Raw genomic sequence first — 288358 nt, 5'->3', positions numbered from 1 at the left:
TCATCAAAGAAAGGACGGTACTTTCCTGCAGAGTTGCTTATTTTTCCTCCTAATTACCAAAGAATAAGGGTGTCTTTTCTGAAATGTTGATTTGGAGATTCTGAATTTAAATTTGTGCCTCATTTAGCTTGCAAAAGGGATTCTAAACAGCACAGCAGGAAGACCTTTGGATTCCAATATCCTCGACCTGGGAGAGGTGGGCAGGAGTCAGGGAATGCTGGCTTGCTGACATTTCAAAGGAGTGGTTAAGATGGACAAAGACTGACAAATAACCATGGGAGGTGGAAGCCACTGTCTTGAAAATAAAGGACTTTAGCATGAAACGGTCCCTTAGCCATCCAGAGAGGGTCATGCTGGATGAAAGTGATTAATTATACTTTAAATCTCAGAGGAAGATTCCTCTAATGTTGTAGATGACAGAAATGAAGAATGAACCTTATTATCTGATCTGAAATAGGGAGTCAGAAGTTGCTGAAGAGATGCATATGGCTGATAGGGCAGAAGAAACAAGAACAAGTTTAAAATAAACCCAGGAAAGGCTTATTGAAATAAAAAAAATTATTTTTTTGGTCTATAAGCAATAGAACACTAGTCTTTTTGTACTGTAATTGACATTTGTTTTAAAAAGAAAGAAAAGAGAACAGTATGGAGGTTCCTTAAAAAACTAAAAATAGAACTACCATATGATCCAGCAATCCCACTCCTGGGTGTATAGCTAGAGGAAACCATAATTCGAAAAGATACATGCACCCCAATGTTCATTGCAGCACTATTTACAATAGCCAGGTCATGGAAGTAACCTAAATGTCCATCAACAGAGGAATGGATAAAGAAGATGTGGTACATATATACAATGGACTATTACTCAACCATAAAAAAGAATGAAATAAAGCCATTTGCAGCAACATGAATGGACCTAGAGATTATCATACTAAGTGAAGTAAGTCAGAAAGAGAAAGACAAATATCATATGATATGACTTATATGTGAAATCTAAAAAAAAGATACATTACAAATGAACCTATTTACGAAGCAGAAACAGACTGACAGACTTTGAAAACAAATTTATGGTTGCCAAAGGGAAAAAGTGGGAGGGAGGGATAAACCGGAAGTTTGGGATTTACATATACACACTACTATACATAAAATAAGTAATCGACAAAGACCTACTGTATAGCACAGGGAACTATACTCAATATTCTGCAATAACCTATTTGGGAAAAGAATCTGAAAAAGAATGTATATATGTGTATGTATAAATGGATCACTTTGCTGTATACCTGAAACTAACATAATATTTTAAATCAACTATACTTTAATATAAAATAAAAATTTTTTTAAATCTCAGAAAAAATAAAAAGGAAGAAAATGACAATGACAATAAGACAAAGTATAAACCAGGTGTGCAGCCCTATGAGGAGCTGTGCCACCTGGGCAACCTCCAGTTCAGTCTTTCTATGCACAGGTATAGTTTGTGGATCTACCAATATGCTGGGTTAATCTGGGTTCTCTGAGCAGTAGATGCCAAGATGAGGTTAATGTGCAAAGATTTCTACAGGGGAAACACCTGTGTGAAAAAAATGAGAAAGAGCCAGGAAGGGATGGAGAGCCATCAGACCACAACGGAACATTGACCCTGAGTGAAGGAGACAAGGAAGGAAGTTTGGATGGAAATGTGCAAGATTGCCATGCCGTTCAAGGAAGTTTCAGCAAGGCCGCTGGGGAGTCCTTGAGCCAAAGCCAGGTTCCATGTCTGAAAGGAGTTCCGTGTCTCCCAGGTGTGCCCAGCTGTGCTCAGTTGTTGGCTGGGAGTAACCTATGGGAAACGTGACCTTCATGCAAACGTGATGATGGATTTCAGAGCATGCAGCTGGACCTCTGGGTCAGTTACACTTCCTGTAGCTGGAAGTTTGCACCATGAATTCCCATGGCCACAACAGTTACTCAATGGAGTATTCATAATAGCAGTGTGATCTTCTGTGGAATTGGAGGGAAACTTGAAGGTCATTGTTCAACCCTCGTGTTTTGCCCATGACTTGGGTTCATGCGGGTGGATGCCTTTCAGTATGAGGCATCATGGGAGGTGGATCTGATTTTCTTAGAAAGTTCCACTTTTCTGACTCTCATGTTCTCATTCTCATGTTCTTTCAACTGAGCCAATGACACTAACAAAGTTGTGGGCTAGATCACAATTCTTAAAAAAATGAAGTTTATATTTCTGATGATGAAATTGCACATTTTAGAAAATTTGGAAAATAAAGAGAAGTAATAAGAATGAAACATATTACTCATAACTTGCCCAACCAAGCCCCCCAATTCTTCACCTTTTGGTGTATTATTCCCTTACAGTTTTTTTTCTATACATTTTTTTAATCTATTGAAGTTCATACTGTAGAAAATTTGTATCTTAGTTTTTTTCATGTGGCATCATGATACAGGCATTTCCCGTGCTATAAAAATTTCATTAACTTAAATCACTCATTCATCTTTGATTCAGTTATCATGAACTACGTGAGAAAACAAAGGAAAATTTAAGAACATTTAGGTTGAGCATAACCTTTCAAAGAAAAGTTTCTGAAACTTATTGTTTCAGTGTGGGATATTTATCAGATGTGCAAAATTTACAGTAACCCTTCTAGTTCATTCCTTGGAATATCCTTTCTCTGGCTTTTAAAGAAAAAATTCAGACTGACTTTGTAAACTTCAGAATGCTATGTTTTGATGAGAAGGACATTTTTCCTGTTCTCTACTATTTTGAGGTATTTGCTCTGTGTATCCACCTATCCATGCTTTGGAATTTTTCCTTTATTTTGTTTCATTAGCTTTTTGAAAGTTGAAAATTGGTTTGCAGTTTTCAGATTAATTGACCTGGTGTAAGAGAATCCTTCCTAGTGAAGGAACCCTTCCTAGTAATTCTGTAAATTTCAGGAAAGGGTGAGCTCAAAGTGGTTAAAAGTGCAAGCTTTGGAATTACAGAGATTTGGGTGTGGCCCTCATCTTGATCCTGGTCATGCAACTTTGGATAAATTCTTTAATCTCTGTGAGCTTCTGTTTAATGATCTATGAAATGGAAATAATAAAATATATCTCACTTGGTTTCTATAAAGATCACAAGGATGTAATGCAAGGAAAATCCTTCACACAGATCTTGTATGCAGATGAGTACTAAATAAAATCACCACTACTATCGTCTTAGGCTTTAGTTTGTTAATGTTTTATTTATTATTAATTTTTAATCTATTAATGATTTAACCAGAATGGCATGTCTCGTTCATGCAGTAAACCCAGACATTTCCTTTCCTTGTCAATGACATTGACCGAGTAGTTTTGCCAGGACCTACTTTCCACCTGATAGGCTCATCATCAATCAACTGGATATGGTTTATTACTGTAAATACACAAATTTTTAGAGTAAAACCCTGAGCATTCAGCCTCTGACTTATCAATACCTGAATTATTAAGTATTGACCAGTGTCAATACGTGACCAGTGTCTCCTGTAACCAGGGAGCATTTGTTTATAGCTTTGTGTATAAAATAATGTGCCTCAATCTCAAAGTTGGATTACCAGTACAGGTAATAGCAGAAGCTCTAGTTTAACCCACTTCTGGGCTCTAACTCACTTCTTTTCACGTGTGTAGGAATCCTTTGTGTTCACCAGACTCTGGTGATAGAGTGAGAGGTCCTGTCCCATCTAGTTCTACCTCGGTGTTAGGAGGGCTTGGCCTCTGGGCAGAAGCTGGCCTTAGCCTGTGAGGTTAAAGCATAGTAGCTGGGGTGCACTGCTCCAGTAGCTAGAGTGGCATCTTGTCCCGGCTGTAGTGAGGTGGGTGGCATTCCTTAGTGATACATTCAGTGAAAAGTACTTCCATTCAAACTGGCAGAGCTCCATGGCTATACTCGTCTGTTGCTTCATTCATGACTTCCATGTGGCATGAGGTTGGTGCCACAGCTCAAGTGCAGTTGGTAGGTCCTGCCTCTCCTTTTGGTTAGCTGGACTATGTCTTATGGATGGTATTTAAAAAGAAAAAATCTCATGCAGATCTGAGAACATTTTTCAGGTGCAAAGAATATATTTATATTGATTGCATACAAAATTCTTGGGTCATAACTTTTCTCCACTCAAAACCCAAAAGACTATGCATCTTTGTCATCTGGTATTGAATGCTGCAGAGTCATTGAAGACCACACTTGTTTTTATTCCAGTTTCAATAAATATTTTTCCTGCCTGGGTGCTTATAAGAATTTTTTCTTAATTCACTGGGCTAGAGATTTCAATAATTTCCTCCAATCCCATAACCCCTTCATAAAGAACTTAGTCCAGATGGAACAGCTCTAATTATGATATGACCCTGTTCTTTGGGGCACAGCTAATTGGGCCACGGGTGACAACTCTCCAAAGCTGGAGTGGTTATAGCTTGACTGTCAATGGTATTGTTGTTTGGCTCACTTGACTATCAGTAATCTTATCCAGAAATTTGTAAGTGGGGAGCAGAGACCGAGTTTGTTACCTGTAGGCAATTAAGCTCAAAGAAAATGCAGACTCCAGTTCTGATGTTTCATTTGAAGGAAGCCATTATGAGCCATGGATAAGCAAATAAATAAGCAGAGAAGTCAGTTTGTAGAGAAATTTGGATGAAGCAGTCATGGAGTAAAAGTGAGATGGGGCTGGAGGGGGAGAGCTGAAGGAGAGGGGGAAAGAACGATAGTTATTTTTTCCCATTAAGCCCAGCTCTACTTCCATTGGTTGACTTCTATGAGATTCTCCTGCATCCTCCCCACAGCTACGCGGTTAACCTATTTGTAGAGGTTATTGTTCCTGTCAAAGCATTGACTTGAGACATTCTCAGAATCCACTTTTTTTTCCCCAGAAGGATATCTAATTGTGGATTTGTTTTAAGTGATTTTGTTTGGAGCGTTCTTTTGATCCACAGGCTTGATTCTTTGCCCTAGCTCAGGGAAATGTGCTTAAGTTATTGCTTCTATCTCAAATATTATGGTTTCTTTCTCAAAAACTACTGTCATTCTTAGGTTGGAACACTGTCACATCCGTCATTTATCTCTCTTTTCAACTTGATTCTATGAGATTAATTTTCTTCATTTACTATATTATTTTTTGAGATGTTCTTTCTGAAACAATTCCCTTTCTCTTGTTCTACTGACTTTCTGGGCTTCTTTTCCTTATTTTCTATTCTAGAACAATAGCTATAGAGAGTGAAGATTGCTCTTGGCTACGTTTACTGTCCACTCAAATGCTGGTTATGGTACATCCTGAGGTTTACAGCCAAAGGACTGCTTAATGTGTATAACTCCCAGCTCAGTTTCCAGGGTCGAGGAGACACCTATTCATTTATTAGTTTATATATATATATATAGATAGATATATAGATAGATAGATAGATAGATAGATATAGGGAGAGAGAGAGAGAGAGAGAGGTAAGATTCACACAGCATAAACTTTTAAAGTATGCTTCAGGAACTTACGTGTCATCCTTGCACAGGGGCTTTAGTAGTTTTCTCTGTATTGTTCCAGTTTTGAACTGAGCATGGCACACACTTGCTGTGATTCTGATGAGCTGAGGTGAAGTTATTTCCTACTCTACTCACTGCCCCGTCCTCTGAAAATCTAACCCAGGGGAGACTGTGCACTGCAGCACCTTCCTTGCATTCACTGTGATCTGTAGGAGGACCACGTCTTCTCCCCACTTCCTGCCCCACTGTTTCTGGGAATTCTGTCTGATATCTGAATGGACAGGAAGATTGGGAGGCTATAAGTTAGGGAGAAAATAGGTAGGAATAAAGGGGGAAGGGAGAATTTATGGCAGCTCACTGCCCCCAAAGCAGAATCTACATGTGTAAGAAATGATTGTTCCAGATGTTACAGACCCTGAGTCTCTGAGTCCAGAGGCAGATAGAATGAGTTCAAGCTCTTTTCTCCTGGCAGGTCTAGATGACTCTCTATCTGTAGCACACGTGAGCAGCTGATTGTTTTTCTTCATTCAGTTCTGAATGACTTAAAGTTAGTGTAAATTACTCCCAGGTTCTGTCATTTGGCTGTTGTCTGTCTTGGTTTTTCTTTTTTTTCCTTTTCTTTTCTCTTCTCTCCCTTTCTTTCTCTCTTTCTTTCTTTCTTTCATCTTTCTTTCAGTTTTCTTTTAGAGGCAGTTTGGGAGGGGATATAGCTTGACTTTCATTGGTATTGTTGTTTGGTTCATTCACTAAAAATTATTCATTCAACACTAGATATGGCAGATACTTGCTGGATTCTAGAGATACAAAGATATAAAGATGAATAATCTTTGCCTGCAAAATCAGAGTCTGATGGGGAAATGTATATAAAAACAGATGATTATAAAACCAAATAGAAATAGAGCATTAGGTATATTTGCAAGATGTGCAAGTTGCAGAGTCTGTAGGGCCTGCAAAGCCTTAAGTATTTATATTTGGACCTTTACAGATAAAATCTTTGGACTCCTGGCCTAGTTTACAAGGAACTGCAAAGAGCTCAGAGTTTCCAGAGCAAGAAGCCTGTGAGCCCAGGCTGGAGAGCGAGGCCGGGACCAGATGGCCAGGCCATGCCTGTCAAGGTAAGGAGCCCCTGAGTGATTCAAAGCAACCTGCCCAGATAAGGAGCCAGAATGTGAGACTAGTTCCTTGGTGTGTACTCATCACTTCTGAGGACTCTTCCAGCATTAGGTACCAACCAGACAATTCAGAAACACTTGACTATAATCCTCTTGGGGCACTGCTGTAGGACACACAGAAAGGCATCTTGGGGGCAGGAAGTGTTCTTCTCTGAAGCTCCCTTCCTACCAGATCCAGCAGTTCCAGCCAGGCCGGGTGCCCCGTGCCACTGTGCACGGCTCCCAGGGGTGCAGGCCTGCTGCTTCCTCTCAGGTGAACCCAAGGCCGTCAGCCTCTCTCAGCACAGGGAGCTTTATTTTTTATAAATTTATTTATTTATTTTTGGCTGCGTTGGGTCTTCATTGTGGTGCGCGGGCTTCTCATTGCGGTGGCTTCTCTCATTGTGTAGCGTGGCCTCTAGGCGCGTGGGCTTAGTAGTTGTGGCACGCGGGCTCAGTAGTTGTGGCTCGCGGGCTCTAGGGCACAGGCTCAGTAGTTGTGGCGCATGGGCTTAGCTGCTCCGTGGCACGTGGGATCTTCCTGGACCAGGGCTCGAACCCGTGTCCCCTGCATTGGCAGGCGGCTTCTTAACCACTCTGCCACCAGGGAAGCCCAGCACAGGAAGCTTTAGAGAGTGAGAAGGTGAGCTGGTCATTCTTCCCGGATGAGGGCTCCTGACCCTTGAGGCAAGAGAGGGCCCAGCCTTTGCAGCCTCTGCAGAAGAGAGAAGGGCTGGTGTTCAGAATTTGGGTAAAAATGCCTCTTAGGTCAAGAGGGTCTGGGGGTAGCAGGTGAGATTCGAGGTGAGCCTGGGGCTGTTGGGCAAAGGATGGAAGGTGAGGCTCTTGTGCACCTTTTAGATAGTGTCTTTGCCTACATCCTGCCCCCAGCTTTGCTCCCTCTTAAAAGCCTATGACTGTGAGCGGTAACTGGTCCGTGGGCTCTGGGACAGCAAAGCCAGTGGCTGATGTTGGCAGGTAGGAGCGCAGCGTGCAAAGAGAACCAGGGCTCAGAGGACCCCGTCCAGCCACCGAGGGTCCGAGCTCTCACCCACCCCTTCCGGTCCTTTCACCCTCCTCACCACACTAAACAGAAAATAGGATATGTGATGACCTGTGTTAAAAGGCTTGAGGGAAGGATGAGGCCCAGTGAAACTGGAGCCAAGGGATCATTCCCTTCTCACCGCAGCTGATCAGCAGACATGGGGGAACAAAGTCTCCTTGCGGACCGCATTGTCTCCTGGAGTGAGTTAGTAAAATGGCACCATGGAAGTCAGCTCCCCTGACGCCAGCCAGGACCAGAAGCTCAGCTGGAGTTTCTAACTGAGCCTGAGAAACACCAGGTGTAAGATTTTGGTCATTGCTGGTAGATATCCCACCTCCGCAGAAAGATGCCCTAACCTCTCCGGAGAGGGTTTGAAATAATTGCAAATAGAATAAAAAACGTAAACGGCGGGGTTTGGACAATGCCTCTCCCGTTAACTGTGAAACACTAAGAACGTAGATGGGAGCTATCTGCCTGGTTATTAAACTTATTGTAAAAAGTGACCTCACAGACTGAAGAATCCCAAAGTCTCAATAACTATTAACTCTTTATTCCAAATGACTGGCATGTTTCTAACTGAGAGGAGACTGAAAAAGCATTCACTGCCTTGGAAAATTCAATCAGAGTTAAAAATTAAGCCCAGAAGAGGCTTTCAGCAACAATGGAAATTATGTTTCTAAGTTGTGTTTACTATGGAGAATACTGCTTGGGTTAAATGCCGATTAGGCTACTGTCCAAGTGGTACATGAACTAGTCACGTTATCTAGACATTGCTTTGGTTTCTTGTCAAGTCACAGAAAATCTATGATGTGATTTTTCTTGCTTTAATAAAACGGGAAGAGGATCAATGGATTAGTATTTAAGCTACACCGATAACTTGCATTAATGTTGCAGTAGTGTTGATTTTTTACCCCAAAGAGTTGGATCAAATAGCTTCTGCCTGTATGGTTTTCATTATTTAAGACTAACATGAGAATAAAGTCGCTTCTGGGGCTTCCCTGGTGGCGCAGTGGTTGAGAGTCCGCCTGCCGGTGCGGGGGACGCGGGTTCGGGTCCTGGTCCGGGAGGATCCCACGTGCCGCGGAGCGGCTGGGCCCGTGTGCCACAACTGCTGAGCCTGTGCTCTAGAGCCCGTGAGCCACAACTGCTGAAGCCCGCGTGCCTGGAGCCCGTGCTCCGCAACAGGAGAGGCCACCACAATGAGGAGACCACGCGCCGCGGCAGAGAGTGGCCCCCGCTCGCCATGCGCAGCAGTGAAGACCCAACACAGCCAAATACAAATAAATAAATAAATTAAAAAAAAAAAAAAAAAAAGAATAAAGTCGCTTCTGAACAGTAAGGCCAGATCTGAGAACAAAATATCCTTAGCTATTTAAAATCATCATCATCATCTCTTCTACCTCTGTGTAAAGGGTGGTAGGGAAAGCAAGTTAAATACAAATTGAAAGTGTTCAGTACAACATGCGAGGAGACATTGTAATATACTGCATGACCTTAGAATTGCATGTTCGTTTAGTTAAAAAATGTATTGTGCACACCTATCATGCGTCAGACACACAGCATGTGTGTTCCCCACTGGGTGAGGGATAAAATAGGGAACAAATCTAAGTTTCTGACCTGAAACTTACATGGAATGACACTAACAAAGAACTGATGTAAAATGAAATCTCACCAAAGCCACTGTGAGCTGGTGGAGACGGCCTTGGGTGGGAAATTAAGAAACTTATGCTTTAAGTGTTACTGTACCACCACCATAGCTGTGTGTCCTCAGAAAGTCACTGATACTTTCCTTCCTGCTGTTCTGTAACCTTCTGAAGGGCAGAGCCAGCCAGCATTGATTGCCTGAGTCTCCTAAACTGCCTAACAGATTCCTGAGTCTTTCAACAGATGTTCCATAAATATTTGTTAAATGAACAGACCTCATATTCTCTTACAGTTCTAGCATTCTGTTCAATGATTATGGTATTACAGATGACTTTTGTCCCTGAGGGTCAAGCTTTATGTCTCTTGTGTGCCCATTTTTAGACAAATCCCTCCAAAAAGGGATGCAGAGAGATGTCTTCCTTCCCCCATCCACACACACGCTCAAGTAGCCAAAGAATCATCCACCGTGGCCCAGACACTCCTTGACCTGGCGTCCTGTTCCCCTGGCTCTTCTGTTTGAGCCTCTATCCAAGACGACCTTGGGTAAAGGTGGTCATCCAGCACCTTTACTTACTGGTCCACTGACTAGGGTCACCCAGCACCCCTCTGCTTGGCACTCTGATAGCAGTAGCCCAGGTTACCTCCCCGAGACAAAGGGCCCCTGGAGACCATGAGTGAGTCCACTGCAAAGTTAAAATCCCATATTAGAAGTTATAAAAAAGGATTTTTCATGGATGGCAGTAAGCTGAAACAGGTAGGTGATGGGTAGTCCTGAGCCAAGGAAGGGATCCTCCTTACGTGGCAGCCGTTTCTCCTGCCCTCCTCCTGTACTGGCCCAGCTGACCCCCAGATCACAGGGTAGTGCGGTTTGCACATCACCCCATGTCCAAGGGCAAGCCTACTGGCTGAATAGATGAATGAATACATTCAGCCTCTGTCTCAGTCAGCTTGGGCTGCTGTAACAAATGATCACAGACTGAGTGGATTAAATGGCAAACTTTTCTTTCTCACAGTTCTGGAGGCTGAAGTTCAAGGTGCTGGCAGATCTGGTATTTGGTGAGGGCCCGATTTCTGGTTTATAGTCGGCTGATTTCTTGCTGTATCCTCACATGTCTGGGGGTGGGGAGAGAGAGAGAGACAGAGAGACAGAGACAGAGAGAGAGAGGGAAAGATAGAGAAAGGAAACAAGCTCCCTCAGTTTTTTAAAATTAATTTTTATTGGAGTCTAGTTGCTTTACAATGTTGTGGTAGTTTCCGCTGTACAGCAGAGTAAATCAGTTATACATATACATATATCCCCTCTTTTTCAGATTTCAAGCGCTCTCATTTTTTTTTAAAGGTACTAATTATATCATGAGGGCTCCATTCCCATATCTAATTATCTCCCAAAGCCTCCACTCCCTAATAACATCACATTAGGGGTTAGGATTTCAAGATACAAATTTTGGGGAGACACAAACATTCAGTTTACAAGCTACTCAGTCTCTTTTTCTGGGGTCCCTCCTTCCCTTTCTCACATTTTTCCGTGAACTGTTTATTAGTCATAACTATTGGGTTTGTAATCATCACCATATTAAGCTTTGGTGTGATTCATATTAAATTTTGATGTAATTTCAATGTCAGTATCTACATGTGTATTTAAAACCAAATGGAACTCAAATCTCTACCCAAACAAGGCAAGCATATTGCAATCTTCCCCTAAAGAAGTAAGTAAAAGACACCTTTGGAACAACTGCAGAAACTTGAATAGGAAGTAGATATTATCAGATAATAGAAAATTATCAATAATTTCCTTGGGACGGTATATTGTGATTATGTAGGAAAATGGCTTTATTTTTAAGAGATGCATGATTATATATTTAGGGGTAATTTAGGGGTAAATTACATGATATCTGTAATTTACTTTCAAATGACTTGGAATATTTATTATCTCCATCTGTATAGATAAAACAAATACGGCAAAATGTTAAAAATTTTGGATTCTACATGATAAGTCTATGTATGATCGTCCTCCTATTCTTCCGTATGTCTGAGGATTTTCATAAAAAGCATTGGAAAAAGTGATACAGCAGATGTTTATGATCTTGGGAATAACTGTGACCCCAAAGTACCGTCTGTTTCAGGCTTACCTCCCACCAAAACTGCACTTGAACCATGAGTGTTGGAGAATAATCTTCCCTTCAGGAAAGAGTTCCTCTGTCTTCTTTGGCAGCCTCTTCTGTATTTTCATAATCTTTGCTGTCAAGAAGTTCTTCCTGATGTCTGTCACAAATGGTCTCCGTGAAATCACTGAGGCTCTTGGCTATTTTGGGATCTGCTGATTCAGACCTTGGAGGTTTGGAGCAGGTACTAGATTTCTGCTTTTCTTCAGGATTCAAATTCCCATAGGCATTCTGGAATGGCTGGTGAGACAAGCGTCTTCCCAGTGTGGTCTGATATCTACCTGGAAACTCGGAAGGGAACGGGAGGCAGGGCTGTGACGCGGAGCCAGCAGTGCTGTCCCAGCCTCTCACTCCATTCACTGCTCGGAAGGGAGGTCTTCTTTCCGTGACTGCCCAGCTGAAATAGCATCCCATCACTCTACCCCTGTTTTCTTGATTTCCTTTTTTTGAGGAGCATCGATAATTGCCTGACATTACATCTCACGTAGTCATTTACGGCTCTCCTCTAGGAGAAAGCACGCTCTGAGCAAGTGTGGTCTAGTCTACACCAGTGGTTCTCCAACTTGATGTGCGTCAGCGTCTGCTGGAGGGCTTGTTAAAACACAGAGATCTGGGGCCACGCCGAGAGCTTGCAGTTCAGTAGGTGTGAGATGGAGCCTCGGTAAATTTGCATTTCTAACAAGTTCCCAGGTGATCCTGATGCTCCTGGTGCCGGCATCTCATCTTGAGAACCATGGGGCTGTTTTTCGCCAAGGTACCCCAGCACGTGGGATAGTAAATGCTCCGTGAGTACTTGTTGGATGAATGAACGAATGAGTGAGTGAATGAGTGGAAGCTGGTTGGCTGATAGGATTAGTGGTCTTTGGAAATGGGAGAACTTTGAAAACCAAATAACTAGCAGCTGAGGAAACCATTGTGGTTCCCACGCTGAAGGCCTCTGACTTGGGGCCCGTGTCCAGGCACAGTTTGCTAAGAAGAACTTGGGCACACAGAATCATTGTTTTTTGTTTTTTGTTTTTTAAATTAATTAATTTATTTCTGGCTGCGTTAGGTCTTCGTTGCTGTGCGCAGGCTTTCTCTAGTTGCAGCGAGCAGGGGCTACTCTTTGTTGCGGTGCTCGAGCTTCTCATTGTGGTGGCTTCTCTTGTTGCGGAGCATGGGCTCCAGGCGTGCGGGCTTCAGTAGTTGCAGCATGCGGGCTCAGTAGTTGTGGCTCACGGACTTAGTTGCTCCATGGCATGTGAGATCTTCCCATGGGACCAGGGATCGAATCCATGTCCCCTGCATTGGCAGGCAGATTCTCAACCACTGTGCCAACAGGGAAGCCCCAAAATCATTGTTATAAGTCGTTCTTCCAACCCTTGACAGGGAATTTAGGGATGTTTAGGAATATTTTAGGATTTTTGAGGATTACATCATAGAGGATAAATTCTATCTACTTCCCTTTAGTACATTTATCAGAAAGAGACGGTGGAAGGAGACAATCCAGTGGTCTGAATTTGCAGGACCTTTCTTCTTTCTTGGCTTTGGTGCCTTCCTAGACCGCTTTTCCTTTGTTAGGGATATTTCCTTCTAGTCAGTTTCATTCTAGAGGAAGTACCATTATAAGAGATACTTCCTTTGGAGTTGCAAGCTTAGGGCTACCTGGATGGCCACCAAGAGGCCACTCTCCAGTTGGATTTGATCTCTAGAATCTCACAGAGACAAAAGAGTTTAGCTAAGTGCCCCAAAGACTCTTCCTCAAGGTATATTTGACTGTTATTTTTCTACTGTTAGAAACAAAACATGCTGTCAGCCATGTAGAGAACCGGGTTAGTGAACTAAGTGCTAGAGAGTAAGAACAGAACAGTCTTAGGTAATAGAATTAGCACTGTGTTCTATTTGCATAAAATGATTGTTTCCCAATGACACAGATGATCTCATCTCCCTTGGAGTTATTCTATAGTGGACAGTTTGGTGTTTAAGGAACTCTGGGCCAGTGGAGTACTTTTTGCTTCAAGATGTATGTTCGTCGCCAAGACTGTGTACACGTGCCCTACGGTGAAGATAAGCTCTAGTCTGAAAATGCATGTGTATACATATGCACACACACACACGCCAACTAAATACATAAGTTTGCACACAGGAACCCAGGCTGAAGAAGTAGGGCTGCCCTGGGTGTGCTCAGATGGTTGGGGGAGTGGCGGTCTGGTACATTTTCAAGGCTCTGTTTTGGTGTCAGATTGAGTGGAGATAGAGCATCCATTAATTTAGCAGAGCATCTGGGATCTTTAAAGCCAGAAAGAGCCATACAATTTATCAATCTTAATTTGCTCACGCTGCACTTGGACAGAGGAGATCTCTGGGAAACTCTGACAGGACCCAGATGTTCCCCATGCGGCTGCTGTCACACTCACCAGCAGAGACGCCCAGCTCCACCCCTGACTTCCTCTCCCCTGAGCCATCCCTTGCATTTGGCCTGCTGAGCTAATGCCTACACAGTATTTAGTCACAGAAACACACCGAGTCGGTTAGGTATCCTGTGGGCGACCCCTCCTTGCACTAGGAAACTACCCTATTGTCAGCTGTTGGCCCTGGGACCAGGGTGAAACTTTCAATCTAATAAACATTCGAGTTCTTAGCGGATTGAGAGGGAATTGGCCAACCCACATAGACAGGATATTCTCAGATCTCAGAAACGCTCTCCCACGTCAGCCATGTTTGAAGGCCAGTGAAAGAGTATGATGATCACTTCATTATTTTAGGTTCCTCGAAGGTAGGAATTGAATCTTATACATCGTTTGTTTTCCTGCAGTTTCTCCTATAATGGCGTATATAGCTATGCTCAATTAATATTTTGCACAGCTGAATGGGACCACTGGACTTTCACCAACTTATCCATTTTCATATATTCATCTTCTCCTTTTAAATTTCTTCTTGAAAATGGGGTTTTTTGTTCCATAGGGTTAAAAACAACCAAACTTCTCTACACTTTAGGTTTTTGATTTTCTATGGACCCTATCCTGGACCAGGCTCCGGGCATATAGAAGGAGATAAGACAGATAACATTTTTGCCTTCACACACTTTAAAATCTGGTGGTTGAGGCAGAGAAGTAAGCAGCTCTTGCACACAGTGATAAATGCTCTAGGGCCAGGGGAGGGGAGGTACTGGGTTTGTGAAAGGGCATCACCCATTTCGTATCCTAGCCCAGGCGTCAGGGTGGAGGAATCAATGCTGATTTTGATTCCTGAATCAGGAGCAGGAGTGAGCCAGGTAAAGATGAGGGGTGAATCTTAGCACACGGTTCACAAAGGAGCGGGGTGTGCTATTTTGTTGTCACCGCAGTTGCTTTGATGACAGGGAGAGAGGGAATAATTTCCCTGCACTTTTGCTGTAGGGACCCTGCTCATGGAACGAACAGGTGACTTGTCTTCTGCGACATACAGGCGCAAGATTTTTGGCATTTGCACTGTTCTTTGAATTTAGCCATTATCTTACAGAAGGCCTCAGTAAAAAAAGTAAATACTCCCAGGGAGAGGTAATTAAAAAGTCATTACCCATTAACAACTTTAGGTGAAATAAATCCTCTCTTCATGTTTTCTCCTCAGCTCTCTGGGCTCTGAGGAAATGAGCAACAAGGCTGTTGAATTTTCAAGGGAGGAGGTGGGGTTCAGAAGAAGGAGGGAAAACCAGAGATGGGAAGGTCTTGAGGTTCCCAGCTGGGTTTGGGGACATTATTTCCAGCTGGGGTTACTAGGTCTTACTTTTACTCCACTCAGAAGGTCCCAGGACCAAGTAAGTTGGGAAAACACATACATAAAGAGTGCGGAAGTTTCTTTATAGTAGGACTTTTCAGGGCCTCCATGATGTCAAGACGCACCGTGATTCTCTGAGAGATGTTATAACGTTAAACGTTTCACAGATGTATTTGACCGTGGCACCGCCTTGGTGGAAAATTTTCTGGTGTTAGTGTTCCAGGCAACACACTTTGGGAAATTCTGATTTGGAGGATGGAGTCACCAGTGAAAGGAAAAGCAACTCCAGGAGGGACCCCATTGTGTCATTGTGATGACCAAAGCATGACATGGTGGAGCGTGTTGGACTGATTCCTTTTTACAAAGGATCAGCTTTATTTCTTGCATGAATATCTGTTTATGCCTCACCTATGGAATATTTTAGTCCTGTAAACAATCCTCCATTCATTTGTTCATTCATTCACTTATCTATAATTTTTTTTTTGAGATTAAAGTTTTGCACTGTGCTCTCCAAAATGAGGCAGACTCATAGGGTGTCTTTGCTTGTTCACTTGCTCTCCAGCAAAATGAGCAAACTTTGTCTATAAATGTCCCATGCAATCCATCTTGTCCCCTTGACCTCTTTTATCTTGTGTCGTTTATCAGTTCATCTTGGAAACACACACTTTCACCAAGTTGACCATGACTATTTATATACATTTGGAAGACATTCCATTGGAAATTACTCTGCAAATCTTCTGTTCAGGAAAGCAAGGAAGTGGTAATAGGACCCTCCTGTTTCATCACTGTGTGTGTTTTCCTTAAGATAGTTTCCTGCAGTGTTATCAGCCAGTTAACGATTAAGAAAATCTCCTGCAGGCATTCCAAAACTGCCTTCCAACTCTTTCGGTTTCTTCTGGAGCAAGAAAGAAGCTCTTTCTTTGCTAAAAGCTGAGAAGGCAAAATCTAGGAGAGGAAAGAGGGGGAGAGCTATTTGTTTTCTTGATTTCAACTATTTAAATGTCTACCATGCAGAAGAGATTCTGCTGTGCTCTGCAAAAACTGTGGAAGGGGGCAGATGATGTGGCCATGTGGCCCTTGCCATCAGGAGGCTGATAAGAGAGGAGAAAGAGAAACATGCATCATTGATTAACTATCGGGCAGATAAAGGCAAATAGGAGAGAACAACAAAATGCCCCAAGACTCACACTCTGAGTGGGGCGAAGGGAGAGTTTTCTGTGATGATTTCATGAGAAAGGAGGTAGCCTTGGAGACAGGCTTTGAGGGACGGTTGGGATTTCACCTTGAAGACAGTCAGGGATGATGTTTCGTGGGGAGGGAAGAATGAGAGCACAGGTGTGAACATAAGGTGTGTTCAAGATGCAATAGGCAAGGGCTTCCGTGGTGGCACAGTGGTTAAGAATCCGCATGCCAATGCAGGGGACATGGGTTCGAGCCCTGGTCTGGGAAGATCCCACATGCCACGGGGCAACTAAGCGTGTGCGCCACAACTACTGAGCCTGCGCTCTAGGGCCCGCGAGCCACACCTACTGAAAACTACTGAAGCCCGCGCACCTAGAGACCGCGCACCGCAACCAAGAGTAGCCCCCGTTCGCCGCAACTAGAGAAAGCCCGCACACAGCAATGAAGACCCAATGCAAATGAATTTATTTAAAAAAAAAGATGCAATAGGCAATTGTCTGGATGTTTGCACTCATTCACCTGTATTGTCAGGTAGAAATCAGGAGTCATTCTTGACTCCTGCTTTGCCTGTCCCCACCTTTCACTCGACTGGTCCCCAGTTGTGGATTTTATCTCCTGAGTATCTTCTAATACCCCACCCCCATTCCCACCCCATCTTTCCCAGCAATGGAGCCCTGTTTGATTTCTCTTTTTCCTCCTGGGCTGCCTCCCATCTCTCTCCAGAGCAAACTTCCCGAAGGGCAGACCTAACTTTTCGCCCGCCTTCCACAGTGGACCAGGGCCATCGAGATAGAGTCCAAATTCCTGACCGTGGTCTGGGCTCCAAGGTCAGAAAAACGTGGGCTCAAATTCTTGCTCTGTCTTTACGATTTATGTGACCAGCTGTGTTCACCCGTGCTGTGTAACCAAACCTCAGTTTCCTCATCCAGAAAGCGGGCACTGTCAGCAGCCATCCTTCGTATTCTTGTTGCAGTTGCCCCTCCTACTCTTTCCCTTCCTGGTTCCCACCTGCATCCTGAGCCTGGCTTCCAGGCATGCTGTGTCCCCAACCACACAGTGTTCTCGCTCGACCTTACCTGTGTCCTCCCGTCCTCTTTTGTTCACCCTTCCACCTGTCCTTCAAGACTTGCCTCCAGCCTGCCCTCCTCTTGGAAACTGCCTGAACCCTCCCTGGTCCCCAGGCCTATTCTGCATCCCTTTTCTGTGTTCCCATCCCTCCCAATACTTACCTTACAGGGCGTGTGCCTTCCTCTCCCCATACCTGGCTGACTGTTTCTCAGGATAGATTTTCAAAAGTGGGATCACAGGTCAAATGATATTCGTATTTTGAATTTAGATAGATACCAAGGGCCTGATTGCGCTCGTGAAAGGAGTATCAATTTCCACTCCCATAAGCATTGGATAAAACGGTCTAATTTCCCTCAGCCTTGCTAACCCTGGGTAGGATCACTCTTTTTAGTCTTTGCCAATCTGATAGGTGACATTTGATATATCATTGTTGTTTAATAAGACTTTCTTTGATCTCTAACATTTCCTGGTATCTGTAGTTCTACCTTTGTGAATTGCTTCTTTGTTTTTTGCCCATTCTTCTGGTGGAGAATTCCCCTTTCCCTTGTTGATTTGTAAAATGGCTTTCTATATTCACCTTTAAAAGGATGCATTGCAAATATTTCCCCTCATTTGTTATATTAACTAACATCATATGTCTTTTTTTTTTACCACGGGGAAGTTTAAAACCTATCAAGCTTTTCCTTTGCAATTTCCGAGTTCTTTGTTTTTTTGTGTGGTTTTTTTTGTTGTTTTTTGTTTTTGTTTTGTTTTGTTTTGGTACATAGAAAGACATCCCTCATGGTAGGATTATAAAAAATATAAAATAGGGATCAATCTTCATTTTTCCGCGAAACTCGTAGTCTATTGTTTCAACAGTATTGGATCTTTTCTCGATGAATTACCAATTTAAGATATTTACATCATGTAACAAATTTGTGTGCATGCGTGTGTGTGTGTGTGTGTGTGTGTGTGTGTGTGTGTGTGTATTTGCATTTAGTTCCTGGACTCTTCATCCTATTCCATTGGTCTATATCTCTGTTCTTGTATGACATCTATACTCTTTCAGTTAATGTGGCCTGATAGTATATTTTGATATCTGGCAAGTCTACCTTCAACCAGCTTATTTTCTGTAATTTTCCTACGGCCTTGCCACCTTGGAATGAGGAAAGGAATCATAACCATCTTTAGTCCCAGAAGATGTTTGGGATGCTGGCAGCCTGAGTAGATCCCATACCCTGGATCAGTGAGTTCTCTTAGAAATCCTCATGAATGGGGGCTGGCCTCAGATCTGAGGATGCTTGCAGAGCCTCTGGGTCTTCACTCTGGCCCGAACCTCTAGGAGGGCCTGTGCAAGTTTAGACTATTTCTGTAACATTGGTGGTTCTAGAAACTAGGTGTGTACCTTCTGGAGACTGTCGATGGTGGTGGGTAAGGATAGAGGTGAAGGAGGGCCAGAAAAAGAATGATACGGTTTTGAACTCTGTTGTCATTCTGATTTATACTTAGTACCAACGTGATCTCTGCGAAAGGTTAACTTCCACATTCATAAAATTGGGACACTGAAGCAGATCTATTACTCTTAAAATAAGAATGTGGGAAGGGACAGACTGCAAACATGAACAATGGGAACTGGAACACTGTGTGAAATATTCATCTACGGAAGGAATGGGGTGTTGTTTATTCATACCATGAAGTCCTTTTAATATTTTTAGGGCCAAGAGGAGAGAGATTTTACCCCACTGCCTTATATGGATCCTGTTCTATCCTTTCCTGAAAGAGTGCGCTGGAATTCACCTTGCCTTCGTTCATGCATTTGTGTTTCTAGCCACCGAAACGTGCTGTCTTAATTCAACCCAGTCCTGCAAAATGCCATCTGCCAGAAACAGAGCAGGGAAAGCAGCAGGAAAAGTTTGTATTAAGCCCGCAGAGAAGCTCTACTGTAGAACGGTTATAGATGAGGAAGGGAAAGGGTTACACAGGTCAAATTCCACTGAAGCAAGACGGGTTAAATCTTTTGTGGTCTGCACTCTCCCCGTGATCAGTGATTTTCCTTTAAGTAGGTTATCACCTTGGGGTGTAAAAATCTTTTGTTATCTTGCATTTTTGTGGTGACTAGATTTCACCTATAAATAGGAATTGCATGAATATGTTCTGGAAATGAGGAGCAAATCAGCCCTAAACTCGGCCTTCAGAGGTGACTTGTCAGATTATGGACGGAATATGGTTTCTCTTTCGTTAGAAAACGACACATTTTGTAGATGTGGTGTCATCAGGAAATGTACAATGCGTGAGATTTCAAAATGCTGCTCCAGTGTCAGGATGTCTTCAAGCATCTTATTTCTGCTCTGAGTTTGCAAAATGAAACCCAGATTTTCCTTCTAGAGACACAGACGAACTATTCCCATGCATAAAAATTACTACTTCATTAACTCTTAATTGTGTTTTATTATTTTCCCTTGTCTGCATTCTTGAATCCAGTCAGCCCTCAGAGACCAAAAAAAGAAAAAGAAAAAAAACATACTTGCAGTTTAATGCTTCTAGTATAGGAAAATATTTTGCTTGACAATCAATGGTCCAAAAACCATTCTTCCCAAATTGCAATGCAACTGAATATGCAATGAAGGCATCAATGTATATCTGGGGTTTGCTTGTTTGGTTTTGTTTTGATTTCTGACTGGCAGCTTGTTTTTATTAATTATCTCCGGAATTAAGGATACCCCCTTCACGGTGACCACAAGACATTGTTGAGGGTTTAGACCTGCCAGACACAGAAATGGGCTCTGGTGGCCCACAGGCAAAGGCAGAGTTCCTGACCTAAGTGGGTAGATGGAGAGATAACACAGAATGACCATCTGGGATGTTGTGAGAAAACACGGGATTAGGGATGGGGATGGGGTATCACTAAAGGCTTTCAAGAGGTGGTGATTTCTGAGCTGACTCGACAGAGAAGTGGGATTGGGCCAAGCGAAGGAGGGGCTGAGAAAGGGGCTCCAGGCAGGGGGAATAGCATGGCAAAATCAGGGAAGCATGGTAAGTAATCCAGAGTGGGGAGAAAGTTGGGCACTTGTGGGAAGTGGGATGGGCGGCAGGAAAATGGGCAATGCTGGTGTCGTGAAGGACCTCATGTACCATCATCTTGAGGATGAATCAGAGCCTCTGAGAAGTGGGCAATGAAGTTGGGGTGATGGGCACGAGACACACGATCAGATTGATACCTCGGAACGAGCAGTTTGGCAAAAGTGTGGAAGAAGGAAGGGCAAAGAGAGATTGAAGACGGTGAAGGTGATTAGCAAGTTGTGGTAGTGATGAGTGTGAAAACTAAAGCAGGCCTGGAGTAGACAGTGACATGAGGACGGAGGGGATGCTTCTGATTTAACAGACATCTTTGTTGGTCGGGATGGAGAAAGAGAGGAGTCTAGAATGATTCCTTGGTTGTTTGGGCAGCTGGAAGCATAATTGCTGCCTGAGATAGAAAAGGGGATGTAGGGGAGAGTGGGTCTGCACTGGATGCGTGGGGTCTAAGTGGAAACAGCTTTTTTTGTATTCGTGTCTGTAGCTCAGGAATGAATGCTGACCTAAAGACATCCTCCCTCCCTCCAGCCCCCAGTAACCACTACTCCACTTTCTATCTCTATGGATTTGACTACTCCGGATATTTCATATTAGTGGAATCGTACGGTATTTGTCCTTTTGTGACGTGGCACGTATCAGAATTTCCTTCCTTTTTAAGGCAGAATAGTATTTCATTGTATGGATATGACACTGTGTTTCTCCATCCTTTTGTTGATGGACATTTGGGTTTTCACCTTTTGGCGGTTGTGAATACTGCTGCTACGAACATTCGTGTGCAAGTATCTGTTTGATTCCCTGCTTTCAGTTCTTCTGGGTCTATGTTTAACGTTTTGTGGAACCACCATTCTGTTTTCCACAGTGACCATACCATTTTACATTCCAGTCAACAATGCACGAAGATTCCAGTTTTTCCATATTCTCACCAATACTTATTTTCTGATTTTTGATTTGATAATAGTTTGGCAACTGTTCTTTTAACTTTTCTCTCTTTGCGGCTTGTGGCAGAGGCTGCTCTGTGTTCATTAAACTACGTTTTTCTTTTCCTTTTTCTTTGGGTACATAGGTAGATGACATTTCCAAGCATCCCTTTTTGTAAGCAGGGCTGACTTCTGGCCAGTAAAGTATATCTGCTGCTCCACAGCCTGGCTCGTAAAAACTTCTTATGTTTCATAGCCCATCTACTGGCTAAATGGAAAAGATTCCAGGGACCTAGGGGAGGGCAGAGCCACAAGACAGAAGGAACCTGCTACTGAACGAGCAAGAAAGAAAATTCTCTCGTCACTAAAATTTGGGGATATTTGTTATCGTTGTTACTGTACCCTAATGCAGGACTGCTTGATCTCTCACGTCTGTTTTTCTCAGCTCAGCTGCTTCATTTCCTTGAAGGATTAGCTTTCTTTGCTTCTGCATACCTGAGGTGGAAGATAGCCACCCTGAAGTTTGCATGTCCCTTCATTGCTTCCAGTTTTGTAATTAGTGGAGATTATTAGTATTGTTGAATTGCAAGTTCCCATGATAGAGAATCTGAGACATCCCACTTGAGGCAGATACCCTCCCCTGTGCCAGTTTGCTAGGACCACTCATCAGCACCACTGTCTACAAGCTGGGGACTGCTGTGGGCTCATCCAGAAGAGAAGGGGGTTGTCACCTAACGGGCACCTTGAACGGTATCAACCACAACATTGTTTCTTAAAATGTGGTCTAAGGATTCCCTGATTTCGTGTCACCTAAGGAATCAGAGTCTCAGGGCTGGAGGGGGTGGAGTGGCTCCAGAAATCTGCATGTTTGACAAGCGCCCCAGTTGGTGCTGATGCTTTCTGAAATTGGAGAACTAGTACGGTATTCTAGGGCTCTCAGTGGTATTTTAATGCCTGATCTTGATGAGAGTTTATACAAAGATCACCTGAGACAGAGAGTTAAAAATCCTCCTGTGAAAGGTCACCAGAAACGGGCCTGCAAAAGCTCTCTTTGATTTAAAACTGTATACTGTTTCTTCATATTTAACCAAAGTCTCTTGAAGTGCTTTCAGTTCCTTTGTGGTTATGTACTAAGGGTTTAGTTGGGCGTTGCAAGCTCCAACGCTTTCGGGGACTGGACAGGTATCGTAAATAAAAGTTGCAGAAAGATTTAAGTCAATTAGAAACGATGGGACCCATGAGAAAACGGGGCGGGGGCGCGTGTGTGTGCCCAGCAAAGGCTTCCATACTGAAACAGCTGTGTTCACTGCCATGGCCAGACAAAAGACATGTCTCAAGGCCAGATTTAACAAGAGAGCGTGTGAGTTTGGAACCTTTGCTAAGAAATCTCTTCTTCCATCCAAATCAAATGATTCCAAATCCTTTCATCTTTATTCATTTGACCTCTTCACCAGGAGTTGTTTTTGCTACTTGTTTTCAGACCCTCCTGCCTCTTCTTAAAAAGGGTGGAGAAGGAAGTTCTCCCGAAGTTCATCATATAACATGAAAACCATTAGTGCTGAGAAAAGGTCTTTATTTTCTTTTTCTTTCTTTCTTTTCTTATTGAAGTAGAGTTGATTAAGGTCTTTATGTTTAAATGTCATCACTTCCATTAATATAGGTTATCAATGTGTTTGTTTAGAACCATGGTTGTTTAAGTATTTTGATTACGGTAATATATAAGCCTGAAGGAAAATTTGGGAAAGAAATAGAAAAAACAAGCAAAATGAATAAATCATTTCTCCGTCCAAAAGTTATCACTGTGAACATTTGGATGTATTTTCTTCCAGTTTTTTTTCCATGGAGAGTTTGAAAAATAATTTATTTTTTTTGAACTCCACCTTCTTCCAAAATGGATTAAAGACAACTATAAAAATCACTTATAAGTGATTGCTTTTGTTCATCTCTATGCAAATATATATATGTATATATATATATATATAATTGCAATCATATTGTGTGTGTACGAGTGCATGTGTGTGCAGTTTCTAAAAGTCACATGTCTAAGAGACTTTTCCATGTTGTTACTTGTAACAGCAACGGGAACATGTATAGAGCACTCATTATGTATCAGACGCTGCTGTTCTGAGAACTTTGCATGGACTTGGACTGCCGTATTCAATTCTCACAATGAAGTGAGTGTTGTTATTAGGTCCCATTTTCAGATCAAGACCTTGGGGCACAGAGAGGTTCAGGGATTGCTGTTCACACAAAGAGGAAGTGATGCGATCAGAACCAGATATTTGCTGGCCTGAACAGAGTCTGTAAGCTTCACACCATGCAGTTCTGCCTCTCAGGCTTCTAAACTCTTGGGGAGAGTTACATAGCCTGTACTACAGTTTTGTTTTTTTTTTCTTTCTTTTAAGCTAATAATACTAATTGATATTTAGGTACTTTCCCAAATTTTACTATTTCAGATAATATTACAGCGATATCTTTGTACACACAAGCACATATTTCTCTAAAAATGATATCAAGCCATGGGCATTGCTGAGTCATCAATTAATGGATCTTTAGCATTTTATTCTATACTGCCAACAAAAGCTCTAACAATTTGTATTCCAAACTGGCCTCTGAGAATACCTGCTTCCTTGCCAATATATGACAACATCCTTTTAATTTTTGCTAATGTAATGGGTGAAAAAATATCTAATTAAAAAATTTGCATTTCCCTTATGACCAGCAAAGCTATGTTTATTGGTCATTTTTCCCTTCTGTGAATTGCCTATTAAGAGCCTTTTCTTGGGATTCCTTTATATATTTTGCATAAAAATTCAGTGTTCATTTCAGGGAGCATTAAAAAGAATAAGCTAGGGTACAAGTTAAGAGCATGGTCTCTGAAGCCAGGCTGCCTGGATTCAAATCTTGGGTGTGGCACTTACTAGCTGTGTGGTGTGATGGTGGCCAAGTTACTCGACCTCTCTATGGCTCAGTTTCCTTGTCTGAAAAATGGGAAAGATAATAATAGTCCCTATCTCACATTGTCATAAGATTCAACGAATTAGGAAACAGTAGAGTAGTAGCACCTGGCACATAACAATAAGCACCATATGAAGCAGTTGTTATTGTTATTATTTGCTGCAAATATTTTTCTACCTGCTGCTCTTCTTCAACTTTGTGATGTCTTTCGTAAGGAGCAAATTGAACGTTTTTGAATAAAACTCATCCATCTCTGCAGAGCTTGCATTTCATGTCTTTTCTGAAGGAGGCCTTCTCTATCCTAAGGTTATTAACAAATTCTGTTTATTTTAGCATTGATATAGCATTTATTTTCTCATGTATCCATTTGGAGTTCATTTTTGTGTCAAGTGTGGGATAGAAATCTACCCATTGCATGGAAGAGGCAGCTAATGTTGATGATCTGCCCTTGGATCGCCCTAGGGATCCCGAGGCTGGTCCCCCTCCGTAATGTTGCCGTCTCATGGGCTCAGCTTGGTCTCTGCTGTTAGCATGGTGGGCACCCTGAGTGGCAGGGGAGGGAAAATCAATGTTGTTGGGCCATGGATTGGCCTCCATCTCAGGGCCCACAGTCCATGCCATGTATTCTGCCTGCCCTCTGGCATCTGTCTGGGGCTGGCCAATGAGAGAGATTGGTGGGAGATAAGAAGTCAGGATGAAAGAGAGATTGGAGTATTTATTTATTCCTCTTACTCGTTCCCTGTCCAGCCACAGATTTGCCCTCTGTAAATAATTCTTCTTTTAACGTTCTTCAGTTCAATCCGTTGAATGTTCTATAAGTGTCCTGCTGGAACTTTGGTTACTATAGCAATGGAAATGAAATGAGAGAAAATGTGAAACCACAAAGGAGGAAGACGTTTAAGGCTGACACATGTGGTAGAATTGGTTAGAAATCCCCTCAAAAATCTGAGCACTATCAATGAGTCCAAAGCCATCTGGCTAGTAAATTGCCAAGCCTGGATTTAAACAGTGTCCACCCAGCCTCCAAATGATGTTCTTTTTTCTCTGCGTGGTTGTCTCATTTCTGTACCTGACCCCACATATTCACTTGAAAATGGGTGGGAAAAGAGGTTACAGAACAGAAGTTATTGTATGATGATTTTTATATATAAATTATATATAATGTGTGTCTGTACGTATGCATAGATACCCATTCATATCTGGAAAGTTATTTATCTAAATATTAAAGGTGATTATTTTTGGCTGATGGAATTTTTACTCCCTTATAATTCTGTGTATTATTTGAATTATTTTACCAAAAATGCACCATTTTGTAAAATTAAAAATAAAAGTAAAATGCGGATCCCTGTCGGGGGGAAAATGTGAGCACTATAAGGAAATATACTGAATGAAGTCTATAGTTGATGGCCATCTTATGATGGTGCTCACGTTGGGCAAAGCTAACTAATTGTTTCAGCAGTATGAGGTGCTCAGTTGAGATTTAAAGTTTGTGGTCTTCTGTTCTAGCATAAAACTATCTTCCAGGGTGAATATTTGTGTTATTTTTGTTGGGGAAGGAAAGTGAACTGAAAAGGGAGGGAGTAGATAACGTTGCTGTCAACACATAATTAAAAGGATTTTTTCAGGGTCATGTTTTTTAGGGACCTATGATTCTCATGAGATAACAAGGATGAAATGCAGCTTGAGCTACAGAGGCACTGAAAGAATTTTTAGTGATTGTATACAAAACCCTTTGACCTGCAGCCTAAGACTTTCTCCATGCTTTAAAACTCCTTTAAAAATAACCTCATTACAGTCTCAGAGACCTCAGGGACAACATTAAACATACCAACATTCAAATTATAGGGGTCCCAGAAGAAGAAGAGAAAAAGAAAGGGACTGAAAAAATATTTGAAAAGATTATAGTTGAAAATTTCCCTAGTATGGGAAAGGAAATAGTCAATCAAGTCCAGGAAGCACAGAGAGTCCCATACAGGATAAATCCAAGGAGAAACACACCAAGACACATATTAATCAAACTATCAAAAATTAAATACAAAGAAAAAATATTAAAAGCAGCAAGGGAAAAGCAACAAATAACATACAAGGGAATCACCATAAGGTTAACAGCTGATCTTTCAGCAGAAACTCTGCAAGCCAGAAGGGAGTGGCAGGACATATTTCAAGTGATGAAAGGGAAAAACCTACAACCAACATTACTCTACACAGCAAGGATCTCATTCAGATTCGATGGAGAAATTAAAACCTTTACAGACAAGCAAAAGCTAAGAGAATTCAGCACCACCAAACCAGCTTTACAACAAATGCTAAAGGAACTTCTCTAGGCAGGAAACACAAGAGAAGGAAAAGACCTACAATAACAAACCCAAAACAATTAAGAAAATGGCAATAGGAACATACATATTGATAATTACCTTAAATATAAGTGGATTAAATGCTCCAACCAAAAGACATAGACTGGCTGAATGAATACAAAAACAAGACCTGTATATCTGCTGTCTACAAGAGACCCACTTCAGACCTAGGGAAACATACAGACTGAAAGTGAGGGGATGGAAATAGATATTCCATGCAAATGGAAATCAAAAGAAAGCTGGAATAACAATTCTCATGTCAGACAAAATAGACTTTAAAATAAAGGCTCACAGGAGACAAAGAAGGACACTACATAATGCTCAAGGGATCAATCCAAGAAGAAGATATAGCAATTGTAAACATTTATGCACCCAACATAAGAACACCTCAATACAATAAGGCAAATGCTAACAACCATGAAAGGGGAAATCGACAGTAACAAAATCATAGTAGGGGACTTTAACACCCCACTTTCACCAATGGACAAATCAACCAAAATGAAAATAAACAAGGAAACACAAGCTTTAAATGATACATTAAACAAGATGGACTTAATTGATATTTAGAGGACATTCCATCCAAAAACAACAGAATACACTTTCCTCTCAAGTGCTGATGAAACATTCTCCAGGATAGATCAGATTTGGGTCAGAAATCAAGCCTTAGTAAACTTAAGAATACTGAAATCATATCAAGTACGAATTCCGACCACAACGCTATGAGACTAGATATCAATTACAGGAAAAAAACTGTAAAAAATACAAACAAATGGAGGCTAAACAACATGCTACTAAATAACCAAGAGATCACTGAAGAAATAAAAAACCTAGAAACAAATGACAATGAAAACACGATGACCCAAAACCTATGGGATGCAACAAGAGCAGTTCTAAGAGGGAAGTTTTTAGCAATACAATCCTACCTCAAGAAACAAGAAACGTCTCAAATAAACAACCTAACCTTACAGCTAAAGCAATTAGAGAAAGAAGAACGAAAAACCCCCAAAATTAGCAGAAGGAAAGAAATCATAAAGATCGGATCAGAAGTAAATGAAAAAGAAATGAAAGAAACAATAGCAAAGATCAATAAAATTAATAGCTGTTTCTTTGAGAAGATAAACAAAGTTGATAAACCATTAGCCAGACTCATCAAGAAAAAAAGGGAGAAGACTCAAATCAACAGAATTAGAAATGAAAAAGGAGAAGTAACAACTGACACTGCAGAAATGCAAACGATCATGAGAGATTACTACAAGCAACTCTATGCCAGTAAAATGGACAACCTGGAAGAAATGGACAATTTCTTAGAAAAGCACAACCTTCTGAGACTGAACCAGGAAGAAATAGAAAATAGAAACAGACCAATCACAAGCACTGAAATTGAGACTATGATTAAAAATCTTCCAACAAACAAAAGCCCAGGACCAGCGGGCTTCACAGGCAAATTCTATCAAGCATTTAGAGAAGAGCTAACACCTCTCCTTCTCCAACTCTTCCAAAATATAGCAGAGGGAGGAACACTCCCAAACTCATTCTACGAGGCCACCATCACCCTGATAGCGAAACCAGACAAAGATGTCACAAAGAAAGAAAACTACAGGCCAATATCACTGATGAACATAGATGCAAAAATCCTCCACAAAATACTAGCAAACAGAATCCAACAGCACATTAATCCAAACAATCATACACCATGACTAAGTGGGGTTTATCCCAGGAATGCAAGGATTCTTCAATATACTCAAATCAATCAATGTGATACACCATATTAACAAACTGAAGGATAAAAACCATATGATCATCTCAATAGATGCAGAAAAAGCTTTTAACAAAATTCAGCACCCATTTATGATTAAAAAAAACTCTCCAGAAAGTGGGCATAGAGGGAACCTACCTCGACATAATAAAGGTCATATGTGACAAACCCACAGCCAACATCATTATCAATGATAAAAAACTGAAACCATTTCCTCTAAGATCAGGAACAAGACAAGGTTGCCCACCCTCACCACTATTATTCAACATAGTTTTGGAAGTTTTAGCCATGGCAATAAGAGAAGAAAAAGAAATAAAAGGAATCCAAATCGGAAAAGAAGAAGTAAAACTGTCACTGTTTGCAGATGACATGCTACTATACATAGAGAATCCTAAAGATGCTACCAGAAAACTACTAGAGCTAATCAATGAATTTGGTAAAGTAGCGGGATACAAAATTAACGCACAGAAGTCTCTTGCATTCCTATACACTAATGATGAAAAATCTGAAAGAGAAATTAAGGAAACACTCCCATTTACCATTGCAACAAAAAGAATAAAATACCTAGGAATAAACCTACCTAAGGAGACAAAAGACCTGTATGCAGAACACTATAAGACACTGATGAAAGAAATTAAAGATGATACAAACAGATGGAGAGATATACCATGTTCTTGGATTGGAAGAATCAACATTGTGAAAATGACTATACTACCCAAAGCAATCTACAGATTCAATGCAATTCCTATCAAACTACCAATGGCATTTTTCACAGAACTAGAACAAAAAATTTCACAATTTGTATGGAAACACAAAATACTCCAAATAGCCAAAGCAGTATTGAAAAAGAAAAACGGAGCTGGTGGAATCAGGCTCTCGGACTTCAGACTATACTATAAAGCTACAGTAATCAAGACAGTATGGTACTGGCACAAAAAACAGACATACAGATCAATGGAACAGGATAGAAAGCCCAGAGATAAACCCTTTATCCACACTTGGATAAAGGAGACAAGAATATACAATGGAGAAAAGACAGCCTCTTCAATAAGTGGTGCTGAGAAAGCTGGACAGCTTTATGTAAAAAAATGAAATTAGAACACTCCCTAACACCATACACAAAAATAAACTCAAAATGGATCAAATACCTAAATGTAAGGCTAGACACTATAAAACTCTTAGAGGAAACCATAGGCAGAACACCCTATGACATAAACCACAGCAAGATCCTTTTTGACCCACCTCCTAGAAAAATGGAAATAAAAACAAAAATAAACAAATGGGACCTAATGAAACTTAAAAGCTTTTGCACAGCAAAGGAAACCATAAACAAGACAAAAGACAACCCTCAGAATGGGAGAAAATATTTGCAAGTGAAGCAACTGACAAAGGATTAATCTCCAAAATTTACAGCTCATGTAGCTCAATATCAAAAAACAAACAACCCGATCCAAAAATGGGCAGAAGACCTAAATAGACATTTCCCCAAAGAAGATATACAGATTGCCAACAAACACATGAAAGGATGCTCAACATCACTAATTATTAGAGAAATGCAAATCCAAACTACAATGAGGTATCACCTCACACCAGTCAAAATGGCCATCATCAAAAAATCTACAAACAATAAACACTGGAGAGGGTGTGGAGAGGGTGTGTACTGTTGGTGGGAATGTAAATTGATACAGCCACTATGGAGAACAGTATGGAGGTTCCTTAAAAAACTACAAATAGAACTACCATACGACCCAGCCTTCCCACTACTGGGCATATACCCTGAGAAAACCATAATTCAATAAGAGTTACAACAATGTTCATTGCAGCTCTATTTACAATAGCCAGGACAGGAAAGCAACCTAAGTGTCCATCGACAGATGAATGGATAAAGAAGATGTGGCACACATATACAATGGAATATTACTCAGCCATAAAAGGAAACAAAATTGACTTATTTGTAGTGAGGTGGATGGACCTATCGTCTGTCATACAGAGTGAAGTAAGTCAGAAAGAGAAAAGCAAATACCGTATGCTAACACATATATATGGAATGTAAAAAAAAAAAATCGTTCTGAAGAACCTAGGGGCAGGACAGGAATAAAGACACAGATGTAGAGAACGGACTTGAGGACATGGGGAGGGGGAACGGGAAGCTGGGACGAAGTGAGAGAGTGGCATGGACATATATACACTACCAAATGTAAAATTGATAGCTAGTGGGAAGCAGCCACATAGCACCAGGAGATCAGCTCGGTGCTTTGTGTTCACCTAGAGGGATGGGATAAGGAGGGTGGGAGGGAGATGCAAGAGGGAGGAGATATGGGGATATATGTATACATATAGCTGATTCACTTTGTTATAAAGGAGAAACTAACACATCATTGTAGAGCAATTATACTCCAATACAGATGTTAAAAAAAAATAACCTCATTATAGCTGTGTGAAGGATTGCCCATCTTTACCCACTTCTTATAAATAAGGACACTATGACATGGACTTGATCATGATGATACAACAGAAAGATCAAGTTAAAGACTTAAAGCTCCTACGTAATGGTATATTAAGTATAGACAGATAATATTTAAGGAGTGGGCATCCATCCTGCATAATTCTATCTCCTTCTTATCACTCGTTCACTTGACTTATGGAAACTGTTCCCTTTCTCCCCTTTAATTTGTTCTAAGTAGTTTTGTACTTCCTACTTACTTAACTAACATGATGTCAGATGTGAAGTGATTAACATGTAAATAACCCTTGAACGGCTGTTCTGGCAGAGATGGAGAGCATGGGTTGGGGAAGTGTTGTCATTTAAAGATGTTATATGGAAACCCACGCACCTATGGTCAATTAATCTATGACAAAGGAGGCTAGAATATACAATGGAGAAAAGATAGTTTCTTCAGTAAGTGATGTTGGGAAAACTGGACAGCTACATGTAAAAGAATAAAATTAGAACACCCCGTAACACCATACACAAAAATAAATTCAAAATGGATTAAAGACCTAAGTGTAAGACCCGAAACCATAAAATTCCTAGAAGAGAACATAGGCAAGAACACTCTTTGACATAAATCATAGCAATAATTTTTTGGATCTGTCTCTTAAGGCAAAAGAAATAAAAGCAAAAATAAACAAATGGGACTTAATCAAACTTAAAAGCTTTTTGCACAACAAAGGAAACCACTGACAAAACAAGAAGACAACCTACCGAATGGGAGAAAATATTTGCAAATGATATGACGAGTAAGGGGCTAATCTCCAAAATATATAAACAGCTCATACAAGTCAATATCAAAAAAAAAAAAAAACCAAACAAACACGCCAACTGAAAAATTGGCAGAAGACCTGAATAAACATTTTTCCAAAGAAGACATACAGGCACATGAAAAGATGCTCCACATCGCTAATCATCAGAGAAATGAATCAAAACCACAATGAGGTATCACCTCACACCTATCAGAATGGCTGTCATCAAAAAGTCTACAAGTAACAAGTGCTGGAGAGGATGTGGAGAAAAGGGAACGCTAGTACACTGTTGGTGGGAATGTGAATTGGTGCAGCCACTATGGATAGCAGTATGGAGGTTTTTCGAAAAACTGAAAATAGAAGTACCATAAGATCAGCAATTCCAACTCCTGGGTATATATGTGAAGAAAATGAAAACTCTAATTTGAAAAGATACATGTACCCCAATGTTTATAGCAGCATAATTTACAATAGCCAAGACACAGAAGCAACCTAAGTGTCCATCGACAGATGAATGGATAAAGAAGATGTACTGGAATATTACTCAGCCATAAAAAAGAATGAAATTCTGCCATTTGCAACAACATAGATATACCTACAGAGTATTATACTTAGTGAAATAAGTCAGACAGAGAAAGACAAATACTCTATGTTTTCACTTATGTGTGGAATGTAAAAAATAAAACGAATGTATATAAAAAAACAGAAACAGATGCACAGATATAGAGAACAGACCAGTAGATACCAATGAGGAGAAGGAGCAGGGGCAAGATGGGGTATAGGATTAAGAGATACAAACTATTATGTATAAAATAGATAAGCAGCAAGGATATATTGTATTGCACAGGGATATATTGTATAGCCATTGTTTTGTAATAACTTTAAATGGAATATAATCTATAAAAATATTGAATCAGTATGTTGTATACCTGAAACTAATATAATATTGTAAATCAACTATACTTCAATTAAAAAACATGTTGTATGGAGGTCATGGTCGCCCTGTTTCTGTGCCATGGGCATCTGCTTCGGCTGGGACTTTCTTCATTGACCTTAACCACTTAGAGGGAGTGTAGACACAGAGTCTAGGTAGAAAAACAGAGAGCAGTAGAATCTCTGACACAGCCAATATTTAATCTCCCATTCTGGAGATTAAAAAAGCCCCCATAGAAATAGATGTCTAATAACTATTTAAATATTACTTATTTGTTAGTTTATGCGTGGTCTGATCATCCATGAGACTCTGTACTCTGTGAGGGAGGGGAACATCTTGTTTACCATTGTATATTCATTGCCTAAACTGTGCTTTGCCTATGGTAGCTACTCAGTGCCTGTTTATTAAATGAATGAGTGAATGAATTCCCTAGCAGTGGCTTAGCAGAAAGGACTCTGAAGAATGAAGAAACCCTGAGCAGATAGTGTAAAATTAGATCACCTTGAGATCACAGAAGATAATTCAGCTTGGACTTGTGGTAGGATAGAATACCCCCATCCCCCCAAAATGTCCTTGCTCGACTCATGGCATCTGTGAATATGCCACGTGATATGTCAAGGGGGAGTTAAGGATGCAGGTGGAGCAAAGGATGCTAATTAAGTGATCTTGAAGTAAGGAGATTATCCTGGGTTTTCCGGATGAGCCCAGTGCAATCACAAGGGTCCTTTAAAGTGACAAAGGGAAGCAGAAGGGGAGGTCCAAGTCAGGGAGAGATTTGAGGATGCTGTGCTGCTGACTTTGAGGATGAAGGAAGGGGCTGTGATCCAAAGAATACAGGCGACCTCCATCAGCTGGAAAAGGCAAGGTAACAGATTCTCCTGTGGAGCTTCCAGGGAACACAGCCCTCCTGACACTGATTGTAGCCCAGTGAAACCCATTTCAGACTTCTGACCTGCAGAATAGGGAGATTTCCTCTTTCATATCAGATGTGAGTGTGTGATTCAGACCTGGCCAACTAGAACATTGCATTTGCCTGGTCATCATTATTAGGTAAGGGTTGGACTTATCTGAGTCAGCTAAAAGACTTTTTCTGGGACCTTTGGGAGAGAGGCTTACGGGCTTGAACCCTGGAGATGCGGGGAGCCATCTTATCACCATGGAGAGCCAAAAACCGAAGGCAACATGGGGAGCTCAGAGCCAAGAAAGGGGGACAGACTGGATACTCAGGTCAAGCTGCTCCTGAGCTTTTCCATGACATGAGCCAAGAAATTTATTTTTTGCATAAGCCAGTTTAACTTGGGTTTTCCAATTCTGTTAGCGAGTTTTTAGTGAGGAGGCATACCAAAGTGATAGAAACAACTCTATGTCTTTTATAGTTTATATATATATATATATATATATGCGCATATATTCTCACTACATATATTCTCTCATAGAGAGTGTACTCAGCCATTCCCAACCAGTCACTTTTTTATTTTTATAAAGATCTGAGTCAAAACACCCCAACTCCCAGCACCACCGACTGTCGGTCTGTGTAGACAGGTGGTCAGCCTGAATCTATGTGACAGTGTCAAGACTACGTCAGGAAGACAGGACCTTATCATGGAATTTTGCTGTAATGAGTCTTCCTTCTGTCTTTGTGTGTTCCACGTGATACTATTGATTAGCATAATGAAACTCTTCTCTTCATCATTTGAAAACATTAGCTAATGAACATTTTAAATATTACCAGGAGGTCACTTTTAAAGTGCAGTACTTTAAAAAAATGATTTGTCTTCACTAAGTAATTTTGCTTGGTTTTCCTATGGTTTATCCATGTTTAACTAATTTATTCCTTAAAAACTCATGAACATGATCTTATACACATGAGTGGCTTTATTGGTTGAGGCATGTTTGTCACTGGGGTATTCAACATTGAGGAGCAAAATTTTCTCCCTGTGTGGAAGCCTCTCTTATGAGGCTTCATCTTAGGTGGAAAGCTGCCCTTCCTTCGCAATTGAAGCGCTTGTCGGGACCAGGTGGGTCACGAGTGAAGAGGGCTGGTTGGGGATTGTAGTCGGTGAGGAGACCTTGTTGTCTGAAGGCGCCCTGCTGCCAAAGACCAGCTGCTTGTTACTGTAGGATGTAGGCCCACTTGCTGATCTAGCTTTTCAAGAGGTCATAAATCTGGATATTTATGTGCAGCTCCAAAGCTTTGCATATAGAAATCAAATTAAAATTTAAAAAGTACTTTATGGTATGTGGCTGCTTTGTGACCACCTAGAGGGGTGGGATAGGGAGGATGGGAGGGAGACGCAAGAGGAAGGAGATATGGGGATATATGTATACGTGTAGCTGATTCACTTTGTTACACAGCATAAACTAACACACCACTGTAAAGCGATTATACTCCAATAAAGATGTTAAAAAAAATAGAAACCATGAAATTAACAACAACAAAAAAAGTACTTTATGGGCCAAATAAATCCCCAACAACAGAAGTCATGTCCACAGGCTGCACTGTGGCTCCCAGGCCACAAGGTCATCCTTCTAGAATACATTGATTCATCTCCTGCATCAAGAGATGGCATTGACCTCACTTTGATCATCAGTCCAGTTGTATTTATTGTGCTTGTGCTTCATTTTCAGGTGCTTTAGGGTATTATTAACCCTGACGTGCCCAATAAGTGCGAAAGCTATGACACCGTTAAAACGCCAGTAACTGTGAAGCCCTTGGTAATCATTAGTGAAATCCATTTCACCTGACTCCACTAATCAAGGTCATTTTAAGACTCTCATGTCCTTCAAGGAGCACATAGCCTAAACAATAAGGTGTTTGCCCGAAGTGTTTTCAGAAACTTGGAGTCAGCTGCATCTAGCTGGAGCTGCGCTGGTGAAGACCGACTAGGACCACCGACCCGCCAACTGGGCATGCGCGAGGTCCTTTTGACGTCAGAGGGCTGAAAACTCCACCCTCAGATGTGCTAAGCGCCTCCATTTTTTTTTAATTGAAGTATAATTGATTTACAATGTTGTGTTCATTTCTGCTGTACAGCAAAGTGATTCAGTTATGCATATATATACATTCTTTTTTGTATTCCTTTCTATTATGCTTTGTCACAGGATATTGAATATAGTTCCCTGTGCTATACAGTAGGACCTTGTTTATCCATCCTATATATACCAGTTTGCATCTGCTAATCCCAAACTCCGTTTTTGAACACGTAGAGGCCGGTAGCTTAGTTACACCTGCACAGAATCAGAATGATGACCACACCGTTTCCCAATCATGTTTTCCCACACTCCCCATGCCTCAGACTGCTCTGCTGCCTTATCCCATAAATTCCCCCAGCCTCTTGTCTTTAGGGAGGTGGATCTGAGATCTGCTCTCTCTTGGCTACCTTGTGAATCAACCCTCGCTGCAAACCTCGGCACCTCAACGTTTTGCCTGTGGCACATCTGGCTGAACAAACCTGGTCCGGTAATGTTGTGATGGGAGGGTATTAGAGAAAGGAGAACACAAGAAAACGGTGAGAAAAGGACAGAAGTTGCGCCTATGTTGTGGATGAATTATTTGGGAGTAGGTGTGATTCTGAGGGAGAAAGAATCCTCCAGTATACGCATACTTCAACATTAGCAAAAAAAAAAAGAAAAAATGATAAAATAGAAAAAATTGAGTGTTGGCTGTAGGATTCAGCCTACAAAATAGATGTCTATTAACCTAAAACTTTTCAGGAGAAGACTATCAATTTGTTAAAGATTATACACAGTGAAAGTCCATTTTTTCCCTTCTAAGCAACTTGGGGCAGCAATTTGCACGGTAGGTCATGTTTTTAGCCCAGATGAGATACTGTTTTATACTCCAGTGGAAGCTTTTCCATTTCAAAACGATTTTATATGCCAGAATTATTCTTTATCATTAATCAAATGGTGCAGGTAGACACATAAGAGAGGAGGAGAAGGGATGACAAATCCTCAGATGATTCCAGCAAAGGTATGGCTATTTGAGGAACATTAATGCTGGCAACCCTCAAGGCCATGAGTCACCATCCCTGGATGACTTCAGTTTGGCTTATCAGGCTGCTGGTCCCTGAAGTGAGCAAAGCAAGAGCAGCACAGTCATCAAAGAGGAACAGATAAAAAGACCTTAAGTTTTGGAACCGTTTTAAAAAAGACGCTCCACAAAAATCTTATCAGAAGCCCTAATAGTGCCCAACAGTTAACTGCTGTGCAAGATTTAGTTTCCCCAAGATCTTCCAGTTTTAGTTAACAGTATCTTCCTGGTCAATAAATGTAGGGCAGAAAGTTTAAGAGCATGAATCAGTTGTTGAATTTCCTCTCTGAAAACACCCAGTATTCTTTCTCTCCAAATAAAACCCACACCATCTGAAAACCCACGCGATTTCAAACTACAGCAAAAAGGCTGCGTGAGGGAAGCCGCTATGTTGCATGGTCCCAGTTGCTCCTTCAGCCACGGAACTTAACTCTCTCCAGATGTAACCCTTCACTCCTTCTCCCGCCTCATAATTTTTGTCTTGACTAAAACACAACTAAGAATTTTTTTTTCCTCATGTGACCTCGAAAGCAGGAGACACTGAATTACAACTTCAGTGATAACATACTTGGTATAGTGTGGTTTCTCTCCTGTCTCATAAAGGAAAAAGGAATAGAGTTGGGTCAAAAGGACTAGATCAAAAAAATTTATGATAACTCATATCACAGGAAAATCTTGGTTCTGAACTAAAAAGGGTGATTTACTTGTAACAGTTCTCTCACAGATTATAGGATTGAGGATGGAGAGAGATATGCGTGTGTTTGCATATGGGACTCAAATGAAAATTTAGAAAGTACTTTAAGGGTCAAATAAGTGTGTGTATGTGTGAGAGGGAGCGAGAGAGAGGGAGAGAGAAAGTGTGTCAGTCCCTGGTTAGGCAGCTACGGTGATCATTTTTGCAGAGGGTCATTGGGGGTGGTGATAACAGGATGAATTCAAAAAGCAGAAGCCTTGGTGGGATGTAGCTGATGGGATGTGAGGAAAAGAGTGGAATCCACAAGGACACAAAGGATTCGGCTCTGGTTATGTATAGAATAAGAGAGGAGCTGATGGCAAGGTTTTCTGGGTCCTTTTCTCTGATACTCAATGCCTTGATGAGTGGAATGGTTGTGACTACTGTGAGAGAAGTGCCGTGGTCACCAGCAGTGATGGGAATGTTGAATTTGACTTTGGTTAAAATTTCGGACTTACGAACTATCAAGCACAAAATGGACTCTAATTTTACGTGTAAGCTATTTGTGGGCACAATCCGAATAGCTGGAACCTACATTCTACCTTTGGGTGAGGAGCCCAACAGCATGTCTGGGTGCGATCCAGAGAATGTTATTTTAATTAATCAACACGTGCTTGCGTTTAGCCGGAAGAGGTAAAAACAAAACCCAAAGTGTCACTGTGTCTGTTTGTGGTACGTATCTTGTAAGTAGGTATGTTTATTTGACTGGAGAAGGGTCTGAAGTCTACGGGAGGAGTTTTTAACAATTAATTGAGCAATTTCAGCCTTGTAATATTGTCATTATAGTAACAGTTGTGAAAGAAGGGTCCTCTGAAGATGACAGCACTTCAAAGGATGTGAAGGGTTGCTAATATACTAGCTACCTTGTTTATAGCCCTATTCATATGTACCTATGATACTTGCCCGTACAAATTTTAAAAATGCTCAATGCATATATAGTGTGTGTGTGTGTGTGTACATATATATATATGTCTCTGTTATATATAACATATATATATGAAGTACATACTTCATTATACTTACATCATGTTGTGTAGCCCAAGAGGTGTTTCTCCCTCTTCTGCAGGGAGCCCTCCTCTAGTGTATACTGGGGAGAATTGTCCTAGGATTATCTCCAGACCTGGCATATGACTGGGTGGGGCGAGGAGAAGCTCTTCCCTGCTCCCAGGTCACCACGGTCCCTCCCACCACCGGTGACTCCTGGCCAGGCACGGCCCCCCCCCCCCACCGTGGGATGCTGCTCGTTCCGCACAAGCTGCAGTGGGGGTGAGAGTTAGGGTGTGCCACGCCTCCCTTTGTTCTCCCTGCACCTTCATCCTCCAGGGGAGCTGCATAGCACCGCCGTTGAGAGTGGACTCTGGTTTCCTGCGAGCTCGTCCTGCTCTCAGATGAGCTACTTCCGTTATTACATACGTTATTTCCCTCGAGTCTGCAGGTTGGCGGGAGGTCAGCTGATCCACACTGGGCTTGGATGGGGGTGGCTCTGCTCCTCGTGTCTCTTGCCCTCTGCCTGGGACGGGGAGGTTAACCCCGGCATGTCCTTCTCGTGCGAAGGCTGAGTTAATGGCGTGCAAGCTGTATCATGCACGGGTGTTTTCAGGCCTCTGCCAGCTGCCCATCCAGTAACATCCCAGGGGCCAGGTGTCACAGGGTGAACTCAGAATCACAGGTAGAGAAGGATAGGGGGCCTTGAAGCCATGTGGCAAGGAGCACAGATAGAGGGCAGAGTGAAGAACTGGGACCATTAGTGCAGTCTGCCATTGAAGGGCGGGTCTAATCCCACTGAGACGGGGTCCCTGAAAGGCACTGCCGTGGAGGAGGAAAGGAAGTGATCAACTTCACGTTGATCGTTACTTTCCCATTGTCCACGAGAAGAGCACCCGTGATGTGAAGTTCCTTATAGGGATTCCTGTTTCCTTCCCTGCTCCCCCGTCCGCAGTTCCGGCCCTCAACAAAGCTCCCCTGTTCTCCACGTTGCCAGTCTCGGTCTACCTCACTGGAGCTTCCCTTTCTCACTCGCTGGACCTCCGCGTGGTGCCCATCCCACTCCATAGCACTACGTTTCCCCACATCTGAGCATCCAGACTGGAGGAGTGAACCTTAGGATGCTTTCCGGTAGCTTCTGGGTCTCCATGTGCGGCTACCTTCCAGGTTGTCCGCCAGCGTGCCTTGTAGACTGTCCTGTCTGCCCACACACACTCACACACACATCCCTTACTACTCCTAAGGATAAATATGACTTCTTGAAGACAGTGTGACCCCAGCACTCAAAGAGAAAGTAAAACACCTTCTGTATCAGTCTCTTCCTACCCACCCCAAATGAAGTGCTGTCTGTCCCACAACATCGGGCAAAACATTGTCATTATGTTTCCTTGATGAAAAGTCCAAGCCACAAAAGACCATGGTCTTTCCCCCCACTCTCTGTTCAACTGGAGGTGAGTTAGGAGAGATTCAGTCTTCTAATTGTGCAGATAGCCTCTTGAATAAAAAATAATGTACAGTCTTTCAACGTCATATAACTTCAGTTACATATGAACAAACTTTGCTGCTAAGGCAGTTAGCAGGTCTTCTAGGTTGAGGATGAAATTGGAAATCTATTTGCTAGGGGTTAGTCCTTGATTACCTCTGGTTTCCAAAAGATGAAGACAAAATATGAGAGTAGTCTCCTAAGCAGTGAGATCGGTGGCCAGCAATTGTTTGAAGTCTTGGCAGAACATTATGTGAGGCCACAGTTTCCTGAAATAAAACTGAAAAAGTCTAGATTTTTTGATCTGGAAAATTAAGTTTATTCTGTCATTTAGGTTTCTAACCAGTAGCTTTTTGGTGTGAAGAAAACTATTTAAAATACACTGTCCTCAAACTCTGAAATCCCTGTGGTTTGGGAGTTAGCTTCAATCTTGGTAAATGACCTAAAAAAGGAGTTTCTCTATCCATATAGTCTGAGAATTAAAATAGCATATATCTAGCTTTAGGGGTTGAAAGATGTTAAGAATATTTCATCATGTGCATGAATCTAAATAGAGTTCAGAAAGTAGAAGGGGACAAAAGTTCTGTGGTTCTGATTCCCAACTCTCTGTAAACTAGGTGGAGTCAGCTTTGTACTTTTATGCCTAGAAGCCCTCGTTTTTTAATTCTCTGGTTCTGGGAGAATTTGAAAAGGATCCCCAAGGTCGTGAAAAACCATTTTAACCCCATTTTCTTAAATGGTTTCTTCTCAGCTTTCAGCATGGAATAGTTACTCTCAACTTGTTGAAAATGGCAGGTTGTACGGTCCTGGCCTCTGGAGTCGGGCAGACCTGGCTTTGAATGTCAGTTCTGCCACCATCTATGGTGTAAACTGTCAAGCTACTTACCCCTCAACCTCAGGTCATCACAAAACAGGAATAACCCTAGAATCTGCCTCATAAGGTGGCTGTGAGGATTAACTGAAAAAGAAATGCATGTAAAGCACTTGGCTGACAACTTGACACAGACGAAATGCTTAATGCATTCCAATTTTTATTGTTATGATTACTTATATTATTCCATCCTCAACTCCTTCCTGCTTCTACTTCCTCATAATAATCCTTCAGATACTTGCAGTCAGGTAATATTTTCCCCCAGACATTGTCTTCTCCAGGTTAAACAACCCCAAGGCCCTCAACTGTTCCTCACATGGAAAGCTTGAGATGCCTGTTCCTCTAGGTGTCTCTCAGTAATGAGATACGGAGACTGCAGCCGATGCCTGGAGCCTGTCGGCTGGGATAAACTCCTCGAGCTGAGTGGGGTGAAGGGCCACTGGCCCAAAGGAAATAGTCAATGTCTTTCACCTGGTGTGGAAGGCATTCCACATGTCAATGGGTGGGAGTTCCCGGATAAGGACTGAGAAGGATGATGGTGGGAAGAGCAGATAAGGCGGAGCAGGAGAACGAGAATGTTTGCTTCCTGGACTGTGACTCTGCCTGTTGGCCAGCCTGTGAGACCAGACCAGTGTCCAGAAAGGGACACATCATCTGTCTGTGGCACTGAGGGACCTGCCTTTTTTTTGGGGGGGTGGTAAACTCCTTCCTACCATCAAGTGTGTGGCACAGGGAATGCTAGTGACCCTTGTTTCATTTTCTTGGTTCTGTTCATCCATTATGGTAGCTGTTTTTCTCAGCTCTGGGTCCTTGCAGATCTAAGCCATGCTCTCCCTGTGCTGGAGAGTGGGGGTGGGGAGCAAGCCCTACAGCCCCAAGACAGGGACTTCCTTCAGCTCCCCACTAACTCGGTGACCAGCAACCTCTAGTTTCCAACTGGTGAGGAGTCCCCTCTCTCATATCACAAAACGTACATTTATCCATCGAGTCCACGAGAATAAGATGATTATTTCAAGGGAGAAGAAGAGAGAATGAGAATGTGGGTGGCGGTAAGAAATCGAAGAGCAGAACAGATGAGTAAATTATATAAAAATGCAGTTGTCGGGGCTTCCCTGGTGGCGCAGTGGTTGAGAGTCTGCCTGCTAGTGCAGGGGACACGGGTTCGAGCCCTGGTCTGGGAGGATCCCACGTGCCGCGGAGCGGCTGGGCCCGTGAGCCACAATTGCTGAGCCTGCGCATCTGGAGCCTGTGCTCCGCAACAGGAGAGGCCGCGATAGTGAGAGGCCCGCGCACCGCAATGAAGAGTGGCCCCCACTTGCCACAACTGGAGAAAGCCCTAGCACAGAAACGAAGACCCAACACAACCAAAAATAAAAAAAATTAATTAATTAAAAACAACAAAAAGAAAAAAACAAAAAACCTAAGCCTTTAAAAAAAAAAATGCAGTTGTCTTAATCTTCTAATATGTGCGTGAAGGCAGTAAGCGAGGGAAGGCATCCAAACGTTCATGAGTCGTCTTATGTACTCAGCAACACTCGTGTATCACCTGAGTGAAGAGAAATCAAAAGACTCATAGAAAGATACTCTCTTTAAGCTCCTCAGCCTTTTCCTTGATTCAAATGTATTTCGTCATCTTGGGTTCACTTGTCAAACAGTTCTACTCAATAGAAACTTACGAAGGGGGATGTGATGAATTGAATTGTATCCTCCCCCAAAGATATGGTGAAGTCCTAACTGGACTCAGAATGTGACCAGATTTGGAGATGGGGTCTTTACAGAGGTAAACAAGTTAAATGAGGTCATTAGGTTGGAGCCTAATCCAGTATGCCTGGTGTCCTTATAAAAAGGGGAAACATGGACACAGACACAGAGAGAAGATGACATGAGACAGGCAGGGAGGACGCCATGTGAGGAGGGAGGAGTGGAGTGATGCCTTTACAAACCAAGGAATGCTTGAGATGACCAGAAGCTACAGAAGAGGCATGGAAGCAATCCCTTCCTAGTGCCTTTGGAGGAACATGGCCCTGCTGACACCTTGGTTTGGACTTCTGGCCTGGAGAACTCTGTGACAACAAATTTCTGTTGTTTTAAGCCACCCGATTTGTGGTACTTTGTGATGGAAGCCCTAGGAAACCAATATAGAGGCGATACACAGAGTTTTCAAAAATTAAAAGTTTTTATACAAATAAAAATTGTTCAACTTGCTCATACACTAAAGTCGATTCAGTGACTGAAAGTTGAAATCTCAAAATTAAAAACCAGGGCGGTCCATTGTTACTGCATAAAAAAATTCCAACCTAAAAGTTGGACAGCAGGACAATCTTCTGATGACTTCGTTTTTCCTACGAAACAGTGCACTGTCAAAATGAGCAAAAGCACAGATATATTAAGAACATCCCTACTATGTCATATCATGGCACGTATAGAAGTTAAAGTCAAGACATTTTATTGTCAAGAGGTGCTCGTCTCAGGCTACGTTTCCATATGGATTTTGGTCAACGACTCTAAATAACAGAGAACTTATAAATAATTCCAAAAGGCAGTGTGTCAGGCAGATGGTTTTTGGGGTCAAGGTGGGGGAGAGTTTAACATGGCAAGCAGAGTGGTGCCATAGGTACTCTGGCTGTTCTGAACTAACCATTGACTTAAGCATCACTGGGGAGGGGGGGCATTCTTTGGATTTTACGTAGATCTAAATGAGTTTAAAATTTCAATGCTTTAAATGTTGCATGCTAAAGAAATCAACCTTTTATTTTTTTAAATTGTTTTTAACATCTTTATTGGGGTATAATTGCTTTACAATGATGTGTTAGTTTCTGCTGTGTAACAAAGTGAATCAGCTATATGTATACATATATCCCCATATCCCCTCCTTCTTGTGTCTCCCTCCCACCCTCCCTATCCCACCCCTCTAGGGGATCACAAAGCACCAAGCTGATCTCCCTGTGCTATGCGGCTGCTTCCCACTAGCTATCTATTTTACATTTGGTAGTGTATATATGTCCATGCTACTCTCTCACTTCATCCCAGCTTACCCTTCCCCCTCCCCTTGTCCTCAAGTCCATTCTCTACGTTTGCGTCTTTATTCCTGTCCTGCCCCTAGGTTCATCAGAACCATTTTTTTTTTTAAGATTCCATATATATGTGTTAGCATATGGTATTTGTTTTCCTCTTTCTGACTTACTTCACTCTGTATTACAGACTCTAGGTCCATCCACCTCACTACAAATAACTCAATTTCGTTTCTTTTTATGGCTGAGTGAGATTCCATTGTATATATGTACCACATCTTCTTTATCCATTCGTCTGTCAACGGACACCTAGGTTGCTTCCTAGTCCTGGCTATTGTAAATAGAGCTGCAATGAACATTGTGGTACATGTCTCTTTTTGAATTATGGTTTTCTCAGTGTATATGCCCAGTAGTGGGATTGCTGGGTCATATGGTAGTTCTATTTTTAGCTTTTTAAGGAATCTCCATACTGTTCTCCATAGTGGTTGTATCAATTTACATTCCCACCAACAGTGCAAGAGGGTTCTCTTTTCTCCACACCCTCTCCAACATTTATTGTTTGTAGATTTTTTGATGATGGCCATTCTGACTGCTGTGAGGTGATACCTCATTGTAGTTTTGATTTGCATTTCTCTAATGATTAGTGATGTTGAATATCCTTTCATGTGTTTGTTGGCAATATGTATATCTTCCTTGGAGAAATGTCTATTTAGGTCTTCTGCCCAGTTTTGGATTGGGTTGTTTGTTTTTTTTTGATATTGAGCTGCATGAGCTGCTTGTATATTTTGGAGATTAATCTTTTGTCTGTTGCTTCGTTTGCAAATATTTTCTCCCATTCGGAGGGTTGTCTTTTCATCTTGTTTATGTTTTCCTTTGCTGTGCAAAAGCTTTTTAGTTTCATTAGGTCCCATTTGTTTATTTTTGTTTTTATTTCCATTTCTCTAGGAGATGGGTCAAAAAGGATCTTGCTGTGATATATGTCATAGAGTGTTCTGTCTGAGTTTTCCTCTAAGAGTTTGATAGTGTCTGGCCTTACATTTAGGTCTTTAATCCATTTTGAGTTTATTTTTGTGTATGGTGTTAGGGAGTGTTCTAATTTCATTCTGTTACATGTAGCTGTCCAGTTTTCCCAGCACCACTTACTGAAGAGGCTGTCTTTTCTCCATTGTATATTCATGCCTCCTTTATCAAAAATAAGGTGACCATATGTGCATGGGTTTATCTCTGGGCTTTCTATCCTGTTCCATTGATCTATATTTCTGTTTTTGTGCCAGTACCATGCTGTCTTGATTACTGTAGCTTTGTAGTATAGTCTGAGGTCAGGGAGCCTGATTTCTCCAGCTCCGTTTTTCTTTCTCAAGATTGCTTTGGCTATTTGGGGTCTTTTATGTTTCCATACAAACTGTGAAATTTTTTGTTCTAGTTCTGTGAAAAATGCCATTGGTAGTTTGACAGGGATTGCATTGAATCTGTAGATTGCTTTGGGTAATATAGTCATTTTCACAATGTTGATTCTTCCAATCCAAGAACATGGTATATCTCTCCATCTGTTTGTATCGTCTTTAATTTCTTTCATCAGTGTCTTATAGTTTTCTGCATACAGGTCTTTTGTCTCCCTAGGTAGGTTTATTCCTAGGTATTTTATTCTTTTTGTTGCAGTGGTAAATGGGAGTGTTTCCTTAATTTCTCTTTCAGATTTTTCATCATTCGTGTATAGGAATGCAAGAGATTTCTGTGCATTAATTTTGTGTCCTGCTACTTTACCAAATTCATTGATTAGCTCTAGTTGTTTTCTGGTAGCCTCTTTAGGATTCTCTATGTATAGTAGCATGTCATCTGCAAACAGTGACAGTGTTACTTCTTTTCCGATTTGGACTCCTTTTATTTCTTTTTCTTCTCTTATTGCCATGGCTAAAACTTCCAAAGCTATGTTGAATACTAGTGGTGAGGTTGGGCAACCTTGTCTTGTTCCTGATCTTAGAGGATATGATTTCACTTTTTCACCATTGAGAACGATGTCGGCTGTGGGTTTGTCATCTATGGCCTTTACTATGTTGAGGTCGGTTCCCTCTATGCCTACTTTCTGGAGAGTTTTTTTTTTTTTTACCATAAATGGGTGCTGAGTTTTGTCGAAAGCTTTTTCTGCATCTATTGAGGTGATCATATGGTTTTTATCCTTCAATTTGTTAATATGGTGTATCACATTGATTGATTTGCATATATTGAAGAATCCTTGCATTCCTGGGACAAACCCCACTTAATCATGGTGTATGATTGTTTGGATTAATGTGCTGTTGGATTCTGTTTGCTAGTATTTTGTGGAGGATTTTTGCATCTATGTTCATCAGTGATATTGGCCTGTAGTTTTCTTTCTTTGTGACATCTTTGTCTGGTTTCACTATCAGGGTGATGGTGGCCTCGTAGAATGAGTTTGGGAGTGTTCCTCCCTCTGCTATATTTTGGAAGAGTTGGAGAAGGATAGGTGTTAGCTCTTCTCTAAATGCTTGATAGAATTCGCCTGTGAAGCCCGCTGGTCCTGGGCTTTTGTTTGTTGGAAGATTTTTAATCATAGTCTCAATTTCAGTACTTGTGATTGGTCTGTTTCTATTTTCTATTTCTTCCTGGTTCAGTCTCAGAAGGTTGTGCTTTTCTAAGAAATTGTCCATTTCTTCCAGGTTGTCCATTTTATTGGCAGAGAGTTGCTTGTAGTAATCTCTCATGATTGTTTGCATTTCTGCAGTGTCAGTTGTTACTTCTCCTTTTTCATTTCTAATTCTGTTGATTTGAGTCTTCTCCCTTTTTTTCTTGATGAGTCTGGCTAATGATTTATCAACTTTGTTTATCTTCTCAAAGAAACAGCTATTAATTTTATTGATCTTTGCTATTGTTTCTTTCATTTCTTTCTCATTTACTTCTGATCCGATCTTTATGATTTCTTTCCTTCTGCTAATTTTGGGGGTTTTTCGTTCTTCTTTCTCTAATTGCTTTAGGTGTAAGGTTAGGTTGTTTATTTGAGATGTTTCTTGTTTCTTGAGGTAGGATTGTATTGCTAAAAACTTCCCTCTTAGAACTGCTTTTGCTGCATCCCATAGGTTTTGGGTCATCGTGTTTTCATTGTCATTTGTTTCTAGGTATTTTTTGATTTCCTCTTTGATCTCTTCAGTGATCTCTTGGTTATTTAGTAGCGTGTTGTTTAGCCTCCATGTGTTTGTATTTTTTACAGTTTTTTTCCTGTAATTGATATCCAATCTCATAGCATTGTGGTCGGAAATGATACTTGATATGATTTCAGTATTCTTAAATTTACCAAGGCTTGATTTCTGACCCAAATCTGATCTATCCTGGAGAATGTTCCATCAGCACTTGAGAAGAAAGTGTATTCTGTTGTTTTTGGATGGAATGTCCTATAAATATCAATTAAGTCCATCTTGTTTAATGTATCATTTAAAGCTTGTGTTTCCTTATTTATTTTCATTTTGGTTGATCTGTCCATTGGTGAAAGTGGGGTGTTGAAGTCCCCTACTATGATTGTGTTACTGTCGATTTCCCCTTTTATGGCTGTTAGCATTTACCTTATTGTATTGAGGTGCTCTTATGTTGGGTGCATAAATATTTACAATTGTTATATCTTCTTCTTGGATTGATCCCTTGAGCATTATGTAGTGTCCTTCTTTCTCTCCTGTGAGCCTTTATTTTAAAGTCTATTTTGTCTGATATGAGAATGTTATTCCAGCTTTCTTTTGATTTCCATTTGCATGGAATATCTTTTTCCGTCCCCTGGCTTTCAGTCTGTATGTTTCCCTAGGTCTGAAGTGGGTCTCTTGTAGACAGCAGATATACAGGTCTTGTTTTTGTATTCATTCAGCCAGTCTATGTCTTTTGGTTGGAGCATTTAATCCACTTACATTTAAGGTAATTATCAATATGTATGTTCCTATTGTCATTTTCTTAATTGTTTTGGGTTTGTTTTTGTAGGTCTTTTCCTTCTCTTGTGTCTCCTGCCTAGAGAAGTTCCTTTAGCATTTGTTGTAAAGCTGGTTTGGTGGTGCTGAATTCTCTTAGCTTTTGCTTGTCTGTAAAGGTTTTAATTTCTCCATCAAATCTGAATGAGATCCTTGCTGTGTAGAGTAATGTTGGTTGTAGGTGTTTCCCTTTCATCACTTTAAATATGTCCTGCCACTCCCTTCTGGCTTGCAGAGTTTCTGCTGAAAGATCAGCTGTTAACCTTATGGGGATTCCCTTGTATGTTATTTGTTGCTTTTCCCTTGCTGCTTTCAGTATTTTTTCTTTGTATATATTTTTTGATAGTTTGTTTAATATGTGTCTTGGTGTGTTTCTCCTTGGATTTATCCTGTATGGGACTCTCTGTGCTTCCTGGACTTGATTGACTATTTCCTTTCCCATGTTAGGGAGTTTTCAACTATAATCTCTTCAAATATTTTGTCAGCCTCTTTCTTTTTCTCTTCTTCTTCTGGGACCCCTATAATTCGAATGTCAGTGTGTTTAATGTTGTCCCAGAGGTCTCTGAGACTGTCCTCGATTCTTTTCATTCTCTTTTCTTTATTCTTCTCTGTGGCAGTTATTTCCACTATTTTATTTTCCATGTCAGTTATCCGTCCTTCTGCCTCAGTTATTCTGCTATTGATTCCTTCTAGAGAATTTTTAATTTCATTTATTGTGTTGTTCATCATTGTTTGTTTGCTCTTTAGTTCTTCTAGGTCCTTGTTAAATGTTTCTTGCATTTTCTCCATTCTATTTCCAAGATTTTGGATCATGTTTACTATCATTACTCTGAATTCTTTTTCAGGTAGACTGCCTACCTCCTCCTCATTTGTTTGGTCTGGTGAGTTTTTTCCTTGCTCCTTCATCTGCTGCGTATTTCTGTGTCTTCTCATTTTGCTTAACTTAACTGTGTTTGGGGTCTGCTTTTCGCAGGCTGCAGGTTTGTAGTTCCCGTTGTTTTTGGTGTCTGCCCCCAGTGGGTGAGGTTTGTTCCATGGCTTGTGTAGGTTCCTGATGGAGGGGACTATTGCCTGTGTTCTGGTGGGTGGGGCTGGATCTTGTATTTCTGGTGTGCAGGGCCATGTCTGGTGGTGTGTTTTGGGCTGCCTGTGAACTCAGTATGATTTTAGGCAGCCTGTCTGCTAATGGGTGGGGTTGTGTTCCTGTGTTGCTAGTTGTTTGGCATGGGGCCTCCAGCACTCGAGCTTGCTGGTTGTTGGGTGGAGCTGGGTCTTAGTGTTGAGACGCAGATCTCTGTGAGAGCTCTCACTGATTGACATTACGTGGGGCCGGAAGATCTCTGGTGGTCCAATGTCCTGAACTTGCCTCTCCCCTCTCAGAGGCTCAGGCCTGACACCAGGCCCGAGCACCAAGACCCTGTCAGCCACACGGCTCAAAAATGAAGGGAGGGGGCTTCCCTGGTGGCGCAGTGGTTGAGAGTCTGCCTGCCAATGCAGGGGACATGGGTTCGAGCCCTGGTCGGGAAAGATCCCACGTGCCGTGGAGCAACTGGGCCCGTGAGCCATAATTACTGAGCCTGCACGTCTGGAGCCTGTGCTCCGCAACAAGAGAAGCCGCGATAGTGAGAGGCCCGCACACCGCGATGAAGAGTGGCCCCCGCTTGCTGCAACTAGAGAAAGCCCTCGCACAGAAACGAAGACCCAACACAACCATAAATAAATAAAAGAAAAAAATATGCAAAACCTTTAAAAAAAAAAAAAAAATGAAGGGAGGGCTTCCCTGGTGGCGCAGTGGTTGAGAATCTGCCTGCCAATGCAGGGGACATGGGTTCGAGCCCTGGTCTGGGAAGATCCCACATGCCGCGGAGCAACTAGGAGGCCCGTGAGCCACAACTACTGAGCCTGCGCGTCTGGAGCCTGTGCTCCGCAACAAGAGAGGCCACGACAGTGAGAGGCCCGCGCACCGCGATGAAGAGTGGCCCCCACTTGCCGCAACTAGAGAAAGCCCTCGCACAGAAACGAAGACCCAACACAGCCAAAAATAAAAAAATATTTAAAAAATTAATTAATTAAAATAATAAGAAAAAAAAAAGAAAAAATGAAGGGAGAGCTCCTCTGCTGCCCTGCGCCTAGTGGGTGGGCCCAGGTGAGGCAAGAGGAGGCCCAGGCCCGGTGCACGGGACGCCTGGTTCCACACCACCGTTTCCGCATGTTGTTTGGCAGCAACAGACTGAGCCGGCTCCTCCAGATCAGGTGGTGGGTGGCGAGAAGGGAGAGGACAGTGAGGAAGGATGCAAGCTTAGAAGGCCAGAAATCAGCTTTTAATGTCATCAGAATTCTGAAGGAGAAAATCTGCTGTATGTGGGGAAAAGAACATTAGGCCCTAGGGAGGTACTGTGTTGGTTCATGGATAGCAACCAAAGGTGTTCATGTTTTGGTTCTTCCTGAGGTCACCAGGGTGCTGTGTCTTATAAAGGTAACCTGTGTGTGTCACCTTTCACAGAGGAAGTGTGCAACTCTGGAGGGAATTCTACCTTTTCTCAGAATTCTCCAAGGAGTGATCCTTATCTTATTTTGCCCACTCTAGGCACCCAGATCTCAACTCAACCTTTAGAAAGTTTTGATGCTGTTCAGCGTCTGCATATAAAATGGCTGGAAGTGACAAGGGTATCAACAGAATTTGGTGAGAAGGCTGAGCTCTCGTTGCATACATACAACTACAAAGCACTTTACTACTCTACAAGACACGACAAGACTTCTTTCATTTCCCCCACTATGAGCATGCGCAGGCTCTAACTGGTGGGGCTAGCCCATTATGGATTATTCTGGGTGCGCTGCGGGGAAGTCTTGCCCCACTCAGCTAGTTTGTACTGGGATGGCATGTTGATTTTCAGCACCAATATTCCTGAATCTTATTTCCTTTTAAGTTTTTTCATCTGGGATACGTAGGCACCTCTGGACCACCCTGAGTTTTTAGATATGTCTAGGCTTTAAAGTGTGAGTGAATATACAGTATGAAGTGAAGGATTCATCCTAGTGCTTGCTTTCAGCTATAAGAAAAGCATCCAGGCACTGGGTTCTTTTCACTGGAATTCATGAATACCAGAGAAGTGGCAACTATTTAAATACCTTTATGAGCAATAAATTGGTCTATATTGAATGGCTGATAAATATTAGAACTCAAAATTAAATGTGTACATTAAATGTACCAAATTCCAGTGAAATACAAATTGAAATAAAGTAATATTTGAAAATAATTACCAAAATATTTTAAAATGCTGACAGAATTATGAAGGAAATGGTATTTTAGGTTAATGCAAATTGATCTAGTCCTCTTAAGAAACATATATTATCAAGAACTACAAAAATCTTCATATACTTTAACCAAACCACCTCACTCTTTTGAAGTTCACTCATTGAAATAACTAAAATAATGAAAAAGAAGCCTCATGTATGAAAGTATTCAATTTCATGCTATTCTTAATATGTGAATCTGTGAACAAATATTTCCAATAAGAGGGTTGGTTAAACAAATGATGATCTGCTAATTGGATCAAACATTGGGTAACTATTATAACAACACTGTGTGAACACTATAAATAGGATAAAAAAATGTGTGTACCTCCAGGCTTTATAATGGGAGCAGATTACAGAAGTACATATTTCCCATGATTATTACTGTGCACATATGTATATTCATTCATTCACTTTAGAACGTTTTTTGAGCACTGACTATATAACAGATGTTGGTGCTAGGTGTAGGAAACACAAAGGTGAAAGATATTCCTGCTCACACAGAGGGCCGGCCCAGCTGGAAAACAGTCATGAGAACAAATGGAAAAGTGTAGTCATTCACAAAATGCCATTGGAGAACAGGAGGAGCCTTTAAGTTGGCCGAAGACTCGAAGAAGGCTTCATAAAAAAGCAAAGATTTTTATATGGACAAAATTTGACAGCAACGTAGAGAAAAGAAATCAGTTGTATGAAAGTGTAGGTATTAGAAATGACTCACACCTTTTCAAACATATGTATTGAGATTTAATTCACATACCATAAAATTCAATGATTTAAAGCCTACAATCCAGTCCTTCTTAGTTTATTCATGCAAACATCACCACAATCTAAGTTTAGAACATGTTCATCATCCCAAAGAAGGGTCATGTTCTCGCTCTTTCAAATCTCTTCCAATGTTAAATGTTTTTGTAGTAAAGAATCAAGGCGTGGGACCTCCCTGGTGGCACAGTTGTTAGAAGTCCACCTGCCAATGCAGGGGACACGGATTTGAGCTCTGGTCTGGGAAGATCCCACATGCCGCAGAGCAACTACTGAGCCCGTGAGCCACAATTACTGAGCCTGCACTCTAGAGCCTGCGTGCCACAACTACTGAGCCCGTGTGCCACAACTACTGAAGCCTGTGCCCCTGAAGCCCGTGCTCTGCCACAGAAGAGGCCACCACCATGAGAAGCCCGCGCACTGCAACAGGGAGTAGCCCCTGCTCGCCTCAACTAGAGAAAGCCCGCACAGCAACGAAGACCCAATGCAGCCCAAAATAAATAAATAAATTTATTTAAAAAAAAATGAAGGTGTAAAGACAGAAACCTTTGATGTCTGCCATTGTGGGAAAGCTTCATGTTGCTTGCAAAACAAACCACAAATATGTCATCATGTCTTTAATTTTTACTTTTATTAGTGACAAGGTAAATAGGTACATGAAAATCTTCACAGATGTCTACACATGTATTTAAATAAAGCAAGAGTTGAGTTCAAAGAGTGGGGCTTCAGTGGCGACTGGTCCATGTTGTTTACTTAGTGTATAAAAATCTCCAAGTTTATAAAACTTGATTTGCCCATTTTTTTTTCCCATTCTTAAAAGCTAGCTGCAAGTATTTCAAAAGGCATATCTAAAATATAGGTAGATTCTAAGAGAAGCACGGCACATTATGAATGACGAAAGTGATTGGCTTTACATGATGAGAAGCAGATTCACTCAGTGCACTGTTAGAATATTCTCCATGCGGGGGGATGCTCAAGAACGCACCTGACCTCAGTGTGCGTTGATGGCCGGCTGTGAACTGCCTGCAGGTGGCAGCGCCTCCTTCTAGACGGGGACCACTCTTGGCTGAGACTGTGAGCCTGGAGCTTGCCTCTGAAGTCCTCATACCTGCTCTGTTCTGGATCCAGCCTTGCTCCTGGCACCTCGAGTCTCCTCCAGGTGTCTGTACGCCCTGGCTCATAGGGTCCCAGACCTAAGAGTTCCTTCTCAAAGGTTAGCTTAAAAGGCAATAGGTGTGTTTTCTCAGGGATCTTTTATGACCAAAGACCTTAAGGAGCTATTCTCTCTTGGGCAGAAGTCAGGCATAACGAGAAGAGTTGGGGCTTTATTTGGGGGAAGAGAGACCCATCTCTGTGATATGATTGGAGAGACATCCCTCCAATCATCTTACAGAAACGGCCACCTCCCTGTACGACCAATTCTACCCAGAGGCTGAGGCTGGTGTGGGACCCTCCAACTCTTTGAAACATGTGCAGTTCTCACCCAGTCAGCCGCACACACTGGGAGCCAGACTTCGGTTCCTGACAGCTTGAAACCACTACCATGACAGAATTTAACTCACAAGCAGGCAGAATATGAACTGTTCAGTGTATTCGTCCGTGTGCCTTTCATTTGGTTTCCAAAGAAGTTGCGCAGCTGTAGCCAAATGGCTCGTCTCCAGGTTAAGGCATGACCGAAAATTTAGTGTCTGTGAGTCTGGCTTATCTTTCAAATCAAGTGTGATTGTTGAAATAGGGATATAAATTCTCCAACTGCTTCATAAACTTAAGGATTTGGGTCTGCTGGTTCTATCATACTTAATATTCAGGATATTAATTTAAAAAATTACTAATGCCAGTGTAAACATGCTTTTGATACATAGGTCTATAAAATATTGCACATAAATATAAAATTTGTTCAGTATCTCTTCATAATAGTTTTTCATTATCATAAAAAGGATACAAACTTGGGCAGACTATATAAATTTGGCTGGACAATTTTACTTGAAAAATGATACTGTTACACATGATTATGGATTATTTACAAGAGTTTTAAACATAAAGTTTCTGTGATGGTTAAATTAAAGACAATGGGAAAATAGCTTAAGTAAAAATTATTTTCCAAAGTCATGTACTATAAAGATTAGCAGTAAAAATGAATAGTAAAGTGGGAATAGGCAATTCTAAATAAAATCCCTAGGAACCTGTTTTCTAGGTTCATCTCACATCTGCCTAACTTTATGTTTCCTCCTATTTATGTTTAACATGTCTTTTCTGTGAATATAAGTTTGAGGTATAGTAGAAAAAAATAGGTGTTTAATACCAAGCTAAATGTTGGCATTGCCTCTTGTAGATATTAAAAATAATATGTTTACCCAAATTATTAAATTGCTTTTTTATTAATGGACTCTAGAAATGTTACCATTACTTTTAAGCACCACCTAGGGTCAAGAGTCCCTGGAAATTTGTATATTGCTAATTAAGTCAACGGAAAGAAGATTTTTTTTTTTTTGTAAAAGGAAATACAAATGCAACTTTTTGCAAAGCTAAATTAAGCAGATGTGAGTCCCTGGAAAGTGTGACTAAAAGTAATTTCAGGTAGAAGGCAGCAAGGTGTTAAGTGAAACGGTCTTTGTATACCAATTTGCTTTTCTTTAACGCTGTCTAAATCCTGACTAAGTTCTGTTAAATGATATATTCTGCACAAACTGGATATCTCGGAAGGAAATCTAGTGAGTGATTTTGAAAACCAGCGAACCAAATCTTAATTTCCAAATCCTCTAGAATATCAGCCTAGAGCCATGGAAAATAAATAAATAAATCGTTATCCTCACTTACAAAGATGATCTTTGCCGTTTCCAAAGTACTTTCACAGTCCCAACAGCATAGGCTGGTCTCCCTGAGCAGTAACGTCATTAGAAATGTTTCTTTTCCAGAGGGAGGTGTCAAATATTCCGTTGGATACAGTAGTGTCGGAAGGTTTGGTCCTAGTTCACCTTCTAAAGTCTATCCTAATTCAGACATTGCGTCTTTGAGACTTCAGTTGGATTTATCTGGAAAGCAACCTCACGTTCCCATACCCATTTCAAAGTGTCTGCCAAATACGGAAGGACTCAAGCCAGAGACATCTTCCACGATTGTCCATTGTTTCTGCAGCGTCGAGGATGCTTCCTTCCCCAAAAGGGTCACTGGGATCCGAGGCAACTTCTCCAAAGCACAGTGTAGACAAGGTGATACCATGGCCTTTCTATTTCTTAGGACGCTGGCAGGTACAGGAAAACCTTGGTTGAACCCTCCTGATCCTTCTTTTCTTTGAACTGGGCCAGTGTCGGAGTTTGTTTGGTCTTTGGTTTTCCTCTTCACGCCTCAGGGGTTTTCTCATTGGTCAGCCGTTCCCTGTCGTTCATATCATCCTGGGGGGGTCTTGCTCGGTCAAAGAATCCGCACTACAAAGAGAGAAACGGGCCAGCAAGTCAGGTCATCCTGAGAACTTGTGAAAGTCCTCATTCTAAGACTTTTCCCTTTATTTGTTGTCTAAGGAATTTGGTGCTCTGAGACTATAATCTGCCCAATTCTCCAAATTAGGAGGTGAAAGCAGTGTGTTCTTTACCTGCAGAGAGGAATTCATTGCCTACGCAGAGCGTTTGTGTCCTTCCTGCCATGTCCATGGTGGTGGGAGAATGTTCATTTTATATAAACCGCTTATGGACCTCGTGTATTTTTCTGGGGTTACAGCAACCTGGCCCAAGGAGTCCCTCTCTGCTTTTCGACATGTTTTCTGGAGCCAGCAGCAATGTGAACTGCCAGCCAGGGATGGCAGATTCCTGAAGTGGACTTTGGGCTACCTTGGGATGGACTGAAGGAGGAAGTGAGGAGATGCTTGTCTGTCTCTCTGCAGTTGGTGGAACATACAGTATATGGAGGAAAATTAGATGGGTCCTTTATTTCAATCCCAGAACATCTTCGTGACTCCGAAGATCAATCAGCAACTCGGGGAAGAGGTGATTATAGAAGTTTCATTCTCCTGAATTTCAAAGGAGTACTTGGTCTAGGAGAATATAACTTTTCCTAGAAACCTAGAACCTTAATTCTTATTGTTTCTTAGGTTGGAAGCCCAGTTTGTTGGGTTTGACTTATAACCATTGAGTCATCTTTCCTTTGTAGGACTAGTGCAATATTCTATCAATTGCTATGTATCATTACATCATTTATGGACATAAAGTTTCTATAACAGACTAACATGAAAGTCTATTTGTAAAGGTAGACTGTGCAATAGACCTTTGTGGGCTCAGGATGGCACAAAACAGCTGATAATGATCAGGAAAGCCATTATTTAACTCAAAAGGCAAGGTGTTCTCAGTTTATTAAGCATGCCTCATGTTGTTTCAAAATAAAAATACACTATGATTTTAGAGAATGACAACAATAGCGATTAACTAAGATGTGACTGGATTAATTACTCTCACAGTCATGTCATTGTGACATTGTTTCTATTTTGGAATGGAAAGCTCTGTGAAACTTGGCAGTACTGTGGTTTGGGGACCAGAAATTAATTCACATTGTAGACTTTTAGCAGAAACTTCAGCAAAACACATGAAAGAGTAAGTTAAGGCTTCTTAACGGAGATGGACTCTTTGGCAAGATCAAAAAAGCAAGTCTGAGAATACTAGAACATGCATGATCTATGTGGGGTCATTGAAAGCCCATGTGATAGTTAATTACTATATTAATTGCATCCGTGTAGTGCTTACAAAGAAAACTCTCAAAGTATTGCTGATAGGATTGTCTCAACAAAAAGCTTAAGATCTCGATTAATTAAATAAGAAAAAGAAGTCTTCATCATAACATGATCACTCCAAGCATATTGGAAAGAAGATCACAGGTCTTAGTTAATAAAGTCCAACTGTCTTTACATTTATTTACAAGAAAATGCAAGATAAAAGCGGCAGTAAACAGCCTCAATCTTCTTAAATGTCAGTTCCACAAGCATACTAAGTTTGCCAAAGCAAACAAGACCATTTTCCCTTCATGTCCCTGTGTTGGAAATCCCCAAATCATGCCTCTACCCTTGTCTTTTAAAATCCTAGGTGTATCCTTCTAAATCCTCTCAGTGGCCTCTCTACTGAAAAAGGAAAAGAAAGCAAATAAACTTACCTTCCATAAAGCCAAGGTTAAAATGGCCAGAACCAGTAATCCAAGAAGTATTGCTAGTATTATTACCCATAACGGGATCGAGAAGGAAACATTTGGGGTTGCCCAAATAACCGATGTTTTAATCTGGAATGGAACATAAAAGAAATGAGCTCTAACTTGAAAACTATTGGGTGAAATAGAGCAGTAATTACCAATAGAATACTGGGGGGAGTACTTCTGAAAGGATCCATGCAATAATTGAAATCACCCCAGGGGAGATTTGATGGTTTACAGCACTCAAACATGGCATCTTAAAAACTGGCACATTCCCAGGCCTCCCAGGTTAGGTGCAAGTCCAATTACAGACGCTTGGTGGGTGTTTGGCTTATACCAACCCAGAAACCCTAGAAGAGAATTGAGGTGGACCAGGAACCAACAAGGTGGAAAGGAGTTACCTTAAATCGGGTTGGACCTTTTACGGCAAAAAACGGCTAAAAGTAGACCCTACAAAAAGCCGAGTCTGCCCACACGTTTCTCAACAGAACTGGGCTCACCTCACTGAGAGGTGAGCTTGCGAACAACCATGGACTGCTGGAGTGCAAGAAGGATAGACATCACCTAATTCCCCATTTTACAGATGAGAAAATTGAGTCCCAGGGGGCTAAGTGATCCACAGATCTAATTAGTGTCACCGCCTCTTTAGCCCTAGGCTCTGTGCTGTATCAAGAAAGAGCCCATCATTGCTCTAGTAATCACAGTCATGTAAGGCCATGATGCATTTTATGAAAGTAACTCACATTTTATGAAAGTAACTGTAGTCAGCGACATGAACGCTAATTGTCCCCATGTATTGGAGCTGCCTTCGGTCTTAAATCCAATTTTCAGTTGCTGTTGGGCCTCACTGAATTCCCCACTGTTGCAAGGGAACTAAAGGAAAAATGAGACCTTCCCAGCAGGACTGCACGCTCCCTGTGTGCGACCCACCCCTGCCTCCCCACGTGGGAGGAAGAAGCTCTCCTATAGCCCATGTGCTGGGGGCCTGCGCCTCTGGAGACCCCCAAACAAAACCAAGGAGAGACCCAGCCCTGCCGCGCACACCTGCTGTCAAAGAAAAGAGAAAGAAAAACATTCCTGGTTCTAAAATGTTATTCACCAAAGCAGGCCTATCTGGTTTTAGAGAGAAGTGAGCATCGCCTCAGTTAAACTGCTTCATGTGCTCCTCGTTTGAACTGTGTTGGTTGGAAGGATCCTGAGTCTCGTCCTGACCCACATGCAGAAACTCTAGGCCACACTTCCCTAACCCACCAGGAGGTGAGGGTGAACTCAGGGTGGGTTGGTGGTTCTGGTGCTTCCCCTGGCTGGAAACATGGGTGTTTTCATAGCCTGTGCCCTAGCGCTGGGTCCTGCCTCTGCTCACGTCTTTTTTTTAAAAAATATTTATTTATTTGTTTTATTATTTATTTATTTATTGTGGCTGTGCCTGGTCTTAGTTGCGGCATGCGGGATCTAGTTCCCTGCCCGGGGGTCGAACCCGGGCCCCCTGCACTGGGAGCACGGAGTCTTACCCACGAGACCACGAGGGAAGTCCCCCTGCTCACATCCTTCCTTCCAGCTTCTTAACTAGATCTGAGCATTCTGCCTGTGCTCTTCTCAGCCTGTCAAGGTTTTTATTGCTCCTTCATCCTGGTCCACGTCCCTTGTGCCACACACGTACTGATGACTTAATTCACTTGGTTCTCCAGCCCCAAGTATCATTTATGTCCAGGCTGAGCAACGAGACTGATGGTGGTGAAACTGCTAGAGATTCCACGTGGTGAGGAATGCCAGGGACTTGACAGATGCTCTCGACGAGAGAAAGGCTGGCGTAACCTACTCACCTTTGTACCTTCCTCCTTTGCCTGTTAGCTTCCCTGGCCGGTGTTGCCCCTATTCATCCAGAGCATCGATAGGAAGTGCAACGTTCCATGACCACAGTGGGATCACACTCACCCTACTTGACACGGTTTGAGGACGGGACACATGGTACCAATTTTGAAGAAATGCATTGCAAGGACTCAAACATCTCCATGCCACCTGGAATCTGCAGCCTAAGTAATTTACTCTGAAGTGATCCTCTGCATGGATACGGCTCCACAAGCCAGTTGGGGACCAGACCATTTCTCTTTATATCCCTTTTCCTTGGTGAATTACATCTGATAATGTATGAAATCAGTGCTCAATCCTGCATCTTAAGGTGCGCAGAGAAAGGGCATGAAATGATAACTTAAAATGACCCTAATATTACTGGAGGCACACTGACACAGTTGTGTTTTTTTTAACATCTTTATTGGAGTATAATTGCTTTACAATGGTGTGTTACTTTCTGCTGTATGACAAAGTGAATCAGCTCTATGTATACATATATCCCCATATCCCCTCCCTCTTGTGTCTCCCTCCCACCCTCCCTACCCCACCCCTCTAGGTGGTCACAAAGCACTGAGCTGATCTCCCTGTGCTATGGCACTAGCTATCTATTTTACATTTGGTAGTGTATATGTGTCCATGCCACTCTCTCACTTTGTCCCAGCTTACCCTTCCCCCTCCCTGTGTCCTCAAGTCCAATCTCTACGTCTGCATCTTTATTCCTGTCCTGCCCCTAGGTTCTTCGGAACCATTTTTTTACTTTTTTTTTAGGTTCCATATATATGTGTTAGCATATGGTATTTGTTTTTCTCTTTCTGACTTACTTCACTCTGTATGACAGACTCTAGGTCCATCCACCTCACTACAAATAACTCAATTTCATTTCTTTTTATGGCTGAGTAATATTCCATTGTATATGTGTACCACATCTTCTTTACCCATTCATCTGTCGATGGGCATTTAGGTTGCTTCCATGTCCTGGCTATTGTAAATAGAGCTGCAATGAACATTGTGGTACATGACTCTTTTTGAATTATGGTTTTCTCAGGGTATATGCCCAGTAGTGGGATTGCTGGGTCGTATGGTAGTTCTATTTTTAGTTTTTTAAGGAACCTCCATAGTGCCTGTATCAATTTAAATTCCCACCAACAGTGCAAGAGGGTTCCCTTTTCTCCACACCCTCTACAGCATTTATTGTTTGTAGATTTTTTGATGATGGCCATTCTGACCGGTGTGAGGTGATACCTCATTGTAGTTTTAATTTGCATTTCTCTAACGATTAGTGATGTTGAGCATCCTTTCATGTGTTTGTTGGCAATCTGTATATCTTCTTTGGAGAAATGTCTATTTAGGTCTTCTGCCCATTTTTGGATTGGGTTGTTTGGTTTTTTTTGATATTGAGCTGCATGAGCTGCTTGTATATTTTGGAGATTAATCTTTTGTCAGTTGCTTCGTTTGCAAATATTTTCTCCCATTCTGAGGGTTGTTTTTTCGTCTTGTTTATGGTTTCCTTTGCTGTGCAAAAGCTTTTAAGTTTCATTAGGTCCCATTTGTTTATTTTCGTTTTTATTTCCTTTTCTCTAGGAGGTGGGTCAAAAAGGAACTTACTGTGATTTACGTCATAGAGTGTTCTGCCTATGTTTTCCTCTAAGAGTTTGATAGTGTCTGGCCTTACATTTAGGTCTTTAATCCATTTTGAGTTTATTGTTGTGTATGGTGTTAAGGAGTGTTCTAATTTCATTCTTTTATATGTAGCTGTCCAGTTTTCCCAGCACTACTTATTGAAGATGCTGAATTTTCTCCATTGTATATTCTTGCCTCCTTTATCAAAGATAAGGTGACCATATGTGCATGGGTTTATCTCTGGGCTTTCTATCCTGTTCCATTGATCTATATTTCTGTTTTTGTGCTAGTACCATACTGTCTTGATTACTGTAGCTTTGTAGTATAGTCTGAGGTCAGGGAGCCTGATTCCTCCAGCTCCATTTTTCTTTTTCAGTATTGCTTTGGCTATTTGGAGTCTTTTCTGTTTTCATACAAATTGTGAAATTTTTTGTTCTAGTTCTGTGGAAAATGCCATTGGTAGTTTGACAGGGATTGCATTGAATCTGTAGATTGCTTTGGGTAGTATAGTCATTTTCACAATTTTGATTCTTCCAATCCAAGAACATGGTATATCTCACCATCTGTTTGTATCATCTTTAATTTCTTTCATCAGTGTCTTACAGTTTTCTGCATACAGGTCTTTTGTCTCCTTAGGTAGGTTTATTCCTAGGTATTTTATTCTTTTTGTTGCATTGGTAAATGGGAGTGTTTCCTTAATTTCTCTTTCAGATTTTTCATCATTAGTGTATAGGAATGCAAGAGCTTTCTGTGCATTAATTTTGTATCCTGTTACTTTATCAAATTCATTGACTAGCTCTGGTAGTTTTCTGGTAGCATCTTTAGGATTCTCTATGTATAGTATCATGTCATCTGCAAACAGTGACAGTTTTACTTCTTCTTTTCCAATTTGTATTCCTTTTATTTCTTTTTCTTCTCTGATGGCTGTGGCTAAAACTTCCAAAACTATGTTGAATAATAGTGGTGAGAGTGGGCAACCCTGTCTTGTTCCTGATCTTAGTGGAAATGGTTTCACTTTTTCACCATTGAGAACGATGTTGGCTGTGGGTTTGTCATATATGGCCTTTATTATGTTGAGGTAGGTTCCCTCTATGCCTACTTTCTGGAGAGTCTTAGTGGAAATGGTTTCACTTTTTCACCATTGAGAACGATGTTGGCTGTGGGTTTGTCATATATGGCCTTTATTATGTTGAGGTAGGTTCCCTCTATGCCTACTTTCTGGAGAGTTTTTTAATTATAAATGGGTGTTGAATTTTGTTAAAAGCTTTTTCTGCATCTATTGAGATGATCATATGGTTTTTATCCTTCAATTTGTTAGTATGGTGTATCACATTGATTGATTTGCGTATACTGAAAAATCCTTGCATTCCTGGGATAAACCCCACTTGATCTTGGTGTGTGATCCTTTTAATCTGCTGTTGGATTCTGTTTGCTAGTATTTTGTGGAGGATTTTTGCATCTATGTTCATCACTAATATTGGCCTGTAGCTTTCTTTTTTTGTGACATCTTTGGTTTTGGTATCAGGGTGATGGTGGCTTCGTAGAATGAGTTTGGGAGTATTCCTCCCTCTGCTATATTTTGGAAGAGCTGGAGAAGGATAGGTGTTAGCGCTTCTCTAAATGTTTGATAGAATTCGCCTGTGAACCCATCTGGCACGGGGCTTTTGTTAGTTGGAAGATTTTTAATCACAGTTTCAATTTCAGTGCTTGTGATTGGTCCGTTCGTATTTTCTATTTCTTCCTGGTTCAGTCTTGGAAGGTTGTGCTTTTCTAAGAATTTGTCCATTTCTTCCAGGTTGTCCATTTTATTGGCATAGAGTTGCTTGTAGTAATCTCTCATGATCGTTTGCATTTCTGCAGTGTCAGTTGTTACTTCTTCTTTTTCATTTCTAATTCTGTTGATTTGAGTCTTCTCCCTTTTTTTCTTGATGAGTCTGGCTAATGGTTTATCAACTTTGTTTATCTTCTCAAGGAAACAGCTATTAGTTTTACTGATCTTTGCTATTGTTTCCTCATTTGTTTTTCATTTATTTCTGATCTGTTCTTTATGATTTCTTTCCTTCTGCTAATTTTTGCGTTTTTTTTGTTCTTTTTTCTCTAAATGCGTTAGGTGTAAGGTTAGGTTGTTTATTTGAGATGTTTCTTGAGGTACGATTGTATTGCTATAAACTTCCCTCTTAGGACTGCTTTTGCTGCATCCCATAGGTTTTGGGTCATTGTATTTTCATTGTCATTTGTTTCTAGGTATTTTTTGATATCCTCTTTGATTTCTTCAGTGATCTCTTGGTTATTTAGTAGCATATTGTTTAGCCTCCATGTGTTTGTATTTTTTACAGTTTTTTTCTTGTAATTGGCATCTAGTCTCATAGCATTGTGGTCGGAAAAGATACTTGATACGATTTCAATTTTCTTAAATTTACCAACGCTTGATTTGTGACGCAAGGTATGATCCATCCTGGAGAATGTTCCATGAGCACTTGAGAAGAAAGTGTATTCTGTTGTTTTTGGATGGAATGTCCTATAAATATCAATTAAGTCCATCTTGTTTAATGTATCATTTAAAGCTTGTGTTTCCTTATTTATTTTCATTTTGGTTGATCTGTTCATTGGTGAAAGTGGGGTGTTAAAGTCCCCTATATGATTGTGTTACTGTCGATTTCCCCTTTTATGGCTGTTAGCATTTGCCTTATTGTATTGAGGTGCTCTTATGTTGAGTGCATAAATATTTACAATTGTCATATCTTATTCTGGGACTGATCCCTTGATCATTATGTAGTGTCCTTCTTTGTCTCTTGTGATAAGCTTTACTTTAAAGTCTATTTTGTCTGATATGAGAATTGTTATTCCAGCTTTCTTTTGATTTCCATTTGCATGGCATATATTTTTCCATCCCCTCACTTTCAGTCTGTATGTGTCCCTAGGTCTGAAGTGGGTCTCTTGTAGACAGCATATATATGGGTCTTTTTTTTGTATCCATTCAGCCAGTCTGTGTCTTTTGGTTGGAGCGTTTAATCCATTTACATTTAAGGTAATTGTGAATGTGTATGTTCCTATTACCATTTTCTTAATTGTTTTGGGTTTGTTTTTATAAGTCTTTTCCTTCTCTTGTGTTTCCTGCCTAGAGAAGTTCCTCTAGCATTTGTTGTAAAGCTGGTTTGGTGGTGCTGAATTCTCTTAGCTTTTGCTTGTCTGTAAAGGTTCTAATTTCTCTGTTGAATCTGAATGAGATCCTTGCTGGGTAGAGTAATCTTGGTTGTAGGTTTTTCCCTTTCATCCCTTTGAATATGTCCTGCCGCTCCCTTCTGGCTTGCAGAGTTTTTGCTGAAAGATCAGCTGTTAATCTTATGGGGATTCCCTTGTATATTATTTGTTGCTTTTCCCTTAATTTTTGATAGCTTGATTAATATGTGTCTTGGCGTGTTTCTCCTTGTATTTATCTTGTATGGGACTCTCTGTGCTTCCTGGACTTGATCATTTCCTTTCCCTTGTTAGGGAAGTTTTTTGAACTATAATCTCTTCAAATATTTTCTCAGCCCCTTTCTTTTTCTCTTCTTCTTCTGGGACCCCTATAATTCGAACGTTGGTGCATTTAATGTTGTCTCAGAAGTCTCTGAGACTGTCCTCAATTCTTTTCATTCTTTTTTCTTTATTCTGCTCTGTGGTAGTCATTTCCACTCTCTTATCTTCCAGGTCACTTATCTGTTCTTCTTCCTCAGTTATTCTGCTATTGATTCTTTCTAGAGAATTTTTAATTTCATTTATTGTGTTGTTCATCATTGTTTGTTTGCTCTTTCATTCTTCTAGGTCCTTGTTAAACGTTTCTTGTATTTTCTCCATTCTGTTTCCAAGATTTTGGATCATGTTTACTATCATTACTCTGAATTCTTTTTCAGGTAGACTGCCTATTTCCTCTTCATTTGTTTGGTCTGGTAGGTTTTTACCTTGCTCCTTCTTCTTCTGTGTGTTTCTCTGTCTTCTCATTTTGCTTAACTTACTGTGTTTGGGGTCTCCTTTTTGCAGGCTGCAGGTTCGTAGTTTCCGTTGTTTTTGGTGTCTGCCCCAGGTTGGTAATGTTGGTTAGGTTGGTTCAGTGGGTTTTGTAGGCTTCCTTTTGGAGGGGTGTGATGCCTGTGTTCTGGTGGATGAGGCTGGATATTGTCTTTATGGTGGGCAGGACCGTGCCTGGTGGTGTGTTTTGGGCTGTCTGTGAACTTAGTATGATTTTAGGCAGCCTCTCTGCTAATGGGTGGGGTTGTGTTCCTGTCTTGCTAGTTGTTTGGAATGGGGTGTCCAGCACTAGAGTTTGCTGGTTGTTGAGTGGAGCTGGGTCTTAGTGTTGAGATGGAGGTCTCTGGGAGAGCTTTCGCCCTTTGATATTACGTGGGGCCAGGAGGTCTCTGGTGGGCCAATGTCCTGAACTCGGCTCTCCCACCTCAGAGGCTCAGGCCTGACACCCAGCTGGAGCACCAAAACCCTGTCAGCCACACGGCTGCAGCATCCATCTGCCATTATTGTTGCTTTCTTTCTCTCTCAACAACTGAGCCCGATAACATACACCCTCTTTCTCCTGAACCGGGAGAAGCTGAAGGAAAGCTGGTGGGAGCAAGAGGAGCCACAGTCCCAGTTGAGGCTTTACTCCATTGAAGTCACAACAGCGCGAGCCCCCTTTTTCCTGCGCCCTGCACCAGCTTTCCCAGTATGCGAGCTGCTGCCTCACTTCCGCCTTCTGATACACCTTTAAGAATGAGAATTTCAGAATTTTGGAACTACAAAGGGTAGTAGTGGTCATGCACTCATAAGCCAGTTACAGTGACCTAGGAGAGAGAAAATCTGGTGCCATGGACAATTCTGAGGTTTCTTGTAAATGTCTCTTCCCCCTAAGCTCTAAGTCCACTAAGGAAACAACATAGTTTTGGTCTGTATTTTGTGCATGTGTTAGAGATCACCAAAATTTACTAATAGATAATTTACAGGAAGACAGGCAACAATACTTTTCCATGTTCCCTCTTCTGAGTTACCTAATTAATATCTGAAGTCACCTCCCAGTGTTTCATTATAACATAGGAAACAGTTCTAGTTTTGTAAGTTAAAAAAAAAAAACGCTGAGCTAAAGGAGTTGAAATAAGGGCCAATGGTCTGTTCAAATTGTTGGTTTAATAAAAAGAAATGGAATGAGAAAATAGCTGCTGAGTTTTTGCTGAGTTTCTTTGCCAGTTGGCTATTGCAGGCTTCAATGTCTTATCTATAAAACTAGTCTGTCGGAAAAAAAAAAAAAAAAAAAACTAGTCTGTCAGCATACAGATGGCCAAAAGGCACATGAAAAGATGCTCAACATCACTAATTATTAGAGAAATGCAAATCAAAACTACAATGAGGTATCACCTCACACTGGTCAGAATGGCAATCATCAAAAAGTCTACAAAAAATAAATGCTGGAAAGGGTGTGGAGAAAAGAGAACCTTTTTACACTGTTAGTGGGAATGTAAATTGGTACAGCCACTATGGAGAACAGTATGGAGGTTCCTTAAAAAACTAAAAAGAGAACTACCATATGATCCAGCAATCCCACTCCTGGACATATATTTGGAGAAAACCATAATTCAAAAAGATACATGCACCCCAATGTTCACTGAAGCACTACGTATTTACAATAGCCAGGATATGGAAGCAACCTAAATGTCCATTGAGAGATGAATGGATAAAGAAGATATGGTACATATATACAATGAAATATTACTCACCCATAAAAAAGAACAAAATAATGCCATTTGCAGCAACATGGATGGACCTGGAGATTGTCATACTCAGTGAAATAAGTCAGACACAGAAAGACAAATATCATATGATATCGCTTATATGTGGAATCTTAAAAAATGGTACAAATGAACTTATTTACAAAACAGAAATAGAGTCACAGATGTAAAAAAACAATCTTATGGTTACCAGGGTGGAAAGGGGGGAGGGATAAATTGGGAGACTGGGGTTGACATATACATACTACTATATATAAAATAGATAACTAATAAGGACCTATTATATAGCACAGGGAACTCTACTCAATACTCTGTAATGGCCTATATGGGAAAAGAATCTAAAAAAAGAGTGGATATATGTACGTATAACTGATTCACTTTGCTGTACAGCAGAAACTAATGTTGTAAATCACCTATACTCCAATAAAAATTAAAAGAAAAACCCAACCCCCCCCCCCCCCCGCCATGGTCTACCTGTAGAAACAAGCAGGAGAGGTCACTCACAAAGACCTAATAATGATATTTGAAGGTTTTTTTGCAGAAGTGGTGGAAAAGTACAAATAAAACATTAAATTGAATGGGGTATGCTTATTAGGGTGTCTAGAAGCAGAAAACAGCTTTATAAGGTATAATTACAAAATCTACTGGCTTTCTGTTTGCATTCGCTTCCAAAGAGTCTGACAACAGTCTTAAAACAGTCTCAGAGAAGATGATCACTGATATCCTTATCCGTTCCAAAATCTGAAATTCTCATCACCAAAACTTTTGTAGTCTGCTCCTGGTAACATTATATTCATCAAATAAATATTCATTATATTTGAAAAATACCATTTCATACCCTTTCTCTGAGCACTTGCAGTGGAAGGATTATGCATGTCATATACGTTCACCACCTGTAATTAACTCAGGGGAAAGGACATAGAGATTTAAAGGAAGGCAAACTTAGTGACTTTGCTCCCAAGCCTGCATTCTGCTCTCCTCGCCTGCTGCCTTTAGGACTTCTATGTGGCACGGAGGCTGCCCGATCTCGATCTAAACCGGGTGCAGATGCAGAGACCGTCCGTCGCCCCTGGTGGCTCCCTCAGCTTATCTAGGTTTTTCACTGCCTAGTTGAGAAGTTGTTACACTAGCGACAGTAGAAATACAGAACGACAATAGAAATACAGAACAACGGTAGTGCCCCAGAGCATTTCTTCGGATTTCCAGGGCTGAGGATTTAGATGGCTGCTGCTAGAAAAGGGTGGGTGAGTCAAAGGTAACACATCATTGGGAGAGTCATCCAAGTCTTGGAAGAAGAGGTCTTTCTGAGAACACATTGATTAGGGAGTCGGGTGACATACTCAGGTCTGTAAATGGCAACGGGGCATTTCATCTGCAAGTGGAAACAGGTAAAGCCAAGCTTTCCTGAGACTCAATACTCTGTATAGACGAGAAACTTGAACTCTACAGGGAAGCTTAAGAGAAAAGACTTAATTGATCACTTTTATAGGACCAGCATTTATTTAAATTTGTCATAGTCCTGTGGAAACCCTAGGATGGTTTGGAAGAAGCTTGGCCACGAAATGTTGAAAAATACCCAGACTTTGTTATTTCTAATATTTATATTTGGCAGCTCATTTTGATAAGCTCACAAGAAGCTTAGATTATCCATTGGATAATAAATGAGAAAAGTAGGTCTTAATTTCTAGAGTTCCTAATGACTTAACACCAATTTATAGTAAGAATTTTTCATTCATTTTGAATAAGATTTATTAAACACCCTATGTTCTCTGAAGCTCTGTTGGTATTATCAACAGCTCCAAGCTGGAACACTCTATAACTCCACTGTAGATCAGTGCTCTCCAATAGAAATATAATGCAAGCCATGTATGTCATTTAAAATTTTATAGTCATCACATTTAAAAAGAGTAAAAAGAAACATGGGGCATTAATTTTAATAATATATTTTATTTGACCCTAAATATCAAAATTATCATGTAATTGATATAAATTATATCAACATGTAATTGATATAAAAATATTCTTCCTTTTTTTTTCTTTTTTTTACTAAGTCTCCAAGATCCAGTGTTTATTTTACACTTGCAGCAAGTGACAACTGCTGGATTTTTATTGGTTAAAGTAAAATGTAGTCTTACCCAAAAAATAAAGCTGCGTTTAATGGAAAAAGTATCTTATACTGCTACAGTTTTAAAGTTTACATTTAAATGAGTTAAAATGAAGTAAAACTACTAGTTCAGTTCTTCAGTCACTCCACCCACATCTGGGGTCCTCACCATCCATGGTAATGTGGTGAGTGGCTACCATATTGAACTGCACAGCTCGAGAACTTTTGTATAATCTCACACAATGGTGTGTTGAGCCAAATTACCCAAGTCCCTGTTTATTAGATTCATTCATCAAGAAGGTGGTCCCAAGGCGGATGATGGGGTGTATTTAGGACTAAAGCTTTACTTTAAGAACATGGGTTTTTGACTACATATTTCAACTGCTTTAAGAAAGAGTCACCTTGAGTAACTTGAGTACTTAAAACGTAGGGAGAAAAATTCAATTACATGCCAACTAATTAACAAAATGTTTTTTTTTTAATGTATCAAGAACCTATGGCTATTTAAAGAAATAGTATAAAATTTTAACAATCCACTTAATATAACTATCTGCAATTTTAGGAAGGGGGGGGTCCATGAATTGTAAGTGGTTTAGATGTTCTTAAAGCGATGCTAAGTAGGGAACATTTAATCTTACCTTCATCATGTTGTAAATCTTGTTGTTCTTTATTATGGTGGAAAGACCATAAATAAGTCTTTAATATGCCTACATTTTATCGTTGACATTTATGATATGTTTTTGTATATTTTGACAAAATACCAAGGTAGAAGGAAAAAGCTCTGTCGTATTTGCAATGGTAATTAATGTTGATGTCTGTATTTATGTATCACAAAATCTTGTGTAAACATACTTCAGTGGGGTCACAAGAATGTTTTATATAAATGTACCAAGACACCCTACCTAGAGTTCCATTTAGAACAAAATAATAACATGAAGTGGACCAGCTGAACATACCTTTTAACAACATTCAGATAGCCCGTATAAGAAAAGAAGTCCTGTGATAAGTTTGAACTCCAGACAATTGTTTCACGTAAGAGATCCATTTTAAGATTCTGAAGTTTTGCTAACAACTCAAAAAGTCAATTGGACTCACAGTTTATGTGTGAGTTCTTAATTAAGGATTTTACTGAAATATTTTATAATAACTGTCTTTGGAGTTACACCAGACAATAATATCCTCTTCTAGATGTAAATTATTCGGCTTTAGTCACATGACACACAAATGCCAAAGTTTATGAATAGGCAAAAAAAGTGTTCAAATAACTGAATGATTTTTTTTTTCTTCTGGGCTGTAATGATTCAGCATTTAGTCATATCCCCTTTACATCATGCAACCTTTCCCTTGCCTCTGAACACGACAAGTGTCACCTGGCACGGAGCGTTCATTTGTTACAAACACAGACACTGTGCCAGTAGCAGGTGGGGATTACTATTTTCTTCAATATGGGAAGTTTATCTAGGGTTCAAGGAATGGTTGCATTATGACCATGTTGAAAAGGAAGCACAGATAGACTACTCATGGCACACAAGGGCCTAGTAAAACAAGCACATATTTTTGTCTTATTACCAAAGAAGGAACCGAGATGCTTTCCCCGGTGGCGGAGTGTGGATTGGAGCTCTGATAATCCTCCAACCACCGAGTCCAACTGATTCTACCACCAGAAAGCAATTCCCTTCTGCTGGGTCCTTTTCAAGATAAGGATGACAGGATTTTTGAGAACACGCTCTAAGAAACATCTGCCAGCTGCAAGCACAGTCCTCTCAAATCAAGCCTGTAGGGCACAGCTAACTTCCTACTGGCAACATCTCCTTCAGTCAGTCAGGCATTGGGAGACCTAAAAAGTTTTCCCATAACCTTTACATAAACGGTGCAGTAAATCATCTACATCAGATAACAAGACTTTTTAAAAGATGCAGGAACAAGGGTGGTAGGGACGGGGGAAGCATGTATCTGATCATTTTGTGGATCTTTTGAGATGAGTTGAGAACAGCAGGCTGGCACCTGTGGCCAGGACAGAAAGACGCAATCCTGCTGATGGAATTGACTGTCACATATGTTTCTGTTATGGAGCGTGTGCTCAGAGAAAACAAAGGACCCAGATTTATCTCCCTTAGAGTTACAAGCCTTTGAACCTCCTTGGATGAACATTCTATATTAAAAACCCAAAGCCTCTGTTTTCTAGGTTGAACATAAATCCAAACTCCAGCAGACATCTCGTAAGAGAAACAGAGGCAGGCTAAGTGAAGAAAGATGTGGCAGTATTTGCTTTAAATGCCACCAAAGTTTACTGAAATATTTTGACTGTGTGAATCCATGGATGTTTCCAATTGGACTTCCTGGACTTTGCTGGAGAAGGTAAGACATTTTGGGAGGGTTACTATTACTGAGACCTGAGACTTAACTCGTTTTAGGTACAAAGCTAGAGCTTTTTAATACATAATTTTAATAATCTTCTTAACAATACTTTCAGGTCAATGTGGTTAACAGCCTCAGCAAAGTACATAGAGTGATTTCCAGAAGGTTTCCACTTAGAGCAGGGTGGATCCAGGGTGAAGGCCAGGAGAAGCTGTTTTGAAATCTGTGGATTTTCTTCGATGCTGCCTGCCTGTGTTAGAGGTTCCCAATCCTAGCTCCACTGCAGAATCATCACTTGTAGAGCTTTCAAAGCACAGTGGCAGGGCTCCACCCGACTCACTCAATGCTGATGTTTCGGATGGGGTCTGAGCATGTATAAACCCTAAAAGTCACATGGATGGTGATTCTTTGCATACTCAGGGTTGAAAATCACTAATCAAGGGATGAATTTAAATTATGAAAAGTAGATTCGGCTAGAAAGAGTAAATATCAGTTACCTTTTTAAGACCTAGGCTGAAGAGAAATTACGAGAGTATCGACTTTTACACCGTCCGAAGCAATGCTTCTCAAACATGACAGGGTACCTGCTGCCCTGATGATTTTGATAAAAGGCAGATTCTGACTCAGCAGGTCTGGAGTGAGGCCTGTTTCTGAATTTCTAACAGTTTCTTAGGTACTGCTGATAACTGCTGGTCTGCAAAACACATTTTGAGTAACAAGGACCTGGGGACCAGAATCCAAGTCGAGGTTGCAAGTTTCTATGGCGTGACCAAGAGATGACGTTTACATGTTAACATTGCTTCCCGGAGCCCTGACTGTGGGCACTGTCACTGTTAAAGGCAGAGTTTTGGTGACCGTGCCTGTTCATCCCCCGTCATCTGTTCTCCCCTCTGCTCTGCATGGCCTTGCCAGGTTGCTGAGGAGGCCAGCAGTTGTGCTGTGACAGATATGTGGGTGTCAGTCATGTTTAATAGCCTCAGTTTAAAACCTGTTTCATTCAAATGAAGCTCAGAGTGTACTCCTCTCTTCCCCCAGGTATTACTGGTCTTTGTTTAGAAAGGAAAGATGACTGGCCCTGTAGCGGGTCTGTGGCAACTGTCCCTAAGGAAGAGAGTCGCCCTCGCCACCTCACTCACCAGGCTGTCTTTAAAATTACAATCGGTGTGACTTCATTCTGATGATCATTACTATCTGGACCTCTTTCAGACAAAAGAGCCTAATTAAAAAAACGGTGTTAGTTCTGAATTTTGTGGCAGAGGGGTAGAAATTCACACTGAAGGCTTAAAAATTTGATCAAATAACACTAAGGAATTTCCAGACTGAAATAAGAAAATAGTGATCTGAAGCGGGAAACTTTTCTCAAGCCACTGTAATAAGCATGTAAACCTACCACAAGCAAAACAGTGATTTAAAAAATAATTTCAATAAAATTATTTGTACCTATATATTTTAAGATACTCACTGCTATGCTGCCTTCAGGGAGTTTGGCTGGTTGATCTTTATAAGGCATCTTCTTAACTTCAAAGGACACCAGGGATGCAAGAGAATAGGGATCATTTTTCCTCTGAAATTAAAAATATTTAGTTAAGTATAGTCCATGTAAAGCTTTTAAACGTTATATTGGCAGCCAACCAGTTGTTTTTCATGTTTTCCTCTTCCAAAGCAAAATTTCCTGCTTCCTTCTCTCTTCCTTTTCTCTCTTTACTTTTTCCCCATCCATCTATCCATTCATGATCCATTCACCATCTCCCCGTCCATCTTCCATCCATCATCCACCCATCATCCACCCATCATCCACCCATCATCCACCCATCCATCACCCATTCACTATCCATCCAACCAACCATTCATCTTCTTATTTCTAAAGATAATTCATCTTATGAACAAAAGGCTTGGCATAATAAGATTAAAATAAAAACAGAAAAGCAGAGTTCCTAAAAGGAGTAAGCACAAGTGCCATTAGTGAAGAACATAACAGGGAGACATCGTGGGTTACAAATTCTTGTTATCTGAGAGAAGGAAATATTTTAGGAGAGAGACTGCTGCTAAGTTACAAAGAAATTAATCACATTTCATCGTATACAGAAGACCCAGAACAGATCTCTCAGTCATGGCACTATTAGGATTTGGGGTTGGTTAAGGAACTGTCCTGGGCATCGTAGGATGTCTAACAGCATCCATGGCATCTACCCGCTACATGCCAGTAGCACCCCTCACCCAGTTGTAACAATTGAAAATGTCTCTAATTACTGCCAATGTCCCCTGGGGAGCAAAATCCCCCTGGTTAAGAACCACCGACCTAGAGGCATACAGTGTTCTTGACGGAACTTTTCAGCAAGTTCTTTTTGTTTAATTGGTTCTCATATTAACTGTTGATTAAGGTCAAGGGAAAGTATTTAAGAGTAACTCAAGGAAAACCGTTCTGAGAACTTAAGCTCCCGTGGTTCTCCTCCATTTAGCCTGAGACAGTGATGAGAGCTAGCCAGGCGTGGGCTGTAGCTGGCTCATAATGGCGCTGGAGAGCAGAACGTTAAAATTTCAAGAATTTTGAGTACCTGTTGTTAAATAGAGCCATTATTAAAACAAGTTATATATACATAAACGTTAGTAAATTATATTTTTAAAAAGGTAATAAACACTCTAAACTCAGTACTTAGTAATAATTTTATTGCATTTTACTATTATCTATGCTCTTGATATTATTTAAGTCTATTGTATCTGTAGGGGAAATACTGTATGATGGTGTGCTGCTCTGCATCTCTTCCCAACTCCATGTTCAGTGATGTCATGTTGGCAGCTTGAAATTGACCATGGCGGGAACAGTTAAACCATGGGAATCAGCAAATGTTATATTTCAGAGTTTTTTTCCCTCCAGAAAGTGGTTTATTAAACATTTACTAGCACTTCCCCATCTATAATCCAATGTTGAGTTTCTTGAGCCCAATCCAACAGGTTGCATTGTAATAATTTAAATATTTTTACAAATTTTTTTTTCCCCTGTGGTTCAATTTTTTCTCCTTTCAATAAACCCCATTTCTTCTGCGTGATGAGGACAGGCTAGAGTATGCAAAACTTTTATATATACTTAAAGTCACTATTTCTTTGGCTTTTTTGTTTTTTCTGTCCTGACATAGGGTAAGCAACTTTGTTCATTTGGAAAAATTCATTTTTGGTCGTTATTCTTCCTATGTTCTCTTGTCTCCTGGCATTTCCATTTTAACTGAAAGCTGGATTTTTGTTTGTGTGAGAAGTGTTTTTTAAAATGTGGAAATCTTGGCTCATAAAATCTTGTGTGTACTTGGTGATTTAAATCTACTTTCCTTAATACCATGGCTGATAGACTCAGAGGAGACATGACAAATTCTGGTAATGAGATTCTGTGCATAAGGGTTATAAAACATATTCAAATGTGTGTCCAGGCTCCCAAACCTTCAAAGAACAAGTTTTCTTTAGTCTCCAAGTTCAATAAAAAAAACACTGATAGAAAATAATTCCCTTGCTCTTGAAGTCATATCTTTGCGAAACAAATCATGAGTGAACTCTATCTCCAAATCAACTCTAGATGTAAAGTTTTTGTCCTACATGATATTCTGCATTTATGAACATGGAAATTTCTTAATGAATAACAAATGAACGTAATTACAAAGTAGAAATAGAGTCACAGATGTAGAAAACAAACTATGGTTACCAGGGAGTAAAGGAGTGGGGGAAGGATAAATTGGGAGATTGGGATTGACATATACACACTACTATATATAAAATAGATAACTAATAAGGACCTACTGTATAGCACAGGGAACTCTACTCAATATTCTGTAATGACATATATGGGAAAAGAATCTTAAAGAGTGAATATATGCATATGTATAACCGATTCACTTTGCTGTATACCCAAAACTAACACAACATTGTAAATCAGCTATACTCCAATAAAAATTTAAAAAAGAGAGAGAGATGGGATTTGAAGTCTAGAATGTGGAGAAACATGTTTCTCTGAGGGGATTTTCTCTCACCTTCCTTTAATCCCTCTACCCTTGGCCATTTTGACTCTTCCTCACATTTTCCATTCATCACCCATCTTTACCGTCATTTCCCTTGGTTCACAAAACATTGTGCTTTGCTGAACCTCAGAAACACCTGGGATCAGGTTCACAGATCGTAATGCAGTAAGTCTGGGATGAAACTATAGTTGCCCTATATTGTTTGGAATTTCCACATTGTTGTTTAGCTTTTTATCTTTCTTGATTACTTTCTTCCCCGACAAGATTACCCAAAACTGGAAGGTGTAGAGCATGGAATATAATAAGGCTTATACCTTCCATAGCACCTGGAACAGTATGCCCGGAAGGGCTTCATCAATCCTGCTTGACTGACAGCATGAATGGATGGTGAATGAACACATCAGATGGCTGGGTTATCCAATAACCCTCCTCTCCCATATCCACCCATTTGATAGCACCTTATAAAAGGTTTAATTCTGTCAATTATTGAATTGGACCTCCTACCCCATCAGTGAGATTAGGAAGTTCAGGAAGTTGTAAGAGAAGGTAGTGACATAAAATGAGGCTGCCGATCATGATAAGGGGCTATGGACACACTCTCACCTCCGTTACCTAATTCAGCAATGCAAATGGACACAGTCTGGGACCTGAACAAATCTGGTGGTAGGCAAATAGACTGTAAATAATACAACTCATAGATTGATCTGTTCTTTATTTTAAATTATTCTCCAAAAGCAATGTTTCTTCTACCCTTTTCAGTAGAAAAATGCATTTTTTTTTCATTTTTCTAAGATGCTCTGAAGCTCCACGGAATGGGAAATATGAGCTATTAGGCTCTGATCTAGGTCAGCATCAAAGATACACGAGTACTGTGTCTGTAAGTCAAAAACCTGGTACAGGTAAGCGTTTAATTCATGACAAACAATCATGAGCACAGTCCTTTTATTGATTCCGTGTTCAAAGTTGAATGCTTTCAGCAGTGCTCTTTACGTAACGATGATATTATTCTTATGTTAAAGAATCATCTCTTCTTCTGCGTGGCAATCGACTGCTGTAATAGCCATCACTGCCATGTTGTAGGCAATTTAGGATTAAAAAAGCAGCTGGAGTTAATATCCCTTGACAATATCTTGAACCCTCCACATGCCCCAGCCAGCTATTAACCCTCAGGAAATGCCCTATCCCTCCGTCATTGCCGCATCATTTGAACTGTGGTTTGCAGCTCACCACCTGCCTCTGTTACGTACTAGTGCACAAAGATTGGCTTATGGTCATGGTACTCATAAAAATTACAGAGCTGGGAACAAATAAGTGGAGAGTGAGGCTTTTAAGTTGGTTAAAGACCTAGTGAGCGTGGCTGGGACCATGAAGAGCTCCCCCGCTGCTTAATTCCTTCTCAAGAATTATTTTTAAACCACACATCCATTTTATAAAGCCTACGTTTAAATACTCAATACCTCCCAGAAACAAAGCCTTGTGGGACAACAAAACTTAAACAATTACTGGTCAAACTTTAAGCTGTTAAAGAGGTTGCTCTTTCAAGCAACAATCACAGCACAGATCATCGTTTAGAATTAAAGACCAGTATGCATGTTTACCATGTGGGCAAAACCAAACATAACGCCGCAAATCATGTCAGCCGAGAATCATAAACTTTCTCTCCCGGATTAGGAAGGCAGAAAATGTTTGCCTCCTGCTGGGTTGTGTGACAAAACGATTAAAGACTTCCAGGATGTAGTATATTCTTTGAGCGGCAGGCCGGCGGCAGTGTGCAGTAATGCTCTCCTCTTTGGCCATCAGCTTCTGAGACTGGTATAAGCAGAAACAGTGGAAGTACAGAAGTTTGGGCTATGGCTGTGGGTAAACATGAAGTGACGTGTGCCAGTCTCTCCTGAATCTTTGGAAGTGTCACTTTGCTCTGGTAGAACCTCAGAATGTCCCTGCAGGTTGTTCTGGTCTGACTCTACTTGTGCTAAATAGTTATCGTTTAGAAAATCCTAATGGGAAGCAGCCGCATAGCACAGGGAGATCAGCTCTGTGCTTTGTGACCACCTAGATGGGTGGGATAGGGAGGGTGGGAGGGAAATGCAAGAGGGAGGGGATATGGGGATATATGTATACATATAGCTGATTCACTTTGTTATACAGCAGAAACTAACACAACGTTGTAAAGCAGTTATACTCCAATAAAGATGTTAAAAAAAAGAAAATCCCTCAATTGCTATTGACTTCTTCCATATCCAATGGGTCTTCAACAGGTAGATGAAGATGCAATTTTCTTTTCTGTCTTTTTTTTTTTACTTCTACATGGTGAAAGTGCTTTATTTTTTTAAACTTTTTAAAAGATTTATTTTATTGAAGTATAGTTGATTTACAATGTTGTGTTAATTTCTGCAAATTGATTGCAGAGCAAAGTGATTCAGTTACACATATATATGCATTCTTTTTCATATTCTTTTCCATTACAGTTTATTACAGGATATTGGATATAGTTCCCTGTGCTATACAGTAGGACCTTGTTTTTATCCATTCTATATATGATAGCTTGCATCTGCTAACCACAAACTCCCAATCCATCCCTCCTCCACCCCCCCTTCCCCCTTGGCAACCACAACTCTGTTCTCTATGTCTGTGGTTCTGTTTCTGTTTCATAGATAGGTTCATTTGTGTCATATTTTAGATTCCACATATAAATGATATCATATGGTATTTGTCTTTCTTAAAGGTGCAATTTTCACTCCCTAGGTCTTCTATTGGAACAGTATGTTATGCACAGAACGGACGTATGTCTTCTAAAATAGTCATTTCCCCCGTGACTGTAATGTCATAATGATTTTAGTCCTGCTTCATTGAAAAGCTGTGCTTCCTTATTTCAGTAGGATGTGATGCCCAAAGTAATAGGAGGCGTGGATGGTTATCATTTAGACTTTGTGGGCTTGGGAATTCATTAGAACTCATCTCCCCCAACTCTTAGAGAAAAAGTAACAGCCAAAAAGCAGAATGGCAATGAGCAAATTGATGGCATGCAAGTGGTACCTGAAGCAGTGCCTGGCCCATAGTTGGCAGTTGGTACTTCATAAATATTTATTGAGTGAATGAATAAATCATGGTTTAACAACAACAGCAAAAAGAAATTGTGCACTGCCCTTCTCCTTAGGTCAGTTGTTCAAAGCCAGGAATGATTTTGCCCCCAGGGGACACTGGCGGTGTCTGGAGACATTTTTGGTTGTCACAGCTGAGGTGAGAGTTGTTACTGGCATCTAGTGGGCAGGGGCCAGGAATGCTGCTAAGCGTCCTATCATGCACAGGACCACCCCACAACAAAGAATTCTCTGAACTGGAATATTAATAGGGCTGAGGTTGAAGAATCCTGCCTTAGGTTAAAAAAAAAAAAGGAATGCTTCACAAAAACCTTTTTAAAAATACCTTTAATTTTCCTCCTGTTTATTTTAGAAACAAAATTATATAAGATTTGTGAGACTACCGCAAGTATTCTGACTCAGAAAACGTGAGAATCTAGAGCTACAAAATTCTGTATTATTAGCTAGACTCAGAAGGATTTTATCATTGGATTTTCTATGGTACAATGAGCCAAATGAGTTTTCTGGTAGTTAAAATATGGGCAAGAATGCATAGACTTGAGGAGTTTTAATTTAGCTTTTCTCCCCCAAATCCTCCCCAAACAAGGTCACAACACAGCATTCTCATTTAAATAAATAGCAATTTCCACATGGAAAAATTCACCTGCTTAGTATAAAGGAGATTTTAAACCTTTAAAATACACACAATCAATATAATCATCCTGAGAAGTATGGGATGCCACAGTCCAGACAAGGCAAAGGAGTGAGAAATCTACAAATCAACATGCCTGGAACTTTACTGAGAAGCTGTTCTGGCTGAAGCCCAGGCTGTGGTATCACCAGACAAGAAGAACTTTCTAGGACACTATCTCTTCCCCTGCTAAACTATTTATATTTGAATTTTTCTGGGCATATGGCTTGAATTATGTTCTTGTACTCACCATCATTTCATTAACTACTATTTACCGAGGAACTACTAGATAGTGTTGAGTCAAACAGATTTGTTCAAATCTCAGTTACTAAGAGAAAAACAAATACAGTATGCTAACACATATATACGGAATCTAAGGAAAAAAAAAAAAGGCCATGAAGAACCTAGTGGCAAGACGGGAATAAAGACACAGACCTACTAGAGAATGGACTTGAGGATATGGGGAGGGGGTGGGGTGAGATGTGACAGGGTGAGAGAGTGTCATGGACATATATACACTACCAAATGTAAAATAGATAGCTAGTGGGAAGCAGCCGCATAGCACAGGGAGATCAGCTCGGTGCTTTGTGACCACCTAGAGGGGTGGGATGGGGAGGGTGGGAGGGAGGGAGATGCAAGAGGGAAGAGAAATGGGAACATATTGTATATGTATAACTGATTCACTTTGTTATAAAGCAGAAGCTAACACACCATTGTAAGGCAATTATACTTCAATAAAGATGTTTAAAAAAAAAATCTCAGTTACTGTCTGACAGTCTTAGGGACTGAGGATATTTAAATTGTGTTCACCTAACATATCACACACACACACACACACACACACACACACACACACACAATGGAATATCATTCAGCCATAAAAAAGAAAGAAATCTTGCTTTTTGCAACACCATGGATGGACCTTGAGAGCATTATGCTAAGTGAGATAAGTCAAACAGAGAAAGAAAAATAGGGTATGAACCCACTTATGCTTGGGATCTAAAAAAAGCCATATTCATAGAAATAGAGAACTGATGGTTACCAGGGGTTGTATGTGGGGGGAGAAGTGGATACATGATGTTAAAGGAACAAACTTGCAACTAGTACATCAGTAAGTCCTGGAGACCTAACGTACAACATAGTGATTATAGTCAACAATACTATAGTATAAACTTCAAAGTTGTTAAGAGCCCAGATCTTAAAAGTTCTCAACACACACACACACACAAAGGTAATTATGTGAGGGGATAGAGGTATTAACTAACCTTATTGTGATAATCATGTCACAATATATAGTATCAAATTGTCATGTTGTACACCTTAAGCTTACATATGGTCATATGTCAATAAGATCTCAATAAACCTGGAAAAATATAAACTTCACCTGATGGGAAAGATGACCAGCTGATCTAGGCTCCATTCCTTCCAGAGAGTTCTTCAAAATTTTTTTAAAATGAAAAAATTAAATTTAAAAAAATTTGAAAATTAATCTAAAAATATAAAAAATTTTAATGGAAAAAATAGAAAATTAAAAAAGTTAAAACATCTCAAAATCCTTTTCAAAAAAGCTTCCCTCTGAGCTTTTGAGAAGAGGTTTCCTGTGAGTGGCACGTCAGAGCTGCACTGTTTCTCTTACCTGGAGAAATGTCTTGGCCCATAACCGTGACCTGACTTTTAGGACAGCACTTTCTCCTCCTCCTAGTTGTCCCACTGCACAGGAGATTTGTAAGCACTCGATATTTGTACAATTCTGCAAAAAACAACAGCAGTGGTGATGAACCAGTGTCTTTAAATTGTGGTGGAGAATCAACACCAAAGTCAGTTTATTTACATTTTGTTTCCTCAGAAGTCATCCCTTAATCCATAAACTTTAAATAAAGAACAAGTACACCGAAATGATCAAGAAAAAACACAGTTTGGTAGGAAAGATGCATCAACATTAGTGGTAATGTAGAGCTAAAACAGAGCATAAAATACAACATAAAATTTAAGCTCTGTTCTAAGGACTTTACTTCCCACAGCAGTGACTGAATTGCTGTTTCATATTCTCAGAACTTGGGAAGATATTTCTTATAGACAATCACAACACCTGACCCTGGACTAAGTAAATCCTGAAACAGCTTCGGAGGAAGGTCCATGAGTCCATTATCTCAGAGAACCAATGATATTAAGCCATTGACAGGTATTTGTTCCATAACATTATTCTATCTAAAGTTACTTCCTGGTTATAAGGCAGAATCTCCTGCAAGTTCCATCCATTAAGCTGTATTTATTTACTTATTTATTCATAATTTTTATTGGAATATAGTTGATTTACAATGTTGTGTTAGTTTCAGGTGTACAGCAAAGTGAATCAGCTATATACATACATATATCCACTCTGTTTTACTTTCTTTTCCCATATAGGTCACTGCAGAGTATTGAGTAGAGTTCCCTGTGCTATACAGTAGGTTATTATTAGTTATCTATTTTTTATATAGTAGTGTGTATATGTCAGTCCCAATCTCCCAGTTTATCCCTCACCCACCTCTTTCCCCCCTAGTAACCATAAGTTTGTTTTCTACATCTGTGACTCTAGTTCTCTTTTGTAAATAAGTTCATTTGTACCATTTTTTTAGATTCCACGTACATTAAGCTGTTTTTAAACTGGTCTGTAGGGTTGCCTAACTTATAATGGGTAACTTTTAATATATGAAATGCATATTCCTAGAAAGTGTTCATTATGATGACATTCTATCGCATTGTATTTTTCTGATTGGATCCCAATATGTAAATCAGTGGACACCTCACAATTCATTTTCTGTGTGCCCATGGATAGGATGATACTTCTCGAATTGTACCCCCTCACTGATCTGAATTTATCTTGTGGATTGTGCTTTATTCATTTTCCACCTCTCAAGCACTGATGCTCAATAAGCATCAGTTTATTGGATATTATGTGAAGTAGTGGACTGAGGCATCTCACTTTAATGACATTGATAAACCACAGAGTAACCTGAGGAATGTACTATTGATACAATTAAAAACTGTTTTTGGACTTCCCTGGTGGTCCAGTGGTTAAGACTCTGCCCTTCCACTGCAAGGGGCACAGGTTTGATCCCTGGTCAGGGAAGTTTCCGCATGCGGTGCAGCCAAAAAATAAAACATAAAACATAATTCTCAACTTAAAAAAATGGTTTTAAAAAAAAGAAAAACCTTTTCTGAGAACCTCAGAAACAAAAGCAGTCAGGATTGTGTATCTGATAAAGTCCAGTAAGGCCAGATTTCTCTAAGATGTTTCCAAATACAGGTGGGCTGGGCTGTTCTGGTTCCACTAGCTGGACACAAGAGGTTTGGGGCCTTGTGCCTTGAGCAGGAGCAGGAATCTCAAAGTTCTGCATTTCGTGCCCCTTGTGAGGACTCTCATGTTTACCTGTGCTCCGTTACTGACATGCTGTGTATATCACCAATCCCACCCTCTGGAGGCAAAAGAGGGGAGTCAGAAGGAGGTAATTCTTGTAAACTCCCTCGGATGGTGGTCCCTGTTAGCTAGCTCTGTTGGAGGATTTTTGGAGAAGGTGATGCTCAGAATGAATCTTGAAGGGCGAGGAAGAGTTACTTAGCAGTATGAGGTGATGAGGGCATGGTTCTCCTGTGTAAGACCAGGGCATGTTCAGAAGAGAGGAGAAAAGGGTATTTTGGGGGTGGGGTGGGCAGGTGGAAATGAGATAGGAATGAGGGAAAGTCTAGGTGGTAAAGAATCTTCCTATTTGCTAAGAAGTTTCAATTTGATTCAGAAGGTCCCGGGAAGCCCACGAAGCATTTTAAGCCAGGGATCTAATCATGTTTGTACTTTAGGGGATGGGTGGTAGGTGAGGAAGAATGGAGGGAGAAGAGTGGGAGGCAAGGAGGTTGATAAAGGCCAAGTGAGAAATGGCCAGAGTCCAGGTGAGAAATGTGGGGCCCTGAACTGATGCAGTGGGACTGGAGAGAGGAAGATGAATTCTAGAGAAGTTTAGGAAGTAGAATAGATCCTTGGTGACTGTTGGACTATATCCAATCAAAGGTTGGGACGAAGGAGAGAGAGGGATGGGGGAGCTCTTTTGCTTGGGAGATTGAGTGAATGGGTACTGGCTTTCCTGAGATTGGGAATGCTAGAGAAGAGGCACATTTCGGGGGGATCATGGAGACAGTTTTGCACATGTTGGGGCTGGGGTCGATCAGACATCTAGATGGACGTATACAGTCTAGAGTGTAGTCAGGAGGGGCTAAGATGGCAGAAGGCGCACCTAGGCATGACTGGAGTTAGGGTCACCCAAGAAATTTCTCTAAAAGAGCAAAATCAATGGGAGAGAAGAGGGAGGGGGCTGAGGATGGAATCCTGAGGCACAGGAGCATTTAGGGATGGGCCGAAGAGAAGTCGGTGAAAAATTCCAAGAAGGGGCAGGCCAGAAGACAGGAAGAGAACCAGAAGAGAATGTTTTGGGGATGGCAAGAGATGAGATGATTTCAAGAAGTGGTCAAGAGTATCATATGCTGAGGAGGGTCAGAAAGATAAGGTTTCTGCATGCTGAGTAGTGAAAGGGGGGAAAAGAAAGCTTGGAGAGGAGGAGATGGGATGAAAAGTACAAAAGCAGTGGGGACCCAAGATGAGAAAGGCAAGGATATTCCTAGGCGGACGAGAAATTATAGTTCCATGTTAACAGATACAGATTTTTTCTATGCAAATTGGAAATTATGATCCCAACACAGGATGCTGGCATTTTGCACTTTCAAATTCCTAATCAGAAATGGGATTCAGTAAGTTGTTTTTAACTAAACAAAAACTGTAGGAGGTCTTATTTAGCTTTTGATTTTAAAATAAACTTTGCATAATCACTCTCTATCCAGAACTATTTGACTTGAGGACATGGGAAGGTGGATGATTTGCAATTTTTGAACCAATAAGAGAGAAAGGGAATAAAACATGAGTTATCAAAATCAGATATGGAAATAAAGGATCGCCTTGCTCTCATCTGTAAATAATACGTTTCTACGATATTCAGAAGTTAAAAATCGTTTTGCATTAAAAAGCTTTAATGAGACAGAATAGGAGGGAAAAAATCTGACCTTACAACAGAAGTGAATATAATATTCAAAGGAATTTTAGTTATTGAATTCCATTGCCTCAGCGTATGCATGAGAAATCCACCAAAGTGGAAAATGGAAAATATATTTAAATCTTGATTTTCCAAATTATTGGTTCCCATAGGTTTGGACATTGGTTCGCCAGAGGGCTTTCTCATTGGCACTGAGTATGAGAATTCTATAGCTGTCAGTCATTGTTTTCTTTTTATAAAAAAATCAAGAAAAATAGGGAGAGGACTCAAATCAATAAAATTAGAAATGAAAAAGGAGAAGTTACAACAGACACCACAGAAATACAAAGCATCCTAAGAGACTACTACAAGCAACTCTATGCCAATAAAATGGACAACCTGGAAGAAATGGACAAATACTTAGAAAGGGATAACCTTCCAAGACTGAACCAGGAAGAAATAGAAAATATGAACAGACCAATCACAAGTAATGAAATTGAAACTGTGATTAAAAATCTTCCAACAAACAAAAGTCCAGGACCAGATGGCTTCACAGGTGAATTCTATCAAACATTTAGAGAAGAGCTTACATCCATCCTTCTCAAACTCTTCCAAAAAATTGCAGAGGAAGGAACACTCCCAAACTCATTCTATGAGGCCACCATCACCCTGATACCAAAACCAAAGATACTACAAAAAAAAAGAAAATTACAGACCAATATCACTGATGAATATAGATGCAAAAATCCTCAACAAAATACTAGCAAACAGAATCCAACAACACATTAAAAGGATCGTACACCAAGATCAAGTGGGATTTATCCCAGGGATGCAAGGATTCTTCAGTATACGCAAATCAATCAATGTGATACACCATATTAACAAATTGAAGAATAAAAACCATATGATCATCTCAATAGATGCAGAAAAAGCTTTTGACAAAATTCAACACCCATTTATGATAAAAATTCTCCAGAAAGTGAGCATAGAGGGAACCTACCTCAACATAATAAAGGTCATATATGACAAACCCACAGCAAACTTCATTCTCAATGGTGAAAAACTGAAAGCATTTCCTCTAAGATCAGGAACAAGACAAGGATTTCCACTCTCACCACTATTATTCAACATAGTTTTGGAAGTCCCAGCCATGGCAATCAGAGAAGAAAAAGAAATAAAAGGAATCCAAATTGGAAAAGAAGAAGTAAAACTGTCACTGTTTGCAGATGATATGATACTATACATAGAGAATCCTAAAGATGCCACCAGAAAACTACTAGAGCTAATCAATGAATTTGGTAAAGTTGCAGGATACAAAATTAATGCACAGAAATCTCTTGCATTCCTATACACTAATGATGAAAAATCTGCAAGAGAGATTAAGGAAACACTCCCATTTACCATTGCAACAAAAAGAATATAATACCTAGGAATAAACTACCTAGGGAGACAAAAGACCTGTATGCAGAAAACTATAAGACACTGAAGAAAGAAATTAAAGATGATACAAACAGATGGAGAGATATACCATGTTCTTGGATTAGAAGAATCAACATTGTGAAAATGACTATACTACCCAAAGCAATCTACAGATTCAATGCAATCCCTATCAAATTACCAATGGCATTTTTTACGGAACTAGAACAAAAAATCTTAAAATTTGTATGGAGACACAAAAGACCCCGAATAGCCAAAGCAGTCTTGAGGGAAAAAAACAGAGCTGGAGGAATCAGCCTCCCTGACTTCAGACTATACTACAAAGCTACAGTAATCAAGACAATATGGTACTGGCAGAAAAACAGAAATATAGATCAATGGAACAGGCTAGAAAGCCCAGAGATAAACCCACGCACCTATGGTCAACTAATCTATGACAAAGGAGGCAAGGATATACAGTGGAGAAAAGACAGTCTCTTCAATAAGTGGTGCTGGGAAAACTGGACAGCTACATGTAAAAGAATGAAATTAGAACACTCCCTAACACCATACACAAAAATAAACTCAAAATGGATTAGAGACCTAAATGTAAGACTGGACACTATAAAACTCTTAGAGGAAAACATAGGAAGAACACTCTTTGACATAAATCACAGCAAGATCTTTTTTGATCCACCTTCTAGAGTAATGGAAATAAAAACAAACGAATGGGACCTAATGAAACTTAAAAGCTTTTGCAAAGCAGAGGAAACTGCAAACAAGACAAAAAGACAACCCTCAGAATGGGAGAAAATATTTGCAAACGAATCAACAGACAAAGGATTAATCTCCAAAATATATAAACAGCTCATGCAGCTCCATATCAAAAAAACAAACAACCCAATCCAAAAATGGGCAGAAGACCTATATAGACATTTCTCCAAAGAAGACATACAGATGGCCAAGAAGCACATGAAAAGCTGCTCAACATCACTAATTATTAGACAAATGCAAGTCAAAACTACAATGAGGTATCACCTTACACCAGTTAGAAGGGGCATCATCAGAAAATCTACAAACAACAAATGCTGGAGAGGGTGTGGAGAAAAGGGAACCCTCTTGCACTGTTGGTGGGAATGTAAATTGATACAGCCACTATGGAGAACAGTATGGAGGTTCCTTAAAAAACTAAGAATAGAATTAACACCTGACCCAGCAATCTCACTACTGGGCATACCCAGAGAAAACCATAATTCAAAAAGACACATGCACCCCAATGTTCATTGCCGCACTATTCACAATAGCCTGGTCATGGAAGCAACCTAAATGCCCATCAACAGACGAATGGATAAAGAAGATGTGGTACATATATACAATGGAATATTACTCAGCCATAAAAAGGAACGAAAGTGGGTAATTTGTAGAGACATGGATGAATCTAGAGACTGTCATACAGAGTGAAGTAAGTCAGAAAGAGAAAAACAAATATCGTATAATAACGCATACATGTGGAACCTAGAAAAATGGTACAGATGAACCAGTTTGCAGGGTAGAAATTGAGACACAGATGTAGAGAACAAACGTATGGACACCAAAGGGGGAAAACCGCAGTGGGGTGGGGATGGTGGTGTGCTGAATTGGGCGATTGGGATTGACATGTATACACTAATATGTATAAAATAGATAACTAATAAGAACCTGCAGTATAAAAAAAAATAAAATTCAAAAAAAAATGAATTGAGGTATAATTGACATGGAACATGATTAGTTTCAGGTATACAGCGAAATGATTCAATATTTGTACATATTGTGAAATGAGCACTACAGTAAGTCTACTTAACACCCATCACCACGCATAGTTACATAATTTTCTTGTGATGAGCACTTTTAAGCTCTACTCTCTCAGCAACTTTCAAATATGCAGGACGGTATTATTAATTGTAGTCACCATGCAGTATGGTATTATTAATTGTAGTCACCATGCTGTACATTACAACCTTATAACTTAAATCATTGTTTTCTGTTCTATCATTCTTCCTGGAAACTTTTTAAAAATAATAATATTAGTTTTATTAACTTATCCTAAACTGCGTAGTATATAGATTCCCTACTCTTATGTTTTGAAAAATATTACAGTGCCATAAAAATTTACAGGACCTTGAGTCGTATCTGCCAACTGCCATAGCTTTTTGCCATGTAATTGCAGGTACTTCTATCAATATTATAATAAATGTTCCTCTCTTGATTTAAGTTTAACTGATTATGTTAGACTTGCTCCTTGCACTTTGTGGCCATTTCCGTGTTTGAAACATTTTGTATGGTCAAGATGAAATAAATACATGTCAGAGCATGTTCAAGACATACATTTTCACTAATTAAATTTTTATTGTCTTTTCAGTGGGATCTGGGGAAGCAAACTAGGCAAATACATGTGTTCAGTCTGTCATCCTGACTTGAAAAATTCTGTTTTATACTGCTGTTTTTCTATATATTTGGTTACTTTTTGCCCTACCCATCCCCATGTGTCTCTACTTGTGAAGTGCTGGGAGATTATGTAGGTTTTATTATCATTTGTTACAGTGATCAAAGATTCTTGAGACAGTACACTCATTATATGTCAGGGCTGGCATAAATTTTTTAAAAAGACATATATTAAAAAAGACCACAATATTTTAACCTTTTTTACACATACAACCAATGGCATTAACATTCACATTGGAATGAGTGGGAAAACTGAATCGAAAATGCTGAGTCATGGGATTTCCCTCTCAGTCCACTGGTTAAGACTCAGTACTTCCACTGCAGGGGGCAGGGGGTTGATCCCTGGTCCAGGAACTAAGATAAAATCGTGCATGACACGCAGCATGGCCAAAGAAACAAACAAAAAAAAAGCTGAGTCATGAATGCTGTCCACAGTTTTACGAAAGGCTGACTAAGCTCAGGCTAGATCCACTACAGACCCCACTGCTTTGGGCCCAGGAAATCTGCAAATACCATTCTCAGTTCTTCCACTGGAGCAGAGAATTGTGAGATTCAGGAATGGAGTGTGACACCCCAAGGACCCACTGCATGGGCAGTGTTCCAGGCTCACTTCAAACTCTCACCAGTTCAGTGTCTGGGGACCGGCTGACGACTGAATCTGTGTCTTCTTGAAATGCATGAAAGGTCACCTTTTATGTTTTCACTGTTATTTCTCTCATGTGGCCCCCAGAGCAGGTTCAGAAGAGTGAAAAGGTTATATAGCAAAAAAAAAAAAAAGAAAAAGTAGTTGCTTTCACATCTACAATACGTACTGCCAAAAACTGGGGCATATCTGAGCCTGGGAGGGGACTGAAAAGCAGTACTTGAAGTTAAAACCACGTGCATTTGGGAGTTCTGTCCAGTCCAAAATCTGCGCGCTGAGACAACTCACCAGGATCTTTGCGGGGCTCTGTCTGTGAGGCTCCAGCGCAGGCACATCTCTCTTCCTGACCAGATGAGGGATGGTGGAGTTCCTCAAAAAGGCGCTCAGCTCGGGGGTGTCTTCGGGGGGGCCAGCGGGCTGCAAAGAGCGAGCCAGAAACCGCACATCAGGTGCATGAGCACTCGGTACCTTTTCGTTAGCCTTGAGTGCTAGGCAATTTCTTTTTTCTTGACTATGATTCACCTGAGAATTCAGACCCGTTCTCATTGACCAGCAGCATACCCATCAGCAAGATGAACCACACTGGCGGCAAACAAGCCTTTCCATTCTCCAATCATAGGAATTCCTGAAGCCCGGGGAAGGCACTCCTGGAAAGTTTATCTTTGTAAGCATAAGATTTTAAGCAGAAGTGATTTCCCCGTAAGGGCAGAGAAGGTGGAAGTGACTTTCTAAGCGTGAGCTGTCATTTCCCCATTACTTTGCTCTCATTGTCGATCAGGGAACCGAGGAACATTCTGTGTGGTGAGATGCATCCTGAGGTGGCAGAAAAGTGAGGTGCTGATGGTGGGGAAACAGCCAGATGTGGTCAAGGACTTGGGCGTGTCTGAGCCCCAAACCCTGTAGCTGTTAAGCACTGCTCCCTCAGGAGAGAACTGTATTGTAATGAAAATGACTCTTCCCTAGCACACCACGTGAGCACTGTGCCGTGATGGAGCTTGTTTTCAGCCCTGAGTTTGTTTTTCAGGTGTTCCTGAACTTACGATGTTATCTCAGGCTCCGTGCTGGCCATATCTGATCACCAAATAAATATTTTGAGAATTCCAATAAATCACACATAGTATCCCATTAAAATTCTTTATCTTAGACCGACTGAATATAAAACCTAATTTTTTGCTCCCCACTACCCGTCCCTGACAGCACATCTTCTTTTACCCAGTCTTTTTTTTGTAGTCACAGGAAGAATCCTAGTATGCTCATCTCCGTGCAATGAAAAAAGATATTCCTACACTGCAGCTGAAATGATAGTGCTCAGTATGTCCCAAGAACCTAGAAGAATCTACTGGATAAACAGAAAGATGGAGTCCAGGCTTCTTGGTGTGACACAGCGCTCTATATGCTGACCTCTGCCTGCTGCTCCAGCCTCCCCTTTGCATCAAGAGGCCCGGGCATCCTGCTTCCCAGCGAGCAGAACCACTCTCCGCTCCTGCCCTGCACCAGGCTGATTCCCCGAGGCCTGTCTGATGTTCCAGGTGATGGCCCTGCTCTCCATCAGCACCTATCAAGCTGTACAGTCACTGTCTGCCAAGTGGTCTGAGTTGCCCCATGAGAAAATGTCAAATGAGAAGCATAGAGTCATATATAACATCCCAACAAATATCAGAAAAAAAAAAAAAAGAGGAAGAAGACCCAGCCGGGAAAAGTCACAGGGGGGGAAATCAGATGTAGGAGACAATCCAGGAAAGTGTGATTCTACAGGAGCCTCAGGAAAAGAAAGTTGCAAAAATAGTGCCAAATGGGCTAGATTCTTTGCTATTCCTCCCATGGACAGGTTAGGGTCTAATTCCCCCCCTTAAGCCTGGGCTGGCTTCAGGGACTTGCTTGACCAAAAGAATGTAGCAGAAAAGAAAAATAAATGAAAAATAAGTGACTAAGAATGTTAAATCCTGCAGAGGAATAAAGAAAGGTTAGGACTAAAAGGATTCACTGAATTTGTCACTTAAGAAATTATGGACATATCATCCAGCAACTCCACTTCTGGATAGTTACCCGAAGAAAACAAAAACACTAACTGGAAAAGCTATCTGCACTCATGTTCACTGCAACACTATTTCCAATAGCCAAACCTGGAAGCAACCTAAGTGTCCACCAGTGGATGAATGGACAAAGAAATTGTGCTAAACATATACAACGATATGCAATGCAGTATTATTCAGCCATAAAAAAAGAAGGAAATCCTGCCATTTGTGACAACACGGATGGACCTTGAGGGCAATATGCTCAGTGAAATAAGACCCAGAAAGACCTTATGATCTTACTTACAAGTGAAATCTAAAAAAACAAAAACAAAAACAAAAAAAATCATGAAACAAACTTATTAGAGAATAGACTGGTGGTTGTGAGAGGTGAGGGTCAGTGGTGGGTGAAATGGATGAAGGGGATCAAAAAGTACAAATCTCAGTTATAAAGTAAATAAGTCCTGGGGATGTAATGTATAGCATGGTGACTATAAGTAACAATACTGTAGTGTATATCTGAAAGCTGCTAAGAGAGTACATCTTAAAAGTTCTCATCCCAAGGGAAAAAAATTTGTAAATATATAAAGTGATGGATGTTAACTAGACATCGTGATCATTTTGCAATATATACAGATATCGAATCATTATGTTGTACATCTGAATACAATAAAATGTTATATGTCAATTATATCTCAATTTAAAAAAACAAGAACAGAAGAAAAAAAGAAGTTATGGATGCCCTTTCCTGAGCAGGGAATTGGTATAGGTGGAAACTGAACCACAGAAGCTAAAGAATGAATGGGTTTAGAGAAATGGATAATTATTTGAAGAAGTACGAAATTAAATCTGTCTTATTCTCTTATTAACTAATTCCTAACGGCTAAGGGATGAGGTGCAGCTTCATCCTCCAAATAAGAAAGCACTAAAACAAAGCAAAATAAAACATGAATATTCTTAGCAGCTATTTATAACGGAGACAAAAGATAGTAACATAAAGCTTTAAGGGCATAAAGAGGATGCTGGTTTAAAAGTTATGACATTTATACAGAAGACTACTGGACAGTTTTTTTAAAATGATGTAGAGCTATGTAGTAATTTAGAAAGATATAAGATCTTAGTAAGAGGAAAAGGCCGGTTACAAAATTGCACACATAATACGATTTTTTAAAATGGCTGTTTATTTACATTGTGTATCAGAAATAGGACTATTTAGAATAGCCATCTAATTGTTAGGCAGTGGTGGAGTTTTAATGATATTAAGGAAGTTTTGCTAATTACTTTTTAGGTATGATAATGGAATTATGGATTTCTAAAGAGTGTCCTTAATTATTGGCAATATACAATGAAATGTTTATGGGTGAAATGAAAAAACAATGCATAAATAAATAGAAAATATAACAGTAAATGGGTTATGACATTACTAGAAATTAAATATTTTCTTCTTTATGTTTTTACATCTTGCCTGATATATTCCTATGATGGACATTTAGTACCTCTTAAGATGAAAACCAAAAAAATTATAATAAGAGTAAGACAGAAGTAAGGAAGTAGGGGTAGCAAGCTTGGCTAACAATGGAAGGGAAAAGAAATCCGTTCTTGGAAGAGGCTACAGAGGCAAGTTATTTGCTTATTGTTTGTTTTGAAGATGGAGGAAATTTAAGTAACTTTATAGGCTCCAAGGAAGGAGCTAGTAGAGAGGAGATTGCAGATACAGGAAACAGGGGGAACAGTCGATGCAGCAAAGTTAAATTTGGAACCGGGAGAAGAACTTTCCTCTGAAAGTGCGGGAGAGGAACTGAGGATGAGGGAGCGACGATTGGAAGGTGTATGTGTGGGCGGGAGGCGGGCGGTGAGGAGGGGTTTGGGATGGGAAATGGGTCATTTGAAGACCGTCTCGCTTTAAGGTCACCTGCTAATAGTAGTGATGTTCGGGAGGCTGGGTAGGAGGTACGGGGAGAGGAGTGAAGGTCTGGAGAAGCCGGTGAGGAGAGCCGGAGGGAGAGACCATCAGATGGCAGAGGGCAGTCTGCAGATGCTGCGGCCCAGTGAGCACGAGCCGCCCTCGGGCTGCAACAAGCCCGCAGGCTAAGTGGTAGAGAAGCCAAAATCTGGGAGGGTGCAGGGACTCGGAAAGGATAGAGGACAGGGGAGGCGAAGTAAGGGAGCTTGTACAAGAATGTTTTAACCAGCTCCTCGTGGATTCCAGGCTTGGCAGGAGAGAAAGCATGGCCAAAGGCAGCCTTGAGAGTGGGGTGGCTGAACTGACTCACAGAAAGCTTTCATATCAAGGAAGAAAAGGGCTAGTGGAGAAAGGAAGTGAGAAAAATAGAAAAACAGGAGATTGATTTAGAGTCTTGGTTGCTGAACTGAATATTTCGGAGGTCAGGTAGCTAGAGGTGATGATCAGAGCCCTGGGATGATGAGGTGCCTGGGAGTGGGGGAAGGGTCAGCCCCATGGCCTTTGCAGTATTCCAGGGCAATGGCAGGTGAGCCATGAGTTAGCTCAGGGACACTCAATGGTGGAGAATCTGATAGAGAAACCTTTACAGCGTAAGATTAAAACTTGAGCTTAGAAAATTCAGAATTGTGGAAATCTTTAAGATTCCCTTATATGTTTTCCATCATACGCTCTGTGTGTGTGTGTGTGTGTGTAATTTTTGCTTTGAGATTTGTTATGTCCAATTTCTTCTTTTTTTAATAGGTCACTGGGAGACATGTTAACTTTGTAAGTAACCAAACTATAGAGCAGAGATGCTGGAAAGAACTAGGGAATATTTTTTATTCCCAAGGTATAGCCTAGTAGTAGCAGCAGTAGTAGTAGTAGTAGCTGTAGTAAAATAATAGCCCAAAGAGAAGAAAACTCTTCAACTTCCTGTGTGTTCATATCAGATGCAGCTTGTGTACAGATAAAGTATGACACAACCTATTGTGGTGGTCCCTGGTGTACCATTTCTCACAAATATTTCTAAGTGGTCTCTTGGTAAAACAAAGGACTTGCTCTGAGCTAGAGAATGAACTATGACACAGCAGGGATTGGTTGATAAAATGTGTTTCTTTCTTTTAGTGACATTGTTTTACAAACAGAGGAACTCCACGCTTAAACACCATCATCAGAAAGTCTTCCAATGGCTCGCAACACAGTTTTCTCAAATGGCATTCCAGAAATTATTTCAAAGGACAAAACAAAATACAACCCAAAAAACAAGGTAGAAGTTATCCAAGAAATGTAAACAGTTAGTTAAAGGCTATTTTCCAGATGAAATTTCAGAGCCTGTTTCACAATGGATCATGAACCCATAAGTCAAGTTTTTCCTTAATCTGAAACCCTTAGGGGTGAGGGAGGCTGGCCCCTTAGCACCTATGTTAGGCGGACTTTCAGTTCAGTGTAGTTTGCTAATGCTATGGAAGCTGGTGGTAAACACTCATGTATCTTCTTTAGAACAAACATGAAAATTGCTTCTTTCTGCAATAAGGAAACAATTGTTAGCAATATGGCTCTCTCCCCAGCTGCTAGTCAGAATCTGACCCCAACAGGAGTTTTCTATTTTCATAAATCTTCACAAACTCTTACTCTAGTATAGGTTTAAATTGACAGATTAAAGGGATACTGTGTGGCTGGAATGTGCAATGCAGTTGGAAATGCAGCTTTGGAAGAGTTGGGTGACATTAGATTAAGGGCTCTGTGAATCCAAACAAACACAACACGTGCTATTTTTTCAACTTGTTTGTCATTTGCCTTTGGATTTCAGATATTCCTAGAACACAAGAGGCAGTGCCCTTCTCTCCTGTGACACTTTGTAATTAAATCGAAACAGAGACAAGTCCAAGGGGTCGGTCCACCATGTCATTTTCTTTAAGACATAAATGTTCAGGATTTGTTGGGAGAGAAAAAAACCACAACTGTTTATTAACCTCCTGAACAGTTCATGCAAAGCACAACTGAAAGAATCAATTCACTCCGTTGGTGATTTTGAAGCTTAGTTGTTGGACATGTGTTTTTACATTTTGAAATATACACGAGAACTTGAAGACTATCTTAAAGAGAAGATAAGGCATAGAGAAATAGACCTCGGAAAGTATATTGTTTTTGGTGGCTGAAAATTGGTAATGTGGTAAGTAACACTACTACAGGTAGTGTTATAAGTAACAGGTGAATGAAATTCGTCTATCAGAGGGAGCAGGAGAGAAAGGAGAGAGAGAGGAGAGAGGGAGGGGAGAGAGAGAGGGGGAGGGAAGGGCGGGGGAGAGAGAGGGAAAGAGAGACAGAGAGAGAGTTGGGCTGGGAGCTGCTGACCTAGGAAGTACCGAGTGTCCTGCACTCTGAATTAACAAGAAGCAATAGCAGATGGAGGCAGTTATGAAGGAAGAAAATTCTCTTAAGGATAAGACAAAACTATGCAAGTTTGCCAAGCCACTGTCTGATTTAAAAAAGCAATTTGCAGGGCTATAACCCCTGATGAACAGTTTCTGTGTTTCTGCTTTCCATGTCTGCACTCTCTGGTTGTAATTTGGACTTGCTGTGGGAATGGTCTTGTTCAAGAGATCAGTTCTCAGTGGTAACGTCCTGCCTTCCACGGCTCCAGAGACAGGTCTTCATACCTTGGCTTTCTCTCTTGCTATCAGTCATCCTAGTCCAGTCCCCGTCAGATCATTTTTACCTCAGGACTCCCCTTTCTTGAACTCAGCCCCAGAACATTCTACTGTGATCTTAACGCAGGTTGGCTTTGACCACCTTGTTTGTCTTCCTCTCTGGGCACAGTCTTACAATCCGTAGCTCTGTGTCCCAGCATCTCATGCTTGGCTGTTCCTGACAAAATCTTGCCAATTAAAAAAATTCTTCACGCTCTATGCAAATTTGATTCCTTAATCGTGTTGACTTTTTCAACTTCATCTTATCGAGAGATCGTAGCCTGTTTGAAGGACTCTCCCAACCCTAGGATAGAGTCCACCAAAATAAGAAAATTGGTAGTTTGAAATCATTATTTTACTGCCTTTAGAATAGTTGAGAAATACTTTACCCAACTCTAATATTTTATTCCAAGAAGGATCTGGAACGAATTAGATTTAATGGATTGGTCGGAGTGCTGCAGACAGTTGAAGGTTTCAAAATATTTCAGATGGTTGGATGTGGGGAAATGGCCGCCTCCAAACCCTCTGTCCCTGCCCTAGACCATGGAGTCTGGAAGTAGAAACTTCACGGCCACCTGCTTCTGCCCCAAGGCTTGTAGAAGACAGAGAAATGAAGTGGAACTATCATGGGAGGAACAGAAAACCAGAGACCACAGCCTTTTCACTGGAGTTGGGAGTGAAAGCCGTGGTGACAGTGACACTCCCAAGGGCCACCCCTCATGCTTGCTTGAGCTGCACTCCGCAAGGGGCTGTGCACCTCACTCAAGCTTTTCCTGAAGCCCATCATCTCCCCGGGCTTCTTTCTACCCCCACACTCAGACGTTTGAACAGTGTCAGAAAGCAGGCTGAGTGGGTCCCCGCGAAGGCTAACACGAGGCAGGCACTTAGAGATAAAAACCTCACGCCCTTCTGAATGTGTCCTCCCTGCCCCCAACCCTAACTTAGTTGTCGATGCTCTGGACTTGGGTAACAAATGAGTGGGATGTGGGTGAGATCTTGTGCCCACTTTCTCCTAAGACAGCCACAGGTCTTAGGAGAACACGGACATGGTGGTGGCTTTCCAACGTGGTCAGTGTCTCCTCTTCAAACCTTGTGGACATTCGGGTAACTGATGGGATAACCAAACAGTACACTTCCTGTTAGAACTGAACCCGGTCAGGCCTATTTGGACTTAGAGGCTGAAGTGAGGAGAGTGCATTTGGAAGGCATACTTAATTTATAGGTGGGTTGTATTTCAGAAGGTTTTCAGCTAGATGTTTGGCACTCAGAATACCTTTCTCTTTAGAAATGATGTTTTAAACGATGATTCAGTTCTCGGGCCAGCCCACAAGAAAATCTACTTTATCCACAGTATGGCTTTGATGCATACAACTAAGTATTTGCAAGAAAAAATAAAGCCAGGGCAGTTGCTACATGAATAATTTTTAAAAATAGGAAAAAAATGGTTGTGTTAAGTACATTACATTAAATGCTGATAGACTTAGAGTGAAGCCTTGTGGAGATTCTGCGGAGGATATCTGGGGAATTTCAAAGGTTTTAGAGTTGGTGGCACTGGTTCCTTAAAGTGGGTGGCCTAGAAAATGTTTCAGAGGAAATCTGATGGTTTCTAATTCATAAGCCAATCTCCTGAGAACTTGTGAGAGTTGGAAAGAGTCAGTGAAGGAGAGAGCTATTTTCTGTGGTAAGTGGATAAAAGTGAGCATATGCATAGGAGGAGAAGTGGACTAAAAGATTGTATGTGAACACAAGAGGAAGGGATTTTTTGTGAAAGGAAGTCAACTGAACAGCTGAAGAGGAAAACATGGTGGGGAACTCTGGAAATCCTCTGGAAGAAATTTCAGAAAGTTGAGGTGGTGTTTCCTCCTCTGACAGGTCCATGGTTGGGACATTTTGGTGGCTGATCCAGTGGAGACTGGAGCATCCTCAGAAAAGACTTGTAGATGCAGAGGTTTTAGAGACACTCACCACCTATCCCTCTCCTCATAAAGAAATTGTAGAACCATAGAGTAAGGAATTGTACATTCGTCCACCCATAGGTAAGATTTAATACTGTGGTTTGATTCTGCCTATGCGAATATATTTCTGTGGTTTGATCCTGCCTATGCGAATATATTTCTGTGGTTTGATCCTGCCTATGCGAATATATTCTGTGGTTTGATTCTGCCTATGAGAATATATTTCTGTGGTTTGATCCTGCCTATACGAATATATTTCTGTGGTTTGACCCTGCCTATGCGAATATATTTCTGTGGTTTGACCCTGCCTATGCGAATATATTTCTGTGGTTTGATCTTGCCTATGTGAATATATTTCTGTGGTTTGACCCTGCCTGTGCGAATATATTTCTGTGGTTTGACTCTGCCTATGCGAATATATTTCTGTCTCCTCTTTCCTTATACCATATCCATCCCCTCTCTGCTCCCCAGTTAAAGAACTAAGTTTCTAAAAAAATTAGATAGTTTAAAATAAAACTATCTATACTCCAATTAAAAAAAAAAAAAACCCTGGCAATTAGCTTTGATGCAAGAATCTGAAATCGATATGAGATTTAAAAGTTTACCCGGCCTATTCTTTTGACAACAACAAGATATAATAAATAATTTGCTAATTTCCAATTCATATTTAAGACAAAGAATAGACTGTTTAGCTTTGCATTATCCAGAAAGAAAGAAATTGCCAAGTAAATTAATAGTGACTTCACCAAGAAACTATTTAATAGCTTAAGAGGAAAGTAATTTCCAAGTACTCTCAACTGTTTATAGCTACTCATATAAAAATTGATTATCAAGTTTTAAAATCTATTCATTGATAAAAGCTCATTTAGACTCTTTGGGTCATACTTGTTAAATATAGGTAAAAGTACTTTGAGAACCTGAAAGTAGTAACATTTCAAGTTTTCCATGAATTCAGAATTTCAAGAATTCACGACTTGTTATACTTAGTTATTTTAGCATGCTGTTACTTCCTATTGTAATCAAATCTTATATTCAGTTTCTACAGATGGAGTTTTATAAAATAAGCATAACTGAGTTGCATTTTAAAAAGTACTAGCCTCACAAAGATTTTTAATCAAAGTCTATACTTTAAGGAATAACTGGCTAGCAGGGAATGCAGGTAATGGGGACATACTCCCACCCAGTTTGCACGAATCTGCCAATGTTTAACGCTAGTTATCTATTGGTACCATTCCAGCCAGTGTAAATGATTGTTAAATTGCAACAAAGAAAAAAATAACTCACCACCAACACACTGCACCAAGTTACATAATATATACAAACATATATAAATAGTGTCAGATACACCCTAAGCATTACGCTCAAAGAGAGTTAGAAACCTTCTGCATAATCATGTGCTCCAAGAATCTCAGGACTGAAATAGGGTCTCAGGTAACTGCAGAACAAGAGATGTGAACGTTTTCATTACTTAGATGTTATCCATTAACATTTAAAGATACTATTTTCTAATAAGCTACTGTCCTTGAAGATGTTAAAATTATCTCAATGAAGAGCAAAGAGAGAGGAAATGGGGCGGGGCGGGGGAAGGATGCCAAGGAGGAAGTGTTTTAAATAATTCTGTGGAATACAAGTGGCCTTATTTATTAGTTCCCCATGAAGAAGGAGGCTTGTTGCCCCACAAATCCGTGAATACTGGACCCCCTTTTAATCTTCCTCTCTTTGAATAAAAGGCATGTTGGGTTGAAGAAGAAATCCTTTCATAATGTCAGTGCCCCAGTGCCACTGGTTGAGAACAGAGGTGGACCTGCGTTCCGGATGATTGAATTAGTATTTCCCAAAGCCCGCCCTCTGCTCCATTGATAATGGAGACATCGTGTCCCTGCCAGTACTAGAGAGTGTTAATGAAGTTCTCTTTTGAGGACAACATCTCATTAACAAGGGAATTTTTTTTTTTCATTCAAATGTGACATTTTCAAGGGCTTACAGTCATTAATTTCTTTCCTTCCCAGAAGGAACCCAAAGCCAGATTTGGGTTTTAATCTGGACAGAATCAGCTCCGTGGATGCTTGAGGTCCTGGGTAGTGCAAGTGTGACTCACAAACCAGCAGATGGTGATCGGGTTGGGGGGTCTGCAGAGAGGCAGAATCTCAGACGCCCTCCAGACCCTGTGTCTTACAGAGACCTCCAGGTGATTCGGATGCGCTTAGAGTTTGAGAAGCCCTGACCTAGGTGCCTCTATAAGGTGGGGGTTCTCAGGGCATTGAGATGGCCTTTGGCAAATTATCGCATTTCACTACTTGCTATTGGCAACATCTGGAAAAGCCCATTTTGGCAAAGATCCTTATGTTTTTTGGCAATATACCAAAAAAGACTTTATAAATAGCATTTTGTACAAATTCTCCAAAACAAGACATGGGGTCTATTTCTGATTTGGGTTTAGTCATGCTGCTAGTCAAACCATATGCAAGAGGTAATATTGAAAGAGGCTAAATGAATGACAGATTACCATGAGCAATAAAACCAGGAGAAACTGAAGTTTTCTAGGAGTGATATTTTAAGTTAGATCTGGTATTTTACCTATAAAAGTAAAAGCAAAGATCTGATCAGTTATCACTTAAGTAACATAATTACTTTGCTTTTTATTTTTAGTAAGCCACTGTTCGTATTTTCTCTTTACCATGAAAAATAGAGCAAAGCTGCTGGTTAGACAAGGCTCCTTACCTTTATATCCTGTGGGTTGATATCAGGATTTGTTTGACATCGCAGAGGTCCCAGAGTTTGAATATGAAAAATGTAGAGGAGAAATTCGTCCCGGGCAGAGAAGGGCCAGCCCACCTCCAGAAGGGTATCACTGATGGTGCTTGGTCCAATGTTGTGCAGCTACAAGCAAGGAACACATCACGGAATGGTTAGCACAAGGCAGCAAGATGAAATCAAACTCCATAGACTCTGGACCTCTTCTAAAGAAGCATTTATTTTGGCTTTAAGTCAAAGCCAAAATATGGACTTTGACCACGAAAATAGGAAGACAGAGTGTCTATAAGCAAGAGGAGTTCTGAAAGCAAGGTGAGCTGATGCTGAGAGAAGACGATTCAATCTGTGAAGCTCTAAGTAAGGGTAGAGTTCCTTTGCAAAGACCAGATCCACCATGTCTGATAATTGCGCAGTTTACCTGACACTTATATTAATCTAATCACAGTGCTAGGAATGCCATTTTAATTATATGCTTTCTAAACTTGGTTATCCTTTCTTTCCATTGAAATCTGCCCCTTTCCTGACTACTGATTTGTCAATTGCAACCATATGCGATGCACTTTCTCTCACCCTCTGGAAAAATGGCTATCCATCAAATACCAGAGATGGTCCAGGCTCACCACAGTACACCTCAAGGGTGCATTTCAAAGCTGAGCTCCTTCTGTTTTAATCAACGAATCTCAAGGAAAGAAAGGCCACAGTGCATAAGGAGATGAACATTTCAAACACAAGAATCCTATACTTGCAGGACACAAAACAGCTTGCAGGACACAAAACATTAAGTGGATTTAAATTTACTGTGGTTTTCAAAAATTCACTTCAAAGTTAGCTGGGACCTTTTGTCCTTTTTTTTTTCACAGTTCTGACAATTGTAATGATCCATAAAACAATTTATAATTGGTTTTGCTTATTAGGTGGCTTGTTTAATTCATATTATCAAAGCAACATGGCATCCTTTGATAAAAGTATATTTTGAGAGATGAGATTAGCCTGTAAGAAATGTTCAACGATTGCTTTTGGCACTACTGGTTATTACCCTAAAATTTTATGATCCATTTTGCTCAGATTAGAAACAGGGCTGCCCTGAGAATGACTGAGTTTGAATGTTTTCAGACTTTAAAGTTTCACCATTCTTAAGGAGAAACTAGTGCACACAAGGTTTGATAAATTATTTGACAATAATTTTTCTTCCAGCTAGGTTCTTAATCTGAATGGCCTTGGGGACTGTGTTATCCTTTTGTTATCAAGAGAGCTTAAGCCAAAGCGTTGATCCAGCTTTGGACAGGGCTTCTGATTCTGGAGCACAGGTTGGGCACATGGCAGGCTTTCATGTTGACACTGCACAGGAGCTGATGCCTTTTCCCCATACATGTAAGCAGCTCGTCAGTTTTGAAATGGCTTTATTGTTATCCTTAGAGAACGCTATTCGTGTCCCCTGTAGCTTGAGATGAAAGTCACAGAACCTTTGGGTCAGCGGCATGTGTGACACAAGAAAGGGATAGGGAGCATTAACCAAGAAGGAACCTCAAACAGAAAAGGGCTTGGAACATCATTTTCACCAGATTTCCATTCCTGGCCCCTTGAAGATGAACAGGAAAAACTGTTCTCCACTGATAGAATTTACTTTATTTAAAAAAAAAAAAGAACAACTATTAAACTAACCCTTTACTATATCTTGGCTTCTAACTATAAAAAAATTTAAATGTTTCATATAATGCGTTCACAAAGCTCTTCTCTATAAACAATTTAACACTTGAAGTGGGATCAGATCATCAGGGCTTTATCAGGAGCTCCTGGTTTGCTTCTGTAAAAATCAATGGACTCTTTTAAATCTCAGAATAAGATACATGTCTGATTGGGGTTAGTCGAATGAACAGTAAAATTATTCTTATCTATCTACCATCCACCCACATTATATATGCATTTTGGGGGGTACAGTTGTGAATAATCCATACAGTTTTCTCTGTCTGGTAACTTCTGGTTGGTGACCCTTTAGTTTAAGAGGTGGGTGGGTTTTAAAAATAGCTGAAAATGTAGGAAGAAGTGAAATAAAGTCTACGGAGCTAGTCATTTTTAGAAGTAGGCTGTCCAAACATTAAAAGAGAGGAAATAAAGAGCATTTAAAAATGAACAGGGGGGCTTCCCTGGTGGCGCAGTGGTTAAGAATCTGCCTGCCAATGCAGGGGACATAGGTTTGAGCCCTGGTCTGGGAAGATCCCACATGCCACAGAGGGGCTGGGCCCGTGAGCCACAACTACTGAGCTTGCGTGTCTGGAGCCTGTGCTCCGCAACAAGAGAGGCCGCGATAGTGAGAGGCCCGTGCACCGCGATGAAGAGTGGCCCCCGCTCGCCGGAACTGGAGAAAGCCCTCGCACAGAAACGAAGACCCAACACAGCCAAAAATAAATAAATAAAGAAATAAATAAAAATTTAAAAAATGAACAGGAACAAGATAAAATGTTTCTCACTGTATAATGGCTCTCGCCACTAAAAAGCAAGTGGCCGTAGAGTGGTTATTTAACAGGACACTCCCAGCACCCACTGCAATATGAGAGCAAACGAGGACAAATCTAGGCAGGATACAAACAGCTCCGACCTCAGATCGATGTCTTTTATTATTACCAAAGAGCATAAGAACAAACCCTGAACAAAATTTCAACAGAGACAACGGCTACCTCATAAATATGTTCCACCAATGGTCCAACTCCCTCCTCCTTGCGGGGCTCCTCTTCCGGTTCCCAGTTACGAATGGGCAGAACGATCTGCGGAGGGTGGGATACCCTGCAACATGGAATGTGACGTCAACGGCTGGTGTTGGCACATGTAGAGAACGCTTCACTTGTGTGGAGTACATTAACAGCAGCGGCAAAGAGTGACTGTCAATTTATTTGAATTGATATTTCCCGCAAGGAAAAAAGTAGTGAAAGTTTTGTTCAGCAAAATCACTAATAGGTAAGGGTCTGAAACATCTCTTAATTAACTGGTCTCTAGCTCAGAGATTGACTATTTTATAGCATCTCCTCTCTTGGGCACTAGGGGGCAGAGCAGAGAGCATGCCTGAGCTGAGATGGTTAATTTCACATATACATATGTAAATACATACATCTATCTATAGATCCTGTGTGTGTGTGTGTGGGCGTCCGCGTGCACGCGTGTGTGTGTACAGGATTTATAATCCATGCTTTATGCCATATCAAGAAATGGGACATTTTTGTGGATAAAAATCTAGAATTCTGTGTGGTGTGTGAAATGTCCAGTTGTGACGAAATACCGTTTCTAGTTAAATACTTAAGAGTGGAAAAGTGGCCACTTGTATATTTCTCCTTCTTAGATATCGCAGGCATACCTCTCACAAGGCCAGGCCCAGAGCCAAAATAAAGCTTGATCAAGTTCTAGAGTTATTTTATAGATAACTGGAAGCGTGAGACAGAGTGAGAGAATGTGAGAGTTACATGGTAGAATCATGTAAGTAGGATATTAACTTGTTACATAGGTATTTTTGCCTGCTATTTACACCTAGAAAGGGAGCACATGGCATTATTCCATATTAACAATTGATTGCAAACTAAATTGTTATTGTTATATAATCTTAAAAAGGATAATTCCCCCAAAACAATGCTTTCTAGCAGTTTTTAGGTAAAAGGTATCTTAAAAAGAATTCTCAGACCTTCAGCTAACTTCAACAGAAAACATCTCTTGGCAATCCGAAGTCTTAAATGCCCTTTTAAGAGTACCCAGTAATTAGCACAGCCTTTAGCAACTTCAGATGTTATCTTTTGGGTAATGTCTTTCTAAAGCAGAAAGCAAAATGCATTGGGTTAAATTCTGACCCTAGGGCAAATAATTTAATTTCTGTGTGTCTCTATTTCCTCATCTGGAAAATTTTGATAAAACCCTGGGTTGTACACCACAAATGATTGGAAAACATGTCAAATGCTTTTGGTCAAAGTTAATTTCGCTTCATTGTCTCCTAGGGGTGGATGGGAGACATCCATTTTTTTAAACTGACAACCCACAGAAATGTTTCTAAATTGTAAAGCCCTTTGCATTCATCCTTCATATACCACTAGTAACTAAAAAGTGCAGAGCACAGCCTTCTGGACTGATGCTTTACCATTTTCTACTTGTAGATCAGTTTGTGATTATGCCATGCTCCCCTTTCTGACTTGATTTGATTAAACCAAGTTTGGATCACTCATAGGGGACGTGGTGAGGAGAAGAGAAGATGGCAGGGTGATTTCATCAGAGGGATGCCCAGAGAGCTTGGGCTTCCATTCCCAAAGGATCTTGACAACCTCACCACCCAAAGCTTTACTTTGCTCTCAGTTTAGCCACAGAGAGTTGGTTCCATGCTCTACATCCGTTGTGAGGCTCTAGGGAAACTTTATTTATTTATTTTGGTATAGAGAAGAAAAAAAATACAGAATAGAAGCTGAGCCCATTTTCTCTGAAAATGTTTATTCCTATGCTCATCAATCCTGTAGGGCTGGTCATAAATTTCCTAGGACCAGAGAGTCATAAATTTAGACCTTGGCAGGTACTGTGGAGACAACGTGCTCAAACCTCCTCATTTGATACATGAAAATAAAACTGATGACCAAAAATGTAGGGGGTTGGTTGCACGTGAAGACGAGGGCTCAGGTTTACTAAGCACTATTCGCTCTATTTACAATTTACAGTGCTCTGTGGGGGCCATTAGGTTGCAGTGGTTTTAGTAAACACAACTGAAAGAAACTTCCTGGCTCATTTGTGTAGCAAAATCAAATAGAAATCTATAAAGAAATACACAGTCTATCACAGGGCATGGGAAAAATTCAAAAAGTATGGCTTACAAAAATCAGTTATCTATCCTCTAAGACCTTTTCAAATCTGGGCAAACCACAGACAAAGAATGGCTCCCTAAAGATTCCCAACTACATAAGTGAAACATTGTTTATTGTTTTCAAAGTTATTAAGAAAGAAGATAGCAAGTGAGGAAGAATAAAAGAGAATGTGAACAACTAATTAGCCTAAGAGGTACAGCCAGTGTAGTAACCTAACAACCCGTACTGAATGGTCTTCACATTCTGAGACAGAGCGTTATTCCACGGAGACCTAAGAGGAATAAGACTGGGGTATTCAGTGGTAACACTGGACATGAGGAGGGGATTTAAGGGGAAGCAAGGAATTCGGTTTTTTACAAGTTAAAGTCTATATGTTATCAGGGAGTTCAGATCTAATGATTTGGTTGTGTGGTGTGAGCCCTATTTTCATAATCCCATTTCCAATCCCTGTTAGTCCCAAATAGCAAAGACTATCATTTGTTGTATGGAACAATAATGTGTAGATTGGCTATACCTGCTATAGACAGTATCTATGTAAATCATGGTTATCCATGATTGCAGTCTCTCTTAACACAAACCCACTCAGTCCTGATTATTTTGCCAAGGATACAATTTTATTTTTATTTTGTTAAGAATTTTTTTTATTGACGTATAGTTGATTCACAATGTTGTGTTAGTTTCTGGTGCACAGCAAAGTGACTCAGTTATACATATATGTGTGTGTGTATATATATATATATATATATATATATACTTTTTCAAACTCTTTTCCATTATAGTTTATATCAAATATAGTTATGTGTGCTATACAGTAGGACCTTGTTGTTTATCAAGGACACAATTTTATTACTCTTTGTGAGCTCAATACTATGTGTGCTGCCTCTTATAGCCAAATTTACTTCTCTGCAGGTGTATGCTAAATTAATCCTTTGTACCAACAAATGACATGTAAATCTGCTTAAAGACAGTGTTGACATTATCTGGCTTTGAAACAAATGGGACAATTCGCAGTACTTTTTTTTTTCCCCCCATTCAAAGAAATAAATCCATTTGAGTTTATTTTTAAAATTATAAAAACAACAGTAAATTTTAGAAAAGAATTATTAGATAAAATATGTTGGAATAAACACCATTGGACTGAACATGGAAGATTTTCAACACACTAGCTGTTTTCTCCTTGAAGAATTAAACATTGGAACAAATATTTTTGCTGAGTACTTGGAGGAAAGAGCTTTACTTTGCAAAATGGTTAAAAAAAAAACCTTTATCTTAGAGAATAAACTGTGGAAAGTTGTTGGATATAAATCTAGCAATGAAAATAACCACTACATGAGAAACCCAATTTTAATTACCTATTTTGATCATTGGTAAAACAAATAGAAAGTTTCCTTCTTTTTTTACTTAGAAACACTGGTGTCATAAGTGATTGCAGAAATATAATTTAAAATATTAATCTCTTAAAGTGGATATGTGAGAATAAATACAGTTAAATTAAGCACTTAGATGACTTGGACTAAAATTTATTTTGGAATTAAACAGTTTCAATTTATTTTTGGTAAGCAAAACAAAGATAAGCTAAGCTTAAAGAAAGAGACAAAATTTCATATACACTAGTTGTAAATTTTAAAAAGATATCAAAATAAGATAGTAAAAATAAGATAGTAAATTTTAAAAAGATATCAAAATAAGATGGTAAAAAGTAATGCTTGTATTTTCTTCTCTGATTTTTTAATATAGTGTTTTTCTCATCAAGAGGGACAGCAGAATTAAATTAGAAATGCACAAAAATGAAACATCTAGATTAGCTGCAAATATCTCTAAATCAAACAAGTCACTTCCTATGAGTCAGCTCATGAGTTAAAGAAGAAATTACAAAACAAACTGGGAAATATTTTGAGCTGAGTTATAATGAAAACCCAACATATCAACATTTTGGTATGCTGCTAAAATAATATTACAGGGAAATTTATAGCACTAAATGCTTATGTAAGAAAAGAAGAAAGTCTCTAATTCTACATAGAGGAACTAGAATAAGAAGAGAAAATCCAACCCAAAATGAACAGAAGGAAAAAAATAATAATGACAAAAGTAGAAACCAATGGAATAGAAAACAAACAAAAGTAAAACAAACAAACAAATAAACAGGGAAAAAAAGAAAGAAAAATCAATGAAACAAAAACTGGTTCTTTGAAAAGATCACTAAACACTAGCCAGATTGATTAAGGAAAATGAAAGGGAAGAGAAGTTACAAATTGCCAGTATCAGAAATGACGAGGGGAAACCACTAGCGGTCCTACAGACATTAAAAGGAAAATGAGAGAAAATTATGCCGAAACATGTAACAACTTAGATGATTCTTGAAAGATGATTCCTTGAAAGGCAGACTACCAAATCCCATTCAAATAGAAATAGATAATATGAATAGCCTTATATCTATGAATGCAATGGAATTGTTAAAAACCTTCCTACAAAAACAAAAAGCACCACCCCCCCAAAAAAAAAAACCCAAAACTCCAGGCTCAGATGACTTCACTGGTGAACTTTACCATATATTTAAGTTAGAAATAATACCAATTCTACACAAACTCTTCCAGAAAATAGAGAAGATGGGTAAATACTTCCATCTCATTTTAAGGAGCTAGCATCCTCCTGACACCAAAATCAGAACAAAATTGTAAGAAAAGAAAACTACAGATCGGTATTTCCCATCATGTATGCAAAAGTCACTAACAAAATTTTAGGAAGTTGAATCCCACAATATACAAAAAGGCTAATCATCATGACTAAGTGTGCTTCTTGCCCAGAATGCAATTTTGGTTTAAAATTTGGAAACAAAAATTAACCGAATTGTCACTTCAGTGGGCAAAAAGTGGAAATCATTTAATCCTCTTCATAGACACAGAAAACACATTTGACAAAACTGAATACACATTCGTGTCAGAAATTGTTAAGAAAACTAGGAAAAAGGGAACATTCTCAACTTAATAAAGGCATCTATAAAAACCCTGCAGCTACCATCAGACTTAATGGTAAAAGACTGAATGTTTTCTCCTTAAGATCAAGCCAGGGTCTATCAACAAGGCAAGGCTTTACCTTTTACTTTTACCACTTCTATTCAGGCTTGCACTGGCAGTCGTAGTCTATGCAGTAAGAAAAGAAAAAGAAAAAGAAATAAAAGGCAAAACTAGGCAGTAACCAGTTTAACCTTGCCCTCAAAGAGGTCTGGCCCTTGCCCTCAGCTTCCGAGAGGTAACCTCTGTGGTCTCAAAATTTTATGCTTGCGAGGAAGGAGTATCTTTGGTTTTTTGGTGGTGGGAGTGGCTCACACCAGAAAGACCAACAGAGTGATTCAGGATGGGGTGTTTGGTCACATCATCTCAGTCATCCTGGAGACTGAGATCAATTAAGTGGTCAATCAGTCAATCATACCTATGTTATGAAACACACCCTCCACCCCCGCCAAAAAAAAACCCCCAAAAAAGCCACAACTGAACACTGAGGCTTGAGTGAGCTTCCCTGATAGCAGCATACTATTACACATCAATACTAGGAAAGTAATCCATCCTGCCTCTGCAGAAGAGAATAATGGAAGCCCTGTGTCTGGTACTTCCCCAGACTCCAACTTATGCACTTTTGCCCCTGGCTGATTGTAATCTGTATCTTCTCCCTGTGATAAATTGTACCCATGAGTATAATAGCTTTCAGAGTTTGGTGTGTCCTTCTAAGTGAATTACTGAACCTGTGGGTGGATGGGAACCACCCAAATCTGTAGTTTGTGTCAGAAGTGAGGGTGATCTCTTGCAGGGACTGTTCCCTGTAACTTTGTAGCTGGTTAAACTTTTGAGCATACAGATTAGAAAGGAAGAAGTAAAACTGTCTTTATTCGCAGATAACATGATAATTTTGTAGAAAATCATCACACAAAATGCTACTAAATTGGTAAGGGGGTTTACCAAGATCTCAGAATACAGACTGCATTTCAAGACTTGTTGTATATGTATACACGTAGCTCCATGAAACAGTAGGAGGTACAGAAATAGACTCTCACAGATGAACAACTGATATTTCAACAAAGGTGCCAAGTAATTCAATGGGGAAAGAATAGTCTTTTGAACAAATGGCACAGAAACAAGTGGATATTCACATGCAAAAATGAACCTTGGCCCTTACCTCACACCAGATACAAAAACTACCTTAAAACTAATCATAGACCAAAATGTAAAACTATGAAACTTGTAGAAGAAAACATAGAAGAAAATCTTGTGACTCCGGATAAAGCAAAGATTTAGACAGGACACAAAGACCACAAACTATAAAATACTTAGAAGTTGGATTATATCAAAATTAAAAACTTCTGCTCTTTGAACATCACTATTAAGAAAATAACAAGCCAAACCATAAACTGGGAGAGAATATTTTCAGGACACTTATCTGATAAATGATTTTGGACAGACAGCTCAGTAATAAATGGATAAAAATTTTAGGAGACACTTTACCAAAAAAGGGACACGGATGGCAAATAAGCAGTGAAAAGATGCTTAGTATCACTAGTCATGAGAAAATGCTAATTAAAACCTCAGTGAGATACTTCTCACTGACACACTTACCAAAATGGCTTAAAAACAAACAAACAAATCTCAAGCACATGCTGGCAGCCACACTGCTCAGCCGGAACTCCCATGCTTTGCTGGTAGGAATGCGAAATGGAAATGGTACAGCCCCTTTGAAAAACAGCTCAGTAGTTTCTTATAAAGCTAAACATACACTTGCCATACGACTCAGTAACTCCATTTGTGAAAACAAATGTCCCAACAAAGACCTGTGTGTGAATTCCTATACCAGATTTATTATTAATAGCCCAAAACGGGAAATAACCCAAATGTTCACCAACTTGTGAATGGATGAATTATGCATGGGACATCCATATAGTGGAATACTTCTCAGCAATTAAAAAACAAAACAAAACAAAACAAAACCCAAAATACTGATACATGTAAGAACATGGATTTTTTTCAAATGCATTATGCTAAGTGAAAGAAGCCAGACTCAAAAGGTTACATTCTGTATGAGTATATTTATATGATTTTCTGGAAACAGAGCGACAGAAAATAGATCAAGGTTGCCAGAGTGTGGGAGTGAGGGTAGGATTGACTACAAGGCACATGAAGAAACTATTTGGGGTTTTGGAACTGTTTTATAGTGAATGTTCTTGTGGTGTCATAACTCTTCAAACTGGACACCTAAAAAACAGTCAGTTTTACTTTATATAATTTATACCTCAATAAACTTGACTTAAAAACAAAACTCAAACCCTGTGAAAAGACATTTGCAATATGCATGACTGATAAAGGATTAGTGTCTCAACTCTAGAATATGGAAGAATTCTTATGAACTAATAAGAAAAATTCAAGTCACTTAGTAGAAACAGGTGCAAAAGAACGAACAGAAATGTCCCCATATAGGAAGAATAAAAAATTAAACACATGAAACTGCTTAATCTCATTTAGGAATCAAGGAACAGCCAATTAAACCTTCAGTTGGATATTATTTCCTCTCCATCAGATTGGCTCAAAATGAAAAACTAGACCATTTTGAAAGTTAGTTAATAATGTAGAGCAATGGAAACTCTCATCCACTTCTTGTGGGGCTATAATTTGGTAGAACTATTTTGGAAAACAGTTTGGTATTATTTAGTGAAGTTAAATAGTGTATACTTCCTGATCCTGAAATTCCACCTCTAAGCACATACCCTTCTGACATTCTGCCACGTGTGTAGCAGGAGATAGTATAAGAAAGCTTGTAAAAAAGAAAAAATACAACCCCCAATATTCATCAAAAGTAGAATAGATACATAAGTTACTTTATAGCTTTACAATGTTATATTCTTCCACAATTCAAATGAATGAACTATAGGCACAGGCATTAAAGTGAGCGAATGTCAAAAACATTCATCTGCATGAAAATAAACCACAGAAGTACACACAAAATTTGTGTAGACAAGGTTCAAAAGCCTCTCTCTCATAGGCTGTAGAGCATGATCATTTATAAACATGTAGCTGGAGACAAGTTGCCTGTATTTACATTCTAGCTCCCCACTTCCTAGCTGTGTAGCCTTCAACTCCTTGCACCACAACTTTCTCATTTGTACAGCGAGGGTGCGAGCACTTATTAAGAGATGCTGACATGCTGGTGTAGCACATGAAGAGATCATAAATGTTAGGCATTATTATTATTCCCTAGCCCCCTAGGTGGAAACTCAGTGGTGCCAGGATGGCATACGGGCCCCCCCCACCACCCCGCCGCCATTGAGCACACGGGGCAGCAGTACGACAATGCACAATGACAACGGCTCTGAGTGCAGAAATCTACAGCTGGCATCATGGAGGAGTGTGAACCACCAGGACTCAGGACCTACAGAAAAGGAAAGGGAACTGGGATTTCTGGAGCCCCAGGGACAATTCAGCCTAAAATACCAGTTGACATTTGTAGCCAAGTCCTTAACTGTTCTGATGAAACAAGAACTAGAATAAAATCAATGGAAGTCCACACTTGGTGCAAGATAAGAACTACATGCAGTCCATTTCCAATTTCTTTTTTCCCTCCAGGCACAGATTTCCCAGATGGTATTTATTCCAAGCCTTTTACTTGACCACATTCTTCCTGTCTCTCAATTGATTGCTTACTGGCAACTTCTTCAAAGAATAGGACAGAAGGAAAAAGACACAAAGTGTAGAGCCCATCAAACCTCACATCTAAGACTTAGCCATTTCTTAAACTCAAGATGCGGTATGGTGAGGCTGAATTTTCATTACGTGAAAATAATTTTGGGGGAAAGTGAGACTTTTGGGCAATCACATGGTTGCCTATTTTATCTGGCTTCTTATCACTAGTTTTTTATAGTTTGATTACTGAATTGTCAGTCTGGAGAATAAAGTGATCTCCTGTTTTGATAGCCTTAGCATTATTATACAGGGTTGACGCTTACTTACCAATGGAAAGCTAAAGATGGGTTGAAAAGAATGAAACTTTATAACCAAAGGGAACTGTGATCTCTAATGCATTAGGAAAATTCCATATAGTTGTTACTAGTATTTTATCATAACTCCTATACAGAAAGCTATTATTAAAGTATAATTACTATAATGCCTTGTTTATTACTTACCCTCTTATTTCTACTTGAGCTACAGCAGTGATGTTGATTTGCAGGCTCACAAAATTGCTGTCTGGGTTGTCCTTGTTGGAACTAAAACACAGTTGACATATGATTTAAATATATTTTCTCAGACGTGTTACTACCATAGACAATCATAAAAAACCTTCTATATATCAGAGGAGCAACATGCATTACCAATATGATCATTTGGAAAACAAAAGTATATCCATCCTACAAAATTGTAACCATTTGTAAATGGAAATGCTAAGATCCTCTGTGAGCAAAAGAAATGTAATAACTTTCCATGAGGAGACACCTTATCTGAAAACATAATATATTTCTAGAGAAGCCAACATGTCTTTGTTGCAATGACTAAGCCCAAAAGGCAGTAAGCTGAGCTCTCGTCCAGCTTCTACAAGGGACACATTCCTTAACTTCTCTGTGCATCAAGTTCATTGCGCATCAAATGGGAAAGGACAGCACAGTCAACTCCTGATTTTCCATACTAATAAAAGGAGAACTGACATGAATAATCCAAGAGCAGCACATAATGGAAAAAAGTGTTTGTGTTTGGCTCTGGAATGCATCATACCATACATTGTTCTGGCAGCAAATTTATCTTCCTTATGGTTTATTTCTTAAGTAATATTAAAATAAGCGTACTTTACTGCATGCCCACTGGCTGACTAGGGTGAGGGGTGAGGAGTGAATTAGAAGCATGGCCAGTGGAGAGAAGAAGTAAGACCCCAGGAAGAGATTAACACAGTTAGGAGATAACATATATGTTCATCAGGCACCTCAAGAATCTCAGGATAGAAGGTGTGCATGTTTAATAATATTTCTTTGAACAGGGGCAAAATTATTTTTAAGTTTGCTGTTTCTTTCTCTCAAATATAATTAGATATAAAATTTAACTTTAAAAATGCATGTATTAAGCAACCAGTGCTGTAAGGAAAATAAAACATCGTGTCACAAGAGGCTGGACCAGTAGCTGGGCTTTGGATGCAGCTGCCATTTGCACTCATTGTCTTACTAGGCTGTCATCGAAATCACCCTCATATTCCAAAGGATAACGCAGCTTTTAGCAAACTGGGATATGACACCACCACTAACAGGTCATGTTTATATTCAGGTCTCATTAAGAAGAGAAAGCCTCCTCTTTTTTCAAAATCAAATCTCATGCAGATGCAATGGACAAGCTCTCACACTGATGAGGGTAATGGGGCATGTCCTGACTAGCTTTTGAAGCTTTCCAAATGTGGGAGCTGGAAAAGATATGATAAAAGTCTGCTTTCAAAGCAGGAAGAGACAGAATTGTTCCCACAATGCTTTTGAAAAGTCCTGTTCGATTGTATATACTGATAAGGCAACTTAAATGGCAAACACACATAAAAGACGTAAACAGGCAAATGTCAGGCTCATTTCCTGCAAAGGGGTATCACTGCTAAGCTTGTGATGAGCCTACAGGGACTTGTTCACCAAAGTTTGAACCCCAGTTTCCAGGCCACTTTATTATTATCACATCTGCGGAGGATCAGTCAACTAAAAAGTTCTGTTGTTTCTTTTTAAAAGCAGGATTCTGACTTACTAACTACTAAGAAGTCATTAAGTAATTCCACTTGTTCCAGACTTCATGGTTCCAAGTGCATTACAGGGAACTCTTTAGTTTGGAAGCTTAAGTCTAATTGTTCCACATTTTTACCCAGACCTTGTTCTAGTTTCTAGGTCACTACTGCTTTGCAACAGTGGAAATTAGAATTATAGAAAAAAAGTTTTATTTAAGTTATCCTATAATTCTATTGCATTTTGCTTCCAAGTGGTTTAAATAATACAATTTTCATGACATCCTGAAAATATAAATAGATGTCAAGCATCGAAATTGTCTTGGGACAGGAGTCTAATACGAGGCTTATAGAGGCTGTTCTGAAAAGTCACAAAAGCAGTGGCAGAATCCAAGGCTGGACCTGGATGGCTAATTAAAATCACCCTCTGTCACACAGGCTTGCCGGGGCACTTGGTACTGCAACCAGTGGTGTCAGCAAAATCTCCTGGTAAGAAAAGACACCAGGCTGGATATATAACTTAGACGCATCTTTCACCTCTTTCCTGGAAGGAAACCTCCCTCACTAATACCACTGCTCCATTCAAACAAACAATTCATCACTGCCCTGGATGCTGAGCTATTTATACCGTCGGTGCTAGTTCTTCTCAAGAAATGATGAATTTCCTCTCCATGACTATAGCTTATGTCGTGTACCAAGGATAAACATGTTTTTCACTTATTACTCCGATGCTATTTTCTTTCTCCTTATTGTTTCCTATTTTCTATTTTCTAACATTCCCTCTATGCTTTCTGCGGTCTCTGGAATGTCAGCAAAACAATACAATGTTCATTTCACCATTACTGAGGAAGCAGCTTCAAGGATGATCATAAAGATCTGTTTGTACATGGGAATCGCAAATCGAGACCAGCTCTAAGCAGGAAGGAAGATGTTTACATGTCACATAGAGCCGGGGCATGGAGAGACCAGTTAATGCAAACATTTGGTGACACAAAATATTTTAAGTTTATTAATTTTCTCTTTTGGGTTCTATTTGTGGAAAAGGATATTAAATGTGGGTACCGGTGGTCAACGTGCTCAAAAGCTTGAGTTCAGACTTGAGAGCATTTGGTTTAATTTATTTTTGGTTTAAACACATTTAAACTGAATACAAGCCATCCATTAAACACTTATGTACATCTTTGCAGCCCACCAGCAAAGCATGCAGACAAATGCTCACCACTGTATTTGAATATTAAAAGTATTCTCAAATACTTTTATCTCTAGAACTTATGTTTTGGGAATTTGATGTTTAGTATGTTGCTGTTGCCTCTCCAGTTCTTTCTACATTTCTGCATTTTTGTATTTTTCAGGATAATGTTAAAATAGTCATGAGTTTCTATAGAGTCTGAGGATGGAATATAATCATGGACCATTTTAGATGAAGAGGGATGTTTAAAATGCAACCATTTCTATTTTCCATCAAATTCAGCACTTCCTCGCTAAATTCATTATTTGAATGATGATCTACAGAATGGTTTTGGGGAAGGCATTTACAACATTATTTAGTGTCTTTTGTTCCTTGATTCAGCTACTAGTTACATCCATTCTATTATTTGAAACTGCAATTAAGGGTAAGAAGCAAACATCAGGAATTTGCTTTGCATCTTCGTACCAGACTTTCTATCTAAAGGCTGCAACTTTTATGAGATAGGTATCTTTTTCTGAAGTGATGCAAAGCTTCATGCTACTGCAGGATCAATGTTACAGACAATGATGGTGAAAAACAGAAACTTCAGGTTACTGAAGTGTCTGGAGAGATGGTGGTCCTTCCCTATGGAGTGCTTTTTCTTTTTCTCTTTTTTATTCTGAATACTTAGAAATATAAACAGGGGATTTTTCCAGATGAAAATATTTAGGACTACCTGAACCTTTTGGAAAATATACATTTATATAGATACAAAGAAGTGATTTAATAAGCTTTTGGTAAAATGAAGGGATATGATAGATGAATTGATTCCATCTGTATCCCATCACTAATTTGGGTAAAATTTTTAAAACCTCTAAGATTCAGTAGAAGATATTTAAGTTAAATTCAAAAAAGACCTGATTATGGTCAGACAAGAACACCTAAGTTAGAAAACCTTCCTTCCTAGAAATCTATCACAAAGTTGAGGGGATATGGTTTGTGACACAGGTTGCAGATTTTAAAAATCTACTACATTCTTATAGAGATTATATATATATATATTTTTAAGACTTTTAAAAATTTTATTTATTTATTTATTTTTGGCTGCGTTGGGTCTTTGTTGCTGCTCGCGGGCTTTCTCTAGTTGTGGCGAGTGGGGGCTACTCTTTGTTGTGGTGCGCGGGCTTCTCACTGCGGTGGCTTCTCTTGTTGCAGAGCATGGGCTCTAGGCACGCGGGCTTCAGTAGTTGTAGCTCATAGGCTCTAGAGCACAGGCTCAGGAGTTGTGGCGCACGGGCGCAGTTGCTCTGCAGCATGTGGGATCTTCCTGGACCAGGGATGGAACCTGTGTCCCCTGCATTGGCAAGCGGATTCTTATCCACTGCGCCACCAAGGAAGTCCGGGATTATATATTTTTTTAAAAAAATTGTAAACCTCTAATTGAAGTAGCTATTAGAAAGTAATCCATTGTGTAAAGTAATTACTCTAAAAGTCATCACACTCTAATGACTTCACTTCTTGCAGGACAGAAGGTAAGTTTAGAGATTAGCCATCTTGCACACCAGTATTTGAGAACCAAATTGTAGGTACTGACTTCAGAGTCATTGTTATATTAGAACAAGGGTTGAACACACTGAGCGTGTGCTGTCTATATCAGTGTTTTTCAAACTTTTAAAATTGCAGATCACAAATATATATGTGTGCGTGTATATGTATACACGCACACATATATATTTATATACATCCTACAGGATGTCTTACAACACACATTTACATGTATCTGAAAGGAATTTTTCATGAACTCTGATATATTCCATTCAATATCCTTTTCTTTTCATCCAGGTCTAGAGCCATTACATTGATTCCCTTACTGGCTAAAGGGTTTAAGTCCACACTTGGGAATCCCTGGCCCTCATGACACATTGCTCTCTGTAGGTCTTTTAACTCATGAAATATTATTTTCAGCCATGAAGGAGCAAACAGAATAGACAGAGACAAGGTAAAGTCACACTTGAATCCTGGGGCAGAGTCAGCCTTAGATAAAAGGGGCAGCTCCCTTCAGGGTTTGGCTTAGAGTTGCCAGAGAAGGCCCTGCCTTCTGAGTATATGATCTTACCTGCATCCTGCCTTGCTGCTCACAATTAAACCATCAGAGACTCATTCATCCTTGAAAAGTTAGATTTCAAGATCGCAAGCTCAAAATCTATGCTTTTTTTTTTTGCAGAAATTTTGTCCTCAGGGATTAGCTGACCCCCAGCAGAGAGAATGGCAGGATGTGGTAGGGGTACTGGTGCGGGGTGGGAAAAGCCATGTGCATCAGAAAGAGGAAAGACGGAGGAGCAGGTGGGGTGGGAGCGTGCTCAGGACAGAATTTTACTCTCACACCTTGGCCTGCAGAATGGATCTCTTCTTCAAAAACCAAAAAAAAAAAAAAAAAGAAAAGAAAAAGAAAAAAACTGAAATAACTAATAACTGAGAAACAAAGGAAAATGGTCTGTGAACGTCTGGGTTCTAATTTCAGAAGAATGTTTAAGGTGAAGGAGCTTGACGAGGGCATTCATTTCACCATGGATCCTCTTTAATACTGAATGCTGATGATATTTCAGGCATGTAAAGGTCTAACCTTCTGATTTGGAGATCGAAGTTAATGCTTATGTTTGTTTTCTCAAGTCGTGGAACTGCAAATCGGAGGCCCAGGGAAGACTAAAAAAAAAGAAAAAAATCACAAGACACTAAGTTTATTACATGGGAGGAACCTTATACACAGCATAGAAATCTTTTTAAGTCATCCCTGAAAATCCCCACCCTAGACTGCTGTCCCTTTTTCTGCTTCTACCTTGGGGTAGCTGAGACTTCGGGGCCCAGGTGATGTGAGTCCCTACATATTGTGGTTCCCTCTCTTCATTTATCCTCCTATCAACTCTTTTCCTGCCACCTTCTTTATGTGCTAAATTAAAAACAACCTAAATATACGAGAGGAGATTGATTTAGAAAACTGTGATAATTCTGTTTGATGGACATTTATGTCATCATTGAAGTTACATCTGTGAAGCCTATGCCATGTGGAAAATGCTTCTAATGTAACTATGGTCAAAAAAGAAAAAATGTTGCAAAGTTGTATGTGCCATGGTTTCACCTATGGTTTTAAAAGGCTACCAGTGGAAAAATGACTGTACAGGAGTGAGGGTGTCTTGTTAGAAAATATACCAGGATAATATGCTGCAGTTAACGGTTGTGAGTGTATGGATTATTTTTTCCACCTTTCTTTCTTTTCCAAAGTTCTAAAACTGTTCTTAATATTTTTATAGTTTGAAAACAGCTTTTTAAAAACCTGGAGAAAAGTGAATCCAATGATAATATAAATAAGGAAGTAAAAATAATAGCTAAGACATGTAATTCTATTACTTAGGCTCTCATGCGCTGTACTAAGCCTTACATGCAATGTCTCATGTGATCACAACATCCACACTACGAGCTATACTGTGAATGCTGACATCTTACCGTCCAGCAACAATCTGAGGATTAGGGAGATTCAGTGCCTTGTTCCAGGTGCAGAGCAAATACACTCTAGATTTGGAACTGAAATCGCTACAAGCCAACTCCAGAACCTGGAACTCACAGCCACTACACTATGAGAATCAAACCAGCCATCAAACTCGTGTTATTATGAACCAGTAATAATATGAACTAATAATAAACCATCATTTTTATCATAAATCGTCAGTTCACTAGCCCTTACCGAACGAGCTGCAAGCCAGGTACTGCCCTGGTGGCTTTACATCTACCGTATCATTGCATTGCTCCAAACATTCCTACAAACAGGTATTCTCCCATCTCCATGTGACTTGCCCAAGGTATCACTGCTGATCGATGGAGAAACTGGGATAATAATTAGGGTATGCCTAATTATTAAGCCTATACATCCTTATGCCCCAGCCAGGATGAATTCCTTTATAATTCCAAACGTGCAATTTTCTGTCAGACCTCTGGGGCTTTGCACATGCTCTTCTCTCGTCTTTACAAACTTTTAAAGTCTTTTCCTGCTTTTTCTACTTGCAGAACTCCTACTCATGCGTCAAAGCTCAGGACAAGGGATCCTCCTGCAATACACCCTCCAAGCCCACAGGCCAGGTCAGGCAGAAATGTTCTCTTTATCCTTTGTCTCCTTCTTTGCTACTCACCCATGACTCAACCTATGATATTGCTAAATTTTAAGTTTCTTATGGAATGGGGATTGTACATTTTCATCTCGATATTATCAGACTCTAGTTTAGTACCAGGCATATAGAAGGGGTGTAATTAAAAATGGTGAAAAAGAGTGTGCCCTTGTTTGCACACTTCCAGTGATGGGGAGCTTACTATACTGTGGGGAGGCCTGTTTAATGTTGGTCTTTTATTATTCAGCATGAGATGAGGATACCCTAAAGGTGTGACAGTTTCATACTGATAAGAGACATATGTTCTTAACTAGAACCAAAAGCCAGATCTCTGGACATTGATTCTAAAGAGCCTTTGTTGAGCCACTATTTTTTTTTTATTATCCTACTAGAGAGACTTTGTGAATTTTTACAAATCTTATCAGTATATAAATATTTTACATTACTAAAGCTATTATATGAAAATGATGTTACTACTTACAAATCAGAAGTAAACTTCTGAATACAACCTTGAATGCTTTGTTAAAATAAAACGTCACTTGAAAACTACTTTTTAAAAAATATCAGGACTGGGATAATTAATCCTGGCAATTTGTGATGCTTTTAAATAGTTAGGACTACTTTTACATTTGGAATTTTACTACAACCCATTGAGAGTATTCTTTTAGAAGTACAAAATGAAGAAGTAAATAAATCAAAGCATTTTATAACAAAACAGAATGCAATAAAATTTGATGTGTTTAAGGGCATTCAAGGGTGAGATAAGAAAGCTATTAGGTTTCTTCTACTATAGACCTCAGAGATAAACGAATACAAACAATTTACTTCCTTGACTTCTAAAGATTATTTGCTGGTAAAATGGATTGACATCTTTTCACAAAAACACATTTGTGGCTAAGACCACACTGCCATTTTTACCCTCCACTTTGAACAACACTGGTGTCCAGTTTTTGTTCCAAGATTATCCTTAGTTATTGATGACCTTAGATGATCTCTGGTCTGGATTTAACACTTTTAATACTGAAAAAGGAATGAGTGCCCGGTCACCTATAGATGCTAACACCATTACCACCATGTCAATTCATTTCTGTCTGGCCTTAGGTAGACCTTTTCCTATCAAATTGGGTGGCTGAATTTTTCTTGAAAACTAGTCAAAGGGTTTATTAGCGTCTAGATAAAAGGATTCTAATGAAGAATGTTCTAATATCTCAGCTTAGACATCCCATTCTATCTTTCATGGCTTTGTTGAAAAATCTCATCTGTTATTCATTAGTTTTTATCCAATTTTTGCAGACCTGCTAGAACGTGGGTTTTTTGTTGAGGCCTGGTTCGAATCCTGATTCTGTTCTTCATTATGTGAGACTTTGGGTAACTCATTTGATTTCTCTGAGTCTCAGTTTCCTTATCCGTAACACAGGAGAAATACCTGACTCATAGGATTGTTGGTAGTTGTGAAAATTAAATGAGATAACACACACAAAACACCCAGTAATGGAATTATAACACAGAGGGCAATCAATACATATTAGTTATAAAAATCTATTATAAACATTTATCTTTCATTTAAATATTTACTTTTTTGACCCAAGAAGTGAGTTTACTAGACTACAGCTTGGCATATCTTTTAAATACCCAGGATGAATGGAATGATAATCAATTTAGAATATAAAAAGGCAAACATATTATTTTAGCACAGTATCCTAGAGTATAAACTGGGAATAGGTGTTACTGGATAGAAAGTTTCAAAGGCTCAAATAAATATGAGAAACACTGGGCTAGAAGGTTTCCTTACTGCAGAACTTCTCAGCACCTTTAAAATGAAATAGGCACCTGAATGTCCCAGAGGAGGATATGATTCTCAGCAGTGACTGTAGGGCTCCCTTTTAAAGGCTTGCCTCAGAGGATTAACACTCTTTGGAAGACGCTTTGGGAAGCTGTTCTAATACAAACCTACACACTTACACATTTCCAGGAAGGTTTTTTCAAACAGGCCATTTCATTATCAATGAATCATAAGCATCTAATTTAAAACAGAGGAATACATATGTTTAATTTGTAACACTTAATTACGTAGTATTTGCAGATTTCAGGGTTTTTTTCCTGATTTATGACTCCATAAAATAATGATTTCTACTGTGATATTTATTACAAGGAGTTACTCTGTGTATACTTAAACTGCAATGGCATAAAATGAATTTATTGACCACAAGTAATCCTGAATGGGAAGTTCCTAAATCTGGAAACAAAGAAAGAAAAAGAAGACTCCTTATTCTTTCATAAGCCTATTACAGATCATGAGTGATCCTTTCTTTTTTCTTGCTCTAAACAATTTTCTGCATTATTCTTTATCAAGTAAGATGCATGGAAAATACAGACCTGGTAAAGCTGTTTTAAAACCTGGATTATGGTAATATTTTAACAGGAAAACACTGTGAATGATATTCACATGGGAGGTATATCTAAAGTAAAAGTTTAATCATCTTTGCTAAAATTCTTAATTCTGTTATTTCTTAAATCCTTTACATCGTAGTTCTTGGATTCAAAGAAAAAATTTGTAGTGAAATTCAAAGAAAAAATACTCGAGAAAAAAATCTGTAGTAAAAAAAATAGTTTTTAGAGATTTGTTGAGACTGAAGATATGTAAGACTGATGTCAAAAGAAAAGGCCTATGAAAGTATTCATCATTTTGTGTATTTTAGCTCGGATTGTCCACTCAGTGTGGGTTGTGATGCAAAATCCCACCACCCTGGGAATTTCCTGCCTAATTGGTTTTAGTTGCCAGGTGCTAAATTGCTGAGTGCTAATTGGGGGGGATTTCCACTAGTTCTCTTTAAAATTCAATTAGACAGAAATCAGTTAAGTGCATCTGGGTTTCTCTTACATTTGTTCCAGCCACCATAGGGTTCCCAAGGTCACACACCACCATTCGGGTGACATTGTCCATCTTGTACTCACAGCTCAGTGGTCTCAATGCCTGCAACGGGAAAGAACACCAGTGTAGAGTCAGGGGCAGAATAAACGACATCCTGTCGCAAAAGCAATGCTGTGGGCCAGGCAGCTTCCCTTGATTTCAAACACCTGTGTGAGTGCCTGAGCCCAAGGGTTCATGTGTGACCATCAACTCAGAAGAGAAGCTTGTGAGAAAAGACCAAAGTTTAATTTTAAGAAGAAACGTGTTGGATGGGTAAACACATTTGTTGTGTTTCATTGAGGAAGAAAATGCATAGTAGAATATATATATATATGTGTGTGTGTGTGTGTATATATATATATATATATATACACACACACATATATTTTTTTTTTCTTTTTTTTTTTTTTGGCCGCTCCGCGTGGCATGTGGAATCTTAGTTCCCTGACCAGGGATTGAACCTGCACCCCCTGCAGTGGAAGCACTGAGTCTTAACCACTGGACCACCAGGGAAGTCCCTGAAAATGCTTAGTAGACTATTTATATGAACATTTTTGAAATGATTTGCACTACTGTTCATGTTCAATTTGGGCCATGAAGATCATGGATAATTAAACATGACTAAACAAATTAACTTTTGCAAACATGAAATGACAGCAATATGTATATTATAGATTATCCTACAACCCAATGACCATTTGCAAGAGAATTGCTTTGGACACAGATTTCTCCATACCATGGTTCCATTTTGAGATTACATACCCAATCTTTGTTCAATCCTATAAATACTTAAGATGGGAAGAGAACACTTTTTTATGTTTACCCACTGCTTTTCATCTCCCGTCTTGCCCCATATCCTGTTCTGATTAGAATGTATAAAAACTCAAGTTTGAAGAGGCACTTAGAACTATGTGCTGGAGAAGGTCTCAAGGTTACACCCGACGGGCTTATTTTACTTAGCCAGATGTCCTTAAGGGCCATCCATGTTGTAGTATGTGGCAGAATTTCCTTCCTTAAGGCTGAATAATATTCCATTGTATGTGTGTACTGTATGTTGTTCATCTGTTCACCCATTGATGGCCATTTGGGTTGTTTCCACCTCTTGGCTATTGTGAGTAGTGCTGCTACGAACATGGATGTGCAGATATCAATTGAGATACTGATTTTATTTCCTTTGTATATATACACAGAAGTGGCATTGCTGGATCATATGATAGTTCTTTGTTGAAGTCTTTGAGGATGATGTAATTTTTAAGGGGAAAATTTTGGGAGACTATTGTTTTGCTGATTGTATGAGGTGGTGTTAGTGTATTTCTTATTGGGCCCCAGTTCTTGAAAACTGCTTTGTTTAACTGGGCACCAGGAGCATCTGATAGCTCAGGAATAATTTTTTGATTATTGTTCATTCATTTTGGAGATTTCTTTGAGGCTCAAAGAATAATTTTAGAAGATGATCTGGATCTTTAACTGCATTTTTGAGTCCATTGCCAAAGCCTGTTATTTGTACCATAATGGCAATTTAGTACACAAGGGAAAATAAGGGTTATATTTATTGCAGCATTTGTGTTTGTGTTTAAAATATTGTTTATTTTAGCAAGAACAAGATTGTGATTCAACACTGGTTTCAGTTTAGTGGAAAAAACTGAGATTGTGGTGTTTTGCTTTCTAGTCTTCTGTCCTATGTTTATGTGGAAAACAAATGAAAGGAAAACAGTGAAATCTAGTGGAAAAGGAGTTATTAACCTATGTTTGTGTTATTATAAATGTTCCTGTGTTTAAATTAATGGATCTTTACAGTGGAATATTATGCCAGAATTACAAAGGATGTGTTATATCTATGAGTGTTGATGTGGAAAGATAGTCTATGAAACGTAGACGTAGAGATGGAGGTGTGTATGTGTGGGTAGAGAAAATAGTCTGCAAGGATATACAAACTGAGTGGAAAGAATTAAAAGTTATTTCTATGTGGTAGCATTAAAAAAAAAAAAAAGTTACACCCGACGGAGGGGAAAGTGAAGGGGGTTTATCTTTGGACTCCTGTCCTCTGCTCACAGCTCTCCCTTGTGTCTTCAGGCTAGAAATCCACATCTGGATCTCCACCCTGAGCCCCTTTCCATCTTTCAAAACCTAATGTCCCTATGGCCCTGCTCTTGCCTTTGGTAATAGCTACATATGTTCATCCATTATTTTACTCTAACTTAAGTGCTACTGATATATTTATTACCTGTCAGCCTCATGCCCAAAGATAAGCTTGCAAACTGAGGACTTTCACAAAGGACCCCATGAGAGGACCATGGAAGAGGGTTCCAAATACAAGGACCACTTATCCGTCTGTCAGCTCTATCGAAATTTCATTTAAGGAAGTAATGTGAATTTTCAAGGATAAGTTTCAGAAACCACCTCCTTTCCATTCTTTCCACATGGTTGAGAAAAACCAAGAGCCAAAACCAAAGCAAAGAAAAGGCAAACAAACCCCAGACACCTAAGTCAAGAGCTCTGTGGGTAAATCATACACTTTAAGAAAATAAGCTTAAGCAGGCAGGGGTATTTTTGTATCTGTTCTCTTCCCAGTGCCTAGAAAAATGTCCAGCACAAAGTAGTAGACGGTGTCAGGAGATACACAGCAAACGTGGCTCCCAGTCTTCCCTACAAGGAGCCTGAAATGAAATGAACAAGCACACAGCTGAGTATAAGGCCCTCTTCCTGCCATCAGCCATTGAAAGGTCTGTTTTAACTCATGAGAAAGAAATGAAATCTCTGATATTCAGAGGCAGCATTTAATACCTGCTCTTCCCAAATAACCCGAGTGACATGTTAGTATCCTAAGGAGGTAAGAAACATATTTTCCAAAAGCTGATAATATTTTTGCTTCTCAAAGGTAGCTTTAGCATGTATTCAAGTTCTGAAGGATCCATAACTAACCCTAAATGTACAGAGATGTTTTGTGTTGGGATTACTAACTCAATCCTGAAAACAGAAAAAAAAAAAAAAAAAAAAGAACTCAGCAAAAGCTTTCCAAAATACCCACGTGTCCCTTGAATATAATTCAAGGATTTTGTTTCTATAGTAAATATTTTTATCTTATCTGAAGGTTGAAAGTCATATGTACATTTTTTCCCCAGCTTTCTAGAAATAGCTTTTTCACATCAATCAGAGATCTTTTCTCTCCCCAGATTCCCCACCCTTTTTCTTTTTTTAACCTTTATTTCCTCTCTCTGAGTGGGAGAAACAATGATTGTTTTTCTAGATATTTCTAGATTATTTTCCTCAGCTGTTCCTTGGACCATCTTGTTCTCATCCATTTATAGCTCTTAGAGTATTATTCATTCACTGAAAATATTTACTGTGTACCTGCCACTTACCAGGCACTGATCAAAAAAAAAAACCACGCTTGTCCTCCTTAAATGTCCTATTATTATTAGACTCGTAATAAGGAATCACAAGCAATTGTAACAAGCAGTGGAAACACACAATTAGTACAGTTTGTTAAGTTTCATGAGAGCAGAAATTCACAGTGATGGAGGAGGACAGGCACATAGAAGTAAGCAATCAGAGAAGACATCCTGGAGGAAGTGACGTAAGCTCATAGGGGGCCTGGCAGCTCAGTGGTTAAGAAGACGGGCCTGGACCTGACAGCTGAGGTGTCAATCTTGGTTCTGCTACGTAATAGCTGTGTAACTTTGGGCATGTTTCTGAATTTCTCCTTATCTATACAATGGGGATAATGAGAGCCTTACTGTTTCTCTATCAGGCTGTTATGAGGACTAAGTAAATTGAATACTTGCAAGAGCACAGAGCAGAGCCCAGCTCATAGCAATTGCTCGGTGAATTTCAGCAGCCTCAATCGTTATTAGGCTGAGGCCTGAAGGGTGAGTAGTAAGAAGTAAGCTGGAGAAAGGGGATGAGAGAATAGAGTTACAGAGGGAACAGCAGTGCAAGCTCTCTGTGGCGGGAGGGTGCATAGGTGTTACAGAAACAGAAATTCCATCCCTCGAGGACTAGGGTGGGAGGTAAAGGAAAGAAGCAAAGGCTTGTGATGAGGCTGAGGAGGTCAGCAGGGGTGATGTAATTAAGGGCCTCATAAGTCATCTCAGGGATTTGTAGGACTTTATCCTACAAGCAATGGGGAGCTAGTGAGGGTTTTCAGCCAGAGAGTGACAGGGTCAGATTTGCATTTTAGAAAGAGGGCTTCCCGGGGCTTCCCTGGTGGCGCAGTGGTTAAGAATCTGCCTGCCAATGCAGGGGACACAGATTTGATCCCTGGTCTGGGAAGATCCCACATGCCGTGGAGCAGCTAAGCCCGTGAGCCACAACTACCGAGCTCGCGTGCCACAACTACTGAAGCCCACGCGCCTAGAGCCCAGGCTCCGCAACAAGAGAAGCCGCTGCAACGAGAAGCCCATGCACCACAACGAAGAGTAGCCCCTGCTCACCGCAACTAGAGAAAGCCCAGCAACGAAGACCCAACACAGCCAAAAAAAGAAAGAAAGAAAGAGGGCTTCCCATGCAGGGAAGGGGCTGGAGGCTGGGAGATGGGGAGATGAGTTAGGAGACTGGTGTAACCATCTCGGGAGAAGATTGTGCCAACCTGGAGGAAGGCAGGGACTGTGGCAGTGAGACAGATAGAGGATAGGGTTGGACAGGTGTAGGACTGACTTAGGCTTTAGAAACTGGGTGGAGACTGGCGTGATTCTCTGAGATAGACTAGAGAGAGGAGGAGGAGTGTGGGAAGATGACGTCTAGTTCCGGACGTACTGAGTGTGAGGTAGGTTGAGACAGAGGAGTGGAGCATGTATGAGGTCCCTTGAATAGACACAGTCATAGTGACAGAATGTAGAACGCTGAGTACCAGAGGCTGGGGAAAGGGGGTAAGAGGGAGTTGGTGTTTCATGGGTACAGAGTTTCAGTCTGGGCTGATGAGAGTGTTCTGGAGATGGACGGTAGTGATGGTTACACAACAACGTGATTATACTTCATGGCACTGAACTGTACACTTCAAAAGGGTTAAAATAGTACATTTTATGTTACATATAGTTTACAACAATAATAATAAAAAGATAGAGCACATGGGCCTTTATTCCTAGAAAAATTTAGAAGGTCATCGAAAAGAATTGTAAAGGCTGGCTCCGTTAAGGTCTCCAGAGAAAGAGATGATCAGCTTCTACATTTTCAAAAAGATGAATGTTTTTAGCCAAAGAACAACAAAACTGACAATCAGATAATCCCTCAAACTTTTCCCCTTGAGAGAAAATTGTTAAAAAAAAAAAAAGAAAACTTGAACCAAGTATAAATAAAAAGAGACACAAACTTCAAACTGCTTAACAACAAAGGAGGAATTAGAATGTGGCTTAGTCATGTCAAATCAAATTCTGCCCAAGGGAAACTGATGGAGGAAAAACAGTTAAAGACTCACTGGAGATTATAGATAATGTCTGTTAAAATGTTTAAAGCCAAAGATAGAAATGATAAATGTTTCCTGTGTTTTCCACCCAACAGTGAACAGTAAACTAGATGTTTTGCTAAAAGAAGAATATTTTGAATAGATGCTTTGTTTAACAAAGTCAGGGGTGCAGTGACAGAAAGGGAGTTGAAATAAAAATATAGGAAGAACCCTGGAACATTTTTTAAGATAACATACTTGAGCTTCATTGTTTGTTTGTTTATGTATTATTTGCATGTAATTATTCTTAAGTGATATGTTCCTACAAATTTCTTCAACAGAAACTCGTGATGATTTTACAACTGTCAAAGATACTTGATTATTGCTCCTCTGGGTTATTTTTTCACTGAGAAGATAATTCAGTCAAAACATAAGTCATGAGACTAGAGGTGTGCACAGATAATTTTGTATTCCCCACGTTTGTAAATGCCTTTCAAATACTGACATCACAACCGTTGTTAGCATTTCTTTAGAGGAATTATTTTTCATTAAATTATTTAATCATTAGAACGTGCACGTTCCCAAGAGGATGCAGTTTTTGGAAAGTAGCAGAACTTTAATAAACTTCAGTTAAATGAACATATCCATCAGCAAGAATTTAAATAACACTCATCATGCCGACTTCTACGTGAAGTGCAGGGGTGACTATGAAAGTGTGAAACTTGGTCTCTGCCCTTAATTGTGAGTCTGTGTATCTCCGAAACCAAGGGACTCTCTCTGTTATCCTTCAGTGTATTTATAATGGTTTTAGAGCAGAACCTGAGGATATTCTGAGTGGGAAGATTCATATTGTGATAAGGAAAGGAAATCGATAAAAAGCATTGCCGTCAGTTTAACAAATAGTGGCATTGCAGGACTGGCAAATGACAAAAACCTGACTTTTTCTTGGTCCCGGTCCCGAAAAGGTGGACCAAGAAAAAAGAAAACATGAACGTGTTTCCTTTCCAGTGCCTGTCTAGGCTGTTTTCAGTGCTCAGCTGGGATTGCTCGGACCTTCCTCCATAAGCAGTAATGAAAACCAGACCTCCTGGGACCTGCTTGAAGCATAAAGGAACTCAAAGACCAGAAAGCAGCCAGGGAGGGTGGGAGTTCGCTTGGGAGTGTAAGCGGATGGATCACGTTGATGAGGGGCTGCTTTCGGCCAGCTGTCTTCCGTGGTTCAGCTCCCAATCTCGGGCCAGTTTATCTCTGCACCGTGGCCAAGAAAGATATTAATACTGCTTAAGACCATCTTCCTTCCTGGGCCGTTGCTATTCTGCTTAACAAAATAAGGTGCCATTTTGTTTTCTTTCATTGAGGAAGAAATCCTCAGCTAAGATGACTTAACATGGATTTGTCTTCAAAAATACACCGAGCTCTTTCCTCCTCCAGATCACCTACAGGCATTACCTTGTTGCTGCGTTCAATCCCAACATAATCAGCCTCTTCTGGAATTATCACAAAGAGCTCGGCTTCGTAGGCACCTTCCCCTTCATTTCTCGCGTTGATTGTGAGCATAAGGTGGTTTTCATCTCCAATGATGACCTGATGCTTATCTCTAAAAATGCAGTTTAAAAAGAATCATTAGGTACTATGCACCTCTGGATTCATGGATATTTTATTTAAGGACTTAGAGGAGGATGTAAACATGCAACACTGGGAAAAAAAACAAGATGGATCGTCATGAGGGGGCGGTAAGAGGAATCAAAACTACGTCTGCATGAGAAGGGCAGGAAAACATCCAGCGGTGTTCTGGTAAATGTTTAACAACCAGCGCTTCAAACTAGTGGTTACTAGTGGAGGAGGGGGCAACATCGGGGGGGGGGGGGCGGCGAGGAGGAGGTACAAACCACTGGGTCTGAGACAGGCTCACGGCTGTATGTACAACTCAGGGAATAGAGCCCCTACTTTGGAATAACTGTAAATGGAAAGTAACGTTTCAGAACTGTATAATAGGGCTTCCCTGGTGGTGCAGCAGTTAAGAATCCGCCTGCCAATGCAGGGGACATGGGTTCGAGCCCTGGTCCGGGAAGATCCCACATGCCGCGGAGCAGCTAAGCCCGTGAGCCACAACCACTGAGCCCACGTGCCACAACTACTGAAGCCCGCGTGCCTAGAGCCCGTGCTCCGCAACAAGAGAAGCCGCCGCAATGAGAAGCCCGCGCACCGCAACAAAGAGTAGCCCCCACTCGCCGCAACTAGAGAAAGCCCACACGCAGCAACAAAGACCCAATGCAGCCAAAAATAAATAAATAAATTTATTTATTTTAAAAAACCTGTATAATAAATAAAGTAACAACCAGTTCTCAAAAACAAAAGGAAACAAAGAAAACCAGTATGTGTAGCATTTGCCGATTCCAGTGGTGTAAATCCTCCCACTGTGATCAATTTCAAGCTCCCAACATACTTAACAGTCTGCCAGCAAAAATTCCCGAAAAGTTAACAATTGGCTCACAAGCCAGGAGGAGATGGCTTCAGCACATCACTGAAAACATCCCATAGGAGGAAGATGGGCAATGGGAAGAGAGGGAGAGAGATGGTTTAGAAAGTAGGAGGGGAAGCTGTGTGTGACGCAAAGTGGAAAATAAGAGGGAAGAAAGAGGCAGATAAAGGAAGATCTCAAATAGCTGATTGTGAGGTATTTTGAGGAAATTTAATTCACTCCAAACTTCAAATTGAAACAGCATTTGGAAATGCCTACTTGTGACCCTTAATCAAAGCTATTGCTTTGGACCCTGGCTAGATTATGAAGTTTGGAAAAAGTCCCCTTGAGAGGTTACCAAGAAGCTTCCAAACACTGGCAGCGAGATAGTTCCTGGGGTGGGGATGGGTTGAGGCGGGTAGAGAGGAGCAAAACCGGAACCACCAGAGATGAGTTAACTTCAAACAAAAACACTTCCCCCCGCTTTTGGTGAAGGATGGAACGGCTCAGGCAAAGTCTTGGGGTGTGTCACTTGACACCAATGACAAAGACCTAAACCACAGGCTAACCCAAAGTGTAGCCAAGCTCAGAAATTTCACGCAGTGCACTTATTTTGGTAGTGGCTGGAAGTGTATACTTTCTCCAGAGAAGCTTTAAGTAAACACCTGTATGCCATTAGATAAAATGGACAAGTTTATTTATTTAAACTTACGGTCTAGCTGACAGCTTCAAGTCAGGAATGCACATGTTATCTTCTCCACAGTCGACCAGGATGTGAGCCTGTGTTGTGGAAAAACACGTATCAGGAAGAATCTGGGAAAACCTGAATCCCATCCTTTCTCTTGAAAATTATGAATGATCCCACAAGTTAAACCAAAGCTCTCCTTTCACTCTGCATGAGTCTACCTAGCTAGAAGCTCTGTTTGGCAGTGACCTCCCCTTTAGGCTAGTTTACTTAGGAGCCCAATTCCAATTCATTCTGAAATGTCTGTAAAGAATGCTACGCTGACCGATGTTTTGAGGATTACAGGCTGTACTGCTTCTATTACAGCCACATTTTGAACAAATTAAATCTTGGTTCCACAAGGGGAAGGGCTTCTGAAAACACAGGGATGCAGTGTTTCAGGAAACATGTTCAGAAAATCTCCCAAATGTTACAAATGTGTGTGCAGGAATGAAAACAAAAGGGCCTGGATTTCGTCTTAAGGTCACAGGAGCAATGCCCAGGGCCTGATTGAGAATATACCATCAAAGACAGGCCAGGACCTACCTGTTCGGTAACAACGTTTTCCCTGTAGTAATTCAATATTGGTTTCACCTCCAGACCTTCTTTAAAGGTGGATTCATCCAAACTGTAATTCAAACTAATGTTGATTGGAGACAATTTATCTCGGAATTCAGTTTCATCCTAGGGAAAATAATCACAAACTCAAGAAAGGCCCTGTAAAATGGCTGCAAGATGTTAGTTGGTGAAAGGCAGGCAGCACTTGACTTTGGCCCTTAAGACTGAACGATGAAGTAATTACCACCCCAGCGGGCCTAGGCACATGCTGTGGACGTGGCATAGAGAAGCCAGTTTAATGAACGTATGTTCAGAGTTGGAATCATTTAGAGCGGTGGCTTCGCTGAAATACATGCTTCTAGAAGCAATCTTCAGGTTCTCCAGATCTTCAACAACTCAGACAGATTGGTCAAATTGCACAGTTAAAAATCAGATGCACAGTAAACGTCACTGAAACTTTCGTGAACTGGGATTTTTACTTTAATGAGGTTGGCAGAATTTATCAGTCCCCTTGGGCTCAGAGGAAGGAAACCTCTCGATTCTCTTCCTTTCTTATCATCTCTTTAAGTCCTTGTTTGCATGAACTTCAAAACACCTTCAGCACATCTGAAGTTCCCTTAGAAAAAGCACCAGAACCTTCCTGGGGAGGGAGGGGGTAGCACCAGCAGCAAGGTCTGGGCACACAGGAACTCCCAAACCATGGAGTGGGCATGCCACCCTTCAGCTGGGTGCCAGTATCAGTCATAATGAGACACGAGGGTCGTGCACCAGCTTTTCGTTCTAGAATGTGTTTGTAAACTCTGCTTTCTACAGGTTTTCCCTTACTATATCCCTTCAAAGAGGAGACCAAATGAAAAGAGGCTTCACCACCTCACCACTGGTAAGAAGATGAAATAACTATATCATAACACATTTTGGCTTTTTATTTCATGGTAGGTTTAGGAGTTATTGTAAAAATACATTGCTTTAAAAATGTAATTGTAGGGCTTCCCTGGTGGCGCAGTGGTTGAGAATCTGCCTGCCAATGCGGGGGACACGGGTTCGAGCCCTGGTCTGGGAGGATCCCACATGCCGTGGAGCAACTAGGCCCGTGAGCCACAACTACTGAGCCTGCGCGTCTGGAGCCTGTGCTCCGCAACAAGAGAGGCCGCGATAGTGAGAGGCCCGCGCACCGCGATGAAGAGTGGCCCCCACTTGCCACAACTAGAGAAAGCCCTCACACAGAAACGAAGACCCAACACAGCCATAAATTAAAAAAAAAAAAAAAATGTAATTATAATTTACTTTTAATAAAGCCTTTGAATGCCTCACCCTTTTCCTAAGTTGGCTCAGAAATGCACATTGATAAAATCTGGCCAAACATCCTCACGTAGGATAAAAATTCAAATAAATTGTGTCTAACTTTTATGTGTTTTGGGGTGAGGCGGTTAGAAATGAAAACCACCTGAGTTAGTACTAGTACTAAAGAGGGTATTCAAAACAAGAAGAAGCTTAGGAGCAGAAACTCACACAACATTGTAAACCAACTATACTCTAATAACAATTTAAAGAAAAAAAAGAAGCAGCTTAGGAATTAAAAGCAATACGTCATTAGGTTGGCTGAAGTCAGGCTCAACAGAGGGGTGTGTGGCCTTACAGATTCCTCCTATAAAGTGAACATAGATGTGGGTCTGTGTGAACCACTGTGATGTTTAAATGGAGAAAAATGGTTGGAATTTGGACTTCAGTGTTAGAGACCAGAAAGGTGATTCTGGAACACTTACTCGAAGGTAAACGATAAAATCCTGGCATTGGAGGGATTTCTGCCCCTTTATCACGAGAGGGAAGACGAGATGTGACTGATGGTTATCAAGGAAGAGCGTGCGTTTAATGGCTCCTTTTTGTTTCAGGGAATCTAATTGCACCTCGGCAGTCAGGCCTAAAGGACAGACATAAAGCAAATATAATCCAGAAAGGAAAAGTATTCAGTGAATGTAGCGCTTTATCAGAGATATGAATTCCTATTTCAATTTGCTTATTCAGGAAACATTTTTTCCATAGTTGGGATCAAAAACAATACATGAGCTGCAAAGATTTGATAAAATACTCCCCAAGCTAAAAAACTTGTTTTATAATGGTTTTACACAAGAAGTCATTTCCCCCATAATTAGGTCTGTTCTTCCAGACAGTATCAATTATTCAAGGACTATTTATGTAGAAGTTCCCATATTTATAATAGAAATCTTGGTGCTAATGAAGAGCTCTTTGAAAGCTTTATATGGTCTATGCAGTGAAACGCTTACTGTTGACTTTTCTTAATATGGTATAGGAGTGGAAAAATGAAAATATGCTCACCTATTGTGTTTGAAATGCTCTGGCCTGCCACAGATGCACACACTCTTAAAGAAAAGCTAGGGAAAATGATAATCAATAATTTATTCGTTAATAAACTTTTTCAATCTGAAGTAGCAAACTTCCTTTACCTTACCCCAGATAAAACGAATGCATTATTTTTCCTCTATACTTCTCTTAGTGTACGCACACACAAAACCAAACAAATAAATATGCATATATTTATTGATTGATATATATACTTATCAAAAATATATTTATATACATATATATATCCGACAATTCTAATACGATTAAGAAAGGTGACATTATTACATAGGAAGGTAATACTTAAAATATGACTAGAGGTCGATTGATTTAATCAGTGGATTAATTGATCAATTACTTGCTGCCTTTTTTCAAGAAATGCATGTGAATATCTTCCATGTGCCAGGGAGTGAAGAATTGGGCAGAACAGCAGGGGGACAGCTAGTGGCAGAGCCTGGAGGTGAGCAAGCAGGTGACCCCAATTTAAGGAACCTGAAGAAATCTGGTGCGTTAGAGAAGGATGGGGAAAGCTGTAGGAAGCCGAGGCTGGCTGGGTCAACAGGTAGGGAACAGGGCTTTGAAAATCACGTTAAAGAATTTGGATCAAGAGGTGCAAACTATTAGGTATAAAATAAACTACAAGGACATATTGTACAACATGGGGAATATAGCCAATATTTTATAATAAGTATAAATGGAGTATAATCTTTACAAATTGTAAATCACTATACTGTATACCTGTAATTTATATAATATTATACATCAACTACACTTCAGTTAAAAAAAAGTATTTGGATTTAATTCTGAGAGGCATGGAGCATCACGGTACGATTAACCCATAATCCATTCTCCGTGGAAGGAGATAAGAACTCAGGCAGTTACTTGCCAGGAGTGGGATATAATTTGAGGCAGAGACACCAGAAGAGGGAAGGGAAAAAGAAAGAAAATGGGGAGCGTAGAGTGACCGTCTCAGGCTTGGTAAGCACAATGATACAGTGTATAAGGTCAATAAAAAAAGGATGGATATGTAGGAGAGACCTTTATAGTTTTGCCTTGAACATGCCCTAAACTCAATCCAGGGAGGTGCCTGCTGTGGCTTGTAGGATGGCCTGCACTTGGGTCTATCCTGTGGCCTTGGAGGGAATGAGGACCGGCCAGTGGTCTCTGCCTGACTGTTGCATGTGCTGACCTCCCTATGGAAAAATGTCAAGCTCTAAGCGCCAGCATTCAAGATGGGGCTTTTTCACATTTCCAAGAAAGTAAAAATGTAAGAAAATACTTAAGTATGATTTAATGACAGCCTTAACGTTTTTACTAGTAAATAGTATGATTTGAATATTTCCACAGAATCCAAAAGGAGTAAATAATCTCTAGTCGCGCTTTAATTATGTGTCAGCTTCCTGTGTCAGATATAATGAAGATGTGTCACATCTGGGATTCATCTAGCTCCCGTGACCTCAGTCAATGTCTCCCTTCAGGGTAAGTAATTTGTCACATACCATTAAGCCTAACGTTTTCCGAGATGTCTCTGCTATTTCAAGTGTTTGTACCACTTCCCCAGAGAAATCATGAATTCCAACCCACTTCCACTTCAATTGGAATAATTCAAGAAAGATGAATAGTTAATCACATCTTTAAATTTTGTAGCAGGTCTGGCTTTCAAAATTGGAATTTTTTCTGTGTCTGACTTTTTTGGAGGTACTTGGGTACGTGTTAAAACTGTTGACCGTTTTTCTATTCATCCTTATACTGAATAGACAAAACTCATTAGCTTGTATAAGATAAATTCCTATTTGTAATAAAATTATCATTATATCTATAGATTAAAATAATTTTACATACAGTATTTTGTCTAACACAATTGAGAAGCAATAAAAATTTTTGCAAAAGAGATAAAGTTATGAATGTGAACATTATCTCCTCCTTTTGAGAAGAATTTGATTGAAAAACGATGTCATCAGCTGAAGGATCATTCGGTTTATAATTTATATGTCAGTGTTATTCTATACTTCTTAGTTCCCCCTTTCTGTTACCTTTATATCATTAAGTGGACGATTTTAACTTTTTCATACAAGTTTAAATAACTGCTACGACTTACTGAATTATTGATAATAGCACTCCAACCTAAACTTTTTGGCTTATAGATGTCTTTAGCAGAAAAGAGTTGCCAAGTTATAACTTTCAAAGCACTCTCTTCTGATCTAAAAAGAAAACCTCACTGAAGTATTCATTCTGAATTTAGAACATTTATATTATATTATGTTATATATAAACACACACATATACATCGTATGTTTTATATAACAAATACTTAGGTGCACTCACAGGTCTATACCTAATTATAACGCACACTTGTTGTCAGAGGAAGCTGTGAATTATTGTTAAATTAGAATTAAAATTTCAAACTAGCATTTATGATCATAGTCAATATGAATAGGTCTGACTGGAGCGAAAAAACTCCATTAAACCAGCCCAGATCCCTCATCACATAATTTCTAAATGAAACTGTTGGGCTATACTTCTGGTGCTTCAGAAGGCAGGACAGTACCTTACAAATCCTCTAATACTAAGTCCTAACCCAATGCAAGAAGGGTTAGAATAATGACCCTGTGATGTAATGGTGCTCGTAGCCACATATGGGAGAGGAGGAATGAGATAAATGTGAAACAGGACTTAAAAGTACAAAGCAATTCATTTTTCAATCTAACCAATTCAATACTCTTTCAGTGATGGCAAATATCAGGTTTTACATAAAATCAGGCATATCTGAAAAGTTTTTCCAAATTTGAAAAGGGGATAGTTATTAACTTTTAAATTTATAAAATAATTTTTTTTACCAAATAGTTTTAATCTTTCTCATTAGATAACAATTATGTGAATATTTATGCATTGGCTTTATTGTTTTTTTCTAGTTTAGAAATGCAAGTAGCAGAAATTTTATAAAATTACACAGCTGTTTGAAAGGCAGAGAAATTCACATTGAGGGAAATGGAGAACTATTTTCCAGTTAGAGGTTTACTTAATAGTTTTCAGATGTACAGTACGAGATTATACCAAATACAGACAAAAATTACAGAAAAGAAAATCAACACTTTTCAATCATTTTGAAAAAAATGAGCTAAATTCCTATAATAAATTTTAAAAAGTATCCGAGGAACACATTCGAGACTGAACCCACTGTTAATTTTCCATCTTCTAATACTCTGAGTTACCCATTCAAAATTTTTGCATGTGAAAATAAAACATCTTTCAGGAAATGGTTGCAATAGAATCAAATAAATAATTGTAATTGTAATTTGCCCATGTAACAAATCGTATTTTATCTAAGCAATCTGATTTAATGCAACAAGAGTTCGTGAAAAGAAGGAAATTTTCTTGTTAAAAAGTAATATTCATGTCGATCCCAAACTCCCAATCTGCTATATTTAAAATAAAATGCCTTTCCATGAAAAAAACAATTAAAAAATAAAAAATTTTTAAAAAATAAAAATAAAAGGAATATTCTTTCCATAAAACCAAACAGATCCCACAATCTGTTAAAAAACACTTAAATTTTTAAAAAAATTCAAAAACTGAAAAATCCTGAGAAAAGATGATCTAGTTAGTAACAACATTTCACACCAGAGTGTGCCACACACATATGCTTTAAAGAATTCAGTCTAGGGGGCTTCCCTGGTGGCACAGTGGTTGAGAATCTGCCTGCCAATGCAGGGGACACGGGTTCGAGCCCTTGTCTGGGAGGATCCCACATGCCGCAGAGCAACTGGGCCCATGAGCCACAATTACTGAGCCTGCGCGTCTGGAGCCTGTGCTCCGCAACAAGAGAGGCCACGATAGTGAGAGGCCCGCGCACCACGATGAAGAGTGGCCCCCACTTGCCACAACTAGAGAAATCCCTCACACAGAAATGAAGACCCAACACAGCCATAAATAAATAAATAAATAAATAAAAATTTAAAAACTAAAAAAAAAAAAAAAGAATTCAGTCTAGAAGTCCATTCAGTGATGAATGTGCGAACAGAGGACTATTGGGCAAAATACCAAAGTTTTAATACTTGTGCCCAAGTAGCACTCATTGTTCATTTCATGTTCATTTCATCCAGGGTTAGGAGAGATGCTAGCTAGCTCTTTCACATACTTTCTCAGATCAGGTTTTCATTATAGTATTTTATGGTTTCATACCATTTTAAAATGTGCTCAAGGCATTTCCCAGCTACTTTCAGAAGCTGCTTAAGGGGAAGACAGGCCTCCCTGAACCGAGAGGTCCCAGCAAAGGATGTTTTTCAAAGAATTCTTCAGGGTCCTCCACACCCCCATCCACCACCCTCAAAGGCTTTGACTCCAGTCTGAACCCCTGTCCAAGGCCATGAGCAACGTGCTGAAACTGGCTGGGAATAACTTCTGTGGGTCTAGACTCGTGTGTTCTGCATTCTGACTTTCTCAGGAACCGACCATATCATCTGGAAATGGAGGTAAATCTCAGATGCTCCAAATGTTTGTTGATTTTTCAGAGAATATACCCTAAGGCATTACCCAATATGACAGACTTCTGACCCTGGAGGACCTACATATTGAGAAGCAAAGTGACATTTTCTTGAGCTGTGCTACAGCCAAGTTCCATTTCTTACTGCCTTCGGGTGACCTGCCAGATTCACAAGGAACGTTCTCAGAAGGTGTACGAGCCTGTTTGCCTACAGGCCAGGCAGAGGACTATTCCTGATGATGAGATCATGGCCACAGAAATATAGCTGAGGACACCAAAATCTCTATTTTTACCATGTTTACCTTCTGTCTCATTGTATACAGATGTGAGGTTATAAAACTGACATCTATTTTCAGCACAGGAAACCAAGTAATTTAATCCAAGCCTGACTATTTAAGAAAAAAAAAAAAACAAAAAAGGACAATACATATGTCTGAAAAGTGGTTTCCATATGCATATGCAAATACGAGCATCAAGGTATTTTATTATATTTTCAGTTTGGTTAATGTTTATTTTAGTATGCCAAGATTCTAAAAGAGATCTCCAAGATTTGCTTTGTCGGGAATTTTCTCAGGTGCTTTTGTTTCTCATCACACATGGAGGCTGTAGATTGGAGAAATGGCCTTCCCATGACAGCAAAAGATCAGCATCGTGTCAGAGATCCTTTTATTTTTCTTTTGAGAGACTAACAACTGGCCACTCAGATTTGGTGCACAGACCCACAGCATTAGCACCCCCTTGGAGCCTCTTCAGCAATGTGAAGTCTCAGCCCCCATCCCAGGCCTACGGCCCCCAAAAGCTGCATGTTCACCAGATCTCCAGGTGATCTGAGTTCACACAAGAGGGCCGGAAGCCCCACACTGACTCACCACGCCACAGATGCCATCGATTCTGGAATCTGGCAGGTTTTATTTTCCAGATTGATGATCACCGGGTGCAGGAGAAGCTGGGCTCCCACCGTCACAACCGGCCTCGCTCTGCAAGGAGAAGACGCACGGTTTTAACCAGCCCCAAGAGGGGCCAGGCAGAAGCCCACTACTCCACTTCTAGAGGCCACGGCCAACATTCCCGGCCCTGGTGCCAAGAATTCCCCTCACTGAGTGAACAGGTGGGCTCCAGACTCAACCAACGACCTCCAGACACATCTGGTGGCTCATGAATACAAATCAAGGAGCCATGGGCCCATCAAGCACAGCCGCATTCACGGACCTTCTCTGTCTGTGGAGGGGCTCACGGTATTTTGGCGACGTGGCTGTGAAAGATTTCTCCTCTGGGATCTGCTAGTCTGTCCATATTCCCATCTGAATATGAGGAAATACATCATCCTACAGTCACTCATGTTGCATCTGTAAGTACTCGAGTTTTGCTAATTTTGTCACCATATTGGCTGGTGATTTTTAACCCTGATTGATCATTTTCTAGACAAGCTTTGCAGATGGAGCTAAACGCATGAGGGTGAGCTGACTCATTCTGTGCTTCACGCGGAGCAATGGTTCTCAACCCTGACTGCACAACAGAAGCACCCCGGGAGCTTTAAAACAGAAGCCAGTCTCCCGGGGTCAAGGCCAGGCACTGGAATGTCAAAAAAAAAGAACAAAAAACCTCCAGGTGATTCTATTGTGCGGCCAAGTTTGAGGGGAGGGTCTAATACCGAGTAAACTCCATTCCAACCACCCAGTGAGGATAAATCAGACAAGAAAGTAAGTCACTGGGGAAAGGAATGGGGCAATATTTATAAAGCTTGGTGCCAAGATGTGAGAACTGGGAGCCAAATCTCCAGATGACAGTGTGAAATGATGCCATGTTGCTTAAGTTTTCCTCTGACAGGAGGGAGGGCTGGGCCTTGGGGCAGCATGTTGTTTAGGGCACTGGTTTAAACAATTCCATGATTACCGTAATGGCGCCCAATGGGAATTTTCCTGAACTCCTGTGCGCTATTATCTGTACTGTGTTACGTGATTTTTCTTTTCAATATTGTGTTAGCTCCAGCCCTTGGAAAAGCAGATGATAAGACAGGATTAGACACACAAGACACTTATTAGGGCAAATACTGATGAGGGAAAAAGGGGAGGGAGGGAGGAGGCTGGGACCAGCAGTCAGAGTGTGATGTACGTCTGATTCCTGTGAAGAAGTAAGGAAACGAAAGAGGATCTGGGAAAGAAGCTCCAGCCAGGGCACTGGGGAGTCCTTGAGCCAAATCTGCCTGCTAGTGGAGCTCCAGGTGGGCCTGTATTTGTATCCCTGTTGTGTCCAGTAATCGGCTGGGAGCAGCTCATGGGAAATAGGGCCTTGTTGCAAATGTAGATTCAGAGCACAGTGGAGGGACCATGAGTCAATTTCACTCCATCAGCTCTGAGTGGTGCATCTTCACAGCCACCACAAACACAGCCCCATCCTTCAGGTACTTTGAGAGTTTCAATCACCTGATTCTCTACCCCCTGAAGTGGAGAGCGGCTGGTATAAACCAGCCCTCTGAGTATGTCTTGGGACTGATGAAGAAGACAATCTTGCCTACTTGAGGAAACCTACTTTAGAATCCCTCAGGGAGTTGACCTAGGTTCGTACTATGTGCCCAGAACACCTGGGTTGGCCCTCTGCCTTTTGTCTTGATATTCTGACCTAGTGTCTTGCATTCCTATAAAACTTTCTTTTAAGAATAAAAAAGAACCTAAATTTTTTTAAGAAGAAAAAAGAATCTAATAAGTAATTGGTAGCACTGTCTACCAGTTACTTATTATTCCATGTACTTTACATGCAGATTCTCACTTAATTCTTCCAACAAAAATAAACTTGTAATGTAAATATTATGCCCATTTTACAATGAAAAAAATCTGAGGCTCAGAAAGTTACAGAAACTCGCCCAAGATTACAAATGGGTGAGTGTGTGGAGTGGCCAGGTTTTTTAAATCCAGACCTGTCACATTTGAACAGTTGTTCAATTCTTGCTTTTGGAGGCTACCAATTCTTGGTATTTCTGTTCCTTAATTTAGTGTCCACGCTTGATGATAGAGGCCAGGGTGTATAGCAACACTCCCCCACCCTGCATTCCTTATCTATAGGCACATTTTAATGCATTTCCAAAGCAAAGAGAAGTATTTAAATGTAATACCTTTAAAATGTGTGTCATTTTAGAAGTTCTGCTAAGATTCATATCTTATTTAATGTTATGTTAGTAGAAGCTGGAAGTTTGGTCATGAGGTATGAGAACAAAAAGACACAAGAGCTGAAAGAAAGGGGAAAATATTGAGAGCAAATATTCCTCCAAACTTTACAAAGAGCATCTAAATGTTCTCCAAAATAAATAGTTGGGATTTACTCTTTAAGGCAAAACTAACAACGAAAAAGAAATGCCTTTGAGACAATTAGAAGAACATGCCCACAGATGGAGGAATAAAGAAAATGTGGCATTCAGCCGTAAAAAGGAAATCTTGCCATTTATGACAACACAGAAGTACCTTGAGAGCACTATGCTAAGTGAAAAAAGCCAGACAGAAAAAGATCAATACCGTATGATCTCACCTACATGTAGAATCTAAAAACAAAAATCAAAACCAAAACATGAACATATAGATACGGAAAACAGATTGGTGATTGCCAGAGGTGGGGATGAGATGGAGGTGGAAATGGATGAAAGTGGCCAAAAGTATAGACTTCTATTTATAAGATACATAAGTTTGGGGGATGAAATATATAGCATGGTGCCTAGAGTTAATAATACTGTGTTGTATATTTGAAAGTTGCTAAGAGGGTAGATCTTAAAAGTTCTCATCACACACACAAAAACCGTAACTATGTGTGGTGATGGATGTTATTAACTAGACTTATTGTGATCATTTTGCAATATATACAAATATTGAATCATTATGTTGTATGCCTGAAACTAATATAATGTTACATGTCAATAAAAGAAAAGAGCATTTGCATACCACCAACCACATACCTGTAAACAGCTACTTTTCCTGTTCCAAATGCACCCACAATTAAATCTAAAAAAGACAAAAACACACAACACATGCACAAATTTTATAGAAATGATCCAAACTCATAATTATAAATAGCACATAGAGCATCCTGAAATGCTGATTGCAGAGTGAGAGTCATAAAAGTAAGAACAGCAAATCACACCGTTCTTAAGACATTTTGGAAAGGATACTGGAACTTCACTCTAGCTCCATATGACACATGCATCAATAGATCTCAAACCCTTCTGGACTCAGGAAGGCCAGCCTTCTAGAAATGCTTCAGATACTCATCGTAACACCATTTCTCCTATCCTCCAAACTCAAGGCACACATCTTAAATCAATAGGGGAAAAGCAGGTGCTAAGGGTCTACTAAGTGCCAGGCTCGTTGCACATAGTATTTTATCATCCCGCTACCGGAACAACCCTATAAGGAAAGCATTTTACCAACGAAGTGGGACATTTTGGCTGTCATCTTGTCACAGCCATTTGCTCTTGACAAATATGCGGATGGCAAGTATGGTTTTGGCAGAGTGGTCGGTAGCATATGAAATAACTGACATAGCGTTACAGCTGGCTCTCCTCATTTGCGGTTTTGCTTCTTCAGTTTCAGTTACCTGTGGTCAACCACGGTCTGAAAATATTAAGTGGAAAATTCCAGAAATCAACAACTCATCAGTTTTAAATTGCACGCCATTCTGAGCAACGTGACGAAATCTCACGCCGTCCTGCTCTGTCCCGCCCGGGATGTGAATGATCCCTTGGTCCAGCGTGTCCTGTCCGTAGTCACTTAGCCAACTTGGTGTCTCACTGCTTGTTCAAAGCGACCCTTACTTTACTTAATAATGGCTCCAAAGTGCAAGAGGAGTGAGACTAGGGACCTCCCTGGCGGTCCAGTGGTTAAGACTCTGTGCTTCCACTGCAGGGGGCAGGGCTTCGATCCCTGGTCGGGGAACTAAGATCCCGCACGCCGCGTGGCACGGCCAAAAAAAAAAATTAAAATTAAAAAAATTTTTTAAAAAGGAGTGATGCTGGCAATTAAGGTGCGCCAAAGAGAAGCTGTAAAGTGCTTCCTTTACATAAAAAGGTGAACGTTCTCCACTTAATAAGGAAAGAAGCAAAATCCTATGCCGAGGTTGCTGAGATCTGTGGTAAGAAGGAATCTTCTATCTGTGAAATTGTGAAGAAGGAAAAAGAAAGCCGTGCTAGTTTTGCCATCGCAGCTCAAACTGCAAAAGTTAAAACCACGGTGGGTGAGAAGTGCTTAGTTAAGATGGAAAAGGCATTAAATTTATAACAATATTTTGAGAGAGAGAGAAACCACATTCACATAAGTTTTATTATAGTATATGGTTATAATTGTTCTATTTTATTATTAGTTATTGTTGTTAATCTCTGACTGTGCCTAATTTATAAATCCAGCTTTATGTATAGGAAAAAACGTAGTATGTATAGGGTTCAGTTCTCTCCGTGGTTTCAGGCATCCACTGGAGGGTCGTGGAACGTATGCCCCCCTGGATAAGCAGGGAAACCACTATACAAAAAATATTAAATAACAACAACAATGATAATAATAAATAGCACATATTGAACACTTATTCTAGGCCAGGAATTCTTTTAATGGATTTACTTTAACTTATTCTTAACAAGTTAAGAAGTCTCTATCATATTATTAGCACAATTTTACAGAAGAGTAATTTGAGACTTAGGGAGGCTCACCGATACATTCACTGAAGTTCACACAAGTACATAAGAGGTGAAGCTGGGTTACAGTGGTGCTGGGCAACAGAGCAGTCTTAGACTATTTGAGGGGTAATGTTCATAATGACCTCAGTGACTGGCTGATATATAGGCAGAACTCTCTGTTTTTCTTAATCTCATTTATAATGCTTATTCTTTCTCGGTGGATGCAGTCAAACAAAAATTAAAATGACCATAGTGATATCTGCAGAGTAACATTTAGAAGCAGAGATGAGAAAACTGGATTCGGAAGAAATAACGGCCACAGAAGAAAACTTACAATAGCTAAAACTCTAATCGGTTAATTCTAGTAGGACAGAAGTGAAAATGAAAAAAAAAAAAAAAAGAAAGAAAAAGAGAGGGGGGAACTCCTTTGTCAGTGCCATATGGAAAACCAATCAAGAAATTAAACTGGTTCAATGGAATTCATAGAGGAAAATGATTTGTACCCACATGCCCTTGGCATTCACCTTTCCAGAACAAAGGAACTGGCCAGGCTGCAAGCAACTATGATTCTTCTCTAGGGTCCTCTCTTGGCTGGGCCAGGGCATTGTCCTCGGTCCCTGATGGATGGGAGTTGGATGGATAACCAGGTACATGAGCTCACGTGACTGCTTTCTTAGGGTGACTCTGAGACATGTACTTCCTTGTCTCCCAGATTTCCCCAGCTAGACAGAGCCCGAGTTGCCCACCCTGTCAGCCTCTTGATAATAATCTTCCCTTCCCACATCTCTCTTCCCTACTCCCTTAGCAGTGATTTTCTGGGGCTATTTTTCAAACCACTTGCCTTCTTTTTTTTTTTTTTGAACTTTATTTTTTTATACAGCAGGTTCTCATTAGTTATCTATTTTATACACATCAGTGTATACCTGTCAATCCCAATCTCCCAATTCATCACACCACCACCACCACCCCACCACCACTTTCCCTCCTTGGTGTCCGTACATTTGTTCTCTACATCTGTGTCTCAATTTCTGCCCTGCAAACCGGTTCATCTGTACCATTTTTCTAGGTTCCACATATATGCGTTAATATACAATATTTGTTTTTCTCTTTCTGACTTACTTCACTCTGTATGACAGTCTCTAGATCCATCCACATCTCTACAAATGACCCAATTTCGTTCCTTTTTATGGCTGAGTAATATTCCATTGTATATATGTGCCACATCTTCTTTATCCATTCATCTGTTGATGGGCATTTAGGTTGCTTCCATGACCTGGCTATTGTAAATAGTGCTGCGGTGAATACTGGGGTGCATGTGTCTTTTTGAATTATGGTTTTCTCTGGGTATATGCCCAGTAGTGGGATTGCTGGGTCATATGGTAATTCTATTTTTAGTTTTTTAAGGAACCTCCATACAGTTCTCCATAGTGGCTGTATCAATTTACATTCCCACCAACAGTGCAAGAGGGTTCCCTTTTCTCCACACCCTCTCCAGCACTTGTTCTTTGTAAATTTTCTGGTGATGTCCCTTCTAACTGGTGTGAGGTGATACCTCATTGTAGTTTTGATTTGCATTTCTCTAATAATTAGTGATGTTGAGCAGCTTTTCATGTGCTTCTTGGCCATCTGTATGTCTTCTTTGGAGAAATGTCTATTTAGGCCTTCTGCCCATTTTTGGATTGGGTTGTTTGTTTTTTTAATATTGAGCTGCATGAGCTGTTTATATATTTTGGAGATTAATCCTTTGTCTGTTGATTCGTTTGCAAATATTTTCTCCCATTCTGAGGGTTGTCTTTTTGTCTTGTTTGTAGTTTCCTCTGCTTTGCAAAAGATTTTAAGTTTCACTAGGTCCCATTTGTTTATTTTTGTTTTTATTTCCATTACTCTAGGAGGTGGATCAAAAAAGATCTTGCTGTGATTTATGTCAAAGAGCGTTCCTCCTATGTTTTCCTCTAAGAGTTTTATAGTGTCTGGTCTTACATTTAGGTCTTGAATCCATTTTGAGTTTATTTTTGTGTATGGTGTTAGGGAGTGTTCTAATTTCATTCTTTTACATGTAGCTGTCCAGTTTTCCCAGCACCACTTATTGAAGAGACTGTCTTTTCTCCATTGTATATCCTTGCCTCCTTTGTCATAGATTAATTGACCATAGGTGCATGGGTTTATCTCTGGACTTTCTAGCCTGTTCCATTGATCTATATTTTTGTTTTTCTGCCAGTACCATATTGTCTTGATTACTGTAGCTTTGTAGTATAGTCTGGAGTCAGGGAGGCTGATTTCTCCAGCTCCGTTTTTTTCCCTCAAGACTGCTTTGGCTATTTGGGGTCTTTTGTGTCTCCATACAGATTTTAAGATTTTTTGTTCTAGTTCCGTAAAAAATGCCATTGGTAATTTGATAGGGATTGCATTGAATCTGTAGCTTGCTTTGGGTAGTATAGTCATTTTCACAGTGTTGATTCTTTCAATCCAAGAACATGGTATATCTCTCCATCTGTTTGTATCATCTTTAATTTCTTTCATCAGTGTCTTATAGTTTTCTGCATGCAGGTCTTTTGTCTCCCTAGGTAGGTTTATTCCTAGGTGTTTTATTCTTTTTGTTGCATTGGTAAATGGGAGTGTTTCCTTAATTTCGCTTTCAGATTTTTCATCATTAGTGTATAGGAATGCAAGAGATTTCTATGCATTAATTTTGTATCCTGCTACTTTCCCAAATTCATTGATTAGCTCTAGTAGTCTTCTGGTGGCATCTTTAGGATTCTCTATGTATAGTATCATGTCATCTGCAAACAGTGACAGTTTTACTTCTTCTTTTCCAATTTGGATTCCTTTTATTTCTTTTCCTTCTCTGATTGCCATGGCTAGGACTTCCAAAACGATGTTGAATAATAGTGGTGAGAGTGGACATCCTTGTCTTGTTCCTGATCTTAGAGGAAATGCTTTCAGTTTTTCACCATTGAGAATGATGTTTGCTGTGGGTTTGTCGTATATGGCCTTTATTGTGTTGAGGTAGGTTCCCTCTGTGCCCACTTTCTGGAGAGTTTTTATCATAAATGGGTGTTGAATTTTGTCAAAAGCTTTTTCTGCGTCTATTGAGATGATCATATTGTTTTTATTCTTCAATTTGTTAATATGGTGTATCACACTGATTGATTTGCGTATATTGAAGAATCCTTGCATCCCTGGGATAAATCCCACTTGATCATGATGTATGATCCCTTTAATGTGTTGTTGGATTCTGTTTGCTAGTATTTTGTTGAGGATTTTTGCATCTTTATTCATCAGTGATATTGGTCTGTAATTTTCTTTTTTTGTAGTATCTTTGTCTGGTTTTGGTATCAGGGTGATGGTGGCCTCATAGAATGAGTTTGGGAGTGTTCCTTCCTCTGCAATTTTTTGGAAGAGTTTGAGAAGGATGGATGTAAGCTCTTCTCTGAATGTTTGATAAGAATTCACCTGTGAAGCCATCTGGTCCTGGACTTTTGTTTGTTGGAAGATTTTTAATCACAGTTTCAATTTCATTACTTGTGATTGGTCTGTTCATATTTTCTGTTTCTTCCTGGTTCAGTCTTGGAAGGTTATACCTTTCTAAAAATGTGTCCATTTCTTCCAGGTTGTCCATTTTATTGGCATAAAGTTGCTTTTAGTAGTCTCTTAGGATGCTTTGTATTTCTGCGGTGTCTGTTGTAACTTCTCCTTTTTCATTTCTGATTTTATTGATTTGAGTCCTCTCCCTCTTTTTCTTGATGAGTCTGGCTAATGGCTTATCAATTTTGTTTATCTTCTCAAAGAACCAACTTTTAGTTTTATTGATCTTTGCTATTGTTTTCTTTGTTTCTATTTCATTTATTTCTGCTCTGATCTTTATGATTTCTTTCCTTCAGCTAACTTTGGGTTTTGTTTGTTCTTCTTTCTCTAGTTTCTTTAGGTGTAAGGTTAGATTGTTTATTTGAGATTTTTCTTGTTTCTTGAGGTAGGCTTGTATAGCTATAAACTTCCCTCTTAGAACTTCTTTCGCTGCATCCCATAGGTTTTGGGTCGTCGTGTTTTCATTGTCATTTGTCTCTAGGTATTTTTTTATTTTCTCTTTGATTTCTTCAGTGATCTCTTGGTTATTTAGTAACGTATTGTTTAGCCTCCATGTGTTTGTCTTTTTTACGTTTTTTTCCCTGTAATTCATTTCTAATCTCATAGCGTTGTGGTCAGAAAAGATGCTTGATATGATTTCAATTTTCTTAAATTTACTGAGGCTTGATTTGTGACCCAAGATGTGATCTATCCTGGAGAATGTTCCGTGCGCACTTGAGAAGAACGTGTAATCTGCTGTTTTTGGATGGAATGTCCTATATATATCAATTAAATCTATCTGGTCTATTGTGTCATTTAAAGCTTCTGTTTCCTTATTTATTTTCATTTTGGATGATCTGTCCATTGGTGTAAGTGAGGTGTTAAAGTCCCCCACTATGATTGTGTTACTGTTGGTTTCCTCTTTTATAGCTATTAGCAGTTGCCTTATGTATTACCTATGTTGGGTCCATATATATTTATAATTGTTATATCTCCTTCTTGGATTGATCTCTTGATCATTATCTAGTGTCCTTCCTTGTCTCTTGTAACATTCTTTATTTTAAAGTCTATTTTATCTGATATGAGTATTGCTACTCCAGCTTTCTTTTGATTTCCATTTACATGGAATATCTTTTTCATTTGGGATGATCTGTCCATTGGTGAAAGTGGGGTGTTAAAGTCCCCTACTATGATTGTGTAATTGTCGATTTCTGCTTTTATGGCTGTTAGCATTTGCCTTATGTATTGAGGTGCTCCTATGTTGGCTGCATAAATATTTACAATTGTTATATCTTCTTCTTGGATTGATCCCTTGATCATTATGTAGTGTCCTTCTTTGTCTCTTGTAATAGTCTTTATTTTAAAGTCTCTTTTGTCTGATATGCGAATTGCTACTCCAGCTTTCTTTTGATTTCCATTTGCATGGAATATCTTTTTCCATCCCCTCACTTTCCGCCTGTATGGGTCCCTAGGTCTGAAATGGGTCTCTTGTAGACAGCATATATATGGGTCTTGTTTTTGTATCCATTCAGTGAGCCTGTGTCTTTTGGTTGGAGCATTTAATCCATTCATGTTTAAGGTAATTATTGATATGTATGTTCCTATTACCATTTTCTTAATTGTTTTGGGTTTGTTTTTGTAGGTTCTTTTCTTCTCTTGTGTTTCCCACTTAGAGAAGTTCCTTTAGCATTTCTTGTAAAGCTGGTTTGGTGGTGCTGAATTCTCTGACCTTTTGCTTGTCTGTAAAGCTTTTGATTTCTCCATCGAATCTGAATGAGATCCTTGCCAGGTAGAGTAATCTTGGTTGTAGATTCTTCCCTTTCATCACTTTAAATATGTCATGCCACTACCTTCTGGCTTGTAGAGTTTCTGCTGAGAAATCAGCTCTTAACCTTATGGGAGTTCCCTTGTATGTTATTTGTCGTTTTTCCCTTGCTGCTTTCAATGATTTTCCTTGTCTTTAATTTTTGCCAGTTTGATTGACTATGTGTCTTGGCATGTTTCTCCTTGGGTTTATTCTGTATGGGACTCTCTGAGCTTCCTGGACTTGGGTGGCTATTTCCTTTCCCATGTTAGGGAAGTTTTCGACTATAATCTCTTCAAATATTTTCTCGGGTCCTTTCTCTCTCTCTTCTCCTTCTGGGACCCCTATAATGTGAATGTTGGTGCCTTTAATGTTGTCCCAGAGGTCTCTTAGGCTGTCTTCACTTCTTTTCATTCTTTTTTCTTTATTCTATTCCACAGCAGTGAATTCCACCTTTCTGTCTTCCAGTTCACTTATCCGTTCTTCTGCCTCAGTTATTCTGCTATTGATTCCTTCTAGTGTAGTTTTCATTTCAGTTATTGTATTGTTCATCTCTGTTTGTATGTTCTTTAATTTTTCTAGGTGTTTGTTAAACATTTCTTGCATCTTCTTGATCTTTGCCTCCATTCTTTATCCGAGGTCCTGGATTATGTTCACTATCATTATTCTGAATTCTTTTTCTGGAAGGTTGCCTATCTCCACTTCATTTAGTTGTTTTTCTGGGGTTTTATCTTGTTCCTTCATCTGGTATATAGCCCTCTGCCTTTTCATCTTGTCTATCTTTCTGTGAATGTGGTTTTTGTTCCACAGGCTGCAGGATTGTAGTTCTTCTTGCTTCTGCTGTCTGCCCTCTGGTGGATGAGGCTATCTAGTCAAACCACTTTTCTTCTAATCCTTGTCTTAATGTCTGCTCTAATAGAACCCAACCTAAGACACAATAATTCTTGTTAAAAATGTTTTTTAAAATATGGACTGAGGGCTTCCCTGGTGGCGCAGTGGTTGAGAATCTGCCTGCCGGTGCAGGCGACACGGGTTCGAGCCCTGGTCTGGGAAGATCCCACGTGCCGCGGAGCGACTGGGCCCGTGAGCCACGGTTGCTGAGCCTGCGCGTCTGGAGCCTGTGCTCCGCGGCAGGAGGGGCCGCGGTGGCGGGAGGCCCGCGCACCGCGATGAGGAGTGGCCCCCGCTTGCCGCAGCTGGAGAGAGCCCTCGCACAGAAGCGAAGATCCAACACAGCCATAAATATATAAATAAAAAAAAAATTAAAAAAAAAAAAAAAATATGGACTGAAATGCCTTCAGGATTAAAATCACAGTGAAAATTCAAACAACCCAAGTGTCCATCAACTGATGAATGGATAAAGAAGAAGTAGTATGTGTATATATATATGTGTGTGTGTGTGTGTGTGTGTGTTTGTATACACACACACACACACACACACACACACAATGGGATATTACTTTGCCATAAAAAAGAATGAAATATTGCCATTCGCCGCAACGTGGATGGACCTAGAGTTTATCATACGAGTGAAGTCAGAGAAAGATGAATATTATATGATCTCACTTATATATGGAATCTAAAAAATAATACAAATGAATTTATATATTGAGGGAAATCAGAAACAGGCTCACAGACATAGAAAACAAATGTGTCATTACCAAAGGGGAAAGGGATGGAGGAGGAATAAATTAGGAGTGTGGGATTAACAGATACACGCCATTATACATAAAATAAACTACAAGGATATACTGTATAGCACAGGGAACTATATTCAACATCTTGTAATAATCTATAATGGAAAAGAATCAGAAAAAGCATATATATATATATATATATATCCATTTAATTGAGTCACTTTGCTGTACACCTGAAGCTAACAGAATATTGTAAATCAACTATACTTCAATTTTAAAAGTTTTTAAAAACTCTCTTGTTTATAGATACAGAATCAGATTCAGATCATAGGCTCAAGACTGGACTCCAAAGCTCCATATTTTAAAAGATGTGCATGCTAATGTTTAGTAAGTCAACTGAAGGTCATCTGAGGAGCTCTGTCTGTGAGATTAAGGAAGACTGTTAAGTAAAGGGCTGCAACTTGACCATCTATGATTCGTGGAATAAAATATTCTCTTCCAAGGGTTCAAATCTTTGAAGCCAGAAGTCAAAGTTTCTAAGTCTACCAATTTTTAAAATCACATTAGAATTTCAAGTTTTGCAAAGATTTTCACATTTATTTTTTTTCTGTTACATTCGTCTCTCCCAGCACATCAGTGCGTTTTTGCTATGTCAGAGGAAAAAGAGCTACTGATTTGAAGAAACACGCACTCTGTTCTTCCTGTATAATCCTGGACTTAATTATTTAGACAAGTATAACACAGGTGGCACTCTGCCTGATCCATATCTATTGACATGACAATTATGAAACTGATTATGAAACTGATTCAAGGGAGTCATGTGCTTTGTTTTTGTCTCCAAATAAGGTGAAATGTTTGTATCTTGAGATTAGACAATTTATAAATAACAGAAGAATTGTAAGAATTGACTCTTTGGAAATGGCCAAGAAAATGAGACTATGAACTCTTCCAGGGCAGGAATCTTTCCTCAGGTTTGCATATCACAAAGAGTTTATGGAGTGGTAGGGGTTGAGATAAATGAAGAAACATATAATCTTTGCATCCACGGCACCAGGCACAGTGCCAGAGACAGGGCAGGGACTTTATAAATACCTGTGAAATAGGAGGATAAGTAATCATGAGATAATATACTAAAGAAGAGAGAGATGAGGAAAATGAAACAGTTTTTAAGACAGGCTAATGTCAACTACAATCAAGTTCTGCTGAATTTTGGCATGTGCACTTGAAGGTGTTGGGAGAGAAACACATACACACACAGAGGCTCCAGATTCAGAGGCTGCGTCATGATCAGACTGTCATTACAGAGGAGAAGTTGAGAGCCACCCTCCTGATGGTCAAGAGCAGCAGGGCTTTTTCTTTGGGAACTCGGATTCCTAGGCCTCAGGGTGGGAATTTTCCTACTCTGGAAAAATCAAATAACTGGCAAAACAGCCACATTTCCTTTTTTCATGAGAATGTGGCCACAGTTATTCAGAGGCCAAGAAAACAGTTATCTACCACCAAAAGTATGTTTGTCTTTTGAGACACCACCTTGGTATTGTGCCTGCTGGAAAAGGCCAGAAGCATTTATGCTCAGGACCTTAACGTTATCAGATTTCTCTAGGGGAGGAGAATGGATCTGCTGATTTGTGTTTCTAACCAATTTGTCCTTCCAGAATATGTGATTTGCTTTGATAAGTGCTATGTGATTTCCATATATATATATATATGCTGTTATGTTCCATATATACACATACATATATTTGAGTATATAGATGTATATACACATATGTATCTCTATATATACACACATATGTATATATGTGTGCATATATATACACCTACACACACAATTTTTAAAAATCTTGCATAATTCTGCCATGCTTAGGAATTTCTTCCCCCCACCCCCACCCCCCCCCGCCTCGGGACTTTTACTGTATTCTTTTTATTTTTATTTTATTGGCGTATAGTTGATTTACAATGTTGTGTTAGTTTCAAGTGTACAGCAAAGTGATTCAGTTATACATATATTCATTCTTTTTTAGATTTTTTTCTCGTATAGGTTATCACGGAATATTGAGTAGAGTTCTCTGTGCTATACAGTAGGTCCTTGTTGGCTATTTATCTTATATACAGTAGTGTGTGTATGTTCACATCAAGGAATTTCAATGATAATCTGATGACAAATTTTGGTGCTAATATTTGGATTCATAACTCTGAACTCTTTCCCTCACTTTGAGACAACAGGTTTTATACCTTTACCTAATGTTTACTTTCCTTTCTTATAGAAACTTCTTAAAAGCACATTCTGAAAACAAGCAAACAAAAACTTTGCCTTTCTTTATACAAAGACATTTAGCCTTTTAATTTTTCCCTTGAAGAAACATTTGGCCACTAAAATTGGTTCTTGCCCCTTAATCAAAAACTGTTCTAAAAATGCTGGAGTCCTTTGTTATCACCTCACATTGCCCGAGAAACATAGTTTATTTTCCTTTTGGCTTTTGATGGAACTGAGTACTTTTAAGGATACGAAAAGGGGACATTAGCATGAATGCAGGATCAGTTGGCAAGAAAAAATAACCCTAAAAAATGTGAGGTCATAGGAGATGTATTACACCTCTGTTTTGTATTTTCTTTCACTAAAACCATTGTTTTTAAACGAGGAAGAAGCAAAGAGCCAAGTCTTTAAAGTGGTACTTGGACTATAGGGTCTGATTTCATTAACCTCTGAAAGAAATTTTAGAGTTGGAAGAAGTTCAATGTGAAAACATCAGCTTTGTTCTGAGTGTGGATTTGAGGTCTGGGCCTAGGTAGGCAGGGGGCAGAAAGGAGAGAATGGAAACTTCATGGAAGGGGGCAGATGGGAGGGGAAGACAACAGGAAGAGTGATGACAGGATTAGATGAAAGAGTCTGCCAGAGGCGTTTCATGGGGGGAAGCCTCCATGGTCACCCAAGCACTGACATTTCATAAGCTGTGAGCCTTCTTACCTGCTACCTTCTTTCTTCCTACTTCTTACTCTCTCATCTTCTTAAGAAATATACGAGTGCTGGTCTCTTGCTCAAAATGCCATCAAACTCCTCCTTTTAAATTTTGGAGTTAAAAGACATTTACTATTTCAGAATAATTCTGGACAGTGAGATGTGCTATAAAGAGCTTCCAAATAAATGAGAAACATGGGAATGTGAAACTAAGAGTTGTATGAAAAGATAATGATGACTCAAGGGCTTCCCTGGTGGCGCAGTGGTTAAGAATCCGCCTGCCAATGCAGGGGACACGGCTTCGAGCCCTGGTCCGGGAAGATCGCACGTGCCGCGGAGCAACTAAGCCCGTGCGCCACAACTACTGAGCCTGCGCTCTAGAGCCCATGACCCACAACTACTGAGCCCGTGTTCCACAAATACTGAAGCCCGCGCGCCTAGAGCCCGTGCTCCACAACAAGAGAAGCCACTGCAATGAGAAGCCCATGCACCACAACGAAGAGCAGCCCCCGCTCGCTGCAACTAGAGAAAGCCCGCACGCAGCAACGAAGACCCAACGCAGCCAAAAATAAATAAATAAATAAATTTATATAAAAGAAAAGATAATGATAACTCAAAAGGAAAGCGCTCCCCTTCAACATGACCTCCCAAATGTAGAAATCACAAAGGAATTTTAAGATTGAAACTTTTTAAAAACTGAAGCAAGTTCAAAAGAGAAGTGAAAGAAACAGGAGAAGATGTTTACAATGCAGACCTCTGATCAAATGGGAATATTTTTCAATGCTTTCAAGAATGTCTGGCACCTATGAAAACATAAATGTTAATTATTATTAACCCTATTTTATGACAGGCTCATACAAATTAATAAAACTATAAATGGTCCAATAAAAAGATAATAAACAGGCAATTCATGTGAAATTAAATAGCTGTGACCAATAAATAAGTATATGAAAAGATATTCAACCTCATTAGTCATCAAAGGATTACAAATGGAAGAAACAATGAGATATCATTTTTGACATTTGAAGTTTGAAAAGGTGAAAAGTTTACTATTAGGCAGAGAGAAGAGAACCAAGGACTCATAGGCTCTGTTTGAGGGAGTATAAATTGGCACCATTTTCTTAGAAGGTGCTTTGTTGGTATGTATGACAATGCAAACCTTTGACCCAGAATTTGCACTTCTAGGAATTTATCCTGAGGCTATACTGGACAGCTGTGCAGAGATGTATCAAACAAAAGCTCACCTTCTAAACATTTTAAGTATATGCATTTCATTACTACAACAATCCCATGTGGTAGATACCTTAATTATCCCCATTTTAAAATGGGGAAAATGAGGTTCTGAAAAATTAAATACAGTAAGTGGCAAGGCCAAGTTTTAAACCCAGGCAGTCTGGCTGTTACCTGTTTTTGTCCCAGTGCTTCCCAGGAGCATAGCTACAAGCTACCTTTAAAAAAAATCTTAAAATTGAGGTGTATTTTACATACAGTAAATTTCACCCTTAAAAAGTATCCTAATATGTGGAATCTACAAAAAGGGTACAAATGAACTTATCTACAAAACATAAATAGAGTTACAGATGTAGGAAACAAACTTATGGCTACCGGGGGGGAAGCGGGGGAGGGATAAATTGGGAGATTGGGATTAACATATACCTACTACTGTATATAAAATAGATAACTAGTAAGGACCTACTGTATAGCACAAGGAACTCTACTCAGTACTCTGTAGTGACCTATATGGGAACAGAAACTAAAAAAGAGTGGATATATGTATATGTATAACTGAGTCACTCTGCTGTACAGCAGAAACTAACACAACACTGTAAATCAACTCTACTCCAATAAAAATTTTTTAAGAAGTATCCTATTCTCAGAGCTTTGATAAATTCATCTGGTTGTGTGACTACCAACACAACCAAGATATAGAACAACTCCATCATCCCAGAATGTCCCCCACGCACTTTCTAGTCAAGCCCGCTCCCACCTCTAGCCCCCTGCATCCTCTAATCTGTTTTCCAGAATGTCTCATCGATGGAGGCATACAGTATGTAGCCTTTTTTTTGGTTTACCTTGTCTGGCCTTTGCTCTTTATTTTTTATTTTTTAAAATTTATTTTATTGGAGTGTAGTTGATTTACAATGTTGTGTTAATTTCTGCTGTAGAGCAAAGTGACTCAGTTACACATATATTCATATTCTTTTCCATGATGGTTTATCACAGAATATTGAATGTAGTTCCCTGTGCTATACAGTAGGACCTTGTTGTTTATCCATCCTGTATATACTAGTTGCATCTGCTAATCCCAAACTCCCAATCCCCTCCTCCCCCATCCCTCCCCAGCCACAAGTCTGTTCTCTATGTCTGTGACTCTGTTTCTGTTTCTTAGATAAGTTCATTTGTGTCACATTTTAGATTCCACATATAAGTGATATCATATGGTATCTGTCTTTCTCTGACTTACTTCCCTGAGTATGATAATCTCTAGGTCCATCCATGTTGCTGCAAATGACATTATTTCATTCTTTTTTATGGCTGAATAGTATTCCGTGGTATATATGTGCCACATCTTCTCTACCATTCATCTGTCAATGGACATTTTGATTGTTTCCACATCTTGGCTATTGTAAATAGTGCTGCAATGAACACTGGGGTGCACGTGTCTTTTCGAATGACAGTTTTTCCTGGGTATGTGCCCAGGAGAGGGATTGCTGGATCCTATGGCAACCCTATTTTTAGTTTTTTGAGGAACCTCCGTACTGTTTTCCATAGTGGCTGCACCAATAGTATGTACCCTTTTGGATCCGGCTTCTTTCACTCAGCTTAGTGCATTTGAGATTCATCCACGATCTTGCATGTGTCAGCAGTTCATTCCTTTTTCTTTTTTTTTTTTTTAAATTATTTATTTATTTATGGCTGTGTTGGGTCTTCGTTTCTGTGCTAGGGCTCTCTCCAGTTGCGGCAAGCGGGGGCCACTCTTCATCGCGGTGTGCGGGCCTCCCACCATCGCGGCCTCTCCTGTTGCGGAGCACAGGCTCCAGACGCGCAGGCTCAGTAATTGTGGCTCACGGGCCTAGTTGCTCCGCGGCATGTGGGATCCTCCCAGACCAGGGCTCGAACCCATGCCCTCTACATCGGCAGGCAGACTCTCAACCACCGTGCCACCAGGGAAGCCCCGGTTCATTCCTTTTTAATGCTGAGTCGTACCCCACTGTGCAGATGGCTCATGGTTTGTTTATCCATCCCTGGCTAAGGGGAGCTTACGTTTTTTCCGGTTTTTGGAAAGTCACTATAAACATTTGTGTACAGGTTTTTGTACCTATAGGCCGATTTTGATTTGTAAATTCTCTCTCATTGAATCTCTGTAATCTCTTTGAAGCCCTCTTTTAAATGCAGTGTTCTATTTCAAGTGGAAAATTCCTGAATAGAGGGTAGAAATTTAGGAGTTCTAACTTCCAGTTTACTTTGCCACTGGCTTCCTAATGACTCTGGACAAGTCGCTCTTGGTTGCCAAATCTCTGGTGAAGTCTTCAAGATTCTCCAGATGAGAAAGCCAAGAGCTCAGTAGAATTGGTTGGGGTCACATGACTGTACTTTCTCAGCTCTGATTTACAATCCAGGACTGTGCTTTTGCCTCTTGAGTCAGCTGGGCTCCTGCAGAGTTTGTGTCTCGTCTTGCCTCCTTTATGGGACAGTTTCTGGCATTCTCCCTGGCTTAACCAGACCTGGACATCACACTGGCCCGCCTCCATGACTCAGCTCCCTGAGCTCAACATCCATAGACTTCTGGCTCCTGTCTTGGCATTGCTCATGCTCACAGCCCACAGCATCTCCTCCAGACACTCCTCATCACTGTCCCGGCTCCGTCTCTGCTAAGCCCCTTCCCACAGCATCTCCTCCAGACACTCCTCATCACTGTCCCGGCTCCGTCTCTGCTAAGCCCCTTCCCACAGCATTTTAAAGATGAACGAGGGGGGCTTCCCTGGTGGCGCAGCGCTTGGGAGTCTGCCTGCCAATGCAGGGGACACGGGTTCGAGCCCTGGTCTGGGAAGATCCCACATGCCGCGGAGCAACTGGGCCCGTGAGCCACAACTACTGAGCCTGCGCGTCTGGAGCCTGTGCTCTGCAACAAGAGAGGCCACGATAGTGAGAGGCCCATGCACCGCGATGAAGAGTGGCCCCCTCTTGCCGCAACTGGAGAAAGCCCTTGCACAGAAACGAAGACCCAACACAGCCAAAAATAAATAAATAAATAAATAAATAATAAAAATAAAGGAATTCCTTTAAAAAAAAAAAAAAAAAGATGAACGAGGGTTGTCAAGTATAGCTGTTTACCTAGACCCACCCAGGGTCTGCTCACTTTCATACAAGGATGATTTTTAAGAGAAACAACAGGATTAAAGATAATGTGTAAAATGATGGGGTTAAAGATGCCGTGTCAATATGGCAATGCTGACTTGTAAGTGGGTTACGAAACTGGCTTAAGAGTTTGGCCCTGGAGAAACAGCTCATGTCTGTGCGAAGCAGGCATTTAGATAAGTCTCCTTGAATTTGGTAAATGTGTTTATCTAAAAATAGACAGAGGCTGCCTTTCCTCCTTGCTTTTTTATTGCAACATGTAAAATATTACTGAGAGGAGGGTTATGAGTTGAGGAAGAAAATGTTTGAAAAAAAAAATGCGTGATTTTATCCCAGAAAGTAATAATCCTAACAGTCTGTCTGAAATGCTTCCAAATGAACTCTGAAGGAAAACATTTATGAGTTGGATTGTGGTATTAGGTTGCAACATTCTAATTTACTGAGACTTTATTTTCTTTTTTAAAAAATCCCACAAAAAATAAGAGTGAACTATCAAATGATAAGTCTGCCTTATGAAAATTGTTTTCTATGTGTTATTAGCATCCTGTGGCTGTAAGCCTCACCCCTTTCCCCCTACCACTGCTTGATGCTTCGCTAGTTGCATTTCATGTCACTGGATCAAAGGCATTTCACTTTATCCTTGTTGTGGCCACACTTACAGTATGTGTGCTGTCCAGTCAGTTGCTAAAAGTCTTGGAGAAAAGTTTGTTTCTTTAGGACCAGTCTCATTTATAAGTGGCTGACTACTGGGGATGATTTCACAGTCTCCAAAAGAGTCTGGTATTGAGGCCGAAAAGTCGGCCTCTGTATACCGGTGCTGAATCAAATCTCGGAGACAGAGTTCTGGGTGAAGTAGAAAAGAATAGCTTTATTGCTTTGACAGGCAAAGGGGGACACAGTGGGCTAGTGCCCCTCAAAACTGTGTGTCCCAATCCAGGGGGATTTGGTGAGGAGTTTTATAGCAGTGGTTCAAGGGTGGGGCTGCTGATAAGGATCAGGGCCTGAATTCCTTTACTCTGGCCTCAGGTGGTCTTCTGGTGAGCTTCTGTGATTCTCAAGGTTATCAAACTGTGACCTTCTCTCTGGGACATCTTCCATTTGTTGGGGGTTTTAGTTCTGTGGAAGAGCTCAAAGATATTGTCATGTGTATCCCTTGAGGCGGAACCAGGACCCTGCCCCAAGGCTGCACTATTGTTTCTTGGCTGCTCCCTCCTTGTCCCTGCATCCCCTCCCTTCACTGATCAACAACTGTTTGAACCTGCCCTTTGGAACTCAGGGAAGGTCATGGAGGCTGAAGTCTATTCCCTACAAACAAGAAACAGGGACACAGAAAGGCTTCTGTGCCCAGGAGCCCCACAGGGTCCTGCTCAGTTTCAGTATCCCACAAGACACTACTCCCACATCCATCCTGATAGAGAAAATCCTATGATGAAAACCTTGAGGGAGGGGCTTCCTTGGTGGCGCAGTGGTTGAGAATCTGCCTGCCGATGCAGGGGACACGGGTACGAGTCCTGGTCTGGGAGGATCCCACATGCTGCGGAGCAGCTGGGCCCGTGGGCCACAACTGCTGAGCCTGCGCGTCTGGAGCCTGTGCTCCGCAACAAGAGAGGCCGCAACAGTGAGAGGCCCACGCACCGCGATGAAGAGTGGCCCCCACTTGCCGCAACTAGAGAAAGCCCTCACACAGAAACGAAGACCCAACACAGCCAAAAATAAAAATAAATAAATAAATTAATTAATTTAAAAAAAAACCTTGAGGGACTTTAAAAGTTTGCTAAGTGTTATGGACTGAATTGTATCCCCCCATCCCCCAAAATTTGATGTTGAAGTCTTCATCTCTGGGACCTCAGAATGTGACTCTATTTAGACAAACGGTCTTTAAAGAGGTAAGGTAAATGAGGTCATTAGGGTGGGACCTAATTTCATCTGGCTGGTGTCCTGTAAGAAGAGGAAATTTGGATACAGACACACACAGAAGGAAGACCACGTGCAGACACAGAAAGTAGATGGCCGTCTACAAACCAAGGAGAGAGGCCTCAGAAGAAACCAACCCTGCCCACATCTTGAACTTGAACTGGCAGCCTCCAGAAATGTGAGGAAATACATTTCTGTTGTTTGGGCCACCCAGTGTGTGGTACTTTGTTACGGCAGCCCTAGAAAATGGATACAGTAAGATACAAATTTATAGAGTTGCAAGGGAGGGAGCAGAGGAAGAAAAGAAGGTGTGGGCAGTGGTTCCCTATCCTGGGGACCCTCGTTCAGCAACTTGTGATTGAACACCCATCATGAGCCAAGTCCTGTCCCAGATGCCAAGGATTCAACGGTGAGCAAACCAACACATTCCCTGCCCTTCAAGCATTGATAGCCTATCAGTCATCTCTCCAAGAGGGCTTGTTAAAGATGCAGGCCAGCACCCACTAAATCTGAGTCCCTGGGTGCGACCTACTTCCCCTGCATCATTTATATCTGATGGGAATAAGTATATTAGATCCTTCTCTGCTGCACATTTGAGAAGAGGAAATAGTATAAGCTTCTGCAGCTGGTGTAGAGGAGCTGTCAGGGACAGAAAGAAAAGGAAGCCGGAGACGAGAGGGGCTGAGCATCCCCCCAAATGAGCTTCACCTACATCACAATTTAGCCTGAAGGCTGGCCAGACCCCACGCTTTCTGTTGTACCCTCATGCTCTCATGAATTTCCATTAGGGCTGGGAGTTTCTAGGAAATTGGCTATTACTAATATCATCCCAGGAAAATGCCAGCAAGAAAATACAAGATGATGGCCATACATAGAAAGAAGAGCGTCACAGGAACAGTGTTTGCTGATAAGAAGTACTAAAGAGGATTTTGCTGCTGGGTTAGTTATTCTGAAAATCTCTCCCCCTCGTCTCTTAGGAAGCTCTAGGCATGTTACCTGAGTCATCGCCTTAAGGCACAGGGCTAAGTCTGGTGCAAAGCATTAGAGCATCTGGATCTCAGCATTTGAGTTTCTTTCAGGTCCCTCTCACCTCCATTTAGTGGGTGAGGTTAAGAAATAACATATATTGACTGCTTAGAGTTCTTCACAGTTTGCAAATCGCTTTCATAACAATCCTGAGCAGTGGGAAGCTAAGGTTCAGAGACGTAAGTGGTATATCCAAGGTGACAGAGCTGAAACTGATGGGTGAAGAAACGAGAATATGGGCCCCCTGACTCCCAGTTTGGTGCTGTTTCTATCAAGCTGGCTGCTGGTTCTCTTAGTCTAGCAGTTTGGCATTTAAATGCCCAGTGAATACAGAACAAAGGTCAAGGGTTCTGCTTGTCGAGAATGAGTGCACCACCTTGAGTGGAGCCTCCTGTGATCCCAGGAGAGGAAGTCCAGGTTTATTTAAAAGAGCATCGTCGTCTCAACTTCCATGTCTATTCTTTTTTAAAAATTTATTTTATTGACGTATAGTTGATTTACAATGTTGTATTAATTTCTACTGTACAGCAAAGTGATTCAATGATATATATATATATATATATATATATATATATATATATACATATATACACACACACACACATTCTTTTTCATATTCTTTTCCATTATGGTTTATCACAGGATATTGAATATAGTTCCCTGTACTATACAGTAGGACCTTGTTTATCCATCCTCTATATACTAGTTTGCATCTGCTTATCCCAAACTCCCAATCCATCCCTCCCTCACCCCCCTCCCCCTTGGCAGCCACAAGTCTGTTCTCTATGTCTGTGGTTCTGTTTCTGTTTCGTAGATAAGTTCATTTGTGTCGTATTTTAGCTTCCACCTATAAGTGATATCATACGGTACTCATCTTTCTCTTTCTGTCCAGGTCTATTCTTATTCTACACAAGAATAAGATAATTTGTTGGACTTAAGTAGAGTTCGAAGATAGTGGCCAGGCAGAGAAAGGAGGGAAAGAGTTCGTATACCAAGGTGTGTGGCTGTGAGGAAATTGGTTTATTCATTCATTCATTCTCATTCATTCATTCAACAAGCATTTACTAGCCACCTCCAGTGCCAGCCACTGCTTGGGACACTAGAGTTCCATATGAGCAAAATTAAATCCATTGCTTGCCCTCCACTAATAAAGTGTCCAGTCTCGAGGGGTGAAAGATGCATTTATCAAATAACCACAAAAAAATGTGTCATTTCAATCTGAGAGAAGTGTTTTTAGAGGAAGGACAACAGTCAGGAAAGGCTTCCTGAGGAAGTGACATTTGAACTGGGCTCCTAAGTGGGAAGTGAACTCCCGGGAAGATGTCCAGGATGTGCAAAGACAGAAGGGATGCTTCAAGCAAATTACACTCAACTTTGAAATCGTATATTCATCAATTAAAAATGACTTATATGAAGAACACGCCCCAGGAGCTCAGAAGTAAAGGAGAGCTTCTAAGTACAGGGGAACTAACTCCCACTCACCAGCGCCCACCCACCCATAAAAGGAGCCATGGCCAGCCAGAGAGTTTTAACTGTACACTTACAACTAAGATCAAGGATAAATGATATCCTGTCATATTTACTGTTTCCTTGGGTTTCAGAAAGAAGCCAGCTTCTACAATTGAATGTTTGGAAGGTAGTTAGTTCAGATTTAAACTGTCAGACTTATGGTTTCTGGCCTAGCATGTAAAAAGCTTGGAAGTCGCCACTCCATCCAAGCAAGTAGAAAGCTGAACATGCTGAAAAATCAACCACTCTTCTTAGATCCACACGAGCGGTGAGATCCCAGGGCAATCTGCTGCCTCCACATTGGAGAGACAGACAGGCACGTGCAGAGACTCACAGCTTCTCAGAGCAGCAACTCCACAGGAACCAGAGTGGGGCAGGGAAACCCGGACTCTACTGGTGAATTGCAGGAGGCTCAGTGTGGACAACTCTGAAAGTTAAACCCCTCCAGGGATCCAGTCATGAGGGGTGCAGGTAGGGGTACACTTTCGTTAGGCTTTTCTCCTGGATCTCTACCAGGTTCTCCCAGGGAACATCAAAGAACAATTTCCTAGTACTTCTGGCAAGGGGAGGGGAGAAGAAATCAACTTGAAACACACCAGAGCACTCGTTCATCTTAAGGTCTACCCTCAGGAGAAGCTAGTCATCCAGAGCCTGACCTGCTGGGGTAGGAAAAAGAGTCTAACCTGGGGGAAGGGAAATACCCAACCTCAACCCATTCTAGCCATCCCGTCTCAACGAAGAAGCACGTGTGAAGGTCACAGTCCAGAAGCATAGGCTCGCTAAAAGACTGAGACCTAATCACACCCCATAAAACACTCCTCCCCTCCCAATTCCTCACCAACATCTACTGCCATATTAACTAAAGGCCTATTTACAGCAGTTCCTTTTACCCAGTGTATCATGCCCAGCTATCAAAAAAAAAAAAATGACAAAACATACTAAAAAGCAATGTACATAGTTGAAAGAGACAGAGCAAGCATCAGAACCAGATTAAGATATGGCAGGAACATTGGAATTATCAGACCGGGAATTTAAAACAACTATGATGAATATGCTAAGGCGTCTACTGGATAAAGTATTCAAGAATAGAAGCATGTAAGAAAGGGAGGTTAATGTAAGAAGAGAGATGGAAATTCTAAGAAAGAACCAAAAAAGAAATGATAAAGATAAACAGTATTGTAACAGATATTAAGAACTGTCTTTGATGGTTTATTAGTAAACTGGATAAGACTGAGGAAAGAATCTCTGAGCTTGAGGATATCTCAATAGAAACCTCTAAAACTGGCAAGCAAAGAGACAAAAAGACTGAAAAAAAAAAGGAATGGAATAGTCAAGAATTGTGGGACAATTATAAAAGGTATCACGTATGTGTAATGGTAATACCAGAAGAGGAAGAAAGAGAGAAAGAAACAGAAGAAATATTTGAAAGAGTAATGACTGAGGATTTCCCCAAATTCGTGTCAGTCACCAAACCACAGATCTAGGAAGCTCAGAGAACATCAAGAAAGATAAATGCCCCCCAAAACTACACATTGGCATATCACTTTCAAACTACAAAAAAATCAAACATAAAGAAAGAACTCCTGAAAGAAGCTGGGGCAAGAAAGCATCTTATCTATAGAGGAGCAAAGATAAAAATTACATGTGACTTCTTCCCAGAAACCATGCAAGCAAGAAGAGAGTAGAGTGAAATATTTAAAGCGTTGAGAGAAAAAAACCCCACCAACCTAGAATTCTTTACCCTATGAAATTATCCTTCAAAATCGAAGGAGAAACAAACACTTTCTCAAACAAAAATTTAGGAACTTATTGACAATAGGCCTGCCTTGCAAGAAATGTTAAAAAGAAGTTCTTTAGAGAGAAGGAAAATCATATAGGTCAGAAACTCAGATCTACCTAAAGAGAGAAAGAGTACTTAGGAAGGAAAAAGTGAGGGTAAAGTTAAAACTTTTATTTTTCTTGTCCTTAATCTAACATGTAAGAGTTAGATGGGATCTCTTGAGAAGTGTGTACAATGGCCCCCAAACTGTCTGCCTGAAAGATGGGAGGCTGGATGCTTACCCAACGGTTCTCATCCCTCAAACAGCAGTTGAAGGTGGCCCTGAGGCTCTTTATCCCCAAACACCTCCAGGCTGCACTGGGATCACTGCTACACTCACCTGGTTCAGTGCATTATTCTTACCTAGGACACTTTAATGGCTTTTGACCTCAAGTTTCTTTTCTATTACAGCTCATTCTAGCCATTGCTAAAGACTGAAGTACTTAAAGTGTCATTTTTCAAGATAAGACATATTATCTTTTTCTGTTAGTTTCCTAATAAAGTACCAATTATTTGACATGCTATTCAAGGCCCTTTATTATCTGGCCCAAATCTTACTTTTGTTGACTCTCTCCATTTTTGCTCCCATCACTTTGGACCAAATCACTTCCAAAATTGCCTTTTCTTATTTTTAAGTTTTTGCTCATGCTCTGTTCCTCTTCTGGAATGCCTTCTCCATATCACCACTTAACAATCATACCTATATCTTAAGACTCTACTTAACCAATACTTCCCCCACGAAGCTTTGAACACCTTAGCCGGAAGTACTTTCTCTTTTAAACTCGTTCATTATAGTATTTTAACCTTCTTAACACTCTTCTCACATGCTATCTTGTATTAGTTAATTGTTGGATACTTTGTCTCCATGACTGCATTGTTTCTTAAGGGCACGGATTATGTCAAAATAGTATAAACGTGTCATTTATAACTAATATCTAATGATTGCCACTAGGTGCTATTCACAATGCTAACTGCTTTATATATATTTTCTAACTTAACATCCACAACACCTCTTTATTATTTATTCATGTAATTTTCATTGGAGTAGAGTTGCTTTACAATGTTGTGTTTGTTTCTGCTGTACAGCAAAGTGAATCAGCTATACGAACACATATATCCCCAATTTTTTGGGTTTCCTTCCCAATTTAGGTCACCAAAGAGCATTGAGTAGAGTTCCCTGTGCTATACAGTAGGTTCTCATTAGTTCTCTATTTTTCACATGGTAGCGCAACACCCCTTTAAAGGGGGAACTATTAATAGGCAGTGTTATATCCATTTTACCAATGACGACTAGAGCTTGAGGAAGTTCAGTAACTTGTCAGGGTTACACAGTCAGCCAATATCACAGCTAGAATTTAAACTCAGGCACATGAGAGCAGGATCTTTGTCAAATTCAGTCAAAACCTAGAAGAGCGCCAGGCACATGAAAGGCACCCGGTAAGTATCTGTTGAGTAAGTTAATAAATTGTATTTCCAAAGCACAGTCTTCTTGAATATCATATAACCAGTAAATATTCTACTATTATCATCTTTAAAAAATGGAGAAAATTGGTAGTTGTTCTCAACATTAGCTGAATAATATTAATGTTGCCCAAATACCTGTTGTTGACAAGTGAAATGCGAAAATGCTAACTTACAAAATACAGGTTGAAAAATAAAAATGTAATTTGTTGATTTCAAGTAATAAACATGGTTTGAAATGTAATATAGTGTATGGGAATATGGCAATCTATAGAATTCAGTGCTTTGCAAGTCTTATCTTGACACCCTAGCAGCCATGAGTGCACCTAGTATCCAGATCTTGGTTTCTAAATACAATCCTTCAGTAAAAGGAACTAGAGCCCTTTGAAGAATGGTTGATTCCAGGGCTGGGGCAGGGCGAATACAAAATGAGCTTGCAGTATCTTGCGGTGTCAGAAGGTAAGGAATATGCTCATAAAAGGATAGGGAATGGTGAAAAAACACAGGAACCAAATGGCAGGAATTCCCAATGGCCAAATATAGGACAATTTAAGCAACAAAGATAAATAAATATGGATTATAAATAAATAAATATGGATTATAGCCCATAAAATAAAACATACACAAGTCCACAAAGATATAAAAAATAGAATAAATAAGTAAATAAGTAAATAAGTAAACAGGTAGAAGAGACATCTTTTTCTTATATTAGAACTGAAATTAATAAGTGTAGAAGGAATGATGGAAATAGAAAATCACAATGACGCAGTAATAATGGTTGTAGGCGAGAATCACCAATGGGTGCTAAGATTAGTGGGCAAAAGTATGATGAGAAATAGAATGTTTACATAGTGTTGTGGTATCTCTCCAAAGATAATTATTATGCAAAGGGGAAAGTAGTAACTTTACAGTGGGAAACCCGGCTGATAGACATCACTGCAAGCAAGTGATCAGAGTGTAAAAGGACCACAGACATCATCTTCTGCTGTGATACACTGGGAAGGGCATAGCATTTGTGTGGTACTTTTGCCAAAAATACATAACCTCAATCTAATCATGAGCAAACATCAGGCAAACCTAAATTCAGAGACATTCTTCAGAATGTCTCACCATACTCTTCAAAAGTGTCCAAGTGGTGACAGCACAGAAGGATCAAGTGGTCGCAGATTGGAGGAGACTGAGGAGATATGACAGCCAAATGCAGTGTGGGATCCTGGGTGGGATTCTGGACTAGAAAAAGAGCACTAGTGGAACAAATGGGGAAATCCTATTAGAATTTCGAATAGGTCTGTAGATTAGTCAATAGCCAATTTACTATGGCTATACAAGATGTTAATATTAAGAGAGACTGGGTGAAGGGTTTACAGGACTCTCTGTACTAACTTTTCAACTTCTCTGCCAGTTAAAAATTATTTTCAAGAAAAAGTTAAGGAGAAATCTTGTATGGTATTATTAAATCCTGTTTTTTTTTCAAAGATGGAGCCTTAATAATCTACCCAGTATTACAGAAATCTGGGAGGCAGTAAGTCTAGATCTTGGATTATAGAATCAGAGTTTAGAGTTTTAAAAGCCCCTTGGAGGGCTTCCCTGGTGGCGCAGTGGTTGAGAATCTGCCTGCCAATGCAGGGGACACGGGTTCGAGCCCTGGTCTGGGAGGATCCCACATGCCGCGGAGCAACTAGGCCCGTGAGCCACAACTACTGAGCCTGCGCGTCTGGAGCCTGTGCTCCGCAACAAGAGAGGCGGCGATAGTGAGAGGCCCGCGCACCGCGATGAAGAGTGGCCCCCGCTTGCCGCAACTAGAGAAAGCCCTCGCACAGAAACGAAGACCCAACACAGCCATAAATAAATTAATTAATTAATTAAAAGAAAAAAAAAACAACTTTAAAAAAAAAGCCCCTTGGAGAAGCATTCCGTACATCCACATCACTTTCAGGTGAGGAAAGCAAGGCCCAGGGAGGCTGAGTTACTAAAGTTTTGGTTCTAGAACTCAAGTCTTTGATCTATGCATTCATTTTTACTTCTACTTTACAACACTGCTGGATTCAAGTCCAAGAACTCTTTCAGTTGATTTAATTAATTCAATTTAATCTAACTTCATAAGATATTTTTACAAGAAATATAATATTCTAATGTCTAATGTGTTTATAATGAAATTATGAAAATCTTGCTCAAGAAGAACAATGTTTTGCTTTTCATAAAACCTTGAGTAGCACTTTGAGAAGTAAAAATAAACTTTGACTGTAAGATTTGAACTTAGTTCAACTAAACTTCAAATCAGTTTCAAGGAGCTCAGGGTTTGATTAAAATGCATTATTCTCTTTGGTTAAAGCCACCCTTTGATTTCTTCTTGCGTGTAGGTTCTCTCTTGCTTGGTTGTTTGCTTATACACACACACACACACACACACACACACACACACAGCACATTCATTAAAACATGATAGGTCACTTTATGTCATTTGGTATAATTGTCTGAGATGGCTTCATGATATAATCATCGCCTAATAGGGGCCATAGCAAGACAATGATAGTCTTGGCATTCAGCCCATGTTTTCCTCCAGTTTTTATTGCCTGTTAAGATTTCTATTCCTCAACAAAACCTGCACTTACCCCCCTCCACCCTGCAATGTCTGGGCTATGCATTTAACAGATGGCCTTGTTATACAATCAACTTAATGGGATTAGACTAGATCATTGCATTTTAGAGATTCTTCCTTATCACAGCTGTTTCTACTCTGAAATGCTATCACTCAAATAATGCATGCAAGATACTCCTCTGGTCAACCCTAGTTTTCCAAAAAGCACCAATACAGAAACCTGAACACATCTGTATTTTTTTCTTTTAGAAAAAGAGAATTTGGGTGCCAGAAATGAAAGTACTTATGCCTGCTATTTATGTATGTGTGTGACGACAATACTTACTGGAAAAAGTCTAAAAAATTACTGAGTGGTTAAGCTAGATGTTAGGAAAATTACTCCAAATATTATTTCTAGGGTAGAACCTCTGTGTCTCTAGAGCTGAAACTCCCCGTGTTGGTCCATTAAACTCTACTTTTCTCGGGTACGCGGGACCAAACTTCCAGAGTCATCTTCACCATCACTGCTCCCCACTCCTACCTCCTCCACGTTCCATTAGAGCCAGTCATTACCAAGCATTGCCTATTTCGTATTTACATGATTTCCTCAGTTCCTTCCTCTTTAGCTGCCATCGTCATCACCCTAGTTTGGCCCCAGTTGATATGAAACGAAATATCCTTAAATGGCTACACGGCTGAGGGAAAAGAGTATTTTCCATCTTTGGTACCCAGCGGATCACAGTAGTGAGATACGGGGGAAGTCCCTTATGCCTCATCTCCCACTTAGGGGCAGAAGTAGGGTGGGCTGAGTGGTGGGATTACATCATAGCAGGGCAGCAACCTCATACGAGCAGAAGCTTCTAGTGAGGGTCCAGAAACAGGAATCTGATGGGTGGTTCTCAACCTGGCAGGTCCCAGTAGTTATGTTCTCATCCTCATATTCCTATTTGGCAGGGGCAGGGGAAGCAAAGGTAGCAGTGTAAATTAAGATTGGGGACCATGGACATTGAATAAGCAAAAGAAAATAATATCAACTAGTGTAATAATATCAACTAAGAAAAAGAATACCTCCAAAATATAGTCTCGTTTTAAGACTTGATTGAAGAGCTACCATTTATTAAACTGTGCTCTATACAATCTCATATTAAACCCTCACCTCATTTCATATTAGATAAACAATCTCATTTCATCTTTATACCAACATATTATTATTTGAATTTACCGATAAGGAAATTGCAGTTCAGAGAGGTTAAGGAATTTTCTTACTCTTATACAGCTAGAAAGCAGTGGAGTCAAGTTTTAAACCTGCGCCGTCCATCTCCAGAATCCTGGAATGCAGCTTTTCAACATCTTACGTGGCCCAGCATGTCTGGGAAGTAAAGTAGCTTTGATTCCGTTTATGTTAGTCAAACAGGTTTTCTTTCCTATTCTAAGCCATTTTACAGCATTTTGTAAAAATCCTCTCCCAGCCTAGAAAGTGCTAGTACACACAGTCCAGTGAAGTCAGTATTATTTGCCCCATAATACCAGATAAGGAATTGGAAGCTCAGAGAAATCAATTAACGTGTCCACTGCCACACAGCTTATCAGTGACAGATGGGAATCTGAACCCGGGCAGTCTGATTTCCCTTCCCCTTCACAGCCACTCTGCCAGCTTTAATATGGTTATATTGATATTGGTTTGATGTTTCCCAAAAAGAAGTAGTGTGTCGTCCAAATTTACCCTATATACTCTCCTGCTGTGTGTGTACACACACACACACACATACATATAAGTGTGAGTGTACATAGGAGAGAGATTCAGAAATAATATTCCAAGGAATATGAACTATATTTATCTTCTATGCAGTGGCTGGCATGCTTTGGTCTCTTACTTCTCAGGAGTAACACTGGCTATAATTGCAATAGTGTTAGCAATATAATTGGCCTCATGCCTGCTTCTTGCCAGCATTCTTTTTTTTTGCTAAGACAAGAAGACTAAGTGTCTGGTCCTGCCCAAATACAGAACATCTGTAACTGGCAGAACACATCATGTGACAAAGGGTAAATGTCCATCAAACCACCTCTGCATGTCTGTGCTTTTGATTATTTCAAGGTCCTGAGTGATCTGATTTCTAGTCAGTCTGGGGGGATGAAACAACTGTAATTCACAATTAATATATGTATCAAACATCACGGTCAACCTTAGTCTTTCTCCCTGTGAAAGGCAGCAGGCTTGTGTCAAGAACACGTAAAGAGGGCCTTCCCTGGTGGCGCAGTGGTTGAGAATCTGCCTGCCAATGCAGGGGACACGGGTTCGAGCCCTGGTCTGGGAAGATCCCACATGCCGCGGAACAACTAGGCCCGTGAGCCGCAATTACTGAGCCTGCGCGTCTGGAGCCTGTGCTCCGCAACAAGAGGGGCCGCGATAGTGAGAGGCCCGCGCACCGTGATGAAGAGTGGCCCCCACTTGCCGCAACTAGAGAAAGCCCTCGCACAGAAACGAAGACCCAACAAGCCATAAATAAATAAATAAATTAAAAAAAAAAAAGAACATGTAAAGAGTACATCCTGCTGTCTAACGAATGGGGCAATGTGTGTGCCCCGCCGTTATCATAGGTAGGTTTCACAGCAGCCTGCCCAGAAATGGGTCAGTGGCAGGCAGTGTGGACCAGAGGAAGCACCTAAAATGAGGGAAAATTGTTCACCTCAGGAATGGGAAAAACAACCCCATCAAAAGCCATCACTTTGGATAAGCACACTTTTTCAGGTGTGTTCCACTCCATAACACCTACGAGTGGTTGGACACATTTCAATTCAGAATTTCAAATCTGTTATTGGCTTTTGCATTTGTTTTCTCCTGAATTCTGCAGGTGACCAGGTAGATAAAGTGACAAGGTTTGAAATTTTGTTTCTGTTCTATTTAGAATGGAGGACCTGGAACAGGGCCACCGAGAGCCCACACCATGCCTGTGTGTGAATTTAAAGGTGCCTCTGCTCATCCCAAGGGAAGGGAACCACTTGGTAAGTGCACCTGCCCCCTACCTGCCCGTGGTGGGACACAACCTGTACATCATTGGCTGCAGCCCGGGTCACGAAATAAGCTCCGGTTCTGGAAGTATGTCAGGGGCTGTGCAGGTGCCTGTATATGGAGCTTACAGAGATTGCACATTTTCCTCAGCTAATTCATTTAATTAGGACCAAATAATTACAAAATTTCTAAAGTCCAACAATATTTTTTTCATGATGTACTTTTAAAATTTACAAGCATAATGTTCAGCAACCATGCTTGAATTTTTTCAAGCGTTACATTATTATATTCCAAAATAAGTCTTGCATTTAAAGACAAACATTACAATGCTCATACTTTGTTATAATTCTCTGTCTTTCTCACCTAGAATATTAACTCTGGGAAGGCAGTGACTGTGTCTACCTTGTCACAGCACAGTGTCTAGCACACAGTAAATACTACCACATATTTTTTAAATGAAGGGGGGAATTTCTTATTTTTCTTTTAGACCTGGAAAATAAAGGGACAAATATAAAATTTCTGATGAGCAGTTTAAAAATCATTTTTATTCCTTCATTTAAAAATAAAATTTTTTCTTTTCAAGTACTTTCTTCACTTCTTGCTACAATGCTTATTTCCTAGGGCCATTTTGTTTAGTTTGATAGGGGAGTCATCATGGGTATCTCTTGGGATACCTGCACAATCCACAAGTCAACTCCGACTTTCTTTGGAAAACGTCACTCACCCTTTGCGTCGGAGCCTATAAGCTTTCCTCCCCTGGGACTTAGGACTGAGATAAATTATATACAGTCTCTTTGTGAGCGAGTACAACTGCAAGGTGCAAGTGCTGGCGCTGAAACAGCACCGTGTGCTCAGAGAAATACAGTCTGCTGGCAGAGAAAAGCAGATGCGTAGAGAGAGAGACCAGAAAAAGAAAGAAAGTCCTGACAGTCTTAGATGCCAGTCACTCCCTTCCAAGGTCTGGCAGAATCCCTGTCCTTAGGTTCCCTTGAGTTACTTCTGTAGCCTTCATGTAAATAGTAGCTCCTTTTATGGCTTAAGCCAGGTTAAGTGGGTCAATTCCTAACAAATGTGATAATATATTTTGAATGAAAAGTAAGTGAGGCATTGTTTTCAGTGCAAAGATAACTTCCAGGAAATGTAGAGCAGTGCAAGAAAAATTGAATAGTTTCAATGGGGCTTCCTTAACATCGCCAGATGAGGCAACAGCAGGTGGTATGCCCTAGCATCACCACACAGAGGCAATCTGGAGAGAAGAGCTTCAGGTTGGTTTGACGGCCGGGCGAAGAATAAATGAAATGCCAGAGCTCAGCTAATAGGTTCTTGCCAAAAGAGAACTTTGCACATCTGTCTGCTGTGAGCATGGGAACCAGGCAAAAGGACTCTAGGGCAGTGTTTCTCAAAGTAGGGTCCTGGGTAAAAATACAAACCCCTGAACCCCATTCCAAACCTGGGAAATCAAAATATCTGAGGGGGTGCCATGCATTCAGCCTTTATTAATAGGCACAATGGGCAACTGGTATGCACACTGTCTCAGAGCTTTCTACTCAGGATGTGGTGTGAAGACCAGCAGGGATGGTGTCACCAGGGAACTTCCTGGAAATTAGGGGTCTTTCCCACCCACCTGACCTACAGAATCATGATCTGCATTTGAACAAGATGACCAGGTGATCGAGATGTTCATTAAAGTGGGGGAAACCTTGCTCGAGATCATTAGTTCCCTGCTTGGTTGTACACTGGAACGACCCAGGTCACTTAAACACATTACTGTGGTCTGAGTTTTACCCCCCAGAGAGTCTGAATTAACTGGTTTGGAGGGTGACCTGAGCATAAGCACTTTTAAAAGTTCCCCTAAATTATTCTAATGTGTAACCAAGATTGAGAACCATTGCTTAACAGGGATGACTAGATACCTCCTAGAAGAAGGCATTCAATTTGTTGAATGGATTTTGAAACTCATGGACGGGACCATAGTCTGAAGACAGATTTCTTTTGATTTGAAGGAGCAGGACCCCAGAGGGAAAGAAAATTGTATTTCTTTTTAAGTTCCAGAAAGAGCTGGTTTGGAAAATCATAAGAGAGACCACAGAGGAGGAGAACTCCGAGTTTACAAAATGAACTATGGATTCTAGAAAGCATGCCACCCAGTAACCTTTGGGGGAAAAGAAGGCTTTTGCTACTTCTTAAGAAAAACCCAAGAAGACTGCAACCCTCTTAGGTGCTGGAGTAACAGATGCCTAGGTGGAAAATTAGCAATGGCTAAAGGAATAATCTAGGATAAGCCTAAAGGCATCTCAGAGACCTGAAGACCCCAACCTGCGAGTCCCAACCGTAGCACAGAAGCATTTGCTGAGAGTGAACCAGAAGAGGCCAAGATAGAACAAGGAGGACCCAGGACACATGGAACTTTTGAGCAGTGGCCATTACGCAGACCATTGCATTAATCACCGAAGCTTGAGCAACATGTCAAAGACCATGAGAGACTGAGCTATCCTTCAGCCAGAGGCCAACAAGTACAGATGACGTGCTTGGTCCAGGCACCCCTTTCTCCGTCCCTGGACAAAAGGCCCCCCCTTTGCTACTCCATTCCTTGGGAGAGTTGCTGCAGAGGGAGGAAAGAGAGAGTCTTGAATCCAAATGAATACTTACCCAAGTGACATTAAATCTGAATCTAGAAGTGACTGCAAGATTGAGGTTTTCCACCATAGGAGGAATGGAGGCTTGAGAGCTAAATGGGATTCGCTTATAGAAAAATGAGGAAAGTTCCATGTCTAATTCCTGAATTATGCCTGCAAATTTCAAATCTGCTACACTAGCTAGTAGGATCTAGTCACCTGCCCATAAGGCAGTTTTCCTCACATTAAGTCCCTGGGACTTGGTATCAAGATAAAAAGGTTTCTTTGAATGGCATTCTTTTTGCAAGAAAATGAGGATGAGGGGAAATGTTACACGATCATGAAGCACAAGATATCTATATCTGAGAGGCAGAACTGGGACCAGAACTCAGGTCTACTATCTAAAATGTACTGATGAACTCTGAAAGCCTCAAGGCTATCTTGAGGTTAAGAAATCAACTAAGCGTCATTAATGGTCCTGTCTTAGTAAAGAGCATTTACTTTACAGACAGATGGATACACTGCATTAACGTCATTCCTTACTGTAAAGTGAATCAGCCTCAGTGGATAAAGTTATTGACTAGTGAATGGTCTCAAATGGCCATTTTCTGATTGTTAAGAAGGGATGAAAAAGATGTAGTTAAGAGATGACCAATCACTGACATTGTACTTACTTCCTCTGTTCTCTGTCTCACTCCTTTACCCCCCTCCCTGGAGGGAATATTCTTTGAGAGAAAAGTTGTTTCATGTTTCTCTCCTTCCTGGCCCTTATTTAGAAGACTTCAAAGGAAATCACTGGACTTGACTATGTGATTGATACATCCTATATTTCCCTCACCTTGTGGAAGGCACGGCCATTCTCTGTCAGTTCCCTGGTACTAAGGGAAGACTATGAAGGGCATAAGGAATAGCAATAACTTTCTAAAATAACTGTTTCTCAGGACTTCCCTGGTGGCACAGTGGTTGGGAATCCATCTGCCAATGCAGGGGACACAGGTTCGATCCCTGGTCCGGGAAGATCCCACATGCTGCGGAGCAACTAAGCCCGTGTGCCACAACTACTGAGCCTGTGCTCTACAGCCTGCGAGCCACAACTACTGAGCCCACGCGCCACAACTACTGAAGGCCACGTGCCTAGAGCCTGTGCTCTGCAACAAGAGAAGCCACCGCAATGAGAAGCCAGTGCACCACAAAGAAGAGTAGCCCCTGCTCGCCTCAACTAGAGAAAGCCCGTGCAGCAACGAAGACCCAACGCAGCCAAAAATTTAAAAAATAAATTTAAAAAGTAAAATAAAATAACTGTTTCTCTAAAATTGTGACCCAGGAATTGAATTTCATTAATCATCCTGACATAGTTTGGGAAGAAATCACATAGGGGATCTAATTTTTGGATTATTTAAAAGTGAATATATTATGTATGAGACTCCCCTCCCCAAAAGAAAACCTAACCAATCATTGATTAGGCTAGTATAATATAACCTAAGAAAATGAATTTCACTAGATGCTCTTGCAATTGCTACAAGGAGGACCCATTCATATACAATACAATTCTAAATCCGCTTTGAGCCCACTACAACATCTATGTTAGTGCCATTGAAAATTCCTGGCAAATTTATAAGAATATGTTGCAGTATCCTTTCTGCCTAATCCTGGAGGGGAAGAGAAAGTCAAAGGACTGAAATTAGTGATGTATATTTAGGCAGTCAGCTTACTGGAATGCTGCCCCAAACCAGCAAATGCTCTACATATGGAAAATACTCAATTAGGGGAGGGGTGATGGAAAGAGACAAGGTCTCAATAAATGGTTGAAGCTGTCAATGAACTATTAATGATTTCTAACTATTTCTTGAAACCATCTTAAAATAACCAACATAAAAGGGAAAATTGAACCATAAAACCAAGAAGTCTAATGTTGTCTGCTAACAACCCCGATTATTGAAACAATCCTTTAAGACAAATCTATATTTTCATACAGCGTACATAAAACATGAATTATCTCACTGGGCTGTATGGATCTCCACTGAATCCTCACTGTGAATTAAGCAATCAAGAATTGGTAATTATCTGTATCATGAACCAGTTCTTTTTGCTTTGCTTTAAAAGTCATTTTATCTTCGGAAAACCCCCAAACGTGGCTGGAAAATATTTATGTTCCAAAACCATGAGCTTATGACAGAAGTGCTGAGGTTCATAAGTCAATTCATAGGAGCTGTGAACTCAACAGGGAATTATGGGGTTAAAATTAATTGCTCTGAAAAGTTATCTGATGCAGGCTGTCATTGTCAATGGAGACCAGATTACTAAGGAGTTTCAAATTACAAACTTTGGTTGCAAAGTTGATAAGTTTTATGTCCAATGTAGTTTTTTAAAAGCCATCTTGCTTTTTTAACTTCATCTCTTGACAGGAAAAGGAGTGTTTGTTTTGTCTGTCTTCAGAGTCTCATGAAAGTTGCTTTGGAATGGTACCCAAAGAGCCCATGTGATGGGCAAGCTTGGCCTTAACCTGTACAAGAGAACTGCTTAAACACGATGCATCGTCCAGAGAATAGCTCTTTCTAGGAAGCAGACTCTGTTGTAGGAAAAGAAAGAAGAACTTACCTGGGTAATCATTCTTGTCTATGTCAGAATCTCCTCTTAAAGTAAAGCCGAATCCAGAAGGGACAGCCTGTGAGGCCCACACTCCTTGCAGAATTTGGGAAGCCTTGGCGTTTAAGCCATTCTTGTTCCCGTTGTAAATGAGCACTTTGCCTCTTTGGTCCTTGCCTGCAAAGGGCGCACCGATGGCAATGTCTACAAACAGAGACACACAATTTTTAAATAAGGAAGAGTATTTTAGAAAGAGAATTAAGTACAATCGAAGAGAAGTACCAAACAGCCCAAAGGGCTTCTTAAGGTTTCCATGAAAATCTGTAGTACTGCAACAAGAGGAAATTATTTGTTGTCTTTCATCCATCCAAGAAATATTTATTGAGTGCCTATTATGTGTTGGGCACAGTGGGTTCAACGGCGAACCAGACACTGCTTTTCAAAAGTTTATATTCTAGTGCAGGGAATAGACAATTTGAATAAAGAAATAATCAAGAAAAGATAGAAAGTGACAGATGCTATGCAGAGAATCTTAAAAATATTGATGTGATGGAGAGTGATTGGATTGTTATTTTAGATGAAGTGGTCAGACAAGGTGTCTCTAAGGCTGATCTTGAAACTGAAATCTGGGGACAAGATGGAACTGACCATGTGGAATCAGAAGGAAGAGCATTCCAGGCAGAAGGAATGACTGTGCAAAGGCCCAAGGATGCAAGGAGCTTGGCCCACCTGAAGAGCAGCCAGAAGGTGATCTACGTGGGAGCTTAGTGAGTAATAGGGTAGAGCTGGGTCAGATTAATGGGCTGGGTAGACCAGATGAGGCACCTCTGCAGAGTAGTTAAGAGTTTCTTGTTAAAAGAAATAAACAACCTCTTTCACAAATATTATATCCTTGAATGATTACATCATTCCATGATGTAGGCAAGACCCGTTTCATAGTTGAGGACTCTGGGAAACCGAGAGAGAACCCTATCGCCTGTCTCCCTGTTAAACATAGCACTGAATGAAAACTACCTTCCATATATTGTGTTCACCAGGATTGCTCTAAACAATACACCTAACTACTTAGGTTTACATGAAAAAGAGCACCAATAACACAGCAACATAACAGCCCAAGCTGCGGACGGACGATGGTATGTGTCCTCATTTTGTCTTTCATCCATTTGTATTTGTTCCTAAGTAAATCTGATAAGACTGAATGAATTGTAAACTGATTTTCACGACATAACAAGGATCGTAAATCCACTTTCATTTAACAGGTAAGGATAAACTGTCAAAAAACTCAGATCGTTGTGGAAAATAAAGATATTGCCATACAGTAGGTGGAAAGGGGTACTTGCTTCACATCCTCTGAGTCAGTGAATTTATATCTGTCCCCTGGTTACATCGCATTTTGGCATCATTTTAAGGACACCAAGGCTCAGAGAGGCACAACTCCTTTTAGGTTGTTAGAAATGTTTCTCTTAGCTCTTAGAAGTATCATTAAGGGTTTGAGAGAAAAGACAAATAGAAGAGATGATGAAAAAGATGACTACACAGATAATTTAGCATTATTTATTTCATTTGGTGCTCAGGAATAGGGCAGTTTTTGAAAGCAACAAATCAGTTAAAGATGAACTTGTCTCTTTTTTAAAAAGTTTCCCTGGAACCATGAGCCTTTAGTATGCATTTATATCTTATGGTACTTTAAAAGTTACTAACTATACATTGCTGAGACGTGCTTTTTCAAGGAAATCATAAAAGTACGTGACTACTTGCCGAAGGTATTAATGAATACTTTGATTTGATGGGAATACTCCCTAGGCTATTTTGTTGGAGCAAATTCCTGTTACTCCCTGGAACTTCAAGAAACCCACTCTACCTTGGTTCTTAACTTAAAGGTCCTGAAAATGTATGCAAAATTTTGTGTGAGCTGGCATGTTTTTCTGAGGAGAGGGTACTTAGAAGGCGTTCATAAATTCCTAACTTAAAGAACCATAAACCTAAACTAAGAATTTAACACTGCTTAACAGTGCACATTGAGAGTGCCTTTAAGCTGAAGTTGAGAGATGAATTAAAATTCAGCATAACCTGTACGTAAGCCATATGAGTTACTCAGAAGGCGATACACTTGCTGATATATCAACATGTATTTATTTGTTTTGACTCTGTACATATAGTACATTCTCTAACTCTCTTCAAGTCATAAATCTGTATGTCAATTTTAAAAATAATTGCTGTTTTGTTTAGAGCTGTCATATGACACCCTAAATCAACATGAGAAAATTTCCATGTAACATCTATATTAGCCAAAACTAAAGTTTAAATTGCCTTGAGATTTTGGATAGTTTATTAAAGACCAATCAGAAGAACTGTACCACACACACCACCGTGAAGTCTCTTGTTTCCGTCATGCAACAGTAACATGAAATTGTGGTACATAAGTAATTTCCATGCATTGGTGTAAATTACCATTGTATCCATCTTGGTTCAGGTCTCCTAAATGTGCCAAAGCACTACCGAATCTCCCGAAAATGTCAGTGCCTGCGAGGATCTGCGGATTTCTGAAGGCCAGCACGTTCACTTGCAAATACAGGTAAACTTGCCCTACTTCTCTGGGGTTGCTCTCAAATTCACGTTCCATAAAGAGAGGTGCCCCGATCAATATGTCATCCATTCTGCAGGGAACAAAGAAAGAGGTCAACACAGACATGAGATGCTGTTGGGTAGATTTCTAATCAACTAGATTAGTACATTTCCACTGGTATATTTCCTTTTCCAAGGGATATTTTACAATTGTCATTTCTTTCATTGCTTTGTTATGTCTACGGAATAGAATGCTGTAAGAAAATAAGAGTTGTTAAATTATCACACTGAACTTTTTAGCTATGCTAAAAATTACTACTTTAAGAAAACCACAGCTATTTCACCCTTTTCAGCTCTTTGGTGCATTTCCAGAAAATGTACTTACACAAGTAAAACGTATCAGAAAGACCTAAATAGGTTTTTCTAAACATGGATGAGAATTTGTCTACAATTTAGTTAACTATACATTTATATTATGAAGTTTTCTTGCAGTAATAAGGTTTGAAATAAAGTCTGTCCTCCTCTTTTCTCTTGTTACATCCATTCAAATAAAACAGAGGCCAGAGAAGGTTCTCATACTGGCAAGAAAGCTAGAAAACAAAATTTTCCTCCCAAATGCGAATTTATAGTTTTTCTTTGTAGGTGTAGATATTATAGCAGAAAACCAGTAGATAATTTTTCAGGCTGAAAAAATTTCAAGAAAGAGATAGCAATTGGATTTCTACACACTTAGGTAAAACGTTTTCTTAAAAATGTTCCAAATGGGGACATCCCTGGTGGTCCAGTGGTTAAGACTTCGCATTCCAATGCAGGGGGTGAGGGTTCGATCCTTGGTCGGGGAGCTAAGATCCCACATGCCTCATGGCCAAAAAACCAAAACATAAAACAGAAGCAATATTGTAACAAATTCAATAAAGACTTTAAAAATGGTCCGCATCAAAAAAAAAAAAAAAAAATCTTAAAAAAAATGTTCCAAATGCATTTACTTGCCGTGCTTCTGTGCTCTATCTAGGCCAAGAGTAAGGCAGGGATTGGGGCTGCGCCAGGCCTCAGGCTTTGCCCTGGAGGAACCTGGTTGCCTCTCTTTCTGTTATTATTACTGTCAGTATGAAGAGACATTTGTTAAACACCTAATTGTGTGTGTTGCTGCCTTGTAGTTCAAAGACGTCTAAAACCACTGGTTCTCTAGTGCAGAGACTGGGTAGGGCCATCTTCTCATTCTCAACAGAAGGAACAAAGCCATACAATTGGTCCCTGAGGGACATGGGACTGACACATTACCTCACTACGTTTCTCACTGCCAACACTGTGGAATTCTAGAAATGCAAAATTATTCGACCTATGATTGTGAAAGATTAGCACATCCATTGGATCTTTGGATTCTTGGACTATTGTGACAATGTTGATTTATTTTCGTAGAAATAGATTTCCCTAGATATTTAAGTGTAAGGCTTCTAAAATGTTCTAAACGCCAAAAACGGAGAAAGACATTTGTTCTTAATTTATAATTGTGTTCTCATAAAGCTGAGAGACAATAACTGTCTTGGATTCAATTGATTCAATGTGCCTTGTGCAATATTTTGCATTTAGTGTCAATAATATTTTATGTCAGCAGTACCACTTAAGAGTCACAGTATATATTATTGTTTAGGCTGGTGTTTTTAAATCTTGATTTGCAACTCATTAGTGGATTGTGAAATCAATTTAATGGGTCTTGACAAGCAATTATAAAAAATGAAATAGAATACAATAGAAAATATGAGTCAATGCATTACACATACTAAGGGTGAATACTGTTCCATGAAACCTTTTGTTTCAGTTGTGTGTGTGTAGTGGGTTGCAATGTCAAATGTATTTCTGATTACGATCCCACAGGGCCAAAAACTCATTGAAAAACCACTGCGGTAGGCCATGCGTGCTATTAGGCTATTTCAAAATTTACTTGTCATATCCTTTTTTAGAATATACCCAATTCAAGTTTAAAGTTTTAAAAATATTTATTAGTAAAGACGTTCTTTACTGAGCTTCCGAAAAAGTAGTTGTGTAACAGACTGGGTGCCATTCTAAGAATATAATATATATAAAGTATATCATATTTTATACGTATACATGTAATCTCAAGAAAGAACAATGATGAAGCAATATTTATGATAAGGTTTTCACTAAAAACCATCTTTTCTGTTTGTGTCATGTTGGTAGTTTGGATGAGAGCTAAGTTATTATGTAAAGGCATTTTATAAAAGTAGGATATACACACTAAATCTCGTCTTATCTGAAATGTCTAATATTTGAGCACAGTTTTCTTTACATCTCTATGTAGCATTCACACAGGTTTTATTTGCGTCCTTTTTTATGTCTAAAAAAGTATTATGTCCACTCTAATAATACAATGCAAGGTGCAGGTTCTCATTCTTTCACATGATCTTTGAGACAAAACATTATAAATATTTCCCTGAAGAGCAAAGCATAAATAGAGTGATAAACAGAGAGGGGGGATGAGGGAACCCATCAGTGAGAATATTCATTATGAAGAATCTGAATTCAAGTTTTCTACAGCCAAATGGTGTTTAATATGTTGATTTAACATAGACACGTCTCTGTTTCTTCTTTTTTCACAATAGTCCATAGTGCATGCTAATGCCTGTGACTGATTTGCAGAATGTAGTTATTAAGAGAATGCAGGTTAGGAGGCTGTATACTAGAATTGATATCTAATCAATATAATTGTTTTATGATAGGTGAGAACAAATATAGCCTATCATTTATGTTACAGAAATCAATTTGCAATTTCTTTATGTTTTAATTTTCTAGATTTTCTACTTAATTGATTCATAATGATTTCTCTTCTATGAGAGAACCCACTTGGAGTAAATCTAGCACCAAAACACAGTTACTCAAAGCTGCTTCCTTTCAAATAAATTTTCTCTAAAATGCTCTCAAGTTAACTAACTGCTAAGAATCTCTCTAAATTTAGTTCCTTTTGGCCCTGCAGAGGCTAAAACAATCCAATGGATTAAACTGTAATTCTGTGAATTTCTCAAATAGTATGAATATTTTGTTTCAAAAAGCCATAAGAAAATAAAAAAAAAAGATTTGCTTGTTTAGGTTCAAGAGGAAAATACTATCTCCCTTTGCTGTTAAATTTGTCCAGAAATGCCTAACAGAGTTTACATTGAAAGATTTGGTAGTTCTGGCTGTCTTAAGATAACTGAAGTTAATTTCACCAGCTTGTTTATATTTTACAAAATAAGTCACAGGCTTGACAAGATCAACCACCAACCAGCATGCACGTAACTGTTTGGTCTAAACTTTTGCAGTCCACTCGTAACACCTGGAGATTTTTTAAAATAAAAAAATATTGGGGGGCTTCCCTGGTGGCGCAGTGGTTGAGAATCTGCCTGCTAATGCAGGGGACACGGGTTCGAGCCCTGGTCTGGGAAGATCCCACATGCCACGGAGCGGCTGGGCCCGTGAGCCACAACTACTGAGCCTGCGCGTCTGGAGCCTGTGCCCCGCAACGGGAGAGGCCGCGATAGTGAAAGGCCCGCGCACCGCGATGAAGAGCGGTCCCCGCACCGCGACGAAGAGTGGCCCCCACTTGCCGCAACTAGAGAAAGCCCTCGCACGAACCGAAGACCCAGCACAGCCAAAAATAAATAAATAAATGAAAATAAAAGTAGCTATAAAAAATTAAAAAAAAAAAAAAAAAATATTGGGGAAATCCCCACCAGTTTATATATTTGGTCACATTACTTAACGACACTGTCTTTTTTTTTTTTCCCTGATGGTGGGTTTTGGAGCATTTGTAGGGACTTTGCTTTTGTTGCACAGTGGATAGAGAGGATGACATACACTGTGAAAGAAACTTCACTAGGTAGTCTCGTGTACAATAGTACTTAGTTATCTCTCGGATGGAGAAAGGGAAGTCTGGTTCAGTTCCACAAAATGTGAGTCCTAACTTCTGAACCATGAATGATCAGCTAGACGACTGATGCTCTTAATCCTATTCTGAGTCACTGTACAACATCCACTCAGGTCCAAGACTTGAAAGATTCAGGCTATTGAAAAAAAAAAAAAAAAAAAGGCTATTGGAAAATTAGAAATTGGGTAAAGAAAGGGAATTAAATCTCAATTCTAGTATGAAACTCTGCTGATTAATGCTCATTTATAATTCCTTAATCACTGATAAATGCTGGGAAAGCTAGAAAGGGCTTTGTGAATTTTTTAAAAATTGGAGTTATAGACTCTCTAAGATGATTTATGAGTTAAACTAATGACTTGGTCAAATGCAGCAGCCTAGTAGGGCTACTTTTAATATAATCAAACAAACTGATTTTTCTTATATGCCATGATGCTGAAAACCATTCATAACTGAATTTTTTATCAGTCAGTTGTTTTTAGCATCATTAAAGACAATCTTAAAGTTCTTTGGGTGAAAATAACTGAAATGATGGTTTTATATTTTTATAAAGTGGAAGTATGAGCTTGTTTATAAAAATAATGGAAATTAATAAAATGCACACTTAATAAACAGATTTCTTATCAATGAGCAAAACAGAGTAAACACTTAAACACATGTATATGCTATTCTTCTACCCCAACCCTTATTTAAGGTCATTGAAATCCATGTGTATTCTACGTGTGTATGTATATGTATATCTATATACATGTTATAGACAATATCTGTATGTTTTTACATGAATATGAGTACAGATAGGTCTATATGTGCATATATATGTGGAATCTATAAAGTGAAATTCACACAAGTAGAGAGTGGTGCTTACCAGGGGTGGAGAGACTGGGGAAATGCGGAGATATTAGTCAAAAAGTACAAAGTTGCATCTATGTAGGATGTATAAGTTCTAGAGATCCAGTGTACAGCATAGTGGCTATAGTTAATAATACTATATTGTATACTGGAAATTTGCTAAAAGAGTAGATCTTAGGCGCTCTTACTGTACAGACACACACACCCCCCCCCACGGTAACTATGTGATGGATGGACCACCCAGTTGGATGGATACAGATGAATCACATAGATGGAGATGTTAATTAGATTGAATGTAGTGATCATCTCACTATGTATATGTATATCAAAACATGTCCACCTTAAATATACATAGTTTTTTACTTTAAAAATATTTTACAGGTTATTATTGGATTTCTTCAGTGACAAGTGTACTAATTTATCTGTTTCCCAATTTTAAAAAGTAAGTGAGAGGCATGCCAGTCATTGTACTCACTTACTAGATTAAAAATTCTTAATTCTTACAGATTTTAAACCCTTGAAGACTGAAATTATATATATGCTTTCCTACTAGGTATTTTATAGAGCTTAGTAAAGAGTTCTCTGTATATAAGTGAACAAAAAATTTATAAGGTAAGTCAGCAAAAGTTCTGTGAACTAATCAAGACCTTCCCCTACTTAGTGTGTGCTCTTGGGCAAGTCACTTAACTTTTGTGTCTCAGTTTCCTCATTGGTGAATTTTAGGTAGTTTCATTGGATTGTAGTACAGGTTGTCCTGTGCTATTAGACTTATTACACATAAAGGTACTTTGAGAGAAATAAAAACACTGTCTGCTAATCATTCATGATAAAGGTAAAATGTGATTGCTTAATAGCATGTTAAGTTCTACAATTGTTTCAATGGAGAATCAAGATTTCTGCATTTGAAACTGCTAACCAACTGAGGTTTATATCCAGGAAAACTTTATTTGAGATAGAGATTTGTGTTTGCTGCAAATCCCATTCTAGCCTTAGGGTCCCTGCTAGAAATCTTGTCAGAAACTGAGAATGACAAAAGCACTCTTTGTCAAAACAAGGCCACACGTGTCCTGACGTGGAGCCATCACAGGAGCTTAGGAAAAGTCACTGACACATGCATGATTTACTGCCTTTTTTTTCTCATTCTGCTAAGATTTCTGAGGGATTACAGGTTTATGTCTCTGCCCTGATGGCTTGTTTTGTACCCTCCCTGGGGATGAATATCCACCCCGGGAGGTGAGGACACGGGCTGTCACCGTAATTAGTGGTTTTCAGGCCCCCGTCCTGGGATCAAGTATAAACCTAGAAACACAAGATGCCATGTTTTCCCTATTTGTGTCTATCTGAAAGCCAACAATATCAGGTGATTGTTCTAGAAAAACAGGTGCTGCAAAAATGATGGCAAGTTATATATGCATTATTGTAATCTCAGACTTTACGTGAGTTCTCTATCTTTATTTGGGTTGCAATGTTCTCAGTGGCTTCCAGAGCACACTCATTGATTATAGGCCCATGAATGTACGCTGCATCGAAGTAATTAGAGCAGCAAACAATATACAGACTGAGAATCTATAGGCATTTTTTTCTTTAAGAATGACAATATTAAGATAATAGATGTATTTTTCAATGTAGTCTAAAGAATTCAGAATATACTGCCTAATAAAAAGAAATTATGTGCATAGCAATTTTTAAGAACATCAAGAAAGAACAAATCATCACTGGAAAATTCCTATGTTTGAAACCAATGAGGTCCTTTTTTCACAAGTTTTCTTTTTTTTTTCTTAATGTGGCAAAAAAAAAAAAATGTCCTATAAACGTTGTCACAAAACTTTTCTTTAGACTAGAATGAATGTGTTTTCAGGAAGGACATGGTACCCTGCAGGGCATATTGTGACATTGGGGGGAAAGCTCAAAGGATTGAAAAGGGAGTGAACTACAGAAGGAAATACACTGGGTGATCTGTGCCCTAAAAAATGCTGCCTGGCTCCCAGGAGAGAAGCCCTCACGCGTGTTGTGTTGTTATCTGTTGAGGGAAATGCGTCTACACTTATCCCAAGGGCCACTGTTGGATTTTTTGTTTTCACTAAAGAATGGGCTTCCTATATCTGGACAGTACGCCATGTTTTTGGACCTCAAGTTCTTCCTCCACCATTTTCTTTCTAAATGACTAAAAGGCTCTGATAACAGATACAGTCCGTCCAGGTTGCTCATTTTGAATGGTGGTCCTAATTGTTACGTCCTTTCCGCAATTCAGACAGCTGAAGATTAAAGCAACTTCATTTTCAATTATCTGCAGGATAAGATCTTATCCAGGATAAGACTGTGTTCAAAGATCTCATGCAGGATAAGATTTGCGTTCTTCAAAATAGACCCAGAGTGCAACCAGTTCTACTCTTCCTGCCACTGCTCTGGTCCAAGCCACTGTCCTGCCTCACCCGGCTTATGGCAATGGGCTCCCAGAAGGCCTCACTCCATGGAGACCCACGGAACCGAGCATGGCTGCTAAGACCAAAGTGGGTGCACGCCACTCCCTTGCTTAGATTCCTCCAGGGGTTTTCAGGATGACGTGTCCCTCTTGGAAACAGACTCATTCTATCCATGGCAGTGTCCGTGTGGTGCTGTGTAAAGAGGCTCACAGACCTTCTCTCCAAGCCTCTTTGATGTTCCTTGACTATGCCAGCAGCTCCCCGCTCCGCTGGGAATTTGGACACTCTTCCCCATATACTATTGTGTTTTGCTCCCTCACCTAACCTAACACCCCGGCCTTCCCTGTTTACCTGAATAAAAATTGCATCCCTCCCAATTTTTTTCTATCCCCGTTCTGTTTTTTTTTTTTTTTTAAGTTTCGTTAATAGACTTTCTTTTTTAGAGCAGTTTTAGGTTCAAAGCAAAATTGCACAGAAAGTACAGACAGTTCCTGTATACCCCCTGCCACAAGCAAGGCCTCCCCGACTGTGAACATCCTACACCAGGTGGTACATTTGTCACAACTGATGAACCTACATGGACATATCATCATCACCCAAAGTCCACAGATTACATTAGGGTTCACTCTTGCTGGTGTACATTCTGTGGGTTTAGAAAGATGTATAATGACATGAATCCACCGTTGCAGTATCATACAGAGTACTTTCACTGCCCTACAAGGCCTCTGTGCTCCACCTAATTCATCCCTCTTTTCACCATTAACACCTGGCAACCACTGATCTTTTTACTGTCTCCATAGTTTTGTCTTTTCCAGAATGTCATCTAGTGGACTCATATAGTATGAAGCTTCTTCATACTGGCTCCTTTCACTTAGTAATAGCATTTAAGGTTCTTCCATGTCTTTCCATGACTTGATAGCTCATTTCTTTTTAGCACTGAATAATATTCCATTGTCTGGATGGGCCACAGAATACTTACACATTTACCTACGACAGGACATCTTGATTGCTTCCGGCCTTCTGTTTTTATTTTCTTCCTGCATAGTGATTATCACCATCTAACATAATCTTTATTTGACTTATTTATTTTTTGTCTGTAGCTCCCACCCAAACTACAGTATAACCTTTATGAGGGTGCGGGTTTTGGTTTTGTTCTCTGCTGTATCCCAGCACCTAGAACAGTGCTAGTGTGTAGAAGATGCTCAAGAAATATATGTTGAATGAAAGAATAATAAAAAGATATTTTCCAAAAGGTACAAAAGTTACCAAATTTATCTCCAATCATACGGTACCACATAATAAATAAAGTTCATTTCTAGCTATGTAGAGGTCATAGCTAATGTCTATCCATGATGTAGCCCAGATCAGGGAACATAGTTCATATTTTTCAGATATTTGCTTCTTACCAAAATGTGAGCTCCATGAAAGCAGAGACCTATTCTTCCTTAGTCACTGCTACATTCTGGGCACCCAAGAACAATGCCTGGCATATGGTAGGTGCTCCAACAATATTTATTGGATGGATAATCAGTTCATCTCAATTTATTGGTTTTCTTATTTAATCATTTGTCTTATCTGTCAGTTAGGTGCTTTTCGTGGATCAGAGAGTTGCTTAATAACAATTTTCTTTGAAGTAATAACTTAAACACAACCACAATTTATCATGCTGTTTGATCCAAGCTCAAATGTAATTTACTGCCATAAACTGGAAAAAATAATATTATTATTTCATCTTCTGCATGGGTGTCACTAGTATGTTGGTTAAAGCACTGTCAGGAGAATAAATATTTATGTGCAAATGTTTTATGAATAGCATGTGCTAAAGGGTGAAGACAGATGAGCAAATTCCTCAATGGCTATGGAAGTCAAATGGCCAAGGACTATTTAACTCATAAAATCAAAGATAAAACTAAGTAAAATAGTCCTTTCTTAGAAGTGGCAGATGTGGTAAAGACATAAAAAAGGATGATAGAGAATTTTTTAGTAGATGTATCCTTTTGCCCTGGACTAAAAAAAAAAAGTTAAAACAAGAGAGCCTCGATCTTGTTGAGGAAGTACGGAAGGATGTATTTCATGAAGGAAAAAATATAACATCTTTAAGGACGAATATAATATCTGGTGAGTGAGGAAGTTCTTATAAACTTACCCATCATTGTTAACATCTGATACTGCAATTGTATATCCAAAGTAAGATGCCATCTGCAAAGGAAAACCATAAGATGATATATTTTGTGCTCAAAAAGTCATTTTTATAGTCATCTCTCAATTTTCCCTGAAAGATTAGCTACATTGCAGCACATTTTTGCATTTAAATTCATAGACCCTTGGACATGGACAGAGTCTTCGAGTCATTTAGTTTAACCCCTGACCTAATGCATAATGTTCCTCACAACACCCATGACATCTGCTCGGACATCCTCTGGAGATGTTCAACAATAAGCCCATTCAATTTGTAGATACAACTATTAGAATACTTTTTGCTAAAATTGGTCCTCCTGTAACATCTGGTCCTTAATGCTCCTACCTAGTTCTGCAATCTTGAATGTCACAGAATAAATCTAATTCCATTTCCATATGAAATCTCCTATGGAAATGTTTTCAGCTGGCTTGTCATCTTTCTTAGAGCTACAACATGGGATACCAAAGAAAAGATGATACCCCCATGAGCACACTGACAGGAGAAGATAAGTAGGATGGACACCCTCTGCTTTGGACTCTTTATATCACTGAAGCATAAAAAGGTTTTAACTTGAGGGTAAACCACGTCTCTGTATCAATTCATATTGAGTTTATCATCCGCTAAGGTTTCTAAGTCTTTTCTGAGTGTAACCAGTGTGCCTAATCTCTCTACATTCTAGCTCTTATATTTTTGTTTTCAACCTATGTTTTCAAGGTTTATAATCTTTTCAGATTTGGCCAGTAGCTTTAGCTTGCCAAGATTTGTCAGTTCCATATTCTGCCATCCAATGCTTTAGCTCAGCAGTCCCCAACATTTTTGGCACCAGGGACTGGTCTCGTGGAAGACAGTTTTTCCACCGACCAGGTTGGGCGGGGGGCGGGAATTGTTTTGGGATGATTCAAGTGCGTTACATTTATTGTGCACTTTATTTCTATTATCATTACATTGCAATATATAATGAAATAATTATACAACTCACCATAATGCAGAATCAGTGGGAGCCCTGAGCTTGTTTTCACTTGCCACTCACTGATAGGGTTTTGCTATGAGTCTGCAAGCAATTAATTTATTATGGTCTCTGCAGTCAAACCTCTCTGCTAATGATGATCTGTATTTGCAGCCACTCCCCGGAGCTAGCATCACCGCCTCAGCTCCACCTCAGATCATCAGGCATTAGATTCTCATAAGGAGCATGCAAGCTACATCCTTCGAATGCGCAGTTCACAGTAGGATTCGAGCTCCTATGAGAATCTAATGCTGGTGCTGATCTGACAGGAGGCGGAGCTCAGGCAGTAATGCGAGCGATGGGGAGCGGCTGCAAATACAGATGAAGCTTCGCTCACTCACCTGCCGCTCACCTCCTGCTGTGCAGCCCGGTTCCTAACAGGCCACAGACCAGTACCAGTCTGTGGCCCAGGGGTTGGGGACCCCTGATTTAGCCAGTTTAGCTTCCTATCACCTACAAATGTAATCAGCCTACAGTCCCCTGGAAAGTGTGCTCCACAGAAGGCAGACAGTTCCGTCTGTGTTGTTCATTCTTCTCTCTGCCCTGTCTGACCAGTGTTTAGCTCAGAGTAGGTGCCAGGTGCTAGATACTCTTTGCAGAGGAAAAAAATAGATGAGTTACCAAGTGTAACACAATTATTCAATTCTCTCACCTTTTTTGTCTATTCCAAATATATACAGTTGCTATAGACTGTTTATGCCTCCCCTCCTCCAAATTCAAATACTGAAACCTAACTCCTTATATAATGGTATTAGGAAGTGGGGCCTTCAGGAGGTGATTAGGTCATGAAGGGTTGAGACTGCATGAATGGGATTAGTGCCCTTAGAGAAGAGACCCCAGAGGGCTCTCTAGCCCTCCTTCCACCAGGTGAGGACACAGTGAGAGGACGGCTGTGAACAGGAGGCAGGCTCTCAGCAGATACCAAATCTGCCTACCCCTTGATCTTAGATTCCAGAACTGTGAGAAATGTTTGTTGCTTTAGCCACCCAGTCTATGGTATTTTTTATTATAGCAGTCCATGGACTAAGACATGGGTGCCAGGAGCAAAATACTCTTTGCAGAGGAAATGAATGCCTCATTTAACTGCGTCATGCAATAACTCAATTCTCCCACCTCTTTTCTCTATTCCAAACATATATGGTGAAATTCCTATTCCTGGGTGGCATTGTGTGTTTTTCACTCAGAGGAATTTCATCACTTATATATTAAGTTCTGAGGTTCAAGATTGCAGAACTAGGTGGTAATGAAGATGAGAAGTTACAGAAAGGCCAAATTTAACAATGTTTAAAGAGCTTTTAATGATAAAAATGTAAAATGAAAAGACAAAGGAGAAGTCTTGCCAGATTTCCATTAAACCATTAATTGTCACCACTTGGGAACCATGGTTCAAAATTTATAAATCCACCCAACTTCACTATCATCACAGCCTTATATCTCTATATTTACCACAAGAGTACCATGAGGGACATTGTTAAATGCTTTGTTGAAAATTGCACAGTAACGGATAGACTAAAGCCCCAGTTTGGGGGAGGAAATGTCAAAAATGCTCTGTGTTCTTTAAAAAACTCTATTTGCTTAACAAATATATGATTCCAAATTTCTGTGTGTAGCTAAGAGTTGAGCATTTCAGGATCTTAAACCTGGATTCTCCTGGGATCCCGTGGGCCAAGATGTAACTTGGCTGGAGTCAAGTGTGAGGCTTGCTAGAAGCTCCTTACCCTGGGTTGGTGGTTAGGAGAGGAAACTGGTTGCCCAGGGAAACAAATTCAACTCACGATTGGCTCCCTTAGATGGGAGTATCACATTCATCCTTTAAAGAAATGTGACAGATTTCAACAGGTCAAAAACCCAGGAAACCCAGGGTAGTGAATGAAGTGTGACCTCAGGCTGTGTTAGGTCAGGAGGATGACAGCAGCCTGTTTGCAGGCAACTGACCCATTGATAATAAGACCCCAGCCAGTGACAGTGGGTAAGGGGCCATACCTAGCCCCTGGGGGGAAGGGACCAGAACCAGAGAGCTTATCTTCCATATAATGTTGGGATTGGGGAGGGTTCCAGTCACTGTGAGGACAGGAAGGCAGAGCCCAGACCCACTGACTGACCAACATGTGAAACCTACAGGAATCCTGTGTCTTCTCGGGGGGAAGGCGGGTACTCAGAACTCATCACCACGCACACTACATAAGGACCGCAACATAACAGGATTGCTCTCGGATTTCAGCGATTAGTGGCTTTTGGGCTTTTAGGGAGCATATTCTGCCTTTACATCACTTATCATTTTCCGAAATCATCATGGGCATTTACTTGTTTGTTAATTGTCACCCCCCATCAGCTTCCCCCGTACTGCTGCGTGAGAGCTGGGATCTCGTCTGTCTGATACTTGGCTACACTCCCAGTGCTCAGAAGAGTTTCCAGCACATAGTAGGTGCTCAGTAAATATTTATTTTATGAATGAATAAATAACATATTACAATATACTATTAGTGCAGAGTGACATTCATTATTTGATTCCAAAATGTCTTCACCTGTTCACCAGTGAAATTCTGAATAAAGGTCATATCTGTAGAGTTAATGACTGAAACCTGAAATCATAGAAATTAGATAGGTTACATCATTTGGCATAGAATTGGAACACTTTTTAAAAAGTTTAACTTAAATAATTTTAAAATTTTTGTGAGGAGTCATAAATGGTTAGCTCTATGTAAAAAAATAAGTCCAAAGGAACGATCTTTAAAAAATCCAACTGAAGTTTTTGCTTATGGTTAAATCTGGGATCCTTTCAGACAAAATGCATGCTTACTAATCTGATGTAGAGAAATCTGAATTCAGGAACGCTGAGAGCACCTAATCTGATAGTCAGTTAATTGATCTAATCAAAAATTTAATCTAAATTTCATTTCTGTGCGTATGCTGTTATGAGAAATTGATGATTATGGTTCTCTGCAAAAAAATGAAATTTTAAAGTAGTATCCATGTAGCAAAAATATTCCTTTTAAATTCTATCCAGACAACCTAAAATCTATAGATATTATAAGTTTACCAGACTTAAACATTATTTAAAATATAAGTTTTTCTTTTCATAAGGTCGATTTATTTTCCTTTCCTATTTTTATGGTAACTAGTTGTAATGGGTTTGAATAGTATCCTTCCAAAACTCATGTCTATCCAGAACTTCGGAAGGTGACCTTATTTGGAAATAGGGTCTCTGTAGGTGAAATAAGTAAGGTTAAGGATCTTGAAATGAAATCATCCTGGATTTAGGGTGGGCCCTATGTCCAATGACTGGTGTCCTTATAAGAGGAGGAGAGGACACACATAGACACAGATGGAAGAAGGCCATATGGAGACCGGGGCAGAGATTCAGGTGAAGCTCCCACATGCCAAGGAAAGGCAGGGCCACCTGAAGTTGGAAGAGGCAGGAAGAATCCACCCCTACATGCATGGGAGGGATGTGACCGTGCCGATCACACCTTGATTTCAGCCTTCCGGCCTCTTGAACTGCGACAGAATAAATTTATGTTGTTACAGGCCACCCAGTTTGGGGTCATTTGTTATGACAGCCCTTGCAAACGAATACACTAGTGAAATAACAATTGACCTTATTATGTCCACTGTATGGGACATATTAAAATGCTGATCACATCAACAATGGGATCCTCTGCAACTAGATTATGCACACGCACAGGGCTAGGCTAGCTTCATGGGCACGTGACCCGTGCAGTCAGTCACAAAGGGTCCCACATGCAGACGAGCCCTACCCAACCTCTGGATAGCCCAGCTGTCACCGTCCTGAAATTCTTAACAATTTTGAACAAGGGGCCAGGCATTTTTACTTTACGCTGGGTCCCACAGACTATGGAGTTGATCCTGCACCCAGATCAGAAAAGAATCTAGCCTCCCTTTTCGTAAGCAAACAAGCGTGGATCAGTACCGCTCACTATTAGAGGGCATTTTAAAAGATTTGAAAACTGTATGCAGCAAAAGGTTTCTTTGCGTATGTAGAGAATGTAGCGTGTAACGCCTTCTTAGTACTCACGCATCCAAAATTCTGTGCTCCTCTGGGAACCCCAGCAACCAATTCTGTGATGGAAATAGTCATTTACAAGGTGAGTGGCATAGTACACTGTAAAGCTATACAACAAATCAGCTAAAGAGGGTGCCTCTTAAATGAGTAACTATCATGGATCCCTTAGAGAGATGGAGGTTTGAAGCCACAGTTTCGCGCTGGCTTTTGCTTCTGCTACAGACGAAAGAAAACAGAAGACCCAAAGTCGTACTTTGAGATTTACCTGTCCCCATCACATTCTCCCTGTGTTTCTGCCTGCAGAACATAAGCCTGGCTTCTCAGATCTGTGTGTGATTTGTCAGTTAAACCTCATACTCTGATTTCTCCAGTTTTCACTGTCTTTCGTACTAGTCTTTTGTACTAGTGTACAAAGTAACAGCTCCTGTCCCACTAATGTGTTCAAACAATTTCAGTTACCTAAGGAAAAGCCAAATACCATAAATGATTGAGTCTGGCCCCCTGGAACAGAATTATAGGACAACCTGGCAGCCAAGGGTACGCGAGGAAGGGACGCTTCAATAATAGAGGTAGAAAAAGCAACTCTGGTGAAAAGTGGGGAGCATATTCCAATGCACAATGATATGGCTGTAGATTCAGGAAATAGTGGTTTCAGTTCTTAGGTCTGCCATAAACCCGGGATCAATCACTGAAACTGATTTTTTCCAGTCACCTACAATAGATGGGAGTTGGAACTGCCTGATTATCAAAGATCTTTCCAGCTCTCATTTCTATAAATTTAAACTATCCTTTGATTCATTGGGGTCAACATTTTAGTTTAATTTAAAGAAAGGGGGCCTGGAAAAGGGTCCTCTTCCGTTCACATTTCCCTTCCCCCAAACCTGGTCCTAAAGGTATAGCACAAATTCTAGCATTAATTCTATCTGATGTAATAAACTCTAGCAGAGTTGGGCGCTCATGCTGTTGGAGCGTTAATAATCAGAGAAGATCCATTTGGGCTTAGATGTTGGACTTTTCAGTAGTAAGTTTACTCATTCAATCAACATATAGATGTTAATTGCAAACATAGGATACAGCATGGAGCAAAGACAAAATTCCCTGCTCTCATGGAGCTTATACTCGAGCTGGAAGGGGCAGTCAATTTGAAAAGTAGAGTCAAATGTCATGTTAGAGGGGGATGAGTATAGCGCAGAAAAACTAAGCAGTAAAATGGTACTGGGAGTGCTGGAATTGGGAGGCGGAAGGAATTATGACTTATTGGGGTGGTCAGGGAAGGTCTCAGCAAGAAGATGACATGTTACCAAAGACTGAAGAAAGTGAAGGAGTAAACATTATGGAGATGTGGGAGAAGTATGTTCTAGTCAGAAGGAATAGCATGCGCAAAGGTCCTGAGGTAGAAGTGTGTCTGGAGTATTCAAAGAACAGCAGGGAGGGCAGGGTGGCTGGAGTGGATGGAAGGAGTCAGGCGTAAAGGACTAGGAGCTGAGGTCAGAGTAAATAGGGGCCTCATGAACAGAGTCTTTTAGGTCATTGTGAAGACTTGGATTTTAGACAGAATGAGTCAGGCAAATTGGGAGCAAAGAAGTTACACCACGTGACTTCTGTTCCTCGAGGACCACGTTGGCTGCTGGATCTAGGGAAGACCATAGGAGGGCCAAGATGAAAGCAAAGAGGATCAGTTAGGAGGCTATTGCCACAGTGATGATGGGGGCTTGGATCAGAGTGGAGGCTGTGGAGGAGGTGAGAAGTAGGCAGATTCTGGCTGTCTTTTGAGTTTAGTTAGCAGGATTTGCTCATGGATTAGATATGGCTGGGGTGTGAGAGAAAGAGCACAGTCCAAGGCTGACTTGCAAGGTTTTTTGCTTGAGCAGCTCGGAGGATGGCGTTGCCATTTACTGAGATGGAGCTGATGGAGGGTAGAGCATGTTTAAGTGGAAAGATCAGGAGTTCAGGTATAAGCTTATTAAGTTTGGAAGAGCCATTCAAATAGAGATGTTGAGTTGATTCTAGACCTTACACCGCATTCCAGCTTCATAGACACAGGTATGGATGTTTACTAGGGGCACCTAAAAACAGGCCACAGTCAGATATAATGGAGCTGACTGATTTCGGAATCAGGCTTGCCAAACAGGAAAGACTAAGGGGATTATACCAAGTGAGATACCTGGCAATCACGGCTTCTCATTTCCCACAAACATTCAGAATTTGGTTTAAAAAAAAAAAAAAAAAGAAATAGCCATCACACTAGTAACTTTGGAGCCTGCAGCCTCATATGGCTATAACATAAAGGAGTTATTAAATGTAGTGCTGATTAAAAGTTTCAGAATTGTTTAAAAATCACAGTCCTAAAAGAGCTTTTTAGGTCACTGTACTTTTCCCCGTGTTTTATATTGGGCTGGCCAAAAAGTTCGTTCAAGTTTTCTGTAACATCGCATGGAAAAACCTGAACGAACATTTTGGCCAATCCAATAGAGGGCTTCATTTCAACAATGTTTCTCACCTTGCTGAGAGTCCCCAGTAAATTCCCCAGCAGCAACTGAATATCCTGTTTTAAAGCAAGAAACAAGCAAATCACACGTTTGAAGGCTTTACAGATGATCTATATCTAGAAATATGAAGGCACTACCATAGTACTACTTTGTGCAGAAATTCTGACAAATCCTATTACATAAAAGTTTAGGGTTCTATAAAGAGAAAAATTAATCAAACCAGGATTTATACTAAATCTTGGAAGCATAATAGATCTGCTACTTCTGAGCCTGGCAACACCTTTGGATTCTGAGGTCCCTTTTAGAAGTAGGAATGCTTCATTGCCCACCTTGACGTGTGAATGGTGGTTGCTGCATTTTAAGAGTTGCTGACTCATCATAATCAGACATAATTACACTGAAAGGTATCTCTTGTGGTCAGATTTTGCAATTTCTGATCACCAACAAGGCCTACTTCCTAATACCTTTAATGATGATTTCCCACAAACTTCACTTGGCTGTAAAGTGAGATGAGGTGATAAAAGATAACTACAATTTTTAAAAGTTCATCAAGGAATCAAAATGCCAATACGATACCAAAGGTGGCAAACAATACTGATGAAATGGCAGTGTGTGGTTTGCACATAATAAATTTTGAGAACATTCTAGCAACTGGAAAGTCTCTTGCTCTTTCTAGAAACTGGAAAGGGTCATCATCATGTTGCCCGGGTAGTACTGGGCATCCTCACTAATACATAGTATCTACGACTGGCAAAATATTTTATTTGCAAGAGATTGTCACGGAGCCTATAAAACAGCTATCAAACTATGGAGACTACATATAATGGCTGAATCAAAAGAAAAGAAAGTTAAGAGTCCACTCGAAGCTAGTAAGAGAAGAAAATTTGCAAAAGGTGCCAAATATTATAAGTGAGGAAAAAAATTTGCTTCCACATTTAACATGCTTGTCTTTTGAGAAACCACAAATGTCTTGAGCAATGCACCTCACCAAGGTAACTGTCATCGTAGGAAGCAGGAGCCACTTCTGTCTGCTTTTCTCCAGCCAATTTTCTCAGGATATCCTTGAATGAGTAGTTTGCAATGATATCTGCAATACTGGCAGTGATCACCTGACCTGTGTTCAGACAAATGAATAGATTAACTGAATGAACGTGAGAGGCAGGCCCTCTCCGCACAGACACAGGGCGTCTGAACAACACACACGCCCTTGAAAATGGTCATGAGATTGCTTGCATTTTCGACAGTGAATTTTCCTGCCTGGCACTAGAACTGCAGGCTAAATTTGCTGACAGCTGGTTAGAGCTTTCCATTCTGATAGAAGAACCAAAGATGAACTATGTAATTGTTTTCATATAACATTTATTTTTTTCTGTTGTTTAAATTAAGGTATAGTTGGTTTATAATATTATGTTAGTTTCAGGCACACAGCATAGTGATTCAGTATTTTTATAGATTATACTCCATAACAGGTTATTACAAGATAATGGGTATAATTCCCTGTGCTGTACAGTATATCCTTGTTACTTATCTATTTGATATAGAGTATTTCATATCTGTTAATCCAATACCCTTTAATTTATCTGTAGTCCTCCTGCCTTTACCTTGCTTACTTCCTCCACCTCCAAATGATAAACATTTCTAAGGGTGAGGGCACCTGTAGGCAAAATTTATGTGATTAATTAAAAAAAACTTCACTCAACTATTCATCTGTAATTTAAATATTCTAGAATATTCTAGCTAGCAGAAACATCATCTAGATTTGAGATCATCTAGCCCCAAATATATCTTCTTACAGGTGGGGAAACTGTGGCCTAAAGAGCTTGAGTGCATTCCCTAAGGTTACATGCTTTTGCTATTAGGATATTCAGCATTACAACCAGGGTCTTCTTTGGCATTCTAATAAGACTTTTTGTCGTCTCTCAAAGTACAGATGTATTAAATCGAAATCACTTACTTAGTTCATAGGTTGTAAAACATATCAGCTAAGCTAAAGGAATGAATTACATAATCTCTGAGTCATTCACATCTTATGCTAAAATATATACATAAAGCATAAAATTATGACAGTGGAAAGCATCGAGGCCCAGCAAGATCCAGAATTTTAGCAAAAAGGGAGTCCGTTGCCACCAACATTGGCATGATAAGAACACTGGCTGATCTCCCCCAAACATAGTCACTATCAGAAGTCTTGAAATACGATTGTATTGGGATAGAGATGAATCCAAAAGATGGCCAGCAACGTTCCACTACAACTTTTATGCATTCCTATATTTATTATGGAAATCTAAGGAAGAAGTGTGATCTCATGCTCTTTGGGAGAAAACTGGAGGAATGCTTTCAAGAGACGAAAATTTAATATTAATTTTAAGGCCAAACTGTTCCTTGGGAATTCACACATTCCCACAGTCTTTCTGTCCGAAGTTCCAAAAGAATAAAACTGTTAAATCAGGCTGTAAATATCTCCAAGTGACCTTGCCTGAAATGACTGTTCTTATATTAAGACAATCGTATTTACACATGAGTTTCTGAACAACGTCTGTAGAATTTGCCAGTTTTCTCTGGGTTAAAGCTAAATATCCCCTTCCCTGCTCCCACAGACACATTGCCTTTGCTTATTTCCTTTAGTTGCTTCTATAAATATTATAATCTTAGGACTGACTGAGTAAAATTTTAAATTATCTATCTCAGACAAATGCTCTCTATCCCCTTGACATGGCTAATTGTCAGCATATCATCTATATCAGACATTTTTTTTCAGCGTAAGGAAAGAATTATGTGAAATTAATCAAGTGCATTAGAACAAAATCTTTTGAAACACATCATTTTTATTTTATACCCATCCTCTGCATAAGATATATTGTTTTCCAGTTTGCAAAATAATGTTTAAAGACTGAAAGGTTAATTATTTGATGTTCATAGTTGTATATGTATGAATTAAGCTTAACAGTAATTTCATATAAAATTTTATCATAAATCCATCTCGCCTGTATCTTTCCCATTGGCCTTTTAAACATGAACAGGTCTCCTCCATTAAAAAAAACAAAACCCAAAAAACTTCACTCAACTATTCATCTCTCTCGTATTCTACTCTATCCTTATTCTAAACTTTACAGCCAAAATTAAGTCTATATTCTCTGTAATCTCTCTTTAGGCATCCCATTCACATCCACGGCTTTGGTTATCACCACTATGCTAGTTTTTATTTTAGCCTAGATATCTTCTCTGAGTTTAAGCCCATACATCTAAATACTTATGTGAAGAGTCTTGGACATCTCAAACATGTTCATACTCAACCAAAAGTAAACTCATCATCTTCCTTCCCCAATCCACTCCAAACCCGTTCTCTTCCAGCTTTCTCCATTTCAGGGACTGGGACCCACCTAAAACCATTCAGTTACAAAAGTCAGAAACATATCCTTGGCATCCTCCCTATTCACCCACATACATCCAAACCATCATCCAACCTGTTTATTCTGCCTCCGAAGTATCTCTCAAATTCCGCCCCTTTCTCAGTCTCAGTGTACTATGACCACTCTAAGAAGCAAACATCTTCATCTGAACCTTACAGCTGGTTTACCTCATAGACTTATAACTAGCTGATAACCTTATAACTCGTTTGCTGATACTGCACTTTGGCCAACTCCTGATCCATTTTCCACGTTGCAGCCAGCGTGATCTTTGCGTAACACACATCCGATCATAGCATCCCATGCTTCAAATTCTCCAGTGGTTTCCCATTATTCTCAGAACAAACAACACATTCTTATTCTACCTCAGGTAATCCATTTAAACTCCAACCATCCACCTGGGATTTCTCATTGTTTTGGAGATAAAGACAAAACTGCTTACCTGGGGCTGCAAGCCCTGCAGGGAGGGTGGGACCCCTCCATCCCACTCAGCAGCTCTTAACTCTAGTCCCCTGATCTCCCTCCATTCTCAGCTCACCGGGCTCCTTTATGCCCCAGAACATTTTCACACAACCCTTCCTCTCTTCGCCTGGTTACCTCCTACTTGGGGTTCAGAGCCTCAGTTCAGGGTTGCTGCTTCCAAATTCGTTGACCTTAAGGTTGATGCCGGCTTATGTAACACCTTTTTAAGAATTAGAGGAAGTCATCCCCCCTGGGCAGACGCCATCCTGCACCTGGGTTCAGGGCTCCCTAAACAGAGCACAGGTCGTATTTCATCTCTTCAGCCAGTGTTCAGAGGACAAAACATACCTGCATGGGGCCACCCTGGAGAAGCCTCCTGTGCTCTCATGGCCCCGTCTTGACATACCTTCCCAGTGAGTATCATGCCTGGAGTTTCTTAAGTACTCGTGTGAGTATTCCATTAATGCCTGCATCTTTCCCCAGATGCTAACCTCTGCGGGTGACTCGTTATTGTACCCTCAGCATCTAGCACAAAGCCTGGCATGGTCTCAATAAGCATTTGATGAATGAAGGAATTAAGTTGCAACAGTATTTTAAAATATCATTTATATCACAGAGTACAAACTGAAATGATGCTTCCTTCATTGGAGAAACTACCAATATGGAGAGAAAATTAACATAATAAAAAGTCAACACTTGATGTTACTTCTGTTTCATCTCCCTGTTGGAAACAACCCATGGGCATTTCTTCTCTGCCAGCAGGACCTACCTTGCCAATAAAAACTGCCAGGGCCTCCAACTATAAGGTCTCCATTCTACAAAACAGAAACGGCATCAACAATTGGAAAAGAAAAACAGTTTCTTTTTTTTAAGGGTGAGAAATCATTGTTCATAAGCATTGCTCTAACAATTATACATAAAAAGTAGTTTTTAAAAGAGGCCCTTACATCTGAGTCATGCAGGTCATTTTCTTTCCTTTTATTGCTTTCAATTATTTAGTGTGTTATCATATCAAATAATTTGAATTAGATTCAATTAGGTTAAGTAAAATTCTCTCCCCTGAGAATATATAAATTCAGTTTTTTGGCACTGCCTCAGGTAAGCAAAATATCTACATCTTTCATGCTGTGCAATTTAGTAGACATGGTCTTTTGAGCCTTAGCAATAAAAAGAAAATTTGGTTTCTGTTTATTTCAAGGCCACAGTAATGCCTGTTTTTTTTTTCTATACATCTGCAAACCCACCCCTTCCCAGGAGAGGGAGTGACAACTCCAGACTAGAAAATAAAAACTTTCCTTTCTACTTACAGCCCCACCTTCCTTATCCTGCATCCTCAACTTTTAGTGGGGGGGATGGGTGGGAGAAAAAGAGTAAAATTTCAGACACTGATGAAATTTACAGTATTTGCAAAACCATGGAAGCTTTGCCGCCCACATTCTTATTAAATATCTGTTTTTAATTTGTGAAAGGATACGTGAAATTAACATTAACACTAATGTGAAATCTTATCAGTCAATTACACCTAAGAGATAAAAACATAGATTCTTGTGATCATTTTAGAAGCATATTTCTTTACTGAGTTTTTGAGATTTTCATTTAAAAATGAAGCAAGACTGTTGCTTTTCAGCCTGTGTATTTCTTTTTTTTTTTTTCTCATATAACCATTTTTAATACATAACAAGCAAAGGAAGCAAGCAGAGGAGATTATCAAAGGGCATTAAACACTTCTCTAAATGCATTAAAGAATGTTTATATCATCCATTACCGGCATAACACTCTTGTCAAAGTAGCTTGTACATAGCAATCTTTTAAACATTTTCCTACATAGGTTTTTAAACAATTCTCTAAATGCATTACAGAATGTCTTTCAAATCCAGTTCCTTAAACAACTCTCTTCTCTGTGTAGCAAGCAGGTTTCACTGTTTTAACCATTATTCCATGTGTTTTTATTTTTTATTTTTTTATTTTTTATTTTATTTTATTTTTTTAACATCTTTATTGGAGTATAATTGCTTTACAATGGTATGTTAGTTTCTGCTTTATAACAAAGTGAATCAGTTATACATATACATATGTCCCCATATCTCTCCCCTCTTGCATCTCCCTCCCTCCCACCCTCCCTATCCCACCCCTCTAGGTCATCGCAGAGCACCAAGCTGATCTCCCTGTGCTATGCGGCTGTTTCCCACTAGCTATCTATTTTACATTTGGTAGTGTATATATGTCCATGCCACTCTCTCACTTCGTCCCAGCTTACCCTTCCCCCTCCCCGTATCCTCAAGTCCATTCTCTAGTAGGTATGCATCTTTATTCCCGTCTTGCCCCTAGGTTCTTCATGATTTCTTTACTATTTAATAAATTGCCATATGTATAGATTACTTTATTAAAAATAAAGAGCAAACAAAAAAATTTAAAGAAGTTGCCAAAACAGGCCAGGTATATACCTAAAGGTTCTTTTGTTGATGGTGGTTATTGGGGGGTGGAAGTGGGAATGAGAGGTAGGGGGTAAAAAAAAATCAAACAGATAAAATAAATTTTAGAAGCTATAAGATCAAAAGAATTTACCTTATAAAAGTCCAGACTGAATCCTGCTTGGCAGTAACCCTGACCTTCAGGATCCGCGTTGCCTGGAATGATCAAAAGGTACAAATGTTATAACGTCATTGTCCCCAAGATATATTTTAATCACCAGTTCAGGATACACTGTTGTTTTATCTGTAGACTTCTAAATTTAAAATGATCAATGTGTGTTCTATATTTATTTTTAAAATTTATTCCAAGTAATTTCTTAAATACATTGCAATCTGTTTTCTTGTCCCAAATGGCACTGTGATTCTACAGTAAGAGCAATAGGAATAACGTTCCTTGGAGTTATGATACTGGGTTTTATAACTCATGTTTATTTGAAGAAATAAAACCTCCATCTCCCAACTATGTTCCAGGTTCCCCAAGTGCCAATAATGTGTTTCTGTGGTGCCCACATGTTCTGAGTAAAGCAATGCCTTGAGAAAGAGAGAGCTAAATTTAGTCACCTGGGTGGACACTTTCTGCTGGGGTCACGGATAAGAGTTTCGATTTCCTGATCTCTCACAGGAAATTAACTTCAAATTCTTCTATTATCATTACGTAAATTTGGACATTGCATTTCTGATCACATTGCATCTCACAGGGCCTCTGGTGTTTACAAAAGAGAAAATTCTCTAGCAATGGCTTATTTTATACTCTCTGCAATGTAATTCACTAGCTGAATGTCCAATAGGGCTTTTTTATAATACAGTTTTTTAAACCATAGGCAGGTCAACCTGTGGATTCCCAGGATATTAGGATCCTGGGACATTAGGATGAGGAATGTACTACTTGTCACTTGTACTTTAAAAGAGTATCACTTCTAAAGTGCTTCAATTAAAACCAAAATATAGTTCAGTAGAGGGAATCTCAGTCATTATACAGTTAGATGCAAACATGCAGATAATTACTCCTTTCTTATCAAGGATATTCCTGAATGGAAACTAAAATAAGAGGGCAGGAAAGGAAATGCACATCATCCCAGGAAAAATGTATAGGCTGGACATGTGCCTGTTCCAGAAGCTTTTTGAAATGGATCAGGCCTTTCCAGCTTTGCCCAGAATGCCTTCTGTTTTTTCTTTTCTTTGGTTAGTACTTAGCTAATTTTAGTACTGTCATCAGTCATTCTTTCCAGATGTTCCCTTTATATTTTAAAATACTTTTTTACTTCATATACTGTATTTTTTTGATGATCTGTTTTTAATTCAAATGTCAGTTGATGCTTTGTGTGTGTTTTTTTTAAGCTAAGTATTTTTTACAGCTTTACTGAGGTATACTTAATACACCAAAAAAATGCACATCTTACTGTGTACGTTTTGATGAGTTTAGACATGTGCCTGATACAATGATACCACCACCACGATCATGGGAATGAACATATTATCACCTCCAAAAGATTTCTTGTGTTCCCCACCCTCAATCAAATTTGCTTTTTTGTTTGTTTTTTTGTGGTGAAAACACTTAACATGAGATATACCCTCTTAACAAATGTTTAGTGCACAGTACCTTACAATATATTTTATTTTATAACTATATGTTGTGGTTTATAATTATGAATGCTACAAAGTTCCTTAAAGTCTCAAATGTCCAGGTACCATTCTTCTAGAAGTTCATGCCTGTAAATAGTTGTATGCACCCAGAAATATATATGAACACAAGATACATGATTATGTGAACACAGATGTGTTGACTGTATTTAAGAAATGTATTTTTAATGCATAAATCTTTTTTATAAATCGTTTTTGAAAATCAACTCTGACTTTTTCAATATTGTAAATTATTCAGAAAGGAAGAAACAGGACCATTCTTTGAAATCATTTTGCTGCAAAACAGGAAACTGAAAAAATTAAGAGAAAACAGTCATTTTTCATAAAATTCATCGAGAAAGCAACCAACTTCAAATGTTGAAGTGGTGATTATAATAGAAATGGGAGGTTATTTCCTTTGCAAAGTAAGTTTTTCTCTTACGATTATAGTTTATGAGAGCTGAAGGAATCTTTCTTCCTAGAACTTCAGAGGATCTGTGAACTTTACAATTATGCCCTATAGAGTAAACTCAGGAATCCAGGGAATCACGCTATCATGTGTTGGCTTCCCAAGGAGAATGGAAAGGTGTGTGTAAACCATTGCCACCTAAATTATGAATGACCGTAAGAGCTACAGGCATGTCATTAATATGAATGAGCAGACTACCACCCAAATTGCTCAAAGTGTCAGTGAAGGGGCTTTGCGGTGTGACATGAACATGAGAGGCTTCTTGAAATTCTCTTTTGAAAGTAATATCCCTGTTCTGTGATACTGACCATACGCTCATGAACAAGGTGGCTTTGTGTTTATGAACCGTGAACTCCTTTGGGAACACAGGAAGCCGGCTCCTTGGGTGCATTTGAGAAGGAAGTACTTCCAGTAAGAGACAGACCAGGAGGATGTGACACTGGAGTTGTGTACTAGACTGAACAGAATTCCTGGCCATTTCTTTGGCTATTCTGCAACTCGACATAAACTTCACCTTTACCTGTGTCAAGCTATTCTTTTATTTAGGAAAGTAAACGCTAAATAAATTGGCAACATAATATACCCGTGTAACTCAAAATGAGAGCATCCTATACGTTAAATTTTTAGATAATGGTTCAAACTCGCCCTGCAACTCTTATCCACAAGTCTAGATGGCTTATGCTGTATTTTAGTCTGAGCTCTCCCATCACATGGGCAGTCAGATAAAAAGGCAGAACAAGAAGCAGTGACATGTTTTCTAAACAATCATCCTTGATGTTAGCTGGAAGAGGATATGTCATCAAGGTAAGAGGCATGTGAAGGACGGGCTCCTCATTTCAGCTACAATAGTTTACTGCTGTGGGGAGGTACCTCTAGCAAATCGTGAGAAATATGACATGGATAGGTGTAAAAATTGATGAAACAAGTTCAGTTTTGAATCTCAGTTCTACCATAAATTTTATGAATAAATTCAGGATTTATTTATTGCTCTAGATGACTTTTTTTTTTTTTTTTTTGCCATGATACACGGCTTGCAGGATCTTAGTTCCCCGAACCAGGGATCGAACCTGTGCCCCCTGCAGTGGAAGCGTAGAGCCCTAACCACTGGACCGCCAGGGAATTCCCTGACCTTTATCTGTAGCATAATAATAAGGACCTCTTACAGAGCCCAGCGGCATGACACCTTGAGTGGAACGCGACACAAAATATCCCTCTTAATGGCTGCCGCCATGCTTGGCAAGCTCCTGCTTTCCTGCTCCAGTAACTGCTAAGAGAAGCCCTTCCCATCGTCCTGTCTGAGACAGCTCCTTTCCCCCCCCAGGCATGTCGCTCCCCACGCTTTTGCCTTGCTGTATTTTTCTTTGTAGTACTTTTCACTACCTGACATTATGTTAGAAACTTATTTATTATTTAAAAAAATTTTGTTCTTGAGATGTAATTGACATATTATATTAGTTCAAGGTGTACAACACAATTTGATTTATGTATATACTGTGAAATAATTACTACAATAAATGTAGTTAACATCTGTCACCACACATCGTTACAATCTTTTTCTTTTGGCTGCGTTGGGTCTTCGTTGCTGCGTGCGGGCTTTCTCTAGTTGCGGCGAGCGGAGGCTACTCTTTGTTGCGGTGCGTGGGCTTCTCATTGCGGTGGCTTCTCTTGTTGCAGAGCATGGGCTCTAGGCGCACGGGCTTCACTAGTTGTGGCTCACGGGCTCTAGAGCGCAGGCTCAGTAGTTGTGGCATGCGGACTTAGTTGCTCCACAGCATATGGGATCTTCCCGGACCAGGGATCGAACCCACGTCTCCTGCATTGGCAGGCGGATTCTTAACCACTGCGCCACCAGGGAAGCCCCGTTACAATCTTTTTAAAGCTCTTAAGATCTACTCTCACAGCAACGTTCAAATATACAATATCGTATTACTAACTACAGTCACCATTCTGTACATTACATCCCCAGGATTTATCTTATAACTGGAAGCTTGTACATTTTGACCACCTTCACCCGTTTAACCCACACCCACATGCCCCACCATTGGCAACCACCAATCTGTACTCTTTTTCTGTGAGTTTGTGTGGGGTTTTTTTAAAGATTTTGCATATAAATGAGATCATACAGAGTATTTTTCTTTATCTGACTTGCTCCATTTAGCATAATACCCTCAAGATCCATCCATGTTGTCATAAATGGCAAGACTTCATTCTTTTTTATGGCTGAATAATATTCCATTGTGTATATATCCATATCCATATCTCTATCTATTCCATATTTCCTTTATCCACTCATCCATTGATGGATGCTTTGGTTCTTTCCATGACTTGGTTATTGTAAATTGTGCTGCAATGAACATGGGGGTACAGATATCTTTTCAAGATAGTGATTTAAGTTCTTTTAGATAAATACCCAGAAGTGGAATTGCTGGATCTTAACTTATATATTTACGCATATGTTGTCTCTCTCCCGCCCTAGAATATGTTTCTTGAAGACAGGGTTTTGCTTTCTCTTGTCCTGTGCTTTATTCCCTAAACATAGAATAATTAGTGCTCAGTGTGTTCAAAAAACACGTGTTGAATGAATGCATAACTGAGTCTTATTATCTATAAGGAACACCTCTTTTATTTATTTATTTTTATAAGTTTATTTATTTATTTATTTATTTATTGGTTGCGTTGGGTCTTTGTTGCTGCGCAGGTGCTTTTTCTTGTTGTGGTGAGCGGGGGCTACTCTTCGTTGCGGTGCGTGGGCTTCTCATTGCGGTGGCTTCTCCTGTTGCAGAGCACAGGCTCTAGGCCTGTGGGCTTCAGTAGTTGCAGCATGCGGGCTCAGTAGTTGTGGCTCGCGGGCTCTAGAGCACAGGCTCAGTAGTTGTGGCGCACGGGCTTAGTTGCTCCGCGGCATGTGGGATCTTCCCAAACCAGGGCTCAAACCCCTGTTCCCTGCGCTGGCAGGTGGATTCTTAACCACTGCACCACCAGGAAAAGTCCAGGAACACCTCTTTTAAAGCCATTTAAGGGTGAGGCTTCCCTGGTGGCGCAGTGGTTAAGAATCCACCTGCCAGCGCAGGGAACAGGGGTTTGAGCCCTGGTCTGGGAAGATCCCACATGCCGCAGAGCAACTAAGCCCGTGCGCCACAACTACTGAGCCTGTGCTCTAGAGCCCGCGAGCCACAACTACTGAAGCCCATGCACCGCAGCTACTGAAGCCTGTGTGCTCTAGGGCCCACATCCGGCAACTACTGAAGCCCACGCGCCTAGAGCCCGTGCTCCGCAACAAGAGAAGCCACCGCAATGAGAAGCCCGCACACCGCAACGAAGAGTAGCCCCCTCTCGCCGCAACTAGAGAAAGCCCACGCGCAGCAACAAAGACCCAATGCAGCCAAAAATAAATAAACAAAATAAAATAAATGAAAAATTTAGACTGAACAGAAAAAAAAAGCCATTTAAAATAAAATTCTGAGTTGATGATTATTCATTCAGCTGACATTCGTTAAGATGTGAGGGGGTGGCTGATTTATTTCAGTATTTTAAAACAGGAAGTCATAATCTTCTCCTTGCCAAAATCCTCACCCAAATCCTCAGAGTTAGCTGTTTCACTCCCAGCCCTTTAGGTCTCTAAAGCTCAGAGGCCTCTTTACGAACCCTCTAACATCACCCATCCATTCTCTACCTTCATTGTTTGATTTCTGATGGTTGCTCGTTATCTGGCCTAAATTAATCTAGAAATTTAAAAATATTCACATGGAATGGGAAAATTTTACTTATAGTTTTGGGAATCTAATTTGGGTTGAGTTTTTAAAAATCAGTATCCTGAAATCAGTCACTAGAATGTTCTTTCCAATGCCATTTCTTTCCCTAACGTGGTCTTGTGAATTATCAAGAATGAGAATGCAAATCTCTTGGTTTCTTGCTGACAAATTCTAATGATCTACATGACACACAGCAAACTGGAGGAATTCACAAAAGGGCTCGGGTAGATCAGTGACTGAACAGCCGTGTCCCAAAGATGGCACTCACAGGCTTGCTTCAAAGGATACTTCATCAGAAGTTTTCTAGAACTACCAGATGAGACGTGGACTCCAAAGGTACAGAATCTTTTTGAAAAACGGGATTAAACACCTTAAGAAGAAAAGTATATCATACAGACAACCTGAGTACATAGCAGCCAAAGAAAGCAACAGGCACTGAGAACACAGGCTAGGCGGAGAACTCATATCCACTGTGCCCTTGGGTCCAATCATGCTAATTAACACCATTCCTACAATTAACAAGCGGACAGTTAGCATTTTGCAAATGCAGTGTGAATTTTGAGTAGAGACGGAGAGTTTAAGGCCTAAAATAAGGAACCAATCAATCTGACTGCAGAATATCTAAAAACAGAAAATTTCTAAAACACGGAAGAGGATCCGCAGAATTCCGTGTCTTGGTCCTCACGTCACAGTAAAGCATCCTGTAAGACCGTTCATCATCTTTACCGCCATTGCTTTCTCCTTACCGGTGGTGTTTTGGGGTTACCTGCACTGTCTATAGCAGAAAAGCTCTTGAGCTAAATTTCAGTTCCAAGAATAAAAACAACTTACTGTTCCGACAAGGCGAGTACTCAGCGTACGCACTGAAATTCTGAATCGCTACGTAGCAAGTGCCAACTGGGTCCTTTTCTGGTGTCGGTTTAAGAGTTCTCCAGTGATATAATGGAGCACAGGCCTGGGAAACATCAAAGACAATACATTTTTTTTTGATGTAGATTCCTCATACAGTGCTTGATTTGACTTGTTGATGAATGGACCTAAATTTGTAACAAACAATGCTAAATTATTAAGTGACTTAATTGGCCGCCAATATGCTAATGAGTACCTCGGTAGTCAGAGTTAATTAAACTTCCAAAGCCGATATTTCAACATTAAGGCACCACAGAATTGGAACAAATTAAGCATATACAAAGGAATGAGATTTTTCCCCCACAGGATTTTAAATCAAATCAAAGTAGCCTAGCAAAAGTAAATATTTACTAAAGGCAAAGAACTCATATTTTCTTTTTTTTTTTAATTGGACCTACATAAAAGCAGATGAACATTTAAACAGCGAATGAATCAGCGTGATGTCTTAAAAAGAGCACTAGTTCCTTTCTTGGTTTAATTGTTGCTTAAAGAAAAACTACTTTCAAATCAAAAGATGCAGACAAGTTTATAAACCTCTGTTTTGTGGATTCCTCTGGTTTATCACTGAGGGTGTACCTGACGATTTTTTAAAAACAATAACTTACATTTGGACTGGTACCCCCTTATCACAGTGGGTTTATTTTTCATTTGATGGTTTTTATTCATGACAAAACAAAAATTAATTTAAACAATGGTAAAAAAAACATGATTCTTGGATTATCAAATATAAAAGAGGATATATGAAATCCTCTTGAAGTAAATTAAATAATTAATTGTGCTAGGAACGAGAGAGGCAATAAAAATAAACAGGTAGAAAACACAGGCACCTTTCTGACTTCTGTTTTGCTAGCTCGAATCCTACGTAAATGTGTTTTACCTGAATATTCAAGCACTCATTTCTAAGGATGCAGAATTAGAGACTTCTAGAATATGGAACCACTAGCCTCTCTCCTAATTTGATGACATCACATTTAAAACAATGCCAGAAAAAGAGAAGGCAGATCCTGATTTTAAAGTCTTTTCATGACTGCAAACATGTCCTTGGTAATCAGTCCAATGTGTAACGACTTTTAGATAACTTTACTAAGTAGCACCCTTCTTACTTGAGAATATAAGTTATCTTTACTAAAATAACTTAAGTTTTTTGGGTTTTTGTCTCTCTCTGTATTGTGAGGCCTTGGCCAATACTGAAAAGCTCTCTAACTCATCTAAGTCCCCTTAACTTCGGGCCCTATGTGGTTAAGACATTTAACATAAGGTGGAATGGTGAAAAGTAGGAGTTTGGAAGGGAAAGCATTACCTATGTGGCTCAGTATAAGCCAACTCGCATCACCTTCCACATCACCATAGAACACTTTAATGCCATGAAAATTCTTTCCAGTGCTTGCCTGCTATCAGCCCTAAAAAATTATCTTTTTTATACCTGTTCAGTTTCACACTGATGTGAAACACGATGATGTGATAATATTCAGGCTTTGACCCAAACGCACATGATACCTGGATATTCAAAATCGATACTTCTGTTCACAGCAATTTGAAGTTCTAAGAATTGTCACACAGTGTAGCATTTAATTCTTTATGCTGCTAAGTTTCAGTGCTCAAGGAAAAAATTAACTTGAAAGGTACTTTATATTATCCTATTTCCTACCACATAATTTTGAAAATGCAAGCATGCCCTCAGATTAAGCATATTTATTATGAACATGGTGTGTTATTTTACGTTCAGTAATTCTGAAGATTTCTACAAATATTGAATAAATGCACAATAATATAAGTTTTCAAGACTTAATCAAAATCAATATAGTACCAAAAGATTTTTTAACCCCAAATAGTTATTAGATGGAATTAGCTTTTCAATAGCTATTCACATACATTGTAAATCACTAAAGGATTAAAAAGTTTTTACCAATCCTGGAATGTGAGAACTATATTAATACAAATACAATTCTACAGAGAGCCTATTGTAAATTCTGGATTTGTCACTAAAGAGGGCTATCTATGTTTTATATATTACTTGTTTTATGTCAAAATTTCTGTGGGGCATTAACCACAGACCAAATAAAGCAAGGCATTTCCTTTAGGTACTTATTTTTATTAAATCATAATTCAAACACCTTTAAACAAATCCCAAAAACAAAAGTTATTGCTTTATTTTGTAAGGAAATTAGAGCCAATAGTAAAAAAAAAAAATCCCCCAACAACAAAAAAGTTTCCAGATCAACTTAATACACTTATTTATTTCTCAGTAAACCAGACATGTATTATCACTCAGAGCTACAGAGAAGAGAATCACAAAGTCATAGCATTTTAAAGCCAAAAGATCTCTATCTGTGAGTGAGACATTTTTACTTCAAAAAGTATCAGTGTACTCAGAGAACCATGTAATTGGTAGTTATGTTTTTAAAGAAAACTTTCCGTTAGTTCTAAAGAGGATCAATGACATCACAGTAGATTAACTTTTAAAGTATCCTAACAGTAGAAGTCCTGTTTCTCTGGTCAAACCTTAATCAGCCCTTTAAATCAACCTTAAGCAATAAAATATTTACCTTTTTAGGATTTAGCTTTTATTTTTCTATCTTCCGTATTTGTTTTTGAAATATTTGAAAAGATCTAACCAATTTTCTGGAAAACCAGCTTTACTTCCTGTAGCTTTAAAGACTGAAATAGATTCTTTAATTTTAAGCACTAACTTTTTTTGGAATGCTGATAGCTTATCTTTGAAAATCTGATATGTTCTTACATGAACGGATTTTTGTAGATATGAGTTTTGAAACATTTCAGTGTACGTATTATTCCAAAGCAGCCCCACCAGCACACGGTTGATACTCACCACCACTTTTCCTTTATGAGCTTTCACTGTTGCTCCAAACCATTGATTCGATTTAAACTCTATAGGCTCCTTGGTTCCATTTACTCTGATCTTTCTGTTGTCTGACAGGGAGAACATGGATTGTTAATAATTTGTAAAACGTGGCAGCCAGCTAAAATATGTGATAATAAATTTACCCATTTAAAAACATTTTTAAAGATGTCATACACATGGGGGGTCCTTTTTGACTAAGTCTAAGCTAGACTTTTCACTTAGAAAAATACCAATCAAATGAAAATACATATTTGAACATGACATTTCACAACTTAACTTTAAAAAAGCAATTTTTTTAATGACTTACATTTTCAGGGATAACTACTGTAAACTTGATGTAGACTCTGACAGTCTTGAATCTACACTTTTGTCATTGATTTACCAGATGGAAGACCAAACATTTATAACTGCTCTAAGGAATTCCAAACCTTTTCTGATAGTGAAACTACTTGGAATCTCCATGCTCCAGGAAGCACAGCTTTCTCAGCACGGTTTAGCAGGAATCTGCTTGAAGAACTCCAAGTTCCTGGTTTTTAACTGGGTAACATGTGTCCACGCAGTCACAGAAAATAACACCTTTACACAGTTTTATCCACACTTTGCAGATGTCAGCATGAGGGGGACCATCTGGGTGGAAATTCAACCCAATTACGACACACTTCAGGTCTTAATAAAAAGCAGATATCTTTTCTTTCACTCCTGATTCCCAATCGACATATCTCCCATGTGGTTCTAACCGCATGGTTCTAACTGAACTTCATCAGTAACAGCTAATGAATTTCAAAAGACATTTGTACCAGGGCATCTTATTTCTATGTGTTCTCTTTGGTATGCATTTTGTTTTTCCTCCTTGACTCTATAATAAATGCATTACAAATGAACTTTTAACTTCTATTAAGGGAGGCCAAAATATACACACAATTAATATTCAGTTGAGTTTACATATGATTACAGACTTTTCAAGAAAGAACAAATTATATATACTTAGGTCTTAACCTAAAATTTATGCTTTGACATGTTAGTAGGAAATTACAAATTTCCTTCTTTAAAATCTTATGCTTTTGATGTTTCTGGACTTTTAAAAAAGAAAAAACAAGTTCTGGAAATCCTCACCCAAAATGCACACAACTGGCAAAGAACTGGAGCATCTTACAGATTAGAGCATAAAAATGAAAATATAAACATTCCTATTTGCATCTAGGCAAGAAGATCGTAGACCTCAGAGAGAAAGGATCTTGTCACCCTGCACTGGGTGATCTTGGGCAATTCATTTAATCTTCTGCAGTTTTAATTTCTTCTCTAAAATTAGGTTGAAAATACCTCCCCCTTTCCTCTTTCACAGGTGATCAAAGTCATAAAGATCACATAGGTAATGTGGAAGTACTTTATAAGCTGAGAATATACTACAGAATCTTGCAGCAATACAACCCTTTAAAAATATCTCTTAATTAGAAACCTGGAAACTCAACCTAAGTACAAGAATTAGAAGGGACCTCACAGACACACAAGTCAATGTTCCAAATTGGCCTTCTGCTAGAGAAAATGATATGACTCTACCTTTGTGGTGCCTAAGGCATCTTTTCTGCTATTATAAGGTTGAACTGTGTAATAACTTGATTAAAAGTGTAAATTGTGGGTTATTTTCCAGCAACAAATTTCTTCGAGACCAAGAATACAAATGAATGGACGTCACTAATTCCATCCCTAATCCAAGGATTACAAAAGAGAATAATCCCACTGTCCCAGGTCTCTCTTTACTGAAATGAGTTGTGATCTAGGTGTATCCTCCTTACCTTGACCTTTGAGGTGGACAAGTCATCTTTTTTTTTTTGGACGTGCCACGTGGCTTGCGGGGTCTTCGTTCCCCGATCAGGGATCGAACCCATGACCCTGCAGTGGAAGCACAGCGTCCTAACCACTGGACCACCAGGGAATTCCCAAGTAACCTTTTAAAAATTCTATTTTATTATTTTTATAAATTCACTGATGTAAATCTAATATTATAATGTCATAAAATTCAAATGAGTAACATATATTTGGGTTGATTGTGAAAGTGACCTTTCCCTAATTTCTCACCTTTCTTTTCTGAACAAGATTCTTTCATGCCAAACAACCCAACACAGGGCTTAGTACTGTGCACACTGGTGCTCGATGAACAGGGAATGTTTTTGATTCGATTTGATCTGATCTTTCCTGAAAACAACCTCCTGTAAAAACTCAGCACAATTTCTGTCCTTCTAAGCTCTCCTTGGTATGGCAAAGGGCTGAGAAGCTGGAACCTACATTTTCCAGACCCTCTTACAAGTAGGATTCTGGTTGAATGAGAGGCTCATGGAGAGATCTGGAAAGAGGAGAAGATGGAGAAGCCATTATTTTCTGGCAGCAACTATAAGCACGCATGGGGGCATCAGTAGCTGCAGGTGTGATGTTCTTCCTGCAGCTCTCAAGTATCCTTTGACAGTCATGCCTTTTTGGTGCTTCAGACCACTGAGATCAAGTCCTGAACTTCCAGATTTCTTGATCTGCAGGCAGTGACCTTCCTAACTTTCACATACCCAGTCTTTCCAATAATCATATAAACCTCTCAGTCCTAATTATAATACTCAAAGTGGTTTCTGTTTCCTGACCAAACTCCCGTGATATGGACCAATGCATTTAGGATAGGACCACATGTCTTCTGGAACAGAAGCAAGGCACTGTGCATTGTCAACCCCAGAGAATTCTTGGAAGGGCCAGTGGTTCTGGGAGATGGTGGAGACCATTAGTTACTAAAGCAATTCTCTCCTTGGCATATCCCAAACTATGCCAAAAGCTAGGAAAAAGTTTTATAGTGACTGCATGTGATGTAAAGCTTTCCAAGTGCCAGAAGACTATTAACAAAGTTAATAAATATAATCCAGGTGAGTTTTTTTCAAGAGAAGAATCAATATATTTAATATGTAAAAGAGTTCCCAAATCAATAAGAGAAAAAGACTAAAATTCAATAGAAAAAGTTCTAAGGGTCTAAACAGGCATTGCAGGGAAGAAGAAATCAAATATCTCATAAATTCATGCAGAGATCCTGAACCTCAAATTAAAACCATAATGACTTAATACTTGTCACTTAGCAGTTTGGCAAAAAATATTAATAATCTCTGTTTTCAAGATAATAACTCAATGCAGCATTTTGGAAGGGCGATTTGCAACATATATCAAATTTTTAAATGTACATTTTTTTGAACAAGGAATTCAACTCCTAGGATCTTGTTCAATAGAAATAATTACACAAATGCTTTAAGATGCAATGTGAAGATATTTGCTGTCCTGGTTGTGATAGCAAAACTGAAACATCTTAAATGTTCATAAATAAGGGATTCGAGAAGAAATTCCTATTATCTATAAAATAGAGTACTATTCAACTATTAAAACATATATTGGGAGTTTGGAGTTGACATGTATACACTGCTGTCTTTGAAAGAAATAATCAACAAGGACCTACTGTATAGCACAGGGAACTCTGCTCGATATTCTGTAATAAACTAAATGGGAAAAGAATTTGAAAAAGAATAGATACGTGTACATGTAGAACTGAATCACTGTGCTGTACACTTGAAACTAACACAACATTGTAGATCAACTATACTCTGATATAAAATAAAAGTTAAAAAAATACATATGCCAGATTTAGATGCATTGATATAGAATATTGTCTACAAAATATACTTTTCTGTTTTACCTTTTCTGAGGCTTTAAAAAAAAGTATAGAAAGGCACGAGGACTTCATATAACAAACACTTGTATTCCCACCAGGCAGAACTGACAATTGTTAAGTTTTTTCACATTTGCAAACATCACATTACCCTTTGACATCTATCTCCAGTTCCATCCCCTCTTCATCCAGAGGTAGTCACCATCATGAATGTGATGTGTATACTCCCAGCCATTTAAAAAATAATGTCCATGAATAATATAGAACAGAGGTCTGCAGATACTTTCTATAAAGGACTGATAATAAATATTTCAGGCTTTGCATTCTCTATGGTCTGTCGAAACTACTCATCTCTGCCCTTGTAGCAAGAGCAGCCATAGACAATATGTTTTTAAAAATGCTCTTGGCTATGTTCCAATAAAACTTTACTTAGGGACAATGAAATTTGAATTTCATATAATTTTCATGCATCATTTAAATATTATTCTTTAAAAAAAATTTCCAATCATTACAAAATGTAAAAACTACTCTCAGCTTATAGGCATGCACAAACAGGTGGTGGGTCAGGTTTTGCTGTAGTTTTGCCAACGATTTACTATTGAGTATTCTTTGTGTGTTCTTTTTTTTTTTAATTTTTTTATAATTAATTTATTTTTATTTTTTATTTATTTAATTTTTGGCTGCATTGGGTCTTCGTTGCTGTGCGCGGGCTTTCTCTAGTTGCAGCGAGCGGGGGCTACTCTTCATTGCGGTGCGCGGGCTTCTCATTGCGGTGGCTTCTCTTGTTGCGGAGCACGGGCTCTAGGCGCACGGGCTCAGTAGTTGTGGCACGTGGCCTTAGTTGCTCCGCAGCATGTGGGATCTTCCTGGACCAGGGCTCGAACCTGTGTCCCCTGCATTGGCAGGCAGATTCTTAACCACTGGACCACCAGGGAAGTCCCTGTGTGCTCTTTTTAACTGAATAAAAGTGGTATTATACTATCTGTATGGAACAGCGTGTAACTGTGTTTAACATTCAATTTTATGTTTTTGGGAAATAACCTATGCTTTGATAATTAGATAGATAGATAGGTAGATAGATAGATAGATAATAGATCCAACTCACTCTTTGAAACTCCTGTAAGTATTGTATCTCATTAGATAGCCATCTGCATTTTATTTATCCATTCCATTTACACATGAACATTTAGGTTTCTCAGTTTTTCTACTACAACAAACATGTGCCCTGAGTATCCTTATATTCATCTTCATCTGCAGATGGAGAAGTGTTTCTCTCCGGCACCAGACTAGAAATGACATTGCTGGGTCATAGAGAATTATTATATCTGTTTTATCAGTTCTGCCAATCCACCTCCAAAGTAGCCCCAATTTCCATGCACACTCGCAGGGCACGAGAGAGAGACTATCAGCTCTTGTCATCGTAGAGCTGTTAAATTTACTGCGAACCTGGACGACTATGAAATGGTCCTTCATTTTGTTCTGCTTTCATGTGCATTTCCCTGATAATTAGTAGAGTTAATCATCTTTTTATGCTTACGGACCATACACTTTTTTCTTCTGTGAATTGCTAGCTCATATCCTTTGTTCATTTCCTTGTTTGGTTATTAGTCTTTTTGATTAGAAGAATTCAGCATATATTCTGAGTACTGATTCTTTTTCCCACATATACGTTGTCAATATCACCTTCCGATTTTTGCTAGTCTTTTAACTTTACGAGTATTGTCATCCATCTGGAATGTTTTTATATTGGACATGGCATGGGCATCTTGCTTATTTTCAATATGAAAGGCCAGTGTCTCAACACCACTTAGTGAACAATCCATCTTTTTTTTTGTTCCTTGGAGAGTTGTCATTCCACCTCTGCACTGGTACCTCCTGATGCGACTGGAAGGGCCCAGCATGACCTGGCCCCCACCACCTCCTCTTACTTTCCCAGCTCATTAAGCTTCAGACAACCACCTTTCTTTCTTTTTTAAGTCTTTATTGAATTTGTTACAATACTGCTTCTGTTTTATGTTTTGGTTTTTCGGCCATGAGGCATGTGGGATCTTCGCTCCCCAACCAGGGATTGAACCCACACCCCCTGCATTGGAAGGCAAAGTCTTAACCGCTAGACCGCCAGGGAAGTCCCTACACCGCCCTTCTTGAACACGCCCAGCCTTTTGTGTCTCCTCATTGCATATACTCTTCCCACAGTTTTCTGCATGGCTCCCTCCTTCCTGTCACTCAGGGTTTAGCTCAAATGCCACTTCCTCTGAGACCCCCTTCCCTGAGCAGCTAGTTCACCCTACCCTAAGTCATTCTCTCCCGTTACCCTTTAGACTTTCCTTCATAGCACTTACCATTAATTGAGATGATCTTATTTCTTAGTTTGCCTGTTTACTGACCGTCCATTCCCTTCCAAATATACATGAATCCCATGGACAGAGACGTTCTCTGCTTCACTGCTGTGTTCCCCACTTCTAGAACAATGCCTGACACATAGTGAGTGCTCTGTAAGAGTTTGCTGAATGAATGACCAAACTCCCATCTATTCATTCAGAAGCTTGCCTAGGATATTGTTCAGTATGATCCTTTAAATTCAAAATGTTCTGTGTGTGGGTGTGTAAGTGTATAGACACTGAACTGTTTGTGATGGTTCTCTCGAAGGCAGGGAGTGTACATGCTTTAGTGGCTTTTTGTACTTTAATTGTATATATTTCTGTGTTGTTTGAGTTTTTACAGTGAACGTTATTACGTCTATGATCTGAAAAAAGAAAACCTAGAGATAAAATCAAGACATCTGTAGGTCAACCTGATAAATTTAGATGGTTGGTAGCAGTAAAACTGATTTGGCTTGTCTGACATTTCTGGGCTTTGAAGCCATCTCTCTTAATTGGTAGCTTTAGTCTCTGGGCAATCAGAGTATGAATCCCGGTGGGTGGCAAACCTACTAACATTCGGCTCCTTTTTCACGGGAATATTCATTTCTGAGCAGGAGTGAGTGAGGGAATGTAGAATATGGTGCACATATGGGCTACAAGCAGATTTTTCTAATCTTTTCACTGAGTAGAATGGGAGGAATTACAAGAAGTGAGGGTAGATCACCATGGGTGAGAGAGAAGAGCTGAGACTGACACAGGTGCAGCAAACATTTTGGCAGATGGGGTGGTTTCTGAAAAACTATAAAGTCCTCAGCCTTGTCCTGGAAAACAGTAAGTTTCCCTGTAATCTTCAGTCATTACTTCAAGTGCTTCACCCTAGGGATTTTTTTAAAGCTGTCGCAGGAGCTGTCCAGACATTTTTAATCAGGAAAAGGGGAAAGGAAATCTTTATATGTTTATTTATAATCTTTTCCTTCATCAGTGTATGCTGTAAATATTTCATTCAAATTGAAATTATGTATCTGAGAACAAGGAATACTCCTATGTAAAATTTAAAATAAAATATCGGTAGCCAGAGAACTCCTTGTCTAAAAGAAACAAATCCAAGAAAAGAATCTGGGTCAATTTTTATGTCCTGGAAAATTAAACTTCCAAATGTATGCCTCCTAATATTCCAAAACCACAATTAAAAGCCATGAAGGAATACCTCTGTAACCTTCATACTCTTGATCATCTTACTGGGAATTTTCAAGTATTTAAGGAAATATCACACTAATTCATTGTTTCATATAACGTTCAAAAAACGTGTTACTCTTTTTTCCCCCAGTTACACTGAGATATAATTGACATACAGCACAGTGTAAGTTTAAAGTGCACAGCATAATGATTTGACTTACGTATATTGTGAAATGGTCACCAGAGTAAGTTTAGTTAATACCTATCATCTCACATAGACACACACACAAAAAAAGAAAAAATATGTTCCTGATGATGAGAACTCCTAGGATTGAGTCTCTTAACAACTTTCATATATACTATACATATATATGTGTGTGTGTGTGTTTATGTGTATGTATGCATTATTTTATATATGTTAACTATAGTCATCATGGTGTATATTACATCTCTAGTACTTATTTATCTAATAGCTGGAAGTTTTTACCTTTTGACTCCCTTCTCCCATTTCCCCTTCTCCCCATCCCCCAGCTCTGGTAACCACAAGTCTGATCTCTTTTTCTATGAGCTGGTTTTTGTTTTTTTTTTTTAGATTCCATACATGAGTGAGATCATACAGTATTTATCTTCCTCTGTCTGACTTATTTCACTTAGCATAATACCCTCAAGGTCCATTCATGCCAATGGCAGGGGTTCCTCCTTTTTAATGGCTGAGTAATAGTCCATTGTGTGTGCATGTATATATATACACATATATATAAGATATCTATATCTATCTTCTTTATTCATTCATCCATTGTGGACAGAAATATGTTATTCTGATTAAATAAACATTCTATATAACTGAGATTTATTATTTATATCATATATGTATACTGTATACAAATGTGTGCCTGTACACAAACACACACACAAACACACATGGGCATACTCGTTTTCCTGCCATTACCTAGTAGATCAGATCTAACTGTCCCGCCCTCCACCATGTAGGTCCCAGACCTCACACCTGATCTCCAGATATGGCATTTCCTTCCATTCAGGCAGCTTCCTCTCTGTTCCCTATTGAGTCTTACTCCCAGACTTTGTACATGAAGCTTCTCTTACAAAATTCCACTCCTCCTTGTTTGTCAACTAATCCAAGTCACTTTCTTAAAAACTGCTTTAAAATGTAGGGCCATGCTTGACAAATAGCCATTCACACATGGTTAAGAATCATGGAGGGACTTCCCTGGTGGCGCAGTGATTAGGAATCCGCCAGCCAGTGCGGGGGACATGGGTTCGAGCCCTGGTCCGGGAAGATCCCACATGCCACGGAGCAAGTAAGCTCGTGTGCCACAACTACTGAGCCCACATGACACAACTACTGAAGCCCATGTGCCTAGAGCCCATGCTCCGCAACGAGAAGCCACCGCAGTGAGAAGCCCGCGCACCGCAACAAAGAGTAGCCCCTGCTCGCTGCAACTGGAGAAAGCCCACATGCAGCAACGAAGACCCAATGCAGGCAAAATAATTAATTAATTAATTATTTTTTAAAAGTTAAAAAAAAAAAAAGAATCATGGAGAATATATGGGAGAAAATGTAGTAAAGAAATGCCAGTGATATAAATAATGAAGTGAAATAAAATAACATGTAAGGCCCAAAACTCTTTTCAAATTGAAATTCTTTCAGATTATTGTTTTTAAAAATTCAAACAATATAAAGTAAGAAAACTTGTATAAAAAATTGTAGGGCTTCCCTGGTGGCGCAGTGGTTGAGAGTCTGCCTGCCAATGCAGGGGACACGGGTTCGAGCCCTGGTCTGGGAAGATCCCACATGCCGCGGAGCAACTAGGCCCGTGAGCCACAATTACTGAGCCTGCGCATCTGGAGCCTGTGCTCCGCAACAAGAGAGGCCGCGATAATGAGAGGCCCGCGCACTGCGATGAAGAGTGGCCCCCACTTGCCGCAACTAGAGAAAGCCCTCGCACAGAAACGAAGACCCAACACAGTCATAAATAAATAAATAAAATTTTTTAAAAAAATTGTAGAAAGTAGTAAGTGAAAGGCCATTGGAATTCCCCCCTCCCTGGACACACTCACTGTTGTTTTATAAACCTATCCAGCCATTCAGAGTTTGAGGCTTCTAGCTCATTCCTCTAGTTTAAGACATTTCTTTTCTGGAAATCATGAAGCTTTTATTTTAAATTGTATTTTTCATATCACTATTTAAATGTTTGGTTCCACACATAACTAAATAACTAATAAAGTTAAATGAGCTGAAAGTATGCTTTTAGAGTTCTAGTAACAGTGTTCATAAATATGGGTTTCGGACAGCACTAGTAAATATTGTATTACAATCTTCCTATTATATAGTTTTCCTGATCTAGATGAGAATATCAGTTTTATGCTACAATTATTTCCACATCTATGTCGTCTTCTGGAGAAAGATCACGTTTCCAACTTCCTGTTTTTAATAACCAATAGGGCCTAGCTAGTGTTCCTCAGACATTTGTTTCTACATCATATAAAATCATTTAAGTGTTTTTCATATGTAATTTGACAGAGGCCATACGTAAGGTTTGTTCTAGAAATACATATGGACTTCTGTTGGTATGATGCAAGTAATTTCTCGGGTGAGTGTTCTCATCTACGTGATGCAGCTAGAGGAGCAAATATCAAGAAATGAAAGAATCACGTCTCCAAGGGGAAATGAGACGCCAGCTGGGGCAGCTCAGACACAACACTCTGGCTCCTCGTAGGAAACACGCAAATCTGCAGGGCAGAGCTGGTTACAGGTGGGTGGTAGAGACTGAGATCTCAACTTTGACCTCACCTGCTACAACCCACCCCACCTCACATATGCTGGCTGGAATGGTTTTCCTTCCCATCTCACCCACCCCGAGACAGACACATGTGTGCGTGTGTGTGTATACACACACACACACACATTCACCCTTCACCTCTGACCTTTAATGATGCCCCCTCCGAGACGCTTTCCCAGCCACACAAAAAGTTCCCCCTTCAGTCAAGAACAAGAGCCCTCTTTTGCACACCTAAACCCTTTTACACTTTCTCCTGTTACAGCGCTTATCCCTCTGTTAGGGCTGCCAGGCACTAGTCTTCTCTTCCACTGGACTTGAACATTTCAAGCCCAGCGAGTACGTCTGTCTTGCTTGCTGTTTATACCTAGTAGAATGGCAGCCCCGTGAACCAAGCCAGAAGCTTGGAATGCATCCTTGACAACCACCAACCCTGCACTGCACCTCCTATCGCCACTCAGTAACCAATTGCTGCTGGTGCCTCCTTCTAGAGCTCTCTCAAGTCCATCTGTTTCTCTCCATTCCTGTGCCACTTCCCTGGGGTGACTCCCATTTCTTTAGCCTCAGTGGCTGTAGTGGTCCCCTACCTGGTTTCCCTTCCTCCAGGCTTGTCACCTTCAAATGCATTCTCCGTCCTGACACTAGAGTTCTTTCTAAAATGCCAAAATTCTTAAAACCAGCCATATCCCACCCTTATCTTGCCAGCATCATCATTTCATGCCATTCCCAGCCATAGTGATCTTCTTTCAGCTCCTTGAATTTTTCACACTTTCTCTCATCTCTAGATTTTCTCACACTTGGAATAATTACCTGGGATCAAATATCTTGGCCATCGACATAGCTGGGGAAATGAGAACTCTTGACTTAACTTATATGTCACCTTCCAATTGTGAGGAGAAGAGCATGCTTCTCTGTTCGGGGCCCCAAAATGTATTTGCTTCAAGAAATCATGAAAATCTCTCAGCATGGGAATCTCAGTAAGCAGACTGAATGACATAAATCTCTTCACTATGACCTCAAAGCAATACTTTTAAATACAGGATATGATTGGGTTTCAGGATGAAGGTTATATAAACTTGCCTCCATGTAGCACTTGAAAAGCTCCTGTTGTATGCTTGTATTTTCCTCAGGACCTCATCCCTGTTACCAGAAGATGTGGTAAAAAGGGAACCAACCATCATCTAACAAAATGGTTCATTTTGTGGTTTTAAAAAAAAAATCACCGGGCTTCCCTGGTGGCACAGTGGTTGAGAATCTGCCTGCCAATGCAGGGGACACGGGTTCGAGCCCTGGTCTGGGAATATCTCACATGCCGCGGAGCAACTAGGCCCGTGAGCCACTACTACTGAGCCTGCGCGTCTGGAGCCTGTGCTCCGCAACAAGAGAGGCCGCGATAGTGAGAGGCCCGCGCACCGCGATGAAGAGTGGCCCCCACTTGCCGCAACTAGAGAAAGCCCTCGCACAGAAACGAAGACCCAACACAGCCAAAAATAAAAATATAAATAAATAAATTTAAAAAAAAATCACCATTCCCAACATTACACAAAACAGGAACTTCAGCATTCAAACCTTCTGTTTCTTCAATGTATACTTACGGAAGATTAATACCCAAGATGGAATTATCCTCTGGGAAATCTTAAACTCTACGCCAAACAAGTAGGACCATACTATAGGTTGAGCGGAGGCAAAATGTATTCCTTCCCCAAATAAATTCAGATTTTAAATAGGATTTATTGGGCAGTCCCTGTGCACTTTGTTGCTTAATGCATTCTGCCATTTCGCTGTTACTATTTACATTTTCTCCTTATCTCAACCTTCTCTGTCTACCTCCTCACTCTCAGCTGATAATCTTGCTTTTTATGTCACTGAGAAAATAGAAGAAATGAAAGAAGATCGTTTTCTTCCTTCTATTGCCAAACCCACAAACCCACTCTGGCTCTGCTTTCTCTGCTTTCTAAGGATGGACCGTCTTTGTGCTCCTCCAAGGCCAATCCCTCCATCTGTGTAAAGTCCCACCCATCCCTTTTCATCTACTCAGGAATCTGTTTCTGCTCATTCTTCTCCTACTCTAATCAACATCATCATTTCCCTATCGACTGGACAATTCCTATTAGATTACAAACACGCTATCGTGTCTTCTTGATGATTACATTTCTGTGGTCTCACTTAGGGTGGAACTCCTTGGGATAAAATGGCTCTACAGACTTGCTGTCTCCTGTTGGTCTTCTCCCATTCTCTCCTGACACTCATGCCACTGCAACTACTTTTATCAGCTGTCAGTCACTTTCTGTGACCAAATCAGATGTTCAAAGTTCACTGCAATGCACACGAATTTCTTCATTGGCTTCTTGACTTCTTTTGTCTAACCGGCCAGCGCCGCCTTCTTATCATTGTTTATACATCCTCCTCAATTCTCTGATTTTTCTTTAAATGTCAGGGACTCCAGGACTCTGTCTCAACCTTGACCTTTCCCCTCCCCTCCCCTTCTCTCTTCTCTTTGCTTCACTTCGCTTCTCCTCACTTCTTGTCTTCATTCACACCATCTCCCTAAGTCATGGCCTTAAATATCATCTACATACTTACAACTTCCACATTTAAATCTCCAAACCTCTCGCCTGCACTCTGGGTTTATTTATCTAACTGCTCGCTTGACATCACTTGGATGTCTAATAAGCATCTCCAATTTCTCGTGTCTGGACTCAACTGGATATTTTCTCTAAGATTTGCTCCTTCCCCACTGTTTCCTTTCTCAGTCCCATTCCTCCAGTTACTCAGATCAAATTTTTCTCTTTCTTCTGTACCCTTCATCTGATCCATAAAGAAAATTCTACCAACTGCACTTTCAAATAAATCCCAAATCCAACCACTTCTCAACCCTAAGTGCTATCATTCAACCCAAACTGCACTTTTCTACCACCAGACGATGGGTCTGTCTCCTACCCCATCCCCTTGCTTCTGCTCTTGGTTGCCTACACGCTATTAAACCGATCCTTTTAAAAACATAATTCAAATTCTGTTACTTGTCTACTCAAAACCACCACTGGCTGCCCATCACTATTAGAATAAAATCCAAAGTCCTGACTCTGGCTTTTAAGGTGCTATATAATCTTGCCTAGACCTGGTTCTCAGGCCTCATTTTCTATCATTCTTTTCTTGACTTACTTCTCTTTAACCCAGTGGCCTTTCTCCATTTCCCAAGAACACTATCCTCTCCGGACTTAACATTGACTCTCCTGCAATGTAGAACATTCCCCCTGCCCCATACCACATAGTTCCTTCCCTCACTTGATTTAGGCACGTGCTCAGACATCACCTCCTCAGTGAAACTTTCTCTGACCACCTCCGGTAAGCAAAATAATAGCCCCCAAGATGTCTCCATCTTAATGCCCCAAACCTGACTATGTTAGGTAGCACAACAAAGGAGAATTATTAAGGTTGCTAATCAGTTGACCTTAAAATAGGGAGATTACCCTGGATTATCTGGAGGGCCCAAAGTAATAACAAAGATCCTTTCATGTGAAACAAGGAGGCAGAAAAGGAGAACCAGAAACAAGGCAGTGTGAGAAGGACTCAGCCAGACAGTGTTGGCTTTGAAAATGGAAGAGGACCATGAATCAAGGAATGTGAGCAGCTTCCAGAAGCTGGAGAAAGCAAGAAAACAGATTCTTCCCCAGAGCTTCCAGAAGGAGCACAGCTCTGCCAACACCTTGATTTTAGTCCAGTGAGACCTATTTTAGACTTGGCCTCCAGAACTGTATGATAATCAATTTGTGTTGTTCAAAGCCACGAAGTACGTGGTAATTTGTTACAGCAGCAACAGGAAAATAATACCCCAGCCAATCTAAAAAAGAAAGTGCACATGTGTGCATGCACACGCGCACGCACACACACACACACACACACACACACACACTGCTCTCTGTCCCCTTAGCCTTACCTTACTTTTTCTCAACTTGCCACTGGCTATTCACTATAAATCCCACAAGGGTATGTTCATGGCCATAATTCCAGGGTCAAGGACAGGACCTGCTTGAAGAAAGTTACTAATGCTCCTCTTGTCCCTGAAATTTGATTTTACTGTTTGCTAACGCTAAGCTTTATTTTCAAGTCCACTGTTCCTTAAGAGAAAATAGTTGACCCTTGAACAATGCTGGGGATTGGTTCTAGGACTCACCAAGGATACGAAAAGCCTCAGATGCTCAAGTTCTACAGTCTGCCCTCTGTAACCGCAGCTCTGCATCTGCAAACTCAACCATCCAAGGATCCTTCAATAATGTAGTATTTATTGAAATAAAATCCTCCTATAAATGGATTGGCACAGTTCAAATCCCTGTTATTCAAGGGCCAACTGCATTTTGTAAGTAAAAATGAGTTAAAGTTAACCAAAGGGTGCTTTGAAGGGAAAAGACATTATGATTTAATAACATGTCACCCAAGGAGCCTGACTTAAAGGATGAAGGGTACTCAGACCTCCCAGACAATATCTGTGCCGAAGAATGGAGACCAGGTGGAACAAGTTGAGAGCTGATTGTCAGTATGAGTTTCACCCATATCTTCACATCTGTTGATGGAAACACCTTCGTTTCCTTGCCATGTGTCTGCTTCTTACCATAAATGTGGGGATTGGGACCATAGCCCCAAAGAACTATGCTATTTCAGCTCCCCCCAAAAAAGGTCCTGAAAAATAAGTCCATTAGAAATAGAAGAAAAACCTGTTTTCATCGCATTTGCAAAGACAACCTCTTCTATTGCATTTCCTTTCTAGTATTCTTTTAAAGATTGTGCATAAACAATTTTGATAGGTGTGCGTAAAAACACCAATCTACCACAAAGTGTTAGATATTCAAATAAGTTGGCCTGGCCAACCTCCTAGGTGTGCTTTGGTCTACCAAACGTGAGGAGAAGAAGTAAATGTCAATTCCAGGCGGAAGTTTTAATAGACGATGTGCAATTTGCCACATGCCTTCCCAGTTAGAGGGACCTTGAAAGCACGTATCAATAAGGAATCTCCATCAGCCTGGGTCTTTGGGTCACTTGAATAAGCAGAGGCTCCTCTCCAGTTCATATTAACCAGATAGTGTGAAAAAGCAATAAACCGTGTTGGTTTAAGCCAGTGATTTGGGGTTATTTGATACTACAGTAATCCCTAGGCACTCTTTGGCTTAAGAAATGTAAGGAGAAATGACTGTTGAAAAATATTCTATCCTATGGATCCAACGGGTTTCTTTTGTTCATGAATTCTCAGTGCCTTTTCAAGGAGACTATATATCATAAGTCTCAAAGAAGATGTGATGGTTAATTTTGTGTGTTAACCTGACTGGATCATGAGATGCCTGGATATTGGACTAAACATTATTTCTGGATATGTCTATGAGCGCGTTTCTGGATGAAATCAGCCTTTAAATAGGTGGACTCAGTAAGACAGTTTGCCTCCACAAACAGCTCTCTTATTCTAAAAGGCTCTAGAAACTGTCATGTCAGACCACCAAGCCTATGTTTCTACTGATGTAGGAGCAATCTAGAATGAAAACAGGTGATACACTGCATCTTCTTATTTTTACACATATAATTGTCATTGAAAACACCCTTGGTCTTCAGTATTTTGAAGCATAAACACCTATACGTAAATAAGTACATTTCTAAACTACTCTACCACCTACACCCAAGACAAAAGAGGAAGCAACTAAGATTGCTTTCAGCTAATACAGAACCTGAATTGTGGTTTTCCATTGTTAATCTCCATAACACTTCCGTGAACTCAATAATTTCATTTAGAAATTTTTGCATGTTTCATTTTATCATTATTTTTCCTGATCATAAATAAATACCTGTTCATGGTTTTTACAAATAAGTAATAAATGCACTAGAAAAAGAAGAAAAAAAAAACAGTTTTAATTACATTTCCCAATAGCCTCTCATTGCCTATCTCCTCTCGTACTCTTCTACAAGTTGTAGACACAATTTTAAATTTTATGTTTTTCACTTTTTTTTAAAATAAATTTATTTATTGTTGGCTGCATTGGGTCTTTGTTGCGCGTGGGCTTTCTCTAGTTGCGGTGAGTGGGGGCTACTCTTTGTTGTGGTGCGTGGGCTTCTCATTGTGGTGGCTTCTCTTGTTGCGGAGCATGGGCTCTAGGCGCGTGGGCTTCAGTAGTTGTGGCACACGGGCTCAGTAGTTGTGGCTCGTGGGCTCTAGAGCGCAGGCTCGGTAGTTGTGGCGCACAGGCTTAGTTGCTCTGCAGCATGTGGGATCTTCCCAGACCAGGGCTTGAACCCGTGTCCCCTGCATTGGCAGGTGGATTCTTAACCACTGTGCCACCAGGGAAGTCCTCACTTAATATTAAAACAAAAGCATTTCCCCATTTTAATCCTGATTCTTGGTAGGCTTCATTTTTTTATGGTTCTGTAATACCCAATTGTGTGACTTATACCATCATTTACGTGAGACACATCCATATGTAGGATGTTTGAAAATGTTATTTTTTAGTGTTATGCCCCTTTTCTTCTAAAAAAGGATCTGCAGCAACTTTAGAATTAATTTTTGAAACATATTTTCCACTGGGAATTGTAGAAAGAGAGAAGCCAGAAAAATACCAGAAAATCGTTCCTGGAAAATAAGATGTTCTGGGTGGTTAAGAGAGAGGCACCAGGACATGGGCTCAGGGTAAGTGGGGACACGGGTGTACGTAATAGATGCCGAGAGGTAAGCTGTGCCATGACGTATTATGGAAACCATATGGTAAGAGGCAGGGGTGGCTTATGCCAGAGGCACGTGGGCAAATCATGGGGAATGACAACAGACCGATCTGAAATGGAGCCATAACCTGCCTGGGGGGAGTTGGCTCTGACCCAATACACCTCGGGTAAGATTGCTGTGTGTAACCTGGGCTGTGTAGGGTCCTTGCATAAACCTATTCCTGTAGCAATGGTGTGTGCCCTTCTCTCTCATCTCTCTCATCGAAATCAGGGCAGATTGATACAGAGGCTTTTGCAATATCATACACAAATCTGTGGCCATATGTCAAATATCAGAGCTTAAGTATAAAATTGACCTAATGTTAATAAGTTAATGCTCTGCAGTGCAGTTATACTGCTTTTGATTACTACAATAATGTGTTTGAAGTAAGACCTCCTTAGTTTAATGATGATCAATGAGAGGTCCCATGCCTGAATTTCAGCAAGGATATGAGAATTACTAAGTATGACGCTTCGTTGCAAAGATTTATTCTGATTCAACATGTTTCCATTCACAGTTTTCTTGCCAAACACATTCGGAATATAGTATTCTTTATTTAAACAATGTATAGAAGGTCTGACGGTCTGACACATTGTTTGCCCCTATTTGGGGGCAGTAAGGTGACTTACTTAGCTTTTCAGGGATGTGTCCTTATACTTCCAGCTATTATTACATCAGACCTTCCTGTAGTCGAAGAGTTTAAGCCCACATGCTTATAGCAATGGCCATGCTCCATAATGTTTTTTCTTTCTTTTTTGGTTTTATTTACACACAGTACAATTCACTCTTGGTGATGTACAGTTCAATGAATTTTGATAAACACATACCATCATGGATCCACCATCACAATCAAGATGCAGGAAGTTCCATCAGCTCTCCAAATTCCCTTGGTCTTCCCCTTTGGAGACAACCCCTCTTTCCTACTCCTAATGCCTGGCAACCATTTCTATAAAGACTTATTTTTATAATCTATGCTTTACTTCTACTAAAACAAGTAAAAGGGTAAATGATCACTTTGGCCATTGTCTGTGGATCTAGAAGAATTTCTCCACTTGCAGACCTTTGGGTCTAAATCTCAGAGATCCAGGAGCTGGCCTTTCTGCAGGGCTGGAGACGAGCCCCATTCCCTCCCAGCTGGTCTGAGAGCTGCCTGGCTGAGGTCCATAACAGAGCAACACCGGTGTATTAGGTAGAATGTTTAAAGTATAAATTGCTTATTTGTGCATCACGATTTGCTTATCTACCTTAAATCCCCATATAATGTAACCCAGAATCGAAACTACTTTTAATCTATTTTAGCATTTCATTATACACGTACACCTTGCTTGATGCACTAAAATGTTATGTGAAAATGTATTTGAACTGAATTCTGAAAATTAAATATTTTTAAAGTGAGCGCTTTTAAGAAGATCAATAATTAGTTTTTTATCTCTCTTCCTCAAAAATCCGTGTTTGTGTATCTGGATGGTGTCCATCAGGGCACTGCTTAGCTGAGCTTGTTAGAAATGTCAGCAATTCCCTTCATCAACACAACTCACAGATACAGGACTCTGTACACGACAGGTAAAGTTTGAACTCGCACATCACACCTGGCTGGCTTCAGTGTGCCAGTGCGTTTTTCTTGCCTTCGCAACAATTTCAAGACAATTTCCTACGTTCCTCCCAGAATGCTGCAGCTGCTGCATGGATTCTTCCTGCCAAGAGCCTGGACGCCTGTTGCATCACACACACGTCCAGCTTCTTGAAGGAATTTTGCAGATTAAGCAACAGGCGCCTAACGCACATTCTACTCAACTAGCCGTAGAGCAGATCTGTTTCCCATTTCTAGTTGGACTTTCAAGGACTTCCGTTTTCTAATTGCTTCCTCCGGTGCTGTGAGCTGTGGGGACCGCTCCCCCTTCACTTCTCATGTCAGGACTTTGATGGCCGTTGCCTTTTGTCACATGAAAGTTAGAGCCAACTGCGAGAAGCTGAGGGATGCTGGTTGCATCTGTTGGGCCAGCCTGTCAGTCATGGGAGCCATCATGAGCTGCTTCTCGAATAAGTAAGCCTTCCAGCTTAATCACCCCTGATGACTCAGCGGGATCAGTAATTAGCAGAGTAAGCTTTCTGCCCTAATCTCTGTGTGTATGTGTGTGTGTGTGTGTGTGTGTGTGTGTGTGTGTGTATACATATATATATATTTTTTTTTCATGTGTGTGTGAGAAGCAAAACTTACCCTAACTCTGGCAATATTAATTCTTAAAAGGAGCAGGTTATCTTTGGGCTGCCTTCCGCCTTTTTTGTTTTTTCCACTTTCAGTCGAACTTACTGGAGTCCAGATATCTGCTATCTCTGAGTTCTATCACCTTGGTGTTATCTCCTCTGTCATTTACTGGGATAGCTCTGCCCTGCATTTGCCTTTGCTTTGTTCCTGAACAAAAACTGGTTTCTTTCTGAGGAGGTTAGAAAAGCAAGACTTATGTGACCAATATGTTTCCCAACCCTCACATGAGAAAAAGGGCACACCCAATGCTATGGAAAAACAACCCTGTACCAGTCACAGCGCCAGATGCTTTAAGCTGCTGCTTATTGTGGGCTCACTCGACATGAAATGAAAAATAAAACAGACCCCTGCCCGCCCCTCCACCCCCAACAAAGGCTTCCGGGCTCGAAGCTAAAACACAATTCCGAAAAAATCTTACCATTCTAGAGCTTTGAAATACCCTAACCAAATTGTCTTCCATTTTAAGTTTTTCTTTTTTCTTTCTTTCTTTCTTTTTTTTTTTTTTTTGGAACACAAAGATGCTAAATTAAGGCCAGGCAAATTCTGGTAGTCTTTCTCAGATGACTTCCAAATCTCAATGGTACCTCCCACCTCTTCCTGTTCACTCTTTAAGTGGGTCTCTAACTGGGAGTGTTCCCAGCTATTTGCCCCTCCCTGATTACTAATGCTGTGATGATTATCATCATTATTAGCACATGCAATTATCTTTCACTGCAAAAGGTTGCATTGGAGCATTTAAAACAATCAAATATTTGTGTACTATGCTTTTGTTACCACTGTTGCAATTTGCCTTTTCATCATTCCAAAGATGGAGTGTCTGTTTCATTCTGTCTCATTCACCCTTCTTCTAGCTGGAGAGCTGTAACCTAGGAGTTTTTATGTAATCCACACATGGGTTTGGAAAACGTAGGAAGAAGAAAAACAATGAACCTTGGAGTAGATTTAGAAAGGAGAGGCATGAATTTGGCAGATGCGATGTTTTACATTTAAGACGTGGGGCACAGTTTAGAGGCAAAAGTGGAAGAAATCAGTTCGGTGATGGGGGAATTTTATTCTAGTGAAGTAAGAGGGAAAGCCAGGAGGGAGCTGAGAGAAGGACATTTTTGGAGCCACTTGATTTTGTGCAGAGCAGGAAAATTATCTACCCTTTTCCCTCCCCACCACCATATGCTTCCCGAAAGTTTTCTTTTTTCATACTTGAAAGGACCACAGATTTTAATAGTATTCATACATTTGAAGTGCTAGGCAATTCCCAGCTTCCTCTATTTTTGCGTTTATGGTAAGTAATTTTTTTAAATCCAGGTTATAGGATAAAGTAAAAATAAAATAAATGACTATTTAATGAAAAAAATTTCAAACGCAAAGGCAGAAAGAAAAAAAAAGGCAGTTGACCTTAAATAAACTAAGGTTCAAGATCACAACCAGATTCACGGACTAAATTATAGGCCAGTCTCCCCCAGTGTCTAGGCTGAGAGAGTTTAGTAGGTTACCGCAGCGAGCATTAATTTATAGACACCCCCCGGGGCCTGAACAAGTTGAAACAACATCATTAAAAGGTCAAATTTACTTAGAATGTCTCGAATTCAGATGTAACAGTAAAAGCAGACAGGGTGGAAGACAGAGACAGTCATGGTTCTCTGTACAAAGGTATATTTGCAATGTGATCTATATTGATGCCCGAGGCATCACACTCTATTATGTGCATCTCAGTTTGCGGATGTCCAGCACTCAGAGCCCCTACTTTGTCAAGCAGAGGAATTTTCTTCCTCTTTGGGGGAAACCTGCACATTGCTGCCCATGGGCAGAGGGTAGGACAAGAGGCAGCTGAGGGGGCATATACAACCCATCATTCCCACCAAGACAAAGGCTGTCTCTACGACCTCTGGTTTCCACAACCTTCTACCCAAACTGCTTTCCCCTTTCAGATCTTCTCTGGAGGATCATTTTAACTGGAACCTGTGATGGTAACTTTGGGGCGGGGAAGTGGAGGAGGGGGAGGGAAGGTGAGCAGTGCCTCAGCTCCATAGGATCTAACCTTGAATTTGCAGTCTGTTAGGACCAGCCCTGCATCTACTGTTTACCATTGTGTGGTCTTGGATGTATCTTTTAAACACCTTTGATGTCTGTTGCCTTACTCATAAAATGGGTTTTACATGGTCATTTTGTTGTATGGATTAGAAATCATGTGTATAAGTGACTGGTACATAGTAGGTGATGAATAAATGCAATGCATCTGGTAGCATTGACTGCAACACCCAGAGTCAGAATGCCTCTGTTTCTGCCTTTCATCTTTGGTTCCTAGATCATACTCTGCTCACAGAACTGACACTTGAACTGGAAATAGCTCTACAGGCTCCTGCTGTCCTTCCCTTCCTTTCACAGCTTTGCAGCAAATGGCATTCACTGGCAATTCCACCGTCTTGTGGCTCATGGATAAGGTCGTTGGTAGAAATGATGTGTATGTAGTGTGCTGGCCCTCACTCAGTAGCAAACCCCTGAGCCACAGTCCTCTGATTCCTATTCCCCCACCCATTCTCAGGCCAGTCCCAGTAGCAGCCCAGGTTCCTGGGCCCACAGTACCCCCTGATGGCTAAATGGGGAACTTTCTTTTCTCAGTCATTCTTATCTTCTCTCTCTGAAACTCCCCCAGGCTTTCACCGTTCACTGCTTTGTTCATTCCATCATAGACCATTCATTTCTTACAAATGTTGTGTGGCCTCCTATGCCTTGCTTTTTTTTTTTTTTTTTTTTTTTTTCATTTCTTGCTCACTTATTTCAGAAACATCCATCTCCCTCCCTGTTTCCCTCACTTTGTTCCACTTAATGAACCCTCAAGTTATGGCGATTATGGTTGCAAGTATAAAATACTAGGATGAATGCACCTCTCAAGAAAAAAAAAACCCAGGGAATTCCCTGGTGGTCCAGGGGTTAGGACTCCATGCTTCCACTGCAGGGGACAGTGGGAACTAAGATCCCGCATGCCGTGAGGCAAGGCCAAAAAACAAATAAAAGAGAAAAAAAAAAACCACATCCATTTAGGAGTGAAATAAGACATAGTTGTAGAACCAGCAGCATTAATCTCAAAAGCCCTTTGCGATATCCAGATGTCTTCCTGAGAACCTGTGCAAAAGGTGCCATCTACCCCCCTCTTTCTCCAAGGAACACTGATGTTTTCTCAACACTCATTATTTTCCTATTTATTTAATCGCCAAAATTGTACTAGTTTGTCCCCTACCGTTTCATTGCAAATATAATTCAGCTACAGTAAGGGTTAAGTGCATTCCTATGGGTTATTCTGGAAATCAAAGCACGATCTTTCAGCATTAGTTCTCTATGGGAAACTGAATTCAAAGCTCCAAACAGTTGCTTTAGAATGAACTTTTGGGAGATGCTGCCTATTGTAATTTAACATTGGAAATTTTTGGTTGGGAGTGGTCAGTTTTCAGTAATTCATATTGATGTCTGTATTCTCTGGTTTTCATTTGTTGAACGGTGACATCTACTGGGATGAGTACTTAGAAAGGTATTCAGGTGTGACTTATCTGGACAGATATTGATTCTTCCTTATCAAAGAGAAAATATACTAACCAGATCCTGATTTGATATGCTGATATGTTATGGGAATATTCTAGAAAGTTATTAAATTCATGTCCATGACTATAGATTGACTGTTGGTAAAAATACATCAAATGTCTCAAAATGCAAATGCTAATTTCCCTTAGCTTAAATTCAAGTATGCCAACAGTTTATGTTTTTATTTATCAAGGCTTACATTTAAAATACTTTTTAAAATACAAATGATTTTGACGTGGATTAGTAAAATACCTTTAATTTTATGCTTAATTGTTCTGATTTAGGAAATTTATTCTCAAGCAAGAGGTCAGTAATTAGAAGCATCTAAAGTCCTGATTCAACAACTAATTGAAAGATTTCTTTCACAAATTAATATCAAGTGGTTTAATTTTTCCAGTTTCTAAGAGTTAAACTTTAAAAGTTTATAAAAATTGGTATGAAATAACTGAATTAGTCAATAAGATGGTAAATGAGCTATTGTGACCATATATAGACACATATGAAAAGCATAATTTTAAAGTGTTTTCATAAAATATTTCCTAGTTTGGTCATAATTCAAGCTAATACTTGCATAGGAGTTTTTTCTTTGAAATGATTCCCATATACTTAGAACTGAAATTATTTTCTCCTTTAAAATAAAAACTGCAAATCAGTTAAAGTAACAGGTAAATACCACCCATCCAATTTCATCAAAATTCTGTGAAAATTGATGTCCTACATAAATTCTAAATGAATACTAATGTAACAATAATGAAGAACAGGTCATAAAATAGCTGTGTGGTGCAAAAGGTATTTTAATTGATTGTTCGTCAAAGAACATTATTTGAGTTGACACATTCACATTTTTCTGAAAAGAGGTGTTTTCTTCCTGATAATGTATACCTTTTGAATTCATAAAGTTTTGGAGGTACAAATGAAAACATTCAGTGTTAACGTTTTTGAAAGCATTAAGTTTAAATTGTTTTCTCAAGACCCAAGGAGAAAACACCAGAGGAAACATAACCAGCCTGCATTGTTTAAAATGTATTTTCCCTTTAATTAAATAAGAAACATCTGTCCAGGGATTTTGGAAATGAATGTAATCCATCCACACTCTGCCTGTACTCGTTTGCATCCAATGTCCGATATTTTGAAAGAAAATTCTTTCTTTCTGTAAAGAATTAAACAGCAACATGGAGTGATATCTGGGTCTATAGCAGCTGACTCTTGCCTCCGGAGCTTGGGCACCGGAAATGCTAAGGATCTGTCTTTTCCCAGATTTGACCTTGGGAAGTAACCAAATTCTCTCCGGAATCAAGGTTAGGGTGTAACATCTGCCTTTCTCCAAACCGAGCACTCCCCCTGAAAATGCTTATCTCGGAAGAGTAAGGAAACAGCAGTTACCAGGATGCGCCCAAATACCCACGCTCACAATACCGTTTCCCCTCTGGGGTGCACTCAACATTTTCCTCCCCTTCACTCCGGCTTTAAAAAGCTGGTTTCTCTAGGGACCTGCGCTGCCCACAACACAGACCCATCAGACAGGCCACATGAGCACAAAGAAAGTGGACAGTTGACTCCAGGATGGCTGTGGCTCTTTGAAACCAGGACCCACAGTTGGGAATGACAAGTATCACTTACTGGTGGTGTCAAACGGTATCTGCCTGCACTGCACGGACCCCTCGGCGGGCCAAGGACAGTAGTAGACGGCTCCCCCTTCCACGATGTCTGGCTGGCTGGTGTTGGCTTTGGGCGCTCCCACCAAGACACTCGCTCTGCGCAAAGGGTTGGAGAGGAATCACTCCTTGGGAATCACAAACGTGAGCGCAGGCGACGCTGTCTCTGGAGCCCCACCGAGACTAGGGTCGGGGTCAAGGGCAGAAACGTGTTTAGGATGGAGACCGACCGTCAAACCTGATTTTCTCGCGCAAACCTATGGGCGTCTGAAACCTGGTTTGGAAGAGGGTGCAAATAGTCCTAATTCTTCTCTAGGTGGAGCTATGTATATAGTGAGTTGAGGGAAGAGGGGCGGGCGGGGGGGAATAGCCAAGGACAGAGCCCAGCTGCTTGTAGCAGACAGCACTTGCGCCCAGACCCTTAATGGTTACGGGCTACGTATAAACAGACCGTGTTGCGGTCGTGGTTTTCACTGGCTTGAGTCCGCTCGGTCCCGTTTCCCCCTTTGTACGACGCTGAAGTCTTTGTCTCGGGACCTCCCCGGGACCTTCGGATTCTAGGCAAGCGGCATGTCCCTAGCTCAAAGTTCACAAGGCACATCTAGCATGGAAGGCGAGAGAAGAGGCTGGTGGCGGGGAGCCGGACGGGACCCCCAGCGGGCAGCGCGATGGGCTCTCAGGATCGCCTGCCATCAGGCTGCGGGGACAGGCGCGGGTCCCCCGGCAGAGGGCCAGGGACCCATCCTGGGGCGGGGGTGGGGGGGCCGCGCGCGCGCGGGGAAACTTACGTGCGAGCGGCAGGTACGTGGAAGTCCACCGCGTAGCCGAAGTAGCTGCCCTCGGGGCCGCCGTACACCGTGAGCTGGTCCACGTCCAAGTTGAACGCCTGCGAGGCGGGCGACCACAGCACCACCAGCGCGGCCGAGAAGCAGCAGAGGGGCGCGAGGGGCGGCGCCCGGTTGCCCCGGGGACCGCGGCGGGCCCGGGCGGACATCGCCCTCCGCCCGGCCGGTGCTCACCGGGCGGCGGGAGCCGAAGACCCCGGCCGGGCAGCGGCGGGCGTGGGGCTGGCGGTCCCCGATGCCCGCGGCCCGGGTCGGTGCGCGCGGCGCGTCCGCGGTGACAGCCCCGGGCGATCCTCCGCGCGTCCCCTGCGGTCTGCCGGCCGCCTGGTCCCGCGGCTCGGGGGGCTGGCGGAGGGGATCCGAGCCCTCCTCTGGCAGCGGGAGGGGCCGCGGCGCGGTCGGGGCGCCTCCTAGCGGCGCGTCCGCGCACTGCGGGCCGGAGCCCGCGACTCCCCGGCCGCCCTCGGCCCCGCTGGCGGCCGGCGCCTGCTTCGGCCGCCCGGCTTTCTACATCTCAAGAACGATCTGAGCCTCACACAGGCCAAGTCAAGCCATTGCTTTTGGAAGCCGATCTCCCCCCTCCCCCGGCCCCCGCCGCATGGGGCGAGGGTTTACTCCAGTGTCTCCCAAATGGAAGACTGTGAAAGCGTATCCCAGCACGAGGGACGAGGCCAGACCAAGCCGGGATCTTTGCGTCACCTCTGCAGCCTGAAGACCCTTTCAGGGTCGATGTGCGTTTGTTCGCCTGTGACTGAGAATGAAAGTTTAAATCCAACAATCCCCTCCTCCCCCACCTCTACCCGACCTCCCTGTCGAGGTAACTGATAAACAGAGCAATCCTGGAGATTTTATTTAGGTCTTTCTCAAAGGCACGTGGCGCACGTCAAGTGACTCGGCCCTATATGTCCTTGACCCTGTGTAATTGTGGTGAAGACTGGCAAAGTTGGGAATGTCGGAATTTCCAGTTTACCCCCAGCAGGGGTCGAGGGTGTAGGTTGGAATCAGCAGGAGGTCAAACTTCAGTTCCAATCCACCACCGGTGTTACTGATCTCTTTCTGTGTCTTCTGCTTGGGGTAGGGAGTGAAGGATGAGTAGGGGGAGAAGGCAGAACAGAACTGTGATGTAGAAGCCCTTACATAACATGTGGTCTTCCAGGGAAACAGGACTGATGGGGAAAGAGAGCAATTAAGCGTTAAACAGGGTGGCGCTGGGGTTATATAGGTATAGAGACGGGAGAGGTGCGTAGGGTCTACAGTATTTTAAGGAGATGTGTTGGTAGATTTCAACAGAAACTTGAATATGAGGCTTGGCTTTGGACATTGTGGGCGGAGTGATTGAGGGAAGGTATTAAAGACAGAAAGGCTGGGATGAAATGGTTGTGCAAGGGGTTAGAATAAAAGTGTGGGCTGGAGAGCAGTGGGAGATAGGGATGGACGTCCTGAGAAAGGATCTTAATGACAAGAACATTTATTGAGGCAAAGGGAGCCGGTCTACAGCAAAGGCATGACATGCCCACAGAGATTCCGGAAGTTTCGTGGAGGATGTGTGTGTGTTGGGGGAAGGGGGTCAGTTGTTAGAAGGAAGAGACAGCAAAGCAGCTGTTGCCCAAATGCACTGGCTGATGAGGACGTCGACATGATTAACAGATGGAAGGGAAAGGAAGTCCACAGGGTTAACTAGCAGGAAAAGGGCCAGAAGACTGATGGCAGAAGGAAAGTGAAGGCGAGCCCAAGGTGAGTCTGCAGGTATCGACTAAGAAGAGGAGAATCACAAACAGTAGCAATGGGCAAGGAGAGCATAATGGGAGGTAGATGGTGAGTTAGATGCCGGACCTGTTGAGTCTGTTACTAGCATGGGATCCCCAAGAAGCTGGAAGCGTCAACTGTGATTCAGAGCAGTGGTCTAGTCTGGTGGTGCCGATGTAGGAGTCCATCCACGGAAAATCTCTGCTGCCATTGAAAAGCTAGACTCTCTCTCTCTTACATTAGAACCCACTTGGCAGACTGATTTAAATTGTACATTTTCATCTTTGCTTGTCTCATCCCTGTAAAAATGCTAAACATTAATAAGCTATCAGAAGATTATGTAGCAAATCATCACATCTGGATCATTTCCTAACTGGATAGTCCTTTCCCAGACAAGGACTTAAAAGTAGAGGGTAGAAAACATTTTTCTCAGTCCAAAAGTCCACTTGTGTTGGATACAAAGTCCGCTACCCTGGGTCAGGTTACTATTGTTCATAAAAGGGATGTTCCCTAGAGTAAATTTCAGTGAGTAATTCACATGCAACATACACATGGGCATATTCAGAGCTGTGGGAGACCTTGAGACTGGGAAATAACCTCAACTCCATCATTTCCTGAGACTGCATGCTGAAATGTGTAAATTCATCACATGGCAGGCAAGTCTTATGTTGAAATGGAACACCTAAATAGGTAGAAAGTAATGGGGGGGGGGGTGATGAATTGGGAGATTGGGATTGACATATATACACTATTGATACTATGTATAAAATAGATAACTAATGAGAACCTACTGTATAGCACAGGGAACTCTGCTCAATGCTCTGTGGTGACCTAAATGAGAAGGAAATCCAAAACAGAGGGGATATATGTATATCTATAGCTGATTCACTTTGCTGTACAGTATAAACTAACACACTATTGTAAAGCAACTATACTCCAATAAAAATTATTCTTAAAAAAGAATTTTGAGTTAAAAAATCCAGCCTTTTCTCAAGTCTTTATGAGGGCATGTTTCAAAAGATTTACAAAGATAACATAAGCAATCATTATCTCTATTTGTTTAAATTAATAAAGTGCAATTAAAAACAAAAAGAAAGTAATAGCATAATCCTAGATGTACACTTGGTCCACATACCAACTTACCAGACAGAAGTAGCTCAATATTATAAAATGCTTTGATCTGTGTAAATCAGCACATCACCAGGGTATCCCCTTTTGTCACTGTCTCGCTTTTTGATATCTCTAGCATGTTCCTTATTTTTAATTCAAGATAGGGGTAGGCCAGGAAAGAAAATTCTACTTATTGCCACATAATTGGATACATATAGTTGTCCGTTTCTTCTAAAACGCACTTGTTCGTGATTTATACAACAAGCCTATATTCTTAATAGTGTCACTTTCCGCTGTACAGATGAGGGCATTAAGGTTCAGAGAGGGACAAACATACACAAAGTTACAGAGCAAGTAAGTGGTGTGATTTGAACCCAGGACCGGCAGATGCCAAAACCAGTTCCTCATACTATTAGGTCTATAAGTACGTTTTTGTTAAGTTATGGCAATAATGGGGAGTCACCTTTCTAAAGTAGCAAGCTCTTCTGGGCTGGCCCTTTGAGCATGCCCACGCGTCGTGATTGAGAGGTGGCATAATGTAGCAGTGTGTTAAGAGGTCTCAGAAAAGGGTTTGGTGGTACCTTGGTATTCAAAGAGTGGAGGGAAAGCAAACTTACTTGAAGCTCTTTGACCTTCCTGGGAGACCAAGAGCCTGGGAGAGTAGTAAGTCTTCCAAGAAGCCAGAAAAAAAAAAAAAAATCTGCAATCATTACAGGGACAGAATAGGTCTGCATAGGTGTCTTGCACATTGCACTATTCTGACACGTGGGAACCATGCCAATCAGTAAAACCTGGGGCACCGTCAGAGAAACACATGGACAGGGACAGGCCTTATGCTGAATGAGAAGTTTGACATTTTAAAGATCTACTAGCGCTGATTTATTTGTCAGAAAAGCAAGTCTGGGAATTGTTTGTCATGCATGTGAGTACGTGTGTATATTTAATACTGAGAAAGGTATACATAGTTGTTTCCCTAAACAGAAAAGAAAAGAACCCAAAGGTCAAAGATGAAACAGATTTGGCCCAGACATTCCAAAAATAAATAAGTAAAGAGTACCCTAGGAAAAAAAAAAAATGCTCTCTGGGTTGTAGCCATGTCCGAAGTACTTAAAAATAGAGATGTTGTAACATTTAACCATTAGTGCATACTTTTTAACAGAAGACCAAATACCTTTGTAACTTAATAACCAATTACTATTCCCCACTGTTTATTTTATTTTTTAACAGTTTTTTAAAATACTTATTTCTTTAACTTATTTATTTTTTTAATTTTTTTGGCTGTGTCGGGTCTTCGTTGTGGCACAGGGGCTTCTCTCTAGTTGTGGTGTGAGGGCTCCAGGGCACGTGGGCTCTGTAGTTTGCAGCACATGGTCTCAGTAGTTGTGGTGTATGGGCTTAGGTGCCCCGTGGCATGTAGGATCTTAGCTCCCTGACCAGAGATCGAACCTGCGTCCCCTAGCTTTGGAAGGCAGAGTCTTTACCACTGGACCACTGGGGAAGTCCCTCCCCACTATGTTTAAATCTATTTCTTTATGTGATAAAAAGTGATCCTGCCTCCAAATCAAGAGCTAGGGGAGTCCCGACCTGATTATTTCATTAATACAACCACAATTTCAATATGTTAATTAAACTATTTACAAAATAAGCCAATGTAAAAACAATGTGTTCTTGAAGATTCCATCAGCTTTAAAAATGAATGCACCACAAATGGAAGGTAGTTTTTCAATCTCTTCTTGTATTTTGGGTAACTGACGTGATCTCAGGGGTTTTTTGGTTTGTTTCTTTGTTTTTGGTTTGATTGTTTTTTTCTTTTTTTTGCCCAGCTGGACTCAGAGTTTCTGCAATACTAGAAACCACTGATTAGTAAACACTGGTCAGTTAAACTTACTTTGGGCAAACAACTTTTAAATCTGTCAAGTGTCTCTGCTAGCATAAGCTTATGTCTGCAAATTTTCTATTTCTGGTCCCTGGAAGATGAATCTCATTATAGTAAAATCTTTTTTTTTTCTTTTTGATAATTTTGTTTGTAATTCTCTTTTATGATTTCCCTTCATGATTTTATTAGCCACTTTTAAGTTAGAAGTGCTGCAGCAGTGGCCCCCGTGCTGGCAGATGTTCAAGCACAGCCAGCAGTTGGTTTAGCTGAAGGAAAATTCCCACCAGACTCTGACTTGATCTCTTTTTAGAATGAGCCTTTTAAATACAACTCTGCTTTAAACAAAAATAAAAATAAATAAAACAATTCTTTCTCTAAAAAAGGAAGGTAACTGAGGCCAATGATGTTCTTCCAGAGCCTTGACATCTGGGGATAAATCTTCCTGAGAGTCAAAGACCCCAGGCAGCTGAGCTTATACGCAAGACCTTGATTTACAGATTTTAATTAGGGCCAGTCCACTCCAGAATCTTGAAAAACCTACACACGTCTGATGGGTTGGCCACAGTGACTAAAGCAAACTTCCATGGGAAAAAACTCACAACATCTTAGTTGTAAATTTGGAGTCTGGCAGTTGGGAAGTGCAGCTCCCCAAAAGCTTATGCTTGAGTCCAGTGCCAAAGGAGGCTGTGGGAATATATTCGAAGGGCTTTATTATTGTTAAATTTCAATAAGGTATTAGGGGTCCTGGGGAAAGAGAGTCACTTAAAATGAGGAGTGAGGCATTCTCCCCACCTGTGCATGTGCCAGGTGTCTTAATTCATTCAGGCAGCCGTAACTAAATACCATAGACTGGGCAGCTCATAAAAAACAGAAACTTATTTCTCACAGTTCCGGAGACCGGAAGTCCAAGGTCAAGGTGCCAGTGCGATTGGGTTCTCATGAGAGCCCTCTCTAGGTTGCCCACTTCTCATTGTATTCTCACATGGCAGAAAGGGGGTGAGAGAGTCCTCTGGGGTTCCTTTTATAAGGCACTAATTCCATCATGGGGCTCCACCCTCATGACCTCCCAAAGGTCCCACCTCCCAATACTATCACATTGGGGGTTGGGATTTCAACATATGCATGGGGGAGGGGGGGCGGGCTGGACACAAACATTCACCCCGTTGCACCAGGACTTGAAAGCAGAGGCTTTTGTGAACACAATCCTGCAGGCATCTCTGTGGACCCAGGACAAGGGTAAATAGTTGTGGGTTCCAGGGGGAGACAGCAGCTGTGGCCTTCTGAAGCAGCCAGACTCTTCATTCAGCCCTTGGAGGATGCTGAAGGACTCTGGCGAGACACCAAAGGTCTCCTACAAATAGGTGGGGAAGTCATGGAGGAGTCCTCCTCTTATGGGAGGAGGTGAAGGCTGGAGCATCTGATTGGTGATCTGAGTGTGTTTTCTTTTTTCTTTAAATTTATTTTATTTATTTATTTATTTTTGGCTGTGTTGGGTCTTCGTTGCTGCGCCCAGGCTTTCTCTAGCTGCAGCAAGTGGGGGTTAGTCTTCGTTGCGGTGCACGGACTTCTCATTGCGGTGGCTTCTCTTGTTGCGGAGCACGGGCTCTAGGCGCGCGGGCTCAGTAGTTGTGGCTTGAGGGCTCTAGAGTGCAGGCTCAGTAGTTGTGACGCATGGGCTTACTTGCTCTGTGGCATGTGGGATCTTCCTGGACCAGGGCTTGAACCCATGTCCCCTGCACTGGCAGGCGGATTCTTAACCACTGCGCCACCAAGGAAGCCCTCTGAGTGTGTTTTAAACCCCAGACTAGGTTGCTGTGTTTATTCCACGGTGGGAAGATGCTAGGAGGGTGTCTAGGACTGCCCTCTAGTGTCTGTGACCCTATTAAAGCGTGTGAGATTTTCTTGTGAAAAAATGATGTAGTCTCACAACAATTTAGATGACCTTTTCATTACAAAGTTCCCAAATTTGAGTTGGTCTCTCTCACGTTTATTACCATCTTTATTTCCTTGTGGTAGCTTTGCAAATCAGGTAAAAAGGGAAAAAGAAGAGAGACGTAAAGGAGAGAAGGAAGGAAAGAAGGGAGGAGGGAGGGAAGGAAAGAATTTGCCCATAAAAACAGTATTTCATATTTTCCCAGCTAGCTATTAATCAAATCAGATTTCCATGTCACTCGTGCAAGGACTCTATTCTACTCAATCTCATTGGCCTACCTAACTTTGTTATTTGTTTATTCCTTCTTTTTATCCCATCAACAAATATGAGCACCAACTATGTCTTAGGTACTGTGCCAGCCCTGGAGAAACACTTGTGAATTTAAGAGATATAGTTCTTCCCTTCCTGGAGCTTATGATGCAGTGAGGAGATAGCAACCTGATAAGAATATAATTAAGTGGATAAGTGCCAGGAGCAAAACTAACAGGGTGTGGTTAGAGAAGAATGGCTGTGGGGAAGATTTTAGGAGATCATTTTCCTTCCAAGAACATGGCCACATGATCAACCAAAGAATAAAATGGACTATTAATGATGCAACTTTAAAAAAAGATATGGTTGTTACTTTGCTCACTCCGATCTGGAAAACAAAGGACCCTATGGCTTGGGGTCCCTTGGGGCCCCTGACTTAGAAAAGTTCAATCTTAGCAGAATTCATCTGTGCTAAGACACGGAACCAAATTAGGACGTTTAGAGCCCCTATAGAATGCCATATGCCTCCTATGGTATCTGTGCGTTTTGTCACCTGTGTAAGGTACATACAAAAGCTTCCTGCTTACCATGACAGTTAAGTTATCTGTACCCATGACCTTGATCACTTTAATTCTCTCTGTGCAGGAATGCCCTAGTCTGTTTCCAGGGTTAGCAGTCTTTTTTTTTTTTTAACATTATTGGAGTATAATTGCTTTACAATGGTGTGTTAGTTTCTGCTTTATAACAAAGTGAATCAGCTATACATAAACATATATCCCCATATCTCCTCCCTCTTGCATCTCTCTGCCACCCTCCCTATCCCACTCCTCTAGTTGGACACAAAGCATTGAGCTGATCCCCCTGTGCTATGCAGCTGCTTCCCACTAGCTATCTATTTTACATTTCGTAGTGTATATATGTCCATGCCACTCTCTCACTTCTTCCCAGCTTACCCTTCCCCTCCCCGTGTCCTCAAGTCCGTTCCCTACATCTGCGTCTTTAGGGTTAGCAGTCTTTGAGAGAACAATTTGAAGGCTGGAAGTGAATTTCTTGTCTTCTACTTAGATTGCTTGAAACGTGACTAATTGACTTAAGTTGACCTTTCTGGTTTTTATTGTTTCGACTTATTAAAAAATGTGTCCTTTTCCCAGAGGCCTCTGGGCACACGCACAAAAAAAATAGAAATATGACAAGTTAAATTAAAACCAGCAGATGAAAGTTAAAACACTCTCATAAAAGAAAAAGAAAGATGCCAAGTAGCATTTCTGGAAGGAGAAAACTAAACCAAATGGATTAAGCTTAGCCATTTTTCAACTGGTTTGCGAGGAGGACTTGTTCAATGTAGACGTTAGAGTGATTTCCTATGAAATCCCTGAAAAACCTGTGCCTCTACGTATTTTCGTACCAAATCGTGGAAATAATGGTAATCCCAGGGAGAGAAGGGCTCTAAAACTTAATTCTTTTTATAGTGATGTTAAGATTGCTGTCTAGCCCTTAGTCACAGTGTGATCTCATTCACGTGAATCTCACTCTTGGGAGGTGAGAGATTAGCTCTAAACACAGTTAACATTTCTCTACTGAACTCTAATCCTTGCTGTCAGCTCAGTCCTACTATGATTCTGTTTAGAAACCATTGCTGCTCATATGTGCAGAGACAGTAGGTATTAAGAACATGGGTTCTGGAGCCAGATATCTGGGTCCATAGCTCAGCTTTGTCACTTAGCTGTGTGACCATGGGCAAGTTACTTACCATCTCTGTTTCCCCAGCTGTAAAATGAAGATACTAACAGTATATCATATGGAGTTGTGAGGACTAAATGAGTTAAAATACATCAACCTATGAGGGTCCATATGAAAAGCATTATGAATGTTAGTCATTATTATTACTTACACTTCTGATTGCTTATTGATTACTAATGGAATTATGTAATCTTTCCTTTCAATTATCCACATGTGCCTGCCCTTCACCAGGGACCTCGGGTGCTCACTGTGTCCTGCTGTATTAGTTGATCCTTCTCAATTAACACTCCTTTGGGCAATATCAGGTTGTAGAGAGGTTACCAAATAATTCTGAGTATTTTCTGGATAAGAAATGATGTTTGAGGAATATTAATTTGACAGCTTTGTAAATGAGGGAGAAATAGAGAATAGTAGTTACATAAATATATTAGTCTACTTGTGAAAAAATAAAGGTCAGAATTAGGATGGTGCAATGCAGTGGGGATGGGTAGTGAAAAGTTTTTGTTTTAGTGCTTTTAATATGTGTGTAGTTGTGATTTTCTTTTTATTTATACTTCATGAGGTATAGAACTTCTTGAACCTGTGGGTTAATATCTTTCATCTTTAAAAAAATTCTCAGTTATTATCTCTTCAAGTATTCCTTCTTTCCCACTGTCTCTCTCATCTTCTTTCGAGACTCCAATTAGTGTATGTTTGACCTTCTCACAGTATAGCCTCTATTGTTATTTTATGTTGATATTTTCCATCTGTTTAGTTCTACATGTTTCATCTTAATATTTTTCTTGTGATTTATCTACCAGTTCACTGATTAGCTCTATAATTGTGACTAATCTGCTACTAAATTGGTCCATCAAATTCTAAAATTTGGTTAGTGTACCCTTAAGTTAAAGAATTGCCATAGGTTATTTTATTTTTATAGTTTCCAGTTCTCTGTCAAAGATCTCAATCTTGGTTTTTGTTTTATTAAACATTTTTGGAGTTATTTTAAAGATTGTGTCTGTTAACTTCATTATGTGACTTATGGGGGAGGGGTTTATTTACATCATCTGTTGTTTCTCTTGTGTTTTGATCACATTATCTTGTTTACTTGGGTGCCTTTCAAATAAGAACATATTAAAAAAATTAAATGCCAGATACCATATATGAAAAACTACACAAGTAACTTGAGCCCTGCAATGATGTGCTCTTCATTCAAATAGAATTTAACACTTATTTTTGGCAGGCGACTATGAGCAATCATACCACTCACTCATTTTAATCAATTTCCAGGGATTGAGATGACTTGAAGCTGAGCTTCAGTCCCTGGGAAGGTCAATCTATTTCCAATTCCTCCTTAGAGTATAGACTTTTAGAGTCTCAACACTAAATATGGAGTATTTGCCACTGAACAACCTCTTTGCAAGACCATGGATTACGATTTTTGTTCCCTTCGTCCCATAAGTCCTATCCACCCCAGACTCTCAGTATTCCATTTCATTAAAGGAATAGAAAATTCTTCTAGGGCAAAATGGCTCCAGATATTGGATACCCTCTCTGAGTTTCCTTCTTCTGTTGGACACTGGCTTGACAATTCCTTAATAACTTATAAATGCTCCTATGTCTTTAAGACTATTGAAAAAGTACTTTGTCAATATTTTATTTTAAAAAAATTTTAATTAATTTTTATTGGAGTATAGTTGATTTACAATGTTATGTTAGTTTCTGCTGTACAGCAAAGTGAACCTATTCCCATATAGGTCATTACAGAGTATTGAATAGAGTTCCCTATGCTATACAGTAGGTTCTTATTAGTTATCTATTTTATATATAGTAGTGTGTATATATCAATCCCAATCTCCCAGTTTATGCCCCTCTCTTTCCCCCTTGGTAACCATAAGTTTGTTTTGTATATCTGTGACTCTATTTCTGTTTTGTAAATAGATTCATTTGTACCATTTTTTTTAAAGATTCCACATAAAAGCAATATGGTATTTTTCTTTCTCTGTCTGCTTTGTCAGTATTTTAAAATTATACTTAGCAGGAGGGTTAGTCTGAAATATCTAGTCTGGTATTATCAGAGTTTGAATCTGGATAATTAGGATGAACTATGGTACTACTTCTTTTAGAAATGTAAAAATCTAATGTTGGGGGAATTCCCTGGTGGTCCAGTGGTTAGGACTTGGAGCTTTCACTGCCATGGGGGCAGGTTGAATCCCTAGTTGGGCAACTAAGATCCCACCAGCCACGTGGCACAGCCAAAAAAAGAAAAAATCCAATGTGAGACTCAGTTTAGGGAAAAGAATTTAGCTTAAAATATTTCAAATTTGAAGTAATATCTATATACCCATTTAGAGTTGTCCAATAGCTAGTTTGAAATACAGGACAGAATCTTCATAAATAAGTCAACTTATTCTTGCATTGGATTTTGCATGTGGAGAAAACTACTTACCAAAGTAGTTTTTGAGCAATTATCTCTTGCTCAAAAGTCCAAATTGCAGACATAATAGGTGGCCCATGATATGATAAGGGGTTACTGATATTTATTGATCATGAGCTTTATGGTTTGCTTTGCCCTTTATGTACATAATCTCTTTTAACATATTTTTAAATATTCCATTTTAAAAATAAGGAAACATAAACTTTATGGGGGTAAGTAACTTGCAGGAGGTTACTTGTCTGGTAAGTGGTGAAACCTGATGATAAATCACAGGATTTCTATCTGATTCCCAAGAACTTACTTTTTCTATCAACCTATTTCTCTTTTTTAGGTTTGGGACAAGACACTATATCAGACTCTTTGAAAAGTCAACATAAAAAGCACTAAAAGAACTGCCATTGCTGAGAGGGCCTAGAGGCAACAGCACCCAATAGCAACCAGCAAACCCAGGAACCAGATCTGGGTTTCTCATACCATTGTCCAATAGAAGGAATTCAGGTCCTTTGGAGAAACAGCTGATTCTAAGGCTGGAGCACGTAATATACAAGATTAACCTGGGGTATCTTGTAGCACAGAAAATAAGGAAATGCTCAAAAACCAAACTGTTGGGATATGTCAAGGGGACACAAGAGTCAACTGAAAGAGCTCCCACAGGCTACTTGAAGAGCAAAATAAATAATATAGTATTGGATTATAACCCAAAGTCTAAAATAAATAATTATGAGCCCTGTTATGGGCTGAATTGTATCCTCCCACCCCCCACAACTATTTGCTGAAGCCCTAACCCCCAATGATACTATATTTGGAAATAGGGCCTTTAAGGAAGTAAATAAGGCTAAATGAGGTCATAAGGGTGGGGTCCTAATCCCGAAGGACTAGTGCCCTTTTAAGAGGAAGAGACACCAGAAATCCTTCTCTCTCGGCATGTGCACAGTGAGGATATGGTGAGAAGGCAGCCATCTGCACGCTGAGGAGAGAGGTCTCATCTGGAACCAACCCTACTATTACCTTGATCTTAGAGTTCCAGCCTCCAGAACAGCAAGAAAATTAATTTCTATTATTGAAGCCACCCAGTCTATGGTATTTTGTTATGGCAGCCCTAGTAGACTAATGCGAGTCCATACTAATATAAATGATTGAATAAACAGGTAAGTGGGGAGAAGAGACAAATTCCTACACATTAGAATTTTTAAAAAATGTATGAGGATACTGCCCCCTTGAGGAGGTGCAGCGCACTCCCTACACTGTGTGCAGTGACTTTCTTCCAAAGATACAGTATGGAAAGGGGGTGAAAGTACAGAAGATTAACATCATCAGTGGTAATTCATGTTGATAATGTACCCTTGATATGACGTAGTGAGAACGGAACTTTACCTCCCCCAAACTATAATCCTAGTCGAAGCAAAAGAAACACATCAGACAAACCCAAATTGAGGGATACTTTACAGAATTTCTCCAAAGTGTCCAGGTCACCCAAAAGAAGCAAAGTCTAAAACTGTCACAGTTTAATGGATCCTAAGGAGACATGATGACTAACTGTGATGTGGGACCCTGGATGGAATCCTGGAGCAAAGGACTAGGTAAAAACTAAAGACATCTGAATAAGGTATGGGCTTCAGTTAATAACAATATGTCAATATTGGTTCATTAGTTATGACTAATGATGAACATATTCATGTTAGATCTTAACAGGGGATACTGGGCACAGGGTATATATGGAAACTACCTGTACTTTTTTTTTTTTTTTTTTTTTGGTAAGCTTTCTGTAAATCTAAAGCTATTCTAAATTAAACAGTGTATTTAAAACAAAAATGTGAAATGGTGCGTTTGTTATGTCTTCCACACGACTTCTGTTTTATATTGTTTCTCTGAATATTACAAAGTGAATATTCACTTACTTTGTCTTGGGAGCAGAGTTTAGCTTAGTTTTGTTTCTTCTCACTGAGCAGGGCCCATGTGTAGTCCATATTCTGCCACATCTTGGTAGAAGCCCAGCTGATAAAGATTTGGGGGAGAGGGGAAGGGGAAGGGTCAGCAGGAAATTGAGCATGTTTATCTGTACGAATAAGGAATTCTTGTAGGTATATTTTAAAGATTCAATTCTTGTAGGTATATTTTAAAGAGTCCTCATGTTTGAAACATCTTCACAGTTTTATTCTTCTCTCTCTTTCAATTTTTTTTCTCTTTCTGTAGACAATCTCTGAAAATCCCTGAAAAAAATACTTGCTTTTAGATGTTTTGGATTAAATTCTCTATTGTCTTTTTCCTTTGAATCCTCTTGTTCTCTTTTCCCACAGAGAAACTCCCCGATTTTTTCATTTTATTTTAAGATTATGTTACTGAACCAGATGATACAGTTTCATCCTTTGCTTCTCAGGCTTAAAAAGAAAGAAAGAAAAATGCCCATGCTGTGGGATTTAGCAAACACTCCTCTCTTCTCTTCCAGACCCTGTCAGCTGCACTTTTCCAACCGCAGTCAAAGTGGATCTACAACTCCAAACCCTGTTCCTCCTGGATTTTTGTGCTGGCCGTCAACCAAGAACTGGCTCCAGCTGTACTGGCCTCTAATTTGCTTAACTCTTTCCTCTTCTTTACGCTTATGTTGAGAGTTAGAGACGGAGGAAAGGAGATTCATTCATTCTTCCCACAGGTATTTATCGGACACCTATTATGTGCCAGCCACTGAGGTTACAGCAGTGAACAAGGCAGGCGAGGTCCCTGCCCATAGAAGCCACATTGTGAAGGATGGGTAACATCATGGCGCACTTATTATTGCTACAAGATTTACTTGCATGTGTGCTTTCATTTAGTGCTGATGTTGTAGGCACTACTGTTATCCTCATTTACTGAGACACAGATGCCAATTGACTTACCCAATATCATGCAGCTGGTAAGTGACGGAGGCACAATTTAAATCAAAGGACTCAGATTCCAGAACGCTTGGATTCCTAACCATGATAATATTGATAAAATTGTTCTTTTGTGTAGATAAATACGGTCCTATTTCTATCTTTCTCTTTCGACTCTAAAAAAAATTAAATGCTGCTTCTAAACAATATCTGTAGTCTCTTGACAATTCGAAAAAGAAAAAGCAGTTTTTTTCTTTTTTTTTTGAAGAAAATGGTGCCGTTGCCATTCAATAGTCGCTTTTGTAGCATCCATCACCTCTCTTTCCCATTTCTAGGGTGAACCACAGCCCCCCGCCCCCACCCCACTGCAGAGTATCGAGGTGGTTCAGGTGGGCTGAACCCAGCAGGAACTCTACGGCGAGGCTCTGATTGGCATAAGCCAAACAGCCTGTGCCTCTTTCTGGCCATGTGATTGGTGGGGGATGAAGCTCGTGCCCCAGGCATAAACCAATCAATGCCTGTCATGCTAATAGCTACTATGATTGGGTCAGGTTTATAGAACGAGAGATGCGAGGTGAGGCGCTTTCTCCTCCAGGTTAGGAAAGAGGTGGTACGTAACCCCAGTTGCTGGCAGCCATCCTGGAGGAGGAACTGAAAGCGCAGATAAACGGAGCTGAAGTTCTAATTCCACCGCGTCTGATTGTCTTCCTCACTCCTCGACTTTTCAGGTACGTGAGTCCTAAATACTCTTTATTAAGTCACTTTGACTTGGAGTTTCTTTTCGTTTCATTCAGAATCGTGCCATCTGACACAGATGATTTCTTATATTAGGCATATAAACCTAAACATTTAAGTAGACTTTTAAAGAACAAATTTCACGAGAAACTAAAACAGAAGCAAACAAAATACTCCACTGAATTATCCAAAGGGCTTCAAACGTCCAGAGAGCATTTGCAAACAAATTTGGATCTCTGATTTATGTGAAAAAAAAAAAAAAAAAGTAAAATACACCTAGACCTGGGATTCCTTTGTTTTACACGTGAAGATAATCAAGATTGCGGTTAATAGCTTGGGCCCAGATGTAACAGATGCTCAGTTAATTGGCCCTCACTATACTGGGTTCACGTTTTAGCACACAATTGTCTTGGATTTTGTTGCTAAAAACACTCCTGTTTTTGCCAAACAACACTGTTTTGGAGGTTTGCCACCACAAACACAGAGAGCTTGCTGTGATGAAGATTTGTGCGTTTGGCGGGACCATGAGATTATAATAATGTGAGAGGCAAGACATAAACCTGTATGTCTTCAATTAGTCATACATTATCCAGCAGATTTAAAACAGCGGCTTCATTCTCATTAACTAGCAGCTAAGAGTGGAGATACTAGTGAAGCGATTTAGGACCTGAAAATGCACGGGAAGTTACGTTCTGTCTGAGTGTGTACACTTCCAAGGACATTCTCTCCATGTCCAACTTAATGTTCTACAGAGATCTTAGCCTCTAAGGACACAAGGCCAAAGCTAATTAGGAATCAGTTGAGATGTAGCCCAGTAAGGCTCGACTTTTACCGAATTGGGAAGATGGCAGTCGGGAGAAAAGTTAGCTCTCTAATCTGAGACAACCCATGATGCTTTCAGCTTCCCTGTTAGCTGAAAGGATAGCACAGTGAAAATGGCAGCTCTCCACTCTGCTCTTAGAACAAAATATTAAGAAAATAGAAATCTGCCTGGCAGTGGAAAAAAAACAGATGGTTAGAAGATTTTACCTTCCATTTTTATTTTTTAATGTTAACTTCTGTATCTGACACTTGGGCCGTGGATAGGCTTCAGTCATATATTTATTCCCACAGGAATAAAATAAACCTGGATCTCTGCCCTGTTCTAGTAAAACTAAAGAGGGTGCAGCTCGTGTCTAGTACAAATGTGACTTCCTCTGAAAGCAGCGCCTGGGCTCTGAACACACGGTGCTACCAAAGCCAGTGTTTATGGGTTGTGTGGAACTTGGAACGTATTTTTTGATAGGAACAAATGGGATTAGCCCAAAGGCCAGCCCACCTGGTTTGCTCATAATGGCTTCGTAAGGGAACCGTCTATCACAAAACTCAACCACGGTGTTAACGGTGCTTCTGGGGGGAAATGGTTCAGACTGCACTTGGGTTGCTGTCCTTCTCTCTGGCAGCAGTGGGACTGGGGTCCTCCTTGGCTGTTGCGTAGGGACACAGAGTCGGTTGAACTCTGGAGAAGGTTGTTGATGGGTGGGAATAGGCAAGGACTCAAGTATGGAAGCAAATAGGATTGAGGGGCTGTGAAAGAGAAGACTAGAGAGTGAGGGGATGAGAAAGTTGGAGGCTCCTAACAGCATAAGCCCTAAGGTCTCTGCTTATGACTTGTCTCCTTTTCAAAAAATTCTTATCTTTGAGGACAATATCAAGGTTGCAGATTTTCCTAAGGTCACCTCCTAGACAAAGGAAATGATGGGGCATTCGTTAAATGTAAAGAATTGGGGTTTCCAGGGAATCTTGACATAAGCCTGGGCTCTTCTAACACAGTTGTTACCAACCAGGGCTCTTGGCCTCATTAATCAATAGAAATTGATCGGAGGCCAGACAAGAAACTCAGGCAAGGCTTTACTGGGGCCCCTGCTGCAGCAGAGGGGAGTGAGAACAAGCAACCAGTTCCCTTGCTGAGGGAGGCAGGCTGGGGATGGGTCCAGGGGTCGGGCCGGAAGGGTGGCTTAGGTGTTTTGCCCACCACTTTGCGGTGTTGAGCGCAGGGGGCATGCTCAGTACCCAGCTTTTGCTCCCGACACGTTGTTTTTGCTCGCGGCTCTTCAGAAGTGGCAGCTGAGCTTTTTTTGGTCTTTTTGTATCTTTTGTCCAGAATTTGCCCCAACTGTGCACGCACACAGTTATTTTTAGTCCCTTATAGTTTACTTGTATTTTGTACCTCGAGGAGACATTTGTCCAGGTGCAAGCATTGCAGCGCTGCAGCAAAGGGTCCCAGGCCTGTCTCACGATGAACTATAGAATTCTGATTGTATTGAACACCTCGTAAGAGTTTCGTGTATTGGACTTTTCAGCAGTTACGGCCATCAGAAAGAAAAGTCAAAATTGAATAGATGTCAGACATTACCCCGATATGGACATCACTCTAACCAAGGCCTCATTATAATTTCATCTTCTTCAAGGCAAAACAAAATTCAGCTGCTCGTTGAAATGTGAGCAGAGTTCAAATTTTATTTTTCTTTATTTGTCAATTTTAATTTAGTTCAATTGTTATTTCCGGAAGTACACATTAATTTTTGCATGGAAAACACAACTACACATCTTTTAAATGGTTGGTCTATGTGAACAAAAGCCACCTACAGAGAATTATATAAACTTGGGAGAAAGATCCATACTGGCAAAGCACTCATGTCCCCCAAATCGTCAAGATTCATTGCCCTACAAGAATGAAAGTACAGGCATTAATTTTGGGTCCACTTTATAGTTAGTTGTAATGTGATGGGTGGCTTTTGAGAGGAGCTGGAGGGTTTTCAGCAGCATTCAAACGGTGATTTTAGGGCTTATTCATTTGAAAGTACTAAAAGCCTCAGTTCCTGTTTTAAGATGACAAATGCAAATTTTATATATACTTGTGGGGTTTTTTTAAGTTTGAATTTTTTTATTTTTTATTTTTTTTATTTTGGCTGTGTTGGGTCTTTGTTTCTGTGTGAGGGCTTTCTCCAGTTGCGGCGAGCGGGGGCCACTCTTCATCGCGGTGCGCGGGCCTCTCACTGTCGCAGCCTCTCCCGTTGCGGAGCACAGGCTCCAGACGCGCAGGCTCAGTAGTTGTGGCTCACGGGCCTAGCCGCTCCGGGGCATGTGGGATCTTCCCGGACCGGGACACGAACCTGTGTCCCCTGCATTGGCAGGCGGATTCTTAACCACTGCGCCACCAGGGAAGCCCGAATTTTTATTTTTATTTTTTAAATTTATTGAAGTGTAGTTGATTTGCAGTGTCATGTTAATTTCTGCTCTACAGCAAAGTGATTCAGTTATATATATACATATATATATGCACACACAAATTTTTTTTCATATTCTTTTCCATTATGGCTTATCACAGGATATTGAATATAGTTCCCTGTGCTATACAGTAGGACCTTGTTGTTTACTTGTGGGGTTTTAACCTATGACTTAGTTTATGAAAATGAAATATAGTTGTAAATATATAATATTTATATATAACATATATTTGTATATAACATTATAATATTCATATTATAGGTATTATTTAAGCTGATAATAATCCCTGATTATTAAATTATTATTTCTTGCTATGACACTTGGTCCGGGTTATCGTTAATGGAAAAGTGTTGCTTTCTGCCATCTTTCCGTGTCACTGTCATGGTGCCCATGAAGGTCCTGGCTGATGTTCTCAAGAGCATCTACGATGCTGAAAAGAGAGGCGAACCCCAGGTTCTCATTAGGCCATCCTCCGAAGTCATCATGCAGTTTCTAACTGTGATGATGGAGCATGGTTACGCTGGCGAGTTTGAAATCGTTGATCACAGAGCTGGGAAAATTGTTGTGAACCTCACAGGCAGGCTAAGCAGGTGTGGAGTGATCAGCCCCAGACTTGATGTGCAGCTCAAAGATGTGGGAAAATGGCAGAATAACCTGCTCCCTTCACGTCAGTTTGGTTTCATTGTACTGCCAACCTCAGCTGGCATCGTGGACCATGAAGCAAGATGAAAACACACAGGAGGGAAAATCCTGGGATTCTTTTCCAAGGGATGTAATACATCTGTGCAAATAAAATGCCTCAGTGGACACACACACACACACACACACACACAGAGACACACACAAAGTATAATGTGTAAGCTCTTTGAAATTGGGAACTCTACCTTCCATGTTCTTTGAATCTCCTTAAGACCCAACCTCTTGCTCTCCCATCTTTTTATATAAATCAGAATCTATTCTATATCCCGGCAGTGTAAGTAAGTACTCACTCGCGGTCTGGTTATCTTTCTTTACTCTGGTCTTCTTATCACCTCCACCTACTCAATATTCTAGTTATTCTCTTCAAATGTTGCTCTCTTTGTCAATATCAACTGTGAATCCTCTTAATTCTTTCTGATATTCCATTGTAATCAGCTTTGCTCACTTTACCAGCTTTCTGTTATCACAGGCTTCCTGAAATCCCCCCACGTTCCAGTCTCCTTGCGGGGCAAGAAAAAATGGAACATAAACATTTGATAGCCATCGTCTGAGCACACTTTGTATATGTCAGGCAGTAGGATAGGTTCTGGGGATAAGATACAGTCTCTGCCCTCAACGAGTTAAAATCCAGGCAGATTAGCAACCTGGTAGACTCTTCCAGGAACTTCTGTCTCTCTGCTAGGAAGGGAAAGGGCTGTTGTGAATGAATAGGTTGGGTGCTACCCACCCTGCCATATTTACCTATCAAGTGTGCCCCAGAGCATTGCATGGGTGCTAAGTAAATATGCCATTCCCCAGTCTCACGTTACTGAGGGCCAAGCAGACGGGCAGAGGTGGTGGCCATTTTATAAATAAATTCATTTCAAAAATTAAACACTCCAAGAACATTCCAATTTTCCTACCAAAAAGTCTCGTTCCTTTTTGACCACTGTGATTTGTGTCCATACTTACAGAAAGATTGCTTTGAACTTTATTTAATCAGCAAATCAGTCAGTCCACAAAAGTTTGCTGAGCAGAGGTTGTGATGTGCCAGATTCTGGGGACACAGCAGAGAACAAAGCCAAGACCCTGCCCTCAGGAGTTTGCAAGCCATCAGGGAGAGAAGAGGTGGGGGATCTGTTACATCGTCACTGAGCTCATTTCTCTTAGGCTTGGTCTGATTTAGTTCATGTCATGTAAGTCTATAGATTCCTGGTTTGCTTTGCTCAGTGAAAGCAAACTTGGAACTCGGAACTTCCAAGCCTGCAGGGCGTGACAAGACCCCTTAAAGTGGTTTACTCCGCAGCAGTAACAATGGCTTCTTCTCTGCTCTACTGTTGATTTTACTGGCTTTGTGCGGATTGCTTTTCAGTAGAGAGACAGTGGTAACCTTAACTGCCCTGAATTGAGTCACAATAGTCTTCTTTTGCCAAATTCTTCTACAAGATACTGTCTCCCATTCGTTGTGTACTCCTGTGAAACTCATAAAGGTGGACACAATCCACAATGTGACTAAGTTTTTCCAGAGGGATTTTGATTTCTGGGAAAACGAATGGTAAACAAAAGCCTGGGGTACAGCCTTCAAAGCACTGAAAAGACAAATATTTAAGCAGAGTGGGGTTTGGGCTGTGTGAGACCACTCCTGGCCTCACCCTCATACAGCCGACAATTTCCTCCTACTCACTGAGGTCACGACGTGTCCCTCCATCCTCATTCAGGACCCTATGCAAACGCGCGCTGGCAACAAGGACTTTCTTCAAATGGCACTATTAGTCTCTCTCGTTCTTTCTAACACTGTGACTTCCAGAGGGGATGAATACCATTCTGGCCAGGTGGTGTTCTGATGGATTGGGGGGTCTATCTAGTTCTTTTCGCCACCCCTGTACAACGTGGGAAAGAAGGACACCCCTGTTACTGACTACCTGTACCTGGTACTCTCTGATGCTTGAGGAGGGACGGTCTTCTAGGCCGATGAGGGTGCCCACTCAATGCTGTGGTGGTTAATTTTATGTGTCCACTTGGCTGGGCTGTAGTGCCCAGATATTTGGTCAAACGCTACTCTGGGTGTGTCTGTGAGGGTGTTTTGCATGAGAGTAACATTTAAATGGATGGACTTTGAGTAAAGAAGGTTGCCCTCCACAATGTGGGTGGGCCTCACCTAATCTGTTGAAGGCCTGAATAGAACAAAAGATTGACTTCCCCCAAGCAAGAGGAAATTCTGCCAGCAGACAGCCTTTGGACTTGAACTGCAACACCAACTCTTCCTTGGGTCTCCAGCGTGCGAGCCCACCGTTCAGATTTTGGTCTTGCCAGCCTCCATAATTGTGTGAGCCAATTCCATAAAATACATCTCTCTTCTCTCTCTCACTCTTTTTTAATAAATTTATTTATTTATTTTTTGGCTGTATTGGGTCTTCGTTGCTGCATGCAGGCTTTCTCTAGTTGCAGAGAGCGCAGGCTACTCTTCGTTGCGGTGCGCAGGTTTCTCACTGTGGTGGCTTCTCGTTGCAGAGCATGGACTCTAGGCACGTGGGCTTCAGTAGTTGTGGCTCATGGGCTCTAGAGCGCAGGCTCAGTAGTTGTGGCACACGGGCTTAGTTGCTCCGCGGCATGTGGGATCTTCCTGGACCAGGGCTCGAACCCGTGTCCCCTGCATTGGCAGGCAGATTCTTAACCACTGTGCCACCAGGGAAGCCCTTCTCACTCTCCTTCTTGTACACACTATCTATCTACACACACACACATGCAGTACATCCTAGTGGTTCTGTTCTCTGGAGAAGTCTGACTAATATACTTAGTCAACAGATATCTGGGCTCCCAAGTGTCCTCACAGGGAGTCCTTTGGCCCCCAAACTTTGTTATGCTATCACTCTAACCAAGTGATGGCACATGTATCTTGGCCCCTCCCTGAACTGAAGAGGCAGTCATGAAATTTGGAGGGTGCAAAAGAATATGGAGGAAGGATTGTTCTACATAGCAACCTGGGGCGGCTGAGCCCATGTACTGTGCCTGTGCCATGGCAATACCCCAGCTGACCCCTGGGCCCATTCAAAACATTAAATGCAATCCAACCAAACTTTGAGTGGCCAGATATCTGCCATGACATTACGTTATGCGGCCAGCTAGTGGACATGTCCATGGATTGATTGACTGAGTTAGAAGAATTTGGACCATTGGAACCCATTCTCGTCTTGGTCAAATTGAGCAATTAACACCAGGGACTTTATAAATTTATTTTTATTTACTTATTTTTGGCTGCGTGGGGTCTTTGTTGCTGCATGCGGGCTTTCTCTAGTTGCGGCGAGCAGGGGCTACTCTTCATTGTGGTGCGTGGGCTTCTCTATGCGATGGCTTCTCTTGTTGCAGAGCACGGGCTCTAGGCGTGTGGGCTTCAGTAGTTGTGGCACCTGAGCTCTAGAGCGCAGGCCGGGTAGCTGTGGTGCACGGGCTTAGCTGCTCCGCGGCATGTGGGATCTTCCCGGACCAGGGCTCGAACCCGTGTCGCCTGCATTGGCAGGTGGATTCTTAACCACTGCACCACCAGGGAAGCCCAACACCAGGAACTTTAAAATGAAATGTGACCTGCTTGCTAAAGAAGGATGTGGTGGCAACAGTAAACTATCTACGAGCTGTGCTTCTACCCAAGCTTACAAGGAGGATATTTTCATGGGGGGAGATTACAGGGCTAGCAAAGGTTAATAATCTCCTTGTACCCTGGCTTGACTTGTGCTAGGATTACATTTTTGCCTTGCTTTCCCTATGGGGATATCCTCCAGAAGAAGGTGAGTCTTAACTGACATGTTTCCTGCAGTCGTCCCACTTTTCAAAGAGCTCTGCTTTCTTACAGTGTGTTCCACTCCGCCTCCTGCCCCTCCCCCTATTGTTTTTTAAATATTTATTTATTTATTTAGGCTGTGTTGGATCTTCGTTGTGACACGTGGGATCTCTTAGTTGTGGCATGCGGACTCTTAGTTGTGGCATACATGCGGGATCTAGTTCCCCGACCAGGGATCGAACCCGGGCCCCCTGCATTGGGAGCGTGGAGTCTTACCCACTGGACCACCAGGGAAGTCCCTCCCCTCCCACTGTTATCAGAGTTGAGCTTTGTTTCCACTGGTGGCTCTTGTTCTGATAGCAAGTGTGTACAAGCCAGGGGCCTATTTACTCAGTCAAGTCCAATCAGAAGAGCAGTGATTCAAATCCTGTTGGGGCCGCCTTATTTAACTTAGTGAATTAAATACTTAGGGATAAGAGATGTATTTGGCTAGCTCAAGCTGACAAGAAGATTCTCTCTGATTGATATATTTTAAAAACACTATCAATATCTAACTTTAAACATGTCCACTGTAACTTTCATTTCTCTTCCAAGAAAGATAATCAAAATAATATTCTTGGGGAAAGGCTTGAGCGCAGACTAAAATGTATTCTTCTTTCCCCTGTACCACCTCAAGGGAAATAATCTCAAACAGAATTTGAAGTCCTTGCCTGTTAGCCCCATACTGAAGGTACACTCATCACTGGATCAAGAGCTGTCACCCTGTTTGTCAAGAAGGCCTTCTGATTCCGCAGATGACCTAAGCATATAACATCCCCACAGGTTACCTGGCCCCAAATATCTCCCAGTTTAGCTGACCACATAGTATCAGAATTCAGTCCTCATTTTGTATCCCAACGTTGTAAAGCATTGTTCGAGAATAGCAGTTCACCACCCTGGCTATGCCCCAGAATCACTTGTGGAGTTTGAAAAAATGTATGTGTGCCAAGCCTCCACCCCTGAATAGTCTGATTCAGTAGATCAAGGATGAGGCCCAATGATCTGTAGTCTTAACTTCACAGGTGATTCTGTTGTCAGACCAAACAGCCCACTGTCCTAGACCTTCTTGTTCCATCTGCCTACTGTACACAGACCATCAGCCATATGGGTTGCATCAGCTGATACTCAAATGAAAACCCCAGAGTAGCACCTCTTACTCAAAAAGACACACGCTCTTTGTATTCACGACAGAATTCAGTTGTAATGACTCACCGCGGCTTGCTGGCCAGAGCCCTCGCTTTGGTATCTGTCATCGTTCCACTCCTGCTGGTTCCCTGCCATCCCTGGCACCACTGTTACCCTAACAGCTGGTCAGTATTAAGGAAGCTATTACCATATACATAGAAGGAGTTTTATAACTAGTGCTGGGCCCCGGGGAGAAGGAGTAAGGGGGGATTTGTGAGTCTGGGCTGGCCTCCAGATACAATGTACGTTCTGCTCAAGCCAGCTGCTGGAAGACCACAACTTCTGGGTCTCCGAGGTAACAAAAGATGCTGTCTTCAAGGTCTTCACACCTCCGTGCATTCTATTAATGCTTCTCTAGATCACCAAGACCCAAGACTCCCTTCTCCACCTCACATCCTTAAGTGTGTGCTGGAAGAGGTTGTGGGCATCCAACAGCATTAAAATCAGCCACTAGGAAGTGTCTGGGTCAGAGACGTAGGTGCAGGAACTCTTCTTCCACCTCAGAAATGTTCTAGGGAACACTAGGGTCGGCCCTGGGTACACTCTTGTAGGAAAGCTCCATCCCTCCCTTCCTGATGGGAAGGAGGCACACCTGGTGGGAAGTGGCATCTGCATTCAATAAGCCCTTTGATGACTCAACCCACTAAAATCCATGGGTGCAATTCCTTTTAATAAAAGCTACTGCAACTGTTTTCTTTGACCTGGGGAATGTTCCCAGACTCTGTGCCCATCCTCTGGTTTCACTTACCCTGGCTTCCTTGGCTTTTAGCCAGGGGTCACCCTCCTACTTATATTTTCTTTCCGTCTCTTCTCTTTAATTCTAGCCTCTTTGAATTTCTCATTGGATGTTCTACAGGTTTCTGACTTAAATTTCTCTCAAAGATGCTGGTTCTTGGGTCTCTAGTGGTCAAGTGACCTTTTCCCCAACACCCTTCCCAGGTTTGGGGGATGGAACATCACAACTCAGGCCCAACACCTAAACTTCCATTTTTGGGGGTAGGTAAAGGGGCTACACCCAAAACATCCAGCAAGACTCAGTAGGAAAATTATTGCAACTTCCTGCATGTAGGGAAAAACAGCACAAGAATACCCAGTCCCGGTGGGGTTTCTTCCTCAGATTGCCATAGCAGTTCCACGAGGACTGAGTTATTTCTTAATTGCTTCATCATTATCTAACTCCTGACTTCTCGTTTCTTTCATCTTACTAGATTGTTAGCCCTTTGGGGTAAGAATAATGTACTGTGTGTCCTCATAGTATCTGGTAGAGTCTTTTACTTGGAATATGGGACCAAATTACATCAATATGTTTAAACACTAAGAAATATGCAGATATACATAACTAGTGCTATCTCTATATACAGAGCTAGAAATAAATGGGATGGCCTCAGAGAAATTTCTGTGATTTTTAAATGAAATGTACTAGTTGAATAATCAGAGGCCTCTAGGAAGAGTCAGTGAGAATCTACCCAGTCCTTCTAGGAGGGGAGCAGGTGTCTTACAAATCCAAGAGAAGGATTTACTGAGAATGGCTGAACTCATGCTCAGAAATGAGAGCTACATACAATTACCTATATATTTTGCCATATCTCTCCCGCAAAGCTAAAAGGAACATCTAGTGGGTTATGATGACAATCTTTACTTTTTCTTCATTCATGAACCTATGATAGCAGTAACCTGGGTGGGTTAAAGACGCTTGTCTGGAATCTTCTTTCTCCAGGAATTTGTTGTGCACCAGCTGTGCTGTGATTTTTTGTTTGTTTGTTTCAAAGTTCCTATAACTAAACCCCAAAAATAGCTAGTCTTATGTCACTGCTCCCAGTGTAGTCTCTAACTGATGAATCTTCATGAATTGATTTTTAGGGAAGATTTTGCTTTTCCCCATGTATTTTGCAAATACTGGCTAGGCTCTTTAAATTGATGTTGCATCTCTCTGTCTCTCTCTCACTACCTAGATTGAACTGTGTTTGGAGTCTCCTCGCAGGCTTTATTCTCTTTGGGCAATGAGGTTCTTTGTGTCCAACTAACATACTCAGTGTGTTGTTTTAAACAGCTTTGGGCGGGGGGTGTTCAGTCACTTTCTGCTTCGAGTCTGAGTTGAAAATGGGTTTCCATCTGTGCTGCCACGACACTTGCTGTGTCTCAGAATCCAGCGGCTCTGAGGCATTGTCTCCATGCACTCCCATTGGGCTCAAAGGCAGGGCCCGTGGGAGCTGTGGTTGATAGGGGATGAGAAGGAGAGTGGGCACTGCTGTTTGTATCAGTAATTGGAGATGACAGTTGTTCAATGATGGGGGAAAGGAATGCATTGTAAAAATCCCCTTTAATCCCTAATCATTTTTTTAAATCGAAACAATGCATATAATTTAATCAATGGAGAGCCAGTGGTAGATTCTGTGGACAGAGTAGGTTAAGAAAATGTACTACGGAAATATGATTTTTGTTTCTAGGCATGAGACAGAATAGGAGGAGACAGAGGTAGGAAGGTTGGGGAGGCACTTTTACAGGAGCCAGGCCTATGGCTGCTTAACTGTGGAGAAAGGAAACAGTTGGGACCGGGTAATGGATTGGAAGGAGGGAGGGAAGAGAGACGATGTGCACCACAAGGTCCAAAAGAACACGAACGCTGCTGCCAACGCTTAGAAACCAGAGAATGTGGAAGTGGGATCTTTTGTGGGTTAATGAGCTGCCTTTGTGACAGCCCTTCAAACAAGAGGTCAACTGCCCACGCTCATTGGCTCGTATGTTCCTCAATCTTGGGTTCTTGAGTTGGCCTGAGCCCCAGCACTTCGCTTTGGGTGCAGACTTTACAGGCTGATTGTTCCCATGCTGCTTACTTTCCTCCAGACTCGCTCACAGAGGTTCATAGAACTCAGCTTGCTGCCAGCCTGTGTGCATCTTCAAGGACTCGCGTGACTTTCTGCTGCAGTTCTGTGAAAACAAAGCTGTATCGTCTCCGAGGGGTATTCCAGATACCCCCCCATAGAGCTCCTCTAAAAAGTATAATGGTGGGTAGAAAGTAAGTTTTTCTTGAATCCATCAAAAAGTCTACCTGGTGGCCTTCTTTTTCAGTTTGCATATGGAGGGGGCTGTGGTTGGGGAAAGGAGTGAGAAACAAGGGACAACTCAGGAGACGCATTTGGGGCAATGAAGGGGGAGTACTTTCTGGTGTGGCTTGGCTTTTGTTTTGTTTCGAAGAGCCGTAAAGCCCGTGGCTCAATTTGGTTTTGATTAGCTGCAATTGCTGAAAAGAGACCCTTTGTCTTGGGCAAAGCCAGAGAGCAGTTGATAGAGCAGTAATGTAATCCCAGATACTTGATTTGGGCTCCTTAATTAAGGCCAACAGTGATAAGCACAGGCAATTCTCTGTAGAGGGAGCTGAGGCAGTCAATGTAAGGGCCTGATTCAAAATGGTGCCAGATTCCAAAGATGGGATTTCAAATGTATCTGGAATTATGGCTCAGTGGATTCAGGTCATGTAGGTGAGCTGTTTAAACCAGAGAGCATGGGTTTCTGAATAGGGCCGAGATACAGGGTGACGTCTATGTTTTCATGAGGTCCTGGCCAGCAGCTGTGTGTGTGTGTGTGTGTGTGTGTGTGTGTGTGTGTCTTTGTCTATGTGTGTCCGTGTTTTGAGTTTAGTTCTAGGAAGCAGAGTTAGGGAATCAGAGGCTGTCTTGTGTGCTTCCACTGTTCCAAAAATGTTTTTCTGTCTTAACAACTCAGACATTCTAAATCTCATGCAGAAGTATTCAAAAATACCGTAACTGGAAAGACTTGAGTCAAGCCATTAACAGCTTGCTGGTACTAAATAAGGAAATGAAAGATGATCCCCCTGGTACTGGGGGATCTTTGTGTGGATCGTGAGGCTTTTCCTAGTCACAAGAAGAGGCTGCCCCATGGTTTGTCATTCCCTGCCACATCTGTCTTCCATGCAACTCCCAGCCCCTGGATACTAAAAGAATAATGAAAATACCCTTTTCTTTTCCCTCCTCAAAAGATCTGGGACCCACCTTCACCCATCTCCTCTACAAAAAAAACAAAGAATAAAAGACATTTCCAAGTATGTATTTAAGTTAGGAACAGTTCCAATTCTTAAGGAAATTAAATAAAAATAAAACCCCTCAATTTAAGAATAAATCAAAAAATCTATCATTATGATGCAAAGTTAATCACATAATCCTCATAAGTAATGGATAAAGTTTTAGCACATAAGTCAGTCTTTGAAATGATGACATCACAAATGTCAGTACATTCAACGGGATAGAAATGTGGAGCATCTCCAATTTTTACTGACAGCACTAAGAGCATTGCATGCTAATATAACTGCATAGCATGCCTTTTATTAAAGCAATTATATTGGATTTTCCATGCTAATTGTCAAGATGTGAAAGTACAGAAAACATGCATGGGGAACATTTTTGGTAAATTGATAGCATGTCATGTCTTTGGGCTGGAAGATTTTCTCATATTATAAGAACTGCTAATATTTGACCCGACCTATATTTTGGGAATTATGCCATAGCGATTAATAGTTCTAGAGGCTCTATTCAATTTTTTTAAAATGTCAAATTGAAATAAATGTGGTTTTTTCCTTATCATGAAACCAACACATTTATGAATAAATTAGAATATACAACTAAGCATAACAAAGAAAAGCAATCTATAAGACTTCCTCCCCGGAATTAAGTCCTCTTAAAACCTTGGTGCATACTCTCCCATGTCCTTTGCTCTGTATGCATGTAGTAGGGTGACCAGCTGTCCCAATTTGATGACTGAGGAGTTTCCTGGGGCTTTCAGTTATCAAACTGATCAGTTCTGGGCAAAATGGGAGAGTTGGTTGTGTAGATGTATTTGTGCATGTGCGCGTGCGTGCATGCACACACACGCACACACAAACAAACCAACACATACACGTGCATTAATAAATATTGTAAAACCATTTTTATTAGAAATGTCAAGTGCTGGGCCAGCCCTAAACTCTTTCCATGCATTATCATGATTCCCAGTATTCAAGAGAGCATTTTTAAAGCTTAGAGAGGCATTTTTTCAGTAGCGCGTGTCCTGTTATATCCTGAGTCTGTTTCCTCATTGGGGCAGGATGGTGGTCAGCCACGTCTATGTATTTTTTTCTATTTTGTCATTTCCTTTTTAATTTCAGTTCTGGTTTTCTACATACAGAAATTGTAAAATTTTAGGTCAGTGCTATCATTTTCTCACTTTAGGTAATGCTTAGAAAGTCTTTTTTCCATCCCAAGGCCATTTAAAGTCACTTAGAACTTTTACTAATACTCTTAAAATGTTTTTTCTAATTTTTTACTGAGATATAATTGATAAATAACATTGTATTAGTCCATGGTATGAAACAATGATTTGACATATGTATATATTGCAAAATGTTTACCACAAGTTTAATTAACATCTGTCATGTCACATGGTTACAGTTTTTTTCTTATAATGAGAGCTTTTAAGACTACTCTCTTAGCAACTTTCAAAATGCAATACAGTATTGTTAACTATAGTTATCATGCTGTATATTATATCCCAAGACATTATCTTATAATTGTAAGTTTGCATCTTTTGACTGCCTTCACCCATTTCACCTCACCCCCTGCTTTAGGCAAACACCAATCTGTTCTCTGTATCTATGCTCAGTTTGTGTTTTTAGATACCACATATGAATGAAATAACACAGTATTTGTCTTTCTCTGTCTGACATATTTCACTTCGAAAAATGCCCTCAAGGTCCATCCATGTTGTCACAAAAGGCAGGATTTCCTTCTTTATTATGGCTGAATAATATTTGTATATTTATATATATATGTATATATATATGAATATTCAGCTGTAAAAAAGAAGGAAATTCATATATATATATACATATATATATATACATATATATATACATATATATCACATTTTCTTTATCCATTCATATATCAATGGACACGTGAGTTGTTTCTATGTCTTGGCTATCGTGAATCATTCTGCGGTGAACATGGGGACACAGATAACCTTTTGGAGACAGTTATTTAGTTTCCTTTGGATAAATACCCAGAAGTGGAATTGTTGGATCACATGGTAGTTTTATTTTTAATTTTTTGAGGAATCTCCATACTGTTTTCCATAGTGGCTGCACCAATTAACATTCCCACTAACAGTGCACAAGTGTTCCCTTTTCTCTATATCCTGGCCAGCACTTTTTCTCTCTTGTGATTTTGATAATAACCATTCTAATAGGTGTGGGTGATATCTCATTGTGGTTTCGATTTGCATCTCCATGATGATTAACGATGTTGATAACCTTTTCACGTATCTATTGGCCATCTGTATGTCGTCTTTGTAAAAATGTCTATTCAGATCCTCTGCCCATAGCTTAATCAGATTGTTTTGTTTTTGTTTTTTTGGCTTTTTTGCTATTGAATTGTATGAGTTTTTATATATTTTGGCTATTAGCCCCCTACCAGACATATGATTAGCAAATATTTTCTCCCAGCGCATAGGCCATAGACTGCCTCTTCGTTTTGTTGATGGTTTCCTTTGCTGTGCAGAAACTTTTTAGTTTGAGGTAGTCCCACTTGTTTATTTTTGGTTCTTCCTTTGTTTTTCATGTCAAATCCAAAAAAATCATTGCCAAGACCAATGTCAAGGAGTTTTCTTCTAGGAGTTTTATGATTTCATATCTTCTGTTAACTCTTCAATCCATTTTGAGTTGATGTTTGTGTGCAGTGTAAGATAGTGATCCAGTGTCATTCTTTTGCATGTGACTGTCCAGTATTCCCAGTATAATTTCTTGAAGAGACTCCTTTACGTCTCCCGCCTTATATATTCTTGGCTCCTTTGTTGTAAATTAATTGACCACATACATATGAGTTTATTTCTGGGCTCTCTGTTCCATTGGTCTATGTGTCTGTTTTTTATGCCAATACCATACTGTTTTGCTTGCTATACCTTTGTAATATAGTTGGAAATCAGGAAGCATGATGCCTCCTGCTATGTTCTTTCTCAAGGTTACTTCAGCTATTGAGGGCCTTTGTGGTTCCATACGAATTTCAGGATTGTTTGTTCTGTTTCTGTTAAAAATCCCTTTGGAATTTTGATACGGATTTCATTGAATCCATAGATTGCTTTGGGTAGTGTGGACATTTTAACAATTTAATTCTTCCAATCCATGAATGGTTATTTGTGTCTTCTTTCATCAGTGTTGTATATTTTCCATGTACAGGTCTTTACCTCCTTTGTTAAATTTATTTTTAGATATTTTATTATTTTGATGCAATTAAAATGGAATTTTTTCTCTTAATTTCTCTTTCTGATAGTTTGTTGTTACTGTATAGAAACCCAACAGATTTTTGTAAATTGATTTTGTAACCTGCAGCTTTGCTGAATTCTTTTATTAGTTCTAACAGTTTTTAGTGCAGTCTTTAGGTCTTCTATATAAAATATATCATGTCATCTACAAATAGAGACAGTTTTACTTCTTCCTTTCCAATGTGGATACATTTTATTTCTTTTTCTTACCTAATTGCTCTGGTTAGGACTTCCAGTACTATGTTGAAGAAAAGTGTCAAGAGTGGGCATCCTTTTCTTATTCCTAATCTTTGAGGAAACACTTTCAGTTTTCTACTGTTGAGTATGATGTTAACTGTGGACTTGTCATATATGGCTTTTTTTATGTTGAGAAACTTTCTCTCTGTACTCATTCTGTTGAGAGTTTTTATCATGAATGGATGTTGAATTTGTCAAATGCTTTTTCTGCATCTATTGAGATGATCAAATAACTTTTGATCCTTCATTTTGTTAAAGTGATGCATCACATTGATTTGCGGATGTTTAAGCATCCTTGTATCCCAGGGATAAATCCCATTTTATCATGGTGTATGATTCTTTTAATGTATTGTTGAATGCAATTTGTTACTGTTTTGTTGAGGATTTTTACATCTGTGTTCATCAGGGATATTTGCCTGTAATTTTGTTTATCTTGTAGTATGCTTGTCTGGTTTTGATAGCAGGCTAACACTGGCCTTATAAAATCATTTTGGATGCATTCCCTCTTCTGTTTTTTGGAAGAGTGAGAAGGATTGGTTAATTGTTCTTTAAATGTTTGATAAAATTCACCAATGAAGCTGGTGATCATGGACTTCTGTTTGTTGGGAGAGTGTTGTTTACTGATTCAATCTTGTTACTAATAATCATTCTCTTGAGATTTTCTGTTTCTTTATGATTGAGTCTTGGTAGCTTGTATGTTTCCAGGAATTTTTCCATTTCTTCTAGGTTGTCCAATATGTTGGTATAATTGTTCATAGTCTCTTGTTCTTTTTTTTAAATTTAATTTTATTTATTTATTTATTTGGCTGCATTGGGTCTTCATTGCTGTGCGCAGGCTTTCTCTAGTTGTGGTGAGCGGGGGCAACTCTTTGTTGCGGTGCATGGGCTTCTCATTTCAGTGGCTTCTCTTGTTGTGGAGCATGGGCTCTAGGTGCGTGGGCTTCAGTAGTTGTGGCACGTGGGCTCAGTAGTTGTGGCTCACGGGCTTAGTTGCTCTGCAGCATGTGGGATCTTCCCGGACCAGGGCTCGAACCCATGTCGCCTGCATTGGCAGGCGGATTCTTAACCACTGCGCCACCAGGGAAGCCCCAGTCTCTTATTCTTTTTTGTAGTTCTAAGGTATCAGTTTTAATGTTTCCTCCTTCAATACTGATTTTGAGTCCTCTCTTTTTTTCTTGGTGAGTTTAGGTAAAGGTTTGTCAATTTTATTCATCTTTTCAAAAACCAACTCTTAATTTCATCTCTTCTATTGCCTTTTTAGTGTCTGTTTCATGTATTTCTGTTCTGATCTCATTATTTCCTTCCTACTACTAAATTTAGAGTTAGTTTCTTCTTTTTCTAGTTCCTTGAGGTGTAATTAGGTTGTTTGAGATTTTTCTTGTTTCTTAATGTGGCCATTTATCATTATTTAATTCCCGCTTAGAACTTCTTTTGTTGTATCTCATAAGTGTTGGTATGTTGTATTTACATTTTCATTTGTCTCTCTTCTGGTAATTGATTTCTAGTTTCATACCATTGTGGTCAGAAAAGATGCTTGATATGATTTCAGTCTTCTTAAATTTATTGCCTGTTTTTATGGTCTGACATATGATTTATTCTGGATTATGTTCCATGTGTGCTTGAGAATAATGTGTTCTGTTGCTTTTGGATGGAATGTTCTATTAAATGTCTTGTAATTCCATCCAGTCTAGCATGTAGTTTCAGTCCAGTGTTTCTTTATTGATTTTTTTTTGTCTGGATGATCTAACCATTGTTGAAAGTGGGAGTATTGCAGTCCACAACTATTATTGTATCACTGTCTATTTCTCCCTTCAGGTTTGTTAATATTTGCCTTAGATATTTAGGAGTTCCTATGTTGGTTGCATAAATATTTACAAATATTATATCCTTTTGTTGAATTTGTTACCAAACTCAGGTTTAGCTGCTTGCCACTTGAAAGCCAGTACTCGAGAGGCAAGTGTTAGGTGGAAAAGAGAGGTTGCTTTCTTCAGGAGACCAACAACCTGGAGAGAAGGCAGACTCATGTCCAGGAACCTACTCTAAAGATTCTTCTTTACCATGAAAATTTTTAAAGGGAGAAAGGGGAAGTTAATCACAGTTGGTCATTTGGGAAGGGGGTCAGAGTATTCATTACCTTCTACTGTGTGCAGACTTTCTTCTGATTGGTTGGTGGTGAGGTAACAGGGCAGTGTTCCAGGAATCTTGTACTCGCCTGAAGTTACCATCCTCCCTCTGGGTGGGGGCCTTAGTTCCTGCAGCAGAAACTCAAGATATTGAGTTCATATTGAGTACATATATATTCCTTGAGGAGGAGCCACAACCCTGCACTATTGTTTTTTGGCTGCTCCTCCTTTGTTCCTGCATTCCCTCCCTTCCCTGATTAGCAACTGCTCGAATCTGCCAAGGAGGCTGAATGGAGCCTTGTTTCTTACAAACAAGAAATGGGGGACATGGAAAGGATTTGTACCTAGGAGGGCCCCACAGGGTCCTGTTCAGTTTCAAATTGACCCCTCTATCATTATATAATGACCTTTGTTTCTTATTACAGTTTGTGTTGAAGTACAAGTACAGGTACCCCAGCTTGCTTTTGATTTCCGTTTGCGTGGAGTATGTTTTTCCATCCCTTCAATTTCAGTCTGTGTGTGTCTTTAAAGCTGAAGTGCATCTCTTGTAGGCCACGTATAGTTGGGTTTTGTTTTTCATTGATTCAGCACCCCCACCCGCGTCTCTTTTGATTGGAGAACTTAGTCCATTTACATTTAAAGTAATGATTGATAGGTATGGACTTAATATTGCCATTTTGTAATTGTTCTCTCACTGTTTTGTAAGTTCTTTGTTCCTTTCTTCTCTTACTCTCTTCCTTTGTGATTTAATGATTTTCTATAGTGGTATGCTTAGATTCCTTCCTCTTTATCTTCTGTGTATTTATTATAGGTTTTTGCTTTGTGTTACCATGAAGCTCATATAAAACATCTTATATTTACAACAGTCTAGTTTAAGCTGATAACAACTTAACTTAGAATGCATACTAAAGCTCGACATTTTGAAATGCTCCCCCTTGTTGTTTTGATGTCACAGTTTACATTTTTTTATCTTGTTTATACTTTAGCAAATTATGTAGTTATAGTTATTTTTAATACTTCTGTCTTTTAACTTTCATGCTAGATTTATGTGTGATTTACCCACCATGATGACAACATTAGAGTATTCTGAATTTATATTTACCTTTACCACTGCAATTTATTCTTTCATATGTTTTCCTGTTACTAATTAGTACCCTTTTGTTTTAGCTTAAAGAAGCCCCTTTAACTTTTTTTTGGTGGGGGGGGTATGGCCAGTCTAGTGGTCAGGAACTTCTTCAGTTTTTCTGGTGTGGAAAACTCTTTATCTATCCTTAAATTCTGAAGAACAACTTTTCCAGGTAGAATATTCTTGGTTTTTTCTTCTTTCAGCACTTAGAATGTATAGTGCTATTCCCTTTGGCTTGCAAAATTTCTTCTGAAAAATTTGCTGGTGGTCTTATAGGGGTTCTCTTGTGCATAATGTTGTTTTTCTCTTGCTGCTTTAAAAATTATCTCCTTGTCTTTAACTTTTGACATTTTAATTATAATGTATCTTCATGTGTGTCTTGTTGAATTCATCCTTTTTGGAATGTTTTGGGCTTCTTAGATCTGTATGTCTGTTTCTTTCCCCAGGTTAGGGAAGTTTTCAGCCATTATTTCTTCAAATAAGCTTTCTGCCTTCCCTTCTCGTTCTGTGACTCCTGTAGTGAATATTCGCCCACTTGTTGTTCCATAAGTCCCTTAATCTATCTTCACACTTTTAAAAAAATTAATTAATTTGACTGCACCGGATCTTCGTTGTGGCACGTGGGATCTTTGTTGCGGCGCGTGGGATCTTCGTTGTAGCATGCGGGATCTTTAGTTGTGGCATGTGGACTCTTAGTTTTGGCATACATTTGGGATCTAGTTCCCTGACTAGGGATTGAACCCAGGCCCCCTGCATTGGGAGCACTGAGTCTTAACCACTGGACCACCAGGGAAGTCCCAATCTTTTAATTCTTTTTTTTTTTCTCCTCCAGTCGAGTGATTTCCACTGCCCTGTCTTTGAGTTTGCTGATCTTTCTTCTACTTCATTTTTTCTGCTGTTGAACCCCTCAATTAAAATTTTCAGTTCAGTTTTTATATTTTTCAGCATCATGATTTCTGTTTGATACTTTCTTCTATTTTCTCTCTTTGTTGAAATTTTTACTCTGTTCATAAATTATTCTCCTGAGTTTGGTGAGCATCTTTATGACCATTATTTTGAATTCTTTATCAGGTAAGTCACTTACCTCCATTTCATTAAGGTGTGTTGATTGAGTCCTTTTGCTTTTGTTTGGAAAATATTCTTCTGTTTCTTCATTTTCCTTGACTCTCTGTGTGGTTTCCATGCATTAGATAAAACAGTCACCACTGCCAGTTTTAAGGGCATGGTCTCCTGTAGGAGATTAACCTATCATTCGGAACTGCCCTAGCTCTGGGTTGTTTCTCTAACCTTTGTGATTGTCCAAGTGCCTTCTTTGTTCTTAGTGGCTCCTAGTAGTTGAGGGTGTGCCAAGACCTTTTAGTATCCCAAAGAGGGGAGGATCTTAGCACCTAGAGGCAGGCTGATTGGAAGCTGGACCCTAGGCAGCAGCTTTTAAAGTATGCAAATAGGGGCTTCCCTAGTGGCGCAGTAGTTGGGAATCCGCCTGCCGGTGCAGGGGACACGGGTTCAAGCCCTGGTCCAGGAGGATCCCACATGCCATGGAGCAACTAAGCCCCGTGCACCACGGCTGCTGAGCCTGCACTCTGGAGCCCGCGAGCCACAGCTGCTGAGCCCACGAGCCACAACTGCTGAAGCCCACGCACCTAGAGCCCATGCTCTGCAACAAGAGAGGCCACTGCAATGGGAGGACTGCTCACTGCAGCTGGAGAAGGCCCGCGTGCAGCAATGAGGACCCAACACAGCCAAAAATAAATAAATAAAATTTTAAAAATTCTTTAACAAAAAATAAAATGAAGTATGCAAATAGACTTCTTTCAGGGAAAGACTGGGAGTTGGGCATTTCCATCTGCTCCCTTGGAGCTCTGGGGAATAGTCAGTTAAGAACTGTTTCTTTGTTGTAATCCTATGAGACTGGTAAAGTAACCTCTGTTGACCACCTAAGCCAGGAGATCAAGGGCTGTGTCTCTTGGGTGGCAGCTGCACAAGCTCCTTTCACAGAGATATTGGCAACCTAGAGCAGGGCAGAGAGAGGGAGCATGTAGTTGGTGCCCACTGGCCTCTTCATTCTCTGGAGAAGATTGCCATCAGCCCCTAGATTTGTGTTAAGTTAGGAGTCTAACCCTCAGGCTGAAGCTTTTAGGATAAACAAATAGGCTTCTTTCATAACAAGACTGGGAGATGGGTGTTTCATTCTGCAGCTTTTGTGCTGAGCCCTGGGGTGAGAGCCACTATGAGCCCTCATGAGCCCGTTTGTTTGCTATATACCCTTGTGGGTCTTGTTGACTCAAGCTCCACTGGCTTTCAGAGCTAGGTGTTTTGGGGGCCCATCCCTCAGGTGAAAGTCATAAAAGTTGGGGCACTAGATGTTGGGTACAACCCTTCCCTTTCACTACTCATGGAGAACCAGGGAGCTGTGAATTCCCTCCCAATTGTATGTTGCTGCGCCAGGGGGTGGGTTTATGGTGAGATTGTGTCACATCCTCTCCTACCTACTTTGATGTTGTATTTTTCTCATTTGCCCTATTGTGTAGGTGACCCTCAGCTACTTTCTGGATTTCTTTCAGAGGGAATTGTTTTGTATGTAGCTGTAGAAACATTGTATCCATGGAAGGAGGTAAATTCAGGCTCCTATGTTGCCATCTTGTACTGGAATCCTTACTATACTCTTATGATATCAAATCCTTTTGGAATATATTTTATTACAGGGTGTGAGGTAGGGATCTAACTAATTTTTTCCCCTCAAATGGATACATGTTGACACACAATTAAATCAACCATCCTTTTCCCTTTGGCTTGAAATACTACATATAAAACGTGTGCGTGCACACACACACACACAAGCTCATTTCTGGATCTTCTGCTTTATTCATCTCTCTGTGCCTGAGTCTGTATTGAACTATGTTAGTTATTGTAGTTCTATTATGAAGACAGATGAGCAGAAGTGTGAATTAATCCTAACCCTGATTTAGGAACTATGATAGTAAGTTTGGACTAAGGATAACAATTTAGCCATGAAAGATTTATTCCACCTCAACTGTGGTTTGTTGAGTTCAGTGAGAGGAACACTGTGTATTTCAAAGTCACGTGTTGATGTTTTGCAGTTCCTATGGAGACAGGCTGTGAAGTGCTACAGTGAGATTTTACCTTGTAAAGTTCTTAATAGCTGTAACAGACAATTTTTAGCCTCATGTCTGTTTTATTGTTACACAGCCCAACATAACATAACGTCTGAACTTCTGGTGTTCTCTCACATTGAGGGTACTGAGATACTTTAATGTTTTTTTTTTATTTTACTAGGTTCCATGTATTTTATGGCTAAACAAGTTTGAAAGGATGGTGAGGACAGGACAGCAGTAACAAAACTGCAGAAAAGAAATAGATGCAATTGTAAGGGTGTCACCCAATCTGGAATTGTGGTCCCATTCTCAAGTGGCTCAGTGGAGTAGTCCAAGTTTTTCTTTTTATTCTTAGTGATGATATTAACAATAATGAAAGATAAAAATATTAGTATCACTACTTAATTGCAGCGATAAATGTTTCTCCTTGCTTAGTGGGGCTGTTAGATGCCTTGAACTGGTTTTATCTGTTTGCTCAGTAAGTGTAATTTAAGCTATTTCACACTTGTTTAAACCACTGAGGAAAAAGATAAGTAATTTCTCTTTTTTCTAGAATTTCTCAGTGGCAACAAATTGATGTCTTACCAAAAACATGCTTGGCCTGTTTGCAGTTTGCTTTGGCTGTAAACTAATGATAAATGTAGTTTGAAAAGGTTTATCAGGTTTTAATATACATGACCATTGTTTTGTGGTCAAGTCCTTGAAAACATGTAGTCTTTTGTTTTTCCTTTCAGTTGCAGTGTTGTAGTGTTCAAGCAAAAGCATCCAAAAATAGCCAACTGAAAGGCAAAGGTTTTCTAAAATTCAGGCTTTGTTGGAGTTTATAATCAACTCCATACATTCTAAAAACTTAATTTAGTTCATAAAGTTTGCATTAAGCAAATGAGCTTTAAATGTTAACAGAAAGTGAAAGGTATAAAACATATATCAGTTTGGTCAGTCAGTGCACTATAATCAAAGGGGCAGAACTTCTGTAATTAATAAAATAGTGCAATATGCCATTTGTTCTAAAATTATGTGTCAAAACTCTACTAGGAGACTTCTGTAGACTGAACATTTGTGGTCCCCCCAAATTCATATGTTGAAACCTAGTCCCCAACATTTGGAGGTGGGGGGCTTTGGGGTGATTAGGCCATGAGGGTGGAGCCATCATGAAAGGGATTAGTGCTCTTATTAAAGAGACCTCAGAGATCTCCCCTGACCTTTCTACCATGTGAGGAAAAAGTCTCTCTATGAACCTGGAAGTGGGTTCTCACCAGACACTGAATCTGCCAACACCTTGATCTTAGACTTCCAGCCTCTGGAACTGTGAGAAATAAATTTCTGTTGTTTGTAAGTCCCCCAGTCTATGGTATTCTGCTACAGCAGCCTGAGCAAAGACAGAGACATTCCAAGAGCCTCGGTCTCTTTTCAATTTTTTTTCACGTGAACCTTGAAAAATTTGGAATTTTCTTCTCTTAGCTCTTGCATTAATTCACCCAACAAATATTTTGTGTCCGGGGTGTGCCAGACACTCGGTGGACAGATGCAGCTGGAGCAGAAGAAAGTCCTTGCCCTCATGAGGCTTTCACTCTAAAGAGGAAAGACAATAAAATAATAAACCAGTAAGGACATAATAAACCAAATAGTAGAATGTCCTATAGAAGAAAAATAACACAAGTTAAGGGAGATAGCCAAGGCCTGGCTGATGGTTAGCAGGGGGACTATTTTCTTTAGAGAGGACAGGGAGGGCCTCGCCAATAAGACAGCATGGTGTGAACATCTGGGCGAAATAAGAGAGTGAGCCATGGGGGTGTCCTGGAGAAAAGGATTCCAGGCAGAAAGTGCGAGAAGCACACAGGTCACGCCCAGTGGATTCTGCAGCACAGGGAGGTGGTGTGGATGTGGTCTCTTCAGTGAGCGGTCCTGAGAGAGATCTTAGTTCCCTGCCCAGGAGCTGGACCTGGGTAGCCTGGATGAAAACCAGGAATCCTAGCCACTAGTCACCAGGGGCTCGAGGCTAGAAGCAGAGTGGCCCTGGCTCTTGCCCCCATTTGAAAGCAAGAATATTTCAAGGAGGCAAAAACTGTAAAAACAGGTACAAAATTTATTATTAGAGACACAGCACAAGTGAGAGACCACACAGAGAAGCAGTTTGTTTATTTAAGTCAGAAGCAAGGCAGAAATACACACCCGGAGAGAAAGGGTGTGGGCGTCCTCCCTAATGAGGAGGAGCCCAGTAACGAGGTGATTTGAGTCACTTCCATAGGACAGTCCTTCCGGGTCTTTGTTTACCTTTGCCCAATTATCTGGCTTCTTTTCCCACACCTGACCTGCCCTAGGGCCCTCCCCAACGTGTGTGCGCAACTTTTTGCTAAGGTGGATCCCACCGCAGAAGCCTATGGGGGTGTGTCCACGCTTATTAGGGGTGGTGCCCCTCCCTTTGTGACCCCCAAGGAGCCTTCCTGTGCATGTGCAGCTGGGGAGGTTTCCTTGACCCCAGGAGTGGTCCTCTTATCTCTTGACTCCAGCAGAGCTCAGCTCCTGCCACTAACTTTGTCCTTGGAGTGTCTGGGTGAGAACAGAGCTTCAGTGTTACTCCGCTTGGCAAGCACCAGCTGTCCAGCCCAGAGGCCCATCTACCTCCTACCTGAGATGGAGTTCAGGGGGAGAGGGCCAGGCGGCGAGGTGAGACTGATGGGGAGGAGGTGAGACGGGGCTACAAAATGTGGGGTCTTTTAGGCCATGTAAGGATGTTGGTTTGCTCTCAGTGAAATGGGAAGACTTTGGGAGATTTTGAGTGGAGACAGGACTTTGGGCTCTGGCTTGAATAGGATTCCTCAGCTCCTGTATTGAGAACAGATCTTAAGGAGTCAAGGTGGGGGACAGAGAGGTCTAAATAGGAGGCTATTGCAATAATCTAAGAAGAAGATCATGTAGATGGGGAGAAGTGATTGGCTCCTGGATGTATTTTGAAGGTACAGCCAACAGTTACGCTCATGGACCAGGTGAGGGATGTGAGGGAAAGAGAGGAATGAAGACAGCACGGTGGTTTTTCACCTGGGCAACTGGAAGAATGGAGTCAAGCTAACAAAAAGCAATGGCCATGCTTATCTCACTGATGGCTATGGCTGTGCTTCTGGGTCTCTTTGCATTTACTTCAGGCCACACCACTCTACTGATTCCTTTTTTTTAAATTAAAAAACTAAAAAGAATAGTCTGAGGGTCACAGGAAAATTGAGCGGAAAGTATAGAGATTTCGTTTATACCACGTTGACGCATCATCACCCAAAGTCTGCAGCTTACGTTAGGGTTCCCTCCTGGTGTTGTACATTCTGTGGGTCTTGACAAATGTATGAAGACACATATCCCCCCTTGTAGTATCCTACAGAATCGTTTCACTGCCCTAAAAATCCTCTGTGCTCTGCCTATTCATCCCTTCCCCACTCCTAATGCCTGGCAACCACTGATCTATATATTGTCTCCATAGTTTTACCTTTTCCAGAATGTCATATAGTTTGAATCATACAGTATGTAGCTCTTTCAGATTGGTTTTTTACACTTAGCAATATGCATTTAAGGATTGTCTATGCCTTTTCATGGCTTGACAGCTCCTTTCTTTTTAGTGCTGAATAACGTTCTATTATGTGCATGTCCCACAATTTAGTTATCCATTTGCTTCCAAGCTTTGGCAATTATGAATAAAGCTGCTGTAAACATCCATGTGCAGGTTTGTGTGTGGACATACATTTTTGACTTCTTTGTTTAATACCAAGGAATGCAATTGCTGGATCGTATGGTAAGAGTATGCTTAGCTTTGTAAGAAACCGCCAAACTGTCTTCCAAAGTAGCTGCACCATTTTGCATTCCCACTCACAATAAATGAGAGTTCCTGTTGCTCTACCCCTAACCAACATTCAGTGCTGTCAGTGTTTTGGATTTTGGCCATTCTAGTAGATGTGTAGTGGCATTTCATTGTTTCAACTGATTCGATTTTTAATGGTTGCTAAGAATTCCTTTTTAAAAATAGATTGGCCCTTTCCAAGACCTCATCCTCCTGCATCACTAAGGCCTTTGGAGCTTCATCTCAGATTAGACAAACCAACAAACAAGGCCATTGCTAGTAGACAAAGTCACCCAGACACTGTGTTTATGCCGCTTCAGTCCACTTGGTGCTCTCCCTATTCTGGTCATTTGTCTCTGGGAATAGCCCTCTGACTCTCCTTCATCCTGCTAGTTTCTTGGAAGTAGCATATCTTTTTTGGTAGGTTCCAGTCCTTTTTTGTTGATCATTGTTCAACAGTTAGTTGTGATTTTGGTGTTTTTGTGGGAGGAGGTGAGCTCAGATCCTTCTACCCCACCATCCTCGCCCCAAAGCCATGCTGCTAGTTTCTAAATAAGAATATTCCCTTTGGCACGACTTGCTGTTCCCACTCTATGCTTAGTCTAATAGAATGCATGAACATTGCCGCCATCACACTTAGGCTAAGAAGTCTCAAATTTACATCTCCAGTCCTAACTTTTCACCTAAATTCTAGTCCTATATTTCTAGGTACCTAGAGAATGCCCCCATCCTGAATATCTTACAATTCTTTCTTTTGCTGTCTCTCAAATTATCTGTGTGTGTCTCTCTCTAGTTCCCTCTCAGTGTCTCTCACGGTGTTTCTCTCTGGGATCTGCAGGTGTGAGTCTTGCATGATTACTCTCTGTTCCTCACACCCTACCTTGAATCCATCAGCAGGTCTTCCATCAAAATGTATCCACCGACAGGTTATCAATATGTCTCAACTCCTCTCCTGCTAGCACCCTAATCTAGACCAAAATCTCTTCCCTGGAGCCCTTCAGTAGCTTCCAAACTGATGTCTCACCTCCACTTTTACTCCTTAATAATACATCCGCCATAGAGCAGCCAGAGCAATCTTTTTTCCCCAGTTTTATTTAGATGTAATTGACATGTAACATCATTAAGTAAATGTGTACAGCATATTGATTTGGTACACTTATGTACTGCAACACAAGTGATTTTAAAAATCAGGTCCTATTACTTTCTTGTTTAATATTCTTCGGTGGTGCCCCATCACTATCAGAATAAAATCCAACCTTCTAACCATTACTTAAAGCCTCTATATGATCTGACCTCTGCCTCCCTTCCCCAAACCAGTGTCTTACCTTGCCTCTCTCATTTCCAGCTTTCAAATATGCAAAGCTAGTTCCCACCTCAGGGCCTTTGCACTTGCTGTTCCCTCTGCCTGGAACGCCTTCCCCAAATGCTCCTTTCCCTACCTCATTTCCACCATTCATGTCTCGGATTTCCCCTGACTTCTTGAAGTAATGTGGTTACCACCCTCCCCTATGAGTCCCATTCACTCTCTCTCCCATTTCCTAGTTTTATTTTCTTCGTGTCATTTATAAATTGTTATCCGAAATTTTTTGCTTACATGTTTGCAGTCTGTTGCTCTCCAGTAGAATGTACGCTCCCTGAGGACAGGGTCCTTGACTTATTCCCCACTGGAGCCTAGAGCTTAGAACAGTGTCTGCATAGTGAGAGCTCAAAATATATCTGTAGAATGAATGAATGTATTTGGAACTCAACCCCCCACCCATGCCAATAAGTCATCATCCTATTTTTTCCATCCAATTCCAAATGATTTTGTTTCTCAAATTCCATTTTTTTCAATTCCCTAAATCAATATTTTGGAGTCATCTTTATTTCCTCCCTCTTTGTGTACCCTGTATCCAATACAACCCTCAAAGCAAGTCCTTTTGGTCTTTCCTTCCTGTGATTTTTCAGATTCCTTCTTCCCTTCCCTAGTCATGGCCCACATCATGGATCTATTTTTCCTTCTTTAGTCTTTCTATATTTTCCTAACGTTCTGGAGGGCGATGCCAGACTGATGTTGCTAAACACTTGTTTTCAAATTTTATGCCCAAATCGGGTACATTCCTTTCGGGAATTGGAGGCAAGTACAAAAATGCTGCTCTGTATAACTGAGGCTAAGTAGAAGCATCAAGAAGTGAATGTGATTGGCTATTGGAGTAAGGTATGTGTGAGGTATTATGTATGTATTTTGCCGTTGATACCGGTATCCTTGAATTTCATCCAGAAACCATCAATTTAAATTTAAAATAGCAGAAGCTTTGTCCTTGGTAATCTGGTGGTATTTAAGTTTGAAATAAGAATTGCATACATCCATACCAAGTCTTTAAAGAAGAAATTTAGAGAATGAAATCTGTTTTCTTGGTCTAGCAGTTCCTTGAGGGCTCATTACTTTGATTCTAATGGCCAGTTCCACTGATTGAGATGAAATATTCTTAGACTTGGAGAATGATAACACACTAGGTATTTTCAGTTTGCTGAAAATGTCCTTTTGACAGTGCAGAATTTCCTTTTTACTGATTCTTTGTGCACCACATGAACTGCCATTTGGTCTCCTGTTGACCCTTCCCACCATGAGGACCTGCTGCCCCTATGTGTATGGTTCCAAGTTTTGATACAGATTTCCCAAGAAAAATGAATTGGCATTATCACTTATAAATCACACTCTCACAAAGTTGGTTTGTGTGAAATGAACTCCCAAATTAGTTCATACTTTATCACTTGGATACAGTGATGAATTTGAGATGTTGGATGTTCAATCTGTATTTGGTCCAGATACTCCCTGAGATATTCCTTTGGCTGCCCACAATGACCCAGACTCCCCAGTGCTCACATCCCGGTGTAGTTGCCTCCCTCACTGCCTCTGATCTTGGCCATGCGTCTAACGTTGGCCAATGGAACATCAACAAATGAAACACGAGTCAAGGCTTGCTTGGCACTTACAATTTGAAACTTGCCCTCTCGGGACATTGCTTTTTAGAATCCAGCTTCTACTCTGTTCAGAAGGCCAAGCAGCTATATGGAGAGGTCCACGTCGCAAAGAACTGAGAACCCGGGATGTAACCCCAGCTGAACTCCCAGCCATCAGCTGGCAACAATCTCAGCTCTGTAAGCAAGGCCATTTGGAACTTTCCACCATCCCAGTGTCCTAGACCCAACACAGAATTTTCCCATCGCAAAATACCTGTGGCATTTATACCCTAATTTCAGTTGCATATACTCCTCGACCTACAAATAACAATAGTAGACATCATAGCAAACATTTATGCAGCATTTGTTATGCACCAAGCACACAGGTGACTGGTTTACTATTGTGTGGTCTCAATGCTGTGGTATTTTTTCCCCCAATCACTGGTTTAAACCATAATTTGTCAAATCTCCTTTTCCTATCCTGTGACAAATTCTTGGCTAGAGTAGTTCATTCAACAAATGCTTACTGAGTTCCCACTGTGTGTTAAACACTGGTGATATAGCAGTGAACAAAACAAGCAAAAGTCCTTGCTCTCATGGAGCCTACCTTTTAGTGGAAAATATAGGTAATAAACAAAATAAGTATCAGTTAGATTAGTTAGGTGGTTTACATATAATGCAAACAATTTTAAACAAGGTTATATTGTATGGCCTCTGTAGGTTGGCTGCTTCTCTGCTCCATGTCTCCTTCAAGGTCAAGGAGACATCCCTCCCTGGGACATGCTGGTCTGTGGCAGAGGGAAAAGAGAGCTGCCTCTTAAAGCTTCTCCTCAGCAGTACCATGCATCAGTGCCTCTCACGTTTTATCAACACATGAACAATCCTGACGGCAAATAATTGGGAACATAGTCTTCCACAACTAGCAAAATATGTTAGATGTACACAAGGGCTGAGTTGAAAAATAAAGAGTAAAATGGGGAGGAGAGTGCTGGGGACCCGGAAAAGGAAATACATTTTAATAGCATGGTCGAGGGTGAACTTGTTCAGAAGGTGACATTTGAGCAAAGATTTGAAGTGGGTAAGTGGGTGAGGTTTGGACTATCTGGGTAAAGAGAGTTTTGAGAAAAAGGAAAGCAAGTGCAAAGGCCCTGAGGCAGGAGCATGTGTGGTAACTTGCAGAACAGAAAACAGGCCAGTTGTGTCTTTGTGGGAAAATTACAGGAAATAAGATCAGAGAGAAAATGGGGATGGGGTGGGTACAGATCATGTATGACTGTATCGGCGAGTGTAAAGACTTCAGTTTTTATTCTGAATGAGAAGGGCAACCACTGGAGGGTTTTGAACAGGAGAGTGACGTGAACTGAATTGCATTTCGGTAGCATCTTTCTGTCTGCCGCATTAGAAATAGGCTGTAGTGGGGCAAGATTGGAAGCCAGGCTACAAGTGGGGAGGCTTTTTGCAATAATCCAGGCAAAAAAGAATGGTAGCTTGTACCAGAATGTGTGGTGTACCGGCGTGGTGGTGAGAAGTGGTTGAATTAAGGACATATTTTAAAGGTAAAACTAACAGCCTCCTTTGATGGTTTGATTGGGGTGTAGAGAGAAAGAAAGGGAATTAAGGGTAACTTTTAAGAGTCCTTAACTTTCAGCTCACTTAGTTATTAAATCAATCCAGCCTGAAGCTTCAATTTCAAATTCAATGTCAATATCACCTCCCTCTCTTCCACACCCTCACTAGGCTAGTACCGATTTGAAGTGAGACTCGGACTTCTCAGATTGGGGGGTAGGGAAAGTATTTGGAATGATGCTCCAATGTGCGGAGCAAGGATGGAGGAGAGAGAAAGGGATGGAGTTGGAAAGTTGTGCATTCCCCTCTTGGCTGATGGTCACTCCTTTCCTGGCTACACTAACCCACTGATATGCTCATTTCAGTGGGTTCCCACATGCTGCTCTCTCAAGGGTGTACATGGATGAGTCCTTTAGACTGTACTGAGGAGCTCCCTTCGGTGCAGTTACCTGGTGTGTGAGGTACTAGTCCCTGGTGGTGCCGCTCTAGCCGGGCCACCTGGAGACAGCTCCAGCACAACTACATCCCCTGGTGCCTCCGGCAAGTGGACATGATGGCTGCCCCAGCACCTCGTCACCGCTGTTCCAAGCGTCCCCCTCCTTGATATCCCCATAGCTTCTGTCTGAGGAGGTGCCTCATTTTGCCAGCGCCCACCATCTCAGTAGTGTTTCTCTTGGTGCCTCACTCATTTGGTTTCAGGGAGGGGAGACCCCTTCCCATCTACTCCCAAACTTGGTGTGAGGAGAGGCTGCTATTTCACCATGAATGTTCCACTCCCACAGGGATGGACAACCAGAGGGAAACCTCTCTGCTCCTCTTCTTTCCCTTCTCATTTTCTTTTTTTTTTTAAATTGAGGTATAATTTTTTAAAAATAAATTTATTTTTTTTGGCTGTGTTGGGTCTTCATTGCTGTGCGCAGGCTTTCTCTAGTTGCGGTGAGTGCGGGCTTCATTGTGGTGCGTTGGCTTCTCACAGTGGTGGCTTCTCTTGTTGCGGAGCACGGGCTCTAGGCACACGGGCTTCAGTAGTTGTGGCTCATGGGCTCCAGAGCACAGGCTCAGTAGTTGTGGTGCACAGGCTTAGTTGCTCCGCGGCATGTAGGATCTTCCCAGACCAGGGCTCGAACCTGTGTCCCCTGCATTGGCAGGAGGATTCTTAACCACTGTGCCACCAGGGAAGTGCCGAGGTATAAATGACATGTGACATTATATTAGTTTCAGGTATACACATAATGATTCGGTATTTGTATATATTGCAAAATGATCACCACAATAAGTCTAGTTAACGTCGGTTACCATACATAGATAACATTTTTTTTCTTGTGATGAGAACTTTCAAGATCTACGAGTGTTAATACTTTCAAATATGCAATATAATATTATTAACTGTAGTCACCATGCTGTAAATACAACCCCAAGACTTATGTATTTTATAACTGGAAGTTTGTACCTTTAAAAAATTTTTTTAAATTGAAGAATAGTTGATTTACAATGTTGCATTAATTTCTGCTGTACAGCAAAGTGATTCAGTTATTTATATATATATATATATATACATTATTTTTTATATATTCTTTCCCATTATGGTTTATCATAGGATATTGAATGTAGTTCCCTGTGCTACACAGTAGGACCTTGTTTATCCATCCAGTATATAAAAGCTCACATCTGCTAACCCCAAACTCCCACTCCACCCCTCCCCTGACCCCCTCCCCCTTGGCAACCACCAGTCTGTGCTCTATATCCTTGATTCTGTTTCTGTTTTGTAGATAGGTTCATTTGTGTCATATTTTAGATTCCACATATAAGTGATATCATATGGTATTAGGCTTTCCTTTCTGACTTACTTCACTTAGTGTGATAATCTCTAATTGCATCCCTGTTGCTGCAAATGGCATTATTTTGTTCTTTTTTATGGCTGAGTGGTATTCCGTTGTATATGTGTACCACATCTTCTTTTTTTTTTTTTTTTTTTTTTTAATTTATTTATTTATTTTTGGGTGTGTTGGGTCTTCGTTTCTGTGCGAGGGCTTTCTCCAGTTGTGGCAAGCGGGGGCCACTCTTCATCACGGTGCGCGGGCCTCTCACTATCACGGCCTCTCCCGTTGTGGAGCACAGGCTCCAGACGCGCAGGCTCAGCAGCTGTGGCTCACGGGCCTAGTTGCTCCGCGGCATGTGGGATCTTCCCAGACCAGGGCTCGAACCTGTGTCCCCTGCATTGGCAGGCAGACTCTCAACCACTGCGCCACCAGGGAAGCCCCACATCTTCTTTATATGTTCATCGGTCAATGGACATTTAGGTTGTTTCCATATCTTGGCTATTGTGAATAGTGCTGCTGTGAACATAGAGGTGCATGTATCTTTTTGAATTACAGTTTTGTCTAGATATATGCCCAGGAGTGGGACTGCTGGATCATATGGAAATTATATATTTAGTTTTCTGAGGAACCTCCATACTGTTCTCCATAGTGGCTGCACCTATTTACATTCCCACCAACAGTGTAAGAGGGTTCCCTTTTCTCCACATTTATTATTTGTAGACTTTTTAATGGTGGCCATTCTGACTGGTGCGAGGTGGTATCTCATTTTAGTTTTCATTTGCCTTTCTCGAATAATTAGTGATGATGAGTATCTTTGCTTGTGCCTATTGGCCATTTGTATGTCTTCTTTGGAGAAATGTCTATTCATGTGTTCTGCCCATTTTTCGATCGGGTTGTTTGTTTTTTTTGTTGAGTTGTATGAGCTGTTTGTATAGTTTGGAAATTAACCCCTTGTTGGTCACATCGTTTGCAAATATTTTCTTCCATTCTCTACGTTGTCTTTTCGTTTTGGGAAGTTTGTACCTTTTGACCTCCTTCATCTAGTTTGCCCGCCTCCCAACACCTGCCTGTGGCAAACACCAACCTGTGTGCTGTATCTATGAGCTTGGATTTTTTTTTAAAATTCACATGTAAGTGAGATCATAAGGTATTTGTCTTTCTCTGCTTGATTTATTTCAGCATAATGCCCTCAAGTTCCATCCACATTGTTATAATGGCAAAATTTTATTCTTTTTTATGGCTGAATAATTTTCCATTGTATATGTATACCACATTTTCATTATTCATCAATGGACACTGAGTAGTCTCCATATCTTGGCTATTGTAAATGCTAACATGTGAACATGGGAGTACATATATCTTTTCAGTTAGTGCTTTCATTTTCTTTGGATAAATACCAGAAGGGGAATTCCTGGATCATACAGTAGTTCTATTTTTAATTTTTTGAGGAAACTCCATACCATTTTCCATAGTGGCTGCACCAATTTACATTCCTACCAACAGTAAACAAGGGTTGCCTTTTCTCTACGTCCTCACCTACACTTGTTATTGCTTGTCTTTTTCATAATAAGCATTTTAACAGGTGTGAGGTAATGATTAGTGATCTTGAGCAATTTTTCATGTACCTGTTGGCCATCTGTATGTCCTCTTTGTAAAAATGTCTATTCAGATCTTCTGCCCCTTTTTTAAAAAAATCAGATTTTTTTTTGCTGTTGTGTTATATGAGTTCTTTATATTAATATATTTTGGATATTAACTCCTTACCAGATATATGATTTGAAAATGTTTTCTCCTATTCAGTAGGTTGCTTTTTCATCCTGTTGATGGTTTCCTTATCTGTACAGAAGCTTTTAGTTTGATGTAGTCCCACTTGCTTTTTGTTGTTGTTGTTGTTGCCTTTGCTTTTGATGTCAAACCCAAAAAAGTCATCGCCAGAACGGATGTCAAGGAGCTTACTGCCTATGTTTCCTTCTAGGAGTTTTATGGTTTCAGGTTTTATGTGCAAGTCTTTAATCCATGTTTTTTTGTTTTTGTTTTTTTTATTAAAGTTTTTTTTTAATTAATTAATTTATTTATTTTTGGCTGTGTTGGGTCTTTGCCTCTGCGCGAGGGCCCTCCCCAGTTGCGGCAAGCGGGGGCCACTCTCCATCGCGATGCGCGGGCCTCCCACTATCGCGGCCTCTCTTGTTGCGGAGCACAGGCTCCAGATGCGCAGGCCCAGCAGTTGTGGCCCACGGGCCCAGCCGCTCCACGGCATGTGGGATCCTCCCAGACCAGGGCCCGAACCCGTGTCCCCTGCATTGGCAGGCAGACTCTTAACCACTGCGCCACCAGGGAAGCCCAATCCATGTTTTTAAAATAAATAAATTTATTTTTTGGCTGTGTTGGGTCTTTGTTGCTGTGTGCAGACTTTCTCTAGTTGCAGTGAGTGGGGGCTACTCTTCGTTGCAGTGCGTGGGCTTCTCATTGCAGTGGCTTCTCTTGTTGTGGAGCACGGGTTCTAGGCGCATGGGCTTCCGTAGTTGTGGCACATGGGCTCAGTACTTGTGGCTTGCAGGCTCTAGAGCACAGGCTCAGTAGTTGTGGCGCACGGGCTTAGTCGCTCTGCGGCATGTGGGATCTTCCCGGACCAGGGCTTGAACTGCTGTCCCCTGCATTGACAGGTGGATTCTTAACCACTGTGCCACTGGGGAAGTCTCTTTAATCCATTTTGAGTTAATGTTTGTGTATGGTGTAGCATAGTAGTCCAGTTTCATTCTTTTGCATGTGGCTGTCCAGATTTCCCAACACCATTTATTGAAGGGACTGTTCTTTCCCCGTTATATATTCTTGGCCTCTTTGCCATAATTAGTTGATCATATATATGTGGATTTATATCTGGGCTCTCAATTCTGTTCCATTGATCTATGTGTCTTTTTAAATGCAAATTCCATACTGTTTTGATTATATAGCTTTGTAATATAATTGGAAATCAGGAAGCATGAAGTCTCCAGCTTTGTTTTTTCTCAAGATTGCTTTGGCTATTTGGGGTCTTTTGTGGTTCCATATACATTTGAGGATTGTTTCTTCTATTTCTGTGAAAACTTCCATTGGAATTTTGATAGGAATTGCATGGAGTGTAGAGTGCGTTGCGTAGCATGAAATGTTTAATGCTATTAATTCTTATAATTTGTGAGCCCAGAACATCTTTCCATTTATTTGTGTCTTGAATTTTTCTTTTTAAAAAAAAATTGTTTATTTATTTATTTTTGGCTGTGTTGGGTCTTCATTGCTGCACAGGGGTTTTCTCTAGTTGTGGTGAGCAGGGGCTACTCTCCGTTGCAGTGCGCAGGCCTCTCACCGCAGTGGCCTCTTGTGTTGTGGAGCACGGACTCTAGGCATGCAGGCTCAGTAGTTGTGGCTTGTGGGCTCTAGAGTGCAGGATTAGTAGTTGTGGTGCATGGGCTTAGCTGCTCCATGGCATGTGGGATCTTCCCGGACCAGGGCTTGAACCCATGTCCCCTACATTGGCAGGCGGGTTCTTAACCACTGCACCACCAGGAAGTCCCTTTGAATTTCTTTCATCAGTGTCTTAAAGTTTTCAGTGTACGGGTCTTTCACCTCCTTGGTTAAATTTGTTCCTGGGTATTTTCTTATTTCTGATGTGATTGTAAATGGGAATGTTTTCTTAATTTCTCTTTCTATAGTTTGTTAATAGCATATAGAAATGCAACATATTTTTGTATATTGATTTTTGTATCCTGCAACTGAATTTGTTTATTAGTTCTATCTGGGTTTTGGTGGAGTCTTTGGGCTTTTTCTATATAATATCATCTGCAAACAGTGACAGTTTTACTACTTCCTTTATAATTTGGCTGCCTTTTATTTCTTTTTCTTGCATAATTGCTCTAACTAGAACTTCCAACACTATGTTAAAGGAAAGTGGTGACAGTAGACATCCTTGTCTTGTTACTGATCTTAGAGGAAAAACGTGTAGTTCTCACTTGTTGAGTATGATGTTAGTTGAGGGCTTGTCATATATGGCCTTTATTATGTTGAGATACATTTCCTCTATACCTATTTTGTTGAGATTTTCCATCATAAAAAGATGTTGAATTTTGTCAGATGCTTTTCCTGCATCTAGTGAAATGATCGCACGATTTTTACGCTTCATTTTGCTAATGTTTTATATCATATTGATTTCGAGGATGTTGACCCATTTTTGCATCCCTGGAATAAATCCCACTTGACTATGGTGTGTGATCCCTTTAATTATTATTGAATTCTGTTTGCTACTATTTTGTTGAGCATTTTGGCATCTGTGTTCATCAAAGATACTGGCCTGTCATTTTCTTTTTTTGTGATGTCCTTGTCTGGTTTTGGTATCAGAGTAATGCTGGCTTCTTAAAATGAATTTGGAGTGTTCCCTCCTCTACTATTTCTTGGAAGAGTGTGAGAAGGATTTATATCAATTCTTCTTTGAATATTTGGTAGAATTCAACAGTGAAGCCATCTGATCTTGGACTTTTGCTTTTGGGGAGGTTTTTATTACTGATTTAATCTCCTTACTAGTAATCAATCTGTTCAGATTTTCTATTTCTTCCAG

At 40.3% G+C, this 288358-nt stretch overlaps 2 protein-coding genes and 1 non-coding gene across 3 annotated transcripts; 1 reads left to right on the top strand and 2 right to left on the bottom strand.

The window, feature by feature from the left end:
- Positions 1–5450: 5450 nt before the first annotated feature.
- Positions 5451–5559, bottom strand: LOC118891417. Its single transcript, XR_005018995.1, has one exon. It is a non-coding gene; the product is annotated as a U6 spliceosomal RNA (small nuclear RNA).
- A 48065-nt stretch (positions 5560–53624) lies between these two features.
- ITGA8 (integrin subunit alpha 8) lies at positions 53625–236392 on the bottom strand. Its single transcript, XM_036844499.1, has 30 exons — positions 236054–236392; positions 235231–235364; positions 210978–211078; positions 208070–208193; positions 201492–201553; positions 199696–199741; positions 196046–196171; positions 195069–195113; positions 192581–192624; positions 191070–191126; positions 187506–187558; positions 178055–178260; positions 175616–175807; positions 141056–141101; positions 137985–138092; positions 132609–132664; positions 132038–132192; positions 130263–130400; positions 129705–129772; positions 127981–128128; positions 121122–121214; positions 116707–116786; positions 111363–111443; positions 102053–102158; positions 99345–99503; positions 88313–88441; positions 80064–80177; positions 72118–72219; positions 56937–57059; positions 53625–55228 (listed from the first exon to the last, which is right to left on the bottom strand). The coding sequence occupies exons 1-30, from the start codon at positions 236257–236259 to the stop codon at positions 55142–55144; spliced, it is 3189 nt and encodes a 1062-aa protein (XP_036700394.1). The 5' UTR covers positions 236260–236392; the 3' UTR covers positions 53625–55141.
- An 18023-nt stretch (positions 236393–254415) lies between these two features.
- Positions 254416–254763, top strand: LOC118890861 (40S ribosomal protein S15a-like). Its single transcript, XM_036844232.1, has one exon. It carries the CDS (start codon positions 254416–254418, stop codon positions 254761–254763), a length of 348 nt encoding a protein of 115 aa, XP_036700127.1.
- Positions 254764–288358: the final 33595 nt, after the last annotated feature.

Source organism: Balaenoptera musculus, chromosome 2 (assembly GCF_009873245.2).
Source record: "Balaenoptera musculus isolate JJ_BM4_2016_0621 chromosome 2, mBalMus1.pri.v3, whole genome shotgun sequence".
NCBI classification, from domain to species: domain Eukaryota; kingdom Metazoa; phylum Chordata; class Mammalia; order Artiodactyla; family Balaenopteridae; genus Balaenoptera; species Balaenoptera musculus.
Note: the sequence above shows the minus strand (reverse complement) of the source record. Positions and strands in the feature narration are given on the sequence as shown.

Excerpts from the sequence above, each read along its gene's own strand:
- ITGA8 (XM_036844499.1), bottom strand. The coding sequence starts at position 236,259 with ATGTCCGCCCGGGCCCGCCGCGGTCCCCGGGGCAACCGGGCGCCGCCC. Across the intron at positions 211,079-235,230 it reads GATACCGTTTGACACCACCA|ACAACAGAAAGATCAGAGTA; the intron begins GTAAGTGATACT and ends TCTCCCTGTCAG. Across the intron at positions 128,129-129,704 it reads TTGAAGCTGTCAGCTAGACC|AGATAAGCATCAGGTCATCA; the intron begins GTAAGTTTAAAT and ends CTGCATTTTTAG.
- LOC118890861 (XM_036844232.1), top strand. The coding sequence starts at position 254,416 with ATGGTGCCCATGAAGGTCCTGGCTGATGTTCTCAAGAGCATCTACGAT.